We start from the raw sequence: 236,986 nt of genomic DNA on the forward strand, positions 1-236,986 counted from the left end.
TACCAACCTGCCTTTCTTAATAAACCCCAACAGAGAGAGAGGGAGAGAGAGAGAAGAGGGAAGGAGGGAGGGAGGGGGAAACTTCAAAGGGAAACATTTTGAAATACCACAAAGCTAAGATGAATAGCAACAATTTAGTTGCTCAGTTCTTTAGTATTTGGATTTAGTACCTGAAACACATTTGGAAAAGGCAAGCAAAGTACTGAGCCTATCAATGTCAGCTCATATTTGAGACAGGGTCTCACTATGTAGTGTTGGCTGAACTGGATTACAGACATGCTCCATCACATTGAAAAAACTGTGTGTGTGTGTGTGTGTGTGTGTGCATACACACACAATTTGAGAGAGGCTCTCACTCTGTATGTAGTGCAGGCTGGCTTGAATTCATGGTAATCCTTCTGCCTTAGCCCCTGAATTCCAGGATTACAGACATAAGCTACCTCACCTTTTGCAAATCTCTTAATGTTAAAAAGGTCCACGATGGTGAAATTCCAATACCATTCTTTGTAAAGAAGAAAGTTGTGGTAATCTTGACAGGAGATGCTGAATCTGAGCAACTGGGACTCTCTTTCCCCTTATTTCCTCCAAGTACTTCAGCTTTTTGCTCCAAATACATAACAGAAATTTTATAATCAACCTACAGCGACAGTAATAAGATTGGTAGAATGGGTAGGTTTAGGCTTCCTGTCTACAAACACAGGACCTAGAATGGTGAGGTGAGCAGAGCGGGCTGTGGCTGGAACACTTTTAAAAAAAGGAAATGTGGAGTTTGAGTTTTGTTGTTTTGAGACTGGATTTAACTATGTAGCACAGCCTGCCTTCAAATTTGTGATCCTCCTGTCTCAGACGCACCTGTGCTGGGAATCATGGGACTTTCAATACCCAAGCTGAGGAGTTTAACCTCTTTTCTGGCGCAAGGAAGGCTGTGAAGAGGGGAAATACCTTTGGATCTGTGTTTTAAAAAACAAAAAACTGCCCACAATAGTAAAGTGAAACCAGAATGGAGTGCCGGTGGGGTCAATTAGACTAGGCTTAGTGAGTGAGAAGACAAGGGAGTAGTTAGCACCACGGCTCCTTGGATCAGTAGAGTGGAGCGAATTGGTGCTGTAAGGGGTGAAAAACTTGGGTGAGCAGTGAGTGCACTTCAGGGCAGTGTCCTAAATGGACGCCACAGGCAGGCGCTGTAGAGGAGAGGATGCAAGGATATATTACTCTCGTCCAGCCTCGAGACCCAGGAAATAGCACTGAGATGCAAGAGCCCACCCAGTAGCCCCAAACACTGCAGCGCTAAGGCTTAAATGTCGACGGGGTGCAAGAATTGTCCCTTTGCACAGCCGGGCTCCGTAGGGTGAAGAGCGAAGCCTCCGTCGCAGTGATGGCCCGTGGGCCTAACGCTGTCGGCGGGGCCAAGCGCAGGAGAGGCGTCAATCGCCACGGTTGGGAAGCTCAGGTGAGCTCTCGCTTTACTGCCCCACCTGGGGCAGCTCCGGTAACTCCGAACGGAAGCGGCCCCTCCCCGCCCTGCTGCCGGACGACTAGCCAATCAGTGCGCCCCGCCAATCAGCGCGTCGGGCCAATCAGTGTGTTTTCTCCGGCGGCGCCCGGCGCTTAGCTGACGCGCGAGGCCAACCCGCGCCCCGCCGCCCTTGGGCGACGGCCCCTCCCGCGCTTGCCGGGCCCGTTAGCTGCGCGCCGCGCCTCTTGTGCGACGGCCCCTGGGCGGCGGAGGCCGTGGCGGCGGCGCGTGCGGGCGCGGCCCTGGCGCGCCCCCTGGCGGCCCGGCCGGCGAGCTGCGGGTGCGGCGCTGACCCGGAGGCGGCGGCGGCGGTGCCCGGATGGAGGCACGTCATTGTCCCCCGCCGGGCGGCTGGGCTGTGTGCGGCGGCGGCGGCGGCCGAGGGGGATGGAGCGAGTGCCGAGCCGGGTCAGGTAAGCTCCCGCCTCCTTCCCGCTCGCTGCAGGTTGGCGTGGGGCCCGGCCGCGTGTCCTGGCTTCGCGGCCTCAGCCGCCCCGCCACCCTCAGCCGGCCGCGGCCCGCCGGGACTGGCGCGGCCCCTCTCCCGCCGCCCCCTCTACAGCCACCCGGCGGCCCGGGGACCCCACGGCTGCGGAACGGGTGCTGCTGCCGCCCGGCCGAGCCAGGCCCGCGGAGCAGAAGGCGGCGGCCAACGCGGGCGGGAGGGCTCGCAGCGAAGGCAGCGCTGGGGCTGCACGGGGAGGGCCGGACCCCCCTGGTTGCCATGGCCACCGCGCTCCCACCCCCCCCACCGGCCCCAGCCCGCCCCCTCGGCCGGGTGGCCGGGCCGCGCTGCTGCCGTCTGCTCTCGGGCCGCCGGGCGGGTTTGGAGCTGCCGGGGTGGGCGTGTGCACGCCGGGACAGTGTAGCCGGCGTCCGTGGCCCGCCCGTCGCCCCCCGCGTGACTGCCGCCTCCGGCCCCAGGGCGGCCCTCGGAGCTCGGGGCTGGCCTCCCCACCCCCACCCCGCCCCTACCCCAGACAAACTTTCCCACCCGGGCGCGGGCCACTCGGCTTCTCCGCAGAACGCCGGAGTTGCCCACGCCGGAGCGGGCACCCGAAGGAGAGGCGGGCGGCCGGGGATGTTGGGAGGGGGAGGAGCCCCGTAGTTCATTCCCCTCCGAAATAAAGCAAATGTGCCTTCCTCCCTTACGTTCTTTATCTTTGGGGCAGGAAGAACCAACTTACCTGGGAGGGGAAAGGCGGGTGGGAGGGATCGGGTTCAAACGTTTAAAATGAAAATTTGACGGGACCAAAGTTTTACAATCTAGGACTTTAACCTCCCTAGAATGAATACAGTTGAGATTACTTTTGTTGAATAGCTCTTTTATATTGAAGGCCTTAGGGCTTGCTTGTTTGGTTCTTTCAAGTAAATGCACTCAAGTAACAAAAAGTGTTGAGAAACTAGTTAACGCCCCTTTTAAAGTAACTACCCGATTCAGGTTCTCATAGCTGTTTATGGAGGATAACGTTTTTTGCAAAGTGTGAGTCTTAAACATTTGCCTTTACCATGCCACTCATTCAGGTGCATAGGTCTCTGAATAATCAGTTACAGTTGTTTTTACTTAGGGACACTTTCACTTTCTTTTCTGTAATTGAATCAAGACTACAGCAAGTGCTTGATTTGCAAAGGTTTAAGGCTAATCATTCCGTTTACCTAAATATAATTAAAATTCAAGTGGTATCTTTTTAAAGTTTAAGATGGAAATGTTACAAGAACTTGTATTATATTGTTTATGAAGAAGTCGTGTATAAATTTTTCGTGTATGTGTGTCGACCTTATTCCTTCAGTGTGTGTGGAGTGACACAGTGTGTTGTAATACTCCTTTTTTATACTAAAAAGGGTTAACAATAGTCTAGCATTTACTCCCCATCAAAGAGACATAACCAAGTAAAGGTTCTTAGCACTGCACATTTATCCAACTCTGGTCCCTGTTGTGGTTGCTAGATAGTCTTTTAAAATGGTCTCTGGTAACTTTGTATATCATGGGGTGTCAGGAAAAAGGCTCAACTTTCATTGAAGTTACTGTCTTTTTTTTTTTTTTTTTTGGTTTTTCGAGACAGGGTTTCTCTGTGGTTTTGGAGCCTGTCCTGGAACTAGCTCTGTAGACCAGGCTGGTCTCGAACTCACAGAGATCCGCCTGCCTCTGCCTCCCGAGTGCTGGGATTAAAGGCAGGAAGTTACTTTCGTAGTCCTATTTTGAACACTAACTTTCAGAAGCTTTAGTTAGAATAAAGAACAGAAGTCACATGAATCCTGTCTTACACAGTATTGGGTTTTAAGTAAGGTTATCTCTATAAGAGGCAGAGTTTAGTTTGATACTGGATAATTTTAGGGTAAGATTTCATGGGCTGAATATCAAAATGAAGATGATGATGGTTAGTCTTGCCAGAATCAAACAATACCATACTTATTGATGACTAGAATTGTGTTTTTCTGTTAAGCCTACTGCCCCACTTTCCCTAGAATAATGATGTTTTATTTAATTGTTAATCATTGTCTGGAAAGGTTGCTTATCCCAGGAAAATCAAGAACTTTTACTGTTATTAATGTTAATTTACTAAGGATAGATTAGTCTTTCCTTATTACCCAATTTTGACTTTTTTCCTTTAACTCTCCCTCCTGTTCCTTTTTTCCTTCCTTACATCAATACACTTTTTATTTCTGTTTTGCCTGTAGGATGAGAAAAGTTTAAGCTTTTTTGGCTAATAGGTTCAGTCTTTCTTATAAATGAAGGTCATTTATCTTGATTAAATATTCAAATCAGATATAATTGACTTTCTATTTTTATGTAACTGTCCCCACATTGTACTTTAATTAAAACTGTAAACAAGAAGGTTGAAGTTTTAAGAAACAACCTTGTGAGTAGAAGCACATGGTGGCACTGTCACTGAAGTGGCAAGTGCATGAGCGTTTGATGGCCTTCTGTAGAGGCCAAAGTTTAGAGTGCTTCCTTAGTTCAGAGTTTTTAAAGGATTAAATGAGATACCTTATATAAATCACTCAGCACAAACTGGTGCTAAAAGCAAACACTAGTTACTTCCTGTTTGCATGATTTCATTCATTTGTTAACACGTTTGGAAAGCTTTCCCCATGCCAGGTAGGGTGGAGTAAGTTTTTACTGAACAAGGAGTCTTTCTTTACAATGGGTTTCTGACCCAGTCTTGGGGTGAAAAGTGTTGTCAAGGAAACCCTTTAGGATGGGTTTCTAATCCAGTCTTGGGGTGAAAGGAATTGTTACGGAAAGCATGCCAGAGGAGTGAATTCTAGACCTGGGAATTGAAAGTTTACTGGCCAGATGTAGAAAGATGGAAAATAATAGCTTGCAAGAGCTCAAATAGAGCAGGGACTGAAATGGACGAGCCTATGGTGGGAGCGCTCCAGAGACCAAAGCGTGCCACGTCCAGATATTAGGAAGAAGAGCACTACAGGGATGTCTTCTTCAGGGTGTGGCTGCCTGTACCATTCCTTTTTTGTTGTTGTTGTTTTTCGAGACAGGGTTTCTCTGTGACTTTGGAGCCTGTCCTGGAACTAGCTCTTGTAGACCAGGCTGGTCTCGAACTCACAGAGATCCGCCTGCCTCTGCCTCCCGAGTGCTGGGATTAAAGGCGTGCGCCACCACCGCCCGGCGCCTGTACCATTCCTAAAAGTGCTTTTTGGCCGGGTGGTGCAATGGCTAGACAGAAGCCCAGCTGGGTTTCTTGGCTCTGGCTCTCTAGTCCCGGTCACTGACTAGTTTGAGTTGTATTATTACTTCATTGTAAACCTTGCAGGTTTTGACTGAACAAAGGTTCATCATGAAAATTTAGCAAGTTAGTATGTATTCAGCAATTAATATAATGCCCAGTACATAGAAAAAAAAGCTTAATTAGTATATTTGAAAATAAGATTCAGAGAGAATTAAATTTAAACACATTTGTGTTAAAAGTTTGATGCTAGTAAAATTACAGGTTAAATTTTAAAATTTAATCCATATACATAGACTTCTTCAGGAAAATGCATTTCACTGGTAAGACTTTTCTGTAGCTATAATTTTTCAAAACTTCAAATTTCATACAATGGTATTTTAGACTTTGAGTTAAAAATCAAAGCTAAATATTCTCTTTATGTAATTGAGATTTCCTCTGAAATGGTGAAAAAATTGAAATCAAATAAAAAAATTTAAAGTGTAGAATGTTCCTAGCTTTTAAGTAGTAGAGATTAAAAAAAGGTTCTTATTTAAATATATATAATTGTGAATTGAGATGCCTAATTATAAACTGAAAGATGATTTGGGGGATTTGGTATAGGATATGGGTTTTTTTTTGTTGCTGCTGCTGCTTTTGAGACGGTCTTGTATTGAACTCTTGCTCTTCCTGCCACCACCTCTCCAACGCTGGGATCACAGGCTTGCACCACTATGCCGGTCCAGTTTATGAGATATGGGAGATAAAACCTGGGAGATAAAAACCTGGAGTCTAGGCAACATCCCTATCCCCACTAATGTTTTATATTTGGGTGATTTGTTTAAAGAGTTTTAAATGGCTAGTCAAAAATTTCCAAGATACAGTGGCTACTTATGTAGACTGCTTGCCTCACCCTTTGAAACAACAAAGCATACTTTTTGTCTTTTACAGGGTTGAAAAATGACCATAGTTGACAAAACTGAACCTTCAGACCCATCACCCTGTCAGAACCAGCCTGGCAGTTCTGAGGCGGTCTCACCTGAAGACATGGACACAGGCTCTGCCAGCTGGGGTGCCGTGTCTTCAATAAGTGATGTTTCAAATCATACACTTTCTTTAGGGCCAGTGCCTGGTGCTGTAGTTTATTCCAATTCATCTGTACCTGATAAATCAAAACCATCACCCCCAAAGGATCAAGGTATGATTGCAGAATTATTGTCAGGAACTCCTGTGCGAATGCTTGAGGAAGGCAGTGGTTTTCAAGACTGGCACTGTTTGTTTCCTTCTAGTGAGCAATCACTCTCCACCCACCCCCTGCCACTGTTAGCCTGGGTCGCAGATAGGAGGGTGGACTGACTTTAGTTATCGGAATGTGAGTGGTTTTTGTGAATTCCCAATTTATTGAAGGATAAACTTTATCTTGTCCTCAAACTCATTATGTAGCCAAAACTGGCCTGATTTTTTTGCCCTCCTGAGTCTCGTCTCTACCGCCTGAGTGCTAGGATGAGAGGCAGTGCTGGGGATCAAACGCAGGACTTTTTGTGCCTTTTAGGGACACATTCTGTTTACTGAGCTATATCCACAGACTCTTATTATGAAAAGGTATGAGAAAATATAAAGGTAGAATTCTAATGAATTCTTACATAGCCGTCAACCACCTTTGACATGACTACCCACTGACCCTTTCCTCTGTGTGTGTGTGTGTATAAGCACATGTGTCTAGGATGTTGTACATAGTAAGTAGGCACAAACACCCTCTTGTCTTTCCCTGATATTTTAGACAAGTCTAATACTTCACTTGTCTATAAGCAGTTTAGTATGTACATCTTAGAGAATCTTTTCATAAAAATAATGTCTGGGCCTGGAGAGATAGTTCAGGAGTTCAATGTGCTGGCACTTCTTGCAGAGGTCCCAGGTTCACTTCTTAGCACCCCCATCAAGTGAGTCATTACTTGTGACTTCAAGTGGGGGGGCGGTCTTACATCAATCCTCTGTGGCCTTCATGGGTACCAGTGCTTGTGCATACAACATGGGAGCACACACACACACACACACACACACACAAATCCAGTTTGTATTATTTAATTAGTTTAAATGAATACTAACACAGTAAGTGGATTTATATCTCTTAAGATCCTTTCTTTGTATCCATCCCTTGTCTTTGAAAATGATTTGTTAGAGAAGTCAAATGCGAGTGGAGTTATTCTCACCCCAGGCTCTGGACTCGAGTGTGACTTTCTCCTCAGTGTGTGTGGCAGGCTGGTAATGAGGTGGAGGATCTTGACCAGACTCAGGCATGGCTGTGAGTTTTGCTTATGTAGTGTACAAGGCTTTGTTTTTAATTTTTTTGCTCTGTTTAAGTCCTAGGTGATGGCATTGCTCCTCCTCAAAAGGTTCTGTTTCCATCTGAAAAGATTTGTCTTAAGTGGCAACAATCTCATCGAGTTGGCGCTGGGCTCCAGAATCTGGGCAATACCTGTTTCGCCAATGCTGCATTGCAGTGTCTGACCTACACACCACCCCTCGCCAATTACATGTTATCTCATGAGCACTCCAAGACATGTGAGTGCTGTGTGCTCTGGTGTGCATGTGTTCAGTGCTGTGTGCTCTGCTGTGCATGTGTTCAGTGCTGTGCTTTGCTTCCCCACTGCTGTCTTCTCTGAAGTAAACATGAAATAGATGTGGGGTTCCATGTCCGTGGGCATGGCATTTAGCTCAGTGGTAGTATGCTCACTTAGCATGCACCAGGCCCTTGGTTTAATCTTCAATCTGAAAAACAAACAAACAAAAAGCCTAAAACCAGAGTTCCAGGCCATTCTGGCCTACCTGGGACCCTGTCTCCAATAAATAATCAAAAAAAAAAAAAAATTGAAGCTGAAGAAATATTTGTTTGTCTTTATAAAACAAGTATGTTATTTCTCTTGGGTGAGAATGAAATGAATTCATCCTATGCTGGACACAGAAGTTTTAAACACTTCAGAACTGTTTCCTAAGGGATTGTGATATTTAAGCCCTGACCAGCAGGGATGAAGGTTCTATTTGCACCATGCATTTTCAAACACAGGGTATGAGCAGGGTTTTGATTTTGATTATTTATTTATTTATTGAAATTTTTGGTACTGTGGCTTGAACCCAGGTCTCCTTCTTATTAGGCAAATGCTCTATCACTCAACTATACCCTCAGCCCCAGTCTTTACCATTGTGACCATTCTCAGGAATATTTAGTAGTGTCTTCTGATTGTTGTGACTTTTATTTGCACTTCCCTAATTAATAATGAGGGGAAAAATCTTTTATCTTTTTTATTTTTTATTTTTTTCCCTTGAGATAGGGTCCTAGCCCAGGCAGGCCCATGTAGACTGTGTAGTGGAAGATGACCTTGAACTTCTGATTCTCCTGCCTCTACCTCCTGAGAGCTGGGATTACAGGTGTGCATCACCACATCCTGTTCATAGAGTGCTGAAGATAGAACACAGGGCTTCAGCGGTCTGCCAATTACATCTTCAGCCTCCCCCGCCCCTTTAAATCTGTGAACTAGCTGGTTTTCCTGTTGTTGAATTTTGGGGGTTTTATATATTTTGGAACTATTAGACTGAGACTTGTGTTTTCTCCAATAGGTGTCTTTCATCTCAGTGTCTTTTGGAAAGTGTACTATTTGTAGTTCATTACTTTTTATTTTTTATCAGTTAAATCTTCTTTAAGAAATCTTGAACTGGCAGGATGATGCGGAGAATCAGGTTGTTTGCCCCCAGGCCTGACAGCCTGAGTTCAGTACCTGGGGCTCTTGTGGAGGGAGAGAACCGACTCCCACACAGTGTCTTCTGCCTCTACACTGGCCTGTGCGTCCAAACACGTACACATGCAGTAAATAAAATGTAAACATTTTTACTTAGTCTGAGGTCAGAGATATTTTACTCTGTTTTCTTCTAGACATTTCCTTTTTTTTTTTTGAGTCAGTGATTCCTTTTAATTAATTTTTGTTTGTAATGTGAAGTTTTGTTTCTTTTTTCTTTCAGTGCTAGGGATTGACCTCAGAGTCTCACTCATGCTCAGCAAGTGCCTGTCCCTGTGCTGCACAGGTCTCTGCTGCTGTAGTTGTTGACACTCTGTACTCAGAGCAGCCTTCTTCACGGAAAAATCCAGTATTTTCATCTTGCATTTTTACTGTTTAATAAATACCTGACTTTGGGCACATTTCTTCTCTGGTCCTTGAAGTCATCAGTATATACTTTTCACCCAGCCTTCCCAGATAATTAAATGAAAACTAATGATAGCAGCAGCTCAGTGCATGCACATGGTAACTGACACTGTTGCTGCATTCTGGGCATCTGCCCTCATTTCTGATCTACCTTCCTGTTGTATATTGTCACATTTTGCTCATTTGGATTCTCATTATCTTGCAGGCCACGCAGAAGGATTTTGTATGATGTGCATAATGCAAACACACATTACCCAGGCACTCAGCAACCCTGGAGACGTTATCAAGCCAATGTTCGTCATCAATGAAATGCGACGTAAGTTTCAAATGCAGTAGCTCCTGTCGGTCGGTACTCCATGTCTAGTTATTTGTTGTCGTCCAGATCTCCTCCCTTTTGTATTTTGAGATAGGGGCTCATTCTGTAGTCCATGCTGGCCCCAAACTCACGGCACTCTGCCTGCATCATCCTCCCAGGTGCTGAGATTGTAGGTGTACAACACCATTCAGGGCTTGTATAGAGTTTTCTTACACACTTCATGTTTTTTGAGACAGGGTCTCCTGTGTCCAAGCCTGGTCTTGAACTTTCTTTGTAGCCAAGGATGGCTCTGAACACCTGATTTCTACATCTCAAGTACTAAAGCATAGGCAGGCCTGTACTCTCATGCCCAGCATATCAATGTGCTTTTTGTACTATATCTTTTTATCATTTTAATTAGCCAATTTTGTAATAACAATCAATATAGAACTCATTCAGGGTAATTAGAAAGGTATATGGTTATACAGTGACAAGCTATAATCTTTTTGCCTAAAAAGTTGTTGAAAATAAGAGATGCTCTGGGTGTGGTGATGCACACTTGTGATCCCAACCCTTGGGAACTAAAGTCAGGGTCATCAGGAGTTCAAGGTCATCTTCAGTTAGTGCAGTGTTTGATGCCTGCCTGAGATCCATAAGACTCAGCCTAAAAAAATAAGGTCATTCAGAGATTTTTCCAGGGACATAGTTCAAGGTGTAGCTTTTAGGGATGTCACCATGGCACAAGATATGTAATAATAAGGCCTGTCTTTCTTCAAATCTTACAGGTATAGCTAGACACTTCCGTTTTGGAAACCAAGAAGATGCCCATGAATTTCTTCAGTACACAGTTGATGCCATGCAGAAAGCATGTTTAAATGGCAGCAATAAGTAAGTACAGCAGAGTCGATGTCGGTTCATGACGTCATGCTTTCAGCTTTTCTCTTTGAAGGTTCCTTTTCCTGATTTGCACTACTGTAAAAAGACTAAAAGTCAGGAGATGGACTTATTGTAACCATCCAAATTTGTTGATCTTAACATGCTGGGTAGTAGTCTTGCTGCTGTTTAGTTTCCAGGTCTGATTCCAGCTGCTTTTCCTTTTAGCAATGCCTAATGCTTTCCATGTTCATCTCCAGACTCGGAAATCTGCCCTCCACACCCCCTTTAGTTATCAGTTCTGTAGCTTCTTAAAACTCAAATGCAGACTCGGGAAGACTAGGAAAGATCCCAACCTACCTGTTGTGTTCCAGACACCTGTACATGTTCCTCTTTGCTCTTTTGTCTCAAGTCTTAAGGATTGGTCTGGGTACTGTTAGTGTTGAACAGAGGAAGGTGCTCTGCCTTTAACTCCCCTTGCCAGGCCTCAGCAAAGAAAGAAGCGCAGGTTTGTAAAGAGCATCTTCTCAGTTCTCTACCTCAAGTCCCATCATAGCAAGTCCTTGCATCCTTCACCAAGTCCTCACAGTGGGATAGTCTCCAGCTGCCACGCATTTCTGACGTCATCATCTTTTGTGATTCTCCTCCGAATCGTTGTTCCTTTATAAACATAGATGCTTTTAAAATCTGGCCACAGTATTTGCCGAGCTCTCCTCTATGTCCCTATTTGGATGTTTTTCAGATTGGACAGACACACCCAAGCTACCACCCTAGTCTGCCAGATATTTGGAGGATACCTAAGATCGCGAGGTAAACTTTTTTTGAAGGTTCATCATAATATACATACTTATGGTTTTAAAATGCAAACAGTAGGGGTGGGTAATAATGAAAAGATCACAGGTCCAACCAGATTCAGTACATCCTTCTGGTACTTGTTATGCACAGATGAGCTGGGGCATACTGTGCATAAGCCCTTCATACTTCTCTTCCTGCTAGAAAGCTTACGGGTGCAGTCAGAGCTCCATCTCATCTCCTGTTGAGGGATAAGTGTCTGTTTTGAGAGCATTCATAATCAGATACCTTCGTGTGTGCCATTGCTTGTGCAGAGTGAAGGCTTCTGATTTCTGAATCATAAAGTATCTAGAGGTTATAGCAGTTTATATTTCAGCCAGTGGCTTACAGGGGCTAGGATTATGGCACTTCTACCCACAGTGTGAGAATTTACTTACATCCTTTTCGCTTAGTACTCTTAGTTCTTTATTTGGAAATATATTCTGTCCTATCAGTAGCCGGTAAGGCAAGAACTTACTGTTCATATTTTCTTTTATTTCAGTCAAATGTTTAAATTGCAAGGGTGTTTCAGATACCTTTGATCCATATCTGGACATAACATTGGAGATTAAGGTGAGCTCAGCACTTAACAGTAGTGAAGTTAAAAACATCCTTTGTAGCCTTGGTGTTTATACATTTTCATATCAATCAAACATAGATGGTTGTTACTCTTTGAAACTTTAGCTCATTGAATTTTTCACACTCCTGGCTTTTATTGTTTGGAGCTTTTGTTTTTCTGATTACAAATGTAGTTCTGTACTTGCTAAACAAAGAAATAATGCATAGAAATGTAAAACCTGTCCCTCGGAATTTTTTGGTTTTTTGAGACATAGTTTCTCTGTAGCTGTGGAGCCTGTCCTGGAACTAGCTCTTGTAGACCAGGCTGGCCTCGAACTCACAGAGATCTGCCTGCCTCTGCCTCCCGAGTGCTGGGATTAAAGGCGTGCGCCACCACCGCCCAGCTCAGAGTTTATTCTTTAGTGGTGTGATCTATGCTGCTCCACAATAGATTGCTTGCTTTTTAAAAAATACTTTGAAACTTCCATATATGTGTGTCTGTGTGAGTGTATGTTGTGTGTGTGTGTGTGTTGGGGGGCTACCTGCAGAGGCCAGAACAGGGCATCGGACCCACTGGAGCTGGGGTTACAGCTGTGAGCAGCCTTTCTGGGTGCTGCAAGCACTCTTAGCCTCCGAACCATCTCTCAAGCCCTAGATTGCTCTCTTTTATGAAGATGGTTTATGATTATCCCTTTACCTGTCTGCTGTTTTCATTTGATTCTGCTTGGAAGCCTTGTTCTCTGGACACTTGCATGGTGGGTCTAGAAAGTAGATATTCCATAGTTTACATGCCTGGTTCTTGATGGTTTCTTTTTTAGGCCAGTGTAAGTCAAACTGCAGTCTACTTTGTTCTGTTTAATCTGCTTGTCTTTAAAATGGGGGCATAATTTTTTGTGTAGTTGTATAAAAGTAGATACACGATAAACAGTAACAAAAAATCACGTGAACATTTCCTGTTGCTTTTCTGCCCAAGGATAGGGGTATGTGTGTGTATATTTGTCTGTCCATCTCAACCCCTGGCGGTGCGCATGGTGACATGAGGTTTGTGCCCATTTCCTAGGCTGCTCAGAGTGTTACCAAGGCATTGGAGCAGTTTGTGAAGCCAGAACAACTGGATGGCGAAAACTCGTACAAATGCAGCAAGTATGATTGGGTGACAGTGTTCCTGCCCTCTTTCGGGAGAGGGCTTTGCTCTCCTGTGATTATTCTAATTTAGAAATTGACTCCATTTTCAGTGCTTTTTAGGTGATTTTCTTTTTCTCTGTTTTTCGTTTGGGGTATTGGATATGAAGTCCAGAGTCTCACATGGGTTAGGCAAGTGCCCGACCATGGAGCTGCATCCTACCCCAGTTTAATGTTATCAGTTACTGAGCGTTTTGAATTCTTTTTTAAAGGCAGGGTCTTTTACTGTTTTGAATTTTAATCTTCCTGAATAGTCAGCTTACATATCTTTCTATGTATGTGGGTGTTGTGGAGGAGTGAGCCTGGGGCCTTGTCCATACTAGGCAAGTGCTCAACCACTGGCCCACACCCCCAGCCCTCCTGGAATTTCTAATTTTACTATTTTGACTGCTGGTTTAAAGAGTTGGTTTGCTGTTCTTGTTTTAAAATATTAACTTAGGGTGTTTTAGACAAATAAAAACTATGTTAACTACACTAAACATTCCAACCCTTCCTTCCTGTGTGTTTCAAGGTGCAAAAAAATGGTTCCAGCTTCAAAGAGATTCACCATCCATAGGTCCTCTAATGTTCTCACTATTTCACTAAAGCGCTTTGCCAACTTCACTGGCGGGAAAATTGCTAAGGTATATACATGATTTGTAGGTTTTTTGTTTTTTTTTTAATCACTGTACATTGAATTTTTCCTTTTCCTTCCGAATTAGTGGTGAAAGTGGCCAAGATACAGTAACATGCAAGAGTTGTAACACGTGCTTGAGTCACTTGGTCATGAGTGATGGCTGCAGCTGTCACTGTGAGGTTTTATTGAAGATTCACAGTGTGGGTCCTAATTTATGACCCATAAAACAATGGGATTGCCCTCAGCTCTCTTCTATTCTGTTCGTTGGCTTTCTGGGGTCAAGGCTTCTAGGTCTTGAACACCCTCCTTATGTGTACGCCTGTAGCTGAAAACATGGGCCACCTGTGTCTTCAAAAATAACAGTCCTAACTCTTTCCGTTTATTTTTAGGATGTAAAATATCCTGAGTACCTTGATATTCGGCCCTATATGTCTCAGCCCAACGGAGAGCCAATTATTTATGTTTTGTATGCTGTGCTGGTACACACTGGTTTTAACTGTCATGCTGGCCACTACTTTTGCTACATAAAGGTATGCTGCCGGGCAGCTAGTAAGTTTTCTGTGGGATAGCACTGAGTTCATGGGGTCAGCAGTGGAACTTTTACAGTGAAGGGTGATGGTCTGTTTCTCTTAGGTGTTTTTTGACTGTGGGCCTTGACATCAGACTAAATCCAGCCTCTTTGTGGTTTCTTTGACAGGCTAGCAATGGCCTCTGGTATCAGATGAATGACTCCATCGTGTCCACCAGTGATATTAGATCGGTGCTTAACCAGCAAGCTTATGTACTCTTTTATATCAGGTATTGACTTGAAAACAAGTTGTTAGCTTTGCTGTTGGATCAATTTCTCTTCCTTTCATCAACATACTTAATTTTGAGCTGTCTTTTAAACAGCGAGTTAAAGATGAATTGCCATGTGTTTAAGCCTGAGGTCTTTCTGAGTACATGTAATGAGTTTGCTGTTAGCTTCTTGTTCACTGACAAGTATAGAAGGAGGGACAGCAGCCCTGAGGAGGCAACTGAATGGCCTGGGACTGTGGAGGCCATGGGAAGGGGGCTCTGTGCCCTTGTGCTCTCCGTCAGTGCCTCCCCAGCAGTCAAGCTCTGCCAGCACTCGCGCCCACTGTCTGCTGTTAGCTACAGGCTCGTAATGCACCAGTTCTATTTCTGAAGAAATATGATAGAGGCTCCACGTTGTCTCCTCTACTGGGTACTTGGGGTGGAACCCAGGATCTCAAACATGCAAGCCAGGCCTTCTATCGGCCACATTCTCAGTCCCTCAAAATATCCCCAGATATTCAACCATGACAGAATGACCATTTCCATGTCTCCAAAACAACAGCAATAACAACAAGAAACCCACACTGAAACCAACATTTCATTGACCTAGTTGGTGCTGGGTGTGGTGGTGGACACCTTTAATTCTAACAGGCAGAAGCAGGTGGATCTCTTGTGTTTGAGGCCAGCCTGGTCTACACACCCAGTTCCAAGATAGCCAGAGCCATGTAATAATATGTCTTGGGGGTGGGGGGCTCATTGAGTCAGTTTCTCGTGTCCTGTCTCAGCACCCAGCCTAATAGGGGTGGTGATGTGTAGTTCTGTCCATGAGACATGGAAGTTCGATATCCCATTTCTGTCTGACAAGCTAGGTACTGTTGAATTTGTAACTACATCTTCTGAGGAGATGTCTTTCCTCATACAAGCCATTTTATTCTTTGTCCCCAGGTCACATGATGTGAAAAATGGAGGGGAACCTGCTCATCCCACCCATAGTCCTGGCCAGTCCTCTCCCCGTCCAGGAATCAGTCAGCGGGTCGTCAACAACAAGCAGGCAGCACCAGGGTTTATTGGACCCCAGCTACCTTCCCATGTCATGAAGGTAACTCTTGAGTTAGGAAAGCGAGTCCCAAACCTGGCCTCACTGACGGAGTTGCCTCATCTGCTGCCTGAGGTCACTGTAGCCCTTTATTACAAAACGCCTCAGGGTGGGGGGATAATCCAGTGGCTGCTTAGGGCGTGTGTAGAAGACCCCTCTTACTGTGAACTCCCACACTCCTTTAGACTAGATATTTGGGTTCCTAATTGAAGTTGGACTCAGGGAAGTAAAATTCTGGGGGACATTTTGTTCATGTCTGGGTCATCTTGGGAGTGTGGCAGTGTGAAAGGAAGCTGCTGATAAACAGCAGAGGGGAAGCCTGTCAGTTACAAGTGCACTGTGTCTGGAGTACTGACCCAGCTGTTCTCTTCCTCCTTGTAGACTACACCACACTTGAATGGCACCTCGCCAGTGAAAGACACGCCAAGTAGTTCAATGTCAAGCCCTAACGGAAACACCAGCGTCAATAGGGCCAGTCCTGTTAATGCCTCTACTTCTGTGCAAAACTGGTCTGTCAGCAGGCCCTCAGTTGTTCCAGAGCACCCCAAGAAACAAAAAATTACCATCAGTATTCACAACAAGTTGCCTGTTCGCCAGAGTCAGGCACAGCTGAATAACAACCTCCATGGCCCTTCGCTGGAGGCCCCTAGCAAGGCAACACCCTCCTCCACCATCACTAACCCTTCTGCAATACAGTCTACCTCGAACGCATCCATGACATCTGTTTCCAATAAAGTAGCAAAAGCAGTTTCCCCCAGTGAACCCTGTTCTAAGCCCATGGTGAACGGCAAGGCTAAGGTGAGCTCCAGTGTGCTGGTCCCCTATGGGGCTGAGTCCTCAGAAGAGTCTGACGAGGAGTCGAAGGGCCTGGCCCAGGAGAATGGTGTAGACATGATGGCCAGCACTCCCTGTGCCAGGCCAGAAGCTAAAGATGAGGACAGTGAGGCTTCCCCTCATGAGCCACAAGAATCCGTCACGCTAAATGGTGCTAATAGTGCAGGCAGCGACTTGAGAGAGAACGGCCTAGCATTTGACAGTGCCAGCTGTCAGGTCCAGCCCGACATACACACAGAAAACCTCTTTTCCAAACTTAATGGTCTTCCTGGAAAGGTGAGTGGCAGGGAGGGAGGTCTCCAGCCTCATAGCTTAGCTGGATTTCATGAGGCATGGCGCTGGCCACTGGATCTGAAGCCCCTCTGTTTCACTGTAGGTGACGCCTGCTCCTTTACAGTCTGTTCCTGAAGACAAAGTCCTTGAGACCTTCAAGCTTACCAACCAGGCAAAGGGCCCATCGGGTGAAGAGAGGTAGGAGTGGTGTCAGTGAGTGTGCCAGTGCGAGTGAGCACATCAGATAGTGCAAAGAAGGGCACACTCATCTGTGGATCTTGTCAGCTTCCCTCTTAGAAGAGTAAAATACCAGGCTGGCAACTAGGAGTCAGGATCCCTTGATGGGTTCAGCTGAGATGTCCTCGTGCACACCCTCTTACAGGTTCAGTGGTGTTCTGAAACATTTGATTTGAGACAGGGACTCCAACTCCCTGTGTAGCTGAAAATGGCCTCATCCTGACTGCTGGGATGTCAGGTGTGAACCAGCACACCTGTCCTACGCAGTGCTGAGGACAGAACCCGGGGTGTGTGTGTGCTGGTGAGCAGTACCAACTGCGTCACAACCCTTAGCCCCTGGACTTTTTTAGGGCTGGCCTGGAACTTACTATGTAGATCAGGCTGGCTTCTAATTCTTGTCCATTTTCCCAAATGCTGGGGTTACAAGTATGTATAGCTACCATTCCTGGCTTCGCTTAGCTCTTGAGATGAGTTAAGACACTTACCTAAAAGTGTGAAGTGTCTACGACTATAGAATTGTGAAAATAGGAGGTAGTCCTGATAGAAATTGTACTTTTTACTTAATGAGGGAAAAGAAAAACTTGGTTTCCAGGAGTGATAAACTCGATGCTGTGTTTCATCAGTTGTGCTCAAAGTACAGACTGTTGAGTGGAGCTGTCCCACGGTCCTGCGGGTAGTCGGGCTAACCATCACTCTGTTTCTTTGTTTTGATGGTCTGTAGTTGGACTACAACAGGGGAAAGCCCCCCAAAGGACCCTGTGCCACAGCTGGATCCCATCGCTGATGAGAAAGGTTCTCTCGAGACACCAGAGGCAGTTACCAATGGGAGCATGAAGACCCCTACAACCATGTCACTCCTGGAGCCCACCATCAACTGTACCAAAGAAGACTCCTCTATTGTCTCAGCTATCTCGGCTAACCCTGCGGAGGTTCCGCCCTCCGGCACTGCTCCTTGTAACACCACCGGTACTACCTTGGGGGATACCCCACTGCCCGAATTGTGTGACCCTGATGACTTGACTACCAACCCGAGCCAGCCACCCCAAGCAGTGAAAGGGGAAATAGCTGAGAACACGCAGGACTCCACTTTGGCTGAAGCAGTAGAGAGACTGAGTCCGGCTCCCTCAGTACTCACAGGTGAGGGCTGTGAGCAGAAACTCTTCCTTTACCTCAGCACAGAGGGCTCCGAGGAGGCAGAAGATTCATCTAGAAGCTCGGGGGTCTCTGCAGACACAATTCCCCCTCCTCAGCCTGACTGGACCACCAGCTCTTGTGAAGGGGCTGCTGAGCAGGTTTCCGGGGAGAGAGGTGATGGAAGCAAGGTGGGACCCAAAGTTGAGGAGCCTTCCCCAGCTAAGGCAAAGGTGAGCAGCCTCCGGAAAGTGGGTCGAGGACATTATCGAAGCCGAAGAGCGCGCTCCTCCAGTGGGGAGCATGGGAGGGACTGCAGGGCCCGGACGGAGGACCACCACCATAAGAAGCGACGCTGCTACAGTCGAGAGCGGCCCAAGCAGGAGCGCCACCCCGTTAATACGTACTGCAATGGGGGCCAGCACCTGGGCCATGGTGACAGAGACAGCCCTGAGCACCGCTCCTTAAGCAGATACAGCCACCATCACTCACGGGTTAGGAATGGCCCAGAGCAGGACTGGAGCCGGTACCACCATTCGGAAAATGAGCATGCTTGGGTCAGGGAGAGATTCTACCCAGACAAGATGAGGTGGGACAAATGCAGGTATTACCACGACAGGTACACCCCATACACGGCCCGAGAGTGGCGACCTCTGCGTAGTCGTGAGCATGAACGCACAGCTCAGCTTGGGCGTCCACACAAAGACAGCTACTGGGGCCGGAAAGGCTGGGAGCCACAACCTCGGGGGAAGGAACGGCCCCACTTCCATAGCTCACGAGAGGCCTCAGGCCTTGCCCTGTCCATCGAGAGGCATCCCCAAGAGAAGGCCATGCTGGCTGTGCAGGACAGCAACCACAGCTTACCTGATCGCTTTCACGAACACGAAAGTGTCAAGTCAAGGAAACGGAGGTATGAGACTACAGAAAATGATAGCCGCCTAGAAAAAAAAGCCCACAAAAATCTGGAGAAGGATGCTTTAGAAGAGCCAAGGGCGAAGAAGCACAAAAAATCTAAGAAGAAAAAGAAGTCCAAAGATAAACACCGGGATCGAGATGCCAGGTGAGGCCTGGAGAAGGGGATCCAGTGGCTGAGCTTGGCGTGGCCACGGTGCTTGCGTGGCCAGCTCTGTCCTGACAATACCACGCCAGGGGACTAGATCTTGTTCTACCAGTTTGTTTTTGTTTAATCACTGGAGTTCTGAGATTTGGTTGTTTTACATATCTCTAAAGTTTCACAAAGCTTTTAATTTATTGGACTCTAACAACTCTCCGAGGCCTGACACACATCATGATATTTTTGTATCTGTTGTATTTTCTTCTCTGCCTGATTGGAGTGAGCTTAGGATACACCATTTATTTCTTTGATGTTTGTCTCCTATTTAGGCCACCATTACCCATTTTAATTCTAAATGTGTATATATATATGTATATGTATGTATGTATACACACACACACATACACACAGAGGCCCTGTCTGACCTCAAACTTAGATCCTTCTGCCTCAGTGTCCCCAATGCTGGTATTTTATAGGCTGTGTGTCATGCATGTGATTGGTTTGTGTCACTTAGGAGTGGCAACTGTCTTAATTTGTCTGATTCATGAGCATGAATGAAGTTTTGTATCTTTTAGCTGATATCACTTACCATGAAAACTGGGTGAGATGGCCATAGCCATTTGTAAACAGCAGCAGGTCACAGTTGAATGTGCCAAGTCTGGCTAGGGCAAAGCCGTGCTGAGGACCATGATGTTGTATTTGAAGACCTTGGTCTTAAAACTTGTTTCCATGGGAAGAAACAACATGTTGGCAGGAGAAATGTGCCCACAGATACATAGCTAGTGTTCCAGGGAATGGGGAGCCAGGATTGCAGTTTTTCCCTGGGGCTGAACTCTGGCTGCTTCTTCTGCAGGCATCAGCAAGAATCCGATTTTTCGGGAGCATACTCTGATACTGACCTCCATAGACATCGGAAGAAGAAGAAGAAAAAGAAAAGACATTCGAGGAAGTCAGAGGACTTTATTAAAGATGTTGAGATGCATTTACCGAAGCCCTTGAGCTATGAGGCTGTCGGCCATTTCCGGAGAACAGAGGGCACCTTCCTGCTGGCCGATGGCCTGCCTCTGGAAGACAGTGGCTCTTTCCGGGAGAAATCTAAGCATTTAAGGATGGAAAGTCGGCCTGACAGATGTCATCTGTCAGAGTATGGCCAGGGTAAGAAGACTGGGAATTAAGGACACAGCTCTTTGAGTAACGTGTTTGGGAAAGGTAATGAACACAGAGATGTAAGGGGGCACAGAATGTTATGAGTTGACTCAAGATGCCCTACAACAAGATCCTCCCTATGAGCAGAGGTATGGTGTGACCTCTGTTGAAGGCCTGAGTTGCATGGAGCTGGGCCCAGTGTAACCTGTGGAACTTAGAGTGTCTGTATGTGTCACACAGTAGAGCTTTGGCTTTTAAAGTATTCTATGCTTGTGTATGTTTGTATGCGCCTACTTGTACATCTGTGTGTATTGTGTTAACTTCTGGACCCCTAAAGGCCCTAGTGTACTCCAGTTGCTAAGTCATAAATCAGTAGTGTGGTCTCTAGAGACGTATCTTTCTTGTGGGGCTATGGTACCCTTCAGGCTGCTGTTTTCTGAGGTGATTCTTGCTGGATCCTTTTTGAGTAGTTCAGGGTGAGTTCCACTCCCCCATCTGAGTGCCAGTGTGCGTGGATGCCCCTTTCTCTTCCTACCATTTTTTAATGAGCTTTTCCTTTATATAGCATTTGGCTTGTAAAATACGTATGGGATAGGAATGTCAGTGGGGCCAGAGCAGAGGCTGGAAAACTGTAGCCCTGTGGCTACAGCCTAACGTGCAGTTCAGGGTGGCTCTCACAAGTACTGAGTATAGTAGTATTTGTTCAAGTGAAGCACTGTGTGGAATCAGGTTTTGGCTGAAGTCCATGTGTTGTGTTGTGCTGTTTTGAACCACTCAGTAGAGGTAAGACATGGCCTGTCCCATTGAAATGATTTTCATCATCTGGCCCTTGCTATAAAAAGCTTGTCATTTCTGCCCCAGACACCCAAAGATGATGGTCATGAATAAAAGGCGTGTGTGTTGCTACAGATGTGTTGGCCCTGAGTGGAACCTTTTGCTCTTTGGCAGGCCACACGCACACTGCATCAGGTGGTCTCAAACTGGTGGCTTGTTTGCAGCTACTCTGCACCTACACTTCTTCTGACCACCACTGACCCTTTCTCGTAAACTCCAGTTCTTCCTCACATAAGAATGTGCAGCTGTATGCTGGGGCAGACCTGGTCCTTGGGCATGGCTCTTGAACATCCTCTGTTGGGAGTTCTTTGTAGCACTGCCAAACCAGTGTCTGCTTGCTCATCCTGTAGGAGTGACTTTTCCTGCAGTCAAGTCTTCAGGTACACACACGTTAAATTGTTTCCTCACTTTGCCTTCCAGGTGATTAACGCCCCAGCCTCATAACAAAAAAAAAAAAAAAAGATTCTGGTAAGCAGTTTTCTTGTCTGTGTTTTGGTCATTTGTAAAAGTTCTGAGTGGATAGAGGTGGGTTTCCTTCTGAAGAAAAGATTGGAGTCCTGGGGTGTCTGTGACACTCACTTGTATCCAGACATGGAGTTAAGTATCTGAGAGCAGAGAGGAGTCATATAGGTCAGAGCCGTAGCCTGGGTCCTAATTGCTGGTGTTTTATTGTATGGCCCTGAGAGACAGGAAACTCATAACCCACACTTGGTGAAGCAAAAAGGAGTCTGTCCCGTCCAATCTGCAAAGAGGGCTTTAAAATGAGCTGCTACAGAAGCTCAATTTGCAGCTAATTAATGGGCTTTGTCAATGTCAGGAAGACAAAGACTTTAAGCCTCTCCAGCTCTGTCAAAGTGGAATCTGAGGTCTGAGGCGATTAACAGCTGAGGGGCCCAGCAGATGGCGCCTCCCAGTTGAGGAAGGTAGAGAACTCATTTAATGGGAGCACACCCAGAGCACATGAGACAAGCCTCCATTCAGCTAACGCCTGTACCTCTTTTCTTTCAGATTCAACATCTTCAACAGAAGCCATCCCCAACCCAGCTTAAATTATAAACATAGAAAATAACTTTGTCCAAACTGCGTGGTGCTTCTTTAGTAAATACTGTACAGACTTTACCATGGACAACTTTTTTTTTCCTTCAGTTTTTACCTTTTCTTAATTGCCCTTATTCCAAATGGATTCTTTGTACACTGCTGAATATTGTAAATTACCGTGTACATAAAACCACACTGAAAATAATGCCCTGGAATAGACCATCTCAGATGCTGCTTAACTACAGACTCAGGTTGACTACTTGTATTCCATGTAATGTTCCTCCAAGCTAGACATCTGGTGCACGGCCAACGGGAACCATGAACTTCAAAAGGACAAAACAACAGTGCGTCTATTTAATTTAAAGACTTATTTAAAAACCCAAGCTCTCATCCAGACCTTCGAGGGCTTCCTCTGCAATGTCTGATACTAGAAACTAATTTGCTTCACATTTTAGTTGTATTCAAGATTTGAAGATGTATTTTATAGACAAGTTCTGTTTTTGAACTTTGTGGAACTATTCCAATCAATTTACCAGTTATGATGAGTATTTGCATTATGAATGTATAATCCAGACATTATTTGTAAAGCCTACAGTATGTTTTTATTACCTTAACACTTTTTATACTGTGTCTTGTCTCGACAATATGATATTGGAGTCTGAGTCGTCAGCTTGATCCCTTCAAGTTTCTAGTTACAGACAAAAATCATACTGTGATTTTATTTTTAATACGGATATGCTATCAAACTGTGATACACTTTAATTCACTGGTCCTGCATCAGGAGACGGGAGTGGGGAAAGACTGTATTTAATACAGTGTGTATCTGAATAATCTGTATGGTTTATACAGTTTGTGTTGTTCAGAGATGTCTAAAGTTGATCTTTGTTTTTTTAAGATTAAAAAAGCACTTGCCCCACTGTATATACAGCATGTAAGATTTATATAGTATATAAATGGCAGCAAATTAAACTACTCTGTCTCAGTTTTACTCTGTTCTCCATGAGCTCACAGCCACGTCTGTAATGAAGAATTGAGTCTGAGGCAGTTGTGTCTTAGCAGTATGTTTTTATTTGGGAACATAGTATTTGTAATAGTTCTTGACAGCTGTAAGCCCTCCAATTTACTAGCTATTTGCTTTGCAATAAAATAGCCAGAAATTCTGATATCAACATTAATAGGATATTTCTTCATGCAGGTTGTAGGAGTATGTACATTGTATAACAAACACTGCAGAAATTAATACATATGTACATTATTTACATAGTAACTATTTATTGTAAATAGAAATGTTTTCTAAGATAAACAGAAACATTTGTGGTTTCTGGTCTGTAACAGACTGAACTTGTCAGCAAAGCATAGTGTGACATGAAGCACAGAAGGTTGCTCCTTCTCAACAGCTCCTGGGTAGACTGGGACCACGTCACTCAAAGTGTTCCGACACCTCCAGGGCCAGTCCACTTACACCTGAAAATGACAACCAGGGCCCAGCAGGACAGGAAATGGTCTTTGGCCAGAGTCGGGCTTAATGCTTCGATGAGTGCAGACAGAGGGCATGAGTATAACTGAGCCTCTGCAAGCCTTGGAAGTAGCCAGATGCCCTTGGGGTTAACACTGTCACAACATAACCTGAGTTAGGTGACTCCATGTGGATACTCTGAGAGCCAGTAACTTAGGATTCTTAGCACCAACAGCCGTCAGGCAAAGTCCCCTCAAAGATGACTATGGCATTAAAGACACCATCCTCAACATCCAACAGAGCTCTGTGTCCCCAGGACCATACCTGGGTTGGACATGAGAAGGCAGATTCACCAGAGTCTTGATGGAAGGGATGTGAGTTCCCACTCATATCCATACACACAGGTGCCCAATCAGCAGCAGGTTCTGGTCTGAGGTGGTAAAGGCTTAGGAGTAGGGATCATGGAAGACGGGAAGCCAGGCTACATTCACACCAGCCAGGCAGCTCAAAGGTTTCAAATCTGAGGTATTAATAAAAACCTAGAAGCTTGGGAATAAACCAAAAGATGAGCAATCTGGTACATGAGAGAATTTCGGCCTTTGCCACCACCACCACCCCACAAAAATCTTATGTGACAGCTACCTCTGAGGCAATGAGCCTCAAGACAGCTCACAGAAAGTCATGTCTGAGTGCATTTGGTTGAAGGTTTTCAAGGACCATTGGGATGCAAGCTCCAGGGGTGTCTGCACAGACAGACCAGGGAAGCAGTTTGGCAGGGAAGACCATTTTCCAAACAAGCCACACACAGCCTCAAAAGGGTCCCCCAAATTATGAATGGGCCACCCCAGAAGTGCAACAGAAGAGGTCCGACCACTTTATCCAGTCTCAGCCCAAGCACACAGTGCCCTGAAATCACCCTGGTATATACAGGGTTCTGTGTGCCACTGGCTTCTAAGTGCCATTTTCAGCTTTTTCCTCCTTAAAAGGGATGCCAAATGTTGGACACCTGGCACTACCAGAGGCTATGTTGGCTACTTCTGGTTGCTTATACCTAGACACTACATCAAAATAGTGGATCTAGTTACTGTGTCAGTGAGCACTTAACTAAAAGTTTGAAACAGCAAGCAACAAAAGTACCGAAGCCAACATGGGCCATGTGCAGATGGACCACATAGAACTTTCATGTGTGATGGTCAGACACATAAACGGCCTGTCTGGAGGGAAAGGACTCTTATCTGCCAAGCCTCAACACTGACAGGATGAACATCCTGAGCCATAACCATATTTTAGTGATTTGTCTTAGAGAAGCACGTGAAGGGAAGTGACAGCCCACACCTGGAGTCTCCCAAGCATACTGGTCCTCATGGTTACCCCAGGGCCTTGTCACCCAGATTGGCTGCCTGTGCCCCACCTGACACATCAGGCCCCCAGCTGCTCCCACTCAAATGGTTGGAGGCTACATATATAGACTGTGCTCAGTGCACAGTATATACTTGTGTCCAGGAGTTAAGTTTATAGCTGCCATTCTAAAAATACTACTGTTAGAAATTAAGCATCTTTCATTATAATTTTCAGAATATAAAAGGCATATAAAAGCTATAATCCTATATATCTGAGAAAAATTCTGAATAAAAAAAGTGGTAGGTTTTCCTTTCCCATTTTGATATAAAACAGCGACTTCTAGAACAGCTAGTGCTGCCCAAAAGAGCAGGTGTGGCATGGTGTGGGCTGAGGCTCTGGCTCCAGAAAAGGAGTCCCGTGTGGGCTGTGCAGGTCCTGAGGCTGGGTCACCAGGTACTGTGTGGACAAGGGTCCCCAAAGGTCAACGCCAAGGCAGTGGCAGGAAGGAAACACTCACAGCTGACCAACATCCCAGAGGACAAGGCTCTGGGGGCTTGGGCCTTGGCTAGCTGCTCTGGAGGACCCATGGCACCACACTGCCCCCTCGTCCTGCTGCTTGTGAGTAGCCGGTGCGTCTGCTGTGGAGTCTGGGTCTTGGCACATCTATTTCTTATTGGCAATCCTCCTTTTCCTCGTGGCCAACATGTCATAGAATGGGTCCCTACTGATGCTCGCTCTGGGGAGAAAGGAAGATAAGTGGGTTGTGACTGCAGGTTTAGATGTCCAGTCCCCCTCACCCCACAGCACCAAACACGCAGCAGGTACAGGTCTGGAGTAGCCTGACAGTACAGGGATCTAACATGCACATGTGTGCTCACACCCCTGCTCCCCGTGGGCCTGGCTGTCCTACTCACTTGATGGACTTCATCCACTCCTCCTTCTCTTCAGGGCTGGGGGCAGAGATCCGGTACACAACATGGTTCCCCTCCACCACACGGCCATCTGCCTCTGTCTTGCACGCTTTGATGACCTGCCCTTTATGACTGGGGTTGTACAGCTCAAAGCAGTTCTGGGAGAGAGAAGAGACCCATCACAGGGGCAGGGAGGGAGGAGAGGCTGCAAAGCTCTAGAGAGGAAAGACAGGCACAGGGAAATCTCGTACCGGTTTCCGAGGGTCCTCCACCTCCCTGATGCTGAGGTTCTCCAGCGGGATGATCCCCCTGGGCTCCTTGTCCTAGAAGAGAGATGTATGAGGCCAGGCTGACAGACTGGTTCAGGCCTTTGGAGAGAGGATGTGCAGTCACACTCACCGTAGTGTACTCAAAGTAGTAGAGGCAGTTATCTGTGAGGATGAACCAGCGCCGTTTCCAGGTCTTCACACGGCCCCCTAGGAGGAGGAGAGCCCCATGAGGCAGGTGCTCAGGCAGCCAGAGCCCAAGGGCCCAGAATCCCCAACCACATCACTGCCCTGTCAAAGGAGCCAAGCTCAAGACTGGGCTTGCTTTCTCTTCAAACCCATCCCATATTGACCCCAGTTAGAAAGTGGGCAAGTTGTGAGGCCTGACCATCCAGGATGGCTGGGTGCAGGGCTGGGACCCCCATGCACCCCCCCCACCCAGGGCCCACACAGGTGCCCTCTCTCCATGGCCACCCAAGGGTCACCCTAGGTCATACACGGCTTTCAAATTTGCTTCCTTGAAAAGTTAGTTGTAATGGATGGGTGTAATTTCCCCCATGAAATGAACACGATGAAGTCAGTGCCGGCTCACCCAGGTCTGTCCAGGCTTAATCCTGTTACGTCAGGGCAGTTATCGCATTACTGGGACTTTGAGCAGCCCTGGGATCCATCAAAGTCAATTACCCTTGGCCCAGGGAATTATTAGATTGAATTAATCTTTTAACAAGATCTAGAGCACATGTGTACGTACGTACACACACACACACACGCACGCACACACGCGGATATCTGTACAAGCTCTTTACTACGGAAAGAAACCCTCTGTCCTATCTTATTTGTTGCTGTCAGTCAAAATTATTTATACTGACAGCTTTTGCTTTTGACAGAAAGTTTGAAAAAAAAAAAGAGGAAAAGTTGCTTGTGGTAACAAATTCATCTCCCCCTGCCCCATGGGCTCCCAAAGCTAACAGTGGCAACGCAGAGGAACTGGCTTGGCTTTCTCTAAACATGCCAGGAGGTGGGGAGGATCTGCAGACCAATGCAAGGTGCTGGGAAGTGCAGATAGGTTGTGGGGGCACAGAAGGCACCCACAGTGAGGAAGGAACTTCCCAGGCAGTTACAGAGACTCCAATACAGGAAGAAATAGGGGAGATTGCTTTACCCTGACAAGAGTGCCTGGAGTTTGCAAGGTAGGGAGGAATCGCCAAAGCACAGTGGGATGCTGGGCCAGCCCAACCCCCTCTCCACACCACACCCCCTTGGCCAGGAAAGCCTTCCCTTGGGCTTCTCCTGCCTGGAGTCACACCTCTTTCTCACACCGTCTCTCCTGATGGTTGCACAGGACCCCTGTTCCCCAAATTACACCTTCCTCAATCAGGGGCTGTCTCATGCCATAACACACAGGAAACTAGGGATTTATGGGAGCCCCAGCCTATGCAGAACCCCAGAAGAAACTCAGTTTAGCCTTTCTTCTCCCAAAAACCTTCAGCGAAGAGGAACAGAGAAAGGCATGCCAAGATCTAGCCACACTCGCTTCTCTGAGGCACTCACTCTTCCAGGCCAAGTCAGTGCCAGAATCAGATGAGAGCAAGCTTGCGACTCAGGCAGCTGCCGCTAGTGTGTTTCCTCTCCTTCCCTCAGAGAGGTCCAGGCAGTCATCCCAGCTAAACCGGTGCTTCCTAGCAATAGCCAGGAGAGTACTTGGAAATTTACCCTTCTCTCCCTCCCCAGCATGGGTTCCCCTTTGGCAGAGCTGCTCCAGGTCTTTCTGTGGAAGCGCCCCTGCCAAGCGCCTGCTCCTCCTCTCTGCTGCCATTGTGGCTGTCAAGCCCTTCTGTGCTCTGCTCAGCCTCAAGCCCCCTGGGAAAGGTCAGCCAGGCATGGGGTCACAGCTGCCCAGAATGGTTATTTGTGAGGCTGGAGGGCCCCTGAACATCCCCACTGCTTCCATGGTCAGGATGATTAGGGGAGCCTGGCTCTAGGCTGCCCAGTAGGGATCCCATTCAGTCCAGATGCGGGCCAAGTAGGGGCAATGCCCCAAACTTGAAGCCACAGCAGATTGTGCTACAATCCTATATTCAGCCCTGTGCACAGATCCGTGCTCCCAAACGCTTTCATGTTTTTATAGTTTCCCTTTCATTGCTGTCCTCAAGCATGTGGAGGCGGACACACACGGCTGTACACACATGAACACACTGACACGAGCAAGCCCACGTCAACGTTTTCTTCCATGACAATTCAATCCTAACCAAACAGTGTACACAGCCCCACCAAGACTGCAGAATGCGTCCAGCATGCCTTCCCCCCTCTTGACACTTCTGGAGAAGTACCAGCTGGCTGTGGCAAATGCTAGGTTTGGGCTCCTCTATACAACTGAAGGAAGCTAGTGGGCACAAGTGCCCATGGGTACCAGGCACTTGGAAAAGGCCAGTGAAAGCCAATTCTGCCCACCAGCTTGCTGGGGTGACATCTACGGGTAGTGCCTCATGTAATCATGGTTTTGGCCTCCTAGAGCAGGGTGAACCTTTGCCTGCTGGTGTGCGGGAGCCCACAGTGCCAGCGCTGCCTGCAAAGGTGGGCCTCAGGTCCCAGCATCTGGCTATGCTGGGTCAAGGCACATACCAACAGCACAGCTAAGCGCTCTGCACACTTATTTCATGGCCTGCTTAAGTGTCCAACCAGAAAATGGGCTGGGCAACATGAGCTGGTTTCACTCGTTCATTTTCATCCAGGGACTGGGCTCTTCCTAGTGGCAGAAGCCACACCAACTGCCAGGAAGCTGTGGTGCCATCATCCCTCAGGAAACTGCTGGTGGCTGGGACGCACGCTTCCTCTTTTCTCTATCCACAGGCACAGTGTGTGTGGCCAAGTCACTCGAGGGTCCACACTCAAGGTTATTGCGCTTGATTTTAAGGCCAACACTGGGACATTTATTTCTAAACTCTGACATAGTGAGAGCAAAATTAAGAGCAATGGCCAAGGCCAAAGTTGGGAAACAGCAGACCCTCAGGGGAGCCCCATCAGCTGGACCTGTCACATGTCTCCGAGTCACAGCCCAGCCTCCCTTGGTCCATCATCAGAACTCTATACCACAGGTCTTTCTTATTACACAGCAATAATATTACCTGGACAGGCACTGTCACATGTCACAGGCTTTCTGTCAATCTATGGTTCTTTCAACCCCTCAGAGTCAAAAGAAGCTAAAAATTTCAATTGTCCCAAGTGCAGGAATCCATTAAGTTTCCAATAAGGAAGCCTTTGTACAGGTACAACACTGTTGGTTAGTGGGGGTAGGGTAGCACTGTAAGACAGGCTGGTTACCAGCTTCCTCCCTGCTGCAGGGCCCTGAAGATGGGGGCAAGCATGTTCCCATAGTTTCCCCATGCGCTCGTTTCTGGTCCCAGGAGCTCTGGGCCCTGCCCATGATGGATGGGTCTCACACACACTACACCTGCACAGTGCTGCCCCAGCCAAGTCCAAAGCCAAATGGATCAGATGAATGGCAACCACAGACTGGAGCTTCACACAGACCAACGTGGGGGAGAAAATGAGCTGCTGGGGAGGGGAGGAAGCCACTGGGTACCTACCTCCTAGCGCAGGACAAGCAGGGACAGCCCATCACAGAACAGAAAGGTGGGAGCCACAGGCAGAAGGAAACAACAAGAAGGAACATTTAAACCACTCGTCAGGATCACAGCCACGCCAAAGCACGAGAGCACACAGCTTGTGGAGATAGGCAGAGAACTACCGGATTCATGTGGACACTAACTCAGTAGCTTTCTGGGATGGGTGCTGCAACCATGGCCCGCTCTGGAAGGTCACGACTCAGTGACACAGCCACAGTGTTAAAGTGAGCGGCTGCCCAGAGTGGTCTCTGGCTTGACTGCATTTTTCTTTTTAAGCTTTCTGCCTTGTAGTTGGGGCTGTGGCTCCAAGGAAGGAGCAGGGCAAGAAGTCCCCGGGAGCTGCTGCTGTGGGCCAAGGGGTGAGGGTGCAGGTCCCACCCTGCCAGGCTCACCCAGCTTCAGCAGCCAGCCTTCTCGATCTGGGTTGAAGAACGTATGTGTCAAATCATTCCCGTCATCTTCTGGGATCTTAAATGGCTCATTCTTGATACTTTCATATAAGTTCTGTAAGGAGGAGGAGAAGAGCCAATCAGGGGCTGTACCGAGAAGCAACATCCTTCCTCCCTCCTGCACAGAGTCCCACATAGCCTGAGAGACCAGGCGGTTACGAAGACACTTGGAAAGTGCCTTTGAAATCACCAAGCTAGCATTACTGATTTTCATTGGATTAAGAGAATTTAATAGTAACTTCAGAGGTTGGGAGACGGCTCAGCTGATGAAATGCTTGCCTGCAGGCACGGAGACCCAGTTTTGGATGTGCAGTTCCTATCTAAACATAGAACTGAGCTTTGGTAGTTTGTCCTTATATCTTCTCTAAGACGACAGAGACATGAGATCCTTGGTACTTACCGGCCAGCGAGAAACCCCCGTCACCGAAAAACAAAAACAAACAAAAACAACCATCTGGAGATGAGATGGCTCAGCAGGCCAAGGCACTTGGGCACACAAGCCTGGCAACTTAAGTTCCATCAGCAAAGCTCACGCACGTGTGAAAGGAGAGAAGCAACTCTACAAAGTTGTTCTCTGACCACCACATGCCACCACCACACAGACATCATGTACATATACACAATAAAAATAGTAATAAGTAAAAAATAAGGCAGAGAAGTGATTGATGGAGAAACCCAACACTAACCTCAACCCTGACCCCCCATACACACACGAGTAGGAAAATCCCACATGACAGGGCAGGAGACAACGATGGTTAGTTAGTCTTAATTGTCAGCACGGCACAGTCTAAACCATCTGAGAAGGAAATCTCAGTGAGGGACTGTCTAGATCAGGCTGACCTGTGAGGAAGGAAGCCTAGCCCAATAGTGGGTGGTCGCTCCCTGGGTTTGGATCCATAAAAACAGAGTGAGCTGTGCACTGCCAAGCAGGCATGTATTCACCCTCTCGTGCCTCCTGACTGGATGTGACTGGGCGCTTCCAGTTCCTGCCTTGACTTCCCCACAATGAAGGACTGTACTCTAGACTTTGTAAGTTAAATAAGCTCTTCCTCCACTAAAGTTGCATTTTTCGGGGTATTTTATCATAGCAACAGAAATGAAACCGGGGCAGACACACAACTGGAAGCCGCTTGTGGACTCACCCTCAGCAGCTCCTCAGGAAGGTCCCCACCCTCGTTGATGCCGCGGTTCATGGTGATGAAGCGCTCGGCAGTAGGCTTGTCCCGCACGTTGTGGTTGTGCAGGCTGGTGTTGAGCATGATGATGGCGAAGGACAGCACATAGCATGTGTCTGCAACAAGACACAAGGTGGGGAGGCTTGAAGCTCAGCTTGCATTTCTACAGGGAGAGTGGTGCCCTAGGAAGTGCTGCCAATGCTGCTTCCCTGGCAGAACGGCGTGCCCACTGAGGGGTGCTTCTCTACAGAGGCAGTGGGGGGTTAATGGGAGCTATGGGTGGGAGCATCTCGACGCAGGGATGTGCAGGCTGCTGACCTGTGGACTGGAAGACCCCAGGGTTGCACAGGCAGTATCGTGATGCGAAGGCCTCCATCATGCGGTCAATCTTCTGCGCCTCTCCAGGAAGTCTGAAGCTCCATAGAAACTGCCTGTAAAGACAGAGGATGCTTCACCGAGTGACCTTGGGAGGATAGATCTGGCCAGACCCCCAAGCAGTTCCTGATCACCACGGCAAGAGCCCGGCCTGCTCAGTCTGAGTGCCCAGAACTACCATGCGGTCAGCCGGTTTCCTCCTATTCAACAACTGAAGACTGCTGGCCACTCCTTTTGTAGAACTACAAACTCTTCTTCAAGATCTGCTGCAGATGCCTCAAACCTCAACAGGATCCCAGCATGCTCTGCCCTGCCCCCATGACACCACCTCCTACATGGACATTCCAGGTGATCCCAGGGTCCACCATGCCTGTGGCTGCTACAGTATTGGCAGGATAATGGATCCTCTCCTCTCAGGACTCCTCACCAAAAGCAAGGTGGGAACAGGGTCAGAGTCAGCAACCAGCGCCCACCCACACCTGCCAGGCCACAGCCACAGCCTACTGCTGTGTCACCCCTGCCTCGAACGAGCAGGCCCAAGCACATAGAAGCTCCCCTCCCACTAAGGTCTCCCCTGGTTGCCCTATATGACACCGTAGCTCCTGCCCTGCATCTTCATCTCCTTCTTGCTTTGCTTTCTCAGGCTACAAGGCACCCAACCAGCATTCTCCACCTGCCTGCCTTAAGTACCAACAGAAAGGTTATGGCTATCCCGCCTTCCAGAGCCACCCTGGCCCGTGAGGCTCATAACCAGCCTTACAGCAATGGCTGAGTATGTCAGACCTACAGGCCACCTTAAGACGTGGCTAGCACAGTGATACAAGGGAGGACCTGCTCTTTCTCTGGGCTCCCACGCCTATGCAAGCCCTTTAAGAAGGACTGTTTCCTCTAGGCCTGTCCACCACTCCCTCCTCCTTGCCACTGCCCCCACTCCCAGGGGATTCCTGCCACAATCGCTCAATAGCATCACACACAGATGCCCTATTCCCACTTTCAAGACAGCCTCCAGAGCCAGGCCCATCTCTGACACTTTCCCACTCTGCCCCACATGGTCAGTAAAGGACCACAGACATGCTGTCCTTGCCCTATCAGAGCAAGTTCCTCAGTTCTGACCCCACCATGACCACCCTGCCCACGAGTCTGAGGACCTTTTACCCAGCCTTACACTTCACTCCTACAGCAACCAGCTTCTATCAAGAAGCACCAAACAGGCATCAGCAATGCCCGTCATCTTCCCCGCACCCACAGCAGACTCTGCACCATTCTGAGCATGTCCCACTTGCATCCCTGATTAGGCCCAAGTACAGAGAGGAGATAATGCCACAGGTCAGGCACAGCCAAGACAGAATCCACTGGAGCAAACCCAAGGTAGGCAGCAGCTACTCACTCTCATTGGTCTGGTGGAGAGGTCAGCTAGGCTTTGCCCTCTGACTCCAAGGCAGACAGAGTGAGAGGAGTAGAAGCACAGTGGTGATGGCTATGCCATGGACTAGCCCTCCAGGTTCGTCAGCTCTGAGCCTTTCTCTGCCCATACAGTTCTCCAAAAGTGAACCTAAAATCAGCTAAACAGGTCTGTGAGACTCCTGTAGGGCTTTTCTGACAGCAAGCTTTTCAGCCCGGGCTGAGGGCTGAGCAGGGTCCCAAGGGCCACAACCAAAGGCTGCCAACATTCCAGTCTGCAGCTGAAGGAAGGTGGTGTAAACATCACCAGAGGCAGGAGGAGAAGGTATGAAGACACGACCAGACAAGGCCAGCTATGTATGCTGAGCTTTGGGTGACACCAGGCTGGGTGAATCCACAAGATCAGTCCTTGTTACTTCTGCCTACACCCCAGGGTGAAGACCCAGTCCAAATGTCATGCCATCACAGAAGACAAGATGCCATTTGCTCAAGACTGCCAACCCAGCATGAGTGGGAATCCAGAACAGCACTGAACACTGAGGCTATCCCCTTCACTCACAGTACGGTCTATAGTGGCAGTGGCTTTCCTCAGACCAGACAGAGACCACAGAAGGACATCTGATGGTTCCATCTACATTCTCCTTGGCACACCCATATGCCTGGGGCCTGAGACTAACCCTAGTGACAACAGGACAGGGAGACACTGAGGCTGTCAAAAGCATAGCACAGGAAGCATGCACACATACAAGCTGGGATGGTTAACTTCCATTGTCAACTTGACCTGATATAGAGTCACCATGGAAATAAACCTGTGGGTCTACCTCTGACGTTATTTCCAGAAAGGGTTAAATGAGGAAGACCCATCCTGAATGTGGGTGGCATCATCCCATGGACCACAACTTTCTCTCCTACCTCCCATCTCCACAAAACCTGTAAGAGCAAGAAACTTCTCCCCTTTTTAGGATGGAAGGATCTGTCTCTTTCCTTTTAGGCCCCTACTGTGCTATACATGGTGCTGCTTCTACTTAAAAGCCTGGAACTCTCCTCATAAAGCTCTATGGAGAGCTTGCTCGCTTTATCTATCTATCCATCCATCTATCATCTATCTATCATCTATCTATCCATCTATCATCTATCTATCCATCTATCATCTATCTATCATCTATCTATCTATCTATCTATCTATCTATCTATCTATCTATCTATCTACCTACCTACCTATCATCTATCTACCATCTATCTATCTATCTATCTATCTATCTATCTATCTATCTATCTATCTATCATCGCCTCACCTTCTTTTCTACAAACCTGTCAACATCTCTTATCATCTACGCTTACACCTTAGGCAGCTGCTACACCTTCCCCACCTTCAAACAGTGAACCAAGACAGAACCTTCTTTAAGTCCCTTCTCCCCAGGAACAAGTAAGGGAACAGCAAATGCAAGGACCCCAGAATGAAGGACAGCAAAAAACCCGAGAAGGTGCAGAAGCAGTGGCCACAGCAAGGCAAGCATGCAGTCTATCCCCAAACAAGTCTGGTTTCTACCCAGGGCTGCCGAGTGCCACCCAGGAGAGAACACGGAGGCTGACCTGTCAGAACTCCAGCTACTGGGGGACTGGGTGGGGTCCATCAGAGTCACTCTGAGTGACCACTGCCACCCCAGCCTTCCCATCTGTCTATACATGCCGTAAGGCAACCACTCACCTTAAGGCCTGGACAAGGTTGAGATCAGCAAACTCATGAAGCTCAACAAAAGCCTGAAGAACTTTGATATTAAAATCATCCCTAGGAAAGAAGAGAAAACATCTGAGCTGCCCTGGAGAGAAGGCATATATAAATGGCAGGCCTTTGCAGGTGACGGTAGCTCACTACAAGCAGCCATGCTCTTCACTGTAAATTTGTTTTAGAATTTTTATTTGTTTTGTTCTTTGAGGCAGAGTCTCACAAAGTTGCAGAAAACCTGGAACTCAGGATCCTCCTGCCTCCACCTCCCAAGTGCTAGAATTACAGGCATGCGCCCAGGGCCAGTAGTTTTCAGACTTAATGCAAAGGACACCTGCGTGGCTCTCTGAGGAGAACTTCCTAATGGGCAGGAGCTGGGAAGGAACCCACTACAAATCCTCAACTCAACTTCAGGTGAGCACTAAAGCACTCCACACGAGTGAGGCCTGGGACCACCTATACATATTCTGGAACCTTCAAAATGGCCCCTTAGCAAGGTTTTGCTCTGGTCTCTGCTTCCCAATGGGGTTTTGAGTGTGAGAAAAGGAGAAGCAACTTTCTCAGGTCCTAAGTCATAGAGTGCAGGAGACCAAGGAAATCGGGGGGGAGGAGGAGAAGCAACATTCTCAGGTCCTAAGTCATAGAGTGTGGGAGACCAAGGAAATCGGGGGGGGGAGGGGACCTAATACATCATATTAGGGATTTTTGTTTTGCTTTGTTTTTGGAGGCTGGTGGGATCAGGTCTCATTCTGTAGCCTACACTGGAATGGAACTCACTACATAGCCCAGGGACTACAGCATAGGGAACTCATTACATAACACAGGGACTATAGCATAGGGAACTCACTATAACCCAGGGACTACAGCATAGGGAACTCACTACATAACCCAGGGACTACAGCATAGGGAACTCACTACATAGCCCAGGGACTACAGCATAGGGAACTCACTATAACCCAGGGACTATAGCACAGGGAACTCATTAAAACACTCCTGCTTCAGCCTCATGAGTGCTGGGGTTACTGGCATGAATCATAAGCCCTATCATATTGGTTTTTAAATGTAAAACATGAAAATACAATAAAGAGCAACTTTTTATTTAAATAGCAAAAAAAAGAAAAATGATGCATCGGTGTATTTCACTGGACGTTAGCTTAAATTGTGCAACAGGTCTGCTCACCATGTGCTCTGAGGACATCCCTAGAGCACAATGCCAGGGTCCAGCTGTCCTACCAGAGGACTGGCACCCACCACACCTGGGGAATAGACCAGGCCTGGCCTGAAGACCACATCTGCTGCACACAAGCACCAGGCGCGCTGGAAGTAGTGGCCAGAGCTTAGTGCTGTCTGCCCCCAGGGCCATCCCTCAAGTTAAAAGGAGGGAGCTTAGGGACAGCACTGGGAAGATGAGGTACTGTTGTCTCCAAGCCTATGTCCCCAGAAGGGGGCATGATGAAATCTTCCCAGGAGGCAATGCAAGGCCTGTCCTGATCGTGCAACACTGCACTGGTCCGATGATCCACTAAACTGGTAAACTCTCAGCATTAGGCACACTTGGGCCAGGAGTGTGTCCACACATGCACACTCTTCTGCAGCTCAGTGGAGAGGGAGCAGCTTTGGCAGCCAGGTTAGGGCCACAGCTAAGGGGCCAAGGCCTGTGACCACATCGGCTGCCAGAACCTCAGGGAGTGGTGAAGCCCAGAGGCAGTGTTAAAGGCAGATTCCCATCTCTTCAGCATTCAGGATTTGGGATTGGCACTGTTCAACCTGCAAGACTTCTTTATACTTGCTAGCTGTGTTCTTATCAGATGTCAAGTAAGATTTCAAATGCTCCTCTCCAAGGAGAGGGGCTTATTCTTTTTATTTTATTTTAGCTTTCAGTTTTTAGTTTTCAAGGCAGGGTTTGGTTTCTCTGTATAGCCCTGGCTGTCCTTTAACTCACAGAGATCCACCTGCCTCTGCCTCCCAAGTGCTGGGATCAAAGGCCTGAGCCATCACTCCCCACTCCTTCTTTAGAGTATAGTCTGAAGCAAAAATAATAATTTGGGGCTGCTGAGTTGACTCAGCAAGTAAAGACACTTAATGTAAACCTTGATGTAATCCTGAGCTTGATTCTAGAACCCATGTGGTAGGAACAGAGAACCAACTCTCACAGGTTAGCATGTTAGCATCCACACATGTTCACACATACAGATAAATGTGCAAAATGTTTAAATTTTTGTGGTGTTCAGTTGACCTCACTTCTTTAACTGTTTGGCCTTTGGGCACTAGACCTAAGAAACCCTTGCAATAATAGGATCATGATGATTTGCATGGTTCTAAGCATTTAATGGCTTGACATTTGTGTCTTGGACCCATATTAACCTCTGTGTATAGTGAGGAGCCCAATATTTTCTCTCACAGACGTCATCTGTCATCAATGTTGGGGTCATTCTTTCCCCACTCAAGTGTCTTACATTACATGTTAAAAATCATTTGATAGTAAATATAGGTGTTTATTTCTGGATTCCCAATTCCATTCTATCATCTTCTAGACCATTTTTATATTTATGTGTGTATATATACACATATATATATGTGTGTGTGCGTGTATATGTATATATATATGGCAGGGGGTGTACATGTGAATTCAGGCACAGAAACACTCGGAAGAGGACAACAGACCCCCTGGAGCTGGGGTAACAGGCAGCTGTGAGCCGCCAGATGTAGGTGCTGAGAATGACCTCAGCAGCACATTGAAATGCTCCAACCTGCTGAGCCACCTCTCTATCCAGTCCTTATGATTGTCTACGTCTGCCTTTTATTGTATTGTTTTGATCGGTATAATTTTTTTTTGTAATCATAAAGTGTTTTTTCTAAAGAAGAACCTTCCACATTATTAGTTTGCTGACTTTTGCAAAGAAGTCAAATGGGATTCTGCTGATGTATTAGATCTACCCATCAAGATGGAGCATACTGACCATAGCAAGACTACTTCCCAATCTGTCAGCATGGGATAGATTGCATCTGCTTGGATCTTTTCACTGGTCTCATCTGCACGTCTTCTGTTAAACTCACTACTAGCTCTTCCCAATGCTGCTACAGTTACAGCTACTTTCAGTCTGCTCAGAGACACAGCTGCACGGAACAGCTGGCCGTGGCATACTGAGCCTGACTCCTGTGACCTTACTGAGCTTGCCTGTTCCCACTAATAGTTCAGGATGTGTCCTGGCTAGGTTTACTGTCAGAACCTTGGGCATAATAAGCAAGCATTCTACCAGTAAGCATCACTAAAGCTCTTTAACTGACTTATAAACTAACTGGCCTGGGCTAGAAATGCCAGTAGTCAACAAATAAATGAGACTGAACAAAAATAAATGGTCATTAGAGACTGTAGGGCACATGTGACTCTGTTTGGTACATAATCTTCACACACTGCTGTCTGATTTGAAATTTATTTTAAAAATCCTTGTTTGTGGCTTTATTGGTTGGTTGAGATCTGGTTTTAGTATCAGGTAGTACTAAACTCCTGGAATGAGCCGGGGAATGCTTCACTGTAGAACAAGTATTTACAATAAAAAGTTAAGAGTAGAACTGTCCTGACTGGGCTATGTTGGGCTTTAAACAGCACTCCCTTCTTGGCACTTGCTGCCTTGGTCTCCTGCCTCGCCTCAGCTAAGTACAGTAGATGGCCCTTCAGGGAATGGTGGTTCACTCTTGTAATCCCAGCCCTTAGAGGCAGAAGGGACAAGATCACTGTTAAGTGAGGCCAGCCTACGCTACACAGCAAGACCTGATCTCAAAACCCAACAAAGCCAAGTGTGGGAGCCCACAGAAGTGGGTCCGTTCTACCTTGACTGGGGGCCAAAGAGTTCAGACCTATTCCTGCTCTTTCAAGGATATGACAGATTTGACCCAGGGAGTGGCTACCTACAAGACGCTTGGCCTAAAGGGTGGGTGCTGCATGTCCTGCCTAAATAACATAATACTTAACTCTAGATATAGTTACTTGATGCTTCAGGTAGTGAAGAGGTAGTTACCCTGTTTGACCTTTGTGTCATGTTAAAGCAGTCTTTTGCCTTCTCCCCCTCACCTCTTTTTTGGATTGGGGTATGTATATAAGCATATGGAAAATAAATGCAGGCAAATTCAGTACTCACTGAACTGCCCTCCTGACTCTATTCTGTGTCTCTGTATCTCTGTTCCTTCTGCCTAATATTTCTAATCCACACGCCCCTGTGGAGGATGGACCCCTGACGGCCAAGCAAAGCAAAACCACCAGCAGATGGACCTTTAGCTGAGGTGGGGAAAGTCACTTCAAGTGACTGGGAAAATCTCGATAAGTCTAGGCTGTTTCTGGACCAACCTGCAGAAGGCGGGGCTTTCCAGGCCAGGGGGGAACGACACTGATGACTGAGAGAAGGACTCCAATGGGACACAGATCCTACCTGACCCTGTCACCTTCTTTTGTTGTGTGTCTTTTCTGCTGCTTTATCTAAGAAATCCCTGTATAATTCTGGATTATTAAGGTTCAGTTCACTCCTATGCATTCTCTTAAGTATGTGATGCTTTAATTCTTCTATTTAGGTCTCTGGTCCACTTCACCTCTGGTATGATGAGATCCCAGCGGCCTGTCCTCAGGAGGATCCCAACAACACCGGGTCAGCACTGTCCTACTGTCTGTCCTCCAGAGCCGCAAGAGGATCCTCAGCTTACCTCTCACCCAGGTAGTCTCCAATGACGGTCTTGTTCAGGCCCTCGCCTTTGTACAGAAACTGGGCGACATCCTCTGGGGAGCTCTGCAGCAGGTCGTTCTCAATGAGGAACTGAATGCCCTGAGGAACAAGTGAGACAGAACACACGGGTCAGGACATCCACTCATGATCCTCTCAAAGTTGGCAACTGAAAATGTCAGACCAAGGAGCCTGCTCAGCCTGACTTCCAAAATGTCATACGTGTTTCATCCACTCAAGAAAGAGATGCTATGTTCATCAAGTGTTATATAGAAGTTTTAAAAAACCATCAGATTTGTAAAGCTTGGGGAAACCACGTCTTTCCTGCCTCACAGGACCTCACTGTGGGAGAGAAGCTGCCATGGGACAAGCCAATTCCCAACCACCAACCCCCTTGACAACGGTTTCTTTCTATTTTATATGAGTGTTTGCCTGCATGTCTGTCTGTATACTACATGCATGCTTAGCTCCTGCAGAGGCCAGAAGAGGGCATCAGATCCCCTGGGACTGGAGTTACACAAGGTAATGAACCACCAGGTGGTGCTGGGAATTAAATCTAGTCCTCTGGAAGAACAGCTGAGTCTTCTCTCCAGCTTCCCACCTTTTAAAAAAGAAATATTTTTAACTTATTAAAAATTTAAATTATTTATGTGTGTGAGCCCATGTACTGATCACAACCAGAGGACAGCCTGCAATGAGTGGGGTCCTAGGGATGGAACTCAGGTCTTCAGGTATGGTGGTGTGTTTACCCAATGAGCTCAGGTCTTCAGGTATGGTGGTGTGTTTACCCAATGAGCTCAGGTCTTCAGGTATGGTGGTGTGTTTACCCAATGAGCTCAGGTCTTCAGGTATGGTGGTGTGTTTACCCAATGAGCTCAGGTCTTCAGGTATGGTGGTGTGTTTACCCGATGAGCTCAGGTCTTTCAGGTATGGTGGTGTGTTTACCTGATGAGCTCAGGTCTTCAGGTATGGTGGTATGTTTACCTGATGAGCTCAGGTCTTCAGGTATGGTGGTGTGTTTACCTGATAAGCCACCTGGCCAGATCTCCTTATTCATTATGATTGTGTGTTTCATGTATGAGTGACATACATGTGTTACATGTTACATGTGTATGTGGAGGTCAGAGGACAACCTTCAGGAATCAGTTTTCTCCCCCCACCTGGACAATTGGGGATTGGACTCAGGTTGTCAGGCTTGTGTGACAACTGCTTGTATCTGATCTTGCCACCCTGCCCCAACCAACCCTTTTATTCCGCCACCTGACCCCAAGTGCTTTATAGGCTCCCCTTACGTCCAAATGACCTATCACACAGGTCTGGGCAAGCAGCCATAAGAGGAAGCCTGTAGGAATGACTTTCACTGCCCTTCCTCTTTCTTCCTGTGTTGAACTCCACGTAATGGCCAGAACCACAGCATCTCTCGTGTGAGGGAAAGACCGAGGTAAGCACCTTGCTCCTGTCACTTGGGAGCCACTTATTGCCATAGCAGCTATTCAATAAAATACAACTCTACTGTGTAACCAGTTGTGGGGGGGAAGGACTGGATGTTCTGTTCCTTGGGTCAAAAGCATGTTAACCGGCACACTACCACCGAGTTCACACCAGCTGAGCACATGTTAACCGGCACACTACCACCGAGTTCACACCAGCTGAGCACATGTTAACCGGCACACTACCACCGAGCTCACACCAGCTGAGTACACCCCACTTTAAGAAACTACGAAGTGTGGCTGCTAGTGTCAAGAGAAGAGGTTGGACCAGGCCTGAGTCAGCTGCACTGCACCATCTCACGGGAACTCCCAGGACCTACTACAACAGCAAGACGTGCACAACTTGAAAGCTGGTTTCAAGCTACCTTACACCAGGTTAGAACACAGGGAAATCTGCTATCTATGTGCCAAGAGGCATTTCTACAAATTCAGAGAGGCTTTTCCAGCTGAAACTCCAGGCCTAAGCCTGCTTTGGCTTCCTCATATACCCACAGTCCATCTGGCAGCCTTACTTAGCATTTTCAAAAACTTGAGGCAGCAGCAGACAACCGGTAAGAGAAAAGATAAAGATAGAAGATGGAAGACTGCAACTAGATGGAAAGAACAAAACGAACGTGAGGCTTTGCAAAGCCGGTACAAGGCAAAAGGCAACTCAAAGGTACATGTGTGTAAATATATGCAATTGTTGGGAGCATGGCACATACATGCGGATGTACTCATGTAGGTGCTCATGCCCGGAGGCCCTAAGTTGATGCATGTCTTCTTGATTGCGCTCCACTTTTAACTGACTGAGGCAGGATCTCCCACTAAACCTAGAGCTACTAATTGTGACTAATCTATTTAGCTATCTTGAACCACGGTTTTCTTGTCTCTGCCTCCCAAGTATGGGCACCCACAAGTAGACACTACATCTATGCAGGTTTTTTTTTTGTTTTGTTTTTTTGTTTTTTGTTTTTCGAGACAGGGTTTCTCTGTGGTTTTGGAGCCTGTCCTGGAACTAGCTCTTGTAGACCAGGCTGGTCTCAAACTCACAGAGATCCGCCTGCCTCTGCCTCCCGAGTGCTGGGATTAAAGGTGTGCGCCACCACCGCCCGGCTCTATGCAGGTTTTATATGGGCTTGGGGATCCAATCTCTGGTTCTCAGACTTGCACAGCAAGCACGATATGCACTGAACTATCTCCCAGTCCCAGACAGGTATATTTTCATTCTGCTCGCGTGCAGTTTTAAAAAAGCAAACCTAATTTTGGTAATAGTGTGGGATACCTGGGGGAATGTATTTGAGACACAGTGGCCCCAGAAAGGTGGCCTACAATGTTCTGCTAGTACATTTTGTTCTGGGTTGAGGGTTTTGTTTCTTAATTTGTCAAGATGATTCAAGTCTTACATTTAAAATTTGTGGGCCATGTAACATGTCATTTTAGTCTGACAGTCCTAAAGTTAACTCTTACGTATTTCTGGTGGGAATGGAAAAGAGCATATCCACTTGGGTGCTACTGTGAAAGCCACACGCACACATACACATGCATGTACATCTGTCCTGGAGCATGGGATAAGAGCCAGCAGCACTGCTGTTCTGTGCTTGTGCTGTGACTTGTTCACCAACCATCCAGACCCATCCAGACAGGAAGAAGTAGGAGCAAGTAGAGATGGTGAGACAGCAGCCAGCAGGACACAGTACAGGGATACCCTTGGGGTCAGTAAGGGAAGGGCAATCATAGGAGGGTAGGCAGAAGTTTACTAACACCTCAGGGTCAAAGGTCAATACTTCAGCATTATAGAACCCTGCTAGGGTTATCAGAATTCAAAAGACTAACAGTGAGCATAAATTGTTAAGTTTTGCTACCCTGAAATCTGCCAAGGGCAAGGAGGAGGGCATCTGAAAGAACCCAGGATTCTGGAACAAAGCCTCACAGAAGCAGAGCCCAAGGTGGGTCTGGTCCAGGACACCTTGACTGTGACTATGATACTCCAGGGACTGAGTTTGTGGCCATTCTCCCTCAAAGAGCTCAATGCCCCCTAGGCAGATGCAGATATTCCGAGTGCATCTTTGTCACCTGGCTCCCCTATCCCCCAACCAGTGCCAGACCCTGAACTCAGGCCTCGGCCATGTCAGAGCGAGCTTGTGGAACACATTGTCTAGATGTTCAGGACCTGCCCTGAGCCTCTACCCTACCAAAGAACTAGGTCTCTGTAACAGCTGATCCTGACTGTCAACCTGACCGCACTTAGAATGACCTAGGAGAAAAGCCATGGCTGTGAGGGGGCTATAAGAGAGTTTAAACTGAGAGCAAAAGACCCCCACCTTGAAGTGGGTGGCACCCCTTCCGTGGGCTGGATGCTTGGACCGAATAAAAAGGAGTGAGCTAGCTGAGTCCCAGCACTCACGGCTCCGCCTCACACTAGAGCTAGCACGCCTTCCCACCACGATGGCCTGTACTCCGACCCTCCCTCCTCCCTAAGGTGGTGTTTGTTAGGTCGTATCACAACAGTGAGACAACTAATCAATACAACTGATTTTGGAGTGTGTAGACCATCAAGGATGTGAGAAAGTCAAATAGGACAAGGTCACTTCTGGCTTACAAGACACACACGAGACACGAGGAGGCCCCCAGTAAGGAAGGGTTTTCTCTGCAAGAGACACAAGCTCTGGTCATGGGAAACAGGGAAGCCACTAGTGAGTTCAGGCAAACCTATGGCTAATCTTGTCAACCTGACTGGACTGAGACACCTAGGTCAGTGAAGGACATCTCTGGGCACATCTGTGACAATGTTTCCAGACGTGATCAGACTGGACTAGATTAGATTTTGAGGGCTCTGACTTCAGTAATGTTAAGAGTCTTCCAGGGTGGCAGATTAAAGGTAGAAGAGCTATGGAAGATAGGGTCTGGTACGAGGAAATGGGCTGATGGGGTGTGCATTTGAAGGGTCTATCTGGCCCCGCCCTGCTTTTCTCTGTCTTCTGTCTACATGAACAGAGGGCCATTGCCACGCGTTCTACTCCATGATGTTCTGCCTCAGGCCCAAAGCCATGCATGATACGACCATGACAAACTCTAAAACCATGGGCCCAAACTAATCTTTCCTCCTTTAAACTTATCAGGGATCTGTCACAGCGATGAAGAGTCTAAAACAGATTGTAAGCAGAGAGGAGTTGAAAGCCTGAGACCAAGAAAGAAAGAGCTCCATGGGGCGGGGCAGGGGATGGGAGACACAGGCAAGCCAAGGACACAGGAGCAGGCACACTTTGAGTATGGTGATGAGTATTCTTAAAAAGGAGCAGTTAAGCCCAGTGTGGCAGTGCATACCTTTAATCCCAGCACTCAGGAGGCAGAGGTAGGTGGATCTCTGTGAGTTCAAGGCCATCCTGGACTACAAAGTAAGTTCAAGGCCAGTCAGAGCTGTTACACAGAGAAACCGTCTTGAAGTAAAAAACGAAGAAACAAAGAACAGTTACACCAGGTGTGGTGGCTGGCACATGCCTGCAGTTCCAGCACTTCAGAGGCTAAGGCAGGATGCCCTCGAGTTCTAGGCCAGACTGGATTACAGTGAGAAAAAGTGCACAGAAGAGAAGGCCATGATAGAGACTGGAGGGTAAGCTAAGGAGCACCTGCTGGCAATCACTGGCAGCTAGGAGAGAGGCCTGAACAGACCCCTCCATGTTTAAGGGCGCTCATCTTGGACTCCTAGTCTCCTGTAGGAGGATTATTTCTGAGTCTTTTTGTTTGTCTGATAGGGTTTCTCTGTAGCTTTGGAGCCTGCCCTGTAGGCTCTGGTAGGCCAGGCTGGCCTTGAACTCACAGAGATCCACCTTCCTCTGCCTCCCAAGAGCTGGGATTAAAGGCATGCGCCACCACCTGGCTATTTCTGAGTCTTAAGCCATCTAGTTGTGAAGGTATAGGGTACTACACATTAGACAATTACTTATAAAGGAAACCAAATGTCTCAGTAAGATTCAATTTATTTATCTGTTAATTTATTTTTGAGACAGGGTTTCACTGTGTAGCCCTGGCTGGCCTGGAACTCACTTTGTAGACCATGTTGGCCTCGAACTCACAGAGATCCACTTGCCTCTGCCTCCTGAGTGCTGGGATTAAAGGTGTGCACCGCCACAGCCCAGCTGATTTATTTTATGTGTGTAGGTGCTTTGCCTCCATGAATGTTTGTGCACCATGTACATGCAGCACCTGCAGAGGCCAGAAAAGGCATCAAATCCTCTGAACAGGAACCAGAATGGATGTGAGCCACCATGTGGGTGCTGAGTTTCCAACCTGCAAGAGTTCTTACCCAATGAACCACCTCCCCAGCCCCTGCTGGTGTCTATTTTTTAACCTAGGTAATTTAGCCAAGTCAAGTTCATGGTGAGCAATGATTTCTTAGAACTTACTCCTCTTGTCTCTTATCATGGAGACTTCTGAGATCTTTCTGAGGGGAGGGTTTTGTAAAAAAGGTCCCTTTATGTAGCCCAGGCCACCATACCTGTCATAACCACGCCTTCTTAACCTCTCCTACTAATTTACAAACCTTATTTCATCCCTTTTTTTTTTTTTTTTTTTTTTTTGGTTTTTCGAGACAGGGTTTCTCTGTGGTTTTGGAGCCTGTCCTGGAACTAGCTCTGTAGACCAGGCTGGTCTCGAACTCACAGAGATCCACCTGCCTCTGCCTCCCAAGTGCTGGGATTAAAGGCGTGCGCCACCACCGCCCGGCTCATCCCTATTTTTAATGCCAACCAAAAATCTTGACAATCATTTAAACTTATATGTGCCTATCAATGCCTAGGAACCTCAGCTATCATCTCTATATCTTTCTCTCCTCTTCTCCTTTGCTATATTATAAAACATTCTGAGCTAATTTGGAATTCCTAAAATACATTTTTTCATATAACTCTCTTCTTGTTTAGACTTAGGTTTTGCTGGCTTCTTTGCATATCTTTCTGTGTGTGACCATTTTAAGAGGCACTGTCACCATCTGTGATCCAGGCTGAAACTGAACTGTATGACCCTCCTGCCCCAACCTCCCCAGTGCCAGAATTACAAACTTGAGCCAACACACACCTGACTCTGTGCACTTTCTGTATCCCATGGACGTATCTCTTTGTTTCAGATATATTTACTCAGCTAGTCAACAGACAATCAGAAGAGGTCTTAGTGACTAACTTTTTGAGTCCTTGCATATCTAAAAATATCACTGCTGTTTTTCATTAGTGACAGTCTGGACAGAGTTCTCAGTTTTCAATCATTCCCCCCTCACGCTTTAGAAGACACTGTTTGGCTACTGTTACTGACACAGCAATCTCTGGTAATGCAGCTCCAGACTTCCTTGATCTAATCAAACCTTTCCTGATTTATTTATAAACCCCAGTGCTACTTCTAGACTCCAACACAAGGAGCAAGCCAAAGTTCTTTAAGCTGTCATCACTAGAGGCTGACAGCGCCTCCTAACCCAAAGAGGCTCACTCTAAGGATTTCTCTGTGCTTTCACAGGGTGACGTGCAGCAAGACATGGGGAGTACACCGGATTCTGAGCTGCAAAGTGAGATTATCTGGTGTGTCCTTAGACTCATTGTGTGTGTGTCTCAAACTCACACATTGTGTAGGTTTGAGGCCCAAACCTACAACAGCCTGTGGAGGTAGAGATGGTGAGGGTAATTAAGGTGATACATGCTCATCTGGGGTCCCTGGAGTCGGGGACTGTGGCTTCATGAAAAGAGAAACTTGCTCCACACCGCGTCACATGGAGGATCAGTAAGAAGTGGCTCTCTTCACTGAGAAGAGACTGCACTAGAACACAACCATGCGAGCAACCACGATGTGAGACTGCAGCCCCCACAACTGTGAGAAGTAATGTCTGCTGTTTAAGCCCCCAGTCTAGGGGCTTTATCCATTTATTTATACATGCCAGTTCTTATGCGTCCCAGGCGGGCCTGCAGCTGGCTTTGTAGGTCCTCTTGCCCTCCTGTTTCTACCTTCTAGTGCTGGGGTTACAGCCATGCACTACCCAGCCTGGTTTTCAGTCTGTGGTATTTTGTTGCCAACAACTCAGCTGACTAAACCAAGTATCACAACCACATCTACAACCAAATGATTTCAGTACTTTTTTCCTCAGCAAAAAGCCATGTGCAGATTAAATGAGTTTTTTGTCTTTATTGAGCAACTTAATTATAAATAATTGAACAGAACTAGCAATTAGCATAACAATACATTTCAGGTCAAAAGGGACACAAAGTGAAATCTATTAAGCAATTCATCACAGTCTTACTAAACCCTGACTCCCTTGAATGTGGTGGGCAGACATCACAGGGCTGACTAGAGAGAGTAACTGGACTTGGAGCTCCCCACAAATTGAGCCCAGGGACTCCCATTGATTGCACCTGCACTCAGAACCCCACACTGTGAGAAAGGCCATTAGGTCCAGGTAACAGTTCATCCAGAAGCACCTGCTTTATTTACCCTGCTTATGACGAAATGAAATACCAACTCCATCTTTTCATGAGGTAGTATGACTACCTCTGTTCCAGGGGAGTCAGCCACTAAAGCCAGCCAATCATTTGCACACCGCAAGGCTGTAACGGTTCTCTCACCTTTTTGGGGTCCATGTTGAATTTCTTTCTTCCCATGGCTATTTGCTTGTTCCTCTGAGTAGTTTTGCTATTGGTTTTAAACAATTAAAAAAATATCATTAGTGAGCACTTCCACAGAGTGCAGCAGAATCACACCCTCCTGTGCCTTTTCCATCTCAGATCAACCTGAGACACAGAGACAACAGAGTCCAGCACAGCCCACCGCCCTTAGTACTCTTCTTCAGAAAGGGTAATGGTGGAAAGCAGTGCCTTTCTAAAATAAATAAATAAATAAAAATACAGCTCCTCACGACACAGAAAGATTAATCCAGAGTCCCAACCCTATAAAGTTGGTGAGGACATAGGAGGCAGGAAGGAGGAATGAATAATTCCAAAGTCTCCCACTTCCCAGCCCCGCCCTTACAGCTATTGGGAAGAGGCAGGAATCAAAAGGGTGAGGAACCTGAAAGTACAGTCGTGAACACTTTACCTCTCCTCCACTGATGTTAAGTTATCGATCTCTGTCATCACTTCTGCAATTTCATATTTCAGCCTCTGTCAAAAAAAGAAAAAAGAAACTGGGTCACAGGGTATCTTAACTATCATACATTCAAAGGTTCAGAGACTCACATGAGCATCACAAGGCCAAAACTCAACACCTGTATCAGTGAGGTAGACTCAATGTCAGAGCAGCACAATGTGCACATGCACGCACGCACATGCATACACAACAAATGTTCACCTGTCATTAGACACATCAAGTGGGCCCACTAGGCAGGTTCTGAAGTACTTGTATGGAAATAATCAAGACGTAAACTACAGAAGCATGTAGAAGCATATAGTGGTCCTCAGCTCACTCCACTGCAGTCACACAACTGGAGGTACGGTCAGCCTCATTCTCAGAGGAAGCTGAACCCCAGATATGTCTAGGTTGACAACAGGTTTGCCAATCAATAGTCTCATGACTGTCACTTCATAAGAGATGGAAGACAAAATCCCATGGGGCTAGAGAAATGGCTCGGAAGTTAAGAGCATGTACTACTCTTCCAGACAACCTAAGTTCAATTCCCAGCACACACGTCAGTCAGGTGGCTTACAACCCCCTTTTAGTCCGACTGCAGGGAATCCCACTCCTTTGTGGCACCTGCATTTACCCACACACATACACACATACACATAATTTAAAGTAATAATAAATATTTAAAGTGATAATTAGCTATGATTTATTTTACAAAAAGAGAGAGAGATGAAGCCCCCAAGGACAGGCCCAACTCAGACACATCAGAAGCAGAGGGACAGAAACTGTTTACTCTCCACCGGCTGGCTTCCCTGCCTCCCTGACCCTCAGGCAGCATCCTTGGTGACAGGATGAAGTAGCCAGTGTTCAGGGAAGAGTTTATATTATTGAGCAGTATGATCACTACTGTCCAGATGATATCCATTCTCAATCCTTTAGACAAAGCACTTCTCTGGGTTGCAAGAATGCAAGCTAACCTTGAGCCAAAGCTGCCACCGATTACCTCTCAAGTACAAAAACATTTTACTCAGAACCCTATTATGTGTGTGCCAACAAGTTCAAACTTAAACAAGTTCCTAGAAAGGAGCTATTGTCTAGGACAAGGCCTGCTCTACAGTCAGTGGCTTATGAGGTGACATTTACTTTGGCAATGACAATGACTAGGAAGCTTCTCAAAAAAATGACCACACGACTGACTTTCCTGAGGAAGTTCCACACCAAAGGACCCAGGAGGCCTCTGAGCTGTCTCTGAAGCACCACAGTCATCCCAGCTCTGAAACTGTGGCTTCATTCATCTCCTCTCCTGTGGGACACCCCTCAGCCATGGCCTCTGAGTCAAGTACACAATGAGGGAAGGCAGTGTTTATCCATCTGTTTTATTCATCTTTGTTTAAATTTGTCATTCTGTTCCTACCACCACCAAGTAGGCACTTAGTATACAGCTAGACCCATCCGATTACGTGCTTGTCTGTTCACTCAAAGGATACTGGACTCCCAAAGGGCAGGCACTATCTAAGTGCTTGGGTAAAGGGCAGCGGGTTATCAGGCTGCTGCCACCGTCTACTCCAACACTTGTAACTCTGGGGTCACACGGTCATCTACTAGGAATGCTGGTCCCACCACTGTGGTCTCTGTTCCAGAGCTTGTGCTGTTTGGGATGGAGTCTTGGCCCCCTCAGTTCTGGAGAACTCCTGTTTCTGTCTCTATGGTTCTCACATTTTTCCTATTTTCTTGAAGCTACCCTATTCAGTATTCCACACAAATTCAAACTGGACACTTTGCTGTTGTTTTACCTCAATGTCATCAATAAGTTCCTTTTTCCTTCGACGAATGTCCAAAAGTTCTTCTCGTTCTTCTAATGACAGGTCTTCAGGCACTGGGGAGAGAGGGGGGGTGTCAACAACGTCAGAGGAAAGCTGATGAGGCTGTGGACTGGCAGTGGGAAGCACCCTGACCTTCCCACCCCACCCTACCGAGACTGCCTGCTTCTCTAGAGGAAAACAGAAACTAAAGGACAACTATCCACATTTGCGTACACCTCACTCCACCAAAAGACTGGTTAGTCTGCCCAGAGTCTTACTAACAACCTTCCCCACCCATAGAGCCCTGATGAGAGGTTAATATGGTGGGTACTTCCCTGTACCCTCATGTAGTGATCACTACAGACACTGGCCAACCAGCCCAGCTGGTTGAGGCCTTCCTGCCCTACTCAGCTCTCAACTGTTTCTTAGCCTTTCACTCTCAAAGTGCTACATCTGTAACACATAAAACATGCACTGAACCAGACACACAAAGCTAAGAAAGGTCAAAGTGGTTACAGTGCAGGGAGAGAGAAACAGTGGGAAAACAGCCTGATGCTGACCTCCCACTCAAGCCCCACCACAGCCTTTAGAACTACAGACTTTCTTATGCATATCTAACTGACAGCATAAAAATGCGCATCAGTCTTACTAGATTGGCTGGGGTGGGGGTGGGAGCAGGACATGAGGAGCATAAAAGGGCACAGATACTTTGGGAAGCACCCAGGTACATCAGACAGCATCAAGGATGCACGTGCCACACCCAACAGCTTTCTTTAACTCTATACAGTAGAAAAGCTTCCAGCAGGGCAGCAAGAAGCACAATAATGTTGAAGCAGCACATTTTATAGACTAAAAACAAAGATGTTAAATGTCACCCACAGCAGGATGAGTAAATGTGCTAGGATCTCACACAGAAGTGCAAGTGAGGAAACTGAGCAACAAGCGGGTGACTTCAGGACATTAGTGTAGACATCAGACACATTTCCTTATGGACCACAAAAGCAAAAAATAAGCAATATGTTGTCTAGGTATTGTCTTAGTTTTGTACCTTGCCACCATGATAAAATACCCTGATGAATGCATATTACAGGAGAAAGAGTGTATTTGGCCCAGAATTCCAGTCCATTGCTGTAGGGATGCCATGGGAGATTGAACACACATCTGTGGTCAAGAGAAGAGAGCAATGAGTGTGTGAACCACAGCAGTGCCCAGCCTGCTCTACTTCATTCACTAGGACCGGCCCAGAAAATGGGGTTGCCCACACTGAGAGTAGGCCTTTCTCACCTCAGCCCAATAAAGAAAATCTCACATGGCCATAACCACAAACCAACCTAATCTAGAAAATTCATCACCTAGACTTCTTTCCCAGGTGATTCTAGATTATGTCAAGTCGACAATTAAAACTAATCATCATGGGACTGGACAGATGGCTCAGCAGTTAAGAGCACTGGCTGCTCTTCCAGAGGACCTGGGTTCAATTCCCAGCACCCACATGGCAGCTCACAACTCTCTGTAACTCCAGTTTCAGGAGATCCAACACCCTCACATAGACATATACACAGAGAAAACCCAGTTCATATAAAGTAAAAATAACTTAAAAAAAGAAAAAAAAACCCTAACATCAAAGGCATTTAAACACGTCATAAATAACCAGAACAATAAATGCAGTGTCCATAAAGAGCATGGCCTCTAGGGAGGGAAGAAAGCATGGAGGAAAGGTGAAAAGCAGAGAGGACATAGTATTACTAATTTCCTTCTTCCTCTACTAGCGCTAAACAGAAACTGAATGACACCTTAGCAATGTTCTCAGGCAATCTTCTAAGCCACGGTATTACAAAGGAGAGAGCTACTAGACAGGCTGTGAAACAACTGAGCCCCTCAGACACCATGAAGACAGTCATTATTATCTCTATTTTATAACTGCAGCCAAGAGAGATTAAATGATTTTCCCTAGAGAAGAGATACTGAAGACATAATGGGGCTGGAAAGATGGCTCCGTAGTTAAGAGCACTTGCTGTTCCATCAAGAGGCTCAGAGTTTGATGATCCCAGTACCCACATCGGGCAGTTCACAAGTCTCCATGACTCTGAATACAATAGGTTATATGCCCCTTCTAGAATCATTAGACAGATGAACACACACACACACACACAAGTAAAATCTTTTTAAAAGAAATAATGCCCCACAAAACCATGTGTATCTAGTAAACAACATGAACACACACATCCAGATGTTCAACATCAAGCATGAACAACTCAGATTTACAAGTTGTGCAGCATGCACTGCGTCAGACTAGGAGCTCCACGGGTCCCTGAAACCACTGTCTTCCTTCTTGCTTTACAGAGTGCCAGCTTCATCACGAAGCTGGCTTCTACCCCATAGAGCTAAGGCTACATGCTTTCTCACCCCAGGATCCTCAAGCTTCCTCCCAGAAGGTCCTATAGGACATCTCCTTAACTCTCCTGGCCAAACCTGTCTCAGGTCCCAGTTCACACTAATCAGCAAAAGTAGAAGACATGCCCGACACATACAGCATTCAAAGATAAGATATAAAGGAAGTCAAGAATTCCAGCAATGCCCAACACCCAGAAAGATGAAGCATAAGCAAGCATACACTTTTTGTCTCTTCAAAGTTATTACTCTTACCACAAACATCTACTCTAACATAAAGAATATTTCTCAAAAAGGCCAGCTTCCAGAGTGGTTGTCAGCCTGATATCAGAGAAAATGTACTCCAGTCTGTCCAGCAAACAGATCAGCCTCCTGAAATTAACTCTAAGTAAACCTTCCTTCTGCAGACTTCTCCAATATGCATGTACAAAGCAGGGGTCTGGAAAGAGAGCTGTAGGCCTCAACCTTCTGCAAGATAGTTTTTCTAAAAACTTCTACCAAGTCTTCCTCCTCTCACCTGCCAAGGGTAAATAAAGATGAATGGAAACACTGGGATTATTTCCTTCTGATGATTCCAATGTTCCTTCAATTGGAAACATGCCATGGACTGCCTGAGTTTTTCCCTTCCTACAATGCCTGTCTTATCCTTTAAAGGTAACGAGTAACTAAACAATGAAGGGTTGCTCATTCACGTTACCAGGAATTCCAACCAAAACCTGCCTGTCTTAAAAAAAGAGAGGAGCTGCCGAGACGGCCTAGACAGTAGAAGTGCTTCTTGTTAAACCCAGCATGAGTTTGATTCCCAGGACCCACAAGGTGGAAGGAGAAAACTGACTCTTGCAAGTTGTCCTCTGACCTCCACACACACACACCATGGTGTGGCATGCACATGCATGCGCGGGCACACACGAAATGTGATTTTAAAAAGGTAACTTGTGTCAGGTATGACGATAGTGTTATAGTTACCTAGGAAATATCTTCATTTCTAGAGATTCATATTCAAGTATTTTGGAGTACAAGGCTATTATATCTAAATTTTGCTCTGAAAAAAAATTTTTCTGATTTCAGAAAAAAAAAAAGAACTGAGCAAACTAAAAACTATTGAATCTATTTGGTTGGTTATCAGTTCTACATTCTAAGTTTGATGTTTCTGGGCGTTGTAGCATGAATTCTAATTGTTCTTAATAAAAACTCGGAGTCAGCTATCGGGGTGAAAGCTGAAGGATCAGAGAAGAATTGCGGCAGCCACTATATACCTCTTTCAGTGCACAGACCATAGGGGCGATCCTGTCCTCAGACTGCCTGCTTCAGACTGCTGCCTCGGACTCACTGAGCTCTTGTCTCCTCCCGCCTTATATCCCTCTCCCCGCCCAGCCATATCACTCCTGTCTCCACATCCCTAGTGCTGGGATTACCTTTGTGTGGGCTCTGTTTCTCTTTTAGACTGGATGAATTTTATGTAGTCCAGTGTGGACTTGAACTAACGGAGATCCCTCTGCCCCTGCCTCCAGAGTCCTGAGATTAAAGGTGTGTGCTACCACTGCCTGGCCTCTAGTGGCTTAACTCTGCATTCTGATCTTCAGACAAACTATTTGTTAAAACACAAACAAAATATCACCATATGCTGTGTGAACTCCTTCTGTCAATGGCCTTCAAGATGCTGGACCACTTTGGGCATGGTCGTGGGGTACTATTGAAAGACTCTAAATGCATTTGTAAGCCCCCTCCACCCTAAGATATTTTTCTAAAACCTTACACTCACTCTATCTTGGAAAAGGGACAGTCGCCCACACACCCACATGCTGGACTGCTTATCCTCCTGTGTCCTTGTGAATAATCTTCAAACGTAACTCCATTTTGGGAATTGAGGCAAATACAACCCACAGATGTTGACTCAGTTCCTGATGTATTGATTTAGTCACTGAACCAAAGGTCAGGATGGACCACAGATGCTCTCCCTTATCACCTGACCACGCAACTATTCTCCTGCCCTGGAATAGACCAATCATTGCTAGTAACCCTTTGAATAAGCCAATCCAATAAGTTGGAAAACAACCTACAGGTTCCCCCCTTGTGTCTGTGGCTTTTTGCTTTAAAAGATGGGCTGTAACAGCTATCGTTGTCCTTCATATCCTGAACCTGAAGGACCCTGTCATGACAAAATAAAAATCCTCTTGCTTTTGCATCAATTTGTGGTTATGTGAATGGTGTCTGGAGCAACTCTTCCCTGATGTTTGGGCATCTAGTCCAACACTATAAAAACAGATGTAGAAATGTGTGGTCTCTCTCAGCTGCTGGATTCGGTTCCTGTTCCCCACTCGTGCAGAGGACTGTTGATCCTTGAATCTAGCCCTAAAGAACCCTTTTTTTTTTCGAGACAGGGTTTCTCCATAGCTTTTGGTTCCTGTCCTGGAACTAGCTCTTGTAGACCAGGCTGGCCTCGAACTCACAGAGATCCGCCTGCCTCTGCCTCCCGAGTGCTGGGATTAAAGGCATGCGCCACCACCGCCCGGCTAAAGAACCCTTTATTATACTCAATTCTCAGCTAGAGTGGGACGACTTTATTGCAGTCCTCTATAACCACAGGGTGTGGCAGGGCAAGTTTTTACTCCTAGCACTTAGGATGCAAGAGCAAGTGGATCTTTGTAAGTTCAATACCAGCCTGGTTTCCATGCTAGCCAAGGCTACATGGTGAGACCCTGTCTGGGGATGGGGGGGGGGGAAGGAAGGAAAAGAAAAAAAATTAAAATTTCTCATGATAAAAAATGATCCCTCCTCCTCCCCAAAAAACCACTTGGCCTTAAATGGATAGTATCATCTCTTCTACAACATCTTTTGAAGGATTTGGCAGAAACAGGCCTGGGAAATAGCAGAGCACTCTTCAGCACTGACTAACAGGGTCGGAGTAGTGTTAACTCAGTGCACATGTTAACACACAGGATAAAAGAACATGGTAGACTATTCCTGGACCAATCTCTGCACATGTTAACTCAGTGCACATGTTAACGCACAGGATAAAAGAACATGGTAGACTATTCCTGGACCAATCTCTGCACATGTTAACTCAGTGCACATGTTAACGCACAGGATAAAAGAACATGGTAGACTATTCCTGGACCAATCTCTGCACTACTTCTGTCACTTCTCCACCAACATCAACATCACCAGCAGAATCTCCCTACAGCCACAGGATCTGCTGACTCACAGCCATTTCACACGTACAGTGAAACGCAGGCAATGCTCAGGGGAGGCTAACTATCCTTCCCCAGTAACACACAATCTTTAATAAAGGGCTTGGACTCACATCCTGACATCTTGTACACGCTGTCACTTTGACTCTCTAGGCTTAGGTGACACTCTTGACAAAGATGTCATAATGAAAACTATTTCCTCCAACTTACAATAAGAAAAAAAGGCATAGCCTGGCGGTACACACCTTTACTGCCAAGACTGTAGAGGCAGAGGCAGGCAGATCTCTGTGCGTTCAATGCCAAACTAGTCTACAGAAGGAATTCAAGGACAGCCAGGGTTCCATAGAGAAACCCTGTCTCAAAAAACCAAAAAGGAAAAAAAGAAAAAAAAAAAGACAATGGTTTCCATCCATCATGGTCTTTACCAATTATAAGAAGTGCTCAACAGAAGGAGTATCTCCATAACAGAAGCAACATGAAGCAAAGGCTCCCCTCTGTGCTTTCTTTCCTGGCTGTAAAAATGGATAACAGCTTCACTGTGGAGGGCCTTGACATCACCTGTCTGTGAGCTGAGTTTTCAGCAGAGGTGGGGGTGTGCCTTCTGGGAGGCTAAGAGAGTCATCTGATATAGTACTGCTTCTCCTGAGTGTGACATCAACCTCAAGTCAGCCGCAGGCAGGGAAGAACAGTCAACCGACAGTACATTTCCTGTGAGCACAGCTGGTCTAATGAAACCTCGGCTGGTGCTCAGAGTGCAGCTCCCACATCTCCTAGAAGGAGGGCCGGGGGCTCTGCTGCAACATCAGTTTCCATTACGCCCTACTGAACGAAGGTCTTTTACACAGACCTTCTCGGGAGTCTCTTCACTCTCACTCAGTCAACGGTGAGGCTCACAACACGCGCACCTTTCCACCTACTGTGTGTTTGTGCACACCTCTCTTTGCTCTAACTCTTGTTAGTGTCACTGTTTCTCTTCCAGTTTAGAAAACTGTCAAGCATCAGTTCATGAGACTAGAAGTACTCTTTGTGGTAAGCCTTTCTTGACATTCCTAATGTAAGTCTCTGTGAGGATTCAGTCTCCACCCCATTCCCTTTTCCCTTTCTTCTCTCCCTTTCCTCTCTTTTATTTGTGATGCTGGGTATGGAAGTCTTGGCATGTTAGGCAGTTACCCACCACAGAACTATATCCCAGTCCACCTTTGATCCTTTTTCTGTTGGGGGTTGGCAGGTCTTGCACATGCCAAGCCACTGAGCTACACCGCCAACCCTTTCTTACTTTGAGACAGTCTTGCTAAGTTATCCAGATTGGCCTTGAGCTCACCCAGTGTTTAGGCTGGGGGCGGGGGGAGGGGGGATAGGCAAAGGTGGAGACTGCTCAGTTTATGACATCTCACCATATCCTGCACCAAGGCCAGAGCAGTGAATATAGAGGTGTGGATGAGAAGTGCCTCCTCATGATACAGAGCAGTCAAGGCAGAGAGACAGGGAGGACACTGCCGGAGCATATCCACGCTGGTAGCTTATCCTGTCTGTCCTACACGTTCTCGCTGTGGTATAAAACAAGGGATTCTTTGATGAATCCTCCCAGAAATCACAGTGTTTGTAAGATGATGGCCATTCTTGTAGAAGGTGCTGAGAGAACCACCAGTGTGGTCAGGAGCAAAACAGGACAAACACTGGGTACCACCACCCCATCTCGGAACACCAGGAGGCTGTGAAGCCAATCATTTCAGGAGCTACTCAACAAGTTTGAGATATGATGACCATGTGAAAGTACACCTCATATAAACCCTGTGACACACAACTTTTTCATGTCAACAGGTATGTTATGTGAACAAAATAATGTTTTCCTGACACTGGCTTTCCAGGGTGACAGTCTACAGCTCTGACCAGTGTTTCTCACACTTCTCTCTGAATGAGGGTGAGTGGTGGTAACATCTGGATCAAGCTATTGAAGATCTGGGGATTTGGGTTGTAGTTTTGTGGTTTTCATTTATTCCAACTCTGAGTCTGCTGTATCCCGGGTCTCATTCTTGGTCAGATTTGTGTCTGTTCCTCACTGTGAATTCCTGTTCCTACAAATGCTTTTGAAGGTTCCAGCTCATGTTTCATTGTCTTGCCTCAGTCCCTCTCTTGTTCTTGTCCCTCTCCCCACTAGTGTTACTATTTCCCACTACTCTAAATGCTGATTTTTATGCAGTTGGCTTACGTTAAGCTTTGAATACCTGAAGCTATTTTCTATAAAAATTCTTGTAATTTTCATTTTTCTCAAATGAATTTAAACTTCTCTCTTATTTACAATGAATAAAACTATTTGTGCTTTAAAAAAAATAACAAATGCTGATTAACTATAATGACTAGTCTGGCAGTGAAATCCCTGAAGCAAGTTGGCTCCACCACAGAATTCTGACCACATGGAGACAGGTCTAAATTCTTCATGTGCATAATGAGGGGTTATTTAGAGTCAGAAACTTCTAAGAAAGCAACAGGACCGAAAGCATGAGTCCATGATAGTTCTAAGACAACAGGCAGAGCTTCAATATTTTGGTCCAAATTCTGACTGGCTAACCTAAATGTTTTCACAAAGGAAAACAGGAAGGCAGGCAGGCAGGAAATACTGTGTTTCTGCCACTGGCAAGCCTTCAGAAAAGATTCAGAACAAATTCATGTCCTGGATCAGTCTTTGCTTTCTCAGGTACCTGCCTCCCTCAAAAGATCTGCAAAAATCAAAGCACCTTAGGGCTGGTGAAGTCTGCATCAGTCATGGGTAACTAAAACTGAACTTAAATTTTTGACCAAAATGAAGGGAAAATTAGACAAAATTCTGAACATTGTAAAATGTCTTTCAGAAAAGAAGGTGAAACAAGTTATTTTTTCAGACAACAAAACTTAAAAATAATTAATCTTTAGCAGATCTGTAGGTGGGTGGGCAAGGGGTATCAAATGAAAATCTATACAAAACATTGTCAAGTGCTCAAAGGGCAGTTGTGTGAGCAAAGATTTTCCAGTCTTGATGCAAATCTCTCGAAAAGATTTGCTGCTGCTGTTGAAAACAAAAGCAAACAGGGTACTGGTTCAGCAGCTCTGTAAAAGTAAAAAACACAGGACAGGGAAGAATTAAAAGTGCATTGCTAGGAAACTCTTAACCTCGTTAGACACAGTAATGCACACCTGCAAACTCAGCACTCAGAAAGCTGAGTCGACAGAACCATCCTAAGTTCAAGGCCATCTAGAGCTACTAAGTGAGACCTTGCCTCAAAAACAAAACAAAAAATATTATTCTCCTCTATAGAAATGGTATATATTTGATGGGAGACTATGATAAGTTGAATGGACATATTATAGGGATGGAGAGGTGATTCAGAGGTTAAGAGCACTGGCAGAGGACCTGGGTTTGATTCCCAGAGTTCCCTGGTCTCTGCAGGCAGCAAGCATGGACATGGTGGATAGTCATACAAAAGGCAAAATGCCCATACACTAAACAGATAAACAGCACTGTCTTTAAAAACAGAGTATAGTACAATGGTTGGGAAGATGGATGAGTGGGTAAAAGCATTTGCTATGCAAGTGTGCGAACCTGAATGCAAGTCTCTAAGCACTCACAAAGAAGCTGCTGCGGCTGTGCACAACTGAAACCCAAGGACCGTGGGTTACCAGGGCTTAATGGCTCAAGTGTGTAAGACAGAGAATGGTAGAACAGGACACTAAACATCCTCCTCTGTCCTCTACATATGCCCCCACACAGAAACACAGCCCCACCCTACACACAAACCCTAAAGCAACTAATCATTTTTTTTTTTTTTTTTTAGTTTTTCAAGACAGGGCTTCTCTGTGTAATAGCCCTGGCTGTCCTGGAACTCACTCTGTAGACCAGGCTGGCCCTGAACTCAGAGATCTGTCTGTCTCTGCTTCCCAAATGCTGGGATTAAAGGCGTGTGCCACCACCTCCACCTCCCACCTGCAACTAACAAATTTTTCACTAACAATATTGTGTTGAGAAAGTGGAATTACTGCTTTGTTTACCACATTTAATAAAATTCAAGAATCCATCAATTATACCCTTTCTCACAGACACTGAAATGTAGAAATATTTATATCTCAGAATCAATAAAAAATAGGGGACTTTTCTTTTGTACATAGTTTAGGAGATGTACTGGTATTTAACGTTTATAATGATACTAAAAATAAAGAGTATCTTTTTTATTCATTTTACTGAGCTCTACATTTTTCTCTACTTCCCTTCTTTCCTCTCCCCTCCCCTCCAGCCCTCTCCCATGGTCCCCATGCTCCTAATTTACTCAGGAGATCTTGTCTTTTTCTACTTCCCATGTACATTAGATCTATGTATGTCTCTCTTAGGGTTCTCATTGTGTCTGGGTTCTCTGGGATTGTGCTTTGTAGGCTGGTTTACTTTGCTTTATGTTTAAAAACCACTTATGAGTGAGTACATATGATAATTGTCTTTCTGTGTCTGGGTTACCTCACTCAATATGATGTTTTCTAGCTCTATCCATTTGCCTGCAAATTTCAAGATTTTTTTTTTGCTGTGTAGTACTCCATTGTGTAAATGTACCACATTTTCCTTATCTATTCTTCAGTCGAGGGGCATTTAGGCTGTTTCCAGGTTCTGGTTATGACAAACAATGCTGCTATGAACATAGTTGAGCACATGTCCTTATGGCACGATTGAGCATCCTTTGGATATATACCCAAAAGTGGCTGTTTTCTAATTTTCAAATAACGAGTATCTTAAAGACGAGAAAGGACTTTCTAACAATGAACTTACATTGACAGTCTCATTGTATGACAAATTATAGGTTCCAAGAGGCTGTGATTTTCTTGGTTCTGGGTTGCTGCTGTAGCTAAGGTTACCCTCCTAACTCATATTCTCACTCTCACACACATTCTCTGTGTGTCACACACACCATCCATAAATGAACATTCTGCTCCACAACTCTCCTGAAGAAAGACAAGATCCAAGACTTATGAACTGTGACCAGAAACATTATGTTTTAGGGACAAGAAGTCAAACATGATAACTTAACAAATTATCCAATGAATAGAAATGTGATCACTTGATTACTAACCCATATGTTTTTGGCTCTTAGCTGCAGACTAAAAACACTGCAACTTTTAAATTTACTTTCATTTCAAGTAATAAACACCAATGCAGTAAGGCTAACTTTCCTGTTGCCATTTGATGTATTTTCCTTATTTTTTTGGTCAGTTCAGGGACATGCCAGTCGTACATGATACTGGGAAGGCATAAGTCTGGACACTGGTCTCTGCTGATTTACTAAATAGGAACACTCCTCACAATACCTTTCCTACATTCCAAATGCCAATGATGCAAATATCCCTAAGTCTAGGTTCAGAACAACCACCAGGGAGATTTGACAGCAAGAACAAAAGGGCAGCTGGGCCAACAGGAACAAGACTGAGCTTTGGATCTCATCACCAAGAGCCACTTGACCTCCAACAGGTGATAAGACCAGTCCAAACACTCACATCCAAGTGGGTCACTTGGCCAGTCACATGACTACCGCAGGAAGGCAAGGAGGAGAGCTGCAGCTAGCCAGAGTATGGGGTGAGTCACAGGGCCAGGTAGGAACTCAGGGCCTCAAGCTCACATGTGAATCCCTAGTGACTGCAGGAAAGTGTCAGCTTTCACACTGGTTACACGCTCTTGGGTCCCCTCAGCGTCCACTGTCCCTCTTTAGTGTTCCAGGATGCTTGCTTAGTCTTCTTTGAATTAAGTAAAACAACTGAAGACAAAGAAAAACGGAATAATCTGCCACCTGTGCACCACTGTTGAAAGGACAACCACGGAGAGAAAAGATCTGAGACAGGCGCTGAGCGATGCAGAGAGAATAATCACAGACTCCCTCGAGCTACTCTGAAGGAAAGTCAGGTACACAGACAGCATCTCACAGACTAAGAACTAGGAACCGACAACAGCAGCCAGTGGACAGGAACAAAAACAAGCTTCACCCAAGGTATGGACAGTTATAAACCATCAACAGTAGACCTGACTAGATTTTATACTAAAACTTCTGGGCTAAGCAGAAAAGGAATCAAGCTTCAAATCCCAACAATGGGAAGGTAGATAAAGATCAGAATGAGGGGAAATATCAACATTAAAAAAAGATAAGCAGACAAGTGGGCCAAGGTGGTAGCCCTTATTCCTTCCCCAGCACCACAAGATAAATCAAAAACAAGAAAAGAGACACAACCATTAGAGACACAAAATATAAAATATCAAAGCAGGAAAAAATAGCATACAGTTTTCTACTGTTGGAGAGAAAACAACAAGTCCACAGTAACTTATAGTTTCTTATAACTTACAGTCATGAAAGAGAACCTGTTTCTCACCAGCGCCTCCAGACTATCTTAAGACACTTCCTATGACCGAGGAAGAAGACAGATGTGACATGTGCAGGCTGAAGTCTGCACCAAGCCTCACATCTCATCGCACTCTGGAGAAGACAAAGCCCATATCCTTGAAGGAAGAAACCACAGAGCCAGGAGCTGCAGACACCCCAGCTGTTACAGTCACCTCAGTCAAGTCCCCAAACACCACGGTGCCATTGTATGGGATGTACTCAACCCCCACATGACTTGCCAGCTGAACATAGCAGGATGAGTGAACCCAGCAAACCAGGAGACAGCACGCTACTGCATTTTCTAACACTTGGGGAATGTGACACATGGCAATGTGTAATTGGTACATAGACAATGAATATCAAAGGTTAAATTTAAAACCCTGAAGTTTCAAAACTGGACAAAAAAATAAATCTAAGTTTTATGTAAAAGAGGCACATTTACAACAAACACAGTATGTAACAATTAAAAATAAAAGCACAGAAAGTAGTGGGAAGGGATAGCTCAATGTGTTAAGTACTTGCCATGGAAGCATGAGGCCCTGAGTTCACATCCCCGGAGTTGGGGGCAAGGTAAGGCAGAGAGGGAGACATACACACATGGGGCTAGGTGTGTGTGTGTGTGTGTGTGTGTGTGTGAGAGAGAGAGAGAGAGAGAGAGAGAGAGAGAGAGAGAGAGAGAGAGAGAGAGAGAGAGAATGTGTGCCTGTGTATGTGTACCATATATGTGCAAGAGCCTAGAAAGGTCAAAAGTGGCCGTCAGATACACATAGTTCTAAGTCCCCGTGTGGATGCTGGCACTAAATTTGAATCCTCTGTAAGAGAAGCAAGTGCTCTTAACTGCTGAGCAATCTCGCCAGCCCCCAAGACCACAATTTTACACAATGTTTAAAGAACATTGAGACTAGGCCAAGAACAGACAAAAGTAATCCATGATGATAGAAATCTGAGCAGTGGTTAATCTGGGGGTTGGAAGGTGCTGCCTGAGAAAGGCAGGGCAGAGCTTCTGTGGTGGTGCCAAGTACTCTCTATTTTAACGTGGGTGGTCACTTCACAGTGCATGTACCCAGCATATACAGACATAAAACAGCTTGAGCTCTAGGGTACACTTAGCATTTGGGTGCTGTGTTAGCCAGATTCTTGTCACCAAGACAAACATCCAAGATAATCAGCTACAAAAGGTTTATTCTGGCTTGGAGTTTTGGAGGTTTTAGTCCATAGTTGTTTGGCCTGTTGTTTCTGGGCTTGGGACAAGGGACAAATGATCAGGAAGAAACTACTTCATAGCTAGGCATGGTCAAGAGAAAGGAAAACACAAGAATCTAAAAATCCCCTTGAAGAGCACACCTCTGATGACTACAGTCTGTACCTCAAGGTCCACCATCTCTCAAAAGTGCCATAATGGGAACTAAGCCTTTACCATAGAAGACTTTGGCAAGTATTTGCAACCCAAATTACAGCACACACTTTATTATCCTTAAAAGTCTCCATCTAGGGACGGGGGGATGATTTAGGGGGTTAGAGTGCTTGCTCTGCAAACATAAGGGCCTGGGCTGAAATCCCAAGCATCATGTAAGAATCCAGGTATGGCTATGCAAGCCTGTAACCCTGGCACTAGAGGAGTAGAGACAGGTGATCCCAAGAGCCCACTGGCCAGCCAGCTTAGCCCGACCAAGTTTCTAGTTCAAAGAGAGGTTCTGTCTCAATGCAATAAGGTAAAGAATCTACTCTGATTGCACATCTGCACACAGGAACACATGCGTATCTCTCTCTCCCTCCCTCCTCCCCTCTCTCTCACACACACACATTTTTTTTTTTTTGAGGGCCACTCAGGCTGCCTTTAATCACTGACATTATATGTGCAGACATTTGCTCTTCTGACCCCTCAAAACGCAAGTCTGGAGCCTCCCGCAGTCACCCTGAAGTCTGGCTGCACGTTGAGCAGTGAGCATAGCTGTCTGAATTTCCCTATGATTATGTATGTCCAGGTCTTCATGGAGCCTCTCGTAAGTGGGGTCATCATAGGGGAAGTGTTGCAGCAGTGTGATCAGCGCCTCCACCACCTTCATTTTCCTGCTGTCTTTCTCGCCTGCACCACTGCGTAGGAGACACTTCCATGCAAGAGCAAAGCCACGGTAGCACCCAATCTCAGATCCAATTTTGGCTCCGTGTAATGTGCCATACTGCCTTCCTTCGACGATCCCCAAGCTGCTGCCTTCTTCATAGACTTCCTGATATGGAATCTCTCATCCGCCATCACAACAGCATCAAACATGTCCTGCTCCACAGCCATGGCAGTGGCCCGGTTCTCCTCGGGCTCGCACACTCCTGCCATTCTGTGTAGTAGTCGCCAGCCGGCGAGGAGCGGCTACAAGCGCCCAGCTTGTCAGCTGGAGGAAGTCACTTCCGCGTGTGTACACACACACCTCTTAAAAATTTTAAAGTCTATACCTGAATAGTTGACTCCTTTCAATCCTTGACAGAAAAACTTTTCCTAAAAATAAAGGCACTAAGATAGCATCTGAGAACCAGCAGTAAGAACGAGTGTTAATCAGTGACTTGCCACTATCAAGAAAGCCGACTTTGTATGGAATGGGACAGCTTTTTTTTTAATCCAAAGTTATTAATTTTATGTCCCAGTACACAAAATGGTTTAAAAATTAGCACACTGTCTTCCTGAAAGCAATCTACAGATTCAACGCAATGCCCATCAAAATCCCAGCAAAATTCTTCAAAGACCTCAAAAGAACGGTACTCAACTTCATTTGGAAAAGCAAAAACTGAGGATAGCCGAAATAATCCTATGCAATAAAAGAACTTCTGGAGGCATCACAATCCCTAACTTCAAACTCTACTACAGAGCTACAGTACTGAAAACAGCCTGGTATTACAATAAGAACAAACAGGAGGACCAATGGAACCAAATAGAAGACCCGGATATCAATCCACACATCTTTGATAAAGAAGCAAAAAATATCAAATGGAAAAAAGAAAGCATATTTAACAAGTGATGCTGGCATAACTGTATATCAACATGTAGAAAAATGAAAATAGACCCATATCTATCACCATGCACAAAACTCAAATCCTAATGGATCAAAGACCTCAACATAAAGCCAGCCACACTGAACCTTATAGAAGAGAAAGTGCAAAGTACACTTGAATGCATTGGCACAGAGAACCACTTCCTAAATAGAACCCCAGCAGCACAGACACTGAGAGAAATAATTAATAAATGGAACCTCCTGAAACTGAAAAGCTTCTGTAAAGCAAAGGACGCGGTCAACAAGACAAAATGACAGCCTACAGAATGGGAAAAGATCTTCACTAACCCCACATCAGATAGAGGTCTGATCTCCAAAATATACAAAGAACTCAAGAAATTGGACACCAAAAGATCACATAATCCAATAAAAAAAATGGAGTACAGACCTAAACAGAGAACTCTCAACAGAGGAATCTAAAATGGCTGAAAAATACTTAAGAAAATGTTCAACATCCTTAGTCATCAGAGAAATGCAAACTAAAACAACTCTGAGATTCCATCTTACACCTGTAAGAATGGCCAAGATCAAAAACACTGATGACAACTTATGCTGGAGAGGATTTGGGGAAAAGGGAACACTCCTGCATTGCTGGTGGGAGTGCAAGCTGGTACAACCCCTTTGGATGTCAGTGTGGCGATTTCTCAGAAAATTAGGAAACAACCTTCCTCAAGACCCAGTAATGAGCACACATCTTGCGTGTGTGTGTGCGCCTTATCTCAGCTGGTCCGCCCGAGACCCCCTGAGCGCAAACCCTAGTCCCCCGTGCGGCCCCATTTCCACTCCGACAAGATGAAAGAAATGATCATGAACCAGGAAAAACTGGCCAAGCTGCAGGCACAAGTGCGCATTGGTGGGAAAGGAACTGCTCGCAGAAAGAAGAAGGTGGTTCACAGAACAGCCACAGCAGATGATAAAAAACCTGCAGTTCTCCTTAAAGAAGTTAGGGGTGAACAATATCTCTGGTATTGAAGAGGTGAACATGTTTACAAACCAAGGAACAGTGATCGATTTTAACAACCCTAAAGTTCAGGCGTCTCTGGCAGCAAACACCTTCACCATTACAGGCCACGCTGAGACAAAGCAACTGACAGAAATGCTTCCCAGCATTCTAAACCAGCTTGGGGCAGACAGTCTGACTAGTTTAAGGAGACTGGCTGAAGCTCTGCCCAAACAATCTGTGGATGGAAAAGCACCCCTTGCTACTGGAGAGGATGATGATGATGAAGTCCCAGACCTAGTGGAGAATTTTGATGAGGTTTCTAAGAACAAGGCAAACTGAACAGAGGCAACTTCTGAAGAAGTGACTCTTGCAGAAGTTACAGGAGCTATTTTATATCATGGCTGCTTTTTAAAGGTCTTTTGTTTATGGATCTGATCAAATCTAGATCGCTAATATTTTTAAGCCCAAGCCCCTTGGACACTGCAGCTCTTTTCAGTTTTTGCTTAAACACAATTCATTCTTTGCAGCAAATTAAGCTGAAGAAGCCTGGGAATAAAGTTTGGAAAAGGGTTAATAAAATTCTTTGCCTAGTAAAAAAAAAAAAAAAAAAAAAAAAGACCCAGTAATACCACTTTTGGGTATATACCCAAAGAGGATACTCAATCGTGCCACAAGGACATGCACTCAACTATGTTCATAGAAGCTTTGCTTGTCATAGCCAGAACCTGGAAACAACCTAAATGCTTCTCGATCGAAGACTGGATAAGGAAAACGTGATACATTTACACAATGGAGTACTACACAGCAGAAAAAAATGATGACATCTTGAATTTTGCAGGAAAACAGAATGGAGCTAGAAAACATTATTTCGAGTGAGGTAACCCGGACACAGAAAGAAAATTATCACATGTACTCACTCATAGGTGGTTTTTAAACATAAAGCAAAGAAAGCCAGCCTACAAAGCACAATCCCAGAGAACTTAGACAACAATGAGGACACTAAGAGAGACTTACATAGAACTAATCTACATAAGAAATAGAAAGTAGAAAAAGACAAGATCTCCTGAGTAAATTGGGAGCATAGGGACCTTGGGGGAGGATTGAAAGGGGGAGGGGAGAGGCAGGGAGGGGAGCAGAGAAAAATGTAGAGCTCAATAAATATCAATAAAATAAAAAAAATTTAAAAATTAGCACACTGGTGCTGGGCGGTGGTGAGGCACACCTATAATCCCTGCACTTGGGAGGCAGAGGCAGGTGAATCTCTGAGTCTAAGGTCAGCCTAATCTACAAAGTGAGCTCCACAACAGTCAGGACTGTTACACAGAGAAATCATCTCAAAAATTTAAAATAATAGTAATAAATAAATCTGCACATTGTGTAGATTAAAAACAGCAAAAAGTAAGAATCAGAGCAATAATTATAATTTTTTAAAATGATTGCCTTATTTTTAGACACAGTGTTGCATATTTAAAAAAAAAACTGACATTGCAATGTCCTCAAATTAGCCTTTTGGACTCCACATAAACATCCTCTAGACAAGTGGTATGTATGCCAACCCTCAATTGTTGCTTTCCTGTTTGGTGCTGCAGTCAACCACCACTGAGGAACAGAAGAACCACTGTAGTCGTATGCTACTGAAGGCAGTGGGAGAGGGCAGTTTACTCCCTGGCTCTATCCAGCAAACTAAACAGAAGAAACAAGAATTCAGCCAGCTAACATCTGCAACAAAATGTTTCCTTGGAGTCTCTGCTCTGGCTGAATTTCGGCAGTAGGTTTCCCATATGATCTGTGAACCTCCACCAGAACCACTCAGAAGCACATGTCTGGGGTCAGAAGACGCTCAGTAAGTGCTTACTACACAGGTATGATGACTGGAGTCTGGGTTCCCAACACCTTTATTAAAAAAAAAAAACAGCTGTGCATGCTTGTAATCCCAAGGCCAGGAGGCAGAGACAGGAGGATCCCTGAGCAATTGCCAGCCATTTCGCCTGAACATCAAAGAAAACTCCAGGTGCAGTGAGAGTCTCTACCCCTAAAGTTAGGTAAACACGCCTGACACAGACCTCTGGTCTCCATGCACCCCTACACATGTGCACATACATATTCACAAGCACACACAGAAGTACATGTCTGAAACACAGTTCAAGGCCTTTATTGAGAAGTGGTGAATCCTTTGAGGAGTGGGGCCTGACTGGAGTAAGTAGGTCACTGGGAGTTTCTTTACTTCCTGGCAGCCTTGAGGTAACAGCCTTCCTCCACTACATCCTTCTGCCACTGTTTCTGCCTCACCACAGGTCTACAGCATGGACTGACACTGGGAGCCAGGACAAACTTTCCTTCCTTTACGTTGTCTCGGGTGCTTTGCAACAGCACTATAAAGCAGACACTAGTCAGGCACCTGAAAGTCAGATGTGGTAGTGCACACTAACAGTAACTTGAGAGGTAGCTACCAGAGGATATTGAATTCAAAGCCATCCGAGCCACATACGTGAGATTGTCTTAGTCAATGTTCTAAGACACCGTGACCAAGGCTTGCTTACAATTTCAAAGGCTTAGTCCATTATCATCATGATGGAGAACCTGGTGGCACACAGGCAGACAAGGTGCTGGAGTAGTAGCTTAAGAGTTCTACACTCACCCCATTTCCCCTTAGCCCCATGCCACCTCACCCGCAAGTTCCCAGGTTTTGCCCGACAATCTTGTCTACTTCCCCTATCCAGGCGGATGACTATACGTTTTTCTTTGGGTTCACTTTCTTATTTAGCTTCTCTAGGATCACAAATTATATGCACAATGTCCTTTATTTATGGCTAGAATGAATGAGTACATCCCATGTTCCTCTTTTAGGGTCTGGGATACCTCACTCAGGATAGTGATTTCTATTTCCATCCATTTGCATGCAAAATTCGAGAAGGCATTGTTTTTTACCGCTGAGTAGTACTCTAATTTGGAGCAACAGACTGAGCTCTTAAGGTCCAAATGAGGAGCAGAAGGAGGGAGAACATGAGCAAGGAAGTCAGGACCACGAGGGGTGCACCCACCCACTGTGACAGTGGAACTGATCTATTGGGAGCTCTCCAAGGCCAGCTGGACTGGGACTGAATAAGAATGGGTTGAAACTGGACTCTCTGAACATGGCGGACAATGAAGGCTGATGAGAAGCCAAGGACAATGGCACTAGGTTTCGATCCTAATACATGAACTGGCTTTGTGGGAGCTTAGCCTGTTTGGATGCTCACCTTCCTGGACCTAGATAGAAGTGGGAGGACCTTGGTCTTCCCGCAGGGCAGGGAATTTGGACTGCTCTTCAGTATCGAGAGGGAGGGGGAATGGAGTGGGGGGAGGAGAAGAGGAGAGGGGTTAGGGGGAAGGGAGTGGGGGGAGGGGGGCAATATGTGGGAGGAGGGGGAGGGAAATGGGAAATGGGGAGGAGGCAGAAATTTTAATTAAAAAAGAATAAAAAAAAGATATTTGTACATTACAAAACTTTTTTTTTAACTAAATTAAAATTTTTAGTTAAAAAAAAAGAGTTCTACAATCAGATTCACAGGCAGGAGAAAAGAGGACGACACTGAGCCTGATTTGGGGCTTTTGAAACTTCAAAGCCTACCCCCAATGATACACTACCTACTCCAACAAGACCACACCTTTACTCCCTCTTTAGTGCCACCTCCCGGCGACTAAGCATTCAAATACACGAGCTTATGGCAGCCTTCTTATTCAAGACACCAGAGTCCTTGGCTCAAAACACCAAACTGAGAAAGACTGAATCTCACAGAAATGCTGAGTCTCAAATCTTACGTCTATCACACATTAGTTCTGTGACCTTGACCTACTTATTTAACTTTATGTGACTCAATTTTTTCACCTGTAAATAAGCAATATTACTATTTTTAAGTTAAATCTCTTCTTGATTTTGAAATTTTAAAATAAGTACAGTTTTTAACAAAAACAAGAAATGATTTAAAATTTTGAAGAATGCTTGAGAAATTAACAGTGGGCAGTGATACTTTCTACCCTAGATAACAGTAGAAGAAAATAAATGACATTTTATATCAACCCTGATAGACTGGTTCTTTCTACATCCAGAGGTAGGCTGTGAAGGAAAGAGAGTTTCACAGATATGTGATAGGAACTGTGCAGTGGCACTCTAGAGGACAGTGTGGCAGCCTCTCACAAACCTAAACACAGGCCAGCACACAACTGAGCTTAACACTATGTCCACACCAAGTCTTGCCCATGAACATTTACAGCAGCTATCTCACTGCTGCCCATATCTAGAGAAGCACTATGATGTCCTCTAATTGGTAAATAAAGAAACTGATACATTCCTACAATGGAATATTAGAGAAATAAGCTATGAATGTGCTAGTGAGTTTTTTTTTCGCTATGACAAATACTTAGGAGATAGCCTAAGGATAAGATTTATTTGGGCTCACTGTTCTAAGCCAAACTTGGATGAACACACTGCTTTTGGCCGAAGATGAGGAAGAATACCATGGCAGAAGAACATGCAGTAAGTAGGGCCAGGAAGCAAAAAGAATGAGCAATGACAAGGGGCTGCGAGACAAGGTCTTTCTTCCCAAGACACACCCACAGTGACCCCCCTTCCCCCAACCAAGCCCCGCCTCACAATAATGTGTAGATGCCCTTGAGATAATGCTGGTTTAGAAGCTGCAGCAAGGAATGAGTGAGGTCAGGGTATATGGAACAGCCAAGTTGCTGAGGCGGTGTTGCTGGTCGGTTCAACACCACTTGCAGACAACTCAGAAGCTGAGAGGAGCTCCTGACCAAGAGGCAGGTACAGGCCAACTTGGAGCAGGCATCCATTTTTAGGTGTGAGGGGCAAGGTAAGAAAGCTGCTCCCAGAGCACAGATAAGAGTGGTGGTGAGCAGCCGGGGGGTGGTGGCGCACGCCTTTAATCCCAGCACTCGGGAGGCAGAGGCAGGCGGATCTCTGTGAGTTTGAGACCAGCCTGGTCTACAAGAGCTAGTTCCAGGACAGGCTCCAAAACCACAGAGAAACCCTGTCTCAAAAAACAAACAAACAAACAAACAAACAAAAAGAGTGGTGGTAAGCAAGGTCTTTAAAAAAATAAAATAAAATAAGAATAGCGACACATGCCTATAGTCCTGGCTACTGCAGAAGATGAGGCAGGAGGATTCTGAGTACAGGAAAGAAGCTGTGATGGGGAAGGGCGTAGACAGCACCATCAGTTCAGTTGTTTTATTTTTGTTTTGTTTTGTTTTTTCGAGACAGGGTTTCTCTGTGGCTTTGGAGCCTGTCCTGGAACTAGCTCTGTAGACCAGGCTGGTCTCGAACTCACAGAGATCCGCCTGCCTCTGCCTCCCGAGTGCTGGGATTAAAGGCGTGCGCCACCATCGCCCGGCTCAGCTCAGTTTTTATGTAAACTAAATCTGTTGAATAAAAATCCAATCAATCAGTCATCTGAAAAAGAGGAACAATGCCATCCAAAATTACCAGGTAATTCTCCCTCCCCAGCAACCCTGAGAGCCACCACTGACAACTTAATCAGCCAAACTTCTACAAAGCCCTTTTGAAGATCTGAGGGAAATGAAAGGAGGCTCCTGATCCAACGCATATGAGCTTTTCAAGTGTGTTATCAGGAAAATGGCACCTACAACTTGAGATTAGATTTTATTATTTTCACTGAAGCTAATGCAAAAGGTGGGGGGCATTTCTCCTCTGAGAACTTTATTCAATCAGGAAGATAATACTTTTATAATTTTTTTCAAATGTTGTGGCCATAGGTAAATTTTTAGCAAAACAAAAAACCACATCAAAATAATACTTGAAATTTGAATCAGTATTATCCTATTGTGCTCCCCCTCCCCCACCAAACACTTTTTGTTTGCATAAGTCCACCCTTCTCTCCAAGCATCCTGGGGTGCATTCTAACATATCATCACCCATCACCTAGGGCAGCAGAAAGCACCATTTCTTTATGTGTATATCTTTAAAAATACAACAAATGGCCACGCAAAACTGCTGTTATGAACAGTATGTGACACCAAGGCTTTGCTAACAGCACGTAAACACCAAATGTGAGCTGGAAGAAGCAATAATGTAACCTTGGTAAAACTCCACCTTAAATGAGACATCTGTGAGGACTAGTCTTGGTTGTCAACCTGACTACACTGAAATTAACTAAAACCCAAGCAGCTGAATAAACCCATGAGGGATTCTTTTTATTTTGTTTTAGACAGGATCCCTCTGTGTAACTCTGGCTGTCCTGGAACTCTATCTGTAGACCACGCTGGCTTAAAACTCAGAGATCACCTGCCTCTGCCTCCCGAGTGCTGGGTGGGATTAAAGGTGTGCGCCACCATATCTAGTGGATATTTTCCTTAACTAAATCATTTGAAGTGGGAATACCCATTTTAAATCCAAATCTTTTCACTTTATGGTGTCTTCTTCAATTCCTTTCTTCAAAGATTTAAAGTTCTTGTCATACAAGTCTTCCACTTGTTTGGTTAGTTACTCCGAGATATTTTATGCTCTTTGTGGCTATTGTGAAGGGTGATGTTTCCCTGATTTCTTTCTCAGCCCTTTTATCGTCTGAGTACAGAAGGGCTACTGATTTTTGAGGAAGGAATATCAACCTTTAATTTGGTCCATACCTTTCTGGCGACAGCCTATATAAGGACATGGAAGAAAGAAGTTTTCGTTCTGCCTGCTTGCTTGCACTCTTCACTAGCAAGTCACTGGCACTGGAGCCTACTTCTGGATTCCAGCATACACAGAAGACAAGCTGAGACTTCCAGCCTCATGAACTGAACAACTACTGGATTCTCAGACCTTCTGTTGGTAGACAGTGTTGGACTAGTTGGACCACAGCCTGTGTCTTAGTTACGGTTTCTATTGCTGTGAAAAGACACTATGACCACAGCAACTATTATAATACAAAACATTTAATCAGGGCTGCCTTACAGTTTCAGAAGTTTAGTCCATTATCATCATGGCGGGAAACATGGCAGGATGCAGGCAGACATGGTGCTGGAGAGGTAGTTGAGAGTTCTACATCTTGATCCATACAGAAGTAGACTGTGACACACTGGATATAACTTTGAGCATGAAACCTCAAAGCCTGCTCCCACAGTGACACACTTCCTCCAACAAGGCCACACCTAGCAGTGCCATTCCCTCTGTGCCAAGCATTCAAACACAGGAGTCTATGGGTCCACCCCTATTCAAACCACAGACTGTAAGGCATCCTAGTAAATACCCTCTTTTGACTGTTTTAAGTTCTGTTATGCTACCCCTTTGAGGATAGGAGTTGCCTAAGTCTGCCGGAAAACACAGACATTTACATTACAATTCATAGCAGTAGCAAAATTAGAGTTACGAAGTAGTAATGGAAATAATTTTATGGCTGGGGGTCACTACAACATGAAGGACTGTATTAAAGAGTCTCAGCATTCAGAAGGTTGAGTACCATGCTCTAGGAAACATCTGATTACAAAATGGGCAAATACTCCAGAATGTATTCTCCACTTCCTTTCCAGTGGAACTTTGGTACTGACTAAAACAACTAAATCATCTCACAATAGCTTCGCAGAAAAGCTGGACTGACATTCAAACTCCTCCCTTCAGCCTTCAGGTCAGTCTCAGAGCTTATCTACCTGGGCACTGTCCCCTCCTTGTTGGCAAGTCCCTGAGCATCAGCTCCCTTCAGACTTGAGTTCCAGCCTGGCCTGCCCCACACTATTTAAAGAATTCCCAACTCGTCCTAAGAAACAATATTTTGGAGCACACGCTGTTAGCAAGTGACCTGGCAGCTAGAACCTGACAGAAGACACAGTGCCCCAGGGTCACACCCTGGGTCTCACACCCAACTTGTCCCTTGGCTAAGCTTTGGGGCTAGGGCTTGTTTCCTTTTCTCATTAAAAAAAAACTGAAAAATTTTAAGTTATTACACAAAATAATTTCTCATCATAGCCAGCTGTTGTAATACATGCCTGTAATTCCAGCACTTGGAAGGAAGAGGCAGGAGGAGTCCCACAGGGCTATATAGTAAGACCTTGCCTTTTGAGACACCAAAATAAACTATTATAACCATTTGTTGGGAGTGAGAGTGCACGGTTGCACATGTGTGTACTTGGGGACTGAACCCAGGACCTGATTCAGACAAAAGAAGCATTTTCCCAAATGAGTTACATTCCTAGCTACTTCATAACCATTTTAATGATTTATTTATTTTTATTTTATATGCACTGGTATTCTGTCTGCATGCATGTCTGTGTGAAGGAGTAAGATTCCCTGGAGCTAGACTCACAGACCATGGCGAGTAGCCATGTGGGTGTTAAGAACTGAACCTGGGAGCCGGGCGGTGGTGGCGCACGCCTTTAATCCCAGCACTCGGGAGGCAGAGGCAGGCGGATCTCTGTGAGTTCGAGGCCAGCCTGGTCTACAAGAGCTAGTTCCAGGACAGGAACCAAAAGCTACGGAGAAACCCTGTCTCGAAAAATCCAAAAAAAAAAAAAAAAAGAACTGAACCTGGGTCCTCTGTAAGAACAAGTCAGTGCTCTCAAATGCCAAGCCATCTCTCCAGTCCCTTTCATAACCATTTTTAAGAGTACAGTTCAGGGAGCTGGCAAGATGGCTCGGCAAATAAGGGCACACAGCACACAGAAAAGACGCTTGCCACCAAGCTAGTTCCAACTCCAGAATACACACAGCTGAAGAAAAGAACTGATTCAGAAAACTGTCTTCTGACCTCCACACATGCTGTGACATGTGTGAGTGGACAGCACATACACACAATAAATGGATAAACAGAGTACAGCTTGGCAGTGTTAGCTACACTCACTGTGTGTAATCGTCACATCTACTCATCCTTAGAACTAGTTCATCTTGCAAATAATATACAGCTCCATCCCCGTGAAATGCTAGCCTAACCTCCATTGTTCTTCACCCTTGAGAACCACCATTGGCCTTCTGTCATTAAAAACTTGTCTTTACTCGTAGACCTTCACACATGGGGCTTTTCCATGAGGGCTCGCTAACTCAGTACAATGGCGCTCTCAGGGTTTATCTGGGTTCTAGCATGTGACAAAATTTCTCCTTTTTTTTTTTTTTAAACAAGGTTTCATTTTGTAAGCCCAGCCTAGTCAGGAATTCAAGGTGATCTACCTGCCTTGGCTTATCCATAGTACTGGGATTATAACATGTACCAAGTCTAGAAAAAGCAAGTTATTCTTTCTAAAGGCTGAGTAATATTCCATTTATGAACCTACCACACTTTATTCCTTCATCAAAGTGAAACTTTATTAGATTCATTTATTTTATTTTATGTCTGTTTTGCTGGCAAGTATGTACACTACATGTGTGTGTGGTACCTGCAGAGATCAGAGGGTTCTGGATTCTCTTGACCTGGAGTTACAAATGGCTGTGAACTACCTTGTGGGTGTTGGAAATCAAACCTGGGTCCTCTGCAAAAGAACAGTGCTCTTAATGACTAAGCCATCTCTCCAGCCCCAGTTTCCACTTCCAATCAATGATCAATGGTCATGTGGTATTCTACTTTTAGTTTTGTTTGTTTGTTTGTTTGTTTTGATTTTCGAGACAGGGTTTCTCCGTAGCTTTTTGGTTCCTGTCCTGGAACTAGCTCTTGTAGACCAGGCTGGCCTCGAACTCACAGAGATCCGCCTGCCTCTGCCTCCTGAGTGCTGGGATTAAAGGCGTGCGCCACCACTGCCCGGCTACTTTTAGTTTTTTAAGGATTTCTGTACTACTTTCCATAACTTATTGCCTTTTTACATTCCCACTAATAATGCACAAGAACCCTGTCTTAGGGTTTCTATTGCTATGAAGAGAAACCATGACCATGCCAATTCTTATAAAGGAAAGCATTTAACTGGGGCAGGCTTACAGTTTCAGAATCCATTATTGACATGATGGCAAGTAAGGTGGCATGCAGGCAGACAATAAGGTCACTCCTCCTAATAGTGCCCATGGGCCTATGGGGGCCGTTTTTATTCAAATCACAAGCCCCTATTTCTCCATTCTGTCATATTTAATAGCAACAATAGGGAAACTTGTTTGCCATAACAACAGAATACTATGTATTAGTATCATTAGTGGCATCGTGCTAAATTAGTGTTTAGTAAGGTCTACAACAGCGAACAGTTAGTGCTCAGAAATCATTTGCTGAATTGTATGCAGGCAGTACACTCTTGCAGAACATTTAAACTACTGAAAGAGAGAGAAAGAGAGACACAGACAGACAGACCGACAATTTTCAGAATATATAATATACAGGTTTTTTTCTTTCCAGAAACTTGCTCCAGGGATTGGAGGCATTTGTCTGTCAACGTCTTGCAATATAAAGAGCTGTTTCATGGGGCTGGAGAGGTGGCACAGGGGTTAAGAGCACATGTTGTTCTTGCAGAGGATCTAAGATCATTCCCAGCATCCATGTTGGTACACTCACAACTGCCTGTATCTCCAGCTCCAGGATCTGATGCTCCCTTCTGGCCTCTTTGGGTACCTGCATGCCTATGAACATACCCACACACATATACACATAACTAAAACATAATTAAAATAAATCTTTTTTTAAAAAAAAAAGAGTTGTTTCAATATTATTTCACTATTCTAGTGAATTTCTGAAATCAGTCCCAACACTGACTGCTATATCAGATAATCTACCAAACAAAACTTGGGGAGGAGAAAAATACCTATGATATGTCAGAAATATTTTAACTATTTTTTGTCAAATAATTTTAAAGTCAGGATGCCTTTAATAACACCAGAGTCCAGCATTTTAAGATTTACAACACAATGCAGCAACATGATCCTAATTTATAAAATTCAACCTCAATCTTGGCTAAGCATCCCTCTTCCTTTTCCTCCTAGTCTTTAAATAACCAGTGAAAGTAAATTTTAATTCTTTTGGCCCTCAACTCCCAGGGTCCTTGAGAACCAATGGTCTAGACAGATGCAGCTCCTCAGTGTGACTCCCTCACTGCCTTTGTGTGTTCTCCTAGTCCCTAAAAACAAAATCCCACCTGTTCTAGATCTAATGCAAGAGGATATATAAAAACAGGATGAGCACTGTCCCCAAGGAGCCGGCAAAGCACAAGTCTATCATTCCAGGGATGTTCTCCCAAGTCACCTAACAGAACTCCACTCCACACAGTTCTAAGATCCACAGCTAAGTATTCATCTGGGCAAGGGCATTCTTCTTGACGGTCTTGTAGCAAGACTTGTGGATGAACAGGGAAGGACAGTGAAATACTCCCTGCACCTTTGTCACTGCAACTTCTTAGAGACATGGCTTTGATGGGCCCACCATGGACTGCATAAGATAAAAACAAGCCAAATGATAAACTATACTGATAACTGCAACCGTGAAATGGTCCCAAAGACAAACTAATAGACAGAAAAGAGATGGATAAATAGATACATGATAAAGCACACTTGGCAAAAGGTTAATTATAGATTCTAGACAGTAGTTAGATTTGTTTGTAACAGGGTCTCAGGCAGCCCGACTGACCTTGAACTCAGTATATATCCAAAGATGATGACCTTAAACTTCTGATCTTCCTATTTCCATCTTCTGAGTATAGGGATTGCAGGCACGCACCACCATGTCTGATATGCAATGCTGTGAACTGAACCCAGAAGTTCATGCATACTAGGCAAGCTACTCTACCAGCTGGGCCACATTCCAAGTCCTAGTTTATGAAATTTTTTTCAACTTTTGAGTATATTTAAATTTTTTCATAATAAAACACTGAAAAACATTTAGGTAACTTTTTAGGGCCGGAGAGATCCAGGTTTAACAATTAAGAGTGTTTACTGCTCTACAGAGGACCCAAATTCTGTTCCCAGGATCCACACTGACCAGCTCACAATCACCTGTAACTAGCTCCAAGGGATCTGATACTCCCCCTCTGGCTACCTCAGGTACCTAGATAGACAGAGAGGCAGACCACACACACACACACACATACACACCACATACATGTGCATGTGTACATACATACACAATTAAGTGTTTTTCAAAGACTTCTTGGCTATAAAGAAACCATTAAGTTTTTAAATCATTTTAATGACATTCTCCCTTAACATTCTATATAAGGAATCCTTTACAGAAAGATTAGTTTTATTTATCCTCACATATCATTCCTTAATAGTCTATCTTTAACTCCTCAAGTATCCAGACTAGTGTTGTTTCCAAAGAAAAGTATTCATTTTTAGCCCTTAAGGACCCACTAGGACCAAAGCTCCCTGGCATGCTAAGGGTTATCAAATGACTCTGAAATAAACTGAGTTTACCCCCACCAAAATGTATGAAAAATTAAGATGTTAAAAAGCATCAAGCATCGATAACTTACTAGCTCAGGAATCACGCATGGTCAGCCAGGTATGGTGGCACACACCTTTAATCCCAGCACAATGGAGGCAGGACAGGATAGAGCTCTGTAAGTTTGCACCTATTCTAGTGTACCTACTAGCCAGGGTTACACAAAGACTGTCTCAAGAAAGGAAAAATGGAAAGAAAAAAAAGAAGAGGGGGAAGAGGAAGAAGAATAATCAAGGATTGCTAAGATCTGTTATGTTCCTCTCTTCTCTCCTAAAGGACACAGAATTGCCAGGACTTACCACGGCAATTTAAAATCAACTGTGATGCAAGCAGACAAGATGTGGTTTGCTGCTGGTGAGAGCATCCCCTAAGGAAGACTGAGCTTCTTTCCACAGCAGTCACACAGTCAGGCAGAGACAATAGTGTCCTAATTTCAATCAGATTTAGATAGAATAAGGTTCTTTTTGTAACAAAGAGAAAATTTCAACCAAATGCACCCAACACAAAATATTTACATGTGAAGAAAACAGACCTAGAGGGGCGGGGAGGTCCGGGGGGGGGGTGAATAGCATGGCCAAAGGTCAACCATCATCAACTATCTTCTTCCATCACTTCCCACCTAACTTTTTGACACTGAGTCATTCCGTGGAACCTGGGTCTCAACTGTTAGGCTAGACTTGCTGACCAGTAAGCCCCCAGGGATTGGTCTGCCTCCAACTCAAATCTCATCATCACATACATAAATACGTAGTACCTCACACATATTCTTACATGGCTGCTGAGAATGGAGCAGCAAGCACTTTCCCCACTGAGCCATCTTCAGCCAGTAACTGTGAGCTGTGCCTCTCTCCATACATGCTGAGGGGCGCTGCCAGACAAAGGATGCCAATTTCCAATGGGAGCACAAGTCAATAAAGCAAGGCCCAGCGAGCAGGATCTGAAGGTTGGTTCCTGATGGTCCCTTCACCTTCAAGGAGCCAAAAGATATTCCACAGCTAAACGGACACTGACAGTCCACAGAGCTACGGAGAATCTCCCCCAACACAGATGCAGACAAAGACTGCAAGCTGGAAAAACATTCTTTAATGACTAAAAACTTCCCAAATTTGGCAAAAACTCCTCCATAAACCTGTAAATGCAAGAAGCTGAACAAACTCCAAACAGGATAAACCCAGAGATCTATGCCAAGACACATCGTAAATACCCCTCTAAAAGAGGAGGAAAATGAATGTTTCCAGCCAGAGAGAAGAATGCCTTACCTAGAGGAGACAGACATCACTCAACAGTGGGTCCTCATAGAAGCCTTCCTGGCCCAAGGAAGTAGCACAAAATTGTTCAAGAAAGAAAAGAGCTGTCAACTTTCAACTGCAGATCTGACAAAATTAATCTTTGGGAACCAGGGCAAAACTGAAACATTGTAAAATAAAGGAAAAGTAGGAAGCATTTGTCAGGTGCAGAACTCCCTGGCCTGGGAAGGTCAGTAGAAAAAACACGATGCAGGAAGGAATCTGAGTATTAGAAAGAACAGATGGGATGTGTAACTGCAATTCTACCTGAGCTTTTGGCAAGGACAGCGCTGAGGGGAAAACTCTAGCACTGCCTGCTGTCACTTTAACAGACATGTTATAAATTAGGGATGGTTAAGGTACAGTGAGAAGTTTCTAGAACTGGTAAAACAGCAACACTTAATACGGTATCCTATGAACATATAATTATGCATTGTATGTAACAGATATATACATGTATGCACACACCCTGAAACAGCTAATAAAAAGGTTATACAAGTTGGACATGGTAGCACATGCCTGTAATCCAAGTGCTAGGAGGCAGAGGCATGAATGATCCTAAATCTCAAGCCATCCTGGACTATATGAAATCCTGTTGCTGAAATAGAAGCAGGTTAAGGGAGGAAAGAAAGACACTCAAAAACAATGCATATTCATAAAACTCAAATTTGCAAAAGTATTTAAGTAATGCATGGAAAAAAGGACAAAAGGAGAAAAGAAAATAGTACAGAGCAGGCTCGAGTCCTAGAACAGGAAGCAAGCACTGTATCACTCACCCATAGTCCCAGCTCTCTTTTTACTTTATTTTGAGATAGGGTCTCACTAAGCTTCCCAGGTTGATTTTGCACTCATTTTGTGGCTGGCTTTGAACTCACAATCCTCCTGCCTCAGCCTTCTAAGTGCTGAGATTACATCACTTCTGACTCATGACTTCTGAATCATAGTGGCAAAAGCTAAAAGAATTTTGAGGAAAATATTTTTTTAAGCCGGGCAGTGGTGGCGCATGCCTTTAGTCCCAGCACTCAGGAGGCAGAGGGAGGAGGATCTCTGTGAGTTTGAGACCAACCTGGTCTACAAGAGCTAGTTCCAGGACAGGCTCCAAAGCTACAGAGAAACCCTATCTTGAAAACCAATATGTACGTGTGTGTGTGTGTGTGTGTGTGTGTGTGTGTGTGTGTGTGTATTTTAAATCCTAACATTAGACAGGCAGTGGTGGCACACACCTTTAATCCCAGCACTTAAGAGGCAGAGACAGGCAGAGCTCTGAGTTCAAAGCCAGCCTGGTCTACAGAGCTAGTTCTAGGACAGCCAAGGCTTTGAGATACAAAGAAACTATCTCAAAAAAACAAAACAAAAGGATCTTAGCATTCCTTTAAAAATCAAAGATAAGGGACCAGAGGGCTGACTCGGCAATTGAGAGTCTTTGTTGCTCTTGCAGAGGACCTGGGTTTAGTTCCCAGAATCCACAAGGTTACTCACAACCATCTATAATTCCAGTTCTAGAGATCAAGGGCTTTCTTCTAGCCTCCTTGAGCACCAGACTCATATGTGGTATAGACACAAGTGCAAGTAAAATATAGGGGTCCCATGGGAATCCCCAAACAACCCAGGCTGTGCCAAGACTACGGGTTGTTTTCCATAACCTGACGGCATGGCCTCATTGCTGAAGACAACACCTACAATGAGTTCAACAACTCATTGAACATGGAGCAGTTGAGCTGGTGCCCCACAGAGTCTTCGCCCTAGGTTCCAGTTGTCTAAAGTACAGTAAGGTACTCTGCACACTATTGAAGCAAGAACATAAACACGAAGCCAGCCACAAACCCTTTATCTAAACGGTGTATGGCCTATAAGCTATGCCAAGGCAATAAAGTTTGTGGCACAAAACTTGCAGGAGTAACCAACCATTATCTGGTTTGACTTAAGGCCCACTCCATGAGATGGAACCCATACCAGACACTGCTTAAGTGACCAAGAACCAGAAACTAGCTAGCCCAGGGACCTAGGATAGAACCAAATACTATTATTCTAAAAAATCAACAAAAAAATCAGTAAAATGACTCCTAATGACATTCTGCTGTACTGATTTATCAGTGCCTTGCTTAGCCATCATAAAGAAGGTTCCTCCTATAGGAGATGGGAACAAACACAGACCCACAGCCAGACATTATGTAGAAAGTGAGAGAAGCCTTGGAACACTCAGCCCTAAATGGGACATTTCTATCCCTGCCCTCCGGGCTCAAGGAACCCTGCAGAAGAGGAGGCAGAAAAAGAGTCAGAGTCAGGGAGGATGGAAGACACAAAGAAACAAAGCCCTCTAAATCAACATTAGCAAAGCTCACATGAACTTACAGAGACTGAAGCAGCATGCACGGGGACTACATAGGTCTGCACCAGGTCTTCTGTGGATATAGTAAGGCTTCTAATTTAATGTTGTTTTTTTTTTTAAGGGATTCATGAATGTGCAACAAGTCAGTCTCTGATCCTTCCTTTTCTTTTTTAAATTTATTTTTATTTTGTGTGCATTGTGTTTTGCTGGCATGTATGTCTATGTGAGGCTGCCAGATCTTGGAGTTACAGACGGTTGTGAGCTGCCAATTGGGAGCTGGAAATCAAACCTGGCTCTTCTGGAAGAGCAGTTAGTACTCTTAACTGCTCAGACATCTCTCCAGTCCCTTGGGTCTGACTCCTGTCCTTCTCTTGGGCTCTTTTCTTTCTGCTTGTTTGTCTTGTCCAATTCCAACGTTTTGGTTTTTGTTTTATCTTACTTTATTTATCATTATCACTTAGAATCCTGTTTTCTAATGAGAGGAAGAAAGCCAGTGGATCTGGATGGGAGGGGAAGTGGGTAAGAACTGGGAGTACTAGAGAAAGGGAAAACTTTAATCAGAACACATTATGTGTGTGTGGGGGGGAATTCTACTTTCAATAGTCTCTTCAATAAATCATGATGGGATAATGGAGTGTCAACATGAAAAAGGTCAGATTATACATTCACCTTTCATATAATATTCAAACTCACTCAAAACGGTTCATTTAAGATCAGTGTAAGAGCAAAGACTCCTGGAAGAAAGGCAGAGGTAGATCCACGTGACGACAATAAAAGCAGGAGCCATGAAAGAAACACAGCTGGGCTGGTGGCACGTTCCTAGACTCTAGCTCTTGAGAAATGAAGGTGGGAAGACAACAAGTTCCAGGCTAGCCTGAGCTACACAGTGCAACAACCTGAAAATAACTGGCAGAAGGGCAGGTAGTGTCTGGAGTTAACAGCTCAGTGGTTCAATTCCCAGCACCCCCATGGTGGCTCACAATCATCTGGAACCCAAGTTCCAGGAGATCTGACACCCTCTTCTGACTTCCAAAAGCACCAGGCATGCATATGACACACGTACATACAGGAAGGCAAAACACTCATACACATAAAACAATATTAAACTTAAAAAATTAATTGTACAAATGCCAACAAACACATGAAAAGAGGCTGGGCACTGTTAGTCATAGAGACATGCAAATCAAAACCACAATGACATTCTATTTCATAGGCATGAGAATGGCTGTGATGTTTTTAAAATATAAGAATAAGTGCTGGCAAGCATGTAAGGAAATTAACTGTCCTACATTGCTAGTGGCAATATAAATAGACTAATCTTGTGGGAAAGATAGTTGGCTTCTTCAGAAAGTTAAACATCCAGCAATTTTGCTTCTCTCTACATATACCTGAGAACAAATACTTTAACCAGCTCCAAGGAATCTCACGTTCTCTTCTAATCTCCTCAGGCATCTGCACTCACATATTCACGGTCGCCCAACACACACACACACACACACACACACACACAATTTTAAAAATAAAAATAAATCTCTTTTTGATAATTTTTTTTTTTTTTTTTTTTTTTTTTTTTGGTTTTTTCGAGACAGGGTTTCTCTGTGGCTTTGGAGCCTGTCCTGGAACTAGCTCTGTAGACCAGGCTGGTCTCGAACTGACAGAGATCCGCCTGCCTCTGCCTCCCGAGTGCTGGGATTAAAGGCGTGCGCCACCACCGCCCGGCATAAATCTCTTTTTGAAAAGTGTTTGTAATTCCTTACTTATACTGGAACGCCATTCAAGTCAAAAGAGAAATCTCCAGTATAGGCTACAGTATAAATAAAGCGGGAAAGGATTAAAGAGGACTGGCTGGGAAGTTACCACAATCAGGATTAAGGGATTTTTTGAGGATATAGAAATATCTAAAGCTAAACAGGTAGCAACTGTCATTGAATTGTGCACTCAAAATGGTAAATGTTATAGTATGTATACTGTACCTAAATAGAGCTATTTTAAAATACAGGTTGTAAGGGACTGGAGACATGGTTCAACAGTTAAGAGCACTGGCTGCTTTTCAGAGAACTCAAGTTCAATTCCCAGCACTGACATGGAGGCCCATAACCATCTATAATTCCAGTTACAGAGGATTTAACACCCTCTTCTGGGCCTCTGCAGGCATCAGGCATGCACATGGTGCAGTCATACAACACTTGGCACACACGCCAACAAACACATGAAAAGAGTCTGAGCGCTCTTTTAAAAGTCATACATGTAGGCAGAACACTCATATGCATAAGACAAAATAAGTAAGTAAATAAAGACAGGTTGTGGTTTTGGATTCCTAGAATCTAAAATCCCTAGTTTCCTACTCTGTCCTTTGTTCCTGTTTCATTTTCACATTGTACATGCAAACATCAAAAAAACTAGACAATGCAGCGCCGGACACATGGAACTGAGCACCTGTAGTGCTGGCTATGTGGGACTCTATGTGGAAGCAGGGCAATCACTGAGGTTTAAGAGTTCAAAAACCAGCCTGAGAACTCCACCAGATCCAGGCTTACACATACCTACCTAGAACACATAGAAATACCAAAGGCACTCCTAGAAGTCTAGACCAACAACTAGTCCATTATTACTAATAAAATATCTTTAAGTGATAAGTAAAACAAATCAAGTCAGTACAATCTGTTGTGTTCAGTAAGATGTTTACACATTCTCTACCACATAACCAACTAAGTATGGCAGAAATTACTTTGCACACAAAGAGCAAACTATGGGATAAATACTGATGACGCTCACAAAAAATATTAATCTGCAGATTATCATGACAAAAATAATATGCTTTGTCTTTAAACAAAGAAGAAATCAATCTTTAATGTGTCTAATAAAGTAAGTCATTAAGTCTAACAAAATGTAGCTCAGGTAGAGAGTGTATGAGAGAGGAGGGGGAGTGATGTGGGAGTGTCATATATCCGTTGCTTTCATTGGTTAATTAATAAAGAAACTGCTTGGCCTGATAGGTTAGAACATAGGTAGATGGAGTAAACAGAACAGAATGCTGGGAGGAAGAGGAAGTGAGGCAGACGCCATGCCTCTCCTCTCCAGGGCAAACGCGATGAAGCCAGCCACCAGGTCAGACATGCTGAATCTTTCCCGGTAAGACTGGTGCTACACACAGTAAGAGAAATGGGTTAACCTAGGTGTGAGAATTAGCCAGTAAGAGGCTAGAGCTAATGGGCCAAGCAGTGTTTAAATGAATACAATTTGTGTGTTATTTCGGGGCATAAGCTAGCCAGGTGGCCAGGAGCCGGGCGGCGGGATGCTGCCCGCAGCTCCTTCTACAGGGGAGGAAGAAGGGAATGTTCGAGAAAGTGAGGGTGACTGCCCAAGTGCAGGGCCGCAGGAACTCACACTGTGTCTGTGACTGGCTCCCCACACCTCATCTAATGAATGTGTGTGTGTGTGCATGCATGTGGAGGGCAGAGGACAACTTGTGGGACTCAGCCCTCTCCCTCCACCATGAGGGTTTTGAACGCAGGTCTAAGGCCTGGCAGTCAATGCCTGTACTCACCGAGTCATTTTGCAGTGCTCTCCCTGCCCTCTGCCTCTTTCGTTCGTCCTGTTTTTAACTGATGTGCCTGGGTGTCTCACTGAGTAGGTGAGAAGAGAGTACTGGCTCCTCTAGAGCTGGAGATACAGTGTGAGCTACACGTGGATGCTGGGTCAAGCCCTGGGTCCTCTGGAAGAACAGTTAAGTACTCTTAACCACTGAGCCAACCCTGCAGCCCACCACTTCTTTCTGAAACTAAGAATCTGAGCAGTCTCCACATAGACTGAGGTGTCTCCCTGCACCCATCACACATCCACACACAAGCACAAACCATGTTTCCAAGTAAGTTGGCTTAAAGAGCCTTGGAGATGCTTCCTGCCTTCTTGCTGGGAAAGCCTGCATCACAACTCCCTCTGAGGCAGACTGGATACAGCTGCAGAACATCTGGCATCCCATTTCCCACTCACAAACATCTAGAAGGTAGAACACTTGAGGAATGTAATGTAGGTGGGGGTAGAAGAGTGCTATTTTAGGACACAGTAGGCAAAGAGGGGTGTAGCCCATCTGGTTTTCATCTCACAACTCAGGAAAGAAGGTGAAATGAGCAGTCTAGGCTGAAAATGCTGTGAGGATTTTTCCAGCCACTTCAGGACAAAGCCTTCAAGGAGCCTGTGGTCACCCCTCAACACTTCAATTCCAAACCCTCGGTCTCCACCAGGACTCAAAGGAAAGCTACTAATGCAACATCCCAAAGGTGGTCAGAACACCAAGGTTCCTATCGAGAAGAAATTGAGCCAGAAAGGCTGACAGTCTGAATTGCAGGGAACCTGCTGGAGAGGGCAAAGCTGCCGTATAGGTGGGCTCTCCCTCTTCTCTAACTCAAAAGTGGCAGAAGAGGCTTTTTACAGAAAAAAATGATTCACAGCTCAGAAATACTATTTTTAAAAAAGGAAGAAGAAGAAGAAGAAGAAGAAGAAGAAGAAGAAGAAGAAGAAGAAGAAGAAGAAGAAGAAGAAGAAGAGAAAGAGAGAGAGAGAGAGAGAGAGAGAAAGAAAGAAAGAAAGAAAGAAAGAAAGAAAGAAAGGAAGGGAGGAAGGGAGGAAGGGCAAGAAAAGGAAGGAAGGAAGGAAGGAAGGAAGGAAGGAAGGAAGGGGGAATGAATGTTTCATTCTCACACAAATCAGAACCAAAAGGAGGAGGCTCTATATCCTGCAGGTCTATGCAGAAGATTTGCAACAAGTTTTCCAAAGATGAGAGAAGCCTTTAGTTAAGGCATCAGTTTAGCAACCCAAGGAGAAACATTCCCACCAATTAAGACTTCAATAATTAGGGCCTGAGAGGTGGCTTAGCAGGTTTGCTGAGAGGTGGCTTAGCAGGTTTGCTGAGAGGTGGCTTAGCAGGTTAAAAGGGCTTGTCACACAACCCTAACTACCTGAGTTTGGATTCCCCAGAACCCACAGAGATGCATATCTGTAATCCCAACAACCCTACACTGAGCTGGGAGGCAGAGGCCAGAAATGTCGGACAGATCAGGAGCCAACTGGCCCCAAGCAGGAAGCACAGCAACAACAGAACCCTGCCTTGATAACCCAAAGCTGTCCTCTGACCCTCACACATGCTCTGTGGCATGGGAAACCCTCCCACAAACATGTACACACACAACCCTACACAAAATAACTTTTTTAAATTAGAAATGCCCAGTGTGGTGGCATACGCCTTTAACCCCAACACCTGGGAGACAAAGACAGACAAAGGGAAATTTGAGTTTTGAATACAACTTGGTCTATATAGGGAGTTCCAGGCCAGACAGCATTACACAGTGAGATCTCCCCCCCACACACACACACAGACACACACAGGCATGAACTTAGCAATGACTGTGAAAACATGAACTCTTTTACATTTTAAAATGCTTGCTTTTTACTGCTAACTCAGGGATCATATAAAAATGGTCTAAGAAGCTTTTTTTCAGTGGTGGGATTGAGTCAGATACATGTACACACAGGCAAGCATTCTAGTAATGAACTACACCCCAGCCCAGAAGTTATCTTGATTCTTTACTCTCAAACTATCTCGAACCTTGCTAGCATGTCCAGTGTCAGAGACACTTTAAAAAGAATAGATCACATGTGTATAGTACATCATGAGAGACAAGACTGTTTCCTGGATCCAAAGTACATGCTTTTCCATGTCCATGGGACAGAAGAACACACTCAGAATGCCCTCTGGCCAGGCCTCTGTTCTAAATACTCAGCTCCAAATGTGGAGGTTTGGGGGAGGAGAGGGGCTGGAAAAGAAAAGTCTTTGTGAGCTAAGGATCAAGTCCTCAATTTGTGTGGGAGTCTAGGATTCAGGGGTCAGGCCACAATGAGAGAGAGAGAGAGCTAGGCTGGAAGCAAAGGCACCCCCCCCATGACCCTTTTTTTTTTTAAAAAAAAAAAAGGAACCATTTTAAACTGAAAAGTGGAGGCAAAGGAACTTATCTACAGCCAAACAAATGCTCAACTTTAACATTTAGCTTCTGGAAATCAGGCTGCCTCCCTGAGCTGAGTGCCTTCCCACACTTTCTACCCATGCCTCCCACAGGTCCCTCTACAAAAGGATTCCCTCAACTCAGGCACTCTGCCTCATTTTTAAGAATGTAAAAAGTGCCCCTTTTTACAGAGGACTTCCTCTTCCCATTGGTCTTATTTTCCCTTCCCTCCATTTATCTATCAGGACACAGTGTCTAATTTGTTAGACATTTTTATCAGTGGGTCACAAGTTAGAGGCTGCAGTAACAAAGATGACATAAGCCTTCTGAAACTGCTTCATTCTGAAAGCATGAGTACATACAAACAGGATACATTGAGACACTGTAGAGACACAAACAATTGCAAGCTCTCTGAACAGAGTAACAGATGTGGAACAGCTGTGCGGTGACAGTCTGAAACAGCAGAACAGAAGGTAAAACTTGAGCTAGCCAAATGAAGTGCAGAGGGAAATCCAAGGAGGAAACAGTTACACTCAAGTTGGCTGGGAAGCCCCAAGTCCTACTGACTTGTTTCTCCCATTGGCTATTCAGCTACAGCTAGAGAAAGGAAAGCTGTCCTGCTGCTCTTAAGTGCCCAAAGGTGGTCAAATCTGCTCCTAGTTTTAGAAATACGGTGCCTCGTTAGCCTTCTAAAGATGTGGTTTCTCACTACTGCCAGCTGTGCTTCAGCTCGAAGAGCAGGCTTGCTTGTCAAAGTAAGACTGGGAACCAGTGGTCATGGACCCACAGTTCGACTCCACCTGAAGAGTATCAAAGAAGGTTATTTACACAGGCCATTTAATCTGGTTAAGACCCAGGTTTCTGGTCTAGTGACTGGGGTTTATAGTCTCATAGCTATTCCTCCTAATCAAACCATTCCCTACTGGAGGGGAGCTCATTAAGACAAGAAATTTACAAGTTTAGGAAGTAAACAAAAACTCACAACTCTCAGGAAGCTCCTGAATCCTACAAGATTCACAAGGTCCCTCCCCAAGATTACAGAAGCTATACTGACTGGAGAGCTAGTCGAGAGAATTCTGTGGTATGCCAAGTGGCCTCAGAGCTCACTCATGCTAGGCTGGACTTTCAGGTGATGTGGCTGCCTACACATTATTCAGAATGTGTAGAAACCCAATAATCTCACTTCACTAGAGTGGAGTCGTATCCGGAAGATAAACATCTCCACAAGAAAAACCACACAACAGGAGCAACTATCTCAAAAGCCATAGTGAGGATTACAAGTGAGTTCACAGTTCAAATGGAAATAGATACCTCTTCCATTTTTATTGCTATTACTTATAACCACATTAAACACTGTAATGACTCAACCCATGAGTCACGACTCCTTTGGGAACAAATGACCCTTTCACAGTGGTCACCCAAGACCATTGGAAAATACAGGTATTTACATTATGATTCATAATTATAGCAAAATTACAGTTATAAAGTAGCAAAAAATAATTTTATGGTTGAGGGTCACCACAACACAAAGAACTATATTAAAGGGTCACAGCATTAGGAAAGTTGAGAACCACTGCTCTACAACATCTATAAAGTATAAATTCACAAGAAGCCATGGATCTCCTAAAGCTTAAGTACCTATAACTGTTCTAAAAGGAGGAAAGGCAAGTTTGAAGTGAAGGAAGCCAGACAACAAAGCAAATGCCAGAGACAGAACTAGTTAAAAAAAAAAAAACAAAAAACAAAAAAAACCGGCAAGTGTGAGAGTGAATGCCTGCAATCTCAGCACTCAGAAGCTGGAAGCAGGGGGATAAGGAGTTTAAGGCCAGCCTTAATAAAAATAAAAAAGAGGATTCCAATGTGCAATCAGACTTAGAGAAAATTCTGTGCCTTGGGGAATCAGCATGATGACTGAAAGAATATCAATTTAAATTTTTAAAAAAAGATCTGCAGGTACACTGCCAGCTCACAACCATCTGTAACTTCAGTTCCTGGGAATCTTCTGACCTCTGAAGGTTCCTGCACCTAAATGGTGCACATAAACTCATGCATGTTTTTAAGTGGCAACTGCTGGACCAAAAAGGGTGGGACACACCAGCATTCACTCAATGCTAACTAATCAATTCATAAACATAAGTCTGTCACATTAACATGATCAGGAAGTTAGCTTCCAAAAGTGGGGCCCACTGAGAATTAAAAAACTAATCAAAATGGGGAGGGGCTTAATGCTGGCCTGGAGCACTCATCTCAGTAAGACACTTCCCAAGCATCTCCTAGGCACCAGTTCATCACCCTGGAGAAATGCATGGATTTTTGATGAACACTACCCTTGATGCCATTCTAGGAAAATTCACAATCTGGTTATTATGGAAACAAACCAGGAGACAAATAGGCCTCTAACCTTGGATATACCTACAAGAAGTAACTACTAGGGCTGTACAGTTGGCTCAGTCAGCAACGTGCTTGCACTACAAGCATGAGGACACGAGTTTGACACCCAGTGTCCATGTAATGTAATAAATAAATAAAGGCGGGGGAAGGGGGGCTGAGGGCACGTGCTTGTAATCCCAGCTCTAGGGAAGTAGAGATAGGTCAATCCTGGGCTTGCTGATAACCACACCTAACCTAATAGGCAGTCCAAGTCTTGAAAAAAAGACTATTACTTACATAAACAAACAAATAAAAAAGTAAGACAACAAGGAGTAACACCCAAGGTTTCCCTCTGGTCTCCATAACCCCCAACATGAATGAGAGCCCCCCACAACATACACATGCACATGAACTTTGTACATACACACTGACCAACTCTGAGCCTACTGTTAGCTTTGTAGGTCTGCCAACAAGAGCTCCTAAGGATCTCCACTTGGTGTTCCTGCAGCTCATCCTCCAACTCTTCCTCTCCCCAGCTGCAATTCCTCTGCTCTGGTGAAAACTACCAACGGCACAGTGACAGATGGATCGCAAGGTCTGTTATGATGGGACAGCTGCCATCACAGAAGGAAAAGAAAGATCTGTGCCATGGCTTCTGAGCCTTCCTGTTGTGAGGCTGACCAACCATAAACTTATGCTCAAGGTTTGGATAAAAAAGAATCCAACAACAAAAAATAAAAACAAAAAAACAAGTAACTTAAAAACCTTTTCCAGTACCAGCAACAACCAACACGGTGGTGGGAGTTGCAGCAGCAGGCACAGGGCCACCCAGGCCAGGCTGTTCATGTGCCCTGGTTATGGCTGTAGTTCTGATTCTAGCTCTAACTGCCACTTCCCTTACCTCTGGTCAATTTTCTGGGTATGGCTTTTAGACTTCTTGTAGGTTCTTCTGCTTCCCCACATCCTTCCAATGACTTCCTTACATACTTAAATCTTAAATACTTGAGATTAACTAACATCATCTTCTGTCATTTGTAACCCAGAACTCTGGTGGGCACAGACATCAATTTTCAAGTGCCAGACTTGGTACATGGCACTCCCACTATCCTACCTCCCTGCAGCCCTCAACTCCTCTGGTCACTCATGCCACGCTCCCATCCTTCTACTGACTTCTCAAATTCCAGCTCAGGTAACCCAGAGTTCTTTTGCCCCAGCAAAACCTCATTTTGCAGTCATTCACATTCTTCATTCTAAACTTTCTCCTAGTTATCCTCAATGCCATCACAACTTCACCAATCACCTGAGTACTAGCAACATCCAACTATGAAGAATACATCTTCACAGGGAAAAGCAGTACACATACCAAAGTGTGGCAGAGTCATTCGTTGCCTTATCCTGTAAAGTCTGTTTCCTCCTTGTACTCAACTCAAGTCTCTACTATCCACCATGTCAGACAAGCCCTAGCTTTCACCTAGAGTGAAGACCACCAAATCTTGTCGCTTACACCTTCAAGCGTAGTCTCTGCAGCTGCAGTTTCTACATGTGTCATGCCCTTATCCTTTCTCCAGTCTTTACACCTTCTGTCTGCCTGAGCTGCTCTAACAAGATGCTCTAGACCAACCTGCTTAGAAATTACAGAAATGTGTATATCACGGTTCTGGAGGTTAGAGTCTACGATTGGTGTCCAGGAGGAACATTAGTGTCTGGTGAGAGCTGCTCTCAAGGTGGCCATCTTTTCGCTGTGGCCTCACAGGGTGGAAGATACAAGGCAACTCTCTGGGGTCTCTTTTATGAGGGCACTAATCCCCATTCATGACCTAATCACCATCAAAGACCCCCTCCCCCAACTCCGAACACCATCACCTTGGGGGCTAGGATTTTTTAAAAAAGATTTATTTTATGTGTGTGTTTAGCTTGTATGTGGAAATGACATTCAAGCCCCTGGAACTGAAGTTACAGGTGGTTGTGAGATGCCATGCAGGTGCTGGGAATCAAACCTGGACCTTCTGTTAAAGCATCAAGTGCTCTTAACTACCAAGTCATTTACTCAGCCAGGGATGGGGGGGGGGGGTGGCACTAGGATTTCAATAGATGAATTTTGGAGCTAGACAAGAGGGTACACACTAGTCCCAGCTATTCAGAAGACTGAGCTGAAACGATCTCTTGAGCTAGAAGTTCAAGCCAGGGTACGTGACTGCTTTTCACTGGCTAAATCCAGAACATCTCAGCTAGTTAGGGAATTTTGTATTGCGAGGCAATATTGAGAGTAACCACAGTCTACTGTTTACACTTTTCAGAAACCTACCACAGGCTCTTCCTTATACAGGAAAGTCACTTAATACATGTTTCATTGAAATGATAAACTAAATGACACATAAAGAAATACAACAGCAGACTGCACCTTGTAACTCTCATTTACACAGTTCTGGAAATCTGAAAGTCAAGCACATTATAAAGCCCTCAAAGACGAAAATCCAATTCCAATGTGAGCAGAATCTTCTACTCTCTCAACAATCTACAACATGTATATCTACCTGCTAGGGAGTTCTGGTCTCAAGAGCTCCAAGTGCTGGAACCTATGGAGATGATAGTTCCATACATAAAATGCCTGCCACACAAACATGAGAACTTGAGTTCAGACACCTAGCATCATTATAAAAAGACAGGCATGGCGTCATATATCTGTAACTATAGTCCTGGGGTGATTGAGACGGGAGGCTCCCTGAATCCTGCTGACTAGCTAGCATAGCTCAATCAATGAGTTGCAGGTTTAGTGAGAGATTTTTTTGTCTCAGAAAATAAGCTGAAAAGCTGGCTTAGTGGTTAAGAGTAGCTGTTCTTCACAGAGGACCTGAGGTCAGTTCTCAGCACCCATATTGAGCTGCTCACAACGGACTATGACTCTAGCTTCAGGAGACCTAATGCTCTCTTCTCTTCTGGTCTCCTTCAGCATCCAGGCAAACATATACATATACACAGATAGACACATACATAACATTTTAGGGGCTAGAGAGATGGCTCAGAGGTTAAGAGCACTTGTTGCTCTTTTGGAGGATCTGGATTCTGCTCCCAGCACCCACATGGCAGCTTACAACTGTCCTTAACCCCAGTGCCAGGGGATCCTGTGCCCTCTTCTGGTCTCCATGGGTACCAGGCATATATATACACAGTACACATACATGCACGTAGGCAAAATACCCATACACATAAAATAAAAAAATAAAAACTCATTTTAAAACATAAAGATGTTTTAAAAGTAAGGTGGAGGGGCTAGAGAAATGGTTCAGTGGTTAAGAGCATTTGTTACTCTATCAGAGGACCAGGCTCAATTCTTAGCACCCAAATGATGGTTCACAACCACCCATAGTCCTAGTTCCAAAGGATCCAGTGCCACCTTCTCATCTCCGTGGGCACAAGCAGGCATATGGTACACATACATACATGCAGGCAAAATGCCCATACACATAATAAAACAATAGTTTTTTAAAAGACACTGAATGAGCTACAGAAACTTCTCTGGCCTCAGCACCTCAGAACTGCTTGGGTCCTCTCAGAACTCTATTCATACACAAACCACCTTAACAGTCAGTCAAGTAGAGTAGAGTAGAATGGCTGGGGTCAGGCACTCAAGGCACAATAACCTGGAGGGCAATCTGGGCTCCATTAGTTTTCATAGGACAGCTTGGGTCCACTGATAATGAATCTCAGGAATCTATGCTTTCACTGAGACAAAGCACTAGCTCTTCATCCATCTGTTCTGATTTCTACTTTAAAACATGTGAAGAGACTAGAGAGATGACTCAGTAGACAGAGGGAGGACGGTCCCCAGCACCTACATAAAAAGCCAGGCATTTTAAAAGTCACATATATGTAATCCCAGTACTAAGAAGCTAGAGACAGGAGGATCCCTGGAACTTACTGGCCATTCAGCATAGCCAACTGAAAAGCTCCAACTCCAGTGAGAGACCCTGTCTCAAAACATAAAAAGGTGAGCTGGACGGACACAGTGCATGCCTTTAATCCCCACTCTCAGAAGAGCCTCTAGCGCTCATCAGCCTCTAACCTTCACACACATACATGCACAGACATAGGCATACAAAAGCGGGAAGTGCTTACTGCTATAAGAGTCATTACTAATTACATCGGTCTGTATATACACCCACACAATTCATGGGAATTGGTTACTTAGGTGTCTTCACTTCCTCCTGCAAATAGCAAATTCATCTAATTTCCAGAGAAGACACAAGAGGCAAAACAGAAAAGAAAAAAATAATTTCATGACACTCATGGAAGTATTTGTCCTCTGTTGTGAGAACACAGCCTGCATACCAATTTGCCTGAGATGTACAATTAGTGGAGTTGGCTCTGTGCAAACATTCTGATTTACAAAAGAAATCTTCGTAACTATCTGAGGCAACTGTTGTATCTTATCAAGCACCCTTACAAATAGTTGTCATTCAAACCCAAGAAACGGACTATAGCAATCAGGACATGAATTAAGTATTAATATTTTAAGAGTCAGATGTGTTCTCTTCTCAATTAATTGCCTAAGTACATGTTCATTAAAATTTTAAGCATTTGGGGCTGGCGAGATGGCTCAGCGGTTAAGAGCATTGCCTGCTCTTCCGAAGGTCCTGAGTTCAATTCCCAGCAACCACATGGTGGCTCACAACCATCTGTAATGAGATCTGGTGCCCTCTTCTGGCCTGCAGGCATATATGCAGACAGAATATTGTATACTTAATAAATATTTAAAAAAATAATAAAATAAAATTTTAAGCATTAAAATAAAACTTGGTATCTAGTGATTGCTTCATTTGTGGTCAAAAATAAATAAATAAATAAATAAATAAATAAATAACCTGGGGCTCACATTTTAGCATAATCCTCCTCCTACAGGTAACTGCTTCACAGTTCCCATTAAAGGGAATTCCTTATTTATAAAAAGAAAGGGTGGAGAAGATGAAGCTCAGTGAAGATTAAGAAAGCTGCTCTAGAGAGCATGCCTCCTAAAGAAATGCAATAAGCCGGGCGGTGGTGGCGCACGCCTTTAATCCCAGCACTTGGGAGGCAGAGGCAGGCGGATCTCTGTGAGTTCGAGACCAGCCTGGTCTACAAGAGCTAGTTCCAGGACAGGCTCCAAAACCACAGAGAAACCCTGTCTCGAAAAACCAAAAAAAAAAAAAAAAAAAAATGCAATAAGCAGTGGAATGCAAATAACCTGCACATACAGAGACGTGTTCTGTGCAAAAATAAAAAAAGGTTTTAAAGCCCCGTAGACTGGGGCTGTCTTCTTAGTAGTGCAGACTTTGTGTAGTACCAAAGACAGGGGTGGGGAAGAAAAAAGGATGAGGAAATGGGAGGAAGACCTTCCCTGCAACCACTCTGTGACACAGTGAAAACTGCACTGTACACTTTCAGTTTTGTAGAATACATAGCCTTGGGTGAAATTCAATATATACCATGGACCCTGGGCAATAGTACTGTACCAGTGTAGATTTCCACATGGCTACAATTCAAATCCAATGAAAAATGCCCCTCGTGTGTAAGGGCTTGATTGTCAACTGACAGGCTTTTGAAGGGTAAATGAATCATGATGGTTCTAACTTTATCAACAGACTGAACAGAGTTCATGCTGGGGTTTGGATGAAAAAAGTTGGTGGCTGAAAGGCACGGCTGTAGTGAGAAGATCAGCCTTCCTCCACCAATGCTCTCCTGCCTCACCATGGTCCCAGAAACACCAAGTCAGGTGGCTACAGACCGAAACTTCTCCAACTGCAAGGCAAAAATAAAGCCTTTCTCCTTTACTTTTGTCAAAGCAACTAGCAGGTGACTAACACATGAACTTCATCATGTGTACTGCTACGGCACGGGTGTTAGCACTGGAGGTAAGAGTAGGTGGGGCAGAGAGTACAGAAGTGCCTGCTTGTCTTAGAGAGCATGTCCCAAAACCTCTAGGAGACACCTAAAACTGCACATAGTACCAATCTGTATATATATTTACTTTCCTACATAGTTATCTAAAAAAAAAGCTTAACTTAATATTTAGGATCTTTAGGAGATTTAAAACAGATGACTGCTGTAACATAGTGTAATGAAAGCTGCTTAAACTTATGAAGATTTCTAGAACTATTCATTCAGTATTTTGAGACCAACATGAACCACAAGAAAATGAATCTGCAAAAAAGAAAATCACGGACAAGAGGATGGAAGAGAATAATGAATAAGGGAACTCTCTACAGTCTGCTCAGTTTTGTTGGTGCCTAAAGGTACTCTAAGATCAAGTCTGTTAAAGGGGTTAAGTCTCTGAAATCAGGAGGCTAGGGCAAGACCTAGCATAGATTACTCAAGACCTTGTCTCAAATAAAAGAGGGGAGCACAGCAGGTGGGCCAGGTACCAGGAGAAGCCTCAGCAGCACGGCAGACCATGGCAACAGCAGTGGCTTCCAGAAGTTATCTGAACCATCAGAGCCTCAGCCTCAACCCCACCGGCACCTGGAGGAGCAACCATCTGAGCCTTTGCCCTGCAGGCACCTAGAGGAACAATTACCGATGGCTCTGCCCTTCTTACACCTGAAGGAGTGTTCAACGGAGCCATAACCCCCAACTACACCCATAATAGAAAAAGGGACATCCCTGAAACACAGGCCCCACCTTTTCAGGTTGGAGGAAGAGATGGGTAGACAACAGGGTAGGAATATACTCAACAACATAAAGAGCAATAGAGCACCACCAGAAACTAGTGGTTCTACGACAGCAAGACCTGACCATCCCAACACAGATGAAGCAGAAGAAAACGACCTTAAAAATAACTTTATGAAGATGATATTAAAAATTCCCTTAAGGAAGTGGAGGAAAAGACAAAAAATTGGAAGAAATCAACAAATCCCTCAAAGAAAACCAAGAAAAAGCAATTAATTAAACAAGTGAAAAAAAAAACCAGTTCAAGACTTGAAAACTGAAATAGAGGCAATAAAGAAAACACAAACTGAGGGAAAATCTGAATAAATGACCAGGAACTACAGAAGCAAGCATAAACAACAAAACACAAGAGATGGAAGAGAAAATCTCAAGTGTTGAAGCTATGATAGAGGAAATCGATTTATCAGTCAAAAAAATGTTAAATCCAACACATTCTTAACACAAAATATCAAGGAAATCTTGGACACCATGAAAAAAAAAATAAACCTAAGAATAATAGGAATTGAAGAAGTCGTCTAGCTGAAAGGCAGAGAAAATATATTCAACAAAATCATAGGAGAAAACTTTCTCAACCTTAAGAAGGACATGTCTATGAAAATAAAAGAAGCTTACAGAATACCAAATAGACTGGATCAAAAACAAAAAGTCCCCTCACCACATAATAAAACACTAAATATACAAAATAAAGAAAGAATATTAAGAGCTGCAAAGAAGAAAGGCCAAGTAACATATAAAGGCAGACCTATCAGAATTACACCCGACTTCTCAACGGAAACAATGAAAGCCAGAAGGTCCCGGTCAGGCATCATGCAGACACTAAGATAGATGCCAGCCCAGATTATTATATCCAGCAAAGCTTTCATTCAACATAGATGAAGAAAACAAGATAGTCTATGACAGAACCAGATTTAACCAATATCTATCCACAAATCTAGCCTTATAGAAAGTAGCAGAAGAAAAACCCCAACCCAAAGAAGTTAGCTACACCCACAAAAACAGGAAATAGATAATCCCACACCAGCAAATCCCAAAGAAGAGAAACATATACACAACACCATCAACAACAACAACAACAACAAAAATAACAGGAACTAGCAATCACTGGTCATTATTATTCCTTACTATCAATGGACTCAATTCACCTATAAAATGACACAGGCTAACAGACTGGATAGAAAAAACAGAATCTATCCTTCTGCTGCATACAAGAAACACACTTCAACTTCAAACACAAATATTATCCAGAATAAAGGACTGGGAAAAGATTTTCCAATCAAATGAACCTAAGAAACAAAGTGGTGTAACTATCCTAATATCTAACCAAACAGACTAAAAACTAAAATTAGTCGAAAGAGATAAAGAAGGTCATTTCATATTCATCGAAGGAAAAGTTCATCAAGATGAAGCCTCAATTCTGAACATCTATGCTTCGAATACAAGGGCACCCTCATTTGTAACAGAAACACTACTAAAGCTTCAATCACACATTAAACCCCACATACTAACAGTGAAAGACTTCAACACCCCACTCTCACCACTGGACAGGTCTGCCAGACAAACTTACCAGAGATATAAAGGAACTAATAGATGTTATGATTCAAATCTAGAGAACATCTCATCCAAACACAAAAGAATATACCTTCTTCAGAGTACCTCATGGATCCTTCTCTAAATTCAACCACATACTTGGTAACAAAGAAAATCTCAACAGATACAAAAAAAAAAAATTTGGATAACCCCGTGACTTATAGGATCATTATTGCTTAAAATTAAAATTCAACAACACTAATTGCAGAAAATAGATAATCCCACACCAGCAAACTCATGGAAACTGAACAATGCTCAACTGAATCACCACTGGGTCAAGGAAGAAATAAAGAAATTTAAAGACTCCCTAAAATTCAGTGGAAATGAATGCACAACATACCCAAACTTATGAGGCACAATCAAAGCAGTGCTAAGAGAAAAGTTCATAGCACTAAATCCCTACATAAAGAAACTAAAAAATAAAAAAAAAAAATCCCACACTAGCAAGTTAACAGAACACCTGAAAGCTCTAGGAAAAAGAAGAAAGAAGAAGAGGAAGAGGAAGAGGAAGAAGCAGCAGCAGCAGCAAACTCACCCAGGAGGACTAGAAGACAGGAAATAATCAAATTGAGAGCTGAAATCAACAAAATATAAACAAAGAAAACAATAAAAAGAATCAATGAGACAAAGAGTTGCCCCTTCAAGAAAAATCAACAAAATAGACAAACCTTTATCCAAAGTAACCAAAGGTCAGAGAGAAAATATCCAAACACAAAATCAGAAATGAAAAGGTGGACCTAACAACAGACTCCGAGGAAGGAAATCCAGAGAATCATCAGGTCAAACCTAAGTTCCAGAAAATTGGAGAACTTAAAAGAAATGGACAATTTTCTAGATAAGTACCACATACCAAAATTAAATCAAAACCAGATAAGCAAATTAAATAGACCTATAACCTCTAAGGAAATAGGATCAGTCATCAGAGTCTCCCAACCAAAAAAAGCCCAGGACCAGATGGTTTCAGCACAGAATTCTACAAAAATTTCAAAGAAAAACTAATACCAATACTCCTCAAAATATTCCACACAATAGAAAAAGAAGAAACAATGACAAACTCTTTTTACAAGGCTACAGTTACCCTGATACCCAATCCACACAAAGATGCAACCAAGAAAGAGAATTCCAGACCAATCTCCCTCATGAACATTGATGTAAAAATACTCAATAAAATATTGGTAAACCAAAACCAAGAATACATCAGAAAAATCATCCACCATGACCAAGAAGGCTTCATACCAGAGATCAGGAATGTTTTAACATACGAAAATCTGTCAATGTAATCCACCATATAAACAAACTGAAAGAAAAAAAAACACATGATCATCTCATTAGATGATGGAAAAGCCTTCAACAAAATTCAATACCCCTTCATGAAAAAGGTCTTGGAGAGAGTAGAGATACAAAGAACATACCTAAACATAATAAAGGCAATATAAAACAAGACAATAGCTAAAATCAAACTAAATAGAGAGAAACTCAAAGCATTACCACTGAAATCGGGAACAAGACAAGGCTGTCCACTCTCTCCATATATATTTAATACAGTACTTGAAGTTCTGGCCAGAGCAATAAGCTATCAAAAGAATATACAAACTGAAAAAGAAGTCAAACTTTCACTATTTGCTTATGATATGATAGAATACATAAGTGATCTCAAAATTTCTACTAGAGAACTCCAACACCTTCAGTAATATTGCAGGACACAAGATTAACCCAGAAAGATCAGTAGCCCTCCTATTTACAGATGATAAATGGGCTGAGAAAGAAATCAGAGAAACATCACCCTTCACAATAGCAACAAATAGCATAAAACATACTGGGGGTAACTCTTACCAAAGAAGTGAAGGACCTATATGACAAGAACTTTAAATCTTTAAAGAACGAAATAAAAAAAAATCAGAAAACTGAAAGATCTTCCATGCTCTTGGACAGGTAGGATCAACATAATAAAAATGGCAATCTTACCAAAAGCAATCTACAGATTCAATGCAATGCCCAGACCTCAAAAAAATAATACTCAACTTGATATGGAAAAACAAAAAACTCAGGATAACCAAAACAATCCTGTACAAGAAAAGAACTTCTGGAGGCATCACAATCCCAGACTTCAAACTCTACTATAGAGCTACAGTAATGAAAACAGCCTGATATTGGCATAAAAACAGACAAGAGGAAAAATGGAACCAAATCGAAGACCTGGATATCAGTCCACATACCTATGAACACCTGAATTTAGACAAAGAAGTCAAAATTATAAACTGGAAAAAGAGCATCTTCAACAAATTCTGCTGGCATAGTGGATGTCAATATGTAGAAGAATGCAAATAGATTCATATCTATCGTCATGCACAAAACTCAAGTCCAAATGGATTGAAGATCTCAACATAAAACCAAATACACTGAACCTCATAGAAGAGAAAGTGGGAAGTACCTTTGAACACACTGGCACAGGAGACCACTTCCTAAATATAACTCCAGTAGCACAGACACTGAGAGCAACAATTAATAAATGGAACCTCCTGAAACTGAGAAGCTTCTGTAAAGCAAAGGACACAGTCAACAAGACAAAATGACAGCCTACAGAATGGGAAAGATCAACCCCAAATAGAACAGATATACAAAATATACAAGGAACTCAAGAAGCTAGACATCAAAATAATAATCCAATTTTAAAAATGGGGGACAGACCTAAACAGAGAACTCTCAACAAAGGAATCTCAAATGGCTGAAAGATACTTAAGAAAACGTTCAACTTTCTTAGCCATCAGAGAAATGCAAATCAAAACAACTCTGAGATTCCCTCTTACACCTGTCAGAATGACCAAGATCAAAAACACTGATGACAACTTATGCTGGAGAGGTTGTGGGGTAAAAGGAACACTCCTGCATTGCTGGTGGGAATGCAAGCTGGTACAGCCGCTTTGGATTTCAGTATGGCGATTTCTCAGAAAATTAGGAAACAACCTTCCTCAAGACCCAGCAATACCACTTTTGGGTATATAGCCAAAGGATGCTCAATCGTGCCACAAGGACATGTGCTCAACTATGTTCACAGCAGCACTGCTTGTCATAGCCAGAACCTGGAAACAACCTAGATGTCCCTCAACTGAAAAATAGATGAGGAAAATGTGGTACATTTACATAATGAAGTACTACTCAGCGGTAAAAAATAATGACGTCTTGAAATTTGCAAGCAAATGGACAAAACTAGAAAAACCCATACCGAGTAAGATAACCCAAAACCAGAAATACAGATATAATATGTACTCACTCATAAGCAGATATTAGACATAAAGCAAAGGACAGCCAGCCTACAGTGCACAACCCCAGAAAACCTAAACAAAGAGGACCCTAAGAGAGACATACAAGGATCACATAGGAGGAGAAAAGGACAAGATCTCTTGAGAAAGTGGGAGCATGGGAGTAGGGGAGAGTGGGAGGGGAGAGGGGAGGAAGGAGGGAGAATGGAGAAAAATGTATAACTCAATATAAATTTAAAAAAAAAAAGGAGGGGGCTTCTTTCCCATTCTCTCTGATCTCTACACATCAGCACCCACAATGTCCAGGGTCACTGGGCCCTCAGCTCTGCTCTCTTTCCCTTTACCAAACACAAGTGTATAGCACAAATAATAAAACCCAGAGACAGATACTGGGGTTCAAGATGAAGATCAGAGAAGCAAAGCCACCAAGCACTAAAGAGCTCTTACAGCAACAAAATCTTCAGACTGAGCCAGGCGTTGGTGGCGCACGTCTTTAATCCCAGTACTCGGGAGGCAGAGGCAGGCGGATCTCTGTGAGTTCGAGGCCAGCCTGGTCTACAAAGGGAGTTCCAGGACAGGCTCCAAAGCTACAGAGAAACCCTGTCTCGAAAAACCAAAAAAAAAAAAAAAAAAAAAAAAATCTTCAGACTGAAAAGAGAGCATGTTTCTGTCTCATCCTGCTTTATATTCCTCTCTAGTGCACTACCACCACCCAACTGTACGGCTGACTAGATTGTCTAGCTTTGCACTCTGATCTTCAGGCAAGTTTTATTTATTAAAACATAAATAAGTTACCACTATACAAGTTCCCAGTGGGTTGTTTAGTTGGTTTTTTTGTTTTGTTTGGTTTGGTTGGTTGGTTTTCGAGACAGGATTTCTCTGTGTAGCTTTGGAGCCTGTCCTGGAACTCACTCTGTAGACCAGGCTGGCCTCGAACTCACAGAGATCCGCCTGCCTCTGCCTCCTGAATGCTGGGATTAAAGGCGTGCGCCACCACCGCCCAGCAAGTTCACTAACCACAAGTTAATGACCTCCAAAATTGATGTGACAGCTAACATTGTCAACTTGACAGTATTTAAAAATCACCATGGAAACAAACATCTACGCATTCTGTGAGAGACTTTTTAGGTTAACTGAACCAGAAAAACTCGCCCTCAATATGGATGACACTATCCTATTGAACTGCATGAAAAAGAGAAAGGTGGTTGAGCACCAGCATTCATCTCTGCCTGCTCTTGACTGCAGACACAATGTAAACATCTGCCTCTCGCTCCTGCATTTTTTTTTTTTTTTTTTGAGACGGGGGTTTCTCTGTCTAACAGCCCTGGCTGTTCCAGAACTTACTTTGTAGACCAGGCTGGCCTCAAACTCACAGAGATCCTCCCAAATGTTGGGATTAAAGGCATGTGCCGCCACCACCAAGCTTTTACACACTGTTTACAAATTACTGTGGCTTATTTTCCATTACAACTCAATACCTAAAACCCACATTTGTATTATTTTCTCATAGACAGGGTCTCTCTGCATAGGCCTGGGTGGCCTGGAACTGTATGTACATACCAGGCTAGTCACAAACTCAGAAATCTCTCCCCAGGCCCCACCTCTGCCTCCAGATGCTGGGATTAAAGGTGTATAGCACCATGCCAAGTGGATTCGCCCTTAAAGTGAGGCTTCCAATTAACTTTCATGCCCCATAAATCCTCACTCCCCAACCCAACTCAGATGCTGCAGTGGAGGGCCTCGAGCCTCTCAATTTCTTTTTATTACAGAATTCAAGATCTTGGAGAAAGTATGCCTTTGGGAGAATGTGTTCATACCCTAATTCATCTCCAACCTCTAAGAAATTCACAAAGATCTATTAAAAATATCTCACAAAAAATTTTCGGATGGATCTTAGATCAAAATTCTAAACAAATATGTTCCATATCTCTCATCAAGAACCTGCACACAGGGCTGGAGAGATGGCTCAGAGGTTAAGAGCATTGCCTGCTCTTCGAAAGGTCCTGAGTTCAATTCCCGGCAACCACATGGTGGCTCACAACCATCTGTAATGAGGTCTGGTGCCCTCTTCTGGCCTGCAGACACACATGTAGACAGAATATTGTATACATAATAAATAAATATTTAAAAAAAAAAAAAAAAAGAACCTGCACACAAAGGCACCTGCTCACAGACATCCTAAAGTTGGGCTGGGGAGATAACTTCACTGGAAAAAGGTCTTACTGCACAAGCATGACCCAAGTTCAGATCTCCAACACCCATGTTTTTATTTTTTAAAGAAGCAGCCACACACCTCTATTATCCCAGTGCAGTGCAAGGTGTGGGGACAGAGGTGGGAACTGCAGACAGGAACATCCCAGGATTAACAAAAGTCAGCCAGGCTAGGCAAGGAGCTCCAGGTTCAGCAAGAGGCTCCCTCAAAAATAGTAGAAAGCAGTGGGGTAGTGGTGGCACACGCCTTTAATCCCAGCACTAGGAGGCAGAGGTAAGCAGATCTCTGTGAGTTTGAGGTCAATCTGGTCTACAAAGCGAGTTTTCCAGGACAGCCAGGGCTGTTACACAGAGAAGCCCTGTCTCAAGAAACAAAACAACAAAAAAAGGAAGGAAGGAAGGGAGGGAGGAAGGGAGGGAGGGAGGGAGGGAGGGAGGGAGGGAGGGAGGGAGGGAGGGAGGGAGGGAGGGCGGGCGGGCGGGCAGGCAAAAGAAAAAGATGTCTAATGCTGACCATTGGTCTTCATAAGCAAAAATATGAGCAAACAACACGTATGTATGCACACAAAATTTCTAAAATACAGCCAAAGTATTTAACTATACTCTGAATCAACTGGGCAGGAGGGAGCAAGACCACAGCCTTTTTTCCCCCTCTGATGTGAAATACCTCCATCTTACTTTAAATCTTTTAGTTACTACCTTTATATTATTTTTTTTTTCCAAAACAAGGTTTCTCTGTGTAGCCCTGGCTGTCCTGGAACACATAGAGATCCACCTGCATCTGACTCCTGAATGCTGAGATTAAAGGCGTGCACCACTAACCTTTTTGTAATTATCAATGTCAAAAGTAAAACCAAGTCTGGGTCCTTACCTTCTTCCAATATTCGTGACCCACCCCACCATCAACTGGCCAGCTTTTATCAGCTTCCCCAGTCCCAGACTCATTTTATAGAGCTACAATTAGATAAGCAACCCCCTAAATTCAAATTGTTTTATCTTCTCATTGAATTCATTCCAATGGTTAACTTTATAACTAGACAAATTTATGCTTAAACTTCAATGTCAGTGTTTTTTAATATCACAACTTTCTCATTTTTAAGTTATTAATAGTTTTTGCTGTTAATAAGCAGTCTCTTACAATGTTGCCCAGGCTAACTTTGAATGCTGGAGACAAGTAATCCTCCTGTCTCAGGTTTTCCGGAAGCTGATTTCAGAACAACAATTTAGTCTTTAGTTGAGTGTATGCATCTATGAAAATCCACAGATGGCATCAGAAAGACTACAGGGAAGATCCCATGTTCTTAAACAGAAAGGATACGTTGGTGCCTATAACTCTTCAGTCCAAGGATGAGTGAGCTCCCACTGAAGCCCGCATGCTAGCTCCGCCCTTTGCATGTACATGTGTGTAGGTGTACATGCATTCAGAGGTCAGAGTTCAATTATGGGTGCTTCCTTCTCAGTCTGACACTTACTTCTGAGACAGTCTCTCACAGACTAGACTGGCTGAACAATAAGCTCCTGGACTTTTCTTACCCCTGCACTGGCTACTGATGGACACTTCCACACCTGGCTTCTGCCATCCGTGCAGATCCAAACTCAGGTCCTCATGTTTAGAGAACAAGTACTTTGTGTACTGAGACGTCTCCCCACTCCACTGGCTCCACCTTCTCTACATTTTCAGAGAGCACTTTTCTGTCGCCTTCGCAAATTAACAATTAGGGTGATTAATTCTTGAATACCATCCTTTCCCCTCAAAACTCTCAGCCTACTCCATCCAACAATGTTGCAGCAAAGTCTAAAAGCATCCTGATGTAACTCCCCCACACACATTTGCTTCCGGAAGGCTGTTTTCAAGGGCTTTATCTGTAAAATTTTAAATTTTCATCAGGATATGTCTTTCCACTAATTTCAACTAACGCAGAATAAGCCCACTGAATATACAAAAGCATCTGGTGTTTTTGCTTTAAACTCAGATACTTTTCCCATTGTTCCTCTGATTACTGTTTCTGTTTTGTTTGTGTCTTCTCAGGAACAATACTTATTTAGATCACAGCACTCATTTAACTTCCCATATGGCCGATTTTCTTCCTCATGGATCCCTAACAGAGTTGAAAATCCTGCAAACGCATTTAGTAGTGTTATTTTTTTCTCTTGGCTTATTCATTTCACTTCATAATTCTGTCTCTCAATCAACTAGTGTTCAACTTGGCCTATGGCCTTTTTCATCTTAAAAAAAAATTTCAAAGTATGTGTATGTATATGAGTGCACACAAACATGCCAGTGTGACATGTGTGCAGTATCCACAGAGACCAGAAGAGGGCACTGGATCCCCTAGAATCAGAGTTACAGGCAGTTGTGAGCCACCAGAAGAGGATGCTGGGAACCCTACAAGAGCAGTGAGCATTCTCAATGACCGAGCCATCTCCCCAGCCCGCCCCCCATTTTTATCTTTTAATCCACTTATTTCCCTCTTTCTCCTGTTTTATTAAAATCAACAGAGAGTACATTTTACCTAAAATTGACTTCAAGTTTTTCAGAATGAGATTACAAAATTTATATTCCCTTCATTTTATTCTGGCAGCATGCTGTTTCTACATTATTGAACACTAGTTTCCACGCCCAGGTCTTCCCCGAAACAGAACAGCTAGCCCTATCGCAACACTGCCAAGTTTGGCAAGGGTTTGTTTTGCTTTTCTACCTCAAGTGCAATTGTGAGGGCTGTGCACACCTAAAGCACATAAGCACTCTGGTGTAGTCCACCTTCATCCCTCAGACACTTGGGAGTCTCCTTGGGTAAATCCATCCTATTGATTCTGGATCCTGGTGTATGTATCTAACTCTGACCTGGTTTCCACTCCAGGTGACTGGAATTCTGCCCACTGCTCCAGGGGAAAGGCATGAAGGCAGCAAGCAGCCTTGACAGTTCTGAGCATATGGAGCCCACATGTGTCCTATGGCCTCCCGGTTCAGCGCCTCATGAATCTAATTGCTGCACAAGAACAAATCCACCCCTGGCTGCCTGGAGTCACTTGGGATCCATCATCCAGCTATTTTTCCCAATGTCCCAAATTAGCAGAACCCATTTCAAAGTTTGCATTGCTTCTTGCAATCCTGCAATGCATTCTTAGGAAACAGTAAATGAGTCAGGCCCTGATATTTCTTCAACCTGATCCCATCTATTATGATTCAGCTTCTCACTTTTTTTTCCTCAATCACTTTTATCAGAAGCTGCTGATTCAAGAGGAAAGAAGATAGGAAGTTAGGGGAATTCTAGTACTTATTCACATATTCCAAGCAAGTAGCCAGTGATCATTTTTTTCAAAGTGTTCTTCCATCTTCTCAATTTTCTTTCTTTTGGAGTCAGCTATTCTTTCTAAAAATATTTTGGATCAAATTCTCTTTCATGCTATTGGGTTTTTCCACCCATCTGAATATCCTTGCTGTCTGTACACATTTAAAAATGAGATGGAGTTAACTATGTGACGTCCTTCAGTGTTGTAGTCAAGTGTCTTCTCAGTAGATTTCCCTCTTGATTTTGCATTTTGGGTGAGAAAGTACATTACCTTTAAGGTTTATAAGCAAAGCCTAGCCTCTCCTCCACCATGGTGAAAGATCAAGCACAGGGCTGACAGACTCAGAAGGCAAAACCAAAAATAAACAACTTTATTTGGGTTGTTGGTTTATGTCCAGAAAGCCCCAATTTCCCTCCGGACAAGGAATTTAATTTTTATAGAGAAATGTTTGCCTAAAAATAAGTATCTATCAACTAGGCCCTTACTAAAGAGGAAAAGGAACAGAGGGAAGAGTGTGGGGAATATTCTGGCACAAAGGCTTCCAGATGGCCTTCTGAATTCAGTTTGTGTGTGACACAATTCCCACACTCACCACCCTTGCCTGAGCACAGTCTTGCAAGAGGATGCCAAAAGCCTTTCCTGCTTCTTCTAAATCCTTATTCTCACACCCATCATGGTGGTACAAGCTTGTCACCTTGTCCACTCTGGAGGTGGAGGTAGGAGGATCAGTTCAAAGCCTATGGTGGCTACAAAGAGCTTTCTCAAAAACCAATGCTCATTCTGTTTATCTGTTTGTACATAATTTCTTGTTCCTTCGAACAGCTTAACTCTCCCCTCTGCAAAAGGGTCTTTCCTAGTATATATCTCTCTCCACTTAAATTACAGCATGAATTTGTCAGTTCATTGCATGTATCATATGGGTGTGGTGGCACACACCTTTAATCCCTGGAGGCAGAGGCAGGGGATTCTATGTGAGTTCAAGTCCGTCCCAGTCTACAAAATGATACCCTGTTTCAAAGAGCTGTTGATATACATATATATTGAGTTGATTGCCATTCAAGCTGATTAACATGGCCACCTTAAACAGTTACCGCATGTGATCAAAACTAAAACTGGTAAATTTCAGTATATAATACAGTATTAACCAGTCACCATGCTACAACATTAGGCACCTAGAACCTACTTATCTTGTGATGCCACCATCTCCCTACTTGCCCCACCCCTTCCCTAGTCTTTTCTGCTGTGAGCAGTTTCAGAGTGAAGGGAGGATGAAGATTTGATGTCCTATGTCCTCTACTGTCATCAGAAGTTAAGAATTTATCACAGCTCCTTTACAATGGCTGGTCTTCAGAGTAAACATCGCCCAGACAGTACACTTCTGTCTCACATGCAACTGTTCATATACACTACGAGGCCACGACAAGAGTCCTGGTCCACGTAGAGGTGCTTAAAATGCAACTCCATCTTTCCCTTTTGTGTGCGGTGGAGGTGCACTCTGTGTGAATGTGCTCTCTCATCTGCCCACGTGTGCTCTCTCATCTGCCCACGTGTGCTCTCTCATCTGCCCACGTGTGCTCTCATGCCTAGTGTGTCTTCCTCTATCACTCTGCTTTATTTTTTATATGATTGTGAGGGGTGGATAGAAAGGGGGCAACATGACCTGTCTGTGGAGGTCAAAGGACAACTTTTGAGAATTGCTTCTTACTTGCCACCTTGTTAAGGCAGGCTCTTGTTTCTGCATGTTAGCTGGCTAGAGAATTTCTAGGCAATACCCCTGCCTCTGCCTCCTACCTCACCATAGCAGTGCTGGAATTAAAGATACTTGCTCACTACCACATCAGCTTTATATGGGTTCCAGAAATCAGACTTGGATTCTCAGGTTTATGCAGCAAGCACTTTTACTCACTAAACCATATTGTCAGCCCCTTGCCTTATTTTTTGACATACGTTTTGACTGAACCTAGAACTTGCCTTTTCACTAGAATTACAGATGCATGTCCAGCTTTTATTTCGGTTCTGGGGATCAAATTCAGGACCTCATGTTGTGCAGCACTGTAAGAGTTGAGCCATCTCCTAGCCCTACACTTTCACATTTCTCAGTGTGTCTGAAAACCTTCAGGATAGCACACTAGCCACAAATTCAGCCATGTAACACACATGGGGACACAGCGAGCAAAATCTCCTACCACTCCCAACTCTTGAACCAATCAGTTCCACTCACAGGAAATGCATGGTGCTGGTTGTTTCATATATATAACTTAGACTAGCCTTGACCTCTCTGTATAACCAAGGATGACCTTAAACTCCAAATCTTCTGACCTCTACCCCACCCCCATAAATGCCCCTTACTTGGATAAGAGGCCTGCACCATCACACCCAGTTTATGTAGCACTAGGGATGGGATACAGGCATTCATTCATGCTATGCAAGCATTCTGCACTGACTGAGCTACAACCCAGCCTTCAACTGCACACTTAAAAGGTGTAATATTTGCCTAGCGGTGGTGGTGGCGCAAGCCTTTAATCTCAGCACTTAGGAGACAGGGGCAAGCTGGTCTATGTGTTCAAAGCCATCCTGGTCTGCAAAGTGAGTTCCAGGACAGCTAGGGCTACACAGAGAAACCCTGTCTCAAAAATCCAAAAATTAAAAAAATGTGGGAAAAGGGCATTTATGGGTGTGCCTAACACATGCAAGGCCAGGTCCTGGGTCAATCCTAACACTGTGTCCCTCAAAAGGAAAAAAAAAAGCCATTTTATTGTCAAAGAGATGGAAGGGTTGCAATACCAATTCCTGTTAGTTTTTAAGAGCTAAAACATCTAACAGATCTTTGATGCTATTAAAGACAATCATTTATAAACAGGAAATTAAGCTACCAGACCATCCTAAATTTACAAAAAGGTAGGGAACATTAATGGGAAAAGAAGTGGGGAAGACATGCTGTCTCAGCTATGAAAACATATCTTTCAGTGGAAGGCAGAAGATGAAATGATGAGGATCAAGGAGACAGGATCCTTCTTACTGCAAAATAGGAAAGGGTCCTTCAAAATTTTGCCCATGCTGGCACAGACCCAACAACACTCTGCAAAGTAGATTCTCTTCCCTTAAATTTGTCCAGCATTGCCAGCTGGCCCTTTACATCCACAAAAGCATGGATAGCTTGTTGGTCTGTAAAGTCTACCTAACTTTCAGATAGTGAACATTTCTGTGCTAATATGTATATATTATTACTAGTGCCCCGACCATTGAAATGTAGATCTAAACATAGTGCACAGGGGTTTTCAAGGAAAGCTGCCTATAAAATCAAATCTAAGAAGAATAGTTTCCACAGACTGCATGATTTCTTCACAGGCAGCACTAGTCTCAAATAGCCCCCAAACAGGATGTCTGGCTGCAATTAGAAGAAATATGAGAAATGTGACACACACACACATACACAATGAAAAACAAAATATCTGAGATGCACAAGTGTGTGAAAACCACTAGCCTCACAGTCAGTCCACTAATCACAAAAATCATTTTAAACGTTGGACCTCACTTTCAGTTACAGGGTGGTAATACACAGTTGATCCTTAAAAGATGCCAAGATGCACCAGCTTTCTAGTAAGTGGACCGAAATAAATAGAAATTAACATTTCAATTGAATTGCTGATTCAGAACTTAATGGCTTAAATGCATACATAGAACATTCCAGAAAAAAATTACAGAACCTGGTTTTCCTTAATGGAGTGATGCTGTCTCTATTCTACCCTGAGCAAATATAGTATTTGAAGAATTCTCACTCTGTTTTGCATGAGGAACAGGTTGGGGCCTCTGGGTTCTCACACGTTACTATTTTCTGCCTCCCACTGAAAATGTGTCAGCCTCACGTACACTCTCTGGTTACATGGTGTGTGCATAATATTAAAAGGGGAAAACTAAAACGCCTACTAGACTAGTCACAAACAGAATTAATACTTCACAATGGAATTTAGATCAGCCGTCTGAACAGGAGACTCCTAGATCCTGTTGCTATTTCTTGAATGCTTTTATAGGGTGTCATTTTTTTCCCACCCTGCCCTTTTCCTTTATTGAATTTTCATACAATGAGTTAGCTATGACCATCACCGGATGTAAGAACAACAACAAAAAGCTACAGCTGGATCTTGTATTGGCTTCAGCTGCAACTAAAGTTAACTTCTTTTTAAAAGCCTGCAGGAAAGAATGAAGGGAGGGAAGAAAGAAAGACTCATTCCCAAGAGAGTTTGTTTACTCTCTATCCAAGGATATAGTGGCAAAGCATCTTTCTTGTGTTATATAACTACGGTATTCTGAATTCTCCAATCCTAAAGTTCTTTTTATTATTATTAAAAAGAAAAAAAAAACATGCTGGCCAAATACTCAAATAAAACCTTTACTATGTTAAGCCAAACAACTAATCACCTCCATATGGGTATGGGTCTAACCACTGGGCGTGCTGATTCCAAATTCACCCACACATAGTCCATTGACATCTGAGCCTTTTAGTCATTTCTTTTGGTTACTAACTTGGGCCACACTTAACAAAAAACACAAGAAATAAACACAACTTTGACCTTGAATTAATAAGATCTTAAGGTATTTATAATGAAAGAATATTAGACACTAGGACTACACTTGTCAAAAAAAAAGCAGAAAGCTGAAAGAGACTAACTATATGATGTAAATCTTAGAGGCTAAATATGTAAGAAAAATAGTGAGGGCTGGAAAGATGGCTCAGAGGTTAAGAGCACTGGCTGAGGTCCTGAGTCCAATTCCCAGCAACCACGTGGTGGCTCACAATCATCTGTATTGGGATCTGGTGCCCTCTTCCGGTGCACACGCATACAGACAGACAGAACATTATATACATAATAAATTAAGAAAGAAAGAAAGAAAGAAAGAAAGAAAGAAAGAAAGAAAGAAAGAAAGAAAGGAAATGAGGCTAGAGAGATGGCTCAGCAATTAAGAGCATTAGTTTACTCTTCCAGAGGACCAAAGATAGAGTCCTAACACCCACATGGTAACTCACAACTTTCTGTACCTCCAGTCCCAAGAGATCTGAAATCCTTTTCTGGCCTCCACAGATAGCAGGTATACATGTAGTACACAGATGAACATTCAGGCATAACACCCATTCATATAAAAATAAATAAATAATGCGTAAAAAGAAAAATAAATAATTTGAAAAGACTCCTTGAAAATACATAGGGAAAAGTGAATTTGGAATTTATGTGAAATACTATGGAATTTGTGGGGGGGGGGTCTCTGTCTCCCTGCCGAGGCTGGCCTAAAAACTCACTAGAGTAGCACAGGCAGCATTCTGCTGAGCCCACAAGTGTAACCTCCACGTCCATCAGGAATTGCTATTACTCTTTAAGTGGAACCATAGTTGTGATTCTACAGCAAATCAGACACTAAAGTATTTAAGGAGAAAATGTAACGAGACTTGTCACTAACTTTCAGATAGCTCCTACACACACCTACACACACACACACCATTTAAATTGTATGAAGAGGTAGAAAATGAAAAAATTTATTAGTTCATGAAATTAATGCAAAAAGACAGTGGGTTTACAGTTATCAGGATGAAGAAACATACAAATGAACTTTGAACTGCTGATTCTGAACTAGGCTGCTCAATGGTAAATGTATGGAACTGTTTATTGTACTATTTCAAACATGTTGTATATTTGAATACTTTCAAAACACAAAGTTTAGAGAGAAAAAAATTACACTAACTATACTGTCAATTGCAAGTTTTTCCTGCACCCCCAAAAAGAAGTTATTTCAACTCACTCTGCTGGACTTGTGAACTGGAGCAGGCAAGGACTCAATACGCTGAGGGCTAGTAGATATGAGAGTCTACTCCCTGACAATTTCACTTAGATTTTTCAAACATTCATTGCATATATGAGAAATGTGAAGGTCAGGGAACATAACTTACACAAATCAGGAAACCAGAAACAATATATGTGTCAATGCCAAGTTTAACAGCTAGGTTCAAAATGTCTCTCTATGACCGGGCGGTGGTGGCGCACGCCTTTAATCCCAGCACTTGGGAGGCAGAGGCAGGCGGATCTCTGTGAGTTCGAGACCAGCCTGGTCTACAAGAGCTAGTTCCAGGACAGGCTCCAAAACCACAGAGAAACCCTGTCTCGAAAAACCAAAAAAAAAAAAAAAAAAAAAAAAAAAAAAAAAAAAAGTCTCTCTATGTATCTAAGCATACAGAACGTACAAAGAGTCAGAACAAACTCTTAGCCTAGAGAGGTGACTCTTCTGCCATGAAGAAGGAATTAATCTCAATGGCTGACCTAGAAGATAGGAAACAGGCAAACACTTTTAAATTACAGATGAGAGGTGGTAGGTACCTCTCCAGACGCTATTTAGGGAGAAAAGGCTGCACGGCTATCTCCAGCAACATGATACCTATCATGTCAGCCAAAATGAGGGCTGGTGATAGAAAGGGCTGCCTACTAAGTGCTGTGGCAATCCTACAGTTCCAGAATCCAACACACGTACGGAAGTAACTATCTCTACATGGAGACAAGGGAGAGGCATGTTTGGAACATCAGGAATAAAAACACCAAGTTCAATTCCCATAAAATAAAGGACACCCTCTCTAGCTTACATGTGGGATAATGCTCAGCTGGTAAATGTTGTCGCCCAAGCCAGTCAGCCTTCTTCGTCAGTGGCAGGTGGAACAGTCCTGCACCAACTTTCTAACCCTTTCATTAAGGAAAAGGCACACCTGTAAAAATCTGTTCTTGAACTCTGCAATCACTAATCCAACCAGTTATGTTTCTTGACCACTAAACACCAACATAAAATCAGCCACACCAAATTCCTGGAGCTGGGGAGCTCCTATAAAATATTCTGCTAAAGGGCTGGAGAGATGGCTCAGTGGTTAAGAGCATTGCCTGCTCTTCCAAAGGTCCTGAGTTCAATTCCCAGCAACCACATGGTGGCTCACAACCATCTGTAAAGAGGTCTGGCGCCCTCTTCAGGCATAAAGACAGAATATTGTATACATAATAAATATTTAAAAAAAAAAAAAAATATTCTGCTAAAGCTGCAGTCCCAAGAGCAAACTCCTGAATTCTCAAGTGCTGGACAGCCTGCACCAAACTTTACCATGGCGGTGGCCAGAGCCTCACACCACTGAGTTACACCCCTAGCCAAACTAAATTCTTATCTACCCTATCAGAATCTTTGACTGAGTGGTGGTGGTGGCACAGGCCTTTAATAGCAGCATTCGGGAGGCAGAGGCAGGAAGATCTCTGTAAACTTGAGGCTAACCTACTCCACAGTGTGAGTTCCAGGACAGTCAAGGCTACACAGAGAAACCCTGACTTGAAAAGACAAAACAAACAAATGAAAACCTTTTTTAGGTAATTGGGAGAGTCAAATAAAAGTTTTGATGTGGAACTCATGAAAACACTTCTAAAATAGATGGCCTCCACCCCTCTTCAAATGCAAGACCAAAATGACCCATAATAATTGACAGGGAGACAAGCAAGTTCAGTGCTCCTTCACTGTGAAGGAGAAAGGCAGAGGCGATGTGAAGGTTAACAGCGACTTCAAATCTGAAAACTAAATGTCAAAGCTTAATAGTGGTAGAATCCCGGGGGAAATAGCTTATGTTCTTTCCAGATTTAAAAAGAAAAATTAGTCATGTTCTGCATGTCCAGCCACATTCTAAGGCATTTTATGAAACAGAACTACTACCCCAGCAGCCAAATGAGGGAGGGACACATATGTCCTACTTAGGACGCTGCTCCTCTAACTGCTGTCATCAGGAGTGAAGGCCATGGGACAAGGTCCGGGGAGCAAGAGGCAAAGTATGAAAAGACCAGTCTGAAGCAAAGGTGAAAGTACAGACACTAATACCCACTTGGCCAGAACAGAGCCTAGCCCCTATTTCAGATGAAAAAAACTAAGGCTCTGCCAGGACAGCATGGCAAGAAGAAAGCAAGGCTTTAGAATCATGCTACTCCGGGAATCACAGAGCCTATAATTCCTGAGAAAACGTAGTGTTTTCGAAGGTCTGTTCTACACGCAGATTCTTTTTCTATGTGGCAATGAAAGGCATCATTTTCTTCTCAAATAATTCATGGTCAGAAATGCAGTCATGTATTGAATTAAAGTCTGCAATCACTCAATCTCCCAACACTTGGGGCATACAGCCTTGTCATGTGAAGAGGCCAAACATTTAAAAGATGATAAAATCTATTTTCCCATACTCTAACACAAACAAAAATGAATTCATTTGTCTGATCTTTTCTCAACTCAAAAAAATTTTAATCTAATTAGTGAAACTTGGCAAAGGGCATTTTTGATCATTTTCTTTTATTTCCTTTTCCTCTCTGCTGAGAACTAAAAGGGAGTCCTGTCTTCTAATAGAACGTTAAGTTGTCAATGTCTGCACCACTCTTCCATACTGTGCTTAAAAAAATATTTATGTCGAAAGAACTGTAATCATAAGTCTGCCAAGTGAAACTATAAAAATATCCTAAACATATGAAAATATAATTTTGTTTACACAATTTATGCAGAACAAAGTGTTAATCTCAAAAAGAAAATATAACCTACCTCAGTTCTTAAAAAGACAACTCTATATGATTAATGAATACTTAGAGAAAAGAAAAATGCTTTCTCTGTCGTCTACAGCAATGTGAGCTTAGCTGAGGGAGAGAAAAGGAACTGGACCTGCTGCCCCACAGCCTCAGGCCAATCGCCTCTGGCTCTAAATGACAACACCTCTTCCTGGCCATTCTAATAAGGGTTTTTATTGCCCTATGTGACAGGAAGTATGGAGACAGACTACAAGGGGGATTAATTCAACAAAACCAATCATCCACAAGTGTGTTTAGAACTCAGTGGGCTAGCCATCACAGCTCAATAAAGCCCAAAATAAGGAAAAGAACCATATCCTCCAGGTATTCCCGATGGGAAAACTCCCCAAGAAACCTCACTGCGAGCAGCCTTCAAGTGGCCCTCCTCTGGGACTGGGTGACCAGGGCCCTGTCCCTGCTGGGGAGATAGCTTCTGTACATGGTTCTGTGCAAAAAAAAAAAAAAAAAAAAAAAAAAAAGGGTGGACCTGTAATAGGGGACCAAACACAGCAATGATCACAAACTACCCAAAAATAGGGAACAGAGGAATGAGCAGGTAGACCAATCCTTCTCATGCCCACCAAATACCTAGGTACCATTTTTATGGTTTCAAACCACAGAGCATTATTTAAGTATTGCTTTATAGAAAAGAAAAAAATACTTAACTCCATCAGCCACCCTATATTTAAATCAATTCTAGAAATAGCTAAATAGTTACTGCTTTAATGAACTCTCATATTATCAAATTGTGGCTTTTAAAGAACCTCCAGAATGTGAAAATAATAAATGCAACCCAGATGTTCACTAAAAAAAGAGAGAAAGAAAACAAGATTGTTTTTACTTCATAGCAACCAAATAGGTCAGCGCATTTCCTCCTTCCGAGAATCCTCAGGGGACCGCAAGCACCACTCCGAGAGCATGTGTTTCATGTGTGTCTGTCTGAAGAAATAGGAAATGCCGCTGTCCAAAGTAAATGAGGAATATTATATGTTCCCATGAAAGTAAATTAGTGAGCCTATTTTCTCCCTGTTGCCAAACATGTGGATGAAAACAGGAGGAGCAGCTATCAGTAATTACCTTTCAGTCATCATCAAAACAGTTCTATAGTAAATTGCTGGTTTTATCAATTACAGAAATAAGTGTGTTAAAGGGGGGAGGGAAGGAACCTAGCCACTGACAACAGCCTTGCTGAGAGCTTACAGCAGGGCTTCACTGTCCCTATTTGAACAGTGCTCCTGGTGACTTCCTAGGACTGAGACAACTGAGCAAGTCAACTTTCTCTGTGAAAGTACACACAGAATCATCTTCGCCAACTGGGTTGACACGAGTGACTCTCTCCTAATATTTACATAGGGCGGAAAGACACTTACCCGAAATAAATAGCTTACTGGACTGTCTCCAGGCAGAGTATACAACGTTTTTGAATCCCAGAGTCTAGCCTATCACACCATTTGAGGGCCAGACATCAACTTTAAAGTTTTTGAACACAGCTAATTTCAAAAGTCAGATGGAGACAAGAGATATTTTCCACGCTTACTTAAATAATTTACTGTTTTCCCAAAAGATCAAAATATTTTATGTATCTTCAGTAGATTTTAGAATAGATTGGCAAAATCTACTGTTTAAAAAAATTCATCTTAAAGAGCTGGATGGAAAGATGCACAGAAGTGCACTTCCTGCTCTATCAGCGGCTCGTGCGGCCTTGTGACTCCTCTAGCTCCTGGAGAGCTAACACCTTCTTCTGACCTATGCCAAAACACACATTCACAATTTGTGTGTGTGTGTGGTTTTTCAAGACAGGGTTTATGTGTAGTACTGGAACTCGTTCTATAGACCAGGCTGGACTCAAACTCAGAACCACCTGCCTCTGCTTCCCAAGTGCTGGGATTAAGGATGTGCATCACCGCTGCCCAGTCACAAGTTTTTTTTTTTTTATTAAAAAAAAAAAAAGAAAAAAAAATCTCTGAAAAAGCATGGGATAAAACCGGACTCGCTGAACATAGCGGACAATGAGGACTACTGAGAACTCAAGAACAATGGCAATGGGTTTTTGATCCTACTGCACGTACTGGCTTTGTGGGAGCCTAGGCAGTTTGGATGCTCACCTTACTAGACCGGGATGGAGGTGGGTGGTCCTTGGACTTCCCACAGGGCAGGGAACCCTGATTGCTCTTCGGGCTGATGAGGGAGGGGGACTTGATTGGGAGAGGGGGAGGGAAATGGGAGGTGGTGGTGGGGAGGAGGTAGAAATCTTTAATAAATAAATAAATTAATTTAAAAAAATCACAAATAGGCAAAAAAAAAAAAAAAGAAAAAAAATCTCTACCATATGTGGTGATGCACACCTTTAATCCCAGCATTCCGGAGACAGAGACAGGCTCTATGAGTCTGAGGTCAGCCTGGTCTACAGAGCAAACTCCAGGAAAACAGGACTACATAGGGAGAACTGTCTCAAAAAAGCCGGGGAGGGGAGTCACTTTAAAACTGTCCTACGTTACAATTAACCCACTTCCTACAAGAACTTCCACTAATGTCTTTAAACTCATCTACCTCTTTCCAAGGAGTGACTCCTACCAGTTTTGTTGAAGCAACAGCACAGTGTGCACACCTATACTCGCAGCATAAGGAACCACTGCTGGTCCCCATACAAACTGACTTCTTCCTAGACACACACACACCAAACACCACATACCCCTTCCCCTCCCTAAGTTCTAACAGCTCTGCTTCCCCCTCTAGCCTACTCATCACAGGCCAAGCTTTCATTTCAGCCACAGACCCGACCCAAACAGCCCAAAGGGACCTGCCTGACAACCTGAGTTGACTGCCAGGACACACACGTGGTGGAATCAGACCTACCTACCATGATCCGCTGCACACACACATACACACACAGGGAGAGAGGGAGGGAGGGAGAAAAAGAGGGAAGGAGAGAGAGAGGAAAAAAAAAGGAGAGAGAATTTTAAATATTGAAAAGCACAGAAACTAGTCTCAGATTCATACATGGAAACACAGAAGACATATTTAATTACATGCAATCAAAGTTCCAGGAGAAGGAATCAATGAAGAGATAATGATCAAGAATTCTGCATATCTCATTTAAAATCAAGCATTGGTATAGCTCTACCAAAAAGAAAAACAGCAGCACCAACTAATCCCAGGCAGGACAGATTAGACGAAGATCACCTCTGGGCCCAGCACAGCTGAAAGGCAAACAAGAAGACCACCAAAGGTGAACTGGGGATAGAGACATACTAGCTTCAAGGGAGCAGTGAGACTTCGCTGGTTCCTCCACAGGCACACTGTGCGGCAGTCCCTCACAATGGATGAAATGGTCTCTTCCAACATCTTGGGAGTGAACTTCAGAATCTACAATTGTACACTCAGTAAAAACAGCCTCTGAAGGTAGAGAAAGCAAAGACATTTTTGACAAAACACACATAGGAATCCTCTCTTCTCTCTAAGCCTACTCACAATAAGCTAAAAACCCAAAGTCATCTTCAGCTCTGAGGTTCCTGCACTGCTGAGCCCTCCAAGCTGTCAGCGTGCCTGTCTGAGCCTCCAAAATATATTTCACTGCTAGGAAAGCAACAAGAGTTATAGCTATGAGGCTAGAGAGATGGCTCAGAGGTTGGGAGTTCCAGCTGCTCTTCCAGAGGTCCTGAGTTCAATCCCAGCACTCACACAGAGGCTCACAACCATCTATAATGGGATCCAATTCCCTCTTCCAGTGTGCAGATGTTCATCCAGACAAAACACCCATATACTTAAAAAGAATAGGCCAGGAGGTGGTGGCACACACCTTTGATCCCAGCACTTGGGAGGCAGAGACAAGCAGATCTGTTAGTTCAAGGTCAGCCTGGTCTACAGGGCGAGTTCCAGGACAGGCTCCAAAGATACACAGAGAAACCTTGTCTCGAAAAAACAAAACAAAAAAAAAACAACAATAAAAAGGAATTTAAAAAGTACAGTGATGTATCTTACTCCTAAGACAGATAGACATTCAGCAGCCTGAACAGGAATGGAGATCAAAATGCTGAGGTTGGGCGGCTGGAGAGATGGCTCAGAGGTTAAGAGCATTGCCTGGCCGGGCGGTGATGGAGCAAGCCTTTAATCCCAGCACTTGGGAGGCAGAGGCAGGCGGATCTCTGTGAGTTCGAGACCAGCCTGGTCTACAAGAGCTAGTTCCAGGACAGGCTCCAAAACCACAGAGAAACCCTATCTCGAAAAACCAAAAAAAAAAAAAAAAAGCATTGCCTGATCTTCCAAAGGTCCTGAGTTCAATTCCCAGCAACCACACGGTGGCTCACAACCATCTGTAATGAGGTCTGGTGCCCTCTTCGGGCCTGTAGTCATACACTCAGACAGAATATTGTATATATAATAAATAAATAAATATTTTTAAAAAATGCTGAGGCTGCTGGGAAATCAGAGTAGTACTCACCAGCTCCTAACAAGTAGGCAATCTGCTGGAATCTAGGAAAACTGAAATCAGGCTTACAACCGGTAACGGTCACGCCAACAATAGACCCAAAAAGCCGTGCCTGTTTATGGAGACAGGCAGGCCTGCAGAGCTCATCTCAGTATTATCTATAACCACATCAATGGAGAATCAACATGTCAGAGTTCAGTACAGGACAAAGACAGAATGTGAGAAAAGTTTAAAGAAACAAACAAGATCTAGGAGTCTATATACCATTATGTGGGTCATCTTGCATTTACAAGCAAGCTGCCAAACCTCCATACAGTTGACACCAGTTTTATCATTAAAAAGGAGAGACTTATATAAATACACACCTATGTCTAAGCATGAAAAATACACCACAGGGCCCACAGCAAATTTTAACCACTGCCTCTAACCCACAGAAAATGACAGAGAATAGACCAGAGTTTGCTCCATACCTGTAACCACAACTGACTGAGAGCTGGCAGGCGGCTCAGCATTGAAGTGCCTGCTGCAGAAGACTGAAGACCTCCAGTTCAGGTCCCAGACACCCACATAAAGTTAGTCATCACCCTGTACATGTGCAGGCACAGTGCTGGGGAGTCAGAGACAGGCAAATTGCAGGAGTTCCACCGTCAACTGGTGAGCCCTGGGCTCATGAGCAGCTTTCTCAAAAGACAACACGAGGGGCTGAAGAGGTGTCTCAGCAGTCAAAAGCACCAGCTGCTCTTCCAGAAGATCTGGGTTCAATTCCCAGCACTCACATGGTGGCTCACAACTTCAATCCCAGGGTGAAGTTGTGCCATCTTCTGGCCTCTGTGGGCACTGCATGTATAGCTAGATAGCTAGATAGCTAGATAGCTAGATAGCTAGATAGCTAGATAGCTAGATAGCTAGATAGATAGCTAGATAGATAGCTAGATAGCTAGATAGATAGATAGCTAGATAGATAGATAGATAGATAGATAGATAGATAGATAGATAGATAGATAGATAGATAGATAGATAGATAGATAGATAGATAGATAGATAGATAGATATTCAGAGACATAGATAAATATTCAGGGAAACACAAACATAAAATAAAAATAAAGTTTTTAAAAGATAAGGTGGAGAGCTGGAGAGATGGTTCAGCAGTTAAGAGCACTGACTGCTGTTCCAAAGGACCTGGGTTCAATTCCCAGCACCCACATGGCAGCTCACAACTGTCTGTGACTAAACGGTCCAGCACTCTTACACAGATATAAATGCAGGTAAACCACAAATGCAGGTAAGTGCACATAAAAAAATAGAAATAATTAATTTTTAAAAAGATAAGGTGGAGAGCCCTTGAATGGTCCTTTTTTATGTGTATCTGTGGGTCTATGTGCATATGTATAAGAAACAGACATCAACTTCGGCTTCAATATACAGACATGCATATAGGTACAGACCCCACCAAAACAATTCTACCAAGGACCTGATGTGCACAGACACACTGAGCTGCATTTTAGATCTTAAAGGTATAGGAGCAGATAATAATTCTGCATTCACACAACACATTTTTTTAAAGACAGATCTCACTATGTAGCCCTGACTGTTTTTCAAACTGACAGCAATCCTCCTGCCTCAAACTCCCAAGTGCTCGAATTAAATGCATATCCACTATGTCTGGCTAAAACTTCCATTCTATGAGAGAAGAAGTAGACAATAAACAAATATACAGTGGGCAAGGGGTGCTAAGAGAAATGGAACTAGATAAAGGAAGCTGAGAAAAGAGAAAGAGCGGCATTGGGTGCTCTTTCGAACACGCTGTATGAGGGTTGCCTCAGTGGTATGGGAGACACTGCATTCACAAAATCCTGAATGAAATCAGGAAGACACCAGGTGCAGCTAGAGGGGCAAGTCCTTGGGGCAGCTAGGTTAAAGGTCCTGAGACAGGGGTGTGCCTAGCAGAAAGACCAGCAAGTTTAAGTGGAGTGAAATGAGAAGATGGTTCAAACTGTTAAGACAGCAAGAACTGGGGACCTGGAACACGGCAAGGCAGCTAAGAGCACTTGCTCTTGCAGAAGACCTGAGTTCAGTTCCCAGCATCCATGTCACGAGGCTCACAACCACCTATAACTCCACTTCTAAGGGATCTAACACTCTCCTCTGGCCTCTACAGATACACAGACAGACACACATACATATAAATTTAAAAAATACAACGTTTTTGAAAGGTAATGGACTATACAAGGTCCAGATGTGCTGACAAATGCCTTTAATGCCAGCACTTAGGAGGCAGAAGTAAGCGAGAGTCTCTGTGAGTTACAAGACAGGCAGGGATATATAGTAAGAACTTGTATCAAAAAACAAACAGCCGGGCGGTGGTGGCACACGCCTTTAATCCCAGCACTTGGGAGACAGAGGCAGGTGGATCTCTGTGAGTTCGAGACCAGCCTGGTCTACAAGAGCTAGTTCCGGGACAGGCACCAAAGCTACAGAGAAACCCTGTCTTGAGAAACCAAAAAAACAAACAAACAAACAAAAGACAAACAAACCTACAAAGGGGTCAAGGAGAACAAATGTATTTTTATTTAACATACATTAAAGTATGTAAATTAGTATATATATACTAATAAATATATATAAATATATTCAGTATATACTAAAGGAAGGACTGTTAAAAGTGGGGGAGAAACAAGATTTCTGACAGACTGCACATGACCCACAAAGTCTACAGAGCATCCTTTCTGAACTTGAACCTTTGACAAACCTTTATAGCCCACTAGAGGATGTGGGCCATGACAAGGTCTGAGGGCAGAAGTCTGTTGTAATAAGAGTGGCGGGGCTGCGTCCCCGGCACCCGGCCGCCCGCATGGCTAGCTTATGCCCCGAAATAATTACATGGAAACTGTATTCTTTTAAACACTGCCTGGCCCATTAGCTCCAGCCTCTTATTGGCTAGCTCTTACATTTTGATCTAACCCATTTCTAATATTCTGTGTAGTACCACGAGCTGGCTTACCAGGAACGATCTTAACCTGCATCTGTCTGGAGTGGGAGAATCATGGCGACTCCTGACTCGGCTTCTTTCTCCCACCATTCTGTTCTGTTTACTCCACCCACCTAAGGGCTGGCCTATAAATGGGCCAAGGCAGTTTCTTTATTAATTAACCAATGAAAGCAACAGATTAGAAAGAAATCACTCCCCCATCAGAAGTCCCATTAAGATGAGGGCAGAGCAAATGTGAGTGATGTAAACAAGGATGAGGAGGAGCAGGTGGGGGAGGGTGTCAGAAGGCTAGGGCAGAGAAGGGAAAGACAGAACTTTATGTTTGATGGAGCACCTAGAAGAATGACACTGCTGTAAACTGAGATAGAGGGACAAGCCTCTGCTATATACTGAGATGGAAGGACTTATTTGCAGTAATACCTAAAATCATACCACATACTGTCAACAGCTATTAAACTAATTCTGAGCAACAGGGCATTACACATAGTGCTTGCTGGTTTGCCGGATTTGAGTCAGCATCTCACTATGTGGAACAGGCTGGCCTGGAGCTCACCAAGGTCTGCCTGCCTCTGCCTCCAGAGCACCGCTGCACTGGTAGTTTTTTACGGAGGCGACTCACATGTGTCTTTGTTTCCACCTCCTTTTACCACTACTCCCCGATCCAGCAAGCACCTATACTATCACCTGGACCACTACAACTTCCTCCTTGTGCCCACAGCCTCTATCCTTACCCAACCCATTCTTCACTAGGGACTCAGGAACACATTTCTTAAAAAGGCAAAGTGGGCAATAGCTAAGAATATAGACTCAAGGAAGGTTTAGTAGCACAAGTCTTTAATCCCAGCAGTTGAGGGGCAGAGGCGGGGGATCAAGACCACCATGGTCTACAAAGGGAATCCCAAGACAGCCAAGGCTACATTGGGAGAGCTTGTCTCAAAAAATTAACCAAACAAAAACTCAAACAAGAACATAGGTACAAGTGAGTTATGGCTCCACTACTTACCAGCTGTGAGATTTGAAGCAAACTACTTAGTGTTCCCATTTTTCTATCTGTAGCTAGTAATTCTTGGAAGAGTAAATAAGATATGTAAACTACAGGAGACAGGACCTGACAAAGAGCATACAGAAATTAACTAAAATTATCGAAAGATAAATCTAATGTTGTTGCCCTATGTGAAATGGGCTTCCTGCACTGAAGTGAAATCTGCTGTCGGTTGCTCCAAGCCACACACAAGGCTCGGCCTGGATCACCAGCCCTATGGGCTGTACCTAAAGGAGCCCTTCCTCCAAAAAGCTGTCCAAGCCAAGGGTTTTCTTCCACCTCCTCCACTGCTTCTATGCCCCACCTCCAACACCCTCCTTGTCACCTCTTGACCTCTTTCAACACATTCAAAATAATTTGTGGTTATTTTAGAGATCTATTTACCTTTTAAATCTGTGTCCCCATGCAAACATAAGCTCCATGAATTTCTGTCTAGGCCTTACTTATGGTGACAACCTGATAGGGACTGTATTAACATCTGAATTACTGCTAGAGCATGCTCTATGCAGAATCTGAAAGCATCTATCCCATACACTTCTTAAGCTCTCAAAAGTAGAGTGGTTCCTAGTTTCCTACAAACACAGCGAATGCACACAGGGAGCACACTGTACTACACTTAATATGTATTTTATCTTACACAAATTTCCTCAAAAAGGTGGCTTTGAAATATCTCTTTGTAAAGGGAGATGTTTTCCTTTCTCTCGTAGGGGTAGGTTTGTATTTTGTTTTGGTTTTGGCACTTAGGTTTTTGAGGGTTTTGTTTTTTTTTCTTTTTTTTCTTTTTTGGTTTTTTGTTTTGTTTTGCTTTTGAGAAAGGGTTGCTCTACGTAGCCCTGGCTGTCCTGGAACTCACTATATAGAGGAGGCTGACCTCAAACTCACAGGAATCCACTTGCCTCTGCCTTCTGTATTGGGATTAAAGTTGTGCCCCCATCACACCCGGTTTTGTAGGGATAGTTCATTTTTGTTTTAAGAAGGCTTTATTCTGTAGCCCAGGCTATCCTTAAATTCCACTGTGTAGTTCAGGCTGGACTTAAACTCACTGCAATTCCCCTGCCTCAGCCTACAAACACAAGGATTACAGGCACCCACCATGCCAAACAAAAAAGGGTGTTTTCTAACCAGCACAGCATATTATTTTTTCCTGACACTTCTTTTCTAATTTTAGCAAAGGAGAAGACAGACTTATTTCAACTTAATCCAATTTCAAGAAATAAAAAGGCAGAGAATGAACCATTTCCTTCCTGCTTAAATTCATCAGCCTCTCTGAACAGGTGATTATTGTTCTTGGTTCCTTGTTGAACCTTCCACAAAATGGCCATTCATATTCAAGCACTTCCTTAGAAAGGAAGAAAGGAAGGAAGAAAGAAAGAGGGGGGGAGGGAGGGAGGGGGAGGGAGAGGGAGAGGGAGAGGGAGAGAGAGAGAGAGAGAGAGAGAGAGAGAGAAAGAAAGAAAGAAAGAAAGAAGAAACTAGCACACATGCATATTTTCCTACTTTGCTTTTGTAATTTGAAATGTCACAGTGGTCTTTCTGTGTCAACTCGTTTGCCTCTCTTCTCAATTTAGTAACTTCAGTCACCATCCCTATGTTAAGGTTGATTCTCCCCAGTCTCTTGCTAATGGACATTTAAGGCAATGAATAATCTTTTGCCTTTACTGCCTTACACAAGTACAAATGTATCCTCACATTAAACAAGTACAAATACAGTCAGTGGTGGTGGTAGCAGCACACACCTTTAGTCCCAGAACTTGGGAGGCAGAGGCAGGTGGATCTCTGTGAATTTGAGACCAGTCTGGTCTACATAGTGAGTTCCAGAACAACCAAGGCTACACAGAGAAACTGTCTTGAAAAAAAAAAATTACAAGTGTAATGTATCACCATGTTATAATTCTAGAACTGAATTGTTGAGTCTGAGGACCTAGGGTGTGATTTTAAAAGCTATTGCCCATTACTCCTATTGACCTCAGGGTCTAAACACCAAAACAGTCATCTCTTTAAGGCTCTAAAGCAGAGGGAAATTGGTGTAGGGAATTGGTTACACATGTGGTAGAAAAACAGGAAACAGTAAGACAACGCAGAGAGCAGGAGGAGCCACAAGCTCTCCCTTCTGTTGGAAGGCAGAAGGCAGAAGACATTTCCAGAGCTTGGGGGCTAGGAAGGACAGGAGCTCCCAGAGCAGAAGTCTAAAGAGCAGCTGCAGAGAAACTGCCTGAGGCAGAACAGCTACAAGAGAACCTGGCTTATTCTTTCTGCCCCAATCTCTCCCAAAAGCTCCCACCTGCCAAACCCAACTGGGCAAGACCACTCCCTACGAGTCTAGGAAATAAATGCACCTGCAGGAGGGAGTCCCTGAAACAGACCTGAGCCACCAGGACCTAGAGGACATTAAGCCTTCTTGAGAGCTGTGACTAACTTGCACTGCCTCCAGCAAAGGCTAAGATGGCCTTATCAACACTCAGTTTTCAAATTTTAGGCTTGGCACTGGTCAAACAGGTCAAAGTTGGGCTCTCCACGTAGCTTTACTTTCATACTTATTTTGAGTATCCTGGGCTTCAAAGCACAGCATCAGCATCCACACAGATGGAAGTGCAGTGGTACAACTCATGCCCATTACTTCATCTGTCCCAACGGCACATTCAGAAACATGGCGCAGGTGGTGGCCAGGAGCCAAACTAGCCAGTTGTTTCCTAAGTAGAGGCTAAGTTCAAGAACTATTCTAGAAAATCTGAAAGGCACACAGTGCCAAAGGAAGTTAAAAAAAAAAAAAATACCTTAACTACACTCTGCACACATTACAAGGAACAATGTGTTCTTGTAATCTCGTACCCCCACTTGCTCCTCCTTGTAACCGCCTTCCAGCCATTCATACGCCATCCTTTCCTTATCTTGCATTGCAAAGAACAAATAATTAAAGCCTGGACAAAAAGTTCAATTATAAAAACTCAAGTAGGAATCAATTTCTGAGGTTCCTTTTACCTGACCAACACACAAACAATAAAAAGATCTTTTAAATTATCCTCAGCCTCTGCTATAACTACTGTTTGAATAAATTTAACTTTTCTAAGCAAGCTGAAACAGAGTTCCCAGATGCAGATTAAAGGGCTCTCCTATACTCTAACGATATGCCAAATAATGCTACACTTTGTAACTCCCTGGTAACAGAAATAGTTTTATCAAATTTTTTTTTAAAAAAAGGAAGAAAAAACATCAATTATTTTTAAGGCAAAGCAGTTTTTGAAAATGGAAATGGGATTACTACCAGTAACTGTATGTTAACGTCAACCCTCCACAGATCAAGAGTTCTATAGAAGTTCATCAAGTTCATACAATAAGTATATAATGACTCACATTTCAAAATTGTGAAAGATTTTTCACTTGGTTCAAAATCAAATGCTCTAAGATTGCCAAAAGTACCTGTAAGTGTCTTTCCACACTGTAAATAGGAAAAGATCTTGATGAGTCAAATCAATAGAAGTTAAAAAGTTGTTTTCTATCACCTAGCACTGTCCGGCATTTCAGGAGAAAAATCAATAAATCTCTTCATTGCTGAATGTCCCAGGGAGGTGGATCAAACGACACTGTGCATCTACCACATCTTTTATAAGCTGGGTTTTTTTTTTTTTCAATTTTGAAAGCAATGCATGTATTCTTATTCAAGAAACCTAGGAAATGTAAAAAGAAAACTCCAGAGAGCTACCAGTGTTTACACTGTCTAGACCAGAATGTATAAAATAACCACTTATTCTGGGTAACTTTTAAAATTGTGTGTGTGCAAGCTTGTTGCTGCTTGCCCATGGAGGTCAGAAGACAGCTTACTGGCAGCGGTTCTCTCCTTCCACCTTGTGGCTCCTGGAGACTGAATTCGGGCTGTCAAGCTGTCTTGACAGCAGGCCCCTTAATTACTTATTTTAAATGTCTCATCGAAGTAATCTTACTGATGGGCATTACTGTTTCTTTTTTTTTTCCTTTCTACCATGGAATGCAGTATCATTGACTGTAACATCTTTTTTAACTTTCAGAGTGCTTCCCTGGGATATAGTCTCAAGAGATATTAATAGCCCAGAGATAGTTTTAAGCCCTTTTGATATATAACATCCTTTGTAATAATTCTCAAATTCTATGAACTGCTGAAACACATTGGCTTCTAAGTTTTCTCCCTCTGTGTCTGGCTTTTACCTTCGAATCCCTCAAGAGTGTGGACTCACAGGTTCTGGAGCACCTGAAAAGCAATCCCCAAAACAGCTGGCTTCCTAAATTCCAATGTCAACTGTTTAACTAGTGCCACTGTCTTTCCTAAAGTACTATGTCAAAGTGTGATCTAGGCGAAAGGCAAGGCATCCCCAGGGATCTTGTGTCTCCAGCCGGGCAGCCGGTATGTAGGAGGGTTTGTAACTGGGTTCCTTCTTTTCATAAACAAAACACCCACTCGGTGCCACTGTGCTACCCCTGGCTTTTACTATGAGAACTGAACGTGGCAAATGCCAAGAAGGGTGCCAACTTCCTACCAGCTCGGCCACCTCGTTTCTTTCAGGGGGGAAAAAACATCTGAGAAGCTCTGGAATTCTAGAAGGCACCTTGATTAACCACTTCACGGGGAAGCCTTCAATACTGCTGATTCTTACAGGCAGCTGTTCCAGCAGCCTGTAATTAAGACCTTTTTTTTTTCCTTCTTCCCCAAAACACTCCCTTATTACATGGGATTCTGATCATTCTGTCAGCAAAAAGGAAGATCGTTACTCAAAGTCCAAACAGCTCCAACTTGGGGTGTTTGGGTGAAAATGAGGGGAACTTAACCCTTCGCTTTCTCAATCAACGATCCATTCCACATACGGAGACTCTTTATTGTTTTGGAAAACCAAATTCACAAGATGACAAAATAATTTGTATTCCACTGAGTAGCTTACAACCAACAGCACGTTTGCAGCAGAATGGAACTTAAGGTACAAACAGCCTGAGCAACACCGAGAACTGATAACCCTCTTCTGGAGAGGTGTGTGCCACACGCACCTGCCCCGGAGTCTTAAACCTTGCTGGCTGTGGCTCCTGAGTCCCACCCTCGGTTTTAAAGGGATCCCATCTGATCCCTTTAATTTCTTAAATTATATTTTCCCTTTGGTAGTATTGGGGATCAAACTCAAGGTCTCGGGCATGCTAGACACGGATTCTGTCACTGAGCCATTTATCCCCCCCTCTTGATTTTTACACCTTCCCCCCACCCCGTAGCATTTTTTCAATTTGATAAAAATGCATGCTCAGACCCGGACTCGGGCAGTCTGCCCCTCTTGTCGCTTAAGCCATTCGCAGCGAACACTTCTGATTAAAAACCAGAGACGTGGTCATGATTTCCAACCTTCCCCCTTTCCCCCGATGGACACCCTTGAGACATCCAAATTGAAAACTTTGCCCTCCTCATTATTTCCCACGAGCTCCCTAGCTCCAGCCACCTGAGGAGAGCTGGAAAGGAGCGGGGCCCGTCCGAAACAGCTGGGCTCGGGAGGGCGTGGACGCCCTTGGCGATGAGACGCTGGGAAGGTCGCCCCGCAATGTGCCCCTACCTCGGAAAGGCGACCTGGAGCTGCGCCGCGGAGACCCCGGCCTCGAACCCCCGACCAGCGACCGCTCTGGGAGACGATCCCGCGGTCTCCGACATGTCCACTCACCAGGGCTGCGAAGCCTGCGCCCCGGCCTCACCCCACACACCTCCCCACGGTCGCCGTCACCCCACCCTACCCCCGGCCCCACACCTCAAGCCGGTGGGCTCTCCCACAGCGCGACCCCCGGCCTCCGGGCCGCCCAGCGAGCGAGCCACACCTCCATCACTCACCACTGCCGCCCTCACCGCCACCGCCTTCGTCCATCTTGAGGCCACTCCCCGCCAGCCGGCGAGCCCGGAGCCTGCGGGAGCGACAGGGCTGAAAGCCGGGACCAGAAGAAGCAGCCGCGAGGAGAACCGTGGAGCTACTCTGCGCGCGCGGCCCGGGTCGCGGCCGGGCCTCCTCGGAGGGCCGGGCGGGGCCTCACTGCTCGGGTACAGTCACGTGATGCAAACCACGCCTCCTCCTGCCGGTGTGGGCGGAGCCTAGGCGCTGAGCAGTCCCGCCCTCTAAACCCCGCCCGGCCTTGCAGTAGCTGCAGTTGCTGCTAGCCCAGAGACCAGGATCCTGCAGAGCAGCACACTCCCTCAAACCTCCATTCTCAAGCTCTAGGGCATCCTAGAGACGAAGACTTGTCAATAGGGGGCACGGGGACGCCCCACTCTACAAAGCCAGGTGGCTAGGGTTGCGACTCGCGTGCATGGAGTAGGGGAGTGGGAAAAAAATCCAGAAGTGAAGGCTGATAATTGCTCCCCCCTTAAAGGTAGGACAGACGGACTATAAAGTTTTACTGTGACCTCAGCATGCGTGAGCGTCCACACATTACATGCACACAAATAATGTGTGGGGACATAGTTTTGCTGTTAAGAGCACTTACTGTTCTTGGAGAGGACCAGAGTTTAGTTCCCAGCACCCACATGGGAAAGCTCAGAACCCCCTGTAACTCCAAAAAGACAGCTGCACTCCCATCCACATATCTACACACAGACACACACCTAATTAAAAAGAAAATAAAAGTTTAAAAAAGAATAAGGAGCTGGAGAGATGGCTCGGCTCAGCAATTAAGAGCACAGGTTGCTTTTCTGGATCCCTTTGGTTCGATTCCTAGGACCTACATGGAGGCACACAAGTCTGTAACTCCACTTCCAGGGTATGTGACACACTTTCTTGCCTCCACAAGCACCAGGCATGCTTGTGGTGCATATATATGCACTCAGGAAAAACATGGGTACACATAGAATAAAATTTAAAAAAAAATGAGACAGTGTAACACAGGCTGTCCTGGAACTTTCTCTGTAGACCAAACTGGCCTCAAACTCAGATATACACCTGGAATTAAAAGCGTGCACCGGCTAAACAAATCTTTTTTTTTTAAGTGCTTATTTCTAAAAATATTAAAACTTGGGTATGGTGATGGATACCTTTGATTCCAGCAGGCAGAGCTCTATGAATTCAAAGTGGGCTTGGTCTATATAGTGAGTTCCAGGCTAGCCAAAGCTACCTAGAGAGATCCAGTCTGAAATAATAATAATAATAATAATAATAATAATAATAATAATAATAATAATAATCTGAAAATGAGCTCTCTGACAAGTCAGCCTCTCCCCACCTCCACCCTTCTTCATCCTCAGGATGTTAGGATAATTCCAGCCTTTTATCCCTCAGATGTATAATAACAATGGAGTCTCAGTTTTCCTGTGGATTGGTTGCATTTTAAAATTAACAAAGTATAAGGCTTGGAAATGAATGTAGTCATGACGTTGAACTCTAATCCCAGTCCAGCACAGCTGGGACCCGGCTCTCAGCAAGCATTATTATAGGAGTTGGCCAGTCTGGCGTCAGATGCCCTTGGAGTTGAGCTTTAGTCTCCCTTGGCTTGCTGCCAGCTGCCCTGGATTTATGATGCAGTAGGAGCTCTGAATTCAATTTCCCGTGGGCACAGCCCAGGGCTGAGCAGACGGCCTCAGTTCGCCCCTGCTCCAAATCTATGGCTTGCTTTTTTCATTCCATGTCTCGTTTCCAGTAACCTCTCCTTAGTATTGACTGTGGGCCCTCCCGAGCCTTTCTGCTTGGATTAAATTGCATTAAAGAAAAGCAAACATTGTAAGGGAGGAGATAGTTCATCTGTAATAAAATTTTCCAGCAACTGTTTTATATTTACAAATTGCCCATTGAATCAAAGGATACTTCCCCCATCAGCTATTTATCAAAGCAGACAGCTTTCACCTTTTTGTTCAAGGTTATAGGATGATTTCAAAGGCTCCAATTTCCTGATAACCTCAAAAATTATAACCCTGGACATTCTGCTGCTTCCTAGATCATGAGGTATGCTTCTGTGAGTTGATAAGATGGTTAGTAGCTTGTGATAGAGATACATAGAGAAGCAATCTGGGAATCAAGAGATGTCTGTTCAAGTCCTGATGAACAAAAATGTGACTTCCTGATGCTGTGCCTGTGAGCTTTCTTATCTCAAGATAACAGCTTCCTATCTGAGAAAAAAAATCAACAGCACTCTGAACACGATAATGTGCCAGGGTGGGGCTTTGAACTCAGATATCATCAATTATAAATGCTTCTCAATATTAATCCCTCGGCTGGTGAAATGGCTCGGTAGGTAAAGGCGCTTGCTGCCAAGCCTGGCCACCTGAGTTCAATCCCCAGACCGCACATGGTAAAAGCACTGACTCCAGTAAGCAGTCCTCTGACCTCCATGCATACACCATAACACACCCACTCCCACACATACACATACACACCGAGCAATAATGCAAGTTAATATATATTAATATTCATTCGTGATGCTTCCATTTTCTTGAAGCATGGTCTATAGGTACCTCTCTCGGAGTCTGAATCTAAAAAGCTGCTTCTGATACCCATCAAGTCCAGTTCATTAGCATAAAGCACACAGAAGTTATTTGTAAGCAACGTGCATTACCTACCCTGGGTTAGCCTGAGCCCTCATTTCAACAAAGCCTGAAAGAATGTTGGGAGAAAAGATGGCTCGATGGGTAAAAGTGTTTATTCTGTAAGCATAAGGACGTGAACTCAGACCCCAGCGCCCACATGAAAAGCCAGGCATGGCCATAGTAGTCATGTGTAGTAGAGAGACAGGTTGATCCTAAGAGCTCGGAGGCCTCCAGCCTAGCCAAACTGGCAAGCTTCCAGTTCAGTGAGAGACCGCTTCTCAAGGCATTAAAAAGGAGAGGGGTTAGAGGAAGGGATCTGGCCAGGTGGTGGTGGCACACCCCTGTAATCCCAACACTCAGGAGGAAGAGAGGCAGGCAGATCTCAGATATAAACGGCTTACAGAGCTAGTTCCAAGATTGTCAGGGCTACACAGAGAAATCCTGTCTCGAAAAAAAATAAACAAACAAAGACGAAAGCATCTAACATAACATTCTTCTCTGGCCTCCTCATGGGTACCACACAACACACAAGGATGCTGGGGGATGCTCTACAGTTAAGACCATTTGTTCTTGCAAAGGGCCACGTTCAGTAGCACGTGATAACTTTCAGCCACCCCTAACTCCAGTTTTAGGAAATCCAACATCTTCTGACTTCCTCAGGCAAAAGACATACACGTGTAGGTGTACATGCATTCATGCAGGCAAAACACTAATTCACATAAAATAAATCTTAAAAAAAAATTTTAAAGAACAATGGGAGAATAAAGACTTACAGTGTCATTTCTCCCTGTTATTGTAGAAATCTTAGGATTTTAAGACCTTCAAAATTCCCAGATGTTCCGCAGGTGAGGGTCGCTGGGCAGGGCCGCGGGGCTCCAGGGCTTCCTGGGGCTTAGGGAGCGGGCCTGATTGGTCAGTTCCTGGTCCCCCCAGCAGCATGGCGTCCTGGGCCAAGCCCTCTGAGCCCGCTGCTCGGCCACCTGCTGGGGTCCCACCATTGGAGGACTTTGAGGTGCTTGATGGGGTAGAAGATGCAGATGGGGAAGAGGAAGAAGAGGAGGAAGATGACCTCAGTGGGCTGCCGCCACTAGAGGATATGGGACAGCTGACAGTGGAGGAGACTGAGCAGCCAGGAGCCCTGGCTCGGGAGTTCCTGGCAGCCACAGAACCTGAGCCAGCCCCAGCCCCAGCCCCTGAAGAGTGGCTGGACATCCTGGGGAACGGACTGCTGCGGAAGAAGACACTGGTCCCTGGCCCGCCAGGCTCTAGCCGCCCTCTCAAGGGCCAGGTGGTGACCGTGCACCCGCAGATGTCCCTAGAAAATGGCACCCACGTACAGGAAGAGCCTGAACTGACCTTCACGCTGGGAGACTGTGATGTCATCCAGGCCTTGGACCTCAGTGTCCCGCTCATGGATGTGGGTGAGACAGCCATGGTCACCGCTGACTCCAAGTACTGCTACGGTCCCCAAGGCAGCAGGAGCCCGTACATCCCCCCCCCACGCGGCCCTGTGTCTGGAAGTCACCCTGAAGATGGCAGAGGATGGACCTGACCTAGAGATGCTGAGTGGGCAAGAGCGTGTGGCTCTGGCAAACCGCAAGCGGGAGTGTGGCAATGCCCACTACCAGCGTGCTGACTTTGTGCTGGCTGCCAACTCCTATGACTTGGCCATCAAGGCCATCACCTCCAGTGCTAAAGTGGACATGACCTGTGAGGAAGAGGAGCAGCTGCTACAACTGAAGGTCAAGTGTCTGAACAACCTCGCGGCGTCGCAGCTGAAGCTGGACCACTACCGTGCGGCACTGTGCTCCTGCAGCCAGGTGCTAGAGCACCAGCCCGACAACATCAAGGCACTGTTCCGCAAGGGCAAGGTGCTGGCTCAGCAAGGAGAATATAGTGAGGCCATCCCCATCCTGAGGGCTGCCCTGAAGCTGGAACCTTCCAACAAGACGATCCATGCGGAGCTCTCAAAGCTGGTGAAGAAGCGTGCTGCACAGCGGAGCACAGAGACCGCCCTGTACCGAAAGATGCTAGGCAACCCCAGCCGGCTGCCCGCCAAGTGTCCGGGCAAGGGGGCCTGGTCCATCCCATGGAAGTGGCTGTTTGGGGCGACTGCTGTGGCCCTGGGGGGCGTGGCTCTCTCTGTGGTCATTGCTGCCAGGAACTGACTGCCCCCCTGCACACCTGGAACCCGACCTGTGCTCCCCAACTCCCCCCAGGCTCCCTGTCCACTGCCCTCCCTGGCCGAGCCACCTCCTCTGGGTTGGGGGAGCAAGGATTGCGGGTCACACACCCCAACAAGCAGGAAGGACTGAGGCCCTGAAGGGGTACATAGGGTACAGCCCAGGTGGAGGGGCCCCGTTGCTCCAGACCCAACTGTCTCTGTTCCACATCCCTGCCCTCTGGGCTCTGGCCTCAGTTTTTCCCTCTCATTACGCCTGGGGCAGCCCTTACTACTAGTCCTGCCTACCTGCCCCCTGTCCAGGCTCCCCCACAGTGAATGAAATAAAGCCTCACCCCGCAAAAAAAAAAAAAAATTCCCAGATGTTAATATCAGGGGAAAAAGTTGATTTTTTTGAGAAGTCGTGTTTTCTGATATTTCATAAATTCCACAAAGATCTCTGTCATGCCTTCATATACGGACATCTAAAGCTAAGACTTTAGCCACTAAGACACTCAGTTGATTGGGTGCTTTTCTCAGATGTTAAAAAATGTCTTTATTACATTTATTTATTTGTAGGGGGCAGTGCATGCACACCATGGCACAGGTGTGGAGATCAAAGGACAGCTAACAGGAGCCAGCTCTCCCCTTCTGCCATGTGAGTCCTGGAATTGAACTCCGGTTGTCAGGTTTGGTAGCAGGTGCCTTCGATACTAAGCCAGCTGAGGTATTGAAATTGTTCTAAGTACATTTATAAGGAAAAGGTCTCTTATGAAAAGACATGCTCCAAATTATTGTATTAAACAAAATTATTGCATTTTTGTAATTACCAGGTCAGAATAATAGAGATAGGTACCACTTTCCTTTTTATGTTTCTTAATTGCGTATGGGTGGGTACACTTGTGTGGCATCTGTAGGGCAGTCAGGCGACAGTGTTCAAGAATTGATCTTTCTCTTTCCCCCATGTGGGTCTTGGGGAATCAATCTCAAGCCCTTTCATAGACTAGAAGGGACAGAGTCTAGAAAGGGGTATAACTATACAAATAGTTACCTGTCCTGGCCGCACCTCTGCCCCAGCTCCGGGACCGGAACCCAGGGCAGGAGTACCTACTCTGCCCATTATAATTCTGATGCCCCTTGCTGTTTGTAGCCATTCTTGTGTTTGCAGTTGCATGCCTTACTGGCTGCGCAGCCTCAGAGAGATTGTAATCTGTCTCTGCTATCACCTCCTGCAGGGTGTGGCCGTGTAAAAAGGGGAGAAAACAGCAGTGATCGCTGAGAGACAGGCAGCGTGACAAGTGGAAGACATCCTGCAAACATGCTGGAACCCATTTATCAGCCTCTTACCCATGGAGGAGACAGTTGAAGAAACCAAGAATGTGCGCATTCTGTCGAGGTTGGGACGTTATTTTTCTATGTTCATCTTTCTCTTGCCCAGGGAAGTCTGTGGAAGCAGACCGAAGTCTCTTCTCCTGGAACTAAGGGTACAACCACCAAGGCCTACCTGAACCAGTTTCTTCTTTCCCTTCCTCTCCCTTTCTCCCTCTCCCCTATCTGCTTTCTTTCAAGGAACCAGGGTGAACCTGAACTTGCTACACACAGCAGAAGATGACTTTGAACTCCTGATCCTCCTGCCTTCCGGGGTTAAGCAATATCTAGTTCATCTCCCTCTCTCCTCCTCTCTCTCTCTCTCTCTCTCTCTCTCTCTCTCTCTCTCTCTCTCTCTCTCTCTCTCCTTCCCTCTCTCCCTCCACCCCCACTCTCACTCTTTCTTTCTCCCTTCTTCTTCTTCTTCTTCTTCTTCTTCTTCTTCTTCTTCTTCTTTTTTTTTTTTTTTTTTTTGGTTTTTCGAGACAGGGTTTCTCTGTGGTTTTGGAGTCTGTCCTGGAACTAGCTCTTGTCGACCAGGCTGGTCTCGAACTCACAGAGATCCGCCTGCCTCTGCCTCCCAAGTGCTGGGATTAAAGGCGTGCACCACCACCGCCCGGCTCTTTCTCCCTTCTTGTCTCAACAAGATCTCCTGTGTATCCCAGGCTGGCCTCAATATCCTCCTGCCCCGACCTTCTGAATGCTGGCATTAAAAAACCTGCCCCAATCAAGGGGATTCGTACTGGAAAGGAAGAAATTAAGTTTTCGTTATTTGTAGATGATATGATAGTATACATAAGCGACCCCAAAAGCTCTACCAAAGAACTCCTACAGCTGATAAACACCTTTAGTAATGTGGCAGGATACAAAATCAACTCCAAAAAATCAGTTGCCTTCCTATACACTAAGGATAAGGAAGCAGAGAGAGAAATCAGAGAAGCATCACCTTTCACGATAGCCACAAATAGCATAAAATATATTGGGGTAACTCTGACCAAGGAAGTGAAAGATCTATTTGACAAGAACTTTAAGTCTTTGAAGAAAGAAATTGAAGAGGACACCAGAAAATGGAAGGATCTCCTTTGCTCTTGGATTGGGAGGATCAACATAGTAAAAATGGCAATTCTACCAAAAGCAATCTATAGATTCAATGCAATCCCCATCAAAATCCCATCAAAATTCTTCACAGATCTGGAGAAGACAATAATCAACTTTATATGGAAAAACAAAACACCCAGGATAGCCAAAACAATCTTATACAATAAAGGATCGTCTGGAGGCATTACCATTCCTGACTTCAAACTCTATTACAGAGCTACAGTATTGAAAATAGCGTGGTATTGGCATAAAAACAAAGAAGTTGACCAATGGAAACGAATAGAAGACCCGGACTTTAACCCACAAACCTATGAACACCTGATTTTTTTTTTCTGGTTTTTCGAGACAGGGTTTCTCTGTAGCTTTGGAGCCTATCCTGGAACTCCCTCTGTAGACCAGGCTGGCCTCGAACTCACAGAGATCCGCCTGCCTCTGCCTCCCGAGTGCTGGGATTAAAGGCGTGCGCCACCACCGCCCGGCCTGAACACCTGATTTTTGATAAAGGAGCTAAAAGTATACAATGGAAAAAAGAGAGCATCTTCAACAAATTGTGCTGGCAACTGGATGTCAATCTGTAGAAGAATGAAAATAGATCCATATCTATCACCATGCTCAAAACTCAAGTCCAAATGGATTAAAGACCTCAATATCAGTCCGAACACACTGAACCTGATAGAAGAGAAAGTGGGAAGTACTCTACAACACATGGGCACAGGAGAACACTTCCTACGTACAACCCCAGCAGCACAGACATTAAGGGCAACATTGAATAAATGGGACCTCCTGAGACTGAGAAGCTTCTGTAAAGCAAAGGACACTGTCATTAAGACAAAAAGGCAACCCATTGACTGGAAGATCTTCACCAACCCCACAACTGACAAAGGTCTGATCTCCAAAATATATAAAGAACTCAAGAAACTAGACTTTAAAAGGCTAATCAACCCAATTATAAAATGGGGCACTGAGCTGAACAGAGAATTCTCAACAGAAGAAATTCAAATGGCCAAAAGACACGTAAGGTCATGCTCAACTTCCTTAGCGATCAGGGAAATGCAAATCAAGACAACTTTAAGATACCATCTTACACCTGTCAGAATGGCTAAAATCAAAAACACCAATGATAACCTTTGCTGGAGAGGTTGTGGAGAAAGGGGTACACTCATCCATTGCTGGTGGGAATGCAAACTTGTGCAACCACTTTGGAAAGTAGTGTGGCGGTTTCTCAGGAAATTCGGGATCAACCTACGCCTCGACCCAGCAATACCACTCTTGGGAATATACCCAAGAAATGCCCTATCATACAACAAAAGTATATGCTCAACTATGTTCATAGCAGCATTGTTTGTAATAGCCAGAACCTGGAAACAACCTAGATGCCCTTCAATGGAAGAATGGATGAAGAAAGTATGGAATATATACATATTAGAGTACTACTCAGCAGTAAAAAAACAATGACTTCTTGAATTTTGCATGCAAATGGACGGAAATAGAAAACACTATTCCCCTTTAATCCCAGCACTCGGGAGGCAGAGGCAGGTGGATCTCTGTGAGTTCGAGGCCAGCCTGGTCTACAAGAGCTAGTTCCAGGACAGGAACCAACAGCCACGGAGAAACCCTATCTCGAAAAATAAAAAAAGAAAGAAAAGAAAAGAAAACACTATCCTGAGTGAGGTAAGCCAGACCCAAAAGAGCAACATGGGATGTACTCACTCATATTTGGTTTCTAGCCATAAATAAAGGACATTGAGCCTATAATTCGTGATCCTAGAGAAGCTAAATAAGAAGGTGAACCCAAAGAAAAACATATAGGCATCCTCCTGAATACTAACCTTCATCAGGCGATGAAAGGAGACAGAGACCCACATTGGAGCACTGGACTGAAATCTCAAGGTCCAAATCAGGAGCAGAAGGAGAGAGAGCACGAGCAAGGAACTCAGGACCGCGAGGGGTGCACCCACACACTGAGACAATGGGGATGTTCTATCGGGAACTCACCAAGGCCAGCTGGCCTGGGTCTGAAAGAGCATGGGATAAAACCGGACTCGCTGAACATAGCGGACAATGAGGACTACTGAGAACTCAAGAACAATGGCAATGGGTTTTTGATCCTACTGCACGTACTGGCTTTGTGGGAGCCTAGGCAGTTTGATGCTCACCTTACTAGACCTGGATGGAGGTGGGTGGTTCTTGGACTTCCCACAGGGCAGGGAACCCTGATTGCTCTTAGGGCTGATGAGGGAGGGGGACTTGATTGGGGGAGAGAGAGGGAAATGGGAGGCGGTGGCGGGGAGGAGGCAGAAATCTTTAATAAAGAAATAAATAAATTTTTTTTTTTAAAAAAGGTAAGGTCTACAGTTTGAAATCTATTCCAGGAAAGTTGACAAACAAGAGAAAAATGTGGTATAGATACAAGTCAAAATTTCTTTCCTACTAAAGAAAAATTAATTAAAAAATAAATGCCCTTTTGATGTGGGACTTACCTTGAAAAATAAAAAAAATAAAAAAACCCTGCCCCATTGATCTAAGATGCCCTCCTCCTGGCCTCGTCCTCCTGGCCTCGTCCTCCTGCCCCGACCTTCTGGATGCTGGCATTAACAAACCTGGCCCGTTGCTCTCAGGTGTCCTCCTCTTTCCTCCCTTGTCTCTATGCTTGCACAGGAAAAGGCCGCCTACACCACTGAGCTAAGGCCGTTGCCAGATCCGGGACAGAACTGTTCCCAGCTCCTTTGATAACGGTCAAAGAATGCAGACACAGTGGTGACAATCAGCAGACCAAGACCTCGACTAATCTGTTACATGTGGTCAGGGGTCTGGTCCAGTCTGGGGAATGCACATACAGGCAGCCAGCCAGCTAGCTCCCTGTGGGCTCACAGTCACGAAAGGAAAGTAATGTTTTCAAAAAAAAAATTAAAAATCCAATTTCACCTAGGAATAGAGCGGATCTTGGACAGATTAGCAGGCTCCGCTCTGCCCAAGCAAACAGAAGGGTTTCACGTGGCAAGTCATAGCCTTCATTAAATTTTCAAAAGCCCAGACACTCCGTCCTTCAAGCTCCATCCTTCAGACTGTTTGCTGCCATCCACCTTGGTCTCATTTTCCCCCCTGGAATCCAGCACTGACATCAGTTCCCCGGCCTCACATGACTGAGGGCAGCTTAATTTGTTTTAGATTGATTCCTAACGTGCTCTCTTTTTAGTCTTTTCCAGGAACAAAGGTGGCCGGATTTCTTTCTCATGGCAAACTTGGAAAGAATAACTGACCCTTATTCCCAGCTGTTTGTCCTTGGAAGAAAGGCATGCTAGGCAGCACCAGTTATTCTACTTATAACTTGAATTGTCTCCTACAGTAATAAAAACGCTATGCTTTTTTACCTTGTTTCTTGATCCCATTGTCTGTTCTTTGAGGAAGGTTCTCTAGGGACAGACATCGCCCACCACCCCGTCTTGATCCTCTGCGGCTAGAATTACAGGTGGGCCATCACACCCATCAGGCATTTATTTATATGGATTTGGGGTGCATCCAAACTCCAGTTATCACGGTCACACAGACAACACCCTAACTGCTAAGTCATCTTCCCAGGCTCCACACCCAGAGGTTTTTTGAGACAGGATATCAGCTGTTGCTGCTGCTGCTGCCTCTGAACTGAAACATTCCTCTGGGACTCAGGAAATAAAATTTGCAAGTTCCAGGAAGTTCATGAAACTTAACAGGATTTCCAGGATACCCTCCCCAACCAGGTTATGTAAGTAGCAAGAATTTTCTGGGAAAGAACACTCCCCTCAGAGTCCAGGGACTTAGCTTTCATGAGTGCTAACCCATGGTGGAGTGGGCTCTTTGGTGATGCGGCTGCCTTTGAGTCACCTGTGCTCCTGTAAGTGACCTTCACAAATTCACTGGACCACTAAGCTGGACTTTGGGTGGAATCCTTTCTCTCGTCTCTCATCACCTTATCAGGAGATGAATAATGTTTTTCATGTCTCCCTAGGAATACTTACCCGACAGTGGCTCCTGCAGGCCTTCAACACATGAGTCTCCTGCTTCCATCCACTGATTGCCAGGACCATAGATGTGTGCTAACACACCGAACTGGATAATGTTGTTAGTATGTTTATCTAGCTCTTTGTCTTTATAGTATGTCACTGACCTACTGAAAAAAATAATCTCCACACCAAAAAAAAAAAAAATGTAGTCACAGTCTGTGGTACACAGCTTAAAACTGTCATCAGATACTGTCCTGGAGTGCAGAGTGTATAATCAGTCAGGTAATTAAAAAGATAAAGTGTAAAGTGACAAATACAAAGACACAGCATCTGTCTGTGATTAAGGTCATCTACACAGAAAGTGTTCCTTGCCAGCAAGCGATAGGATGCTCGATGGCCCTGTGAGGACAATGACAGCTCTGACTCAGAAGAGCCTAACTATACCCAGGCAAATGTGATTCTGTAATATGGCTTATAGGGGAGCAGAAGCCAATCATGAGCTCGGGCCATGTCACACCCAGTGATTGCCTCTGGGTCCCAGTCGTGATACACCACATAGTGCCACCACTCGTACCTGGATAACCCACCTTGTCAAATCAGAGGGACAAAATGCTTCCGTTTCCTGGCTGTGTTGCCTTGTGTAAATTGTTTCGCTTCTCTGTGCCTTAGTTTCTATGAAGCAGGACTAACAACAAGCCCTGGTTCATAAAAGTGCCATGAGAAACAGATGTTGTAGAGTTGGGCATGGCGGTGTATGCCGCTAATCTCAGCACTTGGGAAGCTGAGGCGAGAGCATCAAGTTCAATGCTAGGACCAGGTGCATTGGCTGCTCTTGGTTCCATACCTAGTACCCACAGGGTAGCGCACAATCATCCATAGCTCAGGGTCAGGATCCAGTGCCCACTACTGACCTAAATGGGCAGGAGGCATGTACACAGTTCACAAATATACACACACGCTGGCAAACCACCTACACGTGTAAAATTAATTAATTAAGTGCGCCCATCCCCAGTTCTCTCCTCTCTTCTCTAGAGTATCCTGGGGTTCCTAAATCTTGGTAGTCTGTTCTGCATGGCCAGTACCCCAACATAGGCTCTGCACTAACCCTGGTGCTCTATAACTACCACATCTTCTGAATTCAAAGATTATGACCAGATCTTCCTAGTGCTCACTGCAGATATCACCAAGATTCCCAGGGTCCCAGAATGTAATTCCAGCTGCTTTGAGGGTGAGGCAGGAAAATCAAAAGTTCCAGGCCAGATTGGGTTACACAGAAGTACAAAGTCAGTCTAGGCAACTTCATGAGACACTGTCTCAAAAAAAAAAAAAAAAAAGAAGGAAAAAGAAAAAAAGGTCTGGGGTGTGGCTCAGTGACAGAGCCCCTGCCTAGAATCCCCCAGTGAGGGGCTGGGTGTAGTTCAGTGGTAGAGCCCCTGCCTAGATTCCCCCAGTGAGTGGTTGGGGTGTGGCTTAGTTTGGTAAAATGTTTGGTAGAATGTTTGCCTAGTATATGTCAGGCCCTAGATTCAGTCTTCAGTACTACTAGAAAAAAATAGGTTATCTAGACAGATTCCTGATTCCAGGTGAAGAAAAAGTGATCTCTAATCCTCTCACTAATACACACAACCTGAGTGAACGTTGTACATGAAACAGACTTAAGAAAACGCAGAGGGAAGGCAGCAGATGGGCTCTGGACACAGGGACCCAAGAAACACCAGGCGATAACTTTCCTTGTATTCGTTCTGTTCCATCTCTCCTAGAGTGGATGCTGGTGAAGCCAGACATTCAAACGCTCAGAAACACTAACTGGTTTCTAGGGGTCGAGGCCGGTGATGGGGGTGCCCCAAGGGGGAAAAAGGCTGCTCTCTTCAACCAAATCCAGGAAAGGCGTAGCCGGGAAGGATAGAGAATGTTTAGTTGATAAAGCTCAGCCCCCACTACCCTACTCCCACCATAAACAAAAGGCCTGTCTCCCATCCTCCCCGGGATGTCAGAACACATGGCAAACCCATGCCTCCCTTCCCAAAGGGCCAAACGGAAATGGATTTGATTCTAGCTACATAGAAAATAAGGCTCCTCTTTTCCCTCCCCATTGAGGGGATGTTAGAGAGGGTCAAGGGGAAAATCAGGACTTTCCCCCACCTGCCGAGGCCTAGGGGTAGCCAAAAGTTCCACCTACACTCAGAGAGAATAAAGTACCCCCCCAACCTGATATGTCAACAGAAGTCTAGTGGAAAACCTCAACTTCCAGCCCCAACCAGTGTTAATGAGGAAGATGTGCCCACTTTAGCAGAATAACTCTGGAAGACCAAGAGTCTCCTAATATATAATTTATTAAAAATCACTTATCCAAACCTTAGCATGTCTGTGTAAACCTGTAACCTCAGTACTCAGGAACCAGAGGCAGAGGATTTGGGGTGCTGGAAATCTGGCTCCTCTGGAGAGCAGCCAGTGCTCTTAACCTCTGAGCCATCTCTCCAGCCTTTTCAGGTTTTTTGTTCGTTTTTTGAGACAGGGTTTCCCCGTGTCTAGCTCTGGCTGTCCTGTAACTCTCTCTATAGACCAGGCTAGCTTTAAACTCACAGAGACCAGCCTACCCCTGCCACTTGAGTGCTTGGATTAAAGGTGTCTGCCACAATAGCTGGCTATTTTCTGATCTTTTAATGCTCAAGATAGTCTTACTACGTAGCCCAGGCTGACCTCAAACTCAATATCCTCCTGCCTCGGCCTCCTGGATGCTGGACGACGGGGCACACCACCATGCTGGAGGGACTCTTGCCAACAGCATCACAGGGAGAAAGCAACGTTTTATATGGGGACTGTGTTGTCGCTGTCGCTTCCTCTGGAGGAGGAGGAGTCTCAGATCGCATCTGCAGCTGAAGAACCAGCTTCTACAAAAACAAAGAGGGACACTCCCTCAATCAGGCAGCATTTTTCTGCGGGTAAGAAGGGCCTGAAAACAAGCAAACGAAAATCCCTTTCCAGAGGCCACAGCACATCAGTGCAGGGCCCAGGGCACATTCTTCCCCTGGAGCCTGCTCTCTGTCAGAAGGCTGAGTCCACGGCTGGGAGCTTAATAAGCATGACCCTTCAATCCTCCTCCACAAGGCCAAGTTCAAAGGAGGCAAAGAGGAGGCTCAGGGAGGCTGAAGAACCAGGCTAGGCAGGGTGAAAGTATATAGGCTTCCATTCCTCTAAACGTCTCCCTCCCTCCTCTTCTCTCTCGTCCCCCTCCCCTCCTTTTGGTGTTGCTTTTGTTGGTTGTTTTTTTTTTCTGTTGTTTTTTGTTTTTTTTTTGAGACAGAGTCTTTCTGTAATTCTGGCTCTCCTGAAGTTTGCTATATAGACCAGGCTGACCTGGAACACAAAGAGATCCTCCAGCCTCTGTCTCCAGAGTGCTGGGATTAAAGGCATGTGCCACCACTCCCAGCTTCCCTTTTTCCTTTAAAAAGAGAAAGTTTTAATTGTTTTGGTATTTTAGCATGTTTGTGTGTGATATATATGTAGGATGTATGCATATATGTATGTATGGATGTGCACCTATGCATGCTCACAGAGAGGCCAGGGAAGCTTTAGCATACTCTGCCTTACTCACCTGAGACCAGGGTCTTTCATTAACCCTGAAGCTAGGATAGTATGCTAGATGCTAGACAGATGCTCCTGTCTCCTCCACCACAGTCCTGGGATTACACACACACACACACACACACACACACACGCATACACACACGCACACACACACATGCACGTTTGCACACACACACAAAACATCATGCTTGGTTTTTTAATTTGGGCACTGGGCATTCAAACTCAAATCCTCATGCTTGAGCAGCAAGTGCTCTTACCCACAGAATCATCGCCCCAACCCCTCTTTTTGTTCTTTTATATTGGTTGTTTTCAGACCGAGTCTTGCTGGGTAGCCCATACTGGCCTTGAACCTTCCATCTGTCTGCCTCTTAAATGTTGGGAATTGAGGGCATACGTCACCACAGCTGGCTCAGTTCCCTTTTCTCTCCTAGATGTAGTAAACAAAATGAGCAAGGCCAACACCACCACCAACGTCACCATCACTATGTCTGCCTTTACTTTTCAGGACTTTCTGGAGACTGAGTGAAGGTCACACTTTTCCTGGAGCCCTCCCAGAATCCTCTCCACACCCAGAAAACAAGGCATATATTGTCCCTTTTAGAGCCTGGGAAGTGAGACTCCAGACAGTAACTCAGCTAAGACCACACAAGATGACAGGAGAAGGGCCAACGAACATTGCTTTCACTGGCCCTGTTCCTCTGGAATCCAAGAGAAAGGAAAGATTCAGTCCCAGCAAATATTTTCTGTCTACCTTTTCTTTCCCCCTTATTCTGCCCTCTGAAGCTCCCTCTGGAAATGGAGACCAGGGCTGGGCACACACTAGACAAACACTTTATTATGAGCCATGCTCCTCTACTGAAAGGTCTACCACGGAGGCACACCCCAGCCCCTCACTGGGGGATTCTAGGCAGGGGCTCTACCACTGAGCCACACCTCAGCCCCTCACTGGGGAATTCTAGGCAGGGGCTCTATCACTGAGCTACATCCCAGCATCCACATGGCAGCTCAGAACTGTCTGTAACTCCAGTTGCAGGCATTTGACACCCTCATAAAGACATCTAGACAGGCAAAATACCAGTTTTATTTATTTATTTATTTATTTATTTATTTATTTATTTTTGGGTTTTTTATTATTTATTTATTTATTTATTTATTTATTTATTTTTTGGTTTTTTTCGAGACAGGGTTTCTCTGTGGCTTTGGAGCCTGTCCTGGAACTACCTCTGTAGACCAGGCTGGTCTCAAACTTACAGAAATCCGCCTGCTTCTTTCTCCCGAGTGCTGGGATTAAAGGCGTGCGCCACCATCGCCTGGCAAAATACCAGTTTTAAATAAACATTTAAAAACAATTAAAAAGTGAGCCAGGCAGTGGTGGTGCACACCTTTATCCCAGCACTTGGGAGACAGAGGCAGGTGGATCTCTGAGTTCGAGACCAGCCTGGTCTAAAGAGCGAGTTCCAGGACAGCCAGGACTACACAGAGAACCCTGTCTCAAAAAAACTCAAAATAGAAAAATAAATAAACAAATAAAAAGTAAATAAAGTAAAAATTCAAAAGCGGCTATCTCCTAAGAAAGCACAGCCAAGTTTGACATCCTCCACACGTGTGCACGTTCACTGCACACACACACTCATATCGTGGCTGGGAAGAGAGGGTGCTCTCCGGCCAGCATGCTTTTCAGCAGGCCTCTCAAAGATGCAGCTGCCTTTGAGTCATCCACACGACTCAAAGAAACCCCTCACCCATACTCCTGGAGTAACCCAGAGAATCTCACTGGCCGCTAAGCTAGACGTCAGGAGTTCACGCTCATCTCCCTAAGAAAATCCATGACAACAAATCCCCAATGTCCTATAAAGAGCCAAGCCGGGATAAAAAGTCAGTCACACTCAGCCCCTCCCACGTCTGTGTCTCCATGCAAACTCGGGTGAGATTGATTGACCAGCAACTTGAAATTAGGCTCTCTGAGGGGTGAGTCAGGTCGGTGGATTCTCGTCACACCTGTCCTACAGAGTCTGGCATTTCTCCTTCTGCGGGCTTCTGGAAAACTAATGACAGAAGTGGCTGCCACAGCCGAGAGCACCCTTCCCAGGACATATGACAAGGCAGCTTACTAATTAATGGGTGGCCACTGAGGGCTGTGACCCTCTGAGACATGCTACCCATCAGGTTTGCCAAGAAGGGTTGCTTGTCACACAACGTCTGGGAGGTCACAGCAGGATCGGCCTGACTACAAGTGAGGAAGGGCAAGCACCAGCCTTCGGTTTTGTGTTCTTTGGATCCAGTGTGTGTGTGTGTATGTGTGTGTGTGTGTGTGTATGTATTCACATGCTTGTGCATTCATATTCAGATGTTGAGTGTTTCTCTATTGGGCACTATTCTCTTTCTTTTCTTTTTTTCTTTTATTTGATTTGTCAAGATAGGACACCTCCGGGTAGCCCCGGCTGTCCTGGAACACGCTTTGTAGACCAGGCTGGCCTACAGATCCACTTGCCTCCCAAGTGCTGGGATTACAGGCTTGCACCACCAGTGTATGTATCCTCTTTCTTTTGACGATGTCTTATACTGGCCTGGAACTATCAAAGTAGGCTAGGCTAGCCAGCAAGTCCTGGGGATCTACACATGTCCACCTCCCCAGCACTGGGTTTACAAGCCTATGCCAATACCCTGAGCTTTCTTTTACACGGAAAAGCACTTTAGCGTCTTAGCTAGCCCCTGATTTTTGTTTTTGCTGTTTTGTTTTTTGTTTGTTTGTCTTAAGCAGGTACTTGGTATGTAGCCCAGGGTTGCCTTGAACCCCCTATATAATCCAAGGTGCATTTTGATCTTGTGTCTCCTGAGTGCTAGAATAACACATGTGCCAACCCCTTCTCCACAGCTGGGAGCAAGCCTCTTGGCTAAGACCGAAGCTGAGAGCAAAGAGCAGTTGGACAACGAGCGAGAGGCATCCACACAAATCCTTGCTGCACAATACGCTCAAAGTAGCGGTGTTCATAAACTGTGAAAGGAAGAGGCTGCCCAGACATCCATCCGCGAATGTAGAGTCAGCTGCAGGATCTGTGTAGCAGAGTATTAACCACAGAAAGTCAAGACCCAGCAGATAAAACCACTTTCTAAACAATGGAATGGACCAGAATTCAGATCCTCACCACCCATACCAGTGCCAGGTAGGTGTGGCTGCTCACCTGTAATTCCAGCACACAGGATGGAGAGACAGGGACTCCCCAGAGATAGCTGGCTGTCTGGGCTAGCCTAATCAGGGAGCTCTGTGTTCACGTGCCCAGATGCCGAAGGTGGAGCGTGATCTAGGAGACGCTTGACATCAACTTACATCCTCCTTACACTCGCAGGTACACGCGTGCACAAGCACACGTGTGAATATGCATACATACACCTGCCAAAAGAAAACGAAAACCAGCCTTGAGAGAGGATGCCGAATGGATCAACTCCAAAAGCATGCTAAGTGACAGCGCCAGACACAAAGACCACAGATTGTGTGATTCCATTTATAGGAAATAGCTGAAATAAGAAAATCCATAGAGACAGGGAGTGAATCGGCGGCTGCCAGGAACTGGGGCGGTAGAAGGAGGAAGTGGCTTTGGAGTGGGCATGAGGTTTTCTTTGTTGAAAATACTTGGGAACTGGATGTAACATCAAATTTAAGATTTTAACCAGGTGCTAAAACAACACCTGTAATTCCCAGCATCTGGGAGACCGAGGTAGCAGGATGCATAGTGAGTTCAAGGCAGAGCCTGGGTAGCCTAGCCAGTTTCCGTGTCAAAAGAGAAAGAGAAAGGAGCAAAGGAGGAATATCTCAGTGGGAGAGTGTTTACCAGTTTGCATGAAGCCTTAGGTTTAGCACACACACACACCCCAAAAGCCCCACTATGGTAGCCCACATGCCTGCAATCCCAACACTCAGGAAGTATGGCAGGAAGTTCAAGGTTATGCTTAACTCCATATTCAGTTGGAGGTCAGCCAGGGCTACTCAGTCTCAAGCAGGAGGCAGGAAATCGTAGAGATGGCTGGATGGGTGAAGCACTTGCTTGCCATCCAAGTGTGAGGGCCTGAGCCAAAATCCCCAAAAACTACATAAAAATCAGATGTATGTATCCTATAGGGGTCAGAGACATGGAAACGCCCAGGAGCTCATGGGCAGGGAGTCTGGAATATAAAGCGGTGAACAACAAAGAGACCCTTCCTCAAAAGAAAGAGAAAGGTAAGAACCATCAGCTAAGGTTGTCCTCTGACCTCCACGTGCACACTGTGACACGCACACACCTGCGTGCACACACAAAGTAAAAAGGAGGATTGGAAGTTTAATTCAGTGGCAGGGCCTCTACATATGCATGACCCTGGTCCTTAGTACAGAAAACCAAACAACAGCATAATTCAGTCAGGCCCTTCCTTAGGGCCTTTGTGAGAGATCTACAGGAGAAAAATGTGGTCCAGGGTCTGGGGAAAATCTCTTCATGGGAAAGCTCAAGTTGAAGTGCACGAGAGGAAAAGTAGCTTCTGTTGTGGTTTCTAATCTAGCATTCAGTGCAGACAGCTCGTCCCGCTAATGGAAAGGCCATATCCGCTTCCTGGATGTTGTGAATGGGGTAAGACCCCTGAGGAAAAAAAAACAAAACAACACAACAACAAAACCTCCCAAGAAACACCACTGATGGTACCCAGTCCATTAGTTTTCTGGGCGTGATTTCGGGTTAATTATTTATGAAGGGGCAACAAGAGAAGCAAGCACAATAGACAGCCTTCTTGTAATTGCCTGGTTTCTCAGAAGGAGCCTTAGTCTAGCAGGACTCCAGGATTAGAATGAAAGAAAACATCAAACAGTAAAGTAAGGGAAGCGTTTGTCCTAGCATACATTCTCATATCGCCGTTCTCCCAGAAGGCAGCTAGGGCAAGAATTCAGAGCAGCAACCTGGAGGCAGGAACTGAAGCAGAGGCCATGGAGGGTGCTGCTTACTGGTTTGCTTCTCGTGGCTTCTTCAACCTGCTTTCTTATAGAACCCTGTGCCTCCTGCTCAGGGATGGCACCCCCCACAGTGGACTGAGCATCCCACAGCAATGGCTCATCAAGCACTATTTTTGCTGTTCTTGTGTTTCCTAGGCAGGGTTTCTCTGTGTGGTCCTTGATGTCTTGGACTTTGCTCTGTAGAGCAGGCTGGCTTTGAACTCAGAGAGCCGCCTGCCTCTGCCTCCTAAGTGTTGAGATTAAAGGCATGCGCCACCACACCGGCTTCATCAAGCATTATTAATAACACCAAATTATGGAACCCCAAAACATACATCAGCTGGGAAATATGTGGGGAAAATGGTATATTTGTATATTGCGTTATTATTGTGGAGGTAAGGAAGGAATTAAGAGAGAATACAATCAAACTGTGTTTTATACAATGCACAAGGAATTAATAAAAATACTTTTGTTCAAAAAGTGAAGTGAGGCTAGTGGTGGTGAACACCCTTAACCCTAGCACCCAGGAGACAGAAGCAAGTAGATCTCTATGAGTTCAAGGCCAACAGGTCTATATAGCTAGTTTCAGGCCAGCCAGGGCTACATAATGAGGTTCTGTGTCAAATAAACAAGCATGTTTGAAACAGGACGGGGAGAATGGGAAGAACAGGAAAGATGGATCAGTGAATAAAGAATCCTATTGCTAACCTGAGGACCTCAGTTCAACGCCAGGCCCCACATGGAAGAACTGACTCCCGTAAATTGTCTTCTGACCTCGTACACACACACACACACACACACACACACACACACCTCTAATTAGCCAACATACTAAGAATTAAAGAAGAAAATTAGGAGCTGGCGAGAGAGTGGCTCAGTGATCAAGAGCTCTTGTCATTCTTGCAGAGAACCTAGATCCAGCTCTCAGAACCCTCTTGAGACAGCTCACAGTCAGGGAATATGATGTCCTCTTCTGGCCTCCATGGGCACTCGTGCCTACGAGACACGCATACGTACATATATGTACACACATAGAGACATGAAAAATAAATGCGTCTTTTTTTAAAAAAGAAAACAAACAGTTGCTCGTGACCAAACTGTGGGGAAGTGAGGGGATCAGAGGGAATATGATTTTCCTTCTGAAGCTTTCACATTCCCTGGCTCCTAAGTCTCCTTCAGCCAGAAACTGAGTGCAGCTGGCCAACAAGTCACCTACCTGATGTGGAGCAGATTAGATGTTGATTCTGAATACACAATAGCATAAGACTCCAACCTATGGGAAATCCCAGAGCTAAGAAAGAGGGAGGTGCACGAAACAAACTGAACTCCCACTTTTCAGAAGATCACACATGTGACTTCTCTGGCTTATTTATTATAGTACTAGCGGTTAAACCCAGAGTCTTGTGCTTCCTAGAACACTTGCTGCCACTGCGCCACACCCCAGCCCCTCACTGGGGGATTCTAGGCAGGGGTTCTACCACTGAGCCACACCCCAGCCCCTCACTGGGGGATTCTAGGCAGGGGCTCTACCACTGAGCCACACCCCAGCCCCTCACTGGGGGATTCTAGGCAGGGGCTCTACCACTGAGACCTGACCCACAAGTTTATCACAGAAGAAGAAAATATAATATAAAGGAGAAGAGGGGTCTGGGGTATAGTACAGCATGAACAAGACCCTGCATCAACTCCCAGTACCACATCAAAACGTGATGAGATAGTACACAGTTGTTTTTGTCGTTGGTGTCTGTTTGTTTGTTTTGAGACAGGGTCTCACTGTGTAGCTCTGGCTGCCCTGGATTCACTACACAGACAAAGCTGGACTTGAAATCACAGAAATCTGCCTGCCCCTGCCTCCCAAGCGCTGGAATTAAAGGTGTGCACAAACCACTACACCCTGCTGACAGCACATGCTTGTAATCTTACCACACAGGGGGGTAATGCAGGAGGATTGTGAGCTACGTAGCAACTTGGCTGCACAGCAAGTTCAAAGTCCAGTTTGGACTACTTGAGACCCCGCCTAAAAATTAAAATGAGGAAGAGAGGGCAAGTCAGGCGTGGCGGTACATACTGTTATCCCAGCACTCGGGAGCTATAAGCAGGAGGACCCAGGTTCAGAGTTTTCCAGGGTTACACAGAGAGTTTGAAGAGAGTCCATCACGAGAGGGCAGGGGAGGAAGAAAACAAGGAAGAAAAGAAGATTGCAATGTAATTTGAATATGATATGTTTATTTACGTATCATCCCATCCCTAGCTACAGCTGACAACTAAAACTTGACATACAGTTATCCATTTGAAATCCCAAACATTCTTCCTTAAGAGCAAAGAGTGGCGAATTAGAACGCAGTGAGAAATCCACAGAGAGGACGTGATCTGCGGTTTGGCCCCTGGAGGAGGTTTCATTTCCATCCCACCGGGCAAGGCTGCGTCTTTATTGATTCTGAGGCATAACTGTACTCCCCACATCTCAGCAAGAGCTACTCATTTAGGTGTGAAATTTAATAAGTGACACATTTAATTATAGATGTTGACTTTGCCTGTCCTGGAGGATGGAAAACAGAATGACTCTTATAAAACCCAAGACGAGGAGGATATAGGGCCTGTGCCAGTTGGACCAGGAAATGCAGCCACCTGCGGTTACATACTGAAGAGATGGAGAGGGCTTAGGATGTCGCTTAGTGGTAGAGCACCTGCCTAGAATCCCCAGTGAGGGGCTGGGGTGTGGCTCAGTGGTAGAGCCCCTGCCTAGAATCCCCCAGTGAGGGGCTGGGGTGTGGCTCAGTGGTAGAGCCCCTGCCTAGAATCCCCCAGTGAGGGGCTGGGGTGTGGCTCAGTGGTAGAGCACCTGCCTAGAATCCCCCCGTGAGGGGCTGGGGTGTGGCTCAGTGGTAGAGCCCCTGCCTAGGATCCCCCAGTGAGGGGCTGGGGTGTGACTCAGTGGTAGAACACCTGCCTAGAATCCCCCAGTGAGGGACTGGGGTAGTATCTGTCTAGCATGACACAGTTGTAGTTCAATCCCCAGTACTGCCTGCAAGAAGAAGAATAAGGAGGAGGAGGAGGAAGAGGAGGAGGAGGAGGAGAAAGAGGAGGAGGAGGAGGAGGAAGAAGAAGAAGAAGAAGGAGAAGGAGAAGGAGAAGGAGAAGGAGAAGAAGAAGAAGAGAAAGAACTCATGTAGCCTAGCTGCCCTAAGATTCATTGTGCAGCAGAAGATAACCCTAAATCCTAATCCTCTACTTCTGTTTTGCTTGTTTGTTTGAGAGATCCGCCTGCCTCTGCCCCTCCCCCGCCATGAGTGCTGGGATTAAAGGCGTGACACCACTGCCCAGGAAGACCATGTATTTTAAGGGGGAAAAGTGGATTTCTACTCATAAGAGAGGAAAGAGCAGCTGAAAATAGAATTGTCCACCATATAGTATTGTGAGCATCCTAACTCAGGAGGCAATCATGTGGAATCCAGGAAAGTCATGGGTGCGCCATGCTATGCTTCTTCCCAATCACTTCTTTCTCTCATGACTCTGGAAATTCAAATTAACAGACTTCAAAGCCAGTGAGAAGTCACAAAGCTGCTCTTCAATTTATATCTCATCCTGTGAACCACAGATGATATCTGAACCTTTAAAGTTCTGATGGTGAGCAGCTGCCGGGATCGTGCTTGTTGCTAAGATCTCCAGCACCCTGTATAAGCCAGGCATGGTGGAGCACACTCTATTCTCATCACTAGGGACGTGGACATAGGGGCAGATAGTCTAGAGAAACCAGGAAGCTCTAGGTTCAGCAAGAGATCCCCGACATAAGAAATCAGGTAGAAGCTGGGTGTGGTGGTGCACGCCTTTAATCCCAGCACTCAGGAGGCAGAGGCAGGCGGGTCTCTGTGAGTTTGTGGCCAGCCTGGTCTACAAATTGAGTTCCAGGACAGCCAGGGCTGTTACACAGAGAAGCCCTGTCTCAAATAACAAAAGGAAGGAGGAAAGGAAGGGAGGGAGGAAGGGAGAGAGGGAGGGAGGGAGGGAGGGAGGGAGGGAGGGAGGGAGGGAGGGAGGGAGGGAGGGAGGGAGGAGGAGAGGCAGCAGGGTGGCTCAGTGGGAAAGCACTTGTCAAGCTGGACAAACTGAGTTCAATCCCCTGGGTAAATGAAAAGAACCAACTCCACAGGTTGTCCTCTAACCACCACACATGCCATGGCACACATATGCTAACACTCATACATACACATCACACACATACACACACACACACTCACACACACTCACACCAATAAATAAGACCAATGTAAAAAAGAAAATAAAAATAAATGAATAAAGTGGGTCTGAGAGATAGCCCAGTGGTAACAGCGCTTGTTGCTCTTGCAGAGGACTTGAGTTTGATTTCCAGCACCCATGTCAAGTAGCTCACACTCCATGTAATTCTACCTTCAGGGAACCTGATGCCCTCTTATGGCCTCTGTGCACACCCCCACACAAATGTGCGTATACACTCAGACATGCGCACATACACACCAAAAATAACAGTGAGTTACAAATGAGAGGGAAAGGTTGGGGACCTGGCTCGGCAGGTCCAAGCACACACTTGAGGACCTGGGTTCTAATCTCCAGAACTTGTGTAAAAAGTAGCCACTCAAATTCCTACAATGCCAGCGTTGGAAGAAGCAGGGACAAGAGATCTCTAGGGCTTGTCTGGCCTCCAGAAAAGCCCCACGTTCTCGGAAAAATTCCAACTTAAATAAAGTGGGATAAGAAAGAATAGTACACATATGCACACATGCATACAGAATAAAGTGCAGAAAGATAGAATAGCACACACATGCATACAGAATAAAGCATAGTAAGATACAATAGTACACACATGCACACATACATACAGAATAAAGTGAAGTAAGATAGAATAGTGCACATATGCACACATACATACAAAATTAAACATCACCTGAGGCACAAGCCTATAATCTCAGCACTTGGGAGACTGAGACAGCATTATGACTTTGAAACGAGCCTGAACTGCACAATGAGAACTTATTTCAAAAAAAAGCAAAAACTGAAAAGCAGGGGCTGGAGAGATGGGTAAGTGGCTAAGAGCACTGGCTGCTCTTTGTAAGGACTAAGGTCCAGTTCCCAGGATCCATGTCAGGTGACCTGCAACTACCTGTGACTCCGCCTCCAGAGAATCCAATGCCTCTTGCTTCTTCTGGCACCTGTATTCATGTGCACACCCACACATGTATACACACCACACACAGAGAGGGGGGGAGAGGAAGAGGAAGAGAGGAGGGGGAGAGAAGAAAGGAGAAGAAATTCGTAAGAAGCAAAGAGTAAGTCTTTTGGGAGATTTGAGATCTGATGATACAGGCTGGACATTTGCACAACTGAAACTTGGTAATGAGCCAGCAAAAGTTCATCTGGAAGGTCATGTAGCTAGAGATGCGTCACTCTATGCTTGGCACTGACAGAATGAGCTAGAAACAAACGGGCCATTCACATGAGGTGGGTGTGAAATGAGCAACCGTTGGGAGCAGCAAGTGAATACTATCCTTCTTGGTTGTGGTTATTATTGTTTTTTGAGGGGGGGGCCTAGCCTCAAACTTGGTACATGGTAAAGGATGACTTTTGATCCTCTTGCTTCCCAAGTGCTGGGATTACAGGCATGGGTCACCATCCTTGGCTGACATTGTCTTTTAGGAACCTTGGAAGGGCCAACAAAATGGCACCAGCCACCAAGCCTGCTGACCTGAGTTCAATCCTTGGGACCCACACAGCAGAAGGTGAGAACTGACTCTCCAAGGCTGTCCTCTGATGTCGCTACACATGCTACTGCATATGCACACACATAAACACATACGTGATAAACAAATGTGACAAAATTAAAAGCCTTAGAAATGGTAGTGCCCTTTCACTCCATTTCTCAGAATTCAATTTTTTAAAATTTATTTCTATTTTATGCACATTGGTGTTTTGCCATGGGTGTTGGGTCCTCTGGAGCTGGAGCTGCCATGTGGATGCTGGAAACTGAACCCAAGTCCTCTGAAGAGCAGTCAGTGCTCTTAACCACTGAGCCATCTCTCCAGCCCCAAGAATTCAATTTTAAAAAAAAAAAATTACAGAGGTATGGATGAGTTTTTATCTCACCAATGCTGATGACAGCATTATCCACAATGGAAAAATATAGAAGAGTTCTTCAAACACTAAGGTTATTTTCTATTTTAATTTTATTTATTTGGGGTGGGTGTCGAGACAGGCTTTCCCAGTAGCTATGGAGCCAATCCTGGAACTCACTCTGAAGACCAGGCTGGCCACAAACTCACAGAGATCCACCAGCCTCTGCTTCCCGAGTGCTGGAATTAAAGCGTGTGCCACCACCACCTGGCTAGTTGTATTTTTATAATAGATAAAGTTGTCACTGTGTTACTTTTCATATATTTAGTTTGTGTGTTTGTTTGTGTGGGCATGCTCATGTGAGGGTCAGAAGACAAACTTGTGAGGTTGGTTCTCTACTTCACCTTCATGTACAGTTTTGGGATTGAACTCAGGTCACTATGCTTGACAGCAAGCTCTTTTAGCCACCTAGTCAAATTACCAGCCCTAAAATGATTTTAATAAAAGGAAAAACAACTGAGCAGTGGTGGTACACACCAGTACGCAGGAGGCAGAGGCAGGTGGATCTCTGAGTTGGAGGCCAGCCTGATCTATAGAGTGAGTTCCAGGACAGTCAGAGCTACATAAAGAAACCCTGTCATGAAAAAATAATAGATGATAGATAGGTAGATAGATAGATAGATAGATAGATAGATAGATAGATAGATAGATAGATAGATAGACAGACAGACAGACAGACAGATAGATAGATAGATAGATAACATTTATATTGTTTAAAAAGGCAGAACAATAGCCTGTAATCCTAGCAACTGGGAAGCTCAGACCAAGCCTGATGACCTGAGTTGGATTCCCCAGAACCCATACAGTAGAAGGAGAGAACTGAATTGACTCCTGAGAAAAGTTGCCTTCTGGTCTCCATACTCACATTGTGTCTTCATACACACACACACACACACACACACACACCCTTTCTCTCTCACACACACAGAGTCATAAGGATAAATGTATTATTGTAAAAAGAAAGAAAGATCATTGTAAATTTGAGGCCAACCTGGGCTACATAGCAAGGCCCTGTTTCAAAAATCCTAAGTAAAGAAATTAAAAGAAATAAAAAGTCATACCAGTGCTCACAAATATACCTCCATAAGCCTTCTTTTTAAATATGATAAAATACTCTACAAAACAATAAATGAGTTAAAGAGATGGTTCAGAGATCAAGAGCACTGGTTGCTCTTCCTAAGGACCAGGGTTCAATTCCCAGCACCCACATGGCAGTTTCCAACTACGTGTAACTTCAGTTCCGGGGCTCCAATTCCTTCTTCTGCCCTGTATGGGCGCCAGGCACACTTGTGGTGCACAGACATACATGCCGGTAAAGCACCCATACACATAAAATAAAAAATAAATCAATCTTTAAAAATTAAATAGTTGGGTGGTGGTGGTGCACACCTTTAATACCAGCACTCAGGAGGCAGAGGCAGGCGGATTTCTGGGTTCCAGACCAGTCTGGTTTACAAAGTGAGATCTAGAACAGCCAGGGTTACCGAGAGAAACCCTGTCTCAAAAAACCAAATAAATAAATAAAATAAATCTCAATACCAATCCAGGAAGATGGCTCTGCAGAAGAGGGTGGTTACTGTGCAAACCTGATGACCTGAGTTCAAATCCCCAGGACCCGTGTGAAAAGCCAGGCATGGCACCTGACACCGCAGCTGGGAAGGAGTGCAAATGGGATCTCTGGGGCTTGCTGGCTACTAGCCTTAGCTCTAGGTTTAGTGAGACACTCTGTCTCGGGAAATACGTGATAGAGCAGAACACTCACTGCCTTACCCTGGACCCTGTACATGCTTGGGTGTGAACACTTGCACAGATACATTTCCATACACCACATACACACACCTGTTCATACCAAAAAATTTCAAATTTCTTTCTTTCTTTTTTTTATGTTTGGTTTTTCAAGACAGGGTATCTTTATGTAGCTTTGGAGCCCGTCCTGGAACTCGATCTGCAATCCAGGCTGGCCTTGAACTCAGAGATCCAACCTGCCTCTGCCTTCCAAGTGCTGGAATTAAAGGCATGTGCCCACCACCACCCTGCTCAAAATTTTAAACACTAAATAAAAGGGCTAATTATATGGTTCAGGTAACAAAGGAGCTTGCTGCCAAACCTTACAACCTGAGTTCAGTCCCTGGGAAGTACAAGGTGGAAAGAGAACTGATCTCACAAGTTGTCCTCTGACTTCCACATGTGAGCCATGACACACAAACACCCCTATATTCACATAGGTAAATAAAGTTTAAAAAATAGGAGACTGGAAAGATGACTTGGACATTAAAAACACTAGCTACTCTTTCACAGGACCCGGGTTTGAGTCCTAGAACCCCCATGGTGGCTCAAAACCATCTGTAACTCTACTTCCAGGGCATCTAACACCCTCTTCTTGCACCCAGGCACACATATGGTGCACAGACACGCATGCAGGTAAAACACCCATACACATAAAATAAAAACTTAAAAGGATAAAATAAAAACCCAGCACTGCTTACAAGAAAAAAAAAAAAAAACATGAAACTAATTTCCCTGTGCGTTTCCAGGGTCTCGACTTGCTATGTTTTGGCTAAGCATGGCCATTCCCATGAACTAAGAAGACACAGCCCCACACTGCAGCTAAAATCATGCTCTTTTGCTAGCGATTTGGTTTATGGATGTTATAAATATAATTGACTTGTAAAGGAGAGAGCACATTCTTTCAGAATCTGCATGTCTCTTCAGATGGGCTTAATTAAGACAAAATACTCTCTAAATAAAACGCCTCATCAGAATGCATGACATTTTTAGAACTTGAACACGACCATGGAAGCTTCGAGACACTAAAAAATATTGAAAGCAAGCATTCTTCTTTGTCAAGAGTCCCAAAATATGTCTCGGGATGCACGAAAATCCAAGACCCTAGAACAAAGACTCTGGACTTGATGTTTTAATACTCACATGAAAAAGACCAAGAAATATGAGGGCAATCTGGATGAGACTGAACAAAACCTGGAAGGCGATCAGACAACAAAGGAAGGACCTTTCAGCATAAGAACTTTCAGTTTGATTAAAACATAACGGTGAGAGCTAGGGAGACGGCACACAGTTAAAGTTTGGGACCCCTGGAACACACGTGTAATGGTGAGCTTGGTCTACTTGACACAACCTAGAATCAGCTAGAGTCTCAGTGAGGGACTGTCTGTCTCGCGTTGGTCTGAGGGTACGTCAGTGGGGAACGGTCTTAAATTAACTGACATGGGAAGAATCAACCCACTGTGGGTGGCACCATTCCCTAGGCTGAAGGGGCCCTGAACTGCATGAGAGTAGAACAGTTGTGCTCTACACAAGCATGCAAGTGAGCACGCCCTCATTTCTCTCCACTCTTGACCGTGGCTATCATGTGACCAGCTGTTTGAAGGTCCCACCCTGACCTTCCCACAGTGAAGGACTATAGTCTGGAATTGTCAGCTACAATAAACCCTCTCTCCCCTAAGATGCTCTTTGTCATGGTGTTTTACCACAGCAACAGATTCCACGTAGGCACAGCAACTCTAGTGCTCAGGAGACAAAAGAGCTTCAGGAGCAAGCTGGCTATGGAGACCAGCCATATAGGGTGAATTCCAGGTTCAAATGAGAGACCCTGCCTCAGTGGATAAGGTGAAGGATGACTGAGGAAGACTCCCAACATTGACCTTGGGGCTCCACATGCATGTACACACACACATGTACCTACACATATGCAAGCAAACATATCACACATGTATATCACATCCAAATAATTTACAGGAAAGAAGAAAAAAAGTAAAAAAAAAAAAAAAAAAAAAACCAGTAAAAGGACATTTAAAAGGATATCATGGGGCCAGGCAGGGTGGCCTTTCATTCCAGGCCTTGGAGGCAGAGACAGGTGGCTCATACCCAGCCTGGGCTATACAACGAGATCTAGTCTCAAACAAAACCAAGCAAGCAAGCAAACAAAAGTCACGGGCTGGTGATGCGGCTCTGTTGGAAGAGCACTGGACTAGCATGCACAGAGTCCCAGTGCTGCATACAACCGTGCACACCTATATCCTTAGCACTCAGGCGGAGGTAGAGGCGGAACGATCAGGTGTGCAAGGTCATCCCTGGTCACATGGTAAATTTGGGGCCAGTCTGAGCTATAAGAGACTCTGTGTCAAAAATGTGTTAAAAAAAAAGTTATCATTTTCAGTTTTGCAACCTGAAAAGGCTTTGTTGTGGCACGTTCAGTTTAATATGCTGGATGTTGAAGGTTTGCTATATTTTCTTTTCTTTTTTTTTTTTTTAACGAGACAGGGTTTTTCTATAGCTTTGGAGCCTATCCTGGAACTCCCTCTGTAGACCAGACTAGCCTCCAACTCACAGAGATCTGGTGTGGGAAGTCCTGCTGTTTATGGGTTGCTTTTATTGGTTAATAACTAAAGCTGTTTAGGCGAGTGGCTTAACAGAATAGAGCTAGGTGGGAAAACTCTTCGATGTCCATCATCCACTTGAAGTAGATTGGTGCTGCCAGGAGCAGATGTGTCTCACTGTCCTGAAAAATTCTCAGTTTTTAAAACATTTTAAATGCCATGTTCCGTAGGTTTTTGAAAGGTTTGAAGATTATTTAACTGAAATATATTTCTATATATCTAGAAAACCTAACTAACATGACTACAAACTTGATTATCATAGATGACTATCTATTAATCTGTATTTTTAAATTATATATTACATTTTTAAATGAGCTGCACAAACACAATACCTTAATCAAGAACAGAAATATATATTCACAGTATAATAAAATTGACCTTAAATTTGTATCAATAGACCAAGATCCATACCAATGCAAAGTATTCATATCTTTAGCATATCCTCCTTTAAATGTAAACAAACATGTATTGACAATCATTTAGGGAATTTGGGCATTGTTGTCTAGACTACTTCTTGCTTTTTATTGGGTTTAGCTGCATTTTTTTTTCCCCGAAGGGGTTCCTTATGGAGTTTATTGGCCATTTGGTCAAGAGACTGCTATTGCCTAGACTGCTTGATGGTATGCTGTGTGAGCTGGACTTACGGGACCCAAGGAAGGATGACTGCTGAACTTGCCTAAAGGTGAGACAGCCCCTCAGGGTTCCTGCTTCCTGAAAGAGTCTGCCAGACATTCTGTAGGATTCGGAAGAAAGTGACTAACAAACTGCCAATATAGGTGGAACTGTCTTTATAGTTTCCTGCTTCATGGAAAAGCCTGCCTGGTACAATGGGCCTGTAGGCTGAAGATGGGTGCCTGCAATGTTACAATAGATCTTTGGGTGACTGTTGAAGCAGCATGATGTCTCTGTCAATTCTAGAATTTCAGAAGTTTCTTAAATGCACTTCCTGTTAACTTAGGTAATATTATATCCTTCTGGAGTCTTTGATGTAGTTGAAGAATAACTAGTTATAATTATAGTTTTCCTTAGTTATGATAAAAAGTAGATATAAATATTGTAACTGTAATTCTTGCTTGATACCTGTTTTGTTACATGTAATTTTACTATATTAAAGTTAAAACCTTTCTTTTTATTTAGACAGAACAGGGGAAATGGTGTGGGAAGTCCTTCTGTATATGTGTTGCTTTTATTGGTTAATGAATAAAGCTGTTTCAGCCAGTGACTTGACAGAATAGAGCTAGGCAGAAAACTAAACTGAATGCTGGGAGAAAGAAGGCCGAGTCAGTGAGAAACCATACAGCAGCCATTGCAGACAAATGTCTCTGGCTACAGAGATCTGCCTGTCTCTGCCTCCCAAGTGCTGAGATTAAAGGTGTGCGCCACCACCGCCCCACTGTTTGCTGCATTTTCTAAAGTGACTGAGCTATGTAAGGAACAAAGAATGAAACGGCCTCTCAATCAAACCTAGAGCTCACTGATACACAGCTAGTTTTGCTAATCAGTTGCTGTGGAATCTCAGGTCATGCCCACCCAACAGTCATAGATAAACATGGGTTGTTTGTGGTAGAACACACGATTGGCATGTGTGAGGCTCTGGCTTTCATCGTGGGCACACACACACACACACACACATTCTGCTAATGAGGACAGCGATGCAGCTTGCTTGGCAGAGTACTTACTTAGCACCCACAAAGCCCTGGGTTCCAATGGAACAAAACTGGGTGCCGCTGAACATTGGCAAGTCCAGAACCCAGGAGGTGGAGGCAGGATGATCAGAGAACTAACAGGAACACCTGGGGCCTCTTACCTGGATTCCCCGCCCTTACCTCACTTCCAGGACCACTGACTGTCTGGTTCTGAGTTGTTTACGGATCTAAGAGCAGCTATGAGATTCCGAAGCCTGAGGTCATATTTCATTTCTCAATACGCCCATGAGCTTGCAAAAAGTTTAATGACAAATGCTGCAGTTTAGTCCCCTCTCTTCTCTCTGTCTCTCTCTCTCGTCTCTCTCTCTGTGTCTCTCTCTGTTGGAGTGTGTATGTGTGTAAGAGAGAGAGACACAGACAAAGAGAGACAGAAAGAGAGAGAGACAGAGACAGTGCCTTGAGCCTGTCTGATTACCTTGAACTCTTCATCCTGTTCTCTCTCTCTCTCTCTCTCTCTCTCTCTCTCTCTGTTTGTTTTTTGTTTTTGTTTTTCAAGACAGGGTTTCTCTGTAGCTTTACAGCCTGTTCTGGAACTAGCTCTTGTAGACCAGGCTGGCCTCGAACTCACAGGGATCTGCATCCTGTCCCTTCTACCTCCCAACTGTGGTCATTCCAGCTCTGGGCCACCATACCAGGCTCACCTCACCCAGCTTAGTGATTCATTCTTTTAAAAAGCAAATTTACATGCATCAATTGACTGACTGATGTGAGGGGTATTGCCACAGCACACATGTGGAAGTCAGAAGACAACTGTGTGGGGCCTAGGAACAGAAGGCAGGTAGTCAGGCTTGGCAGCAAGTACATTTACTGGCTGAGCCATCTCCCTGGCCCTTAGAGTATTTTCTTAATGGGGGTGGGGGAGCCCAGGGTCTTGTGCGTCACAGGCGTGTGCTCTGTCCTGAGCTGCATCCACCAGTCCCGTTCTCAGAACTTGCCATCTAAAGTTCTCAAGGCCAAAAAGAGTTTGCCGAAAACATTTCAAAATTGGGCGGACTCTGTATTCAATGTGTTTCCCAATAAAGAATCTACTTTCTGTTTCCAAATATATCGAGTGCTCTGAGCATGACCACACTCTTGATTCTATTTTTTCCAGGGAGGGTTGGGCTAGAGTAGAATCAAATGAGATAAAGCATCTCATTATAGAATCATACATTTTTCTGAGGTATTTGTATTTAATGTGATTTTAAAAACAATGGTTTCTTTTGAGACTGCCTCAGCCCAAGCCAGCTTTAAGTTCACTACACGGCCAAGGATCACCTTGAATTCATCTTCCCGCTCCTGAGTGCTGAGGTTATAGGCACACTCCCAGTCTATGGTGCATGTTGGGGATAGAACCCAGAGTGTCATGCCCGCTAGGTGAACACATCCCCATATAGGATGTCAAGGAGGAAGGATGAATGGGGAAAAAGGAAAGCTGGGGTGGGGGCAATGAGGTACCCCTAATTCTAGAAGGCCATCCAGACATGCCAGGTAGGCAAAACGGGTGATTCAGGGTAGAGGGAAAAGACGGCACATCATTGGGGCGGGGGCAGGCAGAGAAGACCAGGCCTTTACAAGAGTTGGCTGGAGAAAGGGATCCTAGGCTTCAGTGGGAGAGCAGCTGGGAGGAAAGGGGGGCGGGGCTCAGGGTGTACTGAGGCAACACCAGAAGTCAGGTTGGAGGAAGGGAGGCCCAGGCAAGAATGCAGACTGTCATCACCGGATTGCGAGTCTGGCCAAATAATCCTATTATCTGAACATATCACCCCAAGAGAAAGAAGCCAGACACAAACGACATATTACATGACTCCATTTAGAGGAGATGTCCGGAACTGGAAAGCCCACAGGGACAGAGAGCATGGGGGTGGAGGAGGATCAGCACAGCAAGGCGTGTCTGCTTATCGGATACAGGCTCCTTCTGGAGCGACGAAAATGTCCTGGAAGCAGACAATAGCAGTGGTTGCTCAACATTTGGAAAGAACCAAGCATCATGAATGGTAAATTATATCAGGGAGCTGGACTAGAATTGCGGGGGCTGGGAGAGGCAGGAAATGGATGACTTGCATGGCGATGTGTGCCTATAATCCAAACACTTGGTTGGTAGTAGCAGCTGAAGGTTCAGGAGTTCAAGGTCAACCTCAGAAATATACTGAGTTTGAGGACAACTTGAGCTACAGGAGACCCTGTCACCAAAAGAGAGAGAGAGAGAGAGAGAGAGAGAGAATGTTGGCTGTTAGGAAGTAGGGGAAAGGTATAGGAGTCAGTGTTTAACTAGTTTCTGTTTCAAAGATGAAGAATGTTCTGTGGATGCTGGAGGCAGAGGATGCACAGCAGAGTGTGTTAAAGCCAATGGGCTAGTTATTCAGAAACGGCCTCAATGGCAATTCCTCCAACCCACGGTGTCAGGTGTTGGATCCAGTGCCTTGTGCATGCAAGACAAACACCCAGTCTCTGTGCCACATCCCTGATCCCTAAATAGCACTTTTTACATCATGTATATTTTTACCACAGTTAAAAGGAAAAAGGACTTTGCTGGGGGGAAAGTATGCAAGCAAGCAATGTGATTATTTTAACTTTTAAAATATTCTTCAAAAAGTGTATGTGTGTGTGCATGTGTGTTCTGTCACAAGTGGGGAGGCCAGAGGAGGGTGGTTAACAGTCTGGAGCTGGAATTACAGGCAGACGAAAGCCACCGAGCAAGAGTGCTCGGATCTGAACTCGGGTCCTCTGGAAGAACATTGCTCGTAACCCCTGAGCCATCTCTCCAGCCCCTCCTTTTCAACTTTTACAATTACAACTTTTAATGACATTGAGTTGTTTTACTCTGTTGTAACTATCATTTGATAACAAGCTTACCTAGTATGCACGAGACCTGGGGTTCCAACCCCAGCACTACGGTGTGTGCAGCTATGTGAGCCTGCACGTGTGCCTGTGAGAGCACGTGGGAGGAGTCAGTCCTCTCCTTCTACCATGTGGGTCCCAGAGATCTAACTGGGCTCATCTGGCTTTGGGGCAGGGGCTTTGTCCCCCGAGCCATCTCCCTGGCCTGCTAAGAGAATTTTTGAAACTGCTCTTTGGAGAAACGACTAAGTTACTGAGCCAGCCAGGCATGGTGGTACACACCTGTGATCCCACACTCAAGAGGATGAAGCAGGGGGATTGCTGTGAGCTCCAGGACAGCCTGGACTACAGAGTGAGGAACTACCTCAAAAATAGATATAGATAGATATGGATATAAATGGTAGATATAGATCTATCATTGTGAGGAGTCCTTGGACCAAAAGCAGTCCATTCTAAGTCCATAGAAGAGGGAGGTAACACATTTGAATCAAATGTGTTACCATGATGGAAGCATGCCAAACTTTCCTCCAGGACATATGTGAAAACCGGAATATCATGCCTCTGTCCTAACTTGACAAATTATATTATAGTTAAAATATTTACTCAAGGGTTGGGTGTGGCTTGGCTGACAGAGTGTTTGCCTAGTCTGCACAAATCCCTGGGTTCCATCCCCAACACTATAGAAACCGAGCACGGGTGTGCATTTCTGTAATCCCAGCGCTCAGGAGGGAGAGACAGAACCATTATAAATTCAAGGTCATCCTTGCCGACATACTTAGTTCAAAGCCAGCCTGGGTTACATGAAACCTTGCTTCGAGAAAATTATTCAATATTTTTTTTTTGCTTGTTCTTTTTTTTTTTTTTGGCTTTGATTTGGTTTGGGGGGTTAAATTTTATTCACTATTACTATGCATATACATTATGTGCACACGTGTGAGCATGCAGGGTGCATGCAGGTGGAAGCTGGAGGACCGCTTAGTGGGGTCAGTTGTCTTCTTCCGCCCTGAAGTGGGTCACCAGGCTTACACAAGTGTCTTTTCCTGCTGAGCCATTTCACTGCACTGTTGTGTTTTGGTCTGAGACAAACTTGCACATTGCCACCCAGGCTGGCCTAGAACCCACGATCCTCTGCCTCAGTGTCTCAGAGTCCTGGGATGGCAATTGTTAACTACATCTGGTGGTTTGTTTAAATGTTTGTCTTCATTAAAGAGGCTGATTAATAACAGACTTTAAGGGGGGGTGAGAACACGCAGGTGTGCATGCTTGCGTGTGTGTGTGTGTGTGTGTGTGCGCGCGCGCGCGCGCGCGTGTAAACCAGAGGTCAATACTGGATGTCTTCTTCAATCTCTCTTCCTCCAGAAGCTCACCAATTCAGGTAGACTGGCTGACCAGCAAGCCCCAAGGATCCTGTCTCTACCTCACCCCGCATTGGGATTGCCAACATAGGCCATCACACCCATCTTTGAAATGTGTGCTGAGGCTCTGAACTCAGGTCCTTGGGCTTGCCTAACAAGCACTTGACTGGCTGAGGCATGAGCAGCCAGAAGAGGGAACCCTGCAGTCCAGCTCTCAGCGGGTCTCTCACAGAAGGGCCCAGGTGAGAGGGTCCGCAGCAGGCGTCTGGTGTAGCTGGAATCCATCCAAGTGGGGGAGGCAGTAGTATGGAGCACGGAAGCCACAGGGCCGGGAGCCATTGTGAGGACTTTGATTTTTAATCTAAGTCACAAGGGCAGTCAGGCACATTTGTGCAAAACATCAGATCATTTTCCCACAAAGTAGCAAAGACACGATCCCGGAGTTCTGTTCCCAGGGTCTATGGGAGCTGGAAACCAGAGAATTATTTTCTTTTGATGTTGAATCAAACCGGGAACAAGAGCCTCCTGGAGGAGGGCTTGGGAAGAGGTCACCGGTGTTAAGGAAACGTTATAAAAAAAAAAAAAAAAAACAAAGAAAAACAACAACCTGAATAGGGCACTAGCTCATGTGACTAGCTCTCAGCTCCAGGCTTGAGCTTTGTTAAACCTGGGAGCATCTAAGATAACAAACAAACCCGCACTTCAGGAGGGTTGGTGCCAGACCTAACCGGAGCGTGAAATACAATGGGAGCGCGCCTGCTTATGCAAGATGAATGGCAAGCTGGTTTCCCTGTGCCTCTGAAGTCCGCATGTATAACCAGATAATGAGGCACATGTTAGAAGACTAGAATAGACACCAGCTTACAGGATGGATCCGCGGGTATAGATGGACGCTTGCCACAAAGTCTAACGACTCAAGTTTTATCCCCTGAACCCACAGGGTAGAAGGAAAGAAATGCCTCTGGAAACAGTTTCCTCTAACCTCCACGTGGGTGCCGTGACGAGGGTACACACACAACACACGTACACACACACACTCCCAAAGCTGTCTGCCGACTTCCATAAACATGACATGTCACTCATGTGTCCACATTCATACACAAACACTTTATACATACACGCAGGAATAACAAATAAAATAGTCAAGTAGCAAAAGTAACTCAGATGTACATCTACAAAAGAGTGGCTAGCTGGGTAGTGGTGGTAATGCCTTTAATCCCAGCACTCGGGAGGCAGAGGCAGGCCGATCTCTGTGTGTTCGAGACCGATCTGGTCTACAGTGAGTTCCAGGACAGCCAAGGCTACACAGTGAAACCTTGTCTCTGAAAAAGAAAAAAAAAAAGTGGATAAAAGAAATGTGTAGCCGGGTGGTGGTGGCGCATGTCTTTAATCCCAGCACTCGGGAGGCAGAGGCAGGCGGATCTCTGTGAGTTCGAGACCAGCCTGGTCTACAAGAGCTAGTTCCAGGACAGGCTCCAAAACCACAGAGAAACCCTGTCTCGAAAAACCAAAAAAAAAAAAAAAAAAAAAGAAATGTGTAGCCAGGCAGTGGAGGCTCACATCCTTAATCCCAGCACTCGGGAGGCAGAAGCTGATGGATCTCTTGTAAGTTTGAGGCCTGCCTGGTTTACAGAGCAAGTTCCAGGACAGGCTCCAAAGCTACACAGAGAAACCCTGTCTCAAAAAAAACAAAACAACAACAAAAAAAAGTGTAACCATATTTGTTAGGTTCACAGATTTGAATGTACTTGGTCACCAGGGAGTGGCAATATTTGAAAGTATTAGGATGTGTGGCCTTGTAGAAAGGATGTCACTGGGAGGGGTCTTTGAGGTTTCAAAAGCCCAAGCCAGTCCCAGTGGCTCTCTCTCTTCCTGCTGCCTATGAATCCAGATGTAAACTCTTAGCTACTTCCCCAGTGCATGCCTGCCTGTGTACTACCATGCCCCTCACCGTGATGATAATGGGCTAAACCTCTGAAACTGTAAGCCAGACCCAATTAAATGCTTTCAGTTTATAATGACTGCCATGTCATGGTGTCTCTTCACAGCAATAGACCCATACAATGTCAATCTAAAAGGGAGAAAATTCTAGCACACACTACAATATAGATGAACCTTGAGGACATTATTCTAAGCCAGTCACCTGAGTGTGGTGGGATACTCTGAGGATCCCAGCTCTGGGGAGGTGCAGTCTGCTGTAGGATCACAAGTTCAAGGTCATCCTCAACTATCAAACAAGGTTAAGCCCAGATGGGGATAAGCCTGTCTTTCAAACATGAAAAAGGGGCTGGAGAAATGGCTCAACAGTTAAGACCACTGATGGCCCAGGTGAGAAAGACACTTGCTGACAAACCTCACAGCCCGAGTTCAATCCCTGGAACTCACATAAAGGTAGAAGGTGGAAAAACTGTCCAGAGTTGTCTTCTGCCCTCCAGGTGTGTGGCAGGGGTGCACAGACATTCATCAGCACAATAATGATAGTTTTTTCAAAAACCAGGGTTTAGGCTTGGTTTGGTTTGGTTTTGGTATTTTGCAACAGGGTCTCTCTGTGGCCTGGAATTTGACCAGGCTGGCATAGAATTTGGTATGTAGACCAGGCTGGCCTCAGACTCACAGAGATCCATCTGCCTCTATCTCCTGAGCGCTGGCACTAAAGACATGCAATACCTGGCACAAATTGTTTTTAAAATGAAGAGATCGAATAAAAATGAATTTCAACAATTTCCTAGATATGGGATTGTTGAATTACTGTGTTTTGAGGGACTTTTATTCTTGTAAAATTCATGTTTGTGGTCACCGTTTGGAATATTTCATGTTCTTTTTAACATCAGAAAATTACATAAGGTCACTGTCACTTCGGTGACCTCCCTAGTATTGTCTTCCGAACCCTGCAAGATGTTTGTTTTACTTGGAGTGTTCTCTAACTCTCATTGTATAAACTGTACCCGTGGCTCAAAGCTCAGTCATAATACTAACTGGAAATCCTTAACGACAACACAGAGAGCCAAATCCCGATCCCTGGCGTCTGGTTTAGCAAGGCAGGGGGAACCCAGCAGTTGGTGTTTTTCTGTCACCCCAGAGGGGTCACAGATGAGTATGCACTGTGAAATGGCCATATATACAGATGGCTCATGTCCTTTTTATGTTTTTGAGACAAGGGCTCCAGAAAATTGAATAGTTTTCCATGGATTTAGTGTGTGTGTTTCTGTATGTGCACATCTGCGTGATTACCTGTGCATCCCCGGAGGATGACTTTGTGGGACCGGGTCTCCCCTTCCACATTTATGCGGTTTCCAGGGATCAAACTCAGGTCATTAGGCTTGGAAGGCAGGCACTCAACCCACTGAGCTATCAAGCCTTCCATCATATTCATTTCATCAAAGTTCTGCCATATAAACAAAATGTCATAAAATGCAGGGGAAGCTGGGATCCCAAAGCCCGCCTGGGCTACCTAGTGAATTTGAGGCTAGCCTGGGTAATTTAGTGAGAACTTGACTCAAAATAACAATGATGGAAACACAATGAACCATGCTGGTAGCTTTATTAAAAGAAGTCAAGCTGTAGTCATAAATATAACTGGTAATGTTGGGTGGTGGTGGTGCATGCCTTTAACCCCAGCACTGGGAGGCTGAGGCACACGGATCTCTGAGTTTAAGACCAGCCTGGTCTAGTAAATTCCAGGACAACCAGAGATACACAGAGAAACCCTATCTCGAAAAGCCATTAGATAAACAAATAAATAAGTATAACTGGTAAATCAGCAACGTTGTAACAGCAAGCCCAGCCATGACAGCACTCCTTCTGCTTCAGGACTGGAGAACATGCCAGGGGGAGAGCACTCTCCCCCTGGGCCACACTCCCTCCTCATTAAGTTATTTTGAACAGTTTTTGGTCTCACAGCAAGTCTCTACGTTATGACAGGAATAAGCTGAGGGAGTTCTTTTGAAGCCACTGTGGAGTTGTCCAATACCTCTAGGCTTAATTGTCCAGACCTGGGAGAGGGCACGGTTGGACCACCAGCCATCTGGGAGGGAGAGTTGGAAACCCATGAGTTTAGGACCTCCTGGGGCCCTCAGATATTATTAAACAATTTTATTAACTTCTCATCCCTGTCTTTACAAGGTTTGTAGATGGCATATTTTACATACTTCAGATTCTCATAACCACTCATCATGAGTCATCTCTTTATGTGTGCCTGCATAGTTTGTGTTCCTGTGTGACGGTATTCAGGCATGTGAGTGTGTCCTCAGGCATCTTCTTCAACGGTTTTCCACCATTATGTAGACAGGGTGGCCTGCCAGCCTCTGCTCCTGAGTGCTGGAATCAGAGGATTGCACCACCACAGTCTAGATCCTCTTTATTTTTTTAAGGTTAACTTTTTATTTTTAATTGCTTTTATGTTTATGAGTACTGTCCTGCATGTATGTATGTGCACCGTGTACACACAGAAGTCAGAAGAAGGCATTGGATTCCCTGGGACTGGAGTTAAGGATGCTCGTGAGCCACCTTCTGGGTGCTGGGAATCAAACACCAGTCCTCTGCAAGAGCAGCCTATGTTCTTGGCCTCTAAGCCAACTCCCCAGTCCCTCTCCACCTTATTTTTTTAAGGCAGAGTTTCTCATTGAATCTAGAACTCTCCCATTTGGCTAGACTGACTGGCCAGCAAGTCCCAGGGATCCTCATGTCCCCACCTCCCCACAATGGGATGACATCAAACATCACAAGGCCCAGTTTTGACATGGATAGGGTGCTGTGGACCCAAACTCGCATCTTTGTGATTGCACAGCAAACTTTTTTACCAAGTGAGCCATCTTCCAGCAGCCCCCTTTTTATTACGTCTTAAAATTATTTGTTGTGCATGTGTGTCACAGAGCACATGTGGTGATCAGAGGGTAACCTGAGCAGGCGGTTCTCTCCTTCAACCACAGGGGTCCCTGGGGTTAAACTCCAGTCATCAGACTTGGCGGCAAGAGCCTTTACTGGCTGAATCATCTCAACAGCCCTGGGTTTTGTCTTTCTGAAACTGACTCTCATGTAGCTCAGGTTGAAATTGGTCTTCTTAAATAGCTGTGGCTAGCTTTGAACTCATGACCCTTCCACCTCCAATTCCCCAATGTGGGGATTTTAGGTAAGAACAGGTCCACCTTAGCCATTTTTTAGTGAACAGTCCAGTGGCGTCAGTATTCACAACTGTAAGCTGCAGTGGTCAACAATCACTCCATTGGTCCACCTCTAGAACTTGGTCATCTTTTCCAAGTGAAACTTGGTCTCCAACAATACTACTGTGGAACCAGGGAGTATGGCTCAGTCGGTAAAGGTTCAGCTTGCTCCTGTCATGGGTCAGCTATTCGTTCCCACCAAGAACAAGTCATCGTGGAAGCCACGCCCCTACAGCTGTGCATGGCTTTTAACGATATCGGAAAGAAGAACAATACTGATGGAACCCGGGGTGGCAATGCACCGAGTTCAAATTACACTCACCAGCGGCACCATGAAGTCTTTAGGGAAGGTGAATGCTGACAAAAGAAAGCTGAACCTGAACGGACTAGTGTGCATGCCTACCAAGATCCTGAGACTCTACAGGAAAAACACTGGGTGGTAACGGTTTCAGCATTTTAAGTTGAGGATCTACAAGTGACTCTTTGACTTACACAATCCTTCGTGGACTGTTAAAACTCCTTCTGATGGTATTGAGCCAGTAGTGGTGTGTTGTGAGAGGTCCAGGCCTGGGGTGGGGGGGCGCTAAGCTGAATGCTGGGAGAAAGAAGGCAGAGTCAAGGAAAAGCCATGGGGCCACAGCCAGAGAAAGACATGCTGAAACTTTGCCAGTAAGCCACAGCCACGTGGTGATACACAGATTAATGGAGATGGGTTACTCTAGGATATAAGAGTTAGCCAGAAATACACTAAAGCTATTGGCCAAATAGCATTGCAAATAATATGGTTTCTGTGTGATTATTTCGGGGCTGAGCAGCTGGAAACAAAGAAGCAGCCTCCTACAGCAGTGGTGGCTGAAGTCACTACTGGAGATGCCTAAATCAACTGTTTTAATAAACTGACTTAGGCCAGGCAGTGGTAATTAATTAAAAATAAAAATAAATATGATGGCCTGCAGCTGTAGTCCCAGCATTCCAATAGCAAGCTGGGAGGCAAAGACAGAAAAATCAACCAGAGTCATGAAGGCTAGCTACTCTGGAAGACACTGTGCCAGATTGACATGCTAGACCCTGCCGCAACGAAGTAGGAGAGAATCAACTCCTGAAAGTCGCCCTCTGACCTCCACATGCATACCATGGCACACACACAATAAATAAAACTAAAGCATTCAAAATAATAATGAAACTGTCGTCATGAACTTGGAGAGATGGCTCAGTGCTTACCAGCAGGACTGCCCTTCAGAGGACCCAGGCTCACAGCCATCCTTAATTCCAGCTCCCCAGGGATTAGACGCCCTTTTCTGGCCTTGTCCAGCAGATGTGCAATTCAGACACAACGTCCATCCATTAATGAAAATAAATAAAATAAAATCTTTAAGAAACAACTTCAGGATTTGGAGAGATGGCCAAGGAGTTAAGAGCATGCACTGCCTGTGGAGACACCTGGGTTTGCTTCCCAGCACCCTCATGGCAGTTCCTAACTGTCCTTAACTCCAGTTCAGGGGAATCAGACGCCCTCTGCTGGCCTCCTCCAACACCGGCAATGACACATTCACATACCTCCCCAACACATAAATATACATATACGTTTTAAATAAAAGAAATCCATTGACTTTGTTTTTAGAGATAGGGTTTCTCTGTGTAACAACCCTGGCTGTCCTGGAACTCTCTTTGTAGACCAGAATGGCCTAAAACTCACAGAGATCCACCTGCCTCTGCTTCCCAAATGCTGGTATTAAAAGTATGCAACACCACGCCTGGCTCGCTGGCTTTTTTTTTAAATCAACTTTACACATTTCTAAAAGGAAAAAATGTTCACTTGTGGCTTCTGAAAGCAAAGCTGGGACTCAGAGCCTATAGAAACTGGGGTGAAAACCATAGGAAGAAGACCCACTGGGCTAGGTGGCTTCCAGGCACACAGAAATGAACCATATTTGTTGATCTAAACCAACTTATGTATGAGGGAAACCTAAAAGGAGTTTTAAAAAAAACTAGTTAATTTGTTGCTTAACTATTTCAGTCCTGGAGATTAAATTTAATGCCCTGTGTATGCTAGTTAAGGCCTAGAAAACAAAACTCATTGGAGCAATTTAGGCGGGTGTTCCAGCACTGAGCCACACCCCAGCCCCTCACTGGGGGATTCTAGGCAGGGGCTCTACCACTGAGCCACACCCCAGCCCCTCACTGAGGATTCTAGGCAGGTGCTCTACCACTGAATCACACCCCAGCCCCTCACTGGGGATTCTAGGCAGGTGCTCTACCACTGAATCACACCCCAGCCCCTCACTGGAGGATTCTAGGCAGGTGCTCTACCACTGAGCCACACCCCAGCCCCTCATTGGGGGATCTAGGCAGGGGCTATACCACTGAATTAATCCTACAACCAATTTGGGGGTTTTGTTTGGTTTTGTTGATTTTGCTTGTTTTTGTTTTTGTTTGGACAAGGTCCCAATCAAAGTACAGGCTAACCTTCAGTATACTATGTTGCCCAGACTAATTCAAGAGTCTGCTACCTTAGCTTCCCTAGTGCTGGGAGTACAGCCATGCATTACCACACCCAGAAAAGCCACTTCTTACATCAAACTTGGGGAAGATGGGTGGAGCAGCATGCACTTTGGGTTCAGATGAGCTCCATTTATCACTGATGAAGGTTAACTTTCTGCCTAAAAACAGGAAATCCCTTCTGTGAGGCAAAGGACACCATCACTAGGACAAAACGGCAGCCTACAGGATGGGGAAAGGTCTTCATCAACCCCTCATCCAACAGAGGGCTGATTCCCAAAATACATAAAGAACTCAAGAAACTAGACATCAACAAACCAAATAATCCAATTTAAAAATGGGGTACAGATCTAAACAGAATTCTCAACAGAAGAATCCCAAATGGCGGAGAAACACTTAAAGAATTGTTCAACATCCTTAGCCATCAGAGAAATGCAAATCAAAATGACCCTGAGATTCCATCTTACACCTGTCAGAATGACTAAGATTAAAAGCACAGGTGACAGCTTATGCTGGAGAGGATGTGGAGTACGGGGAACACTCCTCCACTGCTGGTGGGAGTGCACACTTGTGCGGCCACTTTGGAAATCAGTATGGCAGTTTCTCAGAAAGCTGGGTATCAATCTATCTCACAACCCAAGAATACCGCTCTTGAGCATATACCCAAAGGATGTTCAACCGAAATACAAGGACACTTGTTCAGCTATGTTCATAGCAGCTTTATTTGTAATAGCCAGAACCTGGAAACAACCTAGTTGTCCTTCAACCAAGGAATGAATAAAGAAAATGTGGTACATTTACACATGGAGTATTACTCAACTGTTAAAACCAATGTCAAGAAATTTAAAGGCAGGGCTGGAGAGATGGCTCAGTGGTTAAGAGCATTGCCTGTTCTTCCAAAGGTTCTGAATTCAATTCCCGGCAACCACATGGTGGCTCACAACCATCTGTAATGAGGGCTGGTGCCCTCTTCTGTCCTGCAGACATACACACAGACAGAATATGTATACACAATAAATAAATAAAATATTAAAAAAAAAGAAATTTAAAGGCAAATGGATGGAACTAGAAAAAAAAATCATCCTGAGTGAGGTAACCCAGACCGAAAAGGTCAAACATGGTATGTATTCACTCATAAGTGGGTATTAGCTGTAAAATAAAGAATAGCTCCAATCCACAGACCCAGAGAGGCTCAATAACAAGGAGGGCTCCAGGGAGGATGCCTGGATCTTCCTAAGAAGGGGAAATAAGAGGGATTTTGTGGGTGGGCTGTGAATGGGTGAGAATGGGAACGTGAGTGGTCAGGTTGGGGGAGGGGAAGAATACTGAAAGAGACTATAGGAAAGGGGGTGCATTTTAAGGTCAGGTAAAAACCTGGCGCGAGGGAATTCCCCAGGAATCTACAAGGATGACACCAGCCAAGATGCCTAACGGTAGCTGATGGTAGCCTGAACTGGCCAGTTGTCATCAAAGAGGCTTCACCCTACAACTGATAGAAACAGATGCAGGCCCACAGCCAAACATTAGGTGGAGTTCAGGAAATCCTGCAGAAGTGAGGGAGGAAGAATTGTAGGAGCCAGAGGGGCAAGGGCACCACAAGAAAACCCACAGAGGCTGACCTGACAACCAGGGAGCCTGTGTGGGACTGACCTAGGTCCTCTGTATATGTGCCGTTATATAACTTGGTCCTCTAACAGTGGGAACAGGGGCTGTCTCCGACCCTTCTACTGACTTCTAGAACCCTATTCCTCATACTGGGTCGCCTTGCCCAGTCTTAATACATGGGCGGTGCTTAGTCTTAGCACAACTTGATGTGCCATGATTTGTTGGTACTCATGGGAGACCTGCCCTTCCCTAAACAGGACCGGAGAAGTGGATTGGAGGGTGGGAACAGAGTGGGGGTGGGGGAGGGACTGGAAGGAGAGGGGGGAGAGGAAACTGTGACTGGGTTGTAAAATAAATAATTTATTTAAAAACAAACAAACAAAACCCCAGAAACCGTGCTAGCAGTGAATCCGCTACTCACGGTCGCTCACAGCGAGCCTTGTTTTTCTTCTGTGTTCCTCTCGGAGCAGCAACTCTGTGGCCTGCACTTCCCACGTTTGAGCTACTTAACAACTGGCTATTTTTGCTAATCTTTTGGATTAGTCTTTGAACTGCTAGAGACTCGCCGCCTTAAAAAGGAAATGTTTCTGCCTTAGAACTTCTACTCTGGTGGAAATAAGCATGATCATTCCAAAAAAAAAAAAAAAATGCTGCGTAAGTGCCCAATGGTGTACCTCAAAATGGGTCCCAGCAGCTAAAAATAAGCCCTTAAGGGATAGCAAAACCTAGGCCAGGCGCAGAGTGACCAACAGACCCTTCTGGAGACAAGAAACCTCAAAGCCCAAAGGCTGAGCTGCTCTTGGCCTACTTTGATCTAGTACAAATACCAAAGCAGATGCAGATAAATTGTATATATAAATCAAAATATTACCCTGTCCCTGATAAATATGTTCAATTATAACATGTCACTCAAAAGGAAATACAGACTGTGCTCAGTGGTAGAGCCCCTGCCTAGAATCCCCTAGTGAGGGGCTGGGGTGTGGCTCAGTAGTAGAGCCCCTGCCTAGAATCCCCCAGTGAGGGGCTGGGGTGTGGCTCAGGGGTAGAGCACCTGCCTAGAATCCCCCAGTGAGGGGCTGGGGTGTGGCTCAGTGGTAGAGCACCTGCCTAAAATCCCCCAGTGAAAAGCTGGGGTCAGTGGTAGAGCCCCTGCCTAGAATCCCCCAGTGAGGGGCTGGGGTGTGGCTCAGTGGATCTAGTGCAGTCTGGGTGTGATGGTCTCTGAATCCCGGCACTTAGGAGATGGAGATAGGAAGATTAGGAGTACAACTCAAGCCTCAGTTATGCAACAAATTTGAGGCCATCCTGGGCCATAGAATATCCCATCTTTTAAAAGAGGACACAATTCAATGTCTTGTCCTATGTGCATACAGTTGTGCAAACATCATTACACTCAAATTTAGGGTAGTTTCATCACTACCAAAAAACCCCTGAAATCTTATTCATCTTCCCATCACTCCTTTGGACCTTGTCCCAGACCCTGGCTACCTCTATTCTATTTTCCGTCTCTGTGGATTCACTTTGTCTGACCTTTCATAGAAGTACAATTTTGCAATAGGTGACCTTTTGCTCCTGACTTCACACGTTTTCACAATTCAAGGGAGTTGTAGCGTACATCAATTCCTCATCCTTGCTAGGTACCAAATGTTGGGGATTCATCCTGCTGGGCAACATGTCATACCCTGAATATCCCTCTTCGTTAACTCAGTGTGTGTGTGTGTGTGTGTGTGTGTGTGTGTATCCCACTTAATTAACTCAGTGTGTCTGCGTGTGTCCGTGCATGTCTGTGTATCCCACTTCATTAACTCAGTGTGTGTGTGTGTTTGTGTGTGTATCCCACTTCATTAACTCAGTGTATGTGTGTGTGTATCCCACTTCATTAACTCAGTGTGTCTGTGTGTGTCTGTGTATCCCACTTCATTAACTCAGTGTGTGTGTGTGTGTGGGTGTGTACGTTTGTGATTGCACGCACGTGTCAGGGCAGGTCAAAGCTTGCCCTTAGGTGTGGTTCCTCGGGCTTTCTCCACCTTGTCCGCTGCCAGCAAGGCTAGGCTAGCTGGCCAGTTATCTCTGGGGATCCTCCTGCTTCTGCCTCTCCAGGGCTGGCATTAAAGATGCACACTCCACACCTGACTTTTGCACATGGGTTTTGGAGATCAAGCTCAGGTTCTCATGCTTGTGTGCTTGACTCACTCATCCCAGCTCGGCTTCATTTTGGCATTTGTTTCCTTTTCTGATTTTCCAGGAGCTCCGACCCCAGGCCTTGCACAGGCTGGGCAAGCCTTCTGCCACTGAGCTCCATCCTCCAGCCTCCTTTATTTCCCTCAGTTTCGCTGCTCCATGCTTTACGTCACCTTATGTCACCTTATGTCACCACTGCAAATCTCTACAGACTAGGTGGTGACTCAGCTAACAAGCATTTGGAGCTGGAGAGGTGGCTCAGCAGTTAAGAGCACTGGCTGCTGTTACAGAGGACCTGGATTTGATCCCTAGCCCACTATGTGGCAGCTCACAACCTTGTGTAACTCCAGTTCCAGGTGATCTGATGCCCTCTTCTGGCCTCCACGGGTACCAGGAACGCACAGGATGCAGAGACATAACCACAGGCAAAACATCCATAAAGTATTGGTTTCTCATGAATCTGGAGGCAGAAATTTTGAGATCAAGGAGCTGCAATTAAGAGCATCTGTTGCCGGAGGACTCGGGTTTGGTTCCCAGCATCTACCCTGAGCGGTTCACAGCCTTTTGTAACTCCAGATCATAGAGTCCTGTGCGTAACTGAGGAATTGCCAAGGTTTCCCAGCGCAGCGGTAGCCCCTGCATTCCCACCAACAGCATCCTGGGGCTCCAATCTCTCTGCATCCTCCCGCAAACTCCCCCTCACTCTCGGGTGAGAGCCGGTCTAGTGTATGCAATTTGCATTTCCCTCATGACTAATGGGGCTGAACATTTCTTCCCTTGAGTTGGTTATAGATATGACTCATCTCTTGTTCCCCATTCATGCTGAAAGGGCAAGGGTGATTACAGCAGTCTGTATTTCCTCTCCTTGGACGGCTCCATATTCTTACAAACTTGAGAATGTCCTCTTGCCCCTCAAGATTAGAGAAGGGAAAGACTGTGTCTATTATGTGGATATTGCTCAATCTTCTCCCTTAATCTTTGTGTTGATGCTGGGAAGATGGTGTCTGTGTGTGTATGTGTGTGTTACAGTAAATGGAACACAGGGCTTTGCAAATGCTAGGCAGGCTCTCTGAGCCAGAACCACACACCCAGACATTCACTGAGGGATTCCAAGCAAGTGCTCTACCTCTGAGCCATACCCCTGGCCCTTCTCTGGGAGATTCTAGCCAGTGGCTCTACAGCTGAGCGACGCCCCCAGTATAAGGGTCTCTGTGCCGGTAGTTTTAGGTCAGCTTGACACCAGCTACTCATTTCAGAAGGGGAAAGCTCAATAGAGAAAATGTCTACACCATATTGGCCTGTAGGCCAGCCTGTGGTGCATTTTCTTGATTGGTGATTGATATGGGAGGACCTGCTCACTGTGGGGGTGACATCCCTGGGCTGGTGGTTTGGGGTTCTATAAGAAAAGAGGCAAAGCACAAATAACATAAAATACCTTAGGCTAGCACTAACCAAACAAGTGGAAGACCTGTATGACAGGAATTTTAAAACTTTGAAGAAAGAGCCGGGCGGTGGTGGCGCACTCCTTTAATCCCAGCACTCGGGAGGCAGAGGCAGGCTGATCTCTGTGAGTACGAGGCCAGCCTGGTCTACAAGAGCTAGTTCCAGGACGGGCTCCAAAGCCACAGAGAAACCCTGTCTCGAAAAACCAAAAACCAAACAAAACAAAAAAAACTTTGAAGAAAGAAATTGAAGAAGACACCAGAAAGTGGAAAGATCTCCCATGCTCTTGGGTAGGTAGAATTAGCATAGTAAAGATGGGCATCAGTTCCTGCCTCCTGGTTCCTACTCTGACTTCCCTTAGTGGTGGACTGTGAAGTGGAGCTAGTAGCCGAAATGGACCCTTTCCTTCCCAGGTTACTTTTTCTCATTGTGTTTTATTACAACAGTGGGAGCCCTAACTAAGACAACATGTGACCCTCCCACCTAGGGAAGTACTGGTACTACAGGTGTGTGCCACCACACCTGGTGCAGCCTGCAGCTTACAAACAAGGGAACGAAGGTCAGGTCACTGATGTAGCTGCGGGTGAGTGCTCAGCTGAGGTGCAGCCCCGAGGGTAAGTGTCTTGTAACCTTGTGATCTAGCCCCCATGGATCCCTGCAGTAACAACACAGGAGTCTGTGGTCTTGAGTCTGCGTGACACGTCCCCACAGCTGTCATTTAGATATGATTCGTCTCCAAAAGCCTGTGTGTTGGAGAGTTGGTCTCCAGAATAGTAGCATGGGGAAGTGCTACATCCTTTAAGATGTTGGGCTAGTTAGGGGGTCCTTGATCACAAAACAGTCCCTTTAGGTGCCATTTCCTGTGAGGAACCGAATACTCCGAGATAGGAGGCCTAGACCTTCAGACCCATAGACAACACATCTATAGATGCATGGGGGTATTGTGATGGTCAGCTTTATCAACTGGCACAACCTAGAATCATCTGGGATGAGAGTCTCACTGAGGGACTGTCACCTTGGGTTGACCTGGGAGCATATCTGGTATGTGGGGGCGGGGGGGGGGGGGGCTGTCTTAAGCTAACGGGTGTGGCCAGTATAGGCGGCACCATTCCCTAGGCTAGAGAATCCAAACTGTTCCAAGAGTGCAGGAATCAAGCTGGGCACAAGGAAACAAACAGGCTTTCATTTTCATGCTGTCTTCCCAATAATCCACTGTTCTATTTGATTTAATACCTCCACTTACTAGCTAATCCAATTAATGGAGATTTTCTCCATCTGTCACTGTAAATAACTGAGGCATTGCTTGCATTAGACTTCCTAACAAGGGCTGGCAAGGTGGCTCAGCCAGGAAAAGTGCTTTCTACCAAGCCTGATGACCTGAGCTGGACACCCCAGACCCAACTGACTCCAACAAGCTGTCCAGTGATTTCCACGTGTGATGGAGGAGAGTCACCTTTCTATCTGTTGTTTTCATTGGTTAATTAATAAAGAAACTGCCTTGGCCCATTTGATAGGCCAACCCTTAGGTGGGTGGAGTAAACAGAACAGAATGCTGGGAGAAAGAAGCCAAGTCAGTCAGTCGCCATGATTCTCTCACTCCAGACAGACGCAGGTTAAGATCTTTCCTGGTAAGCCAGCTCGTGGTGCTATACAGAATATTAAAAATGGGTTAATCAAAGATGTGAGAATTAGCCAATAAGAGGCTAGAACTAATGGGCCAGGCAGTGTTTAAAAGAATACGATTTCCGTGTAATTATTTCAGGGAAAGCTAGCCGGGTGGCGGGATGCAGCCCTGCCACTCTTATGACTACACACGTGTGCCTCCCAACCCAGATAAATACATGAGAAAAAGGAAAAAAGAACTTAATCATGGATTGCTTGAGGCATCAACATGAAAATGGCTTCTAAGGGGGCTATTTAGAGAAAAGAGAGGGACCCACTGGACAAGGGAGAAAGGCTCAGGAAGGATCACAGTAATAGGAGGTGGTGGGGTAAAAATGGCACCTACAGATGAAACTGTCATGAGGCTTGGAGGTATGGCTCAGTTGCCGGAGTGACTGCCTAGTGTACATGAAGTCCCGGGTTCAAATCCTAATATCTCATAAAACGGGTCTGGTGATACACACCTATCATAGCGCCCAGGAGGCGAAGGCAAGAGGATCAAGAATTGAAGGTCATCCTCGGCTACATAGTAAGTTTTAGGCAAACCTGGGCTACAGAAGACCCTGTGGGAGTGGGGGGAAGATCTAGGTATGGTGGTGCACTCTTTCAGTCCACGCACTCAGAAAACAGACAGGCAGATCTCTGTTCCAGGATAGCCCCTACATGGAGAGTTCTAGGGCAGCCAAGGCTATATTGTGAGACTGTCTCAGAAAGGAAGAATAGGAAAAGAAGAATAGAAAAGGACTTCATTTTGTTGCTAAATTAATAAAATAAGACTGAACTCTCATTAGTCTCAGTTTTTTCCATGGTGTGTGTGGGGGTGAGGGTGTGTGTGTGTGTGTGTGTATGTGTGAGGATGTGTGTGTGAGGGTGTGTAGTGTGTATGTATATGTGTGTGTGAAGTTGTATGTGTATAAGTGTGAGGATATGGGTGTGAGGGGTGTATATTGTGTGTGTGTGTGTGAGGGTGTGTGTGTATGTGTCTGAGGGTGTGGGTGTGAGGGGATATGTATTGTGTGTGTAAGTGTGTGTGTATGTGTGTGTGCATGTGAGGGTGTATGTGTGTGAGGGTGTGGGTGCGTGTATATATCAGTGTGAGGGTGTGTGTGTCTTCATACTTGGGAAGGAATCCAGGGTCTCATGTATGCTAAGTATTCATTCGGCCACTGAGTCACATCCCAGATCTTTGTTTTACAAGCCACCTGATGTGGGCACTGGGATCTTAATTCCAGTGCCCATGATAGAACACAAAGTACTTTTAACCAGTGATCCATCTCTTCAGCTCCCCACACACCAACGCTTATTTGTTAAGACAGAGTTCTCAACTCTACTGTCCAGACTGGCCTTGAATTCACAGTATTGTCCCTGCCTGAGCTTCCAGAGTACTGGGACCACAGGCAGTGAACAAAATAGACCCTATCTCAAACAAGTTGGAAGGTGAGGATGACTGATCTCTACACACATACCAAGGCACAAGAGCATGTGTGTGCATACATGAACACACACACACACACACCTTTTAAGAAGAGCTTGAGCTATAGCTCACCACCTGCCTAGAGTCCCCCAGTGAGGTGCTGGGGTGTGACTCAGTGGTAGAGCACCTGCCTAGAATCCCCCAGTGAGGGACTGGGGTGTGAATCAGTGGTAGAGCCCCTGCCTAGAATCCCCCAGTGAGGGGCTGGAGTGTGACTCAGTGGTGGTAGAGCACCTGCCTAGAATCCCCCAGTGAGGGGCTGGGGTGTGGCTCAGTGGTAGAGCACCTGCCTAGAATCCCCCACTGAGGGGCTGGAGTGTGAATCAGTGGTAGAGTCCTTGCCTAGAATCCCTCAGTGAGGGGCTGGGTGGCTCAGCAGTGAAACACTTGGTGTGACTGTTACTGACAATCATCAACTAGCATCACCTGGAAGATGAACCCCTGGGCATCTGATCACCCCGGTGGGAGACTATCTTAACCGTGTTAGTTGGTGTGTAAAGACATATCTTTGCTGTGCGAATTTATTTTGCCAATAGTTTTGGGTGCTATGTGACAACTGAAAAGCCTGAGAGAGAGCCCTAACTCTCTTGCCCTGGTTCACGCTTGGTGCAGTTGGAGACCCAAAGGGCCAAGAGGCGGCACAGCAGCAGCAGCAGCAGCAGCAGCAGCAGCAGCAGCAGCAGCAGCAGCAGCAGCAGCAGCCTTACTCTGTATCTGTGAGTTTGTCTTTTCATCACACCCTTTAATAAATCCATTTTTATACCTTTGTGAGATTGCGCTTCACGTCTTAATTGTGGGCCTGACCATTTCCCAGGCGGGGATCCTGCATGTGAGGAGGAGAGCAGGCTGAGCCAGATACACGTGTGCCGGGTCTTCTAAGACTGTGAAGTGGCCAGCGGCCTCAGCGGCTTCAAGCCTGGATGCACGGCCATCCCCATCAGAATGGATTGTATGGGCTGTGCCTTGAGTCACGACCTAAAATAAACTCTTTTTCTAATATCCAATTTATCATAGCACCAAGACAAGACACTAGGGCTGGAGAGATGTCTCAGAGGTTAAGAGCATTCGCTGCTCTTCCAGAGGACCACGTTTCATTCCCAGCAGCCACGTGGGATCTCCAAACTACCTGTTACTCCAGTTATGTTGGGGACTCAGGACCCTTTTCTAGCCTCCTAGGGCGCTCGGCATACATATGGTACACAGACATATGTGAAGGCAAAACATCCATCCATATAAAGTAAATTAGAAAAAAAAAAAACCACTTGGGTTAGAGAGATAGTCACAGTTAAGAGCATTGACTGCTCTTGCCGAGGACACGTTTGGTTCCCATCACCTACAAGGCAGCCACAACTGTCTATAACTCCAGTGCCACTGCTACGCCATCTTCTTTCCCCCACAGAGCCCAGGCAGGCACATGACGCACATACATACATCAAAGCAGACACTCATGCACAAAACAAACCAAACTTGAAAAAAAGAAAATGAACTAAGAAACCCAGCATGCATTGCCTCATGGTCAGTTCCCAGCACCTAAATCATACAGTCGCAAAGCCGTCCTCCAGAACAGAAATGGGCTGGTGCGACAGAAGCCTCCACCCGAGATGCTAGACACATCATTAGCAAGTGCAAGAGCACCTCTTCCAACATCTTCCCCACGCCTCCCAGCCACGAGAACAATCCTGGCTGTGCACACGGCTGTATGTTAACAACTGATTTCCTTCCGAGCCTGCAGATGCACGAGGCGCACCCCTGTCTCCTTCATCTGTTTATTTTAGAGCCTGGCACACTGTCTCAACGAAGTAAAAACATTCCCTGGAAATCCAAAATGACTACTGTAGGCTATTCCAAGACCTGACCTGTCTGCTCCGCTCTGGCAGTACAATTCCCATTTGCACACGAGGCCGGCCAGCCAGCCAAGGCTCTTGCCCGCTCTAACCTTGTTTGAAGATTTGTTAGAGATGAAATAGGGTCTCAGGCTTTAACCTAGGCTGTCGTATGACTCAGTATGTAGTCCAGGCTGGCTTTGACTCCTTGAGCCTCCCAAATTCCGGGATTATGGGAGTGAGGCACCACGTCCCATGTCTGCTCCGGTCATTTGAAGGGAGCTAATGTGTCCCTAGTGATGGCTGACCTCATTGTTTACGGGAGCCTTGCAGAGCCCAGGACGGAGTCCAAGCAGATGGGAAGCTCCATTACTAATATTTGTGCTGACTTTGTTTATGAAGCGGACACACCCCAAAGCACCCAGCTCTGGCAATGTTAACATCGTCTTCCGCTTTGTGGGTGTGGGCAGGAGGATCGCCTTGCTATGGATCCCAAGCTGACTGTGAATTCACATCCTCCTGCTTCATTAATCCTCTCGGGTACTGTGACGACCAGGGTGTACCACCATGCTCAGCATGGACAGCATCCTTACCTCTCAGGACATGCTTCAGAAGAGCAATATGGTGGCACAAGGCTGGGATTCCAGTACTTGGGAACTAGAGGCAGGAGGATCAATGCCAGTCTTGGCTACGTAGAGTTTGAGATCTTCCTGAGCTACAGGAGCTCTCAAGAACATACTGGGGCTGGAGAGATGGCTTAGCAGTTAAGAGAGGGTACTGCTCCTGCTAAGGACCCAGGTTCAATTCCCAGCACCCATGCTGGGAAGTAGCAATTACAGTTGCCTGTAACTCCCGTTGCAGAGGATCCAAGCCTTGCACAGGCCCCTGCACTCAGCTGCACACACCTATGCACAGACACACTCTGTGACTTAATCTCCGCTCACTACGTCTAGAATCAACTAAAAAACCCAAGGTGCTGGGCACTCCTATGAGAGATTTTATGCTTCGGATCATTTGAGGTGGAAAGACCCATCCTAAGTCCTGGCCACACCTTCTGGTGACAGCCCACATCAAAGGCCATAGAAGAAGGAAGGTTTCTGCCTGCTCGTTCCCACTTTCACTGGCAAGTTTATCCACCCTGCTGTTGAGCCATTCCTTCGCTGCCTGCCGTTAGAACTGACTTCTTTGGTATTCCAGCATGGACTGAAGACCAGCTCTCTAGGAATCCTCCAGGACTCCAGCAACAGATTAGGATTCTGAGACAGCCAGCCTTGTAGACTGGATTCTTGGCCTTTCCATCGCGAGGCAGACATTATTGGACTACCCTTTTCTCACCCTGTAAGCCATTCTAATAAACCCCCTTTACAACACACACAGACACACAGATACGCACACAGACACACACAGACACACAGACACAGACACACACACACCAGTCATTCCATCACTTCTATTCCTTTAGAGAACCCTGACTAATTGCTCACACATACACATACTTGAAAGTAAATCTTTTTTCTTTAAAAAAAGAAAAAAAAGAATATACTATGCTTTTAGACAGATTAAAAAGCCCTTCTAGAGCTGGCGTGATGACTCAGTAAAGCCCTTGCTATGAGAAATGAGGACTTGAGCTTGAATCCCCAGCACTCACATCAAAGCTGGGCTTGGCCTTGCACACCTGTAACCCTAGCTCTAGAGAGGCAGAGACACGAGAATCCCTGGGACCCGATGGTCAGCCAGCCTAGCAGAATCGGTAACTCCAGGGACAAACCCTGCCTCAAACAAGTGGAGAGTGATTAAGGAAGATGATGTCCTCTATCCTCCATACACACATGTGTGGGATACATACATCTATATCACACACACACATACATGCACAAGAGAAAAGACCTTCTAGTCAGGGCCCTAATATTCTACAGCAGAATGGGAACGAAAAGGAAAACCCTTCCCTGCCCAACTCCATCTCCAGGGGACTTCACAGGCCTGGCCGGAAAACCTCACTTCCTGCCTCTGACTATAAGATGCATTATGTCACATGGGGAATGTTCCAACGCCTATTTTTGGGAAAGGAGGTAATATTGGAGGCAATGAGGGGGAGGCCAAGTTCTGCTTGGAGCTGGAAGATGCCCAAGAGCGCCTTAAGATGTCTTGCAGGTCCAGGGGGACAGCTACTTTAAAGTCCTGCCTCCCTGCCTTGGGCATCAGCTCTCATATTTTGAGTCTCCAGTGGCTCTGGTGGGGGACAGTACAGGATGTTCTCATGAATCATTCCAAATTTGATGAACTGTCCCAGAACCAATGCCAAGGTCAAGTTTGAAACCTGAATATGGATTTCATCTGGAGTGTGCTGAGGGTAGCTGGCTCTGCTGCTGGAGGTTGCATGTTTGGGCTGCAGCAGAATGAAAAACACTGTCTCAGATGCTGGGAGGGCAGGCCTAGACTAGCCCAGTGAGGAGCTGTGTACATGGCTCAGCAGGAGAGCCCTTGCCTAGCATGCACGGGGTGGAGGGTGGATCGGAGGAGCTAAGGAAGAAGGGTGGAGCTGAGGAAACGGCTCAGTAGCTGAAGGACTTAGTGCTCTTACAGAGAACCTGGGTTTGGTTCCCAGCACCTACATTGGGTAGCTCACAACTGTTTGTGACTCCAGTTCCAGAGATCCAACACCCTCTTCTGGCTTCCACGGGTACCCACATGCACACACATGCATACATACACGCACAGAAATTTGTTTTAAATAACAAAATATGAAAGGAAGGGACCAGGCACTGGTGGTGCACACACCTTTAATCCCAGCACTCAGGAGGCAGAGGAGGCAGGCAGATCTCTGTGAGTTCAAGGTCAGCCTGGTCTACAGAATGAGTTCATGGACAGCCAAGTCCACACAGAGAAACCCCGTCTCACAAAAACAAAAGAAGAGGAGGAGGAAGAGGAGAAGAAAAAAGAAATGAAATATTTCCAAAGATCTAAGACAGAAAGAGACTTCGAAAACAGTTAATATTGCACAAGAAGCTACTTAGGATTCAAGCCGATATATTTTGAAACACACAAACTAATGTAAAGCCAGTGTAGAGAGACTGTCACTCACAGGATGCACTAGGTGCCCAGCACTGTGCTAACTAACCCTTCCCATCCTTGACTCAAAGAACATCACCCTAAGGGCTGGGGTGGGGCTCAGCTGCCAGAGTGCTGGCCTGGTTTGCCAGAAGTCCTCGTTTCCATCCCCAGCGCTGCATAAACACAGCATGGACGCACACAGCTGCAATCCCAGCTCGCCAAGTTAATGTCATCCTCGGGACACAGTGAGTTTGAGATCAGCCTGTGCCACCTGAGACCCGGTGTCAAAGAGAAAATGGTTGTTAACTATCTTGTGAAGAATTTAAAAACTAGCCGGGCAATGGTGGCGCACGCCTTTAATCCCAGCACTCGGGAGGCAGAGGCAGGTGGATCTCTGTGAGTTCGAGACCAGCCTGGTATACAGAGTTAGTTCCAGGACAGGCTCCAAAGCCACAGAGAAACCCTGTCTCGAAAAACCAAAAAAAAAAAAAAAAAAAAAGAATTTAAAAACTAAAGCCAGGCTTGGTAGCACACACCTGTACTCAGCACTCAGGAAGCAGGAGAATCGCCAACAAGACCCTGTCCGAAAAGAAGTTTTGGGGGTTAGCACTGATGGCTCAGAGGGTTAAGGTAATTTGAGCCAAATTATATGATCTGAGCTCAAGCCTCAGGGACAACATGGTGAAAGAGAAGCTATTCCTGCAAGTCTTGTTTTGTTTTTTGAGACAGGGTTTCATTGTGTAGCCCTGGCTGTCCTGGAATTCACTACATAGACGAGACTGACCTAGGACTCATAGAGATCTGCCTGCCTCTGCCTCCCAAGTATTGGGATTATAAAGTATGTGTCCCAACCCACAGCCTGGAAATTTGCTTTCTGACTTCCGTATTCTCCCTGTGGCTGGCTTACATGTGCATGAATGCACACGTGCACACACGCGTGCACACACACACACATGCACACACAAATATTAAAATTTAAGCTTTTTCTTTGTAGAGCTATGAACAATTTAATACAAAGATACCAATTTCTATAAGAAATTCCTTTCTGGTTTTGTGATCTTGAGGACCATATCAGAGGAGTTTTGGATAGGCATGTGAGCTCCATGCAGAAGACAGGAAATATCTACCCTGGCAATTGTTCTGTAACAGACTAAACCAGAAATACTTAACAAAGAGAAAACCTGGAGTTTATCCCAGCACACTGCTTTATTTGAACAAGTCCTGGGTGGTGCTCAAAACATCACTAAGATGCTAAATAGCCTGCAAGCTATTTATACATGCTCGGTTATCCCAATTTACCTTTAAACATTTCTCTTTGACAGGTCTTCTGCAAATATACACGAGGAATCACAGTAATTCATTGGAATTCAAAGAAAACAGCAGCCCACAAACTTTTACATGTACTTATTATGTTTGGGTACATATGCACCTCGGCCACAGCGCCCCTGTGGAGGTCAGAGGACAACTTCAGGGAGTCAGCTCTTTCTTTCCACCCCGGGGGCTCTGAGGCTCAAACTCAGTTGTCAGACTTGGTGGCAAGCCTGTTCACCCTAGAACCACATCCCTAGAGTTTAGGAATATTTCACTAGGGTCCACAGCGAGGGCTCAGCAGTTAAGAGTAACGACTGTGCTTCCAGAGGGCTGCATTTGGGTCCCAGCACTTAGACAACAAGTGACTCACAACTACCCAAGACTCAAGCAGCAGGTGGATCTGACACGTGTGGCCTCTGCGTTGGCATCTGCACTTTGCACATGCCCCCCCACACCACGCACACGCACACATGTGTGCAAGCATGCACACACAAACATAATTTATGTACAGGGAGCTAGAGATATGGCTCAGCTTTCAAGAGCACTGGCTGCTCTCCCACAGTACGAGAGTCCTAGCACTCACGTGACAGCTCACAGTCGTCCATAACTTCCACTCCAAGGGATCCAGTGCTCTTTTCTCATCTCTGTAGGCACTGCGCACATGTAGTACAGACACATATGCAGGCAAAACACTCATACACATAAAAGCAAAATCTTTTTTTTTTTTTTTTTTTTTTTTTTGGTTTTTGGAGACAGGGTTTCTCTGTGGCTTTGGAGCCTGTCCTGGAACTAGCTCTGTAGACCAGGCTGGTCTCGAACTCACTGAGATCCGCCTGCCTCTGCCTCCCGAGTGCTGGGATTAAAGGCGTGCGCCACCATCGCCCGGCAAAAGCAAAATCTTTAAAAAAAATAAAAACGTATATTTGACATAATCCATTCTTGTCTGCTATAAATTCTTAATATGTACATGTATGTTATGTATGTATCTATCTATCTGTCTGTCTATCGAATCTCATAGGACTAGAGAGATGGTTACAAGTTCTTGCAGCTCTTCAGAGGACTCCAATTCCATTCCCAGAACCCTCATCTGGTAGCTCACAACTACCTATACCTCCAACTCCAGGGGATCAGACGTACTCTTCCCGAATTCCTGGGTACCTGCACACGTGTGGCATTTGCTCACACTGACCCGCGCATAAATGAGTATTTCTTAAAACAAAAGAAAATCTACAGATGTGAAAGTCAAGACGGCTGAGTCAACTCAGTGGTATGAGGAACTGAGTTCAGAATATGCTATCAGAACCATGAATCTATTTCATCAAGTTCAGTTTCTTATGCAGAACAAATGTTTAACTTTCAGCAAACTGTCCTAGCCACGATCCACTTCCTTCTGTTTGAGCAAGCAAGCCGAACTATGTAAACTCTAGTGCCTAATGACCTCCTCAAAGGTCTGTGCACATTGGGGTGCAGGTGTGTCTCAGCTGCTTGACTGCCTAGCATGCACAGGGCCCCGGGTTCAGTCTTCCACAATGGACGCATGCATGCAGTGTGGTGCATGTTATATGCCACGTAGCGTTAGGGATTGTATCCTGAAATATAAGAGAATGCAAATGGGAAACTAATCAACCACAAGTTAAAAGTTGAACATGGGGCTGGTGAGATGGCTCAGCAGGTAAAGGCACTGTCTTTGCCAGCCTGATGACCTGAGTTCGATCCCTGGAAGTTGAGAGAACTAACTCCCACAAGTTATCCTCTGAACTCCAATACAGCACATTATTAAATCCTCTCTGAAATAAATAAGGAGAAAAAGCCATGTGTGGTAGGTATGGGCCTGTAATAACAACACCCAGGTGGGTGAATCAGGATTGCCAAGGGTTCTAGGCCAGCCTGGGCTATAACAGTGAGTTCTAGGTCAGTCAGAACTATGTATCAAGAGTTTGTCTCAATCCAAAAGAAAAAAAAATCTCCCCCCCTCCGCAAAAAAAACATTTGTCTCAAAAACAATAAAAAAAAAACCCATAATCACAGACACACATACATACGCACGGATAAAATGTGGAGTTTAACAGAAGAGGGAAGAGAAGAGTGGGAAGAAAGGAAGAAGACAGACAAAAGCAAAGACACTGCAATAAGCCAATCAGTTGGGGGAAATGAAGGCTTATGAAGGCGGTTCGAAAGCAGCTCATTTGCCTAGGTGGACACGTGGCTCCCTCTTCTGGAAGGTCTGGTCCTTGCACGCACTGATGCCGTGAGCTTGTCTTCCTAGCTTCAAATGAAGAGGCTTGCTTCAGCTGCACTGCCCTTCTTTCTCTTTCTCCAAGATTATTTATTTTATGTGCATGGGTGTTTTGCCTGCATATGTGTCTGTGTGAGGGTGTTGGATTCTCTGGAACTGGAACTACAGTTGTGAGCTGCCAGGTGGGTGCTAAGCCTTAAACCCGGGTCCTCTGGAAGAGCGCCTGGCGCTCTTGACCACCGAACCATCAGTGGCATCACAACCACTGCAGCTTCCTACAGTTCGCCTTCAGAATTAGAATTTTCTATTGAAATCCTTTTTGTGTGACACTGGGGAATAAAACCACTGAGGCATACTCCTGTCCTCCAGGGGTGTGTGTGTGTGTAAAAGCACTGAGGCAAACTCCCATCCTCTGTGTGAGTGTGTATGTGTGTGTGTGCATGTGAAACACTGAGGCATGCTCCCATCCTCCAGGAGTGTGTGAATATAACTATTGAGGCATGCTCCCATCCTCCAGGCGTGTGTGTGTGAATATAACTATTGAGGCATGCTCCCATCCTTCATGTCTGTGTGTGCATGTGAAACACTGAGGCATACACCTATCCTCCGTGTGTGTGTGTGTGTGTGTACGTACGTACAAAACCACTGAGGCATATGCCCATCCTCCATGTGTGTATGTGATGTGTGTGTGCATGCGTGTTGCTATGGGCTGAACCCAATGCCTCCTGTGTGCTAAGCAAAACAATCTTTAAAATCAGCTATGTCCAGTTGGAGTGGTGATATACACCTTCAACCCCAGCACTTGAAAGACACAGGCTCTGTGTCTCAAACTCTGTGAGTTTGAGGCCAACCCCATCCTCATAGTGAGTTCCAGGCAAGGCTATATAGTGATGTCCTGTCTTGAAGGGTCATGTCTGATCTAGCAAGTCTCTGCTGACACAGTCTAAAGCATTTTCCCCCTTAGCCCTTAGGGAGCTGGAGAGATGGCTCAGTGGTTAAGAGTACTGACTGACTCTTTCAGAGGTCCTGAGTTCAGTTCCCAGCATCCACATGGAGGCTCACAACTGTCTGTAACCCCAGTCCCAGGGAGTCTTATGCCCTCATCATCTGGCCTTTGTAGGCACCATTACTAGGTGCCATTGTTGGCTATGTGGGGAGCTGGAGCCCAGTCTGGACAGATCCTGACACAAAAGCATGAAGTCTTAATGGGCCCCAGGAAACCAAGAAAAACAAGTTCTATCCTTTAGAACGTTATCTTTCCTTAAAAAGTAACTTTGAAAACAATCTTTTGGACTGGTGCGATGACTTAGCTGGTAGAGGTCCTTGCTATCAAGCTTGAGCACAAGAGAACCAGCTCCTCTAAGTTCTCTGAATCCACCTCTGTGCAATGGACACACACACCTGCAATGTAATGAAAAAGAACTTTTCTGTGTACGTAGGCTAGCTTGGCCTTGAACTCACCGAGATCAGCCTGCCTCTGCCTCCTGCTACCCCTGCGACCCCTGCTTGATTTGGGGTGGGAGGGTTGAGGACATTAAAAAAAAACTTTTTCTTGCTATCCTGCCTCTGCCTCCCAAGTGCTGGGATTAAAAGCGTGCACCACCACTGCCTGGCAATATACAGATCTTTAATGAAGGGTTGAGCCTGAAGTACAAATGAAAAGCAGATACCACTTAACTGATGAACTTTGGTAACAGACATACACACACCCATATAGTTATTCACTGACTTCCACATAAGCCCTGGAACACACACACCCACTCACTCATCCACACACTAAATAAAAAAATTTTAAAGAAATACTGTGAGCCAGGCGGTGGTGGCGCACGCCTTTAATCCCAGCACTCGGGAGGCAGAGGCAGGCGGATCTCTCTGAGTTTGAGACCAGCCTGGTCTACAAGAGCTAGTTCCAGGACAGGCTCCAAAGCTACAGAGAAACCCTGTCTCGAAAAACCAAAAAAAAAAATATACTTGTGTGTAAATAGATCGTTCTTATATGACTTGATTTTACTTACATACAGGTGTAAGCTGTATGTTACACAACTTAGTATGGATCCTTGGATACTCAGATTTTTAGACTGATTGTTCTGATCTGACTTAACAGAATTGGACTATGGGACTCTCTCTACACTAAGTTGTATTTGTTCACTTACTACTTGGGCTTGGAGGTCAAAGGGCAGCTCGGAGGAACTGGTTCTCGCCTTCCATGTGAACTCCTGGAATTGATGAGCATCTTTACCTGCTTAGCCCTCTCACCAGCCCCATTTACACGTGAGCACTTCTTAATTTACTTTTCACTCTCCATAGCCTCGGCAATCACCTGATGACCTCAAGACCTCATCGCTCGCTCCAATGCTTTTTAAAGAAAGGAAATCATGATTTCCAGATGTGAATAACAAGTCTAACATTTTCTACTAAGGCACAGCTGCTAAATTTAAAATAATTGCATTGTTCAGTCCTTAAGGGCAAAGACCGTAGGGGATGTGGAGCAGCACAGAAACCTAGGAACCAAATTCTTGCCTAGCATGCACAAGGCTTGTGATCCATCCCCAGCATACACAGGTGTGATGCGCATGCCTGCAGTCCCAGCACTCAGGAGGTAGAGGATGAGTTGAAGGCCATCCACAGCTACATATTGCAAGTCCCAGACCAGGCAAAGCCACACATTCTATGGAAACTTCATCTGAGAAGAAAAAAAAAAGATAGCCTCATGTGGCTCAGGCTAGCCCCGAACTCAGACAACTTCGGCTTCAGGAATGCTAGGGTTACAGGTGTTCCGCACCGCAGCGAGACGGTCCTGAAGCACGTTTCCGCACTACTCGTCTCAAATGCTTATAAAAGGCCTTCTTTGAAGTCCTACGACATTCTGTTCTGCTTCAAATACTGGGACTGTAAGTGTGAGCCACCATGCCCAGCCTCCTTGGTGTTTTGAGGTCTCGTTACACAGTCCGGGCTGGCCGCAACATCTAGGCCCTTCTGCTCCTCTGCAGCTCAAGTGCCGGTCACGAGTGACCCTGCACACCCAAAGCTCACTACACCATCTCTTGAGTTTCGGGGGAGGCATGCTCACATGGGCATGGTCGTGCACAGGTGTGTGGGTCAGATCAGCCTTGTGTCACTTCTTCCACAGCCTTTTTTTTTTAATGTGCCTTGGTGTTTTGCCATGGGTGTTGGGTGCCCTGGAACTGGAGTCACAGACAGCTGTGAGCTGCCATGTGGGAGCTGGGAATTGAACCTGGGTCCTCTGGCAGAGCACTCCAGGCTCTTAAATGCTGAGACACTGTCTCCAGTCCGCCCCCCACATTCACCTTTTTTCATACAGGCCCTCTCACTGGCCTGGAGTTGGCTAATTAGGCTGGACTGGATGGCTGGACGGCCGACAAGCCCAAGGGCTCTCCCACCTCCGAGTGCTGGGGTTGGAGACCATCGCAGCTACACTGGGCTGTTGTATATATAGGGTTCTGGGAATCAAGCTCAGGTCAATCCTGCACAGAAAGCGACTTCCTGCGTCCCTAGCCCTTTGTTGTGTTTCCTGGGACATTCTTACTTTGTAATCCAAGTTGGCCTAGAACTCTCAAATCAGCACAGGCTAGCCCAGAGCTCACGCCTCAGCCTCTTAAGTGCCGGTTGTGTGCTACCATACTTGGCCATGCTGCACTACTTCAGAACCCGCAAGAGAGAGGAGAGAAAAGAGGACAAGAGGGCAAGGAAGGCAGGAGCGAGAATGGGAGGGAGAAAGAGTTCAAATGTCAGGAAGACAAAGACACTGAGAAAAAGAGGAGGAAACATAAGCACACACACAAAATCAAACATTTATTATGCTAAAGAACAGATTTTATTATTTTCCCAAAACACTAAAATAGCCCATGGCATAGTAATTTAGCACACAATATAAATGACATATACAGTCAGGTACCCCTCCCCCACAGGGCTGTTCTTAACTCTCTCTTGGGTAGGGAGCTTAAAAATGTCCACTCTTTAGATGACCTTTATTAAAATTATCAACAAACCACAAGGGAGAATTACTTTAGAAAAAAATCTTAACGTAAAAGAGATCAGGACTCCTAGGGTCTGGGAAACAGGAAACACTTCATTTGCGATCTGTCTTCTGTCAGCAGAAGAGCCTCAAACTTCTCCCGAGTGCCGCCACTGGAAACTGCACTCCAAGCGGAAGGAAAGGGCACGTGAGGAAGGACGAGAGGCTGCGGGCCAGAGTCCAGACAGTGCAGAAATGGCAGGACGCATCGTGACCAGAGCAGGGCTGACAGGAAGTGGAGAGGGTAGCCTAAGATCTCCACTTCCGTGGGACAGCCAGAGGTGAGCTGAGACAGGCGGCATCTGGGATGCTAGCCCTTTAGAACGGCTCCACGACAAAGAACTGCGCTAAATGGCTCTTGACTGACCTTGTACTGAGTAGATCGATCATTTCCTGGAAGGGTTTTCCCAGTTCTGAGTCTCTCCGAAATGATTAAAAACACACTCAAAACCGTCTCTGCATCAACCAGCGAGGTGTGTCTGGTCACAGCAACCAGAGCAGGAACTGAACGGCTGCAGCATACGCCAGATTTAATGCAAAAGAAACTGCAAGGCAACCTTTAAAATTAATCTGCTATTTTTATTGTTCTGCTTGTACCTTAGCTATGGCATCAGACTTGCTGATCTGGAAGGCTGCAGAGTCAGTGACCCCACGACCACCTGCAGACCATTTGAAGTGCTTTTTAAGCTTGAGAGAGTTTCCTCGTGGTCTACTGTTTGCTCTGAAAACATTGGGTTTGAACCGTCGAGGGATACACATCTGGTCTCATCTTCTGGGAGAACTTCATAATTGGCATAAGCATATGGCAGCTGGCACAGCTCAGAATGTGGGTGAGACAGTTCCGAGCTGGTGCCCGGCCCCTCAGGGACAGCACTTAACGGTTCACCCTTCAGGAAACCCATTTCCCTCAGTTTTGGATGGTCTGGCCATCCTGACACCCACGACTCTCCTTTGGGGTACCGTCCACAGCTGTCTGGCCAGTCACTTCCTAGAGCATCTCCGATGCCACAGGATACCCCTGCCAGATGTTCTTCCAAAGCAGATAACAGAACCTTGCTTACGGAGGCTGCTGGAGCCAAATTTCTTCCCGTTGATTCCTTCAGATACTGAAGCACTTGGTAAAGTATGAGGTCAGCCTCACTCTGGCCACGTTTCATTTCCAGGGATGCCACCACTGTGTCCTGTGACCTTCCATCAGTACCTGAGGCAGGCTCATCTGTCCAGGAAGGCACACATGCTGGGCTGGGGCTCCCTCTCTGGCTTCTCTTCTTAAGGCCACACAATAGTTTGTCCAAGTCACCTCCTTGTGACCGCCTTATGTTTGTCAAGCAAGCACCCAGTGTCCCTCTTCTACCCCTCATGCTTTGCGCCTCGGATGCAGTGAGCTGGGGTGATGCCTGTCAGTCAGCGTCGGCCTTCAGTGGATCTCAATATGAACCTAGAAAAGATAACCAGATGAAAATTCTGTGACAGGGGGTTAGTAAATCATCCCCACACATGCAGTATCATCAAACACTAGTTCCTTGAGGAGTGGGGCCACAGAGCTGAGCAGGAGCCAGAGAAGGAGAGGCACTAAGCATTGTCATAGGCCAGCCTGGGCTCTGCAGTGAATTTCAGCATAGAGACAGAGATGGGATGATCACAAGTTCAAGGCCATCCAAGCCAGTCTGGGCTATATGGGGTCCTTACTCAGATAAATACATGAATTAAGTATACAAAAAGATACAAATAATCAATCCCTCCCAGCCCCAGGTCTTATAACCCAGCCCCAAGTTAAGTATACAAAAGAATTAATACTGTTAAGTTATAGCAAACCAACCTGCCCACCAAAATGCTAAATGAGAGAGGAGTTTATTTCAAAGTTAAAGGGAAAAATGTAGTCGTGGGAATCAGTTCCTCAACATCTACTCCCTTCACCCCTGTTGAAGATGCTAAAGGCTCAAAATGTAACCAAGGGGTGGGAGCAAAGGATCCCGGGCATGCCCAGGATCCTCAGGGCAATCAGAAGGCATCTCCACACAAACCATTGATTGCCTTGCATTAGGCAGCCAACTGCTTAATGACAATAGGCCTGACCCAGTTAGGCAGCTGTTGCCCTGCTGGATGCCTGTCTCCTCACCTTCCCTAACCCAGGCTATTAATGGCCTCAGGCACCTGACAGTCCAGACTACCACCGCTTTGTAACCTAAAAATATCCTGCCCCCAATACTTTCCAAAGCAAGCTAGCAAGGCCAGTCCTAAGGGGGACAGGGAGGAGTCACGGTGAGTAGGGCAACTGGTTGAGCAGGATCCTGTGGGCTGATGGCTCTAAGATGACCCAGCCCTAGGCTGTGGAGTGCTGTTAGGTGGATCCTGGTACCGATGGGCCCTGTAGGGGATCAGGCTAAAGGTTGCAAATCTCTACTGAGGATGAGGAAAGGTGCCAACAACACCCTGCTGACTGAAGCTGACTCATGGCCACACGGAGGACACATCACTCCCTTTGTCTACTGACCAGGCAAGCATCTCTGCCTCACACCTGATCCTGCGAAGTCAGCTGTGCCCTACAGCCACACCTGGTCTCCTGGCCACACATCTGCTCAAAAGCACATTCTGTAATACACACAGCTCTGAGGGAGCTGGGCAACTCGGTATCCTCAGGAAAGGTCACAGCTTCTAATGCCGTGTTATGGACCGAGCGTGGGAAAGCACTGAGCATTCTCTTCAGTCAGCATCCCACAGGCGTGACAGCGGTGGCCCACAGGCGTGACGGCGGCGTCAAGTGCCACAGGGAATGAATGAAAGGCTGCTGGAGGTTTGCTAAAGCAAAGGGCAGAAAAGGGACCTCAACAGCCAGGTGTATCTCAGTGGGGCAGCAGCCGAGGTCAAAGCCCGACTGGGGCAGCTGAACAGCAAACAGTCTGCCCAAGGCAGGCCCTGCACGGCTGGTGAAGGCAGGCTGGTAGCTCTGAAAGTCTCAAATGCTCACCTCTACCTGGCATTCAGCTCCTAGGATTTCTTTGCTACAAATTCAATCGGCTGCTCCCCAAGTCTGTCCCTGAGTCAGGTGCTGACCTGTCCTAACGCGAGGACAGCAGAAGACAAAGCAGATGCCGTTTCCTTCCCAGCGAGTCACTGTGATACCGCTCAGAGGTCAGTTTACACCAGCGAATCACTAACCCCCACACACGGACCTCACTGTGATACCGCTCAGAGGTCAGTTTACACCAGCGAATCACTAACCCCCACACGCAGGGACCTCACTGTGATACCGCTCAGAGGTCAGTTTACACCAGCGAATCACTAACCCCCACACACGGACCTCACTGCGATACCGCTCAGAGGTCAGTTTACACCAGCGAATCACTAACCCCCACACACGGACCTCACTGCGATACCGCTCAGAGGTCAGTTTACACCAGCGAATCACTAACCCCCACGCACGGACCTCACTGCGGTACCGCTCAGAGGTCAGTTTACACCAGCGAATCACTAACGCACACGCAGGACCTCACTGTGATACCGTTCAGAGGTCAGTTTACACCAGCGAATCACTAACCCCCACGCACGGACCTCACTGCGATACCGCTCAGAGGTCAGTTTACACCAGCGAATCACTAACCCCCACGCACGGACCTCACTGCGGTACCGCTCAGAGGTCAGTTTACACCAGCGAATCACTAACGCACACGCATGGACCTCACTGCGATACCGCTCAGAGGTCAGTTTACACCAGCGAATCACTAACCCCCACGCACGGACCTCACTGCGGTACCGCTCAGAGGTCAGTTTACACCAGCGAATCACTAACGCACACGCATGGACCTCACTGCGATACCGCTCAGAGGTCAGTTTACACCAGCGAATCACTAACCCCCACACACGGACCTCACTGCGATACCGCTCAGAGGTCAGTTTACACCAGCGAATCACTAACCCCCACACACGGACCTCACTGCGATACCGCTCAGAGGTCAGTTTACACCAGCGAATCACTAACGCACACGCACGGACCTCACTGCGATACCGCTCAGAGGTCAGTTTATACCCATGCTCAGAGCATGCACCAAAAATAAACTGCTAAAGTGAGGGGCTAGAGGGGCCAGGCGGTTAAGAACTTATTGCTCGCCGGGCGGTGGTGGCGCACGCCTTTAATCCCAGCACTCGGGAGGCAGAGGCAGGCGGATCTCTGTGAGTTCGAGACCAGCCTGGTCTACAAGAGCTAGTTCCAGGACAGGCTCCAAAACCACAGAGAAACCCTGTCTCGAAAAACCAAAAAAAAAAAAAAAAAAAAAAAAAAAAGAACTTATTGCTCTTCCCGAGAACCTGAGTTCAATTCCCAGCACTCAAAAAAAGCTCACAACTGCCTAGGGATCCAATACCCTCTTCTGACCGCCACAGGCACACACACCCACAAATAAAAAGTTCAAATTAAATGAAAGTAAGGGCTGTAAAGGGCTCGATTCCAGATTCCAGTTCCATATCCAAGAGGGGGGTGGCTTTTATTCCCAGCACGGGGGAGGTACAGACAGGCAGATCCTGAATCTTGCTGGCCAGCCAGCCTAGCCTACTGGGCAGGTTCCAGTCCAGTGAGAAAGAGACAAGATGGACAGCAGGAAAGACGCCGGAGGTTGTTCTTGACCTCCACACACCCGTGCACTGCCCCTGAAAGTTAAAATGTCCAGGTGGTGGTGCAGAGCTGCATTCTCAGTACTCAGGAGAGGGCAGAGAAAGGAGGATCATGAGTTCAAGGCCATCCTCAGCTATTCATTAAGGCTGAGGCCAGTTTAGGGCTTTACAAGAACACATCTTTAACCTTCTTCTCAAAATAAATCACAATGGCAGAGGGCTTACCCTGACTTGCACAAAGCTCTCAGGTGGTTTGGCTTTTTTGTTTTGTTTTGTTTTTGAGGCCAGAGTCTCACTATGTAGCTCTGGGTAGCCTAGAGCTCATTACGTAGGCCAGGCTTACGTTCAATGAAATCTTCCTCTCTCTGCTTCCCGAGCACTGGTGTGCATCACCATAACGGGCTAATTTATAATGGCCCTTAATTTGATCTCAACATCAACACACACAGAGTTAAAATGAGCCAAGTGTTGTAGTACATGACTAGAACGCCAGTATGGAAGAGACCAAGACAAGGAGGCGTTCCAGTTTGAGGCCAGCATGGACTACATAGCAAGAAATCCACCATAAAAACATACAAACTGAGCTGGGCGGTAGTGGCACTTTAATCCCAGCACTTGAGAGGCAGAGCTGTGAGTTCAAGGCCAGCCTGGTCTACAGATCGAGTTCCAGGATAGCTAGGGCTAGTATACAGTGAAACCCTGCCTTGTGAATCTGACGCCCTTCTCTAGTCTCCAAGGGCATCAGGCATGCAAATGGAGCATATATATTTGGGTACTTATACATACACATAAAAACTGAAGCAAGCAAACCAACCATTTTTGGTTCAAGTCTTGCATAGAATATATGGTTAAGTTCCAGGACAGTCTGGGGTATAGTCAGAGTGGGGATGGGGAGTGAGGGGTGGGAAGACCAGTCTCGGTAAAAAAAGTAGGGCTGGGGAGATAACTCAGTGGGTAATATTACTGCCTGTGCTAGCATGAGAACCTGAGTTCAAATCTCCCACACTTAAACAAACAAAAAAACACTCCGAAAAGGTAGGTGTTGACCACATGAGCACCTGCAACCCCAGCATTTCCAGGACGGAAACAAAATCTCCAGCGGTTACCCCAGCTGAAACATTGAGCTTCCAGTTCAGTGAGATGCTTCTCAATGCACTCTTGGGCGCACGCATCCACACTTGGGCACACGCATCCGCACTTGGGCGCACGCATCTGCACTTGGGCACACGCATCCGCACTTGGGCGCACGCATCTGCACTTGGACACATGCATCCACACTCATATGCACGTACCAGACAAACAACCACACACACACACACACACACACACACACACACACACAGCAACATTACTCATCATCAGAAGTGACAGCAACCCAAAGGCCCAGCAGCCAACTGAAGGTCCTCTGGAGAGTGGTGACTATCATAGCCTCCAAGTGGGATCAGCAGTGGAAAAGCACACTGGGGAAGAGACTGGAGCCATCTAAGTGGCATGCTCACACTAGAGGTGGGGACGTCTAAAGGGGTTCTTCTCAATTCTTTTTTCCTTTTCCTATTTATTTACCTATTTATTTTAGACTCAGAGTCTCGAATAGCCAGGCTGACCTCAAACAGGCCTTGTAGCTGAAGCTGACCTTGGACTCCTACCCCTTGCTCCCACCACTTGAGTACTGGTGCTACGGGCCTAGGACATCTTGCATTGGTTGGACATGGTGCTGGGGGTGGGACCTAGGGTTCAGGTCATGCTAGACAAGGTCCCTTCCACCAGGGCACAACCACAGACTTGTTGCTACTGCCTCTGGGCTACCGCTTATCAGCCCTGCAGTACCCAGCTTTGAATCCGTTTTCAAACCTCTCAGGTATATACCCAGAAGCAGACGTAGTAGATAGTGGATTCAGTCCACGTTCAACTGTGTGAGAACCACCCGGATCTCACAACAGCTGAGCACTTTACAACCTGACTAGCAGCACATAAGGAAGGAGGACACACACCTTCCCCAGCATCTGCTCCTGCGACCTCTCCTCCCGCCCTCCACCTTGACAACAGCCATCCTAACAGGTGTGGAGTGACCTCCCACTGCTCCTGAGTGAATCTGCTTTCTCCTGGAGTCCAGGATCTTCTCAAGGACATACTGGCCATCTGTGTACCTCCTTAAAGAAATCTCTATGCCAGCTCTTCCAATGACTGGATTGAGCTACCTGGTTTTTGTTTTTTCTTTTTTAATTGTAAGAGATCTTTCTCTATTAAGAGTGTTAATCCTTTACCAAATTAATTCACCAACAACTGCTTTCCTCCATTCCGTAGGTGGTCGGTCTTTTGGACTTTCTTCCCCAGGGCCATGCTGAACTAACATTTGACCACAGAGCTGCATATTCAGCTCCTCCAAATTCATCCTTTTCCTTGTAGAAATAGCGTGTTTATTCAATTTTATTGCATCCTAAAAAACTATCAAGGGGTGAAGAAACTGATTCTTTCCTCCCCAGGTACAGACAAGAGAGGGATGGAGCCCAAGTCTAGCATACACCAAATGCAGCCCCAGAAGTAAGCAGTTTTGGTTTTTGTTTGTTTGGATCTTTTGCTGTTTTTTGTTTGTTTGAGATTAGGTATCTCAGTGTAACCTTAGCTGTCCTAGAACTCGCTCCATAGACTAGGCTGACCTCAAACTCATAGAAATAGTCCAGCCTTGCCTCCCAAGTGCTGGGATTAAAGGTGTGCACCACCACTGCCCGGCAGCAGCTTTTAGCTGATTTGTTCCCATCACCTCATATTTGATAGATCTCTTTTAACATTCGTAAAAATAGAATGAGTTCATATACAGAAACAAGTCAAGGAGGCTGCAGTGGTGACACAAGCTTGGGATCCCAGGACTCAGGAAGATAGGAAACTGATCTGGAATTCCAGTAGCCTGTGTTACAAAATGAGTTCTAGGTCAGTCTGGTGAGGCTGTCTCAAAACAACTAAGCAAAATGAAATCGACTCCAGAATACAAAATCCAGGTAAGAGGGAGGGGAGATGGCTCCGGGGTCAAGAGTGTTTGCTGCTCCTGGAAAGGACCCAAGTTCAGTTCCCAGCACCCACACCGGGTGGTCACAATCACCTGTAACTGCAGATCAAGGGATCTGTCACCATTTTCTGGCCTCCACAGGCATATAAACACACATATACAAGCACATACACACACATACACACACATACGCATTAGGGGAAAAAAAGAATGTAGATGCTGGGCCAAGTGAGAAGGCGCAGCAAGAAAAGCCACTTTCTACCAAGCCTGATGACCTGAATTTGATGCCCAGGACCCACATTACAGAAAGAGAGAACTGATTCAAATTACTCTCTTCTCTAGTCTACAAACACACACACACACACACACACACACCCCAAGGAAAAGCAACAAAGGGAGTCCAGTGCACTTTGCACAAACCTACCATTTCCTTCCTGCTCACTACTCTAGCCTCCAGCTTCCTGCCGTTTCAGGCTTGGCCCACGTGTGGGTCCTGGTGACAGCTCTGTCCTGTCTACACGCTGCACTCCTCCGACTCAGACACCAATGCCGCAACAGCCTTCACCTTCACCAAGGTTCTACTAAAGTGTCCCCTTCTCAATGAGCTCCTCTCTGTTTTATTCAGAATGCCAGCCAGCTCACCTTCCTCTCAGAAGACAAAAGAGATTTCCATGGGATGGAGAAGTTCTGAGAATGGGTGGTATGACAACTGCCCAGTATGGGAAGATATTAATGTCCCTGAATTATACACTTAACTAGTATGATAAGTTATTTATTTATTTTTTGAGACAGGGTTTCCATGTCCCAAACTGGTCTCAAATTCACTCACAGCTGAGGCTGAGGCTGACTCTGAACTCCTGATGCTCCTGTCTCTGGCTCCTAAGTGCCGGGATCATAAGCTTGCACCACAATGTCCAGCTTGCAGGATTAGCTTTGTTGTGAATTTTTCCTCCCTTAGTGTCTCTACATGCTGGGATTCCTGGTGTGTGGTACAATGTCTGGTGAAGCAAAAACATATTAAATACAAGGGGAAAAAGATGTCCAAGAGGTGAGAGGGTATTGAAACCCATGAAGCTATGGATTTAGAAAGAGGTTCAGAGTGGAGACAGAGTAGGCTGTGGCCTGTGACATAGCTCAGTGGGGAAATGTGCTTGCTACCATGCCTGCTGACTTGAGTTTGGACCTCAGGACCCACACAGTAGGAGACAAGGGACTCCTGCAGGTTGTGCTCTGACCTCCATACACACATTATGACATCCCATGTGCACAGGGGTGCACACACACACGTGCACACATGTGCATATATATACACACAATAACTAAATAAGATGTAATAGAAAGAGAAGATTGGCGCTAGGAGCCGGGGATGTAACTCAATGATCAAGAGGCCCTGGGTCCAATCCCTAGTACTAAAGAAGTGGGACAGAAAGCCAGGCAGTGGTGGTGCACGCCTTTAATTCCAGCACTCAAGAGGCAGAGGCAGGAGGATCTCTGTGAGTTTGAGGCCAGCCTGGTCCACAGAGCTAGTTCCAAGACAGGCTCCAAAGCTACACAAAGAAACCCTGTCTCAAAAAACAAAACAAAACAAAAAACAACAACAAAAAGGTGGGAAAGAGCCAGGTGGTAGTGGAGCACACCTTTAATCCCAGCATGAGTGAGGCAGAGGTAGGCAGATTTCTGTAGGGCAGCCTGGTCTGACAGCCAGGGCTACACAGGGAATCCCTGCCGCAAATAAATAAACAAATAAATAAATGAAGAGGAGGAGGTTGATGAAGAGCATAGACGGCAAAGGTTCAAAGGCTCGCTGAGCACAGGGCGGCGAGGGAGAAGGTACGGGTGAAACAAGGACATCTCTTGGTCCGGCGATTATCATCAGCCTTTACAGTAATCCTTTCCCTGTTTCTTTTAGGCCTTCTCTTTGGGTGACATGAGTCTAAGACACTTGATCCACGTTTCTCAGAGGCCACATAAGTGAAAAGTTATAGGCAGGACTTGCTCCAGCAGGTATTCATGATACCGGTTACGTTTGTTGGTTTGTTATTAGTTTTGTTTTTCAAGACAAAAGTTCTCTGTGTGTCCTTGGCTCTCCTGAAACTCATTCTATAGACCAAGCTGGCTTCAAAGTCAGAGATACACCTGTCTGGGTCTACCGAGTGCTAGGATTAAAGGCATCCACCACCACCACTTGTTTTTTTGTTTTGTTTGATACTAGTTATTTTTAATTTTTATTTCAGTTGGAGAGGAGCAAGGTCTCATGTAGCCCAGGCTGATTTTGAACTCCTGATCTTCCAGCCTCCACCTTCCAAGTGCAGGAATAACAGGTATATGCTACCACGGCCCACCAGATCACTTTTACTACATGTAGTGAAGGGTATAGAGTCTCATTTTGTTGTTTTGTTTTTTGAGGCAGGGTCTTCTGTGGGTAACCCTGGCTGTCCTAGAATTCACAGAGATCCACTTCCCTCTGCTCCCAAAGACTCTCACTTTTTACCACCTGTCTTCCCATGCTGTAAAACGATGGGATGTTAATAACCTCAGAAGATTGAGCTTTGCTTAGAAACAGCACTTTCTTTTCTTTGTTTTTGCTTCTTTGCTTCGTTTAAGGCAGAGAAACTGGCTGGTCTAGAACTCACACTGTAGACCAGAGTGGCATTGAACTCACAGAGATCTATCAGCCTCTGCCTCCTGAGTCTTGGGATTAAAGATGTGCCTGGCTTTACTTTTTAAGATTTATTCTTTTAATTATGTGGCTGGGAGTGGCAGGTATACTCACAAGAGTACAGTGCCCTCCGAGGCCAACAGATCTCCTGAAGCAGGAACCACAAGCTGTTGTGAGCCACCAAGTGTCAGTCAGTGCTGGATACCAAACTCCAATCATCCACAGAGCTGCCTGTCCAATCCCTTTTCTATTTTGGGACAGGGATCTTGTCACTATGCTGCCCACACTGACCACAAACTGGCTAAGGAGGCAGTTCAATCGGCCAAGTACTCACCATGCAAGCATGAGAACCGGAGTTCCATCATCCAGAATACACAGGAAAAAGCCAAGCATGGTGTCACATGCTTATAATCCCAGCACTGGGGAGCTGGACACAGGAGAATTACTAGAGACATGAAGATCCCTGAGGCTCCCAGGTCTGTTAATATAGTCAAATTAGTGAGCCTACAGCCAATGAGAGACCCTGTATCAAAAAAATCAAGAGGCTCACACCTGAGGTCAGACACCCAAGGTTGACCACTGACCTACACACACATACATACATACATGCATGTACATGCTCGAACACACACAACACACTCACACGGCCCCAACTCCTGAACTCAAGTGATCTTCGTGTCTCAGCCTCACAGGTAGCTGGGATTACAGGTACATGCTTGTCTGCAAACAGCACTTTCACGCTTTCTTTTTTTGGCTACATTTGTTTGTGTGTGGAGTCTATGTACATGGTCAGAGGATAATCCACAAGAGTCGTTCTTTCCTTTGACCAAACATCCACAATTCAAAATTTTAAAATAAGCAAAAATAGTTTTTAAAGATTTAGTTTATGTGCATGAGTGTTCTGCAGGCTTATGTACCACAAGCACGCATGGCACTTAGAGCTGGGACTGGGGTTAGGCATGGTTGTGGGCTATCATGTGGGTGTTGGCAACGGAGCCCGCGCCCTCTGCAAAAGCAGCAAAGCTCTTAACTGCTAAATAACCCTTCTGAGTCTACAAATTCCTCTGCATCTATTTTCTCGTTCAATCACCTCTCAGACTAAAGAGCTGTTAGCATGTGCTAAAATGCCTCACCGCTGAGTTAGGGGTGCAGCTCTGTGGTAGACTTAAAGGGCCTTAGGTTCCATGCCTAGCACTGCCAACGGGGTAAGGGAAACCCCAGTGCCCTATGAACAAGAGATTTAAGTGTAGGGTTAACAAAACTCTGTAGGGCCCAGTGCTTTAACCACATTTCTGTTCCCCTGTCAGACCAGAACGCGATGATGGAGGGAAAGCCGGTGAGCTGCTGGGGCCCCTCAGTCAGGCTAAGTTCTTACTGAGAACAGAACGCGATGATGGAGGGAAAGCCAGTGAGCTGCTGGGGTCCCTCAGTCAGGTTAAATTCTTACTGCACTCTCCTTACCTGCAGGTCAGAACAGTAAACCCTCAAGCTAGGCTCTGTTAGTGATTTCTCACAAACTAACAAAAGTTCTAAAGCCTTCAGTGGAGCCTAAAGCATCAGATATAAAGATCTCAAGTATGGCACTGTACCCCAGAACACTCTCTCTCCCTCCTCAAATACGAAAAGGCTGTGTTTCAGGTTCAAGATCAACCTTACATGGTTGCGCAGCAGTATGTACCTTGAATTCCAGCACCTGGGGAAGAGGCAAGTGGGTCTCTTGGAGTTTAAGGCCAGTTGGTCCACATAAGTTTGTTATTTTGTTTTGTTTGGTCTTGGTTTCTCTATATAACAGTCCTGGCTGTCTTGGAACTCACTCTGTAGACTAGGTTGGCTTAGAACTCAGAGATCTGCCTGCCTCTGCCTCCCGAGTGGCTAGGATTAAAGGCGTGCGCCACCACCACCTGGATACATAAGAGTTCCAAACTGGCCTGGGTTGTATGGTGAGAGCCTGTCTCAAAAGGAGTGGGGGTTGGAGAGGAGAAGAGATGACTTTCCCAAAGCACTCGGTGAGACTGTCTTTCCCACTACCTGGGCCCATGTCTGGTTCCCCAGATTCTCTAGAGCTGGATACACCTGAACCATGCCTCCTCTGAAGCCCACGGAGCTGCCCTCGCTACTGCTGGGTCTCACTCACTGCTCACATCATCCCGGTTGGAGATCTTGTCTCCCTCCCCCAAATGCACTTGCCTTCAATCTGCACAGTGCACACTCCCCGTGATGAAATATGGATTTGATCACCTTTCCAGAGATGATCTCACTGTCCTACAAACAGATGCGCCATTAGGAAACACTGGGAATGGAATCTGCCGTTGTTTACTGCTTAGAAAACAAACAGTCTTCAGCACTCCTGCGGTGCAAGGTTACAAAAGTTCCCCCTGAAAGGACGATAGGAATGTCCCTATGGAGGAGGATATTCACCATACTCCAGGAGCAGGCAGGGAATGGCTGCAACCGAATAAAGACGAGAGCATAACAAAGTCTAGTCCGTCATCCAGGTGCAAGCTGGGTGAGGGGCGGTCATGCACACACGTGGTAAGGATAAGCACGTATGTGCTGTGCTGATGGTTAAGGATGACAGGATGTGCCTTACTTGTTCAGAAGACTTCTCTAGGGAGCCCTCATAGCTAAGCTGTTCGGGAGTGTACCGCTCCTGCAGAGAACTGGAGTCGGGCAGTCCAGAACTGCCTTTACCTACCACTCCAGGACGGCCAGCACCTCTTCTGGCCTCCTCCTGCTGCAGATACACACAGACACATCATACCATGTACACAAATGACAGATCTGACCGGTGGGAAACAGATGGAGAATACACAAAAATTCAGGCCAGCAACTGGAGCAGTCTGGACTGGAGAAGGGTACGAAGAAAAATGAATACGAGAGGAAGTGTTTCGGGTTTTGTTTATTGGGATAGGGTCTTGCTACCTAGCCGGAGATGACCCTGAGGCTGATTCTCCTGCCTCCACCTCCTGAATGCTAGGGTTACAGACACAGATCATGACACCCAGTTTATGCAGGACTGGGGATTACGATCAGGACACTGTGCATACCAGGCAAACACTACCACCTGAGCTACATCCCTAGACTGTTTTTTTAATGGTACAAAAAAAAACAGCAATTCAAGACTACATAACATATAGCTTTCTAAATTACATAGTTTCTAAATGAGCACAAATCCTATCTAACTCTAGACACCAGATTCCAAAATGGGAACTTGATGGGCCAGGCACGGACTGCTGTTTGCAGACTCTGAGCTAACATCAGGATGTCTGACTTCTCTCAGAGGAGGTGACTAGAGCCGGCAGAAACACCGGGGCTGTGTTTCTACAGGTTGGTAATTGGCAAGGACACAGGCTTTGTGGTTTATCTCCATTCCCACACCCAGCACTCTTCACTCATCTGTGCCTCCTGCTCTGGAGGTTTGCTGTTTCTGTCCCCGCGGCCTGGGATCACATAGGATGCCACAAGCCCCTTGTTCAGGTGCGATGTCCTGATTTGGGAGCAGAAATACAGCGCTTGCCTGGAGTGCGGGAAGCCCTGGGCTCATCCCAGCAGCAGCTCATCACCGGGTACAGTGGTGCACAGCTGACACCTCTCACCACAAAGTAGGAAAGGTATTCTAAGCTGAGTTTTAAAATTGGTTTTCCTTAACTTGTTTTATTGAATTTGGGTCAACATAACATACTTGGCTTCGGATCTCACACGGTCTGTAACCACCTGTGTCGGGGACCATATATACACCAAATCCATTACACTCTAATTTGACCCAACCACAGAAAAACCAGGTATACTACTTTGAACGGGCTCCATTGCACACCAGGGAATGACATATATACAGTCCGTCTGAGGTCGGGGTGTTTTCCTTGCCTAGTAGCAAATGCAAAGTACTCACCGGGTACATCTCCAGAACCACAATAAATAAATAAATAAATAAATAAATAAATAAATAAATAAATAAATCGCACAACCCTGCCAGATTATATGCTTCCCAGGGGTGGAGCTGAGTCCTTCCTCCAACACAGCCTGTGCCACTCCAAAATGTGTAAACAGAATCCAAGGAAGCTCCCTATCCAGCCTCTCTCTTACTTGCAATGGGACACTCCAATCGGCAGGACCTCTCTCCGCTAGAGAAAAGCATTTTGTAATTGAAGAGATAGAGACGTGCCAGCCGTTCCCAACAAACGCGGCCTCCAGAATGCTGACACAAGGCACATGCTGTTTGTTACTCCAAATTGTTTCAGGCCTCTAAATTGGTTTCACCTCATTTTCTCATCTTCATCCCCACTGCCTCTTCTAACCCCTGGCCAGAACAAATCGGATACATTGGTCAAAACACCATTAACTTTCCATCTAAAGGTACAAGGATAACAGAATAAACCTTCACAAAGTTTGGGGAACCAGAATTCACGTAAGAACTCGCTGCTACCAGATCGCCAACAATTTGTCATTTTTAAGGACAAAGCGTCCTAAGGGACCTTCCTGTCATCTTTCCTCGGACCCCACCCCCAGATGTAGGACCTGTTCTCTGAAGTATCGTCTATGCAGAGTGGGATTAAAGAGGGGCAATGCACGATGCTCGGTACGCGCTCAGCCTCCTGCAGATGGCACGAGCCCCCCAGCACCTGCATCCCACGGAGCCAGGTGGGCAGGGCCGCGCGCGACCCAGGGATGCCGAGGGCGCGGCTCACCTACCTGCAGGCGCACGTTGAGCATCATGGAAGCCACGATGTAGAGGTAGGGAAAGTTGATGCGCAGCCGCCAAGCCAAGTCAAAGAAGATGAGCAGGGTGCGGGTCAGCCCCTTGCAGAAGACCCCATAGGAGCGGGCGGCGGCCGAGCGCGACAGCCGGACAGCCAGACCCGACAGAGCCGTCGCCATATAGAGACCCGCGGCGCTCCCACTGCCCGCCCGCCCTCCCTCTCCGCGCCGCGTTGCCCGAGGCCTCCTCCCCGGGCCGCTGTTCAGCGCTCAGCGATCTCAGGGAGCGAGGGAGACCGCGGCGAGGCCGGCGGGAGGGCGGGCCGCGGGGGAGCTGAGTCTGCGCGTCACTCTCAGGAAGCGCCTCCGCGAGCTACCACCAAGATCCCCGGCCCGGCCGCGCGGCCTGACGTCACAAAGCCGGCCCGCGCCTGCGCAGGCAGCAGACTCCGCCCCGCGCCCCGCCTCGCCGACCGCTTTCCTAGCGAGTAAAGTGCGCGTGCGTACGAGAATGGAGTCGCTGCGTTGTGTCCTGGCGCCGTCTAATGGTGAAGCTGATGATAACAACTAGAGGAAAAGTCGGGCGTGGCGGCTCTAGCCTGTTAGTATTCCAGTGCTCAGGAAGCTGAAACAGGATCTGGGTTCCCTGACAAGGCTCTGTCTCGAGAAAGAAAAAAGAGAGAAAGAAAAAGCAAAGCTGAAAAGATGATTCCGCGGTTAAGAGCGCTTGCTGCTCGTCTAGAGGATGCTGAGTTCGGTTTCCGGTACCCATATTAGGTGGCTCACTATCACTTATAACTTTGGCTTCAAGGGATCCATGCCTTTCGGCCTTCGCTGCATTTGCACTCACCTGTGCATGCATATACTCAGATACACATTCACATAAAAATAAATAAATAAATCTAAAAAAAAAGAACAGGAAAGAGATGAACCATGGCCATCCATGGTCACAGGTAATTTTAGATCACATATTCTTAAAAATGGCTACAGTAGGGACTAGAGAGATGGCTCAGTAGTTAAGAGTGCTTGCTTCTCTGTCGGAGAACCAGAGTTCAGACTGCAGCAACCATATCAGGCAGCTCACCAATATTTAAAACTCCAGCTCCATGGGATCTGATGCCCACTTCTGGCCTCCATGGACACCTACATGCACACATAAATGCACAGACACACACACATACACACACAAATACAGTATTTCTTAAAAATGGTTACAATGGTAAATTTTCTAACATGTATATTTACCATAATTTTCAAAAGAAAGAAAAAGGCATTTGTGGGCTAATAAATAGTCTAGTGTTCCTTGTGTTGCCTGCAGTCCCAGTCATTCTTGTTTAATGTTCAGATATATATATATATAGTTATATAATGTTTAATGTTCAGATCTATATACAGTTATATAATGCTTAATGTTCAGTTATATACACTTTAAATTTTCATTAATTTGTTTACTATTTTATGTGTGTGAATGTTCTACCTGCATACACCATTTTGCTTGCGTGTCTATCTGTGCACCGTGTGCCTGCAAAGGCCAGAAGAGGCATTAGATCCCCTGGAACTGTAGTTACAGACTGTGAGCTTCCAGGTGGGTGCTGGGAATCCAACTTGGGTTCTCTGGAAGAGCAATCAAGTGACCTTAGCACTGAACCATCTTTCCAGCCTATGATCCTTTAATTGTAGTACTGTCAGACAGGGTGGCACGTGCCCTCAAACCCAACACTCAGAAGCAGAAGTAGACAAATCTCTGTGAGTTCAAGGCCAGCCTGATTTACATAGCAGCTTCCAGAACTCCAGAGCTACACAGTGAGACCCTGCCTCAAAATAACAAATGATGGGTGGGAGGTCCTTCTGTCTATGTGTTGCTTTTATTGGTTAATGAATAAAGAACTGCTTTGAGCCTATGGCAGGGAAGAACAGAACTAGGCAGGGAAAAGTAGGCTGTATGCTGGGAGGAAGAAGGGCAGAGTCAAAGAGAGACACCATGGAGCTGCCAAAAGGAAGTAAATCATTAAAAAAAAGTCTTTAAAGAGACAGAGTACAGACAGTCAAAGATTAAAAGGAGTAAAGAAAAATAAGCCACATACATTAAGATGGAATATACAAGGAGAGTCTGAATTATGTATGTGTGTTATTGTGTCTTCTTTAAATTTTTTGACTGTGAAGGAGCTAAGTAGAGACATTTTATTGTATGGGCTGCTAAGCTAAACCAGTATGTATATTATAAAGGTATCTTGACTTCAGAATTTGGGTCTAAGAACATGTTGCTTGGGAAAAGAGGTTCTTCTTTTGTTTTCATAGAAGATGAGAACCTGTGGATTGCTTCTGGGCAAATATGGTTTCATGAACCAAGGCCTCCTGAAAGGTCGCTGTAGACACCCTCAAAAAATTACTTCGCCCAACTGCTGGCTGAAATGAATCTAGCACACAGGATATACCATGAAGACCTGATTAATAGCGCCCCCAAACAGCAGGAAGTAGTATGGGTAGAACTACACCCATATCCCCAAATATTATCTATAAATAATTTAAAGGGAGATATACTATAGAGATGAATACTTTGCATTGGTGTAGATCTTGGTTTATTGATACAAAAGAATAATTCTGTTACATATATATATATATATATATATAGTTCTAATCTTGATTAAGGTATTGTATTTGTGTAGCTCATTTATAATTAAGAAATACAAGTTAATAGATACTCATCTGAGCCGGGCGGTGGTGGCGCGCGCCTTTAATCCCAGCACTTGGGAGGCAGAGGCAGGCGGATCTCTGTGAGTTCGAGACCAGCCTGGTCTACAAGAGCTAGTTCCAGGACAGGCTCCAAAACCACAGAGAAACCCTGTCTCGAAAAACAAAACAAAAAACAAAAAAAAAAATAGATACTCATCTGTAATAGTCAAGCTTATAGTCATGTTAGTTAGATTTTCTAGATGTATAGAGATATATTTTAGTTATATAGGTATTCTTCAAATCTTTCAGAGACTTTCAGAATATGGCATTTTAAATGTTTTAATAACTTAGGATTTTTCATGTCTATGAAACACGTCTGCTCTTGGCAGCACCAAACACTTTGAGAGAAGGATAGGCATCAAAGATGCTCCTTAGCCATTTGGGCAAGAAACTACTCTTGCCTGGACTGCTTAACTAAACATGCAGGACCTGCAGAGAGATGACTGCTAAACTTGCCTAAAGGTGAGATGATCCTTCAGGTTTCCTGCTTCATGAAAGAGTCTGTGAGACATTCTACAGGATACAGAAGAAAGTGACTAGCAAACTGCAAATATAGGTAGACCTGTCTTTGAAATTTCCTGCTTCATGGAAGAGTCTGCCCAATACTGTAGTGAGGAGCTGTGGGCTGCTTCCCTGCCGCCCCAGCTCCCAGCCACCTGGCTAGCTTATGCCCTGAAATAATTACACAGGAAACTGTATTCTTTTAAACACTGCCTGGCCCATTAGTTCCAGCCTCTTATTGGCTATCTCTTACATATTGATCTAACCCATTTCTAATAGTCTGTGTAGCACCATGAGCTGGTGGCTTACCAGGGAGAATCTTAACCTGCGTCTGTGTCCGGCGGGAGAATCATGGCGACTGCCTGACTCGGCTTCTTTCTCCCAGCATTCTGTTCTGTCTACTCCACCTACCTAATGGTTGGCCTATCAAATGGGCCTAGGCAGTTTCTTTATTAATTAACCAATACAAGCAACAGATTAGAAAGAAATCACTCCCACATCATAATACTACTGTGCTGTAGGCTAAAGATGGATGCCCCAATGGTACAAAAGAACTTTGGGTGGCTGTCCAGGTAGCAAGATGTCTCTGTCAATTCTAGAGTTTTGAAAGTTGCCTGCAATGTACTTCCTGTTTACTTAGGTAATATTATATCCTTCTGGAGTCTTTGATGGAGTTAAAGGATAGATAGATAGTTATAGTTTTTCTTAGTTATAAGAAAAAATAAAGTAGATATAAATATTGTAACTGTAGTTCTTGTTTGATGCCTGTTCTGTTATATGTAATTTTATTGTGTTATTTATTTATTGTTTTGTTTAAACAGAAAAGGGGAAATGGTGTGAGAGGTCCTTCTGTCTATGTGTTGCTTCTATTGGTTAATGAATAAAGAACTGCTTTGAGCCTATAGCAGGGAAGAACAGAACTAGGCAGGGAAAGCTAGACTGTATGCTGGGAGGAAGAAGGGTGGAGTCAGAGAGACACCATGGAGTCATGCCAAATCTTTGCTGGTAAGTCACTGTCACGTGGCGATATACAGAATATAGAAATGGGTTAAATTAATGTAAGAGTTAGCCAATAAGTAGCTAGAGCTAATGGGCCAAGCAGTGTTTTAATTAATGTAGTTTCTGTGTGGTTATTTTTGTTCTGTGCAGGCAGGATGAACAAGCAGCCCCCTCCTTGCAACAAAATGAAATAATTATGGTAATAATTAAATCCTCTGAGGTAAAATATACATTGACTTTGAAGAATTCTAGTATTCTGGAATATAAGGAGTTTGATAAAAAAATCTTTTTTTCTGGATTTATTTGTTTGAGATGAGTTTTTTTTTTTTGTTTTGTTTTTTTTAGCATTTTCTTCTTTTTGTGTGTAGGTGTGGAAGGGGATCTCATGGGTTTGGCCCCATATAGCAACCCAAAGTTGTCCTCAGGAATCCTCCTCAATGACTCTTCCAGTACATTCTTTGAAGTGGCATCTTTGGTGACACCAGGGCTGATACTGCTAGTCTAGCTAGCCCACTTGCTCCAGGTAATCCTGTCTCTGCCTTATGAGGCCGAAATTAACTCTGCCACTGTGCCCGCCCAGTTTTCACTCAGCTTCAGGGTCTCCTGACTCCAGTCCTCACAACTGGCCAGCAAACACTTGATCCACTGAGTCATCGCTTCACCCGAGAGAAGCTGATAGTTTGAGAGACAAATACAAGAAAGAGAAGGTCAAGGATGTGGTTCGGTTGAGAGAAGGCTTGCCTAGGATGCATGGAGCCCGGGATTCTGTTCTCAGCACCACGTTAACTGGGCGCGGTGGCTCACTCCTGTAACCTTAACAGGTGGAGGCAGGAGGATCAGAAGTTCAAGGTCATCCTTAGCTACACAGTAAATTTAAAGATACCCCGGGGTTATGTGAGACCCTGTGAGAGAGGGGTGAGAGAGAGAGAGAATTAGAAAGGTCGGTGTGAAAAGTACTTTTGTACAGGCACAAAGAGCGACAAGAAGGGGCTAGGACAGATACAGTATTAATAACTGACAAGTCCATCTGTTTTACTCCTGTTCCTCCCTGCTGCTGCCGGAGCTGTGCCTCAGCAGAGAGCGGGCCAGAGAAACCAGGCTCCATTTCCAGCAACCTCTCCACGCTCCTCAGACCTGCTTCCAGAAGACGATGAGATGTTCATCCCGCCCCACCCTGTCCCCCCTCTAGGTATTTGTGAGAAATGAATGAGATCAAGTTTGCAGCACTGGGCACAGTTCCAAGCACACAGAAGGCAACCAGAAAACAGTAACTATTTTTATATCCAGAGCCCTTGAGTCCTTAGATTGTAAGTTCAGTGGATTTATGAGCTCAGTGTATGATTAATAATGGTTAATGATTAGTTGTTTATAAAATTACTTTCCTTGGGACAGTGAAATGGCTCAGCAGGTAAAGATACTTGCAGCCAAGCCCGATGACTGGAGTTCAATGCCCAGGACTCATATGGTAAAGGATGAGAAATGAGTAATGCAAATTGTCCTCTGACCTCCACATGCTCACTGTGTGTGTGCGTGCACACATACACACACACAAACACAGATATTAATAAAATAACTTTCCCTGACAGCCCATCTTTATTGAGGCAGTGGATTCAATTCCAAACACTGCAGAAAACAAAATAAACAACAACAAAAGTCTATATGTTTATTTTCATAATATTTATTCTTGTATGAAACTATTGTGATTACTTTTTGGTGTCTGTGTGTTGAGGGAGGGAATGTGTGTGCTTGTGCATGGAGTGTGTGTGTGTGTTGTGTGTGTGTGTTGAGGGAGGGAACGTGTGTGCTTGTGCATGGAAGCCAAAGTTTGATGTCTGGTGTCTTCTGCAGTCGCTCTGCAGTCTTAGGTTTTGAGACAATCTCCCACTGTACCTGGAGCTCACCAATTGGCTGGGCCACCTGACCAATGGGCTCCAGGAATCTTCCTTTTTCTCTTCCACTGGTGCTGAAATTACAAGAGTCTATGACCACACCTAGTTTTTTTTTTTTTTAGGAAGAATCTCACTATGTAGTCCTGGCTGGCCTGGAACTTACTAAGTAGACCAGGCTGACCTCAAAATACATTGAGATCTGCCTGCCCCTGTCTCTATCCCTAGTGCTTTGCCCTGCCTAGGCCCAGCTTGGGTGCTGTGGATCCAACCTCAGGACCTGTGCTAGCATGACCTACTAAATCCTCGCCCTATGTATAGAAAGATTTTAAATTAAGAAAATTCATGTGTATGAGTGTTTTGCCTAGATATGTATATGTACACCAGGCTCATGTTTGGTGTTTGTAGGGGCTGGAAAAGGATGTCAGATGCTAGGGAGTTTGTGACCCCTGGGATAAGACAGTAGACTCAGTCCAATTATAATTAAAGATTTATTGTTTAGCTGCTAGCAGGATGAATAATCTCTGAGCCAAATTTGAGATTGCCATGAGAAAGGAGGTGAGGGAAGGACTTTTAAAGGTGAAAATCACAGGAAGACTTTCAGGAACTACTCAAACAAGCAAAAACTGGTCTGTTCTGCTGAGTGGTGGTGCACACGTCTTTCATCCCAGCACTCAGGAGGCAGAGACAGGTGGATCTCTGTGAGTTTGAGGACAGCCTGGTCTACAAGAGTTAGTTCCAGGACAGGCTCCAAAGCTATAGAGAAACCGTGTCTCAGAAAACAAACAAAAACAACAATAACAAAGGCCTGGCTTGTTCTGTCAAGTTTACCAAGTAAATAACCCGAAACAATGGATATACAAGTTATAGAAAGTCAAAAAGAAAAACAGCTGGGTGGTGGTGAAACATGCCTTTAATCCCAGCACTTGGGAGGCAGAAGGAGGAACTCTGTGAGTTCGAGACCAGCCTGGTCTATAAGAGCTAGCTCCAGGACAGGCTCCAAAGCTACAGAGAAACTCAAAAAAATAAAAAATAAAAAAAATAAAATAAAAGAAAGGAAGGAAGGAAGGAAGGAAGAAAGAAAGAAAGAAAGAAAGAAAGAAAGAAAGAAAGAAAGAAAGAAAGAAAAAAAACAGTTAACCATACAGTAATAACAAGTCATGGTTGTACATTTTGGGAATTGGGGGGGGGGGGTCACTGAGTCAGGGTTCCTGGGAACTTATCTTCCAGGGACTGGAGTCAGACACAGCTAGTGTGTACCAAGATAGATGCCTGACATAAAATGGAGTTTCTTTAGCCATCACACAGAAATCCTGGAACTGTAGTTTGCATTAGTAAGCTCCCCTGTGGGTGTGGGAGCCGAACCAAGGTCCTCTGCAAGAGCAGATAGCATTCCTAACTGCTGAGCCATCCCTTCAGCTCCATGGAAGTATTTTATTTTTTACATTCACATTTAATCAACTTAAGAAAGACTCAGGAAGAGAGAATGGGGACATACCATCCCAGATGGGGATCACCAACTTTTTCTAAAGCTGGATACAGTGGTTCACACCTGTAATCCCAGAATTTGGGAGACTGAGGCAGGAGGACTGCCTAGAGTCCCAGGCTGGCCTGGGTGTCTGTTGTTGTTTCCTCTGAGTTGATGCATTCCCTCTTGAAGAAGGGAAAGAAGCTCATGCAACTTGTAAGGTTCAGGGAATTTACCCAACTTATAAGGCTCAGGAAATTCATGTGATTACAAGGCTCAGGAAGATAGAAAGTTACAGGATTTACAAGGCTTCTCTCCGAGCTTATATAAGCAGCCCCTACTTGCTGGGTAGGGGGTTGGAGAGATGGCTTAGTGGTTAAGAGCTTTCCTTGTTCTTCCAAAGGTCCTGAGTTCAATTCTCAGCAACCACATGGTGGTTCACAACCATCTGTAATGAGATTTGGTGCCCTCCTCTGGCCTGCAGGGATACATGCAGGCAGAACACCGTCTACATAATAAATTAAGTTATTATTATGTATTATTTATTATACATAATAAATAAATTAAATCTTTAAAAAATGCTGGGTAGAAAGACTACCCAGTTGGCCAACTGTTAGGGTGTTCAGTGAGCTTCAGGGATGCAGCTCCTCTGAGTCATCACCCATGTTGGGGTGAACTTTTAGATGACAGAGCAGCCTTTGAGTCACCTGGGCTATTGTAAGTCACTCATTAAACTCACTGATTGGCTGGGCTAGACTGAACAGGGAAGATCATTTCTTCGTTGTCTTCAACCTGTGAGATAAATACATGTTTGTTCACATCTTCCTAGGAAAAGTCACACAACACTGGGCTAAGCCAATAAAGCTGTTACAATGAGGAAATCAGCAACATTGAGAGTATGGTGGTTTGTTTGTTTTGAAAACTGATGTTTTAGAAAGGGAAGAAAACTGGGTGTGGACTACACCCTTGTGGCCCGAGTTACATGGGAGGCTAAGGGCAAGATGGCTTGAGTCCAGGAGTCTAAGTCGTGTGAAATGCAAGCGAGGCTGGAGAGGCGGCTCAGCAGTTAAGACCGGGAAGGTGATTCTCAGCACCTGTATCAGGTGACTCACAGCCACTCCAGCTTGAGGTGGCTACATGCCCTCTTTAGACAGACACTCTTGCTCACATGGTGCGCATATATACATACAGGTATACACACAAGTGCACAATATTAAACAAAACCCAAAATATAAAGCCAATGGATCTGGAGAGATGGCTTGGCAGTTAAAAGCACGCGTTGCTTTTGCAGAGGATCTGGGTTTGGCTCACAGCTCTTTGTTGTTGGTTTGGTTGGTTTTTTTTTTTTTTTTTTTTTTTGGTTTTACAAGACAGGGTGTTTCTGTAGCTTTGGTGCCTGTCCTGGAACTCTTGTAGACCAGGCTGGCCTCGAACTCACAGAGATCTGCCTGCCTCTGCCTCCTGAGTGCTGGGATTAAAGGCATGCACCACCACCTTCCAGCTGGCTCACAGCTCTTACATGGTCACTTACAACCATCCATGATTCCAGTTCTAGGATCTGATGTCCTCTTCTGGCTTCCACAGGCACCGGGCATGCATGTGGTATACAAATATACATGCAGGCCAAACACCCATACACAGAAAATAAATAATTTAATTTTAAAATTCAAAGATAATTAATAAAATATTTATTTATTTTTAGTTTTTCGACACTGGATTTCTCTGTAGTTTTGGATCCTGTCCTAGAACTAACTCTTGTAGACCAGGCTGGCCTCAAACTCACAGAGATCCTCCTTCTGCCTCCCAAGTGTTGGGATTAAAACTGTGTGCCACCCCTGTCCAGCCCAATAAAATATTTATATTGAGCTACAGAATATCAAGTTTTCTTTAACCCCAAAGTTCTCTTTGTTACCAATATTAACCAACACTAATAATGGTCATAGCACAGCAGTCAATAAATTTTTTCAAATACTTTTTGAGCAAATTATCACTTTCAGAATGTGTCAAAATGAAAGGAATGACATTAAAAAACAACACATCTATTCTCATAGCAGCTTTGTTTGTCATAGCCAGAACCTAGAAACAACCTAAATGCCCCTTGATCAAAGAATGGATAAGGAAAATGTGGTACATTTACACAATGGAGTGCTACATAGCAGAAAAAATAATGACATCTTGAAATTTGCAGACAAATGGATGGATCTAGAAAACATTTTGTTGAGTGAGGTAACCCAGACCCAGAAAGACAAATATCATACGTACTCACTCATAAATGGCTTTTAAACACAAAGCAAAGAAAAATCAGCCTACAATTCACAATCCCAGAGAATCTAGACAACAATGAGGACCCTAAGAGAAACATACAGGGGAAGTAGAAAAAGACAGGATCTCCTGAGTAATTTAGGAGCATGGGTACCATGGGAGAGGGCAGGAGGGGAGGGGAGTGGAGAAAAATATATAGCTCAACAAAAACAATTTTTTAAAAAAGTAAAAAAAATAACATAAATCACCTGGTGGTGGTGATGCACCCTTTTAATCCCAGGACTCAGGAGGCAGAGGCAAGCAGATCTCTGTGAGTTTGCGGCCAGCCTGGGCCACAGAGTGAGTTTCAGGACAGCCAGAACTGTTATATAGTGAGATCTTGTCTCGGAAAAAAAAAAAAAAAGACATGACATTTAGACAAGGAAAGATTATTGTCTTAGTAACTGTTATGAAATAAATGGCAAAGTGCAGTGATTTAGTGCACACAAAATACTTATAATTGTATAGAATAGCCAGGCAGTGGTTGCACACACCTTTAGTCCCAGCATGTGGGAGGTAGAGGCAGGTGGATTTCTGAGTTGGGGCCAACATGGTCTACAAAGAAAGTTGTAGCACAGCCAGAGCTACACAGGGAGACCTGGTCTCGAAAAACAAAACAACAAAAATATGATCAAAGTATATGATAGGTGTATATGACAATGCCACAATGAAGCCATAATTTCTACAATTAACATATACTAATTAGAAAAAGAAAAAAATTAAATATGAGGGAAGATATGTGTGTGAGATATCATAGTCCTTTAGGGCCTATTCTCTTTGGGAAAGCAGGCTTGCTAAGGACCTCTATCTCACAGTTAGAACTGCAGCTTGGCATGACCACATGACCAGATTCTGGCCAATGGAATGGAAAGAGAAGGATGTCCTGTCTCCTTGCTTCTCGCTTTCTGTTTCTCAGCTGCTGAACTGACCTCCTCCTCAGCTCAGGAAGAAAAAACTGCCCGCAGCCTTCATTCCCTAGAGCCCACGCAGCCAGCTTGACTGACTTATGTCTGGACTTTTAGACCTGGGGAAAATCACTTTTGAGTTCATTGAAGCCATCGTCATTTTGAGTCTGTGTTATTTAATTTATTTATTTTTATTTTATATACCTTGGTGTTTTGCCATGGGTGTCAGGTTCCCTGCACCTGAAGTTACAAACAGGTGTGAGCTGCCATGTAGGTGCTGGGAGTTGAACCTGGGTCCTCTGGAAGAGCAGTCAGTGCTCTTAACCACTGAGCCATCTCTACAGCCCCGTCTGTGTTATTTGTAATCCTTCCTAATCAGTGAACGGCATTTAGTGTGAATATGTATGTGTTTGTATGAGGCTGTGCGTGTACATCGCGTGTGTATGGAAGTCAGAGGTCTATGTCAGGTATCTTCCTCAATGGCTCTTCACTTTCACTGTAAATTTCAGGTATTGCTTTATTTTATGTAGGGTCGGTGGGTGGGTCTGTGGGCTTGACCCACAGGTGGAGGTCAAAGGACGACTTACAAGATTTGGTCACTTGGTAGCAGACATCTCTACCTGGTGAGTCATCTTGCTCCTATTTCCTCCACCACACCCTTTATTTCTTAAGACAAAGTCTCTCTACCTGGTGCTGGGTGCTTTAACTAGGCTGGCTGACCAATACACCCAGGTATCTTCCTGCCTCTGCATTCCCGCCACAGGGATTACAGGTGTTTGTACAAGGGTCCTGGGAACTGAACTCAGGGCCTCATGTTGGTATTGTTAGCATTTTACCAACTGAGTTATCGCCGCCCCGATATCTTTTGGTTTTTCCTGCCCAGCCACGACTTCCCATTCTTTCACAAGACTTCCTCCACCCCATTGTTTGTGGTTGTGTGACTCACTGAGTCCCTTTCTTCCCTAATGAGTGAGCAAGGGCCCAGACGACCAAGATTCTCCCTCCCCCACATCTGGAATGGCACAGGAACCTCAGAGAGAAGGAGTTAGGATTTGTAGTGCCAATCCCACCAGAATATGATCCTTTGGGTCCCAAGTCTAGCCTCCGAGTTTGCACTATTTTTTAAATTTTGTAAATATTTGCGTGTGCATGCATACACGTGTATACACATACACATGTACACACAAATCAAAATATAATTAAGTTGTTTGCTTAAGAAAACCTTTCCCCAATTTTCTTGGGACAGAGTTTTCTATGTAACTCTGACTGTCCTAGAATTCACTATGTAGACCAGGCTGGTATCAAACTCACAGAAATCCATCTGCTTCTGCCTTCCAAGTGCTGGTGTTAAAGGTGTAAGCCACCACAACTGTCAGGACCGAACTTTTGTAATGTGGCCACTAGGTTTGAAGAACTGAATTTTAGATGTTGTACAGGTGGCTCTAAAATAGATCACCTGCCTAGAATCCCTCGAGGAGAGGTTAGGGATAGTGCTCAGTGGTAGAGCACCTGCCTAGAATCCCCCAGTGAAGGGTTAGGGGTGTGGCTCAGTGGTAGAGCACCTGCCTAGAATCCCCCAGTGAGGGGCTGGGATGTGGCTCAGTGGTAGAGCACCTGCCTAGAATCCCCCAGTGAGGGGCTGGGGTGTGGCTCAGTGGTAGAGCACCTGCCTAGAATCCCCCAGTGAGGGGCTGGGGTGTGGCTCAGTGGCAGAGCAACTGCCTAGAATCCCCCAGTGAAGGGTTAGGGGTGTGGCTCAGTGGTAGAGCACCTTGCCTAGAATCCCCCAGTGAGGGGCTGGGGTGTGGCTCAGTGGCAGAGCACCTGCCTAGAATCCCCCAGTGAAGGGTTAGGGGGGTGGCTCAGTGGTAGAGCACCTGCCTAGAATCCCCCATGAAGGGTTGGGGGTGTGGCTCAGTGGTAGAGCACCTGCCTAGAATCCCCCAATGAGGGGCTGGTGTGGGGCTCAGTGGTAGAGCCCCTGCCTACAATTCCCCCAGTGAGGGGCTGGGGAATAATTCAGTGATAGAGACACATAAGTCTACACATATACATTTTTGGTTTTTTGAAACTGGATTTCACTATAGCCTTAGGTGGTCTGGAACTTGATGTGTAGACCAGGTTGGCCTTGAACTCATAGAGATCTACCTGCCTCTGCCTCCCAAGTGCTAGAATCAAAGGTATGAGCCACCACACCCAATTTAAAAATTAGTTTTGAATGCATAGTAAAGTGGAAAGAAATCTACAATGAAGATAACAGGCGTTCTAGCTATACTTGCTTTGTCTTACTTCTACCCATTGACCCATTCACAAGCATCTCCTTTATGTATATGCGTGTTGATGCAGGTGTAAGTCTGTGAGTGTACATGTGTGAGTGCATGTGTATAAGTGTGTAGGTGTAGGTCAGAGGTCAATCTCAAGTGTCATTTCTCAGTCACTATGCACTTTAATTTTGTCACATTTTTGTGTATGCTTGTATATCCAAGTGTATGTGTGTACAAAGATGTGTGGAAATCAGGAGACAACTTGTGGGAGTCAGCTCTCTCCTACTGTGTGTCTTCATTATCAAACTCAGATTGTTGAGGTTGGTGCCAAGCACCAAGGTGCCACCATACCAGTCCTCAAATCCTCATCTTGGTGTGTGTGTGTGTTAAATGTTTGAAGAGATTTGTTTATCTTATTTGATGTGCATAAGTATTTTTGCTTGCATGTATGTACACAGACTGTGTGAGTTTCTGGTGCCCATGGAGGTCAGAATGGGTGTTGGAGCCCATAGAACTGGAGTTACGAATAGTCGTGAGCCACCATATGAGTGTTGGGAAGCAAACCTGGGTCCTCTGCAGTAGTAAGTGGATGCCCTTAAACACTGGGCCATCTCTCCAAACCCTTTAGTTGTTGGGTTTTTAAGATTTAATTTCCGTTCGTGTGTGTGTGTGTGTGTATACATGTGCATGAAAGTAACACAAATTGGCCAGAGAGAGGGCATCAGATTCCCCAGCGCTAGAGTAACAGGAATGAGCCACCTGAAGTAGGGGCTGGGAACCCAACTCTTGTCCTTGGCAAGAGCAAGCAGCAAGTGCTCTTAACCAGATCTATCAGTCCAGACCTCACTCTCTTTGCCTTTCACCCAGACCTGGTGCTCCTTGAATGACCTAGGCCAGGTGGCCAGCCTCTCCTGTCTCCACCTTACCAACACTGGCAATTCTCAACACATCCCGATTTTTCGGGGAGTGCCGGGGTCGGAGCTCAGGTCCTCATTCTTGCGAATTAAGCAGTTCACCATGGAGCCATTTCCTCAGCCCACCTCTCGTTTCTTGATACATTTCCAAGACCATTACAGAGGTCAGGACATTCGCCCTTAAACAGGTTTGCATCTGTACCACGGGAGGTCAGGGCTCACTTATAGTCTCTTCTCCATTTGGGGGTGTTAAAACATCCCTAACAATGGAATGTAGAGATTTCTGGTTTCCCGTAATGGCGCTTTGACAAATCACTACATCTGTGTAACACGTGTAACACAAAGCTCATCAAGAAATACAGCCTGGAGGCCAGCCTGGTCTACAAGAGCTAGTTCCGGGACGGGCACCAAAGCTACAGAGAAACCCTGTCTCGAAAAACCAAAAAAAAAAAGAAAAAAGAAAAAAAGAAAAAAAAAAAAAAAAGAAATACAGCCTGGCCGGGCGGTGGTGGCGCACGCCTTTAATCCCAGCACTCGGGAGACAGAGGCATCGAGACCAGCCTGGTCTACAAGAGCTAGTTCCAGGACAGGCTCCAAAGCCACAGAGAAACCCTGTCTTGAAAAACCAAAAAAAAAAAAAAAAAAAAAAAAAAAAAAAAAAAAAAAAAAGAAATACAGCCTGGGAGAGCCGGGCTGTGGTGGCCTTTAATGCCAGCACTTGGAGGCAGAGGTGGGTGGATCGCTGAGTTGGAGGCCAGCCTGGTCTACAGCGAGAGTTCCAGGACAGACTCCAAGGTTACACAGAGAAACCCTGTCTCAATAAACAACAACAACAACAACAATAATAATAATAATAATAATAATAAATAGAAGAAAAAGGAATAGCTGGGCCAGCATGATGGCTCAGCAGGTAAAAGCTGGCTACACAAGCCCAGTGACGGAAGTTAGATTAGATGCCTGGAAACCACCTGGAAGGCAAAAACTGACTCTTGATCATTGTCCTCTGATCCCTACACACGCCTCATACACACAATAATAATAATACATAAAAAAACATTCAGAAAGAAACAACAGGGCATGGTGGCACATGTCTTTAAAACACCCAGCGGTAAAGGCTGGTAAATCTCTGTGAACCCAAAGCCAGCCTGGTCTACAGTATGAGTTCCTGGCTAGCTAGGACCATATAGCCACACAGTGAGACCCTGTCTCAAAACCAAAACAAAACACCTACCAAGAAGGTTTTCATCCCTAGTCCTGACCTTCGGGGCTGAAGAGATAGATGGCTCAGGAGTTAAGAACACTGCCTGCTGTAGCAGAGAATCCTAGTTCGAATCTCAACACCCACATGGTGACGTACAACTGCCTATTATTCCAGTCTCAGGGAAATCCGACTCCTCTAGCCCATGGATACTTGCACTTACATCCATAGCCACACGCATATTAAAAACAAGACTTTTTAAAAGTTTAGAATTGAAAAAATGAATAAATAAAGTTAGCATCGCCTTCCATGATGTGCCTTTCCAACTCCTGCCCGCTTCTGGAGGGAACTACTAGTTGAATTTCTTTTCAAGGTTAGTCCAGCCTATTCTAGAACTCCATACAAATGGAACTATTATATAGAATGTGTCTGTGTGTGAAGAGGTAGGGGTGGGGTAAGATGAGATTTTTTATTTTTTTAATTTTAAAAATTTTGTTTTTTTTTTTTGAGACAGGGTTTCTCTGTGTAACCATCCTGGAACCTACTTTGTAGACCAGGCTGGCCTCGAACTCACTGAGATCTGCCTGCCTCTGCTTCCTAAGTCCTGGGACTAAAGGCGTGCGCCACCACTACCTGGCCAAGACAGGGGTCTTATGTAGCCTAGGCATATATATTTATAATAATAAAATAAATAATATATAATATAATAATAAAATCTATATATATTGGGGGCTGGAGAGATGGCTCAGTGGTTAAGAACATTGACTGTTCTTCCGGAGGTCCTGAGTTCAATTCCCAGCAACCACATGGTGGCTCACAACCATCTATAATGAGATCTGGTGCCCTCTTCTGGGGTGCAGGTATGCACACAGGCAGAACACTATATACATAATAAATAAATAAATAAATAAATCTTAAAAAAAATCTATATATATTTAGTTTTTGTTATAGTCCCTGCTGTCACCAGCCTGGCTCCAACTTGCCATCATTGATCTCTGGAACATTCCTGAGTCAGTAAAGCTTTCTGATCCTCTGTGCAAAATGAGGAGCATGAACCTTGCGCTCTCAACTCAATTACAGGTTCACTAGGGCCATAAAGACGGCAAAGTGATTCTCACCTTTAATCCCAGGGCCAGAGAGAAAGAGGCAGGTGGATCTCTGTGAGTTCCAGGCTATTCTGGTCTACAGAGAGAGACTCTATCCACCCCCACAAAGATGAGGGGAAATCGAGAGATGTCTAAGAGATCAAGGCACTGTTCCTGAGGAAGACCCATGTTTGGCTCCCAGAACACACGTCAGATGATATCAGGCTAGCCAGGGGATCCAGTGCCCTCTTCTGTACTTTGAGGACACTTGTACACACATGTACCACATACATAGAATTAAAAATAAAATTAATCTGTAAAAAAATATGAGGAGAGTAGCTGAGCGGTGGGGGTGCATGCCTTTAATACCAGAACTTGGGAGGCAGAGGAAGGCTGATCTCTCTGAGTTCAAGGCCAGCCTGGTCTACAGAGCTAATTCTAAGACAGTTAGAGCTGTTAAAGAAATCCTGTATCTGCCCCCCATCCCCAAAATGAGGAGTAAGCCAGTTCCAATGATTTGTTTTATGTGTGTTGTCGCCGCCCCCCTCGTCCAGCAAGGATGACGCGACCACCGGAGCTCTTCTCACTGCAGTTTTATTCAGGACCTTTTGACAATTGTAAAATCTCTCTCTCTCTGGGCAAACCTCTCCCAGCCCTTAAGTAGGCCTGGGCCGCCAACCTCAGATTGCCAGGTGGGCACTGCCCATAGGTTCACACATATGCAAGCAGCTGACAGTCATTGCGTGATAATAGCATAAGTCAGGCTTTAGCCATAAGAGTTGATTATCACAGAGAGCACTCGCTTTCGGGATCGCGGAGGGCGGGAGCCAGCACCATCAGGTGCGACTCCACACAGCTCTCTACATTGCCATCAGGTGTGGCTTCACGCAGCTCGCTACAGTTCCCCCTTTTTGTTTTGTAAAGCTACAGGCAAGAGTAGAGGTCTGATCTCTGTTAAAAATGGAACATGTGCTAGTGTCCGTCCAGGTGTCACCCACTCAGCGAACACTAGACCTGTCCGGTGTCTTTTTACAGAGGAGGGAGTTAGACACCAACCCACATGCAATCAGACTTGCTCTTCTTGAGGTTGATGTATGCTTTCCTCAAGTGCAGTGTGCAAGCCTCGCATCCTGTGCTCACTTCTATCTCTTTTAAGATAGATAGCCAAACTTGGGGAGACTGTCCTGCTTCAATGACCATGAAGGCCTGAATGATCAGAACTGCATTGCAATGCTGTGAAACCCTTATGTGACAAATGCACCACAGGCATACTAGGAAGGCAAGCACCATTAAGCCTGCTAGGGCTCCTATTCCCACCCACTCCTTCAGATGATTCATGGCTATGATAATCCAGGTCATGGCGAACTGGCATCAGCTTGGGAAAGGCTGACAGAATCCCCTACTGCAGCTCCGCCATCACTTTCTTCGTTGAGCGGGTGAGGAACAGGTACAGGATCCTTTTCTGCCTCCGTCTGCACTTGCACCTTCCTCACCAGGCATTCTGGCACCCAAATAGGGTCCACATGATCCTGTGGGAAAACACAAACAGCGCCTCGTGCCCATGCCAGCACGGGATCGGGTCCATGCCAGACCCCTATTAAAGCATCCTTCCAGGTCACCATTCCTTTTGAAGGACTGGACGGACATGAATGCCTGTTTGCGGCAGACTGAATGGCTAGTCTTAGGGGTTTGCTCATGGCCTATTCCCCTTTTTTGTTTTTGAAGTATCACAATAATAAGCCAGGAGGCAGGCAAAGAGGATAGTAATGGCAACCCGTGTTGCACTGGTCCCATGACTTGCATTGGATTATTAACAGCTCGCAAGTCATGTAATAGGCGCCACTTTCCCGATTTTTTCCTGATTACAAAGATAGGTGTGTTCCAGGGGGAAATGGATGGTTTAATATGGCCTAGAGTTAACTGTTCCATTATTAAATCATTGACAGCTATGAGCTTCTCAGAGGAAAGAGGCCACTGAGGAACCCACACTGGCTCCTCTGTTTTCCAAGTAATGGGAATTCCTTCCCCAGCGGCCCCTAAGAAAAACCCATCCCTTGTGTGGGTTTTCTTAGTTCTACCATTATCGGATCTTTCTGTTCTTGTCCAAAATTCAGATGGCAGCCCATATTTTTCATAATGGTTTGAGCTTTTTCTGAATATTCGTTACTTAATTTAAATCCCATAGATTTCATGAGATCTCTTCCCCATAATGATACTGGAAGTTCAAGAACATAAGGTTGAATTACTCCGGAATGACCCTCTGTATCTTGCCAATTTAACAAATTTGCACTAACATTAGGAGCACCTGCATATCCTAATCCTTGTAAGGTGTGTGATGAGGTCTGTATAGGCCATCCTCGTGGCCAATCTTTACTAGCTATGATACTTTTATCTGCTCCTGTATCCAAAAGGCCTGTGATCTTGACTCCATTAACAGTTAATTGTAAAATAGGCCTTTGGTCCAAATCCAAGGATAAAAATGTTAAGTCTGTACCTGATGAACCAAACCCTTTATCTCCTCTTTCAATGTCTCTAGCTGGATGTTTGTCATGTAGACTAGGCAAAATAACAATTTGAGCTATCCTATCACCTGGAGAAATTGCGGTAATGCCTTTAGGCGACTCAACCATGATTTTAACAATGCCCGTATAGTCTGGATCAATTATCCCAAGGTGAACTCGTAAGCCTCTTAAGGTGGTAGATGATCTCCCTATCAATAGACCCACTGTGCCAGGCTGAAGGGGGCCCTGAAAGTCAGTCTACAGTTTGGACCCCCATTTGAGGTGTTAATACAAGTCTGGTAGTGGCACGGAGGTCCAATCCTGCTGAACCTGTAGTAGCTCGCCGCGGTCCTTGGGATGTCTGAAGGTTGGCCACTGCTCGTGACTCCCTTCTCTGCTCTGATCTTCCATTGCCCCATATATTTGGGGGCCCTGAGGCCGGGGGCCCCGCTGTCCGTTTTTTGGCACAGTAACATTTACTAAGGGTTGTCCATTAATATCTTTTACTGACCTACACCCAATCGCCCAATGCCTTCCTTTTCTACATCTGGGGCATAGTCCTGGAATTGGGCATTGACCATTTCCAGCTTCCTGGGCATGTCCCTGCTGAGTGCTTCTTCCTTGAGGGCAGTTACGCCTTATATGGCCTGCCTTGCCACAACGAAAGCAAGTTCTCGTATTGTTCCCGTTTTTACTTAGCCGGAGTACAGCAGCAGCTAGCCCAGAATTGGTTAACGGGCCTCCTAGCTCTCTACATGCTCTCATCCAATATTCCAACCCTCTGTTCTTGTAAGGAGTGATAGCTGCCCTGCATTCTTTAGTACATTGTTCGTATGCTAACTGCATAGCGGTGTCAGGATCACCAAATATCTTTCTTGCAGCTTCCACCAGTCTAGCCACAAAATCAGAAAAAGGCTCTGTAGGTCCTTGGATAATCTTTGTCAAATTACCTCTTACTTCCCCTCTATTGGGTAAAGACTTCCAGGCTCGAGTAGCAAGATTGTTAATTTGCTCATACACCTGAGGTGGATATCCAATTTGCTGATTGGCAAATCTACCTTGTCCGAGTAGCATATCCGTATCCCATTCTGCTTGAGCTCCTCCAGCTGCCAAATTTATTGCAGCCTGGCCATTGGCAAATTCAATTAAAGAAGCTTTCCAATCCAAATATTGACCAGGGGATAAGCAAGCCTTTGCAAGATTCATCCAATCAGCTGGAGTCATAGCATACCTATGCAAAGCCTCCACCTGAGCCACCGTAAAGGAGGCTGAAACGCCATAGGTCCGGACAGACTCTGCCAACATTTTAATAACTTTGAAATCTAAGGGCTCATGATATCTGTTGCCTTGCTGATCTTGAAACACTGGGAAAGCAGTCATCATTCTATCTCCTTTCTGGGTCATCATTTCTGCTCTGACTTCCTTCCATACTCCAGGACTGAAAGAAGTCCCTCCTTCTGCTCCCATGACCTCAGGATACTGAGGGGGGGCCGGAGGAGTTACACTCCTTCTTGTACTTTCAAGTTGTTTTTTCTTCTGTTCCTCCCTTTCTTTCCGCTTGATCTTACAGATAGATTCTAGGGGGACCACATAAAAGCCCTCCTCTTCCTCATTATCATCAGACTCTGAGTGAGTGGAAATATCCGACTCCTCCAGTTCTGACAGATTAGTATGTAAACCTGTTTTTCCTTTTCCTGGGTCCTTTTTCCTCGTTCCTTTACCTGACCCAGCATCAAACATAACCTTTTTAGAGGCTGCTCTCTCAGATCTCTCCTCCTGTTGAATCTCTAAGGCAGCCTGGCTATTCTCTATTGCTTCATTATACCTTTGATCTTTCAAACAATGCCACACTAGCCTCCAAACTGTTTTGACACCTTTAATAGCTAAAAAAATTGGATGTGAAGATGAAGCGCCCATCTTGAACAAATGTTAGATTGTACTTTTTCACTTTTAACCTGTCCGCTTCTTGTCGCGGCTCTACTTTTATCCTGCTTTCCCTATTTCTACCGGTGAGAGCAGAAAACCCGCTTTTCGCGGTCCTCTTACCTGAGGATATCGGTGCACCCCCTGACTGCAGCAAGTTCTGGGCTCCACGGAGAGAGGTTTGGAGGTTCCCCGTACGTGGCACCACTTGTCCCCGTACGGGCCACCAACTGTCGCGGCCCACCTCGTCCAGCAAGGATGACGCGACCACCGGAGCTCTTCTCACTGCAGTTTTATTCAGGACCTTTTGACAATTGTAAAATCTCTCTCTCTCTCTCTCTCTCTCTCTCTCTCTCTCTCTCTCTCTCCCCGGGCAAACCTCTCCCAGCCCTTAAGTAGGCCTGGGCCGCCAACCTCAGATTGCCAGGTGGGCACTGCCCATAGGTGCACACATATGCAAGCAGCTGACAGTCATTGCGTGATAATAGCATAAGTCAGGCTTTAGCCATAGGAGTTGATTATCACAGAGAGCACTCGCTTTCGGGATCGCGGAGGGCGGGAGCCAGCACCATCAGGTGCGACTCCACACAGCTCTCTACATTGCCATCAGGTGTGGCTTCACGCAGCTCACTACAGTGTGTATGTATGCATGTGAGCACATGTGTACACGTGTGTGTGTGTGTGTGTGTGTATGGAGGCCAGAGTTGACATTGGATGTCTTCCTTAACCACTCGCAACCTTATATATTGAGGTAGGATCTGTCACTTAAATCCAGAAGTCTCTGATTTAGCTAGCCTAGTTAACCAGCTCGCTCTACGATCCCTCACCTCTGCCTCTGTGCACCAGTGTTACAGTATAGCCACTTTTTAAGTGTTTTTAACTTTTTATTATAAAAAATTACTTAAAGTTTTAAATTTCATTATACATACCCAACCCAAGTTTCCACTCCCTCCCCACCTCTCATTCCCTCCCCCTTACACCCCCATCCCCCATTTACTCCTCAGAGAGGGTAAAGCACATTACTTTGGGGAAGGTCCAAGGCCTTCCCTGCTATATCTAGGCTGAGCAAGGTATCCATCCAGACAGAATAGGATCCCAAAAAGCCAGTACCTGCAGTAAGAATAAATCCTGGTGCCACTGCCAGTGGCTCCTCAGTCTGCCCCAGCCATGCAACTGTCACCCACATTCAGAGGGACTAGTTTGGTCCTATGCTTGCTCCTTCCCAGTCCGGCTGGGCTGGTGTTGGTGAGCTCCCGTTAGCTCAGGTAGACTGTTTCAGTGCGTGCACCATCATGGCCTTGACCTCTTTGCTCATACTCTCATTCCTCCCACTCTTCAGCTGGACTTTGGGACCGGTGCTTCAGTGTGGGTCTCTGCCTCTGTTCCCATGAGTTGCTGGATGAAGGCTCTATGGTGATACTCAAGATATTCATCAATCTGACTAGAGGGCGAGGCCAGAGTACTACTCAGCGGTAAAAAGCAAAGCAATGACATCTTGAATTTTGCATGCAAATGGATGGAACTAGAAAACACCATCCTGAGTGAGGTAACCCAGACCCAAAAAGATGAATATGGTATGTACTCACTCATAAGTGGGTACTAGCTATAAACAAAGGATATTGAGCCTATAGTTCATGATCCTAAAGAAGCTAAGTAACAAGGTGAACCCAAAGAAGAACATATATAGATCCTCCTGGAAAGTGGAAATAGCCAAGACCACCTGACAAAATTGGAAACATAGGGGTGGGGAGGAAAAGGAGGGTAGAAGAGGAAGAGGAGGGGAGAGGGAGCAGCGAGGAGAACTTGAGGGAATGGGATATTTGAGATGGAGGAAGGACAGAGATGAGAGCAAGGAAAGAGATATCTTGTTTGAGGGAGCCTTTGTGTGGTTAGCAAGAAACCTGGCTCTAGAGAAATTCCCAGGAATCCCCAAGGCTGACCCCAGCTAAGACCCTAAGCAATAGAGGAGAGGGTGCCTTAAACTGGCTGATCCTCGATCTTGCAGGGTAAGGCCTTTACTCTAGGGCCCACCTCTCCAGCCTCTATTATTTGATAATTGTACTATGCTAGCTGTACGATACACGATGCATCTGATATGTTTGTGCATCTGTGCGTGCACAGCAGTTCTGCTGAGTCCTTGGTATTGAAGTCAATAGCCTCCACTGTGAGAAATAAATTTCTAGTATTTATAAATTACCCAAGATGCAGTATTTTATTATGGCGGCAGAGATTCCAGTACCCACAAGGTAGCTCACAACCACCCATAACTCCAGTGTCAATGTATCCTGATGGCTTCCTCTTCCTCCTCCTCTTCTACGGCAGCCTTTAGAATATGTGTATGAGTGTTTTCCCTTCATGTTATGTACCTGTACTACATGTGTTCCTGGAGCCTGTGGAGGTCAGAAGAAGGCACTGGAACTGGAACCATCGATGGTTGTGAGCTACCATGTGGGTGCTGGGAATCAAACCCATGTCCTCTGTAAGAGCAACAAGTTGTCGGCAGAGTTTCTCTATGTCTCGGACACGCCCAAATAACCATTCAGAGACTTACTATTAATTATAAATGCTCAGCCTATTGGCTAGGCTTGTCCCCAGCCACCTCTTAAAACTTAAATTAACCCGTTTATATTAAGCCACATTTTGCCATATGGCATTCCCTCTTTCATCTTGCACCTCCTGTTTCCTCTCTGTATCTGTCTGGCAACTCCTCTGACTCCGCCCTTCTTTTTCCCAATGTCCTTCCCACCTAACCTTATCATGACCAGCTACGGGCCAGTCAGCTTTATTACACAACATATATAGCATATATTTATGCCACAGGAAGAGCTCTAAAGCGCTGTGCCAACTCTCCAGTCCTGCGTCCACATGCCCTCCCTGACCTCCGTGGTCTCCTGAATGCACAGGGTGCCCATACATATATTCAGACACACACACACACAAAATAAATACATATATTTATTCTGGGAGATCACTCAGCATAAAGTGTTTCCCAAGCCTGGTAGACTGAGTTCTATTCCCACACCCACGTACAAAGGCAGCTGCTACAGCAAAGATCTATAATGTCACAGTCCCACAGCACAACGCAAGGTGGACCCAGGAGAATCACCTGGAAGCTCAGTGCTGCAGAGACCATGCCTTAACAAAGTGTAAGGCAAGAACTAACTTCAGAGGCCAGGTTTGGTGACACACATCTTTAATGCTAGCAATCAGGAAGCAGAGGCAGGAGGATCTCTGTGATCAAGGCCAGGCTGGTTTACAGGTTGAGTTCCAGAACAGCCAGTGATACAAATCCTGTCTCAAACAACAACAAACAAACAAAACACTAAGTCCCCCCCAACTTCTTTTTTTTTTTTTTTCTTCATTTTTCAGATAGAGTCTCACTATGTGGCCCTGGCTAGCTTGGAACACCACATGTAGACCAGTCTGGTCTCAAATTCACAGGTCTGTCTCTGCCTCTGAAGTGCCTGGACTAAAGGCATGTGCCACCACACGGTACTAATTTTTAAAAATTATATGTGTGTGTGTGTGTGTGTGTGTGTGTGTGTATTTGAGCATTTGTGCACGCACAAGTCAGAGGACAACTTAAAGGAATTGGTTCTCTTTCTTCAGTCTCTGGGCCCCGGGAACCAAATCCAGGTTGCCAGGCCTGCCAATAAGTGCTTGTTCCCGTGAAAAGCCATCTTACCAACCGTCCTAGATTTTTATAATAAAACATTGGGGGTGTGGAACACTACTGAGATCATTTCTTACCGTTCCACCCTTAGCATCATTGTCTTGTCTGCGGCCTGTCATTGGAACCCAGCTGGTTAACAAAGTGTGGGTTTGTTCATTTGAAGGAAGTGGCCATGGGCACAGACCTTGTGTGGGTTAAGGATGAAGTTTCCGTGCCCCACTGTGGGCTCCCTTCTGCTCTGTTGCAGTTCAAGTTTCTGTCTTTCATAACTCTTTTTTTATTTCCTCCTCCTGGAAGAGCATATGTTCCAGAAGCTTCCTTAAACATGTTATGTGGGAGGTAAAACTTGAGAACTTAATTGTCAGAAGGCATTCTTAATTTTACCCAACCACTCGATCAATATATTGGCCATAAGGAAGGTTCTAGCTTAAACACAATTTTCCTAAAGAATTTTCTTTTTGAGACAAGGTCTCACTATGTAGACTAGGCTGATCCCGAACTTACAGAGATCTGCCTGTCTCTGCCTCCCAAGTGCTGGGATTATAAGAGTAAACCACCACATTCAGACCAGGCATTCTTCTTCTTCTTCGTTTTTTTTTTTTTTCGAGACAGGGTTTCTCTGTGGCTTTGGAGCCTGTCCTGGAACTAGCTCTGTAGACCAGGCTGGTCTCGAACTCACAGAGATCCGCCTGCCTCTGCCTCCCGAGTGCTGGGATTAAAGGCGTGCGCCACCACCGCCCGGCCTCCAGGCATTCTTCTTAAAAAATGTTTTCATGAAAAAAATTATTTTACACCAAGCAGTGGTAGCATATGCTTTTAATCCCAGCACTCAGGAGGCAGAGACAGGCAGATCTCGGTGAGTTTGAGCCAATCTGGTCTACAGAGCGAGTTCTAGGACAGCCAAGGCAACATAGAGAAAGCCTGTCTCAAAACAAAAGAAAACAGAACAAACATAAAATAATGTTTTATATTTTATTTTGTAAGTCTATAGGTGTGGGCTCATGCCAGTGTGTGTGTGTGTGTGTGTGTGTGTGTGTGCACCTGCGCGTGCACATACACAAAGGTCAGAGAACGACAATGTGGAGTTAGTTCTCCTTCTACTTTTACTTGGGTTCCAGGGATGGAACTCGGGCAACCAAACTTGCATCCTTAGACAGCAACCACCCTTACCTACTGAGCCATCTGGCCTTCCGGAGAAATCCTGAAGGCAATTTCCCTCAAGTGTAACTGCTGAGAAACCCAAAGTCATCCTAACTTCCTGCTCCCTAAGACTTTGTTGTCTCTTGGGAAGTCAGAAGGATCTTATCTCTCCACATTGTTCTGAAGTTTTACAAGTATTTGCTGTGCAGCAGATCAACTTTCTTTCCCTGTGGGCACTTTCCATCTGTAAATGGCTTATCCTCCAGGTCTGGGAAATTCCCCCGGAATAGTTCCATGGCTGCTTTCCTTATTTGTTTTTCCTTTGTTCTTGACTTTCTAGTGTTGGGATATTAGGATGGTGGGATTCCCTGGTCTGGCTTTCTTTTGAAAGGAAGGAAGGAAGAAAAAGAAAGATTTATTTTAAATTATGTGTGTGTGCTCACATGCACACACTCGTGAATGCGGGTGTCTGAGGAGGCCAAAGGTGTTGGATCGCCCTGGAGCTGGAGTTTCAGGTGCCTGTCAGTCACGTGAGGGGGGTGCTGGGAACCAGTCTTCTGTAAAGGCAGTCTGTGCTCTTCTTACCACATAAGTGTGAAGAACAGAGTGTGCGACAGGACCAGAACCTGTGTGTGTAGCGGGGGAGCATGGCGACTCACCTAAGATTCCAGCGCACACAGGTGGTAAAGGTGGGAGCTCCAGGGCAAGCTGATTGGCTAGACTAACCGGAATGGGAGAGTTTGGGGTTCAGTGAGAGACCGTGCTCCAATATATAAGGTGGAGAGCCATTGACAAATACACTTGATGTCAACCTTGGTCCTCTATACCCATGTGCACGCACAAGTATGACCACTTTTACACTTCTACACGATCACGCGCACACGCACGCATCACACATACTCCAAAAATATCTTTAATGCTTCTGTCTTCTAATAGGCCATCTTATTAGTGAATGAATTATATTCCTACCCTGTTATATCAGCAACCTTAAAAAAATTCTCCCTGCCCTTTATCTTCATGGTTATTTTATTTTAATGATATGGTACAAGGATCTTTTTTCTTCCTCAGAGTTTTGTGTTTATTTAGCACCCCCACCCCCACCTTGAGACAGAGTCAGGTTGCTCAGGTTGGCCTTGGACTCTGCATAGCCAGAGGATGAATGGACCTCGGGATCCTTTTACTACCACCTGTCCAGATGTGCACCCCATCTGTTTCACTCTGGGGTGCGGATCAAACCTAGGTTTTCAGTCACGCTAGCGAAGCACTCTACCAACTGATCGACAAAGCCGGCCTGTCTTTGAGACACGTAGCCCAGGCTGGGTCTTGAACTCCGCACGTTGTTGACGTCGATCACCACCTCAGTGACGGCTTCCACCTCCCTAGTGCTGGGATGACAGGTGTGCCACCTGAACAGGTCTGTGATGTGCTAGGGATGGAACCCCAGGCTGGACATGCTGGCGGGCGTTCTAACCTGGCTACATCTCCAGGAAAAAAGAAAAATTGAGACAGGATCTCACTGTGGCACAAGCTATATAGAATTTTGTAGAAGAGCCTCATGCCATAGCATATCGTAGTTATCCCATAACAAGGGGGCTCAAGAATCTTTCCATGGCGTTGGCAGGAGAGCA

The 236,986-nt window shown here is 45.3% G+C and overlaps 5 protein-coding genes and 2 pseudogenes across 9 annotated transcripts; 3 read left to right on the forward strand and 4 right to left on the reverse strand.

Annotated features, from left to right (window-relative positions):
- The first annotated feature begins 1,787 nt into the window (after positions 1-1,787).
- Positions 1,788-23,133, forward strand: Usp42 (ubiquitin specific peptidase 42). 3 transcript variants are annotated; one of them, XM_057765640.1, is made up of 18 exons: positions 1,788-1,929; positions 6,133-6,379; positions 7,543-7,743; positions 9,583-9,693; positions 10,458-10,560; positions 11,288-11,355; positions 11,879-11,949; positions 12,995-13,077; positions 13,628-13,739; positions 14,122-14,262; positions 14,430-14,530; positions 15,455-15,608; positions 15,987-16,715; positions 16,816-16,910; positions 17,671-19,140; positions 19,988-20,289; positions 21,535-21,582; positions 22,123-23,133. In XM_057765640.1, exons 2-17 carry the CDS (start codon positions 6,142-6,144, stop codon positions 21,540-21,542), a joined length of 3,987 nt encoding a protein of 1,328 aa, XP_057621623.1. In that variant the 5' UTR covers positions 1,788-1,929; positions 6,133-6,141; the 3' UTR covers positions 21,543-21,582; positions 22,123-23,133. The 3 variants fall into 3 exon arrangements, with proteins under 3 accessions (XP_057621623.1, XP_057621621.1, XP_057621622.1); XM_057765638.1 differs by lacking the exons at positions 21,535-21,582; positions 22,123-23,133 and having other exon boundaries at positions 19,988-21,523; XM_057765639.1 differs by lacking the exons at positions 21,535-21,582; positions 22,123-23,133 and having other exon boundaries at positions 7,549-7,743; positions 19,988-21,523.
- Positions 23,134-23,212: 79 nt separating this feature from the next.
- Positions 23,213-130,344, reverse strand: Cyth3 (cytohesin 3). 3 transcript variants are annotated; one of them, XM_057765642.1, is made up of 13 exons: positions 130,159-130,344; positions 49,948-50,030; positions 48,128-48,192; positions 47,659-47,725; positions 39,574-39,692; positions 34,861-34,941; positions 31,695-31,807; positions 31,344-31,492; positions 30,145-30,256; positions 26,260-26,336; positions 26,112-26,183; positions 25,864-26,018; positions 23,213-25,685 (listed from the first exon to the last, which is right to left on the reverse strand). In XM_057765642.1, the coding sequence occupies exons 3-13, from the start codon at positions 48,163-48,165 to the stop codon at positions 25,613-25,615; spliced, it is 1,056 nt and encodes a 351-aa protein (XP_057621625.1). In that variant the 5' UTR covers positions 48,166-48,192; positions 49,948-50,030; positions 130,159-130,344; the 3' UTR covers positions 23,213-25,612. The 3 variants fall into 3 exon arrangements, with proteins under 3 accessions (XP_057621625.1, XP_057621624.1, XP_057621626.1); XM_057765641.1 differs by having other exon boundaries at positions 130,172-130,332; XM_057765643.1 differs by lacking the exon at positions 130,159-130,344 and adding an exon at positions 51,005-51,105.
- Positions 63,804-64,226, reverse strand: LOC130871925 (protein LTO1 homolog; annotated as a pseudogene).
- LOC130871924 (transcription factor BTF3-like) lies at positions 65,755-66,244 on the forward strand (annotated as a pseudogene).
- Positions 130,345-133,705: 3,361 nt separating the features above from the next.
- LOC130871563 (peptidyl-prolyl cis-trans isomerase FKBP8-like) lies at positions 133,706-135,365 on the forward strand. The gene is given in 2 exon segments (XM_057765030.1): positions 133,706-134,339; positions 134,341-135,365. Coding segments are annotated over 2 exon segments (1,230 nt in total). The 5' UTR covers positions 133,706-133,784; the 3' UTR covers positions 135,016-135,365.
- A 59,318-nt stretch (positions 135,366-194,683) lies between these two features.
- Fam220a (family with sequence similarity 220 member A) lies at positions 194,684-196,262 on the reverse strand. The gene is given in 2 exon segments (XM_057764874.1): positions 194,684-195,582; positions 195,585-196,262. Coding segments are annotated over 2 exon segments (780 nt in total). The 3' UTR covers positions 194,684-195,480.
- On the reverse strand, positions 196,202-210,261 carry LOC130871497 (small integral membrane protein 10-like protein 2A). The gene is made up of 2 exons (XM_057764875.1): positions 209,862-210,261; positions 196,202-196,339 (listed from the first exon to the last, which is right to left on the reverse strand). Exons 1-2 carry the CDS (start codon positions 210,045-210,047, stop codon positions 196,319-196,321), a joined length of 207 nt encoding a protein of 68 aa, XP_057620858.1. The 5' UTR covers positions 210,048-210,261; the 3' UTR covers positions 196,202-196,318.
- Between the last annotated feature and the right edge of the window lie 26,725 nt (positions 210,262-236,986).

The sequence above is a fragment of the Chionomys nivalis genome, chromosome 3 (genome assembly GCF_950005125.1).
Source record: "Chionomys nivalis chromosome 3, mChiNiv1.1, whole genome shotgun sequence".
NCBI classification, from domain to species: Eukaryota; Metazoa; Chordata; class Mammalia; order Rodentia; family Cricetidae; genus Chionomys; species Chionomys nivalis.

What these genes read in the sequence shown, in the direction of transcription:
- Usp42 (XM_057765638.1), top strand. Translation starts at nt 6,142, where the DNA reads ATGACCATAGTTGACAAAACTGAACCTTCAGACCCATCACCCTGTCAG. An exon ending in TGTTTAAATGGCAGCAATAA is followed by an intron (nt 10,561 to 11,287) that starts GTAAGTACAGCA and finishes GATGTTTTTCAG; the next exon opens with ATTGGACAGACACACCCAAG. An exon ending in CTGGCGGGAAAATTGCTAAG is followed by an intron (nt 13,740 to 14,121) that starts GTATATACATGA and finishes GTTTATTTTTAG; the next exon opens with GATGTAAAATATCCTGAGTA.
- LOC130871497 (XM_057764875.1), bottom strand. Translation starts at nt 210,047, where the DNA reads ATGGCGACGGCTCTGTCGGGTCTGGCTGTCCGGCTGTCGCGCTCGGCC. An exon ending in TGCTCAACGTGCGCCTGCAG is followed by an intron (nt 196,340 to 209,861) that starts GTAGGTGAGCCG and finishes TATCTTTTCTAG; the next exon opens with GTTCATATTGAGATCCACTG.
- Cyth3 (XM_057765641.1), bottom strand. Translation starts at nt 130,205, where the DNA reads ATGGACGAAGGCGGTGGCGGTGAGGGCGGCAGTG. An exon ending in TCAACATGGACCCCAAAAAG is followed by an intron (nt 39,693 to 47,658) that starts GTGAGAGAACCG and finishes CTTGTTCCTCAG; the next exon opens with GGCATTCAGTTCCTCATTGA. An exon ending in AACCTTGTCCAGGCCTTAAG is followed by an intron (nt 31,808 to 34,860) that starts GTGAGTGGTTGC and finishes CTGTCTTTACAG; the next exon opens with GCAGTTTCTATGGAGCTTCA.